Genomic DNA, 288,358 nt, shown 5'->3' with positions numbered 1-288,358 from the left:
TCCTGAACCAGCTGGTCTCCATTTAACCCCCTACTGTGCTCCCTGCCTCACATGTCACTGAGGTGTGTGTTTATGTTTGCCTTACAATGAGGAGTGCTTCAAAAGTCTAGCACAAGATGTGGGGCCTGAAGTCTGTTTCAACACACAGGGATATCACCGCCCAGGGGGAAAAAGGAAAATATCAACAACCTGAAGCAAAATGACACAAAATGTACAAAGCAGAAAGGTGAGGGTTTAATTTCATCAGCACAATGAGGTAAATTGCAAGTAAAAACCTCCCGGTGTTTGTGAAAGCAGTTCTCATTATTAATCAAAACTACTTCGAATCGAATCATGATGGACATAAAGGAGATTTTCATCATAAGAGGATGTTAAGGATATCTAATAAATCCAATAAAATAAAACCCAGGGAAATTCAGGTCAGATCCTATTCGGAGCAAACTGCTGGATAAAAATAAATCTTTCATTGTTTTCACAGCAAAATACTTAAAATGCTCTGAACAGATAATGACATTTTAAGGAGACACTGGTTATTCTTGATAAGAGCTTAAAAAGCACATTGAATAACCTCCAATCACGACTTCCAAAAGAAATATTAATCCAAGGGATTTGTTCCTGAAACCTGATCTTCGCCCTCCAAATACCTCCTCACAAACCCTTTTATCTCCTTTACAGGATGGGGACTTAAATGTAGAGCACGTTCGACATTTAAAAACCCACAAAGAGGGCAAACTATTAAAGCAAAAAGGTGTTATTTTATGTTTCACATAAAAAAGTCACTCCTTGGTAGTAATGTGTTTCACCCTCCTTTGCATTCAGAACTGCCTTTCTGCTGCATGGCATAAACTTAACAAGGTGCTAAGACTTTGGTCCAAACTGACACAACAGAGTCACACAGTTGCTGCAGATTCAAGGAGGCCACCCTTTCACCTGAAAAGTGAGTTTCTCTTATTATAATATATTTGGTCTGTGAAACACTTTTCATTGTGTTTGTATGTATATTTCAATATATCTAAAAAGACTAAATATAGTCTAGAATGTAATGGAATATTTCATATGGAGGACATTTAATTAACACACGTTTTCCCACGTTTAAAAAAAATCTTGACTTTGACATTTTAGATCACATAAAAAACAACTTTTTATCAGTGGTCAGAGTTGTACTGTTTAATACTTATCCAAAGACTGTCAACCAGTCAGTTGTTTTTTACTTTTACAAAATAAAATCTTTGGACATAACTGCCAAAGTGTAGTTTATTTTGAATAATCAAAGGAGGAACCATGTAATTAGTTATTGCCGTAAAAAGAAAAAGTCAGAATACAATACTTCACTGTTTAGCTGGCAACTGACATCTGAAAAAGATTCCAACGAAGTTCACCAGAATATAAAATAAAAATAAAAACCAAGAATCCCTATGATCACTGCTTTAACGGTATTGGATGTCAAAATAATGGCCGTCTTCCACAGAGATGCCATTGTAAAAGAAGCAAACTTTTTTTTTTCTTGTATGATGCGAGGAAGATTAAGACAGAGTGCCTTTCAGTGTCTTAGACGCTCTCTGTCAGCTCTGTGGCTCTACATGTGTACTGTGTGTGCATGTGAAAGCACACACTCTTGTGCCATTCAAGGAGGGGATCAGAGTAGGTCGGCCACATGGCTTTAATGTCACCAGCAGCCTCTGAAAGTGGGCAAAAACAAACATATAGGAGCTGAGAGCTGAGAGCGCAGGCCACCGCCGGCACACTGCGTGGCATTGACTGCTACGAGCTAGATGAGAAACATATTGTAACCTAGATTCTCTCCTGCAAGGCCCCCCTCTCTCATTATGTGGCTTTTTTTGTGCTGAGAGTGTAATAGGCACTTTTGTGTGAATTTAAACTCAAAACAGAGATGAGAGGAGTGTGTTTGTGATTGTGGGGGGTGGGGGCGGGAGAAAGCGGAAGAAATGTACAAAGCATCCAAACATAAGTGGACAAGAATAAAGAAGATATTGTGTGTGAGTGGTTCTTACCATCTTTGTTGCTGGTGACAGGAATGTTGTGGACAGTTCGGAGTTTGAAACAGGAGCTGGTCAGGACCTGGAGCTCAACAGAACTTAATACACAACCCTGGAGATCTGGCAAACACACAGAAACCACACAGCTACGGTTAAACTTTCCCTTTTCTGCAGTACAGTGTGTAAAAAGGCTTTAAACCACTCTGAGATGAAGCCCACAATGTGTTGTATGGACAGAAATGGCCAATAGGAAAATTTTGTTCAAGGCCAGTGTTACCTTTCTTCTGGAGTTTCTGGATGCTTTCCCTCCACTCTGACCTCTCATAATCAGAGGAGAGGAGGAACTGGTAGCTCTGCATACACAAAGAAAAAGAAAAAAACATTGTTAAACACATCAAGGACAAGAGCTCTTCTGCAAGAAAATAATTACTGAAAGAGCCTTGAAAAAACAGTCATACAGTAGAAGTTGGAGATTTTATTTTTATTTTGAAAACCTAAATCTAATCCAGCCCAAAGGACTCTTTTGAAAGGTACATGTCTCCCTCTAGTGGTGAGGCTTAAGTGTTGCAGCTACACGGTTGCAGAGAGTGACGGGATAAACACGTTACCTTTCCATGTTTATTGTGGATGCGGAAAGGGATTGTGGGAGAGTGCAGGAGCAGCCACGACTCCTGCTCATTCATCTTCTTCCTCAGACGATCCACGCGACTCTGACCTTTCGGTGCTTTCTAAACACATCAAAACAAACAAGCAGACAGACGTATCGAATCTCATTAGGGCCTGAAAGGATAATACAATTGATAGAAAGAAACACTTAGAGTAAAAAACTAAGCATTGCAATACAGCCTCTAAAAACAGAAGTTTTTAAAGGTTGAAAGGGAGGCCAGCAGGAGAGACGTGGAGCAAAGATGTGTGAGTTGAATTTGAGTCCAACTCTTTCCCAGAGTAATAACTCAAATCTTAACACACAGACATGACGCCTATTTTTAGATTCAGCATGATTTACTTTCCTTGAATATATTATCTACAAATGTCTTTGCAAATAAACATCCACAAATCCACTTAGAAATAACAGAAAAATAAGCTCAGAACTTGGCTGAGAATCATTACATTTTTAAGTTTACTTCAGTATCAAAGTAATTCAGTGATAGCTGTCTGTACATTTATGAGTACACTGCAAAACGGAATCGATAATCAGCATACCTGTAATGGTGCTGTTGTGGAAAAACTGAAACATATACAGGGTAAAAAAAAAAAGAGGCTCGCAGCTTACTAACTGATGCCAGCCTGGCAGCTTATACTTCCTGTTTACAGTAATTTTACACAGTAACTTGACTGTTGAAAAAAAAAAAAAAAGGAAAAGCCAAAACATTCCCTAGATTGAGGATATTTGGTTTGATTTTGCCATAAACATACAGAATAAAGAAAAACTTAATTACAATTTTTAGAATAGCAAAAATATGAGGTTATTTACAATTGAAATATGACATCTGAAATCAGATTCTTAGACTCCTCTTTACAAGAATTGGTCACTTCGAGTCTACAGGTGGTTTTGTATATCTGCTGAGGTTTATCAACACATATATGGGTGTCACTTTTTCAATCAATCAAATCATAATAGGAGGCTGAAAAGTGATTGTATTATGAATCTAGATTTTTTTGCTTTGTTGGAGTTTGTTGGATGCTGGATGATAATAAAAGAAATATAAAGTTTCTATCCAACAGGAACAACTTTCAATATGACAGAGTGGTACACTGAATTATATGTTCTGAGATAAAAAAAAAATATATAGTCTTGGAATTGATTTCGTGTCTAGTTTGACTAATGTGTCATCACACTTATCAGCATGATATCGGCTTGGCAATGTATATTTTTCATTTTCCAGGAAAGACTGTGAATAAGCTCCTGAAAATGAACACTGTGAAGTGAGAGTCTTTATATATAATTCAAGGATCTCAGCCTCTTGTCGGTATTGAGGGAAAATAAATACACACATCCTCTCAACCCTCAGCAGGAAGCTGTGAGTCAGAGCCTGGTTACAATCAGCTCAATCTCTCACTGCTCTGGCCTCCTCTGACTCCAAATACCAGCCGTGGTCACTAGCTGTGCCCTGGGTGGGCGAGTTTAACGCTGCGAGCGGGGAATAACAGGAACTCTCTGCTCCCAAAGCCTTCAGTCTGTCTCAGCCGGGGCGCGGGTGTGTATTATTGTACAGACTTGTAACTGTTGGAGGCTTATAGCATCTTTTTTTAATCTCTGGCACATACCGAATGTTTCATCACTGATAGGAATAGATGAGAATAGTTGATGCAGTGGCAAACACTTGCCAGCATAAGTGTGACTTTGATAACTGGTGCAGATCACAGCAACAAATTAAAGATTAGGAAGGAAAGAAAAAAGTAACTTTTTGTTTTAACATTCATATTTTTCTCCAGTTTGAACACCCAAATTTATAATTTTTTTCAACTTTGTCTGTTTTTATGCACTCACAAGAGTTTTCTTACATGGCACATTAAACCTTACCTTGATACAGTCTAAGAGAAACAAAGGTGTGGGCGACGAGGACTGAGTAAAAAAACAAGCTGCAGTGTTTCCAGTTAGGAACCACTGACATTAGAGTCTTCCATGAAAGTCTGTGTATGGCGTGATAAGTAAAAAGAACAGGACACATTAGTCAAAACTTCCCTTCCCAGCATTTGTATGTTTTTTGTTCCTTTAACAAAAGAACCCAGCTAATGACTCATTTTGAGGAACCCTGGAAGGTCCCACTCAGATATGTTGTGATAAAAAGAAGAAATGCCAGTAAAAAGCAACAGAATTACCTTCTCTTTCTGTATCTCACTCTTTAAGACTGAGATCTTGATCTTCATCTCCTCGATCTCGTGCTCGGGCAGCACTTGGATACTCGAGAAAGAGTCGGAGTCGTCCAGGGTCTGGAAAGTCAAGTCCGCCAGAGGGATGTACCACTTGCACTCATACTGCTGGTGGCGACTGCATATGGACAGAGAGGGGAAAGGATGGAAGGATGGGGGAAATACAAGGATTCATGAGGAGAATATTGAACTCAGTTAGTCCAAAAAATCGAGTTTTTAGAGTTAGGGCACAGGACACAAATAGCATTAAAGATCTACAGACCAAAGGCAGTGAAAAAAATAACATGTAATAACACTGGCAAATGAATAATCTATACGTCCAGATGGCTGTTTACCAGACAGGAAGAGTACAAAAGATGCACTGATATAGTTGTATAGTTGTCTTGATTTAGGGAAGCTTTAAAATGCCTTAATGAATATATCTCTGTTCTCATTTTAATTAAAACGTAGAACAGGGATGACTAAATTTGTCACCTGTTTAGATTGTGGTGTAAGGACATTACTCTAATGGACACACATCACTGCAATAAAAACAGGTTATCATTCAGAGTTTATATATATATATATATATCCATCCATCCATCCATTCTAGTCCGCTTATCCGGGGCCGGGTATATATATATAAGAGAGAAATCAAAAATAATATGCAACATGCTTCCAGCCTTACAAATGGCAGTAATTGCCTAAGGTCAAGCTCATAAATGAGGCTAATTTGATCTGAAGGCATCAAAATAAGGAATAATGTTCAGCCTATTCACGACGTCATCATGCTAGATTAATAAAAATGATGCATGCTCAGCAGAGGGCTACTTCTATCAGGACTGAGGAGACTGATTTGTGTTGTTACTAATGAGACTTTTATTAATATTCATGGTGCTGCGCTGTCATCTCATTTCCGATGCGACACCAATTTGAGCAGCTTCATAATGAGAATCCACACTTGGAAAGAAAGTTCTCATTTGTCACGACTACATTTTAAATTGAACAGCATCTACAAGTTTAGATACAAATAGATTATTGTATGTCTTAAGGCACATGTTAAATTACATTTGCATTTCACAGTCCCTGTCAGCAGCATGGGAAAAATGTACTGTTCATTACTTTATGATACAAGTTAATTCATTTCAACTCCCTCCATGTTGCTCCTGAGTCTCAGATCTCTCAATGCTCTAACCCTGTGTCGTCCAACGCTCTCAGGTCTTTTGGGAAATCAACAGTGATACAATTTATATTCAGGAAGTGGAGCATATGGCAGCGGAGTCAATGTAAACATGAATAATTCCAAAATGAGAGAACGAAGAGAATCAGAGGACACCGTGGGATTAAAGATCCTCAATGACTTCACCCAAGGTGACTGAATTCCTGGATGGTTTCTCTGTGTGTGTGTGTGTGTGTGTGTGTAGGTGGGTGGCATGCTGAGATAACACTCCAGCCGATAATAGTCTGAATTACAGGTCTGGTAGTTATGGCAACACTATGTGTTCCTGCAAGTGAGGGGTGGCAGCAAATGACACAGACGAACGGTGAATGTCATCCAAAATAAGATCCAATCAGGCTAACAGCTGCCGCCATGCTGACGAGGCGAGCGACACGCAATCCTGTAAATGTGCCACTTAATCTATGGACATGTGTCAAGCCACACAACACACACACTCACAAACACGATGTGTCACCTCTCTTCACTTTGCCTCCAGCTCAAACAGATTGCTTCCTGAAACATCTTCGTCTTGAGTAACACTTTCATCGTCACTCTCTGTGTACATCTGCTACTCTTTTCCTCTCTCCAAAACACCAGAGGCGAAATGCCTGCTAGCCTTTCTCTTTGTCAGTGAGGCTTCAAAAAGCCCTCCTCCTCTTCAAAAGGAGCAGCAAGACAAACAGGATGTTCTGTAAAGTGCCAGTGTCATCCTTTCTGTGTTCATGTCGGGGGTTGACGTGCTGGTTTAAAAAGCAGAATGAATGACATCCAGATGGAAACTTCCTGAAATGTAATCCTAAAAGGGTGGATTTTTAAAGGGACATATTCAAGTGGGTGTGTGGTAAATACTCTGCGATGATACTCTGGACTCACCCCGCAGATGTCTTCTTCATCTTGGCACAGAGCAGCAGATCAGTGAAGAGGAAGACGTGCCGAAGCTTCCTGGAGCTTTCCGACACCTCCACCAGGAAGCCATCCTTCACCAGCTGACGAGCCTGTGAGAACACCTGATGTCACTTTCGGTTGTCCAATCAATGCATCCACAACGTCAAGTAAAGTTGTATTTAGAGAGCACATTTAAAAATAAAAGAAGGCAACAAAAGTGTTTTACTGCAGTAAAAAAACAATAAAATACATGACAAATAATCAAACAAAGGCAGTTAACTACTGTAAATAAGAGAAAGTGAAAAAAAACGGTGGACATTAAAGCTAAAGAATAATTTTCAGTTGAGTTAGGAATAAGCTAAGGGAAGAGGCTAAACTAAGAGAGTGTGCAATCATTTCAAAGTGTATGGGCCGTGATCACAAAGGTCACCTCTGTGTTTGTAGTTTAATTGTGGGATGACTAGTAGGCCAGAGTCAGAAAACATAGAGCTCTAGGGGTGGAGTTGGGGCTGAGGAGGTCAGATACTACGGCATTAAAAGCTTTTAAAACAAACAGGATGCTGATGAACATGACACAACACGGACCAAACGATGTCGAGCTTTGAACGGTTGAGAGAAAAGAGTGAAAAACTGCTTTGTTTTCCAGAATATCAATACATTTTGTAATTGCATCCATTTAGATTGTAACGGCTATCTTGTTCAAATTATGGCGGCATGGGTTTACACAAGGTCAGAGAAAAATTATCCAATTAAAGTAACTCTGATCTCACTACACTGGCTCTCAATCAGCTCTACAATCACTTGGCAAATGTATGGATTAGTTAAATGTTTCTTAAAGGTCTGACAGTTGCTTATTGCTCTCATTTATTAGATGTTTGTGAGACAAATTTTACAAATCAAGGTTAAAGGTTTACAGGTCTTGGGAGTACTACTGCATTGTGTAAAAAGCTGTACAGTATAAAGCCTTTTGTGGCTCCAGAAGGAGCTGTGTGATGATTACCTACGATGAAAACAATCTGGGGGTGTGGAGTCAGAAGACGTGAGCTTACCAGACCTCTGTAGGCTGCTCCTTATCTCTGCTTGAGGCCATGTTATCTGTGACTAGCATAACGCATCCGAATCTCTGACTTAACTGTTGCCGTTGGAGTTGCATTGTAGGTAAGATTAAGATAAAAAATAAGGTCAAGATTTGTTTTTGCACAAACTGAAACAGCTCTTTTTTACTCTTTACACTGACCATAACTTACTGATTACAAAGCTTCGTACCCCAAGCGAGACAGGGCGAGTCTGCGTCCAGCGCTGTGATAGCTGCAGGATCGAGGGCCGCCTGGCTATGCTGCCCCCCCTCCCCTGTGACATGTCATAAGTCTGTTCATGTTGTGAAAGTGTATTATGCTTATGTTGCTGAGGTTTTTTTCATTGTTTTTTCCTCCTTTCCTCCTCACGTGTGCTGTATTTCTCTCTCTTCTCTCCCTGTCTTCCTGTCCTGTTCACCTGTCTTATTGTTTGTGTGTGTTGTACACGTTTGGACGGGATGATGGCTAATTTCGTTGTAATGGTACTTGTTACTCTGAACAATGACAATAAAGGTAATTCTGATTCTGATTCTGATTAACCTAACTACATTAACTGATAAATCAATAAATCAGAGTTCACTTAAGGAAACAAACAATGTGTTTTAGTGAAAAACATTGAATGTAAAAACGACATTTGTTCATAAGAAAAACTAACATTCTTTTGTTTTATCTCTCAAGGTTACCAAAGCATTTCTGTAAAGGTGTTATAATTGTTTGAAATATGTTCTATCTATAAGCCTCAATTCAATGTTTAAAAGGGTTTAATACAGATTGATAACACAAAATAATTTGTGATACTTCAGGGACATGTAAAAATGAGACAACACAGGACAAGAAACTATGAACTGATTTGAACCTACTTCAGTCTGAGGAGGCATACAACCTATTACCACTGGCTGCCTTGTATTCTCTCCTTGTACCTAACTTTAAAGTCAATTATGCATACATAAGGCTTTTGTTTTTGCTGTACCCCGCTAAACAGGAAAAACTGGGGAGTACTGGGAAGGAAAAGCATCTACTGTTATACTATTGATTACAGTGACTCAGTAAACTGTGGCCTCTATCTAGTTATTTGTATGTAATTAAATGGTATCTCTAAGTTGTAATGTCATTAATACTGAGATAAAAGGTTATTCATTAAGACGTTATCACACACACCTCTCCTTTGGGTGTGGTGACCGCAGTCCTGCGAGGGTCAATCTCTTCGTTGATGGAGGAGAGAAAGTTCTGAGATATCCGCAGAGCGTCCTGCAGGAGCGGGAAGTCCGGGTGGTCCTTAGGAGTGTGTTTCAACAAGTCCTGCAACACATGCACAAACATGCTTGTTTATAGAGACACACTCAGTCATGGTTTGTGCTATGACACACAAAAAATAAACGATATATTTTTCTGTACGGCATAAGAAATCCACTATTACTTTCTTACAAAAACCCATCCAAGCATAAGCCGGAGTTCTGGTTGATTTTTGTCAAAACATAAGTGCTCTGCGCCTAAACAGCTTTTTTATTGAGAGCTTAAGTAATCTCTGAAAATCTAATTTCCTTATTTTTTTTATTGAAGCTGCTCTCATCAGTATAGCAGGATGATGAGCAGGACAGCTGACAACAGAGGCCTGAGTCTCTTTCTAACTTCTTCTTCCAAAACAAACACCACCTCTTCATTTGCATGGATGAGAGAAACATGACCTTTGTAGAAATGCACACACCAGCCCTGGATGCACTGGTTGTGTTGTTGTTCTGACAGCTTTATGCAAACATGGTCATGGAGCATAACAAGACACATCCAGGCATCTCTGCACACCTGATAGGCAGCTTCCACTTAATAATTACTCATCCAAAGAGGTTGGCTTATTAAGGTTGGGAGGACACTGTGATAATTAACCAAAAGCAGAGTTTGTTTTTTCAGCACTTGGCCTGCTGTTTGGACTTTGTTCTGGAGAACAAAGACATGAGTCTAAAGAGTCTAAATCTTTAACTCAGGGGTGAATTTGCTGTCAGGAATGTAGGGTCTATCACAACAGCTAAACAGTTTAAAGCGTTTTAATCGTCTTTCTGAAACTTTCTGGTTTAGCTCTCATCTCTTGAGCCGCCCTCCTGAAAAAGCCCAGTCTGTCTGTTCTGTTTGTCAGTATTTCCAGTGTCTCTGCACCATCATTGCAGCCAGGGAATGACTGTATGTAAATTATGTGTGTACGATGTAAATTCTTTATCAGAAAAGTTATTTATATTGTTAAAAAAAAAGTAGTGGAATAAAGATTACAATACTTATTCTCCACCACTAGTATTATTTGCACGTCTTCTCATAAAGACGAAAATTCTCATAGATTTCTGTCTTCACACCATTATAGCATAATGTGATGTCTAATTGCATTCATACAATTCAGCAGCAACATCTGCAGAATCGTTTTCCTGAATTGATATCTGAAACTTGGGTGAACTTATGTTTTAAAGCCGTATAACTGTAAGCTGTGTACTCACATGAAGGACCAAGGTGCTTCTGGTAACACGGTCAATCGGCTTGTAAAGGAGAGCTGTGGGGAGAGAAGAAGAAGAGTCAGTGTCACTTACACACAAGTCTATACACGCAAACACAAACATTCACACGCAGGAGGTCACAGTTCTTCTACAGCTCAAACAGGGACAAACAGTTAACTACGGCAACTATAGTCTGAGATTGATCATAAGATTCTTGCCAATTTTCAACAACATGACAATAAGCATTCACTCTGCCAGAATGTCTTTTATTAATACATGCAGTTGAGAATTTCATGTAGGATCAAAAGAGAATCATATTATTTGTATTATTTAAGATGTTTTATTCTGTAGATTGAAGGTGGGGTATTGCAGCAGTTTGTTACTGTATAAGGGATAGACACACAGAGACACACACAGACACACAGACACACACACACACACACACACACACACACACACACACTCTGTAGGCAGGCTGCTTAACATGCAGTCCATCTCCAAGGTTGATGCAGCTTCCTATTGGTTCTGAAACAGTTTGCTCTCACTGCATGTTTACGCTGCTACTAGGTAAACTGCAGCCTGCCTGGACTTTAACAGAGCATCTCCGAAACACATGTATACAAACATAAACAGCACAAATAAATGCATGTATATGTAGAAACAAATGCAATAAGACACACATAGTATGACCTAACTCCACAGTTCCTGTCTCTACATCACAGTTTAAACCTGCACCAGCACACTTGGCTGGTTTCCCCAGGGACTGCTCTGCTGCTGGGGTGGTGTGAACAGCGGCAGGTCTGACACACATGACAGCTCTGGATGAGAGACTCCCACAGAAAGGGCAGGGGAGGGAGAGATGGAAAGAAAATGGGAAAGAATGACACAAAAGAGATGGGCGGTTGGCAAGGTGGCAGTTATGGAACCCCCTAGGGAGAGACGAATAAGAAGAAAACACACATATAGATGTAAAAGAAGAGAAGAGAGAGGGGGCGGAGGTTGAAGCAGAAGACTTTTGTTCTTTCCTCTGTCAGACCTGGATTTCAGCAGTCATGTAATGAAATGCCAAAAACGTCTCAAGGTCTCAAAATAATAATGCCACCGGTTTCACGAAGCATTGTGAAAATATGTATAATGATATTGCTCTGTACATGTACTCGGAGAGAGAAAAAACATAAGGGTATGCTATAAAAACAAACCAGCCGCAAGGGTATCTGCAAACCAGCTGACAATGTTCCACTCAGTGATCAAGCTAATCTCCATTTATTATAGTGCAGACTTAAAGCCACTGAATTTTAAAAACTGAAAGGGAGGAAAAGCCAGCCAAGTGAAACAGAGAGAAGTGATGTGCCTTCTGTATGCAGGGCAGGTCGTCCCAGACAGACGGTGCTCTGCTCCCACAGAGAGGTAGAAACAGGGCTACACTTCCCCTCCAATGTTACACTTATCTATTTAAACCATTCAACATTGCCCCCATCAAGTGTACAGTCGTACAGACATGTTATCGCTCTTCTTCTCTCCCTCTCTATGCTCACTTTTAAGTTTTCACCCTCCTTTCCTCTCGCCTCCTCCTTCAAATAAAAGAAATGAAAAGGCGAGAGCATAAACCTACAGGGAACATGTTCAGATCTACTGATAGGGCTTGTCATATTAAACTCTACGCACCCTCATATGCTCAAATATACATACACACTCACTCACACACATACACTCAGCTACTGTATAAGACCAAAGAGAATGTTCTAGAGGAGGCTTGCTGATGCTCTTTGAAGTTTCTCCAGCCTCTGGTCATTAATAATGCGGCCTTCTTCAATGATCCTGGTTCACTGAACCGATACCTCAGCCTCCTGGAGGATTTACTACATGACCTGCGCTGAGTACAAGGGCTGCACACACCTCTAATTAAGTGTGTGGCAGGTTTGTATTCAGCTCAAGTACTGAAAGTTTCTGTGACTTTAGGTTACCTTGGGGTACCACTAAAGTTTCAGTTGTTAGTAAAGCACAGCAGTTGTGAGAATGTAAGCTTGTTGTGTAAGTCAGCACATCACTGTATTGATTATTTATGTCCTACTTTGTGATGCATGTCTGAAATTCTACTGCACCTTAGGTCAAGCTGTACTAGGGCTGGTACTGGGATAATAATGACCATGTTCACCAGCATGTTAAGGGACGGGAATCTAAAGTGGCCCTGCTTCACAACCAAACAGCACGTCCGTTACCGTTAGGGTAAACCTCCTGTTATAATGACATTATGGCCACGCAGGCTGGCTAAGCAGATTTTTTTCTTCCACTAGAATGACAGAGAATATCCTCTGATTTTGTCTGAATTTCTGCACAAAATCTCACAGCAATCAATCAAACAACAATAGTTGTTTAGATATTTCAGCCTGGCCGGAAAAGCTCCATAACAACTTTTGCAGCAAAGTTCAAAGTCCAGTCAAGATTCAGGACAAGAAAGGATGAGGAGACAGAGAGAGAAAGGGAAACAGAAAAAGAAAGAGAGACAGAGAGACAGAGGGGGATTATTGGAAGTCGATGACCTGCCTCAGTGAGGTGCCTCTGATTGGTCCTGCTCTCAAGGTCGCCTTGACGACTTGGCTGACGGACTGATAGTTCATCTTTGCTAAGAAGGGTATAGACCAGTCTTTAAACACACACTCTGCAAGGGTCTACAGCTAGGACACGGGGACTGCCAGCTTTATTTGGCAAGACGTTCCGCCGCCGATGTTAGGCATGAGCGGTGACGGAGGACGACGAGGACAGAGGCAGAATCACGGACAGGGAGAGGGCAAACCGTATACGGATTAGGAAAATACTGAAAAAATGTTTGCAGAGCAAGAGTTTCTATTTACATGCAAAACAGGATGTCAGACGCTTGTTTGATTTAGTACCTGTGTTGCAGTTTGAATCAGTTCATTAGGAGGTGGCAGGCAGATGAAACTGTGATGTACTGTATGTAAACAAGTCTGACAAATTGGCTCATTTCAATGAAGAAAATACACAAAAGTACATGTCAGTTTTTTTGGCCGGGGTCCAGGTAAATCTTGTGTGAAGCGAGAAGGATCGATGGCTGAGTACAGGAAAGAAAGGCACATAGAAAGAAAGCATGATAGAAGAAATATGGAGGGAAAAGAAAAGAGGAAGCGAGAGAAATCCCTCGATACTTCGCCAGGTAATTAAAGAATCGCAATACAAAAAGTAATCGAAGCAAGTGCCTCTGGGTGCTGACAAACACTAATTGTTGAGGGAATATGACACACTTCATGCTACTTAACCAGCATGGTAACCTATGGTCTAGCAGACCAATCATATTGCAGTTTTGTAAAGGATATAGTGCAGTCTCAGCAGGAAAGATGAGAAAGTAATGTGATTAGAACCACCACGTCTCCTCATTTACGGTGCATAAATTAACACACACTTCACAGGTACATGCCACTAAAAAATTGACACACATAAACACTCACCCACCCTCTCGCAGCCTGACAAAGCATGATTGTGATAGTGCACAACATTCAATTGTTTCCCCTGCAGCAGGAGGTCTACCCCCGGTGCCATTTCTCGCTGTGAGCTTAAGTTTGCCAGTCACCAGCAGAGTACAGCCACTGAATTTTAAAAACTGAAAGGGAGGAAAAGCCAGCCAAGTGAAACAGAGAGAAGTGATGTGCCTTCTGTATGCAGGGCAGGTCGTCCCAGACAGACGGTGCTCTGCTCCCACAGAGAGGTAGAAACAGGGCTACACTTCCCCTCCAATGTTACACTTATCTATTTAAACCATTCAACATTGCCCCCATCAAGTGTACAGTCGTACAGACATGTTATCGCTCTTCTTCTCTCCCTCTCTATGCTCACTTTTAAGTTTTCACCCTCCTTTCCTCTCGCCTCCTCCTTCAAATAAAAGAAATGAAAAGGCGAGAGCATAAACCTACAGGGAACATGTTCAGATCTACTGATAGGGCTTGTCATATTAAACTCTACGCACCCTCATATGCTCAAATATACATACACACTCACTCACACACATACACTCAGCTACTGTATAAGACCAAAGAGAATGTTCTAGAGGAGGCTTGCTGATGCTCTTTGAAGTTTCTCCAGCCTCTGGTCATTAATAATGCGGCCTTCTTCAATGATCCTGGTTCACTGAACCGATACCTCAGCCTCCTGGAGGATTTACTACATGACCTGCGCTGAGTACAAGGGCTGCACACACCTCTAATTAAGTGTGTGGCAGGTTTGTATTCAGCTCAAGTACTGAAAGTTTCTGTGACTTTAGGTTACCTTGGGGTACCACTAAAGTTTCAGTTGTTAGTAAAGCACAGCAGTTGTGAGAATGTAAGCTTGTTGTGTAAGTCAGCACATCACTGTATTGATTATTTATGTCCTACTTTGTGATGCATGTCTGAAATTCTACTGCACCTTAGGTCAAGCTGTACTAGGGCTGGTACTGGGATAATAATGACCATGTTCACCAGCATGTTAAGGGACGGGAATCTAAAGTGGCCCTGCTTCACAACCAAACAGCACGTCCGTTACCGTTAGGGTAAACCTCCTGTTATAATGACATTATGGCCACGCAGGCTGGCTAAGCAGATTTTTTTCTTCCACTAGAATGACAGAGAATATCCTCTGATTTTGTCTGAATTTCTGCACAAAATCTCACAGCAATCAATCAAACAACAATAGTTGTTTAGATATTTCAGCCTGGCCGGAAAAGCTCCATAACAACTTTTGCAGCAAAGTTCAAAGTCCAGTCAAGATTCAGGACAAGAAAGGATGAGGAGACAGAGAGAGAAAGGGAAACAGAAAAAGAAAGAGAGACAGAGAGACAGAGGGGGATTATTGGAAGTCGATGACCTGCCTCAGTGAGGTGCCTCTGATTGGTCCTGCTCTCAAGGTCGCCTTGACGACTTGGCTGACGGACTGATAGTTCATCTTTGCTAAGAAGGGTATAGACCAGTCTTTAAACACACACTCTGCAAGGGTCTACAGCTAGGACACGGGGACTGCCAGCTTTATTTGGCAAGACGTTCCGCCGCCGATGTTAGGCATGAGCGGTGACGGAGGACGACGAGGACAGAGGCAGAATCACGGACAGGGAGAGGGCAAACCGTATACGGATTAGGAAAATACTGAAAAAATGTTTGCAGAGCAAGAGTTTCTATTTACATGCAAAACAGGATGTCAGACGCTTGTTTGATTTAGTACCTGTGTTGCAGTTTGAATCAGTTCATTAGGAGGTGGCAGGCAGATGAAACTGTGATGTACTGTATGTAAACAAGTCTGACAAATTGGCTCATTTCAATGAAGAAAATACACAAAAGTACATGTCAGTTTTTTTGGCCGGGGTCCAGGTAAATCTTGTGTGAAGCGAGAAGGATCGATGGCTGAGTACAGGAAAGAAAGGCACATAGAAAGAAAGCATGATAGAAGAAATATGGAGGGAAAAGAAAAGAGGAAGCGAGAGAAATCCCTCGATACTTCGCCAGGTAATTAAAGAATCGCAATACAAAAAGTAATCGAAGCAAGTGCCTCTGGGTGCTGACAAACACTAATTGTTGAGGGAATATGACACACTTCATGCTACTTAACCAGCATGGTAACCTATGGTCTAGCAGACCAATCATATTGCAGTTTTGTAAAGTATATAGTGCAGTCTCAGCAGGAAAGATGAGAAAGTAATGTGATTAGAACAACCACGTCTCCTCATTTATGGTGCATAAATTAACACACACTTCACAGGTACATGCCACTAAAAAATTGACACACATAAACACTCACCCACCCTCTCGCAGCCTGACAAAGCATGATTGTGATAGTGCACAACATTCAATTGTTTCCCCTGCAGCAGGAGGTCTACCCCCGGTGCCATTTCTCGCTGTGAGCTTAAGTTTGCCAGTCACCAGCAGAGTACAGGCATGTACCAGCTCCCTAACACACACACTTATTCACTCACTCAGACTTCCGATCCACTAGCGATATATATTCTCTGTATAGGAGCAGTCTGGGTACAGCAGTCTCTGGCGCTCACACAAAAATCTGCTGTCCTCCTGTATATTCTATATGTTAAAAGACAACTGCAGTCTGCCAGTCTCTGTGAGCTGCATATTCCACAGGATCATCACTGAGCAACCACACAAAAGCTACAATGCTTCAAAAGAAACTGATTATACCACCTCTGACATGCGCACAGCACATGAATATACAGAAAAAGGCAAATTGTGCATCATGACCATCACTTCATAAAGCTCAAAATACCCTCAAAACAGTCTGTTAGCTTATTATTAAGTGTCCAAACTTCACAGCAATCACGGTATACTACCAGTCTACAGTAGAATCAACGACGGTGACATCCTGGCTCAAAGAAAATGACAGGAAAAAAAAAGAAAAACAACACTCCAAGTTCCCCCTGATCAAACCACGGCAGCTCATATCATGCAGTCGTTACCGTATGTGCAGTTACAACACAGCCTGAGAACCAGAAGCACCTCCATATCCTTCATCATCTCCTCACTCTGTTCTCCTGCTCACTGGCTCCTTTCTCAGGCAGGGAGGACAGAGAGAGAGAGAGAGAGAGAGAGAGAGAGAGAGAGAGAGAGAGAGAGAGAGAGAGAGAGAGAGAGAGAGAGAGAGGGAGGGAGGGAGAGACAGAGAACGGAGTGCGTGTGTGTGTGTGTGTGTGTGTGTGTGTGTGTGTGTGTGTGTGTTCACACATGTGCCAGTTTGCCTCCCAAAGCCCGCCACTGCATACACAAGTAGAAGGGGCAGGACTAGAGTCTTAAAGCAGCAAGCTAGTCTAGACAGACGTTCACACACTCACATATAGACACAAATAGACAAGAACGCATACGCGCGTGAACACACACACACACTTACCCTCCATTGTAACAGTTGTGGTAGAATCTTTGGAGTCCTTAGGACCTTTTACTTTGAGGTTCTGAAACAAACAGAAGAGTGGAACGATCAATTTAATTAATTAAACACACACAACCAAACTCTTGCTCCCACACACACAGCTCTCTCCTTCACTTGCTTGGCTGAGGCTGATAGAACTAATGAAGAAGTATCGGGTCAGTGCAGCAGTCTGAAACAGCCGAAGGAGGCTGTGCCATGCAACAATCACAACTGTACCTCACATTAAGTTATATTTACAACCACCTCTACAGCACCGGTGTGAAATCATATTAATCAAAGGAGACATAGTATGTTAATTTTCAGGTTCATGCTTGTATTTTGGGTTTCTTTACAAGAATATATTTACATGCTTTAAAGTTTCAAAAATATATTATTTTCTCATACTGTGTGTATGAAACGCTTCGTTTTAGCACCTGTCCCACCACCCAAAAAAGACTGCTCTGATTGGCCATTGCAGCCAGGGGATGACTGTCTGTTGCAGCACTTTCTACCTACATATAGTATAATTGTGACATCCCAACATTAGGGAAGTCCTGATGGCTCGTTTAAATGCACCGTTTTTGAATATGGGCTGTGTGCATGTCTGGGTGTTTTGATTCTTTAACATGTTTTATATCGCTCTTAGACCTGCTTTACAATCAAAAAGTCATGAAAAAAATCACTTTTTACAAGATGGGATCTTTGAGGTTTTGATTAATACCCCTTTAATTTAAGCTTGAGTTGTGTACTCTTGACCACAAATGACCACAATTACAGTAAAAATGAGTAAATCTGAGTTCATGCAGCAATCTGTGAAACTTGTATAATGCTTGTGTCCCACCAGGATGGTAGATGCTCACAACAGGAAATGGACAGTTTTATATTTTGAAATTAAATGTGACCATCTGCATAGCATTTAACATGAGAGCAGATAGTTATTAAGGTGGTCAGGTATTCTGAGATCCTCATAATATTTCCATGACTGTAGCAAATCCTTTGCCTCCATATTTTTGGTCAAGTTACAGTTCATGTACCAACAGAATCGTTGGTTTTAGATGTACAGCCAGAAACAAGGTAGTGAGAGTGGGTTTGGATTCATCAGGGTTATAACTCAGATGTCTTGTTAATTAACATCCATAACACCTTCAAAGCAATCAGAAGGATTCTAGCACCCGAGAACACCCCCCCCCCCACACACACACACACACACACATCACATTTACACACTCAATACATCCACCTGCTATATGTATGCCTAAAGTAGTCCAAACCTTCTATTGTCAATTGCATTGCTCAGATATGCTAAGTATGTCATACATTAATACATATATCTGTTAATTGTTTTTTAAGCAAGTGTTCCTCAAAATATGTCAACATTTCCCATAAACGCTGTTGCTTCCTGTCAAAAAGAGGATGTTTCAACCAGCCTTGCTTCCCCTCTGCGCTGTCGGTCCATCTTCCTTTGTTTTCTCCTTTACTTAACTGAGGAGGATTAACTTGATTGTTTAAAACTCCTGAGACCAAATCATGTTTGGAGCCTGAACTCACCTCAGATATCTTCTGGAACTGGCCGTTAGCCTGGCTGCATTTCTCTGCCGTCTCTAACGCCACCTTGTAGTTGTCCACAAAGGCCTTGTATACTCCCAACTGGCTTGCCTGTTGATAAAGAGAGAATGAGAGGCGTTAAGGTTCAGGAGAAGCAAGCTGGTGTCAGACAATGACAGTGGCATAGTGGTACAGAGTATTGATGGAAGAAGAAACAAAAGGTATCCAATGAAGTACTCCACTGGTATTGGTTTAAGGATACTGAAATTGGTACAGGTATTGTCCTTTTTACACAATACCCAGCTTTAATTTGATGTGAGGGACCCAACTCAGCTCTACCAGCTGTGGCTGTGTGCGGAAGTGGTCTTGGTTCGATCCTTGACCGCTGCAGCCTGTCGAGGTATCCTTGGGCAAGATACTGAACCCAAAATTGCTCCTGATGCTGCGTTTATCAGTGGATGAAGGAATTCCTGATGGTAGCAGGCTGTCTGTGAATGGGTGAATGAGCGCCGTCTGTAGTGTTAAAGCACTTTGTGTGGTTCAAAGACTAGAAAAGAGCTACACAAGAGCAGTCCATTTACCACTTACATTCACCAAAATACAGTCAAGTGACTACGACTTGCATTAACCTTCAAATATCACTTACTTACTAAAATACATACTGTCACAAGATTATTTTTTAAAAATTCATACACAGCTCTGCCAGATTAATTACTTTCTATTCCCATCAGATTTTTGCCTGAATTTGGGTTTGAAAAAGCAAAAAGCAAAGAGAGACTGCAGTCTCTCTCTCACACACACAATATCGTCAATGCATACAGGTAACAACACACAATGCCACTCCACTGGTGTCCCTGTGCAGTCCTCCTGATTGAAACAGATTTACTTTCTCTTTCCTTGCCCCTTTCATTAACAGCCCCTCTCCGCTGCACTGTATGTGCATTGTAACACAAGCCGTAGACCAGCAGTGCATGAATATGCATCCTGCTACAGCTATGCTTGAATGGCGGGGCTGAAGAGCTGACTGCACCCTATTAAAGCACTGAGATTGGATTCAGCTGAATAGAGTGAATGAGTAAGACTTGTTACTTTTGTCTTTAAACCTTCCTTCCTCCTATTTTCATTTCCTCCTCCTTCCACTTCCTCTTAGAGTGTGCAGAGTTGGGTGCAAGAAAGGGACCACCCGGCCTCATATGACACTTAACCCTTAATAGGGCACTCATTGAAATACTTGCAAATTCCAAATTTCAACCCTAGAGAATATTGGAGGATATTACATACTGCCAGAATGTGTCAAAAAACATACGGACCCAGGGAAGGGGAGTAATATTTTGAGAAAAAAGTTAAGTAGCAACATGTGGCAAATCTATGAGAATTGTTTTTGCAGATTTATGAGATTTAAAGTGGCAAAGCTGCGAGAAAAAAAGTTTTTTTTCTCATCTTTTTTCTCATAAATCTGCGACTTTTTTCACACAGGTTTGCCACTTTAAATCTCTTATATCTGCAACTTTTTTTCATGTAGATTTGCCACTTTAATCTTGTAAATGTGCAACTTTTTTCTCGAAATACAAACCCCCCCTCGGACTTGTATTTTAATTCATATTTGGCCCTAATATGGCGTCATAGTCAAGTTCTCCCCATACAAGTCATTGAAGAATAACTGTTTGTAAGACTGTTTCCTGCAGATTTTTTTATTATAATATTATTATCATATTGATTGGTCAGATGTCATGGTGTCACCATCTGTGACGTAGCCTGATCTTTGCTGATTAGCTGGAAGAAATCCATGTGGTTCTACCTCACACAGAGACATGGGGGCCCCATTTTGATATCCACTGAAGTTACCAAAAAATAGTTCTTCACCCGATAAAGGGTTAAAGAAGGTTGTAAATCAATATATTCTTCATAGAAACAGATTATAGTGAGTAATTTTGTGATATAGTAATCTCAGCACGATTCTGACACAATCATTGGATTTATTTCCTCATGTCAAACCAAAACCGTGGATGGACAAGAGAAAGCACCACATGTGATCATATTCCAAAGATAGATTTTTGACTTGGCAGCTCGGTTGGAAAGTACAAATCAAGGGAAATGATGTGATCGTGGTATTTTCATCAGTTCATCATGTTGCTCTGACACGCTATGGACACAGTATGAAATTTGTCCAGCCTCATCCGTCACTGCAACGCAGGACTTTGAGCAACACGCCGAGCATCACCGCCCACTCTTCAAACAACAAGTTCACAGGTCAAAGTGGCATGTAGGAAAACAACAGCTTGCGTTTGAGAGTGGAGGTGGGAAGATGAAGAGAGAAAGGAAGAGGGAGTGTGGAAAGGAACAAAGAGTGAGGGTACAGTATTAGAGTCTTCACCAGAAATAGACACTTTCTAGTGGATAAAAATGAATGTCAAAACTTATATCTCCACTGACATATTTGACAGCAGGGCCCAGCAAGCCAAAGCATGTTTCTAACAATATCTTCTGCATCAGTAAAAGGAAAAGGAACCAAAGAGAAACAGCGCAATCATTTATATGATATTATAATGGTTACATAGTAGCGCAGAAACCTGCCAAATTTATTATCTATAATGTTAACGATCAATTAATCGATTAATCATTATGTTTAAACACACACTCCAGTATTTATATACACATGCATACATGGGCAAAATAAAAGATATATATATAGTACTATGCCGAAGCCTGTTTTGATAACGGACGCTTTTATTTTGAAAGGACGAAAAGAGACTTCCTGTCGATCTTTAAACTAACTCAAGTGAGGTGATACTTCAAAAACAAGTTTTGTATAAAATGAAACCTAGTAATTCATGCTAGCAATGTTTGATACAGTAAGCTAGTATTGCTCAAATTAATTTTCTTTTATTCTGTGTGTTTTATAATAGTTATTGCAGCTTTCAAATTGCAAACTGTAGCTTTATCCAACTTAGTTCTCAGTTTATTGGCCGCACGAACGGCCGCAGAACTAAACGCTCGGCTGTGTTTCAGTTCAGTGAGTACTGATATGCAGTCATAGATCAAATTAAAAAATACAAAGATTGATTCAAAATTCCTAAAATTCTTAATGACCATTAATCAATCATCAATTAATTATTCCCATCCCTATTACATAGTGAAAGACTGAATGCAGCCAACTTGTATTCAGCTGGCATCAGAATAATGAATGCTAAGCAATTAGCGATATCTGTATTCAGAACATGCTTGTCTACAGCTACCTGACTTGCAGCGTTTAAATCCCAGAATGATCAATCACACAGTCAAATACAGTATGTGCAGCACTCTGTTGTCTACAGTGAGCCACAGTTCCTCATGTTGCCAAACTGCATTGTTCCCCTGATGTGTAAAACTCAAACTTCAGTCGGTCTTGCACGTCATGTGAATTACGACTGCAGAGTACAATCAAAGTAGTATTGAGGGAGATTTCCCCACAGCACTCACTCAAATGGTGCAACGAATAGCGTCTCTGTATTGCCAAAGCATAAGTTATAAATAAACCCAAAATCAGTAAACATCGTGCAACTTTCTGACATCCTCTTCTCAGAATTTTAGATACAATAATCTAAAAAAAGACTAACAAGACTGAAAAGCAGAAGTTAAGACATGGATGAACAAGACTATAGCTTAAGTGGGCATTAACAACACATAGACGGAGCAACTCTAATACTAAGAGTCAAAGCATCAAGTTGAAATGTGCTTCAAAGTCTAAAGTTTCATGGCACTCCAGCAAATAGCTGTTGATATATTCAGTGAAAAGAGCCACACCCTTATCAGGTTATCATGGAGAAGGAGTAATCCATTTAACAAAATAACATAATTATGGATTACAGTTGGTGTCAAAAGATGGATACATGTTTTCAGAAATTGGTTTAAAAATTTAAGTTTTTATAAGCCTATAAGCCTTCAGAGCCTGACCGCAGCACGATTAAACCCTTCCTATTTACCAAATTATCAAAGTCTCTGGAATGCCTCCGGGGACTTTGATAATTTGGCCGGTCAAATGCATTCCTGGCAGTCACAGGCTGCAGCTGAGCCCTTTTCTTGTCAGAATAAGGTGAGAAAATGTGGAATTGTGGCTGGCTTTTATCCCCTGTCTGTCAGTTTTCTCTTAACTCTGTCCTTCTGTGTTGCTTCAGTGGCCTCCATGCTGCTGACAAAGAGCAGTAGGGAGTAGACCGGCTAATTACAGTGCCATCTGTACTCTCACACTGCCACTCTGACTAAATGTTTAGCTGCCATGTGACATGCTCATGTACGCACATACACGCAGCACAGATGGGAGCTGATGACTACACTAATAGGTGTCACTTGGTGGTGCGACTCCTGGGGTCCTCAGAGGGGAGGGGGGACGAGAGAAAGTACTTCATCCTATATGAGAGCTCTGTTAATTTTTCACTGCTACTAAATTATCAGCTCATGTAGCACCTGCCAATCAATCTTCTCGAGTTGGTAACACACACAAGATTTTTATTGATGTAGGAAACATTCTAAAATTAACAGAAATGCGATCATGTAAGGGAAAATATCACAACAAAGAAGGCTAGATTAAGGATCTGACTAAATATTTAATGCTAACTTGTCGTTTTCAACACCTGTGCTGTAGTCACATTTCAGTAGGTTCCAAAAAAATATTCACCAGTTAGATTTAAGAATTGGGGGTTGTGGGCGGTGGATGTTTAGGGGGAGGTAGCAGGACAACAATAAATGCTGCATAGAAGTAGTGGATTTCAACTGAGAGCTGTGACCCTGAAGATTAATTTAAGATACAGCTCAGCACTGTGTATCAAGTTGTTGTACTCAAAAAATATCTAACAAAAATTGAGATCTAATCAAAATGAAATTCATTGTTTAAACCAATTAAGGTGTATAAGGGTTCATAACATAAATATGTGCACATTTGAAGTCCATTTCCATGTTCAACTATGTCCCATAAGTTGCTGCAATTTTTGTTACACACATTTGGTGCTGAACTATGCAATTTTAGTCATATTGAGAATGGATAACAAAAATGTTTTTTTTTTTAAAAACCTCCAGAATATGACATTAATATGCCAAGACCTTTGGAATAACATAGAAAAATCCATGCTGTAATTTTGGATAAAAAACTTTAATTTCAAGCTGTCATTTTGGAGATTTCTGTATGTTCAGCAATTGGATGACGAGTACTTCTGTTGTTCAAACTGCTGAGAAACCCCATTATTGTCAATATACTTAGGAAAGCTGCACATCCTCTGAATGCTCTAGGTCTCTAGTTTGTAGTTGTAAAGTTTCATGAGGCTGTGATTATCTGACGGCTCGCTGGCGGTTTAATATCCATAATTAGCTTTTGCTGCTTTTAAGCACATACTGCACAGTGCAACATAAAGAGACAAGTTTATTTTCTGTGGTGCTGTGACTGGTAAAAAAAATGTTTTGCCACTATAGTTTGGCACAGTTTGTGTGTGGAGCCATCAAACATAAGTCTCTTTAGGTCATCTAACTGTCTTGTTGTAAACACATACAGTACAGGCCAAAAGTTTGGACACACCTTCTCATTCAATGCGTTTCCTTTATTTTCATGACTATTGACATTGTAAATTCATCAAAACTATTAATGAACACATGTGGAATTATGTACTTAACAAAAAAAAAGTGTGAAATAACTGAAAACATGTCTTTCTTTCTAGTAAGCAAAGGGTGGCTACTTTGAGGAATCTAAAATACAAGACATGTTTTCAGTTATTTCACACTTTTTTTGTTAAGTACCTAATTCCATATGTGTTCATTCATAGTTTTGATGAATCTACAATGTAAATAGTCATGAAAATAAAGAAAAACGCATTGAATGAGAAGGTGTGTCCAAACTTTTGGCCTGTACTGTATAGTATGAGTAAAGTACTGGACGATCTGCAGGAGCTAGTCATTATAGATTCAGTTGTTTGTGCAACTAGACTCAACAACAGCTAGCTAGCTTAGCTTGTTTTAAACCTTGACCAAACATGTGCACCTTCACCTTTAGTATATTTAATCTGCTTCCTCAAATGTTCACTGCATACACTGAAAGTTGTAATATTTGAGTCATAGCAGGTATCTAAAACTAATAATAACCCTGGCTCGCATGTTTTTTTAGAGATCAACATGTACCTGAAACCAAAAGCGAAAGACGTGGCAGACAGCTCGGTTCATATCAGAATAAGTCAGACATCCTCGTCAAGTTCCTCTTAATGATGACATGAAATTTACTTGGCTGTTTAAGCTGCCAAACCAAAAGGCTGGTTAGAATCTGTAACAGAGTTACTGGGGTGTGATTGAACAGAAGAGATCCATGTAAATGTACCTTTACATTCAACGTTATGATAGCTAACAATTGGGCAGCTTGATTTTGTCCAGAAATAATGGTCTCAAGCTGCAAGTTTATAATAAGGTCAGATCTGCAAATATTGTCCATTTCACAGACATGAACTCTCCATTTTAATCTGTGACAGTTTCAAAATCAAAGCTGCCAGCTCACAGAAACAAACAATCACAGATCTGTGGAGCCAGAAAAATTTAACAACTTCACACAGTAACTTATTTCTTTTTAAAGACTAAAATAGAAGTCTTGGTTCTGAGTTTATTGTCTGAGCTGGCATGACACTTACTCTTGTGATCTAGACGATGACTTGGCAAAACACTACAGGATCTCACATAATGGAACATCTGATTAACTCACAGCTCATTAGCGAGAATAAATTACATCTCCTAAGATCCAAACACATGGCGCTAGCTGAATACGTGACATACTTAATCGCTGCTCCCATATCAGTTAATCACATTTATCTGGTTATTATTGTAACATTTAATCGCAGAAATGCATATACGACTCTCATAAGCCTATCAGTGTCAGGGAAGTTGAAAGGAGTTTTCTGTTTAAATTTACGATAATAGGCTATGTTTTTCAGTCTGCTGATTAATTACTAAATTAAAAACGACACTTGATATGTATTGCTTCAGTGATATGATGGTAGCGAAAGCAATAAAGAATTTATTTTCCATTATCTTTTAAAAATCCTATCGCAAAATGAAGCCGTAAAAGTCATATTAATAACACTCTGAACAGCAGGATGGCAAAATATAATTTGAACAATGAAAATGAACCTTGGTAATGGCTCTAATACTGAACATGAGCATAATAAAAATCAAAGTAGAATCTAGATTTTGTTCTGTATCTTCTCTGTGAGGCTCCTGACTGTAAAGCAGAACCCTGTTGTTACTGTCAGGTAGAAGAGTCTTACAGCAGTTCACTGCCACTTTGCTAAATAGAGTTTGTTTGTCTGTCTAGTTTCCAGTCCAAGAAAATTATAAACCACAATATTCTCCTTACCACCCGCCCACAGTGGGACGTAATTTAGGGTGAACTCACAGAACGCAGTCTGCCAGGGTTTATTTACTTCAATCTGAACCAGCTACACTATGCTGCTCTCAGTACCAAAGGACAAATAGCAGTTTTTACTGATGACTGCCTGTGGATTTTACACACTGAATGGGCACATGTAAATTATTCCGTGGATCTATTTTTCCTACTAGATGTCCAGTTTGTTACATCTCATCTTAAAGTCTCTATTACAGCATGTTGCATCAGCCGGTCTACAGTATGCCAATCAAATGTAATGAGTATCTAAAAGAGACACACACACTGTATATGCACACACTCTTTCAGTATGTTATGTGCCGAGAAGCCTTGTTCAAATTGCATTATCCACTGCAAATCTGACAATGTAATGATGTGAGACACGCTGACTTCTGCAGCCTTGATAATTCTATACACAGATACATCCACACACACACACATAGCATAATGATGTTGTTACATTATGTACTGACCGTGCCTGTTCAAGCAACATAATCCAGCGCAAATATGACGGTGTTATAGATCGGAGGCTGCAACATTTCTGCTAATGCACTCTGACCACAGACACTGGGGAGCACACACACACACACATACACCGCACACACACACACACACACACACACACACACACACACTCACACTCACACTCAGCCACTTACGCACACAGAGTGTAATTTAGACGAGTGATTCACAGAACACAAATAGAGTCTGACAATCCCTCGAACACTCATTTACATGTACACAGCAAATGATGGAGACGGGAACAAAAGACCCACACACTGTAGTTTCTGTGCCCACGTCAAGACTCACCAGCTTCTGGAACAAATGTCCCACGGTGACCTTCTCGTCCCACTGCTGGATGTTGGGTAAGAGGGCGTCGTAGAACTCCTTGTGGATCTCAAAAATGTCCTGGATTTTGTAGAAGATGGTCTCTACTTGCTGGATGGTGAGGACGGGCTGCGAGGTCGTGGCTGTGGCTTTCAGAGGACGCATGGGCTGGATAATCAGAGACAGGGACAACAGACACGAACCATATAAGTATCTTTTTCAAAGGTTGAAACTGTAAAGAAAGACATCAAACCTAAACTTGATGTTTCTTCTTCGTATTCTTCATAAAGTGTGTTTTTACTTGATTATATAAACCATTCTACTATGGCATAAAGTTTCCATAAACTGGGTTGTGTCTAATTTAAGAGCTAAGACTTTGATAGTAAGTACAATTTTGGGCAATTAATTAGCCAGTCAGTGGCCTAATTGGGCTAGTGCCTGAAAAAAAAAAGTTTCTGATGTTGCTATGCGTCACCCAGTGATAAGCATGTAATTTTAGCCTCTCTGCTGCAACTGGGTGACTCTCTTCTTCGCAGTGCAGTTTTCTGACCAGTCAGATTGCATGCCAACTCAGTTTATCATAGATATGTGTAGAGTGGACATGGTAGAGGGGGACCCTGAAACAACGTCATCCTTCCACGTCATGGAAACTAAAATTATCTGAGGTTGAAAATGAGTCAGTCTCCACTGATTGCAGTGGTTGTATGACGGCAAAGCGTGAAGATGAGCAGCGATCATCAGTTCAGGCTGCCACAAAAATACACATAGTGTGACATTTGATGAGTAGTTAAAAATTATACTTTTTAAATGCATTTACAAACAGTCAGTTTACTGCTGTCGTTTAACATAAGGAAGTCAATATCCAAATAGTTATTAAGAATAAGCTATGTGTATTAGGGTTGAGTTTGAAGGAATCCAAAGCAAAAAGCCAACTTGTTCTATATGATTTGTTTATTTAATTAAAGGGTATTTAGAGTATTTGGTATGCGAGAATAATTAAAATTCTTCTCAGTGTCTTTAAAGCACAGTGGGGAGGCTTGTTAGGTGTCTGAACAAACTAAACACAATGGACTCAACACCAGACTGCAATTTGCTGTGATAGCAAAAGATCAAAGCAACTGCTGGCTGTCAGATATTAATATATTACCCTTCTAGAGCAGTACGCTCCCAAAACTCTAGGTTACGTGTGGTTCAGAAAGTCCTTAAAACTAGATCGGGAGCCAAAGCCTTCAGTTATCAAGCTCCTCTCCTGTGGAATCATCTCCCAGTCTCAGTTTAAGAGGCAGGCACAATCTTCTAACTTTAGAGTAAACTTAAAACTTTCCTCTTTGACAAAGCCTAGAGTTAGGGCTGTCTGAGACCGGCCCTAGCCCGGGCCTGCCTTGGACCAGCCCCTAGCTATGCCGCTATAGGCCCAATGTGTCGGGGGACACGATACACCGGGTCCCTCTTTTCTTCTCTCTCTCTGATGTCCCAATAATACATGACACAATCTTGTATTTTCCCAGAGTACTTGCACCTGCTGCTGTCTCCTCCCAGAACTCCTGCTCCTCTCTGTCTCCCTCTCAACCATCTCTCTCTTTCCTTCCTCCCTCTCCCTCTTCAACCTCTATCTACTCTATTCTACTCTGTTGATCTGCCCTGTACAACGACATCTATTGCAGATCTGTCCGTCCTGGGAGATGGATCCCTCCTCTGTCGCTCTCCCTGAGGTTTCTTCTTCTTTTTCCTGTTAAAAGGGTTTTTTGAGGAATTTTTCCCTGGCTGCTGTGAGGGTCTAAGGACAGAGGGTGTCATAGCATGTACAGTCTGTAAAACCCTTTGAGGTAAATCTGTGATTTGTGATTTTGGGCTATATAAATAAAACAGACTTGACTTGACATCAGTCTACTTTTATATTGTCAAATTAACAGCCATCATCTGTAACACTGAGAGTTAACATGGGGGTTACCAGAACCCAATCCAACATGAGCTACTTGAGCAACTTTTGTTGCTCAAGTAGCTGCTAGATATAAAAATACAAGAAGGTGTGATCACACAGTGTTTCAGAAAATCTGTGAGGAAGTGGAGAAGGACAGGAACACAGTATCGTTTGGTCAGTGTATAATAGTGTAATGACTTGTTGTGTGGTTCCTGACGGTTTCAAAAGAAAAGGAACTGAGAGACAGACGAGATTTCTGCAACTTTTTTTGTTTACTAACTACATCTTCTTTTAAAGTGGTGGAGGTTTTTGTACTTTAACTGCTGTGCAGCTATCTATAACAATTTAACAGCGTAGCTTATAGCTGCACGTGATGTAAAACTGACTGCTGTCGGCCAAAGTGCAGCATGTGGCTGAGCGGCAGGATATGACATAGTGTATTGGTTAAGCATGGGGAAGCACGATCAGTAAGTGTTGTAGGAAGCTGCTGTGACTGTGGTCCTTTTTTTCAGTATGACCATTAACCACTAAGAGTGTTCTGACAGTTCACAGAGGCCTGCAGCAACTCACTGCAGCATGCATGCAACTGACTACATGAGCTTAACATGTGGATTTCCCCCAAAAAGCAAGTGAATTTCTATCAGTGTTAAAAGTATCTTTAATTCAGTTGTAATATTTACACACACCTTTTCTAAATAATGTGTTTCTTGCACTGTGTGTGTGTGTGTGTCTTACCAGTAGCAGGGCCTCCAGCTGGTTAATGTAGATCTCCTCACTGGCCAAGAAACCGGACAGCACCAGTTTCTTCATCTCCAATCCTTTCTCTATGTCTCCCTGCAGGACAAAAACAGACCCCACTGTAATAACATATTACACATTTCACACACACAAGCCGAGGATCCTTTGGGTCACATCATAGCACATTGGCTCAAGCTCATTTCCTGCATGATGCCACTGCAGTTACCCCATCAGGTAAACATGAAATTAATACACACTCATCCAAAGTGCATAGGAATACACAGGAGCTGTTTATTAGTAATCTGTCTTCTAAAACCATGTAAACAGCTTGCTTGCTTACTCTATGTACTTTCAGGCAGGTGTTGCATTTTAACTTCAACATCAGGAAAGTTCCCTCCTTAACCATGTTTAAAAAACATGAAGGAAGAACATAACACACTTTTTCGCTTTCCTGAGGAAAGCACTCGTTTCACTATGCATACTTCATACAATTAGAAATATAGCTTAGGACAGTGAGCGAGAAAGGGTTAAACTGAGGTGCAATATCTTGCTGTTTATATCCTACATTATCCCAGCATGCATTTTGCAGAAAGCAATTTCATAGGACTAGTCAGACTTCAATTCACACCTTTTATCGCCATCCAGTCCACCTTACATAAATGTCTGTAATTAATCTGTTCTGTGTACGTAAAGACCATAAACCTTGCATGGTTTATTTAAAGTCAACAGGCTCCAAATGTATTTCACTTCTAAACAAACCAAGAATATAGTGGATTATAAAGTACTTTAAGAGTTGTACTTCTCACTTATTTCAACATTTTTTCGTTATAAATCCACACAACAGGAGAGAGCAATTCAAATGATTACACATACTCGTTTAAAGCAGATTTGTGTTTTAGTGAGAGGGGCCACATAGTGGAAATTTTCTGGCGAATAATTTCAAAGAAATTTCAAAGTTGGTTGGTAATTGTACACCAATTACCAACCAACCAACCATATGATATGCATTGGATTCACACTACACTGCAAAAAAACAGAGATCATCACAAAGCATCACAACATGATCCTTTAATAATTTTTTCAAGGAAAAGAGAATAATTTGAAAATGATCATTACCTCCAATGCCTTTAATAATTTCATAATTGCTAGTGCAGCCCTAATGAAATGTGTATAATGTTGTAACAATTTTTTGCTTGTATTTTATGTTGGAAGTGTACCTGGACCATAAATATTGGAATTATATTTATCTTCATTTTATTTAAAATAATAAAAAAGCACTGTGTATATAAACTTGGTATGTAAAATCAGCACATAGATTCATATGTTTTCATTACTTGTATATTACACACAATGTGACGTGTGACGATGATAATAATCACTTTACATATACAGCAGATCCTATAGTATACTATTAACAGCTGTCATATGAGTCACCCTATACTGCAAATGGCAAAAAAAGTGGTGTTAATATAATCTAAACAAGTCAGGGCAGGCCACTTTATTTATACAGCATATAAAAATGTGTTAATCAAAACAATTAACGTGTGAAGCTGCACAAGCAATCCACATTTAAATATTCCTCCATGGAAAAAAGCATTTAGTTCCACAGTAAATTACAAGTCCATGCCCACAGACAAAACAAAAGGCAGTAAAGTGGAGAATGGTAGTTAAAGTGATCTTGAAGTGTCATATGTACTTTAAGGGAGGCCAAAGAACAGCCGTGAGAGCAGAAAGGAAGATTAATTATTAACACAAGCATATCCTTACAATGATATCAGCACACCAGCCCTGCCTGATAAGACAAGGAAGGAGCCATGACCTCATTGTTTTAACCCAATCACGACTAACATGCACCTTCTGACGCTGATGTTATCCCTCAAGGCTGGAGGCGTACTGAAGAACCTGATAATCACAATATATCTTTTACATACCAGTATCATTAAGAATTACTTTTCTGAAGGACAGTAGAGATTTAATTGTGTAAAATGGACACTGTAGATACACTGTAATAAATTATTCTGTAGTCATTTCATTTTACTTAATATATTTGATCAAATGTATTAAATATAAATGCGTCCTTGATTTTGAGGCAGTTGTTTAAGTAACTTTAACATAAAATGTTTGAGATAGAATCTACTTATTTTGACCACATTAAATATAATCTTTATGTGTATGTAATTCTAAATTATGAGAATTTTGAATGAACCCAACATAATAGAATTAGTCCTTTTTTAATTGACAGGCACTTCCTGTTAAGTAATTAACTCAACTTGTAACGTAGTTAGATTTAATTAATAATATTATGTGCAATCTGTTGCCTCAATGTTATTGAGTAGCTATTGTATATCGTTTTTTACAGTGTACTGTGTGTCATCCAACTTTCAGAGAAATTAGTAATATGTGTGTCAACTCATGTACTGACAAACACAAGTCACGTCATCCAACGCTGTGAGAACAAGCAACATAGATGTGTGTCCACACTTGTGGTGAAAGTGTTGCTGGTCGTCCCTGTGATTGGTTTTTAAAGTGATTGAGAAGAAGTACAAGTGATTTATAGGATTATATCATGTCTCTTTAATTAAATGGTGGAAAGTTTCCAGTGTGCGACGTCAGTCATCTGTCAAGCTGCAGTGACATTATCATCTCAGTAAGCAGGGCTCAACTTGGTTGACATTTGGCAACTGTTTTGAGAAATTGCTAACCATTTCTTGGCTTTTGGTTGCAACCAGTGGTCACAACATACAAAAATGGGGATCAACAAACAGCAAAATGTGCACCCTGAAAGGAATCATTTAGAAAAAATGTGTTGCATTAGTGCTATTTAAATACTGCCAGAACCAGATAACGCTGCACGTGTTGCTGCATTTACTCACATGAACACAAGCATCTGTTTTAGAGACGATGGCGGAGCACGTTAGAATGTTTGACTGTCGGCTAACTTTGACTAACCTGTCAACATCACAAATCAATCTGCAAAATGATTCAGCTGACATAGAAACAGATAAACCTGAATAAGAAACAGAATTTGTGAAGTCTAGGTAGGCAAAGCATCCTGGCCTTTCTGAACTAGATGGAAAATTATACTACAAAGCATGAGCAGCATTCACTTCAATAAGTGACACATCAAGTTCACTGGTTCAGGGTAGCACATCCTGCAGAGCCACCATTCACAAGATTAATGCCACCAACAACTGTATATTAAGCAGCAGACAAACTATAAATATTTTTCCGAGGTTACTGTACAAAAGCTTTTATTATTTTAGGTTTCATTTTCATTACTGAGCTGTCATATAACTGCATAGTAAGGAAAAAATGGCAACTATATTACTATATCAGTTTCAGCAACTGTTGCTTTATCCACTTCAAAAGTTAGTGTTGAGTCCTGAAAATGAAGCACATGAGCAGGCTTTGACCCTATGAGATGCAGCCTCCGAGTCTGTTTCAATGCTGGTACTCTTTGAAACAAACTGAAAGAAAATGTTCCTTCTCACTAAAACTCAAAACTAAAACAGCAGTAGAAATGACTCATACTCTTGAGGCGCTTAGATGTTTCTTTGATATGCAAACCCTGCTGCAGCTCGCCATTTATTTTAAGCACCATGGACCATATGTGTGTCCACATCTCCAGACATCTTCGATGTCTAAATGTCATTGTTTTTTATTGAATTTACATCCCAGAGCTACTTCTAACAAGATTTCTTGGCTTTTTAAAGCTCTGAGATGTCAGATCTGTGTATCGCCCTGACGCTTGACTAAACAAATGCATCTTATTGACAAAGTAAACAAATATGTGTTGGTGATGTGTAAAGCGTACTTCTTCAGTGACAAATATGTCACAGCTGGATGGAAAAAAAACAGGAAAGGAAGGGAACAACTATTTTTTTCCAATAGTGGGAATATTTTCCCTCTGCTGTACAAAGAGCTACTGTGTGGCGAGAGGGCAAGATGAGAAATACATGAGCGGTGAATGGATTTTTCCATGGCAACCTGCTCCTGTGCGTGCACTTCGCAGTTACGCTTTTTATACAGAGAGAAAAAAAGAAATGAAAAAAGGCTGTATGCTTTTTTTTTTATTGTGCCCTCTGCTCTTGGTTATCTGAGCTGATATCAAGAATGACCGGGAACAACGTAGGCAGCAGCCTTGTTGTTTGTCAATTCATCAACTGGGAGGAGCACACACACACACACACACACATACTAACACACACACTGGCTTCCTAACAGACAGAAGTTACTATTAGAAACAGACCAGCCGTCTTTAAAAAGCAGCAGAGTGAGGAGACATGTGCTCGAGGAAAGCTGCCTCATCAGGCCACGCTGACACACTAATGGCTGTCACACACACACACACTCTTGCAGCACAGATTGCTCAAACGCACACGTCAGCTACACATAGTGAGGAAACATCATGCCAAAACACCAATCCAACTTACAACTTTGCTATATATAGGCAAGCTTTCAAGCTGGTCTGAGTGTTACTCGCATAAGTGTGTACATACAGTATGTGTGTGTGTGTGTGTGTGTGTATCCCCTGCATCCAGCTGACCAGCCGCTATCTCACCTTGAACTGTCTATGTCTCGGAGTGATGGGTTCCAGCTCCCCATCTCCATATTCAAACACCTCCTCCTCCTCCTCCAGAACCCTGTCCAAGTAGCACAACACCTCCTCCTCTTCCTCCTCCATGATTCTTTCCTTTTCTTTCTTTCTTTCTTTATTTCGCCTCCTCCTCTCCTCTTCCTGCCTGAGATACCCTTCTTCAGGGCCTGCCTGGACACATCAGTGTTTTCCCCTCAGAGCAAGTCGTCTGGACACCGAGAGAGAGAAAGAGAGAGGACCCCGCCTACACAACCCCACCCCCTTCCTCTGCCGGGCTTCCTGGTGTGAGTGTGTATGTGTGTACTCTATGTGTGTGTGCGTGTGTGTGTGTGCGCCACTGTTCCACCTCGGTCGATGAGGTCTGCCCTCCCTCTACGTCCGCCCCTCCCCTCACAACAAATGCTATCCAGCCACTTCCTTGATGACTACATAGACCCTTTCTGTCTGTGCTTCACTGGGAGACTCAGTTTGCCTCATTCTCTTCATTTCTTTCTTCCGTATCTTCAGGCAAAAGCCACTTCCTCAAACACACAGTTTTTCTCTCTCTCTTGCATCGCTGAGTGTTACAGAGTTCTCTCTTTCTCCTTCGCTCTGGCCATTGTCTCTTTATTGATCTGCTGAGAGCCTTAGATGTGGAGCTGAGACCGGCTAATGTGCTGCTGGTGCAGCTTATTCTAATTACAGGTCACATAGTTCACTGCGTAAAAAGAAGTACATGAGGTTAAAATATAAAAAAGTGGGTTTTTAAAAAAAAAAAAAGACGTGTGCACCAAGACAAGCTGCTGGGAAAATCAATATCTCTGGATACAGGAAAGGAAATGAAAGTGAAAATGACTCAATGTCTCAGTCCAGATGTGATGATTCAGCTTGGAGTTTTACGTCAATTGTTCACTCGTCACAACCTCTCACCCTGCTCCTGACCCTCAGATAACACTTTATAGGAGGTCAGCCTCCCTCTAGATTTTTCTCACCCAATTTCTCCAGCTTTCTGTTTTGTTATTCACACCTTTTTTTCCGTGCAGATCATTTATGCAAAGCTAATTTTGCAAAGATTCAGGCTTGTTCCAGGTTTTAGTTCTGGGTTGCAAAAAAAGTTTACAAAAGCATGCACCTTCAGATGATAAATACCAGGTGCTGACCAGAAGAACATATCGCCTTGATTCATGCCTTGATGCTGAACGATATTGGTAAAAACTTCCAACCAGATATAGGTAATTAGATATCTCAATAATGACATGTATCACGATATAGCATTCTTTCTGGTCATTCAATAAAATGATAGTCGATATGAAATAACAACATGGTAAAGCCTTTTTTTGCCTCAAGACTCCATGATAGTAAAAAAGCGCCTTCATGGTTCACTCCGGCTTTGCTCCCACATGCAAGGATCAGAATGTCAAACATTCTCCAAATTAAGTAAACATTTCTTATAAGCCTGTTCAGCTACTGGTTCTTCATCATCATGATAGAAATTATACAGAAATATATATAAAATGGTGGAAAAAGTATTCAAATCCATTACTTAAGTAGAAATGCTAATACCACACTGTGAAATTACTCCACTACAAGTAAGTCCTGCATTCAAAACTAAAAGTAAAAGTGCAAAAAGAACCAGCATCAAAATGTACTTAAAGGGTTCACTTAGAGGTTTAATTATATAAACGTGTAATCACTTTATATTTATCATGTTGTTTTTATGTTAAATCCTGACCTGAAAAGTAACTACAGGTGTCAGCTGAATGAAGTGGAGTAATAATAATATAATACGTATAATATTTGCCTCAAAATGTAGTGGAGTAAAAGTATAAAGTTACATAAAAAGCCTCAAATCTGTACTCTAGTACAGTACTTTCTACCACTGTTTATATATGATTATATTGTTTTGACAATACTATATTAGGGCCATTATTTGTTCTTCAGGCTGCCTATGATAAGTCAGTCTTATTTTTCATGCCAATGACTTCTAACAGTGTTGGGAAAACAAATTAGATTAAATTTATGCTTGTGGGTTGTGTTTCTAGGTCACTTCCATTAAAAGCAATTAATATGGGCGGAAAGGAACATAAAAGAAAGCAAAAAAAAAGGAAAGAAAGGAATGCCAAGCCTAAAGAAAGACACAATGTAAAAAAAGAAATTAAACAAGGAGGATAAAAAGAAGAAAACAAAGGCATAAAACTTGTCAAGTAAATTTTATTTATCACGCTCAAAATCACCAATTTGCTTCATGTAACACCATCTTTGCTTAAATCCTCTGTTCAAATAGGGAAACCCCTTTAAATCAGGGGAAAAAAGGAGAAACCTCAAGCAGAGCAACATGGGATGGAGTTACAAAATACAAACTAAAACATCTTCAAATTAATTTAACTCTCATGCACATTTACAAACACACTCCTCATGCTGGATGTATGTATCTTGGCACAGAGGTGTGAGCACTGGCTCTCACTTTCAGCAGATGAAAGGCAAACTCAGCGGAAAGAAAGGCCGACTTAACAGGGCGGTGAGGAGAGGACGACTTCAGTGGAAAGACCTTTTGAGTCTACGAGGCTCCAGCGGCTGACACAAATCCTCCACAAACAAGCTCCTGAAGCTTCAAACCAGCCGGCACTATCAACTGCTCTGACTCAATTTGCTACATGAGTTTTGGGGGCATGAGACATATAAAGGCCAGCGTGGGTGAATAAAAACACCATCGGAACTACAAATCTTGATTATTAGATGGAAGGTTTTGAAATGAAATGATGGCTTCTTAAAGGTGGAATGATTTAAATGTTTGAAGTGTCTCTTCCCTGGTGAAAACTTTGCAAGTTTAAAACCAGTTGGCATTTTTACAAATTAATATACAAAAGTAAAAACAGCCAATTCACAGTTAACATTTTGTTTGTGCTTCACCTAAAAGTCCCTTTTGTGACCAATTAATTTAACAATTAGGAGCAATGGAGGATTTGATTTATTTTATAGTTGTTTGTTCTAATGAAAATATCACATTTTCTCATTAAGAGTTATTTAATTCTAGTTTGCCTCAAGGAACAAGTCATTGAACGATTTTCACATTTTAAATGGTTTCATGACGTGAAACTGTCCTGTGTCTAACCTGCCACTAGATGGAGACACAGTTTCACTTACGTGAGTCAACACCAGCACAGAATGACTCACAATGAATACAACAGAAAAATAAGCTTAATAATTCATAAATCACTGCTATAAAAAGGTCAATGATCTAGACCAGAGTGTATTTCAATTATTACGATAATATAGTGATAATAGAGCCACTGGGAGACAGCAGGCAGATGTGAAGAGTACAAAGAGCAAGTGGGAGCTGTTGGATGAAAAAAGGTGATTGTGAGGCATTTCTACAAAAGGCGTCAAAGGTGAGAGGGCTATTTTTAAGGAAATTCTCTATTTCCGTTTAATGTGAAATGGAAAAACAAAGTGTGAAGGGCTAAATCACATTTTAAAAAGCCTGAGCCATTAACTCATGATTGCTGTAGTTTTCATTCAGACTTTGTTACGCTGCATGTCACAACTGTTATGATGTGCGAAGTGATAGTCTTCTATATTGTTATGTGTGTGTGTGTGTGTGTGTGTGTGTGGGAGGGTCGGTTCAGGTCAGGGTCAACATGACTCCCGCTGAGCCTCCCCCACTCACATAGTCAGACACACAAGTCACACGAGTCACACAAGTCACATACACACACACGCAGACACACAGCTGCGAGGCATGAAAGCAAAGATGCTGATACGTGGATATAAACATTTAGGAAGTCACACAGCATTTTTATGTGAATAGTATATTGCTATTCTGTCAGAAATTTGTAAAATTCTATTCAATGCATACTGAATGAATTTCTATTTTCCTGAAAGCTTTTTCAACAGCTGTTCTACATGTCTGGTGTCTGGTTGGTCTCAACTGTGAATATCCACAGGAAAAAAGTTTTATATTTCCTGCTGCAGCTTGTTTGGAGTAAACAGAGGAGGCATTCTTCTTCACATGCGCAGTATAGCCACTATGACTGAAAAAAAACAAAGAAAAGAGCGCCACCTACAGTATCTAGACTCTAAATTATGCACTGTCGTGACACAGTAATAAATAAAAATATGCATGAATAAACACAACAGATCACTGAATACTGATTGATTGACAAATGACAACTCCAACTTTGTGAAAGTTGGCCCTGGAATACATTCCTCATTCACTCACAGACTGGCAGATTGGTGCTGGTGATGTCAAACCCTATCTGGGTCAGTGGTCATTTCCTGCTTGTGAATGCACCACCTGCAGTGCGCTGCAGGCAGTCCGGCTATTGCAGCTAATCGCTAACAATTACAGAGTCTAGATCTGGCGGCTAACTTCAGCAAGAGACCTACTCCTCCTACTGCTAATAACAAGAACCAACACTGGCTAATGCCTATCAGCTTTAACTAATATACTCCAAACTGGATGTTCACTATGTAAGATATTAAGCCTGTGAGAATGATTTCATTTCAAACACAACATTTTAGTTGCCGCTCGCAGGTTTACTTACTGGCATTGTTTCATTTATAAGGCCATTCTAGGTTTACTCCCCACATACCTGTGTGACTACATTAACAGGACCCATAGCACCTACAGTCTTCGTTCCAACGATACATACCGGTTGACTGTTCTCAAAGTCCGCACCGTACTCGGTAAACAGGCTTTTATGTATCGGGCTCCCTCATCCTGGAATCTGCTCCAGAGCAGTCTCAATCTGCAGGACCTTATTCCGGTCACATCCTTTAAAAAACTCTTGAGAGATCTGGAAGCAGACTCGTATCGCCTTTGCACTTGTTTTTTATGATGTCATGATCTTGTACTGTCCATGCCTATCTTACTATGTTGTCTGGCTTGCTTGTATTTTACTGTACGTCCATGTTTTATTGTCTGTTCTGTCATGATGCACTGTTTGTCTTATTGTTGTAACTTTTAACCCTGTTGCTGTCTTGACAAGGCTTCCCCTGAAAAGGAGGTCCTTGTGTCTCAGTGGGACCGACCTGGTTAAATAAAGGTTAAATGAAAAAATAAAAAAAAATGTTTTAACTGTTTACAAGAAATCTTTATCTTTGAGTTCTTCGTAGACTCTTGTAGTACATTGAAGGAGAGGTTCACATTTTTCTTACATACATGCCCATATGTAGACTGAAAGAATTATTGGTCTTTTTGTATGAAAACCTCTCCTTGTGTTAGTATCTCTAAACTTCGTTGATCATGGTTAACAACTTGAAGAACGAAAATGGAGTTGGATTTGAGAGACGACATCAACAACCAGATTATTTCACAAGTGGCCAGTTTAGCTAAACCAATAAAAAGCTGACTGATTGTATTTCAAGCAATGCATCTTTTGCTCTTCGCACAGGATGATTACTTGCAGTCAACTAAAGCATAAAAAAAACATGATTGGTCAATACTACAGAGAGTACAAACAGAAATCATAACACTTCCGATATGAACACTGGTCGCTACAGATTCTGCATTCATATGCAGATATATATGTTGGATCACAGAGATTAGAGCCGATATGGACAAGAAGAATGATTTCACTGGCCAATAACTCTTCTAATCTACATATTGTCATTTAAGAATTGTATAAAAACAGACTTCAAAACTGTGAAACTATGCATTGGAAGAAGCTTCCGGAAAAAGAGAAGCATCATCCCCTTATATGTAAAAAAAAATACTGATTTGAATAAAAATGTTTTTGAATAAAAACAGGAAACTCTTGTGTGACAAATTCTGGATTTTCCAGCAAAACTTAAAAGCACCAATGAAGAACTCCAGCAACAGTTGCTATAATCAACATCATCATGATACTGCCAATGAATAAACATGTAATAGAGTTCACTGCTGTGTAGGAATTCAGTCTAATAACCAAAAGCATGCTTTGGAAAAACATACAGATACTTCTAAAAACTACCTTCAGGCCTCTGAGGATTTCTACATATTCTAGATAAGACACTCGCCTGGAGGAGAATCGCACCTGATCTCATCAGTCATCTAGTCTGTAATGACAACCTGAAACATGCAGCTTGTGATTTATGTTGCACTGCCCTCTCTCTCTCCCATCTGTCACATTATTCAATAGTTAAATTATATCATGTTGTACGCAGAAGTCCAAGTGTGGAGCACTCCTACTGATTGGTACCTGCATCCATACATTTATGTGTGTGTGTGTGTGTGTGTGTGTGTGTGTGTGTGTGTGTACATGCACGCTCTTACCCCTGCCAGGCCCTCTGGTGGTGTGGGGGAGACCGCTTCCCCGCCGGGCCCTTGGGGCGCACACAGCTGGGGCGACATGGTGGGCGATTCATCTATATAGGGCAGCGTCTCGGAGCCATCCTGAGACTTGCCGTCCTCAGCTCCGTCCCCCTCGTAGCCATCTGTGTTGTAGTTAAAGTCTGGAGGACAGAGCGACAGAGAGAGAGAGAAGAAGAGGAGAGAAAAAAAGAAATAGTTGCTGATTAGCATCTCACCACAAAAAAACAAGGCCGTCGCTGGGCTCTGGTGACTCATGATAGTGAGCACGGCTCAGTGACGACAATCTAGTTTTTCCTCAATACGATTTTCAAGCATTGAATTCTCCTTTCAGCCACCACTTATTCTGGCAATGCACATATGACAAACACAAAGAATGAATGGCTTTGTAACCCTTAAAAGAAGACTAAAAATGGGACTACACAGAATCACATTGGACAGTTGATGCTTGCAATGGTATCAACAAACTGAACATGTGCCAATAAAAGCATGAAACAGTCTGGCATTGCTGTACTGGTTTCAAGGCCAAACTATATATAATTATCAAAGATGGACTCCTAATCCACCTGTGTTAAGGATGCTACAAAGCAGGCAACTCCACGTGCAACTCCCTTCATTTAAGTTTCATTCTGTTTCTATGTATCATAGTCTTTATATATTAGGCTTAGTGTCAGTATTGAGGTCGATATTCATGTCCAGTGACAACACTGGCATTTAGGCCTGAGTAACAGTGACAGCTCCAGTGGAGGGGAACAACGCTTACTCTGAAACGACTCCTGCCCTGCCTTCAAAAGTACACTAGCTGGTGAAGCAAACACAGGAATAACATAAAGGCACGGGAAGATATAAAAAGCCTGTGTGGTTTGGTTGACACCTTTTACACTGATGTCTTATTAGAGAGGATGGTGTGAACCAGGCTGAAGCTACAACAGTTTATTGCAGAGATGTTTGCTTTATGCTTACACTAGGGGTGTGCTATATCGTATCGTTCACGATTATAACGGTATATTTGTTTTTTATGAGTAAAAAAAATGCATATCATGATATTGGCAACATTCCTACTTCTTGACGTAGTGGCGTAAGGGTTTCCCATTAATTACCGAGACTATGGCGGCCCGCTAGAGTCTCGTGTGCTGCACTAACGTCACATTTCAAGCTACTGAAGGTATATTTACACTATTCATAAAATAAAGTTATTTTGTCAGCCCCCTGACACCCTAAATGGTTATTTTCTATTATTTGCTAATACTCAAGAATCAAGTATTATTTTTAGTTTTATTTATTTATACAGACCAAAAAAATCATATTTTCTATATACTTTCCAGTATTTTGTAATATTGTCAAGAATATCGTTATCGCAAAAATACCCTGAAATATTGAATTTTAGGGCCATATCGCCCAGCCCTAGCTTACACAGAAATTAACATTGTCCAGAATGTGCTTTTTTGTTCCCTGCTGGCCTATAAATCCTGTTTATCTATCTGATACAGTACACTACATCCCTTTGCAATAGGAGAAGTAGATGCACTAAAGCTTGTGTAACTATTACAAAAAGCCTGGGCTGGTGTAAAAGCAGAACACAATGTTTGAAAAGTGAATTACTGAACGTGGGAGGTGTGTAGGTGAACCTATCTGACTGCATATAGTTTAAGCTGAGCTCCACCACTAGACCTGTCATGATAACACATTTTTAAGGACAATATATTTTCCCAGAAACTATCACGATAAACGATAGTATATAGTTTTAGAACGATATTAGAGCATAATAAATGCATCCTTTTCCATGGCAATTCATTTTTAAATCTCGAGAATAATAAACATTGGAATTGAAATGTGGAAAAGAAATATTAAAACATTATAGATAAATTAAACATAAATAAATAAACTACAACCAAAAAAAATAAAATTAACTTTCAGGCCTGGTTAACAATAAACTGCACGGAGTTAACCTTATGTATTATATTATTTTAATTATTAACATAACATAAAAACAGCTGGAATTACTGCTTGGTAAAATATAGTTGGGTTTTGCATTTGCATTTGCAGCATTACTTTAAACACAACACAAAAAAGCACAAAAATTCATGCAGGTAAACAATAATATATTGAGTCCAGAAAAAAATATTGTGTCCATTTTCATATCATGAACAATAAGTCGATATAGTAATTATCGTGACAGGCCTATCGACCACCAAATTGAAGAACAAATATGTGTGTATTCAGCAATGTACAGAGTGACATACATGTGCCTCAAGAGGGTGTGTAAGTGAATATCAGACAACTCTAACAAGCCACAAGCGAGAACTAATTGGAAAATAAAGGCAGGGGTCAATCCCCACTGGGACGTCATACACCATCAAGCTAATGTTGATGGGTGCCTACAGTGGCCGACACACCGCCGTCTGTCACCTTCTGACACGCACCGTGACCGGCAGTCGCAGACCGCCCACCTGCCAATCAAAAAAATTCCCTCCATCTGTTCGTTGCATGCGAGTATGTATGTGGGCCGGGGAGAGCCACAGATACCATATGGTTTATTTGTAGCTGTTGGGCAAATAGCTGACAAATGGTGCACTTGGGTCTTTGCTGATTTAGTGAAGCATGAACAGGAAACAGTGACAGTGGGCTGAAGCGCTGCGAGATGACACGAGTAGAACGTCAGCAGGCATAAAAGGTAAAGAGAGGGTTAAAACTGAGGTGAGGCTATTTGTCCAACTCCAACTGTGCTGTGATCATGCCATAAAAAAGATCTGCTCTTACAATATGCAAGTGTGTGTGTGTGCATGTGTGTGTGTGTGTGTGTGTGTGTGTGTGTGAGTGAGTGTTTATTTCTCTTCCATCTGTTCCCTCTCTGACTCTTCTGTACACCTTCTGGCCTCCTGACAGGCTACTTTGTCCCAATCTGTTAAAGTTGTGTGAGTGTATGTGAGCATGAGACAAAAACAGAGAACTGTTCTTGTCATCTAAAAGATTTAGCCGATGTTCTAGCACTCAACAGCACCCCCAAAACCTCACATTTCCTCCCAGCAGCTCACAGTTGATATTTTGTCAACCTAACTGTGAGCTGCGACATCGCTGCCAACCCTCCAGATTCTCCTGGAAGACTCACATTTTTCATTTGCCCTGTTCCACAATTCTCCCATATTTCTCCCAATTTATGACAAATCTTAACACCTTTTTTTCTTTATCATTATCACAACCCGTTTCTGGCACCGGTCAGAGTATATAAGCCTTACTAACCAAAAAGGAGAAAGACATAGAGAGCACTTAGAGATAGAAACACTCAAGTTTTAGACGTTTATAAAATCTGTATTGTTTCCTGAGAAATAAAAATAATTTAGCATAAAACTGCCATTTCAGTCTACTTATTATTTTGTTCTTTAAAAGTCACCATAATGCAGGAAACAAAGTCTCTTTGGGACTCTAATGGTTTCAAATTCTTCCCCATTTTTGCCATATGAAGGTTGGCAAGTAGGAGTTTAAAGAATGGATGGATAGCACAGAAAGCCTCACATGGAGCACTCAACAGAGCACCAAGAAACTGTTCCCTCTGTTACAAAGATGTAGGCCATGATTCCTTTCTATTTGCAGAAATATCAATAGGCAGCAGAAATCATTCAGAAAAGCAGTCCCTGCTGCGCTGAGCAGAGAGCCAGGAGTTGGAGCAGTGAAGACAAAGCAGAGGAAATGTGGACACTCCACACAGCCTACAGTGTGCACAGACATGCATTAGTTTTCATTTAATGTCAGATTTGTATGCATTGTGTGTTAAACTGTTAATGTGAGTCATCAGAGTAATTTTGTGTTTGAATGAATCTCTCTGCAAGCAATTTGGTGTGTGAGTGGTCATTATTTCTACTCATTATGTCTGATTAGCCATATTTGTGCAAGACGGACAGAGACACAGGCAGAGACAGAAGCAGAAACAAGAGAAACGTGCGATAGTGGAAATGACTCTTTTGCCTGGCTGCTTGTGCCACCGTTTGACCACTCAGTGGAGAGATAAAACGAGATGCAAAACAGTCACAGAAGAGAGAGCAAGGGGACAGAAATAAAGGTTGTGTTTTTAGATACACTCGCAGAATACAGCCATATCTAAGCAGGAAAAAACACATATGCTGATAGTGATTCTAAAACCACTGACATTTTGGAGGTGTTTTACAATTGATTTATCAAAATCAATCCATTTCATTTGTGATATGAAATCATAGTGAGCATGCTACAATCCCAGTAAAATGTAGTCCTGTCAGTTTCTTCAACAGCGTCATCCAGCAATCCAGGCGAAAGCCAAGACTCTGTGAAACAAAGTACACTAGAGATTCTGATATCGTATCAACCAGCCCACCATCCAAGGCCTGCACACTGACCAGTAGAATGTCCAGCAAAAAAAGATCCACCTGGTTGGGTTTAATTCCTCCCCACCATGATGCCTTCTCAGATGCACTGATGGATGTAGAAATGGTGTTGCTTTTCCCTGTGGTGGTGCCAATCTACTCCACCTTTTCCTTGTTTTACATTAAAAAACCTTATCCAGCGAGGTGGGCAGATTATTTCCCTATCCTGATGAGCAACTCTAAGTTTCATGCCACCACCATCCAATGTCAGTCACAAAAAGGACATTTAATACTTATATTATTAAAATAGATGCAAGAGCACAAAATTAGCACAAATTTAGCTACCGACTGGAGAGTGCCCCATCTTCGAGATCAAACACATATTGATAAATTTAGCATTTTTATATGCAAAACTTTGAAGTAAACAATAAACATCAACTTTTAAAAGAACAAGGATTTAATGTTGATTTACCCATGAGAAGTTCAAATTTAGCGCATAAAGCCATCAGTTTAAAACTAAAAGAAAAAGAAGAAGAATTACATGATTAAATATCGTAAATCACGGCTACAGTTTAGCACTCATAAATGCCTTCATTGTAAATAGCCCCCTGTTAGAAAAATACATCATAACAGAAGTTGACATTCAATGAAGTCAGTTTTTTTTCACTTTAATGACTCACACAGTTATAACTCATTGACTGAAAAGAACAGAGGTCACAATACAGGTGAAACTATCATCACAATGTCTTTCCAGTATGAAATCAATTGGCAGTACATCTCTGTTGATTTGATTGGGTTACACTATATAGGCCATCAGATAACAAAGAGGAAGAGAGGCATAAAGAGAAGCAGCTCAACTAGATTACTGTGTAACCTACAAAAACCAAGGCAGCAGTGCAGTAAGAATCTTGTCCAAAGGTAAAGTGGGACAAGGGCGACCATGATAATCCTTTTTTTGTTGTTGCCACAGAGACTCTGAAAAAATTCTAAAGATGTGGCTCATTTAAAAATGTGGTATGTTGAGTTTAAAAGGAGCAAAGGTTACTTTAAATTTGTTGCTGACTATTATTCAAAAAGGCTAATCTGCAGAAAAGACAATGATGCTTTTTGCTAAGTGCTCACAACATCATCCTCACATGCTCACAATTATTATGCAATGCTTTTCAAGAAACATAAGCCCACACCCAGCAGTGATATCTGTAGGACAGAATTACTGTAATAAGTGAGACACTATGCATTTGTATCACAACCACAAATCTTTCTGGTCTTTGATGTTGAGGTCACAAGAGATTTCTATTCTACATATATATAGTATAGCATCTGTCCAAAAAGGTGTCTCATAATTATTTTTTTAAATGACTGCTTCAAAAGCCTTTTTACCTGCTCTATAATTATTTACTCAACAGGATACATTTTTAGTCCTTAAATAGACAAATAAAGACCTTCCTTTGGTGAAACCTAAATAAAATGTAAATGTAAAAGCTTTTTCAGGAACATAAATAGGGCAATCATTAGAATCTTTTGTTTTCTATACAATATACAACGTTCTTGTCGCTTAACTTTCTCTGAGACGGTGTAATAACCTTGCCCGACTGACTTTTTTCCCCCACTTTTATTCATAAACAAACCACACAGCACCCATTGCCGTCTCACGTCATACCAGAGTCGTGTCCAGCCAGTGGATTTGTCTCTGAATCAGCAGCTGCAGTTGTAGCATATGCTAGATACGGATGTCTGACCCAATAAACAGCATGCAACATTTAGCCAGCACAAAATTAACACAACAGATAAACATCCGCCACTGCCATCAGTGAATGTCATCAGATAGCAAATGACAGTCAATATCAGCCGATTAATCCCTAGAAAAAAGGAGAAAGATTGTCAAAATAAACTACTTCCTTTTGCATAAATATGTTTTATCGTGGTTTCCAATCCTGTGAATAAATTTGGAACCCTTGTGATGTGACTCCTTGGGTGTATGCCACCCCAAAGACTCTGTACCACTAGTACAAAGCATGTTTTATCATGTGAGTGGGAGTCTTGTTATCTACATATGCTGTCACAGCACTGCTGTTCTACACTCTTGTAATAGTCAGTAAACAAGTTCAATATTATAGTTGTTGGGCTACTAATTTCACAGAAAATCAACATATTTTTGTGCTTTGCTTTAGATGTCTTTGACAAATTGGTTCAATAGGACAGATGTTCCCAGACAAGATACAAATGCCCATTAAAAACTATGAAGGAGAAGCTCAGATTTCACAAAAGCATCAAACATCACTCGGTTGCACTGCTGTTTTGTTGAAACCCTGCAGTCCACAATGCTCACATGTGCATGAGTCCACACGTGCACATGTTTATCTGCCACACTCTGACAGGCTGAAATGTTGGCTGCCTCTGTCAGCTAATGCACCCTGACAATCCCTTTGCGTGACAAACAGAAAAATCAATCCGTCAGCCCATGGAGAGGGAATTTTTCTCTGGAGAGGATTCGCCACCCTTACGTGTTATAGAGCGGTCCCCAAACATACACGTTTTACAGGATTGGTACGGGGACATGACATGCAATTAAACAGGAGATAACGACAAGTAAAAGGATTGACTTGCAGAGGAGGAAGATCCTATTGAAAAATCAATACAGCCTCAATCTGACGCATCACTACAGAGAAGTGGACCTACATGAGGCTGTCAGGATCGACCCACACGCTCTCACACACACATCCACAGAGCATCCAAGCACAGGGCGACCAGACTTACTGTGGCTGGAGAGGAAAGAACGGATGACACATGCAGCCTCAAAGAAGAAAGCCATGAGTCCATTGGCGTGTGTGTGAGTGTTGTCTGACCTAAACACCTTCACTGGCAGGCATCCATGTCACAGAGGCAGTCGAGCAAATGTTATGTCACAACTTAAGTCCCACTGGTCCGGTTCCTTTGACTCAAATTCAACAAGAAATGAGTAGCTGACTCAACGGTGCTGCCACATGACTGATACTAAAGTAAGAGCTGGTTTGAATACTTCCACTGTTATAAACCTTTCAGATAGCACTCATTCAAATGAAGGCAACAATGGTGTATTCAAAAACACACGCAGCCAAAGAGGAAGCAACAAACGCATGCCCAGAAAATGTGTATGGAAACTATAAAATGCTTTGAGAGCATCACCATCCTTCTCTGTCCACTGATTACTGTCAAGTTACTTCACAGCTGGCCAATCAACACAATCCTGTTATGGTTTATGGGTCAGAGAGCCATAAAAATCAATAGTGTGAGTGTATGTGCATGATGATTTTTTTTGGTACATTCCATGTACTATACAATGAGGAAGCAACCAGGTTTATATAGCCAGTAGCCCAATTGTCAAGGTTGGCCTGAAGCTTTAAAGATGGAAAAAAATTGTTTTTGATTTAATGTTGAGTACTAGCTTGACAGCTATGAACTAAAGTAATTTTATTAGAGAGACTTTCGTTTTTTAATAAGAACAAATCTGCCTTAACTGGCAAAATTCAGGGCAACAACCCTTTCCCTTTGAATCGCAAATTATACAACTGTTATAGAATATTTGTTCTCTTCTAAAATATTGAAAAAATTACCATTGAACATTGTTTTAAAAAATAAACTGCATTGCACTCTGTTAAGTCTGTTTAGAGTACTGGTAGCTGAGTATATTTCTCTCTGCAAAAATTGTCAAATCTGTGTAAAATGTCATTATAAATACTGAGAGAGAGCTGCTTTTTTACTCTGAAGGATTGACTGCAAAACAGGACATTTCCACTGATGTGTTTTTATACTGAAATACTGAAAAGGTCAGGGTATGAAGCTTGGGATAACCTAATCTCCATATGGCCAGTTACTCATGGGATTATTTAAAAAACCAAACCAACAAACAACAAAACACATCCAGAAATGTTGAAATATCACAAAGATTATGAGAGTTCATGGCTGTTTTTTTCTACTTCTTTTTAGCACCAAACACACCATCATGTCTCATGTATTTGATGTTGTTTTCGCTCTCCCTCTGGACCTACTGTGCACTCCACATAATGCTTAGGGAAATTAGTGCAGCCCATGAGGCAACACAGACACTCTCACTGTCTCATTCACATCACAGATACATGCCCCACACAATTACTCAGACTCTGGTGTGTGTGTTGATGGGGTTAGATCAATGAGCCTCCAGTTAATAAGGAATGGCTTGCACCGGAAAAGCTTTCTAACGGAGCAAATACACACACAGATCTGCAATTGCAGAATTGCTCACTTCGGCGGCTACATAAGTCTTTGTGACAGAGTGTAAAGTGTTTAAATCTGCCTTGTGAGAAGAAAACTAGCTCAGCAGTTTCAGAACAACTAGTTCCACATGTGGTGGAAGTAAATTTATGAGCAAGCGATCAAAGTCACTGCAGTGAAACAAATCAAGAAAATTATAGAAATGTCAAAATGCTGCCAATGTTCCCCTCACAGTGAAGAGCAATAATATAAAAGCCCAAATCAATCAGTCATAATCAAATAAAATCTGCTAAATAAATGAAGAATATTGGTCGTCAATCTCTGATACCATTTAAGGTCCATAAACCTTAAATAATTATTCCCTGATGCATGATCAAGTAAGCTCTGAAACGTGACATTTGAGAGTGAGCTGCTAAACAATAATCTCTTTTACGAGATTGCAAGAAATAATTATTTTTGACAACATAGCACGTGAATGCAATATTTTCAGCAGCCTGCTCTCAAATCTCACACCACAAACAGAGTTTTCCCAGCTTGCAGCTGCACTACCCAGCAACAATAATGTGAGGAGGCGATTTCATCTCAGAACATCACGGAAAAGTCACTTTCTAGTGGTTCAAGTCAAACAGCCCCAACCACGTATTGAGTGGATATAGATGGACATACTTTTCAGAGGCCCACATTTCCATGTCTAACATACTTTTTAAAATTGGTCTTTTGTAATATTCAAATTTTTTTGAGACACTGAATTTTAGATCTTCATTAAATATAAGCCATAATCATCATAATTTGAAGAAATTAAATAAATGAACATGTCATGAAATGTTTCATTCTGTATGTAATGGATCTATGTTATGTGTTATTTCCACTTTTTGAATTGAATTACTGACACAAATAAACTTTTCTATGATATTCTAATTTATTGAGATGCACCTGTATACTGACACAAAGTGAGGTGGTAGTTATGAGTTTGGATAATGTTTGAAAGTGAACTTTATTTATGGCTAAAGGGGATAAAACATGCAAAAGAGTAAACATGCACAGTAAACATGGTCCACTATGCCTCATGTGTAATAAAGTCCAAATATAGTTGCATAACCATCCATTTAATCTGCAGTCCCATCCTGCTCCCCCGTCACCCTCTCATCCAGCCGTGACCTCCGCCCAGTGTCAGCTCACATCGCTCTAACTGCTAACCTCTCCTGACGGACAGCTCGAAATCCACCTGCCACTCTCAATAACCGGCTCTCGTTTTCATGCCAAGGACAAAGGCTGCCATGACAACTGACCACGTTGATGCAAATGCTTCCTGCTAGCCAATAAACTGTTTGGTCATGTCAGGAGGTGGCCAGTGTTCCTGGAAGAACTGCACTATTTATACCAGAAGACAAGAGGAACTTTTAAAACAGCCTGAGTCATAAACTATCTGAGGGCTCCACAGAGGAAGAATATCGTCTGCTCGGGTGTTTGAAACTCCCTCATTCAAACAGAACCTCCACACTGAACAATAAACCTCTGCAGGGAGATTATGGATTGCTTTCTCACAGCTAAAAACATACACACTCTGAACCTGGCACAAAAGAAGAAATCAATCGTTGTACTAGATCTATGCTGTATTTACATTATGGCTCACATTTCAGCTTTCCTTTTTGTACTGTCCTTTTGTCATGTGACCACAGCCTGTTACTGCTGCTCATCATTTAATATTGGAATACATTCTGAATAAAATAAAGAGGGGTTAAGTGGTAAAACCATTATGTTATAAGGGTGGATGCTGACATTCAAAGACTGAGAATCAGCTTGAACTTTCTGTAAGTGGCAGTATCAGCTAAGTATTTTTTGCATAGTTTTTGTAACATACAATTATTCCCTGCAAGATTTGTTTTAACATGGGGTGGGGTTCATATGAAGCAGGGCATGCTTGGAAGATTCTAGAAATCATGTAAATCTCAACTATGTTATTGAAGCTGGAAAACCTGCTCTTCCAGCTCTCCGTGCACTCTCTGTCCAAGCAGAGCCCCAACATTGCTCCCTCTCTCTGCTTTATTGCTTTTGAGGCTGTACACTGCCATCTATTTTCATGTTTTTATTGGGGAGGATAAATGCATGTATTCCCCCTAAATGTACACCTATGGCTGCCACACTCCTGTTGGTCCCTCATGCAGGAATAAAAGAAAAACACATTGGAATTTAAGGACTAAACGATTGTAGACTCTCCTGTGCTGCATTGCCTCCTCACACTCACACTGGGCAGCTGAGAGACAGCTCCACGGCCAGGTGGCATCACACAGAGAGACCCCTGCTAAGAGCCACTGAGGCAGGCGGGCCAGTCTCAAGCTGTTTAACTACACTGAGCATTCAGTTGAAGCAAAGCCAGAGTCAACGAAAAAGGCTGCTTGTCACCTAACCTTTATGCTCAGAGATAAAAGGGAGTCTTCTATTCATCTTTTTGTGTGTGCATGTGGTACGTGCTGAGGGCAGTGATGTGGTAGCTGAGAGGCACTACAGAAGCCTGTAAGCTAAAGCATACATCACACAACCAACATGTCCACTGGGCTACTTGGGACTGATGGAGGCATCCATCACACAAACATACAAAGACACATACATCAGCATGGACACAAAGGTGTGTACACATGAATGGTAGACAAGGCACACACACACACACACACACACACACACACACACACACACACACAAACGTATCTGTGGGAAATAATAACATAAGCAATTTATTTCAACTGCCAAGCATCCTGCTACATGGAAACATAAAAGACACAAAGATGTTGGTATGCCTATGTAGCTGTCCTCTGCACAGCTACTGTACCTGCATGCTAAGACAATTATTGCCTAGCTCTGAATCAACTCCAACACATAATGTAATGGCAGCGACAGCAGTGGACATGTGATGTAACTAAACTATGTGTTGACCCAACCTCAAAACACATTAGCTATTTGTCTGACAGCAATTTAGCCTCTGTGAGCAAGGAGCAATATTTCTGTGGTTGGAGACTGCATTTCAGCCAACCAAAGGCAGCTCAAATGTAATTTGTCAATGTTACTCTGGCTACAAACAGACTCCAAACAGAAACCAAACATCAATACCAAAATATTGTCCAATTGCTTACAGATTCCGCATTCGAATGCAAATATCTGAGATGATTGTTGACCTAATAAGAGATGTGTCAACACTAATATAAAGATTTGGGGCCCTGTTAGTGCCTGCCAATTCCTGACACCATTTAAATAGTAGGAAGTTATTGTTTTTATTATCAATTAATCTGCCAATCATCTCCTCTATAAATGTATCTATAAAACAGTGATGTTTGTTGCACTTTTCCATGATGCAAGGTGACATCTTAAAATGTACTGTTTTGTTTAAATAACAATCAAAAACCAAAAATATAAAATTTACAATGATTTTTTTTTTATGCAGAAAATCCTCACATTTGATAAGTTGGAAACATGTTTTCAAAAAATGTATGAAAAATAAGAGTAAAATAGTAAAATAGTAGTTGTTTACCTATTGAAATGTTCTGGACTGTATTCATGAGTGACTATTTATGTTTTGTTTAATGATTTCCCTTGTAAAAACACACATTCTCTAGTCCTATTCAGGAGCAAAGAAACACAGCGAGCACTGAGAAAATCCACATTTGTAACAGATATATCAGTAACCTCGGAGTTACAGTAGTTCAGTGAACAGCTGCCTGACTTGTAAACAAAATATTACTTATTTGAATACTGATTAGTGTGAGACTAGATAACACATGCAAATAGTTTTCCCTTGTTCCGCAACTAATATATTGCTGCCCACACATTACCCTTTATTTACTCTAGCAATACAATGTGTGTCTGTAGCTCCCCATAGGATCTGCTGTCTACCGTCACGCTCCCAGCTCTTTCCCTTGTCCATCTATAGGAGCTTGGGCTGGCTGTGCAAAGTTGCAAACGAATAAAGTGAGTGGAAGAAAAGTTGCTGCTGCAGTGTGAGAATTCAATTTAAGGAGTTGTGCTGCCTTGCTCAGCATTTTTTTTTCTCTTAGCAGTAGAAGGATTACATCATGCCCTGCAGCAGGCTAACACTGTGTGGGCACAAGAAGCAGCCCTGCAAACTGCCTCTGTATAGGGTGCAGGGCTGCAGAGACTGAGCGCACACACTTGTTTTTGCAGCAGAGATGTGTGTTTTACGAGCAAGGGCTGCTGTGCACCTTGAAGTTTCTTTGGGGAGACCATTAAAAAAAGTGTGTGTTAGTCTCAACATGTCTCTACGTGATTATTATTCAACCGTCTTTATTGTATACTGCATGTGTATTTATGTGTGTGTGTCCTTGGTTGTTGACAAGATATTCCTCTGCGTTTTCAGTGCTGCTCTCAAAAGATGTAAGTGAGCTCAACCATAACAGATCCAATTCTCCCAAGACCAGATAAAAGACAGAGGGAGGAAAGAAAAAAATAGACAGAGCGCTGCCTCCTGTAGTCCTCCGCTCAGCAACTGGTCCTCCTGGCCCTGTAGAGCCATGACAGCATGACAGTATATCAGTGGCTTGACAGATGTGTGTCATCAGGTGTGTGTGTGTATTGATAGAGTACATGTAGGCTTTTACATCTCCCTCTTCTGCGGTCATCAATCAGAGGGTGACACTGGGGAAATTAAAGGCCTTTATGAAGGTCTATCTTTACAGCCCCGGCCTGTTACTCCACTCATCAACATAAAGTATTTCAACAGCGGCAACATGACATGAGACTCTGAGGACAGAACCAGCAGCAATATAGCATCACTGGAAACCAATTTAACCCCACCATATGCAGGTGCCTCAAGTGAAAAACTATAACATGAAAAGGGGAGCTTTGGTGAGTGAATAGAATAAATGCTTTTTACAATATTTAATGTGAAATGACAGAGGTTATGTCTTATATAAATTACTCAGAAATGGCCAGTTGGTGCAACTGCAATTTTAAGCTGCTTTTAAGGACATAAACAAACCATTTGATTCAAAATATTGCACAACAATTGCTGTTTCATTAGTTTTTAATGGATTTGTTTTTATCTCTGAACCAAACCCCAAAATCATAATTTGCTCAGAAAATGTTCTCTTTCCACACAAAAAAACATCCTCAAACCAAAGGTAAACCTGTAAGCTGACTACAAACAGACGCTTACCAGAGAGGCAGATGTGGAGCGACAGACTGTGTTCCTCACTGCACGCTGCTTCCCCCAGGAGCCATCGCAACTGTGATCAATCCAGCTTTGGTAGTGATCAATATGCAGGCACACCCACCATCTTTCTTATGCACACACACAGACACACACAGAGCTTCAGACAGACGCATGTGAGCGAACATGCAGCCACGTGTGCACGCAGAAAGCAGATGTTGGAGGGAAGTCTCGCTGCACAATGACAGATTCCAGTCCCGCCTGTTGTTTGAGCCTTAAATTGGGATTTTATTTGACAAGGAAGCTATTTCTGGTGTTGGTGAAGCATTTTGTAAACAGATGTTTGTTGCACAATAGACTACTACAACACAGTATTGTAGAGGGAATAGTCAAGGGTTGAAGTCAAGTAGATGTGTAAGACATTATCTAAACCACTTAGGTTCACTGGTACATTTGAAAACAAATCTGATGAGCAGAGAAGGGTTTATTTTAAAATATTTAACAGCTTTTAAAGTTTGAATTGCTCTCTGCAGCACCACAGACACCACTCAAGTTCCGATCAGGAGGACAAAACTTTGCAGGTAATCAGTGCAATCTGTTATATTGCTACTATTGTTTACTGTTATTGTGCAACACCCTCTGTTGATGACGTGTCCTTAATTACAATATTTCTGCTCAAAACTGAGGCTGATTTTAACCAGTTTTGTTGGGCATTTGTGGAAAAAAAAAGGTGAAGCTGTTGGAAAACTTAAAATTTCAGTAGACTACGTCTTATTTTCTATTTGTTCACTCTGTCTTTGTAATGATGCATTGGATTTGTCAGATGATTGCAGAGGATGCAATTTCCAAAGGGACAAAAATTAAACCAAATTCAGAAAATATTACAACACAAAATAAGTCCTGCAGGATATTTGTTTTTTTATGATAACCGATAACAATAATTATAGCAATTTTTCCAGAAACACACAATATGGCCCCATAAAAGCATCAAAATGTAATTCTATTCTCATTTGCCATATGCGTCTAACAGTCGATAAAAAAAGTCTTAATTGTGATTAAAAGAAGGACTGTACCCGGTGGGCTTCACTTAAAACAGCCATTCGCTGCAGGCTGCATGATCAGTGCATACAGCATATTTACTGATGATGTCAGCAATGCTATATACAAGCTGAAAGCTTTTAGAGCTTAATGCTCTAAAAATAACTACTGTCAAGTACATGAATTTCACATGAATGCAGGATGTTGCAGGTAGAAAGTGGAACAGCAATAAATACTTGTTACTGAGGCACGGGCTGTGGCATCGAGAGGTGTGAATGCATCATGGTCACCTTCAACACACGCTGATAACTAACAGAGCATCATGGGTGATTGGCCTGTGAGTGAATTCTACTGAAATAAATCAGATGGCTCCTGAGAATAATTGTGTGATTCAGTGTGATTAAATTTTGCATGAAGACATTTTTACTTTTTACTAAAAATATTTATTCATTGAAATCATGAACCTTATAAAGCCTCATCTCTAAATGCTGCTAACTACACAGGAGCAGTGAGGAACTGCGGTCTGAAAGTCTATGAGTCATCTGGATAAGCCGGGGTCCTTGTTCCCCCCCTTTCCCTCATACAGCTGATCAAGATGATAATGGGTAGAGCTAACCACTGTGCTCAGGAAACAGCACACTTTAAAGGTCAATAAGCTGCAGGACTCCCACACATTAGCTCCTGGAGAGAGATAGAAAGACGAAAGGAGACACAGACAAAGAGGGAAAAAAGTAAAATGGGGCTCCAAAGTCTTGTGATTTGATGGAAGATGACAGGAGCTGCCAATCAAAAATCAAAACCTTAACAGTGTGAAACATCTGACATCTAACATAGGCAGACATGAGACTTTTAATGTGTTATGCGGCGAATGAATTTCACTACAATGTTGCTAATGAAGATGTGTGCCCATTATCACTCTCTAACCTGTGTGCAGACATCCAGAGCACTCCTCATCCAGAGAAGTGTCCCATAAAATGCAGGATTGTCCCTTTATTCCTCAAATGAATGACAATTCTACCACAGCTGCATATCACCACGTGCCATATGCCTGTAGGCAGCGAGAGATAAGGGCCCCCTCCACTGCAGAGCCACATGCATGAATTGCTGTCACCCCCAAACCAAACCAGTGTTACCATGGCAGCCAGCCACTATACATTGTAATTAGCTGGCTTAAATCCCCAAGGCTGGGACTGGTTGGATACAACCCACTGCTTCCATAGATTGCAACCACTGTCGTGCAGGGGGGCCTGAAGCCGTGTCTGTCTGACACACAAACACAAGAGGTCACGTTCAAGTGCAGACACACCTATGCACATGCACAAAAAGACACAGAACCCTTACCTGCCTCCCTGTGTTTGTAAGCAGGTACGAGGAAATCAATCCTCCACATTTACCGTGGAGCTCTTCGCTGCCAACACACACCCACGATCGGCACAGCAAAGTACTGTCAGCAGATGTACTGTGTGGGCATCTACACCTCAGCGTGAAGCAGTACCCTCTGCATTTGTTCGTGGGCATGTGCTAATGGAAAGTGTATCAAACCGTGCAGTGAAACAAAAGAGCTACAATGAGTGAAGCTATTAAAATGCAAGCGGCTGTCGATAGCCCTAGGGGCAGCCCTGCCAGTGATTGTAGTGTCTATTTATTGCACTCCCCAGCCCAATTAGGAGAATATGATGCAGATTTGAGGCAATGAGTCTGATAAGCACTAGGTGAGAGAAGAGGATGGCCCTGAGCGGTGGCGTTCTGCTCAGTCAGGTCAATGTTTCACATCACAATAACACCATTAAAGTTCAGGAGTGAAAGGTAGAGCAGAGCAACTCTTGATATCAAAAGAAGAGCCCCAAAGTGAGGACAAGTGAGTCAAAGGGAGGACAAAACCGTTGTAAAAAATTGTGACAAAGAATAAATTCATTTGGAAACTAATTAGGCCAAAAAGAGACGTGCAGATAAAAACTAACTGGCAGTGTGTGGGTGTACACTCCAAGTGAGAACACAGAAAACTTTCTGCCGGATCTAACTACTCAAAAGGATTTGAGATTTGTTGGCTAACAGAGAAAAAGTGTTTAGGGTGGCTGTTGTCAAAGCAATTTAATCCAAAAATCCGCCAACATTCTGTTGAATGCTGTCATTGTCATTACTTAGAAATGCTAAAAAGAAATCTGCGAAAAGTTTTCCACATCAGCATGAGCATACCATCCTTACCAGTGTGACAACTATTGCACACGATTGCACCAAAGCGAGCCAGATATTTATGTTCTTCATTTTACTTTCAAGCTTTAAAAAACCTCTGGGGCCAAACAGTTACTGCTTCTACAACAGAACACTTTAGTTGTGCTAGTGCAAGCCTGTAATTAAACCCTTTCCAATAAAAAATAGAAAAAACTGCACATTGCTTTACAATTGCATTCGACTGTCTATGAGAATACATCAGAACATGAGAAAAAATGCTCACTTTGAGAAAGAAAGAGCTGAAAACAATCCAATATTGTGTCAGTTCCTCTGTCCCTCAATGGCAGGAGTGCAGGTATAGAAAGAAACACCTGCTGTTAACAGGCCTCCCTGCAGACTTCTCTGACTCTTCCAGGGTCGTGCAGTGATGCTTTGCCGTTCTCTCATTCTCACCACCCATTAGCCAGCTGTTTCTGCTGTATATCTGCTGAGCAGTAAAAACTACAAGATGTGTCACCAACCATTCTGTTTTCCTGTTGATGCAGAGGCATGCATCAATGTAAACAAATGCACACAGTATCCAGATAATGAGTCTGGCCTCTGCAGTGTTTGTCCTAAAGTATATTTGAAGAGATTTCTAATGGACGACACATTGTAAAGAGTGACAGAGGAGACAAGTGGGTAAGAAAGGATTCTGGATGATGCCTGATAAACTGAGAGAGCTCTCTGAGACACAAAGCCATCTGGCAGGAGCGTGTCAGCACATTACACACACACACAGACTACGAACAGACCTTGTGGATATCACTCTACTGATTGAATTTAATCATCTACAAAAGGTCACAATTAAGTAGTGACTAAAAAGTGGACAGCTATTAGTTTAATGGTGCTAGCATCCTATTTACGTTAAAGAGAGGATGAACAAGAGTATAACAAATGTTAATTAGGTATAACTTATAACTATAGCTCTCCTAAGCATGCCCTAAAAATACTACCTGTTTTCTATACTATTAAAAATCCCACCTCTTAACATATATTAACCCTTCTTCCTGCCTGGACGCTTCTATTTCTTCTGTTTGTCTCTCCCCTCTCTCGCTGTGAGTCTTTATATTGTCAAAAAGACAACCTGGCTGAATGTGAACATCCATTTTGATCCCAGCAGAAAGATGACCTACAGAGAGCAGAAGGCCAACTCTTACTGGGGCCATAAATCTTTAATGATACCCACAGAAGCATGCATGTAAACGTATAGACACAGAGAACACGGGACAGAGAGCTGCCTACCTGCAGGTTAATGGATTCTTGGTTTGACAGCTTCTAATACGGTCCGTGAACATGTGACCAAACATTTAAAGAATATCATTTATATCCGTGATTTAGGAATGTGAGTCCATATAAGAAAACTTGAGGTGATATATGACCTATATGCGCTTGTTCACCTGAGTCTGTCTGGGTGACTGGTTGTTGCTCGAGTGCATCCATCAGCACTCTCAACTCATAATGGCCTCATCTCCCTTTCCTGTCTACCCTCTCCTCCCATTTTTTCTCCTCCTCTCTTCTCTTCCGCTCGACTACCCTGAATGCTTAATCGTGGCCCCTGCCTTCCGGGAGTGCGTAAACACGCCAGTCGCACCATTGGTCAGGACCGATGGTGTTACTCAGTGCCGATTGGCTGAGGCGAGAGGGGCATGGGTGGCTGGTGGTTACTATAGCCCTACAGGATGACTGCTGTCCATAGAAACGTATCACACACACACACACACACACACACACACACACACTCACACACACAGCTCTCGCCCCTCAGGACATGGTAAAGGTCCCCACAGACTCGGAGAACACAAACACACTCAGACACATGACACACCCTCTAACATCAAGCGCAACAAAGGATTTTCAGAGCTTCATCCACGTGAAGATGGCAAGATATTTGGCATTGAAAGGGAAATCCAGCTAATGCTGCTTTTTAAGGTATTCTAGTAGATTAAAGCTCAGTTTAATCCAGTGACTCGTGTGATAACCAAGAGGAGCACCCCTGTTCCATGTTTCCATAATCCCTTCATTTCTATGCAAAACACTGACTGCACTGGTGATTTCATGTCAACGTGGCAACAGAAAAATGATTATAACAAAAGGACAAAGTGAACGGGTTAGGGTTAGGGTTAGCCAGAAGCCAGATTAACAGCCAGATGTTAAAGAAGAAAAAAAACTTCTGCCTCTTGTCTGGTCAGTGCACTTCCTGACCATGGTGTCTACCATCTACTCAGGATGCACCAATTCATCACCCATTGCAGCGGACTATGTTTATCTGTTGTGCAGCATCTATTTCATGCTGGCTAAATGTTGTTTATTTGCAGTCAGAGTCAGACAGCAGCAAGCACACCCATTCCCTTTGTAATCCGAGTTTTGACCAATCATGTCGGACCGGGCTTTGCATGGATGCAGGTAAATTGAGCAAATGATGGGGGGCAAACTGGCCAAAATACAACCTTGGAATATCAGCTAATGCTAATGATGATTTACCCTTTTTTAAATTTTGCATTCTTATGGAAATAGCTGTTTATAGATATAAGATGAAATGTCATCTGGACCTGGGTCTGATTGCTAAGCGGACTGTAAATGAACAGTAGGCCTGATATCCGTTATTCAGCTGGCTACACAGAACCCCTGAAATAATGCTTGTTGCCCTCAGAGCCTAAATCCTCTTCAGACCAAAGGCCTGTGGGTTCAGAAAGTGTAAAATGACAGTTATATAGCTTGATATTGAGTTCATATAAAAATAGTCACAACTGAAATATTGGTCAGAAAATCGTTCAGCCCCAGTGATACACGAGGTCTTTACTCTAGCTTATTTGTGGCATGTGAAAGAGCCACAACAACATCTTCAGCTGAGCCAAAAGCTTCATTTATTATTTACAAGGTGTGTCACTGAATGAACCCAGGCGGCCCTGGCACCAAGTAGTATAACCCAAGTGAGTGAGCTAACAGCTCAGTTTATATTACAACTTTCTTTCTTTCAGCTGGACTCACTCACTTGGAACGATGAGAAATTAACCAACCATGTTTTAAATGGGGCGTTCTCTTCACTACAACTGCACAGTTACTGTAATCGTCTTATTTTTCCACAATGAAGACCTGTAGACCGAAGATGTATTGGAAATAATATTCAAATGTTTCACTTAAAATAGAACCCCATCTATAGTTATGCATGCATGGACAGGAAACAGACTTGCGGTATAGAAATCAAAAGATGCTGCATAAAGTCGTATGAAATTGTAGGACCATATGTGGCTGCAACAACTGATTAAAATTTAAGACTTTAACTCTGTCAAATTATTAGTATGCAGTACTAGCTTTCTTTATGTTGTTTGGCGGTTTGTCACTTCCTTTGGTAGGAGAAATGACAACACCAGACACCTGGGCAAATAGAGTGCAGCTACACCGTTTCACCCTACTGATGACAGGACACTCTTCTATATTGCGGCCAAAATATGTGTACTATGTTCTGAATCCTGACATGCTCCTTTAAAAATATTTATGGTACAACGGTAAATATTCTTGTCAGTAGGGTAGTTTCTGTTGATAAATGTGGGATTTTATTGCTTCAGCATCAGTTAAATTGTTTACTCTGCCATCAGTACTTCCACTCTCTCTCCCTGTTGGAAACACAAAGCACTGAGCATTCAGTCCTTCCTCAGCAGTATCACACAACTGTTTCCTGGCTGTTTTGGAGAAGTGAACATGAAGCCGATTACATAAGCTTGAACCCCTTACCGGGCCCAATGGGAGAAAGATGCTTGAAAACAAAGCAGAGAAGCATGGCATGGAAGAGGCAGTGGAGACGACGGTATTACATAACAAAACTGCTGTAGGCTGACTCAGATTCTTTCTCCCGCTGTGTGTATGTGTGTGTGAGAACAGCTTTAAATGTCTGTTTCTATAGCTACAGTACAGGGAAGGGAAGGGAACAGCTTCAGCTATTGATCAGCATAATGGAGGAGCTTTTACAGTGAGAAGACAATGATTCAAGACTTCACATGCAGCACAGATTAAATTACACAACACACTATTTCATTCCTACCTACAGTCTGGATGCAGCAGTAGGGCTAAAAGCAATTTGATTATAAATGGTATTATCAAGCACTTATAGTCGTACAAATAAAGAGAGTTTGATTCTAGATAATGGAAACACAAATGACTAAATCTGTTCTCGTCCTCGTCACTGCACTAGTAACTTCCACTTTCTTACTAGGGCTGGGCAGATATGACAATATATATCGTCAAATTTATATAAAAAATATCTATTGTGTATATTAGGGTTGTCAAAAGTATCGATACTCAAAAAAGTATCGATACTAAAACGTATCCGGATACAATACCCTATTTCAAAAGAATCGAGTATCTGAATGTTGTTATCATGGTTGCAGTTTCTTTTTGCACAACTGTTTTTTATTATAAATATTTAACCTGTGGTTCTTGTTAATAAAAAATATTTGTGTTAAATTTTGGGGTCTTTGTTTTTATCCTTGTGGTATCGAAAATGGTATCGAGTATCGAATATTTTCCTGAGTATCGATATCAAGTTGAAAATTTTTGTATCGTGACAACCCTAGTGTATATATATTTTTTATCCATTTTTTTAGAAATGTAGAAAAAGCAGTGGCCTAAGTGCATTCTGGCAATATGTATGTCATATGGATGAAAGCGTTACACATTACATTACAATCTTGCATGTGAGAGCAAAGTTGTAGTGAACCACCACTGTTTTGTAACATGGGAGTTTGTATACTAAAATATTTTTTTTTGTGGGTACTTCATACTTAATTACAAAAAAAACATGCTTTATCATGATATATATCATTACCGAGATATGAAATGGCCTATATCGTGATTGAAGATTTCAGCCATATCGCCCAGCCTTATTCCTTACTATATTTCCAAAATATTTGCTCGATCTCCTGAAGCAGTCTGCCCTGGTAACAACAACAACAAAAACGTGGCATCTTCACAGTGAACCATGCAGTTTTAAGTCGACTTCTTGGCTGGTGCTTTGTTCTTCTCTGTGGTTAAGCCACAAATTACATGTTTGTAAACACTTTCAGATCCCATTGATCTGGACTTGTTTCTGCTGGGGCTGAGAGTGGAGGCATTGGCTATTCAAACAAAAAGAGGCCGAGAGGTGAGTGGTTTGGTCAAAATAGATTTTGTAGGGTGTGATAAATGAGACAGTTGTATTAAACTTCCCTACGACACTGCTGGGAAGCCATCCAGAATCACTCCTCTGTGCCGCTGTTTGCTGAAGCAGGCCATGTGACAGCCAAATAACCAACATTAAACACTTAAAGACAGAACTGGGACTGGACTGAAGTCAGCCGGGAGCAGCTAGCCAGCTGTAAAGTTGGCTCCATCCATCACAGTTGCGGAGGGGAACCAGAACAGCTGACAGCCAGGGAAATCCACCACTGTGTGTTGAACTGTGGAGGCATAACCTGAAAACTGTTAGCATCTGTTTCATTTCCATTTAATGCAACTGGCTCTGAATCCAAGTGCCCCGCTATCTTTTTAGCCTAAAGTCCTCACTGTCACTTGAAAACAACTTCTAACATTAAAAAAATATCCTGGAGTGAAGATGCCAGTTGTGCCTCATAATAAAGCAATCAAAGTGGGGTTTTTTTACAAGAAGAACATTTTAATAGCTGATGAAGTTTCTTTCATGTGTCTTGATGGTGATTTGGAGAATTTTGTTCCAATAAAATGAGAGTGACGTATTTGATTGGAAGCTTACTGAAAACTGCTTTTTTGTCCCACATGAACTCCGAACAGGATCCACTCTGTTGCCCAGATTTGGATTTAGGACCTATGAGTCAACACTACATACATCTTCCTCTACATGATGATGATGATGATGATTAGATTGCACAAGTCAGATGGCACCAGGACAGACAGCAGATTACAGAAACATGTCATTCCATATTACTATCCGCTGTACTGGCAGAAGAAAGTAGGGATTATACAGCACACTTTAACCCCTCACAAGCTGGTAAATGGCACGCCCCATTGCTTGCTGGAATGAACTCCAGTTCTCTACAAAACACTGGCAGGATGTACAGAAACAGGGATAGTTTTTTTGTTTTTAATACTGCATCAGAGCTGCATACATATTCAAGCCTTCCTCACTGTGACTGGGATTAGGCAAAATCGTTTCGACATATGTGTGTGTCTCTGAATGTGCACGTGCCACCCCGACACTGCAATGCCAAAATGCCCATATTCTGACTCTTACATAATCTAGCTTTGCTTTGATGTTGCTTTAGCATCACGTGGTACTGTAGCAAGCCAGAAAAGAGTCTGGCTAATTCTCTGAAGGTTACATCGCAGACTGCCAGAGTCAGAAATCAGTCAGTCTGCCATTCTGATTTTGGAGGTCACAATATAAGTGCAGTTAGGCACATAAATTATATGAGACAAACATGCCCTTTTAAGATCATTGATTACCAGAGCCATCAAAAATCAGGGAAACTAAAATGCCCCTGTAGGTGATTCAGGGAGTTCACCTGGGTAAACGTGGTAAAATTCGTATGGTTTTAAAACTGAAAAACCAAAAGCTGCAAGTATGCAGATATATAACTACATTACTAATATATGCATGATTAAAAACCCTTACCAGAATAATTCACTATTAATTTACTATTCAATGTTATTGTTTGAATAAATTTAAAAAAAATTAGAAAAGATCATTAAAAGTGCCCTGAGATACAGAATACAAGTACAATTGTGTTACTAAAAAAAGAAAATTTTTGAGGGACCCAATCCATATTAATTAGGGTGCCAATACAGCTATGTTCTCATTAACAACTCCAATGCACTGTAATTTAGCCAGATGATGTAAATATTAGCATGCTTAGTGAAGGAATATGGTCTAACATTACATTTCTACTTGAAGTATATAAAACTGACCACTTACTGCTTTCCATCCTCTGATCTATTCACAACCAGACAGCCCATTACTGAGAAGGCCGGTAACAAAGAGACTCAGGTCAGTGTTACAAAAGTACAATTTTACAAAACTGCAGGGCCATACAGAAAAAATCCAGATATCCAGACAAAAAGACAAATCCTGGTCAAACACGTAACATAAAATATTTTTATAGGGTGTATGCTAGGTAAAAACAAATCAACGTTTTCCATCAGGACAAAAATGTACAGAAGATTTCCCAATGTAGACAAACCAATATGATACACAATACAGGGCTAACCGATGAACTGGTCAGACAGTGAAAATGGAGACAATAGCTCCCATCAAATGCTTCTAAAATCAGATCATGGGCAAGAAAAAAAACCTTTTACCCTGCTGCAGAATATAATAAAACTGAAAAACCTGATGTGTATGTGTGAGAAACACACAAAATATATGAACTACTTAGATCGAGACAGGAGGAAAGACAAAAAAAGTAGAAAAGAAAAGGATCAGGGGAAAAATAAGACGTTTTGAAGAAGTAGTATTTGTAACTGACACACACACATACACACACAAAAACACTAATAGCCGCCTGGGAGTCTACCACTTATGCTGCTGACTGGACAAATGGGGCAGAGGATGACTGATGAGAGGTCTGGGCCAGTGATTTTGTTTGAAAGTGTGGTTGTGCAGAGTGATGTGACTGCACACAGCTCTGCACCTTAACTTAAGCATGTGTAGCTTTTTTTCTTTTTTTCTTTCTGCACTTTGTATGCACAGCATAGTGCTCTGGGACGATGCAGGAGAGTAGAAAAGCTATGGAAATGTTGCCTTAATCAGCTGTGGCCTAACAGTAGAGCTGAACAGAAAGACTTCAGTCTCTTGGGGGAACAAGGCAGCTGTGGCTTTGAGCATCCACTCCCCGTTTCACTCAGCAAGTGGAGGATGTGTGGTCACCGCTTAACACTGAGCCATTAACACAGTTTCAGTGGCTGAAGAGAAAGGATGCAATTACTGCCCCATGTTTGGTAATCCACTACAGAAAGGGTGGGACTGGGTCCGATTTGTGCTCATGCGTGAGAGCCTGTGAACTAGTGAATGAGCCGTTTCAGGGTCAATGTAGTGCTACTGAGGGAGTGTACTATGGAAAGTAGCCCTCAAAAGCTCCCAAAAAACTGCTGGTGTATTTTTTTTATTCCCCTGAGTGGAGTGAGTGGGTCGCTTCAGCAGCCCATAGCGTAGCAATTTACTTATCCAATACACACACTGAGGTGCACACAGACGCAGAGTAAAGGATAAAGAATGGTGGGAAAGCAAAAGGATGATGAAATGACAGGTGCATAAAAGGATTGTGCCCTTTCCTCTCTGAAGAGCTCGTATAAAGCCTGGGCCAAGCCTGTTGTAATGTTAATAGTCTGTCTCCTATTGTACACATCAGCCAGCCTCTCACTGAAATTCAAATGTGTTCAAGCCCATTAGGTGTTAAGTTATGATGTATTCTGTTTCTGGCCACAGCAATGCCAGAACCAAAATAGCAACATTAAAATAGTACACAGGCTACAGTCCCCAGTGATAGGAATTTATTACCACACCGTTACACTGGCCTGATCCATTTTTTGAAAAGTGGACTAGTACATGCACTAAGAATTCTGTGCTGAGATCATCCAGTGATGTGATGCATTCACAGTTACTGGCAGATAATGGGCAATACAATATTAATAAAAACTGCTACAACATCAGACAAAAAAATTAAATATTTTGGAATCTAATTCTCTTTCTTGCTGTTGGTTTATGAGTTTTTAGCTATAGAAAATAAGTTACAATGGACACATTTCAGTAGGAATCAATGGCATCTAGTTGAGCCCTCTTCATTACTGGATAGATTTTCTCTATAAATTGTGAACAGAGTTAGAAACAGGAGGCAGTAGCTCGCCTGGAAATTACTGCTGTGGGCCAAGAAGTAGTTACAAGGTCGTTTTTCAGCTTTGATGTGCATACAGACAAAAAAACAAGCTGTATCATGTTAATTAATTATTCTGTGTTTCCATTGCACGGCTCTGCTTGACTTACTTTGGGTCCCCAGGTCCTATTCTTTTTTTTTTTTCTAGTGCGGATAGTACCTGTGGCTATCTTGCGTGAAACTGCTGTGGTATCATCTTCAATGGGAAACTTGCTGATTCCTTTCATCAGCAAGAGAAATGTCTGCACTTCATCAATTGTAGTGTAGTGTATGTAGTGTCCGGATTAGAGTATGGCATAGTTCGGCAGGCTGCCATTTTCTTTTTAAAATCTAGGTTGCTATTGACAGTAGCTGGGTTTGTTCAGGATGTCCTGTGTTGCGCAAGTGACAAATTTCTCTGACTAATCAGTGGTCTGCAATGTTTGAACTCCAACTTCTAGTATTGGCTCAGCTCACTTGGGACCTTGATTGAGGTAAAAAATAAAATTAAAAAAAGGACCAGCTAACAGTTACTAGTCACAACTGTGAATGGAAAATCAGAAATAAACAAGTCGATTTCAGTAGAGCTGTGCTGTACCATGCAGTTGAAAGCTTTAAAAAGGTGCTGGCAGGCAGACTTTTTTTTCAACCCTTGAGGAAGAGCTGTTTTCCTTGTTTTGCATCTTGATGATGCTAAGCTGAGGCTAACAATTGGCTCTAGGTTCATGCAGACATGAGAGTGGTATCGATCTTCTCATTCAATTCTTGGCAAGAAAGAAAAATAAGTAGATTTCCCCAACAGGTGGAATTATTCATTTACATTACTTCTAATATCCAAACAGCTAATCACCAGCATATGTGTTTACCTCAACTGCCACACCACAACAACACATCTGTTAATCTCGCTATTATTAATTTTCTCACCATATTCAACAAAGAGATGAATATTAAGCAACAATGTTACAGATATAATAATGTACAAAATCATGAGCAAAATAAACAACACTACCACCTGTGTAGCTGCCTTCAGCGTCTATATTGTGAACAGGAGTAACAGCTGCCCACCAAATACACTTCTGACAACATGCTTGTACTTTTCTTTCTCTCTTTCTATATCACCAAAATCCCAAACCCCACAAGCCCGTCTCCCTCTTCCTCCCCTATTCACTCCCTCTCTGGAGATTAAGGCATGGTAACAATGGTGACACAGCAGAGCAAATCCCAAACGGCTGTGTCATGTGCCCAAAACTGCCAACACACAAACACAGCATTTAAACAGCACACACAAACGGGGAATCACAGCTGCGGCTGATGAGATGTGCGTAATCACTGCACAGTGGTAAACACGCACTGCTCTGAATTAAAGCATGAAAAAACATTGTTCATATTCTGATCTATGTAAAAACATCCTCATTAAAACACTCTTTTTATACCAAAAGTAAAAAAGGCAAATTTAGGAGGGAAGCAGCCTTGTTTCGTAACCTCAAAGAGCTGCTAACACCTGATCTGAAAAACAGCAGCAAAGTGACCCAGCGTACAGTAGGACATGTCATGAACACAGCATGAAGACCACAATAAAGAGCAGATTAAAAATTCAACATCAGACAGCTTGTGTCCTCGATAAAATGGAACATAAAGTTCTACCTCCAGGTTGTAAGTATGACTCACTCTCATCCATCCACACTATTCTCCAGGCTTTCCCTTGGTTCTGTGCCTACGAGCGATCAAAAAGCTCCACAACAACAGACAGGAGTTGTTACCACTACGAGAGGACGGAGGCAATAGAAGGAGTGGAGGGGAGGAGGAGGGGGTGACCGTCTTGTTATGGACAGCCACAGTGATGCACACTAATTGGAAGTCCTGAGAAAAATGCAAAGTGTTCACTGTGTGCATGTAGCTCTGGCTGTAACACAAACAGGCAGCCCATGAGATGCAGAAGGAGGGGGTGCTGGGTAAAATGGCTAGAGGTAAAGACGAGCGCAAAGATAAATGGGAAGCGATGTGTGGAGAGTAGTTGGATTGTTTGATGGAGGGATATACGTACTGCTGTATAGGGTGTCGATCCAGGAGAGCCGGGGCAGGCCACGAGCACTGAGGGGCTCCATCCTCCTTTTCTCTCCCTGTCTCAGTCACTCTGATTCCTTCCTATTTCTTCCGTCCTTTGCCGATGCTGCCTTTGCCGTTGTCTCTTTTCTTTTTCTTATCCTTGAAGAACAGCCTTCATCTCGCAGGAAAACACGTAAAGGATCATTTGGAAAAAATGTCAAAAGACAACCCCCGGGTCCAACAGGCAGACGAGTGAGAGAGCCGAAGAAGGAGTGTATGGGCAAGTGGTGTGTGTGTGTATGTTTGACAGAGAGAAAGAGAAAACAACAGGCTGGAGACGACCACCGCGGACCGTTGCTAGGGGAAGGGAGAAGCACTCCCTCTCTCTCTTTGGCTTGCTCGCTCACTCCCATCCACCCCTCCTCTCTCTCTTTCTCTCAGTTGATTCTGCGCGAACGGCTCATCAACCTCTCTCTCTCTCCGTCTTTGAGCAGAGGCAGTAACTCAGAGGCAACGCATGATGAGTGTGTTCCAATGAGACTTGTGTCAAATCTGAATTAACCGTCTTTCTGTTCTTCTGGCTTTAACATGAAAATAAGCCAAATCCTGTGCTATTCTACTATTTTCTCTTTCTGTGTTTTAGGTGAACCAATCATTGTTTCCTTCTTGTAGTGTGCCAACTCAATTGCTCATGACCTTAAAGTACCTTAAAAACCTGACTCTTAGGCTTGATTTTTCCCCATCTGTCTCAAGCTACTGCCATTCTTCTCTTTTGCTTTTTCTTTATTTACCAAGGTAACAGTCTTACTGAGAGGAAAAAATGTTTTCCTTCAAGTCTTTCAAGAGATAATTGAACAAAAAGGAAGCATAAAAATGTGATGGCAACAACTACCAAACAAGTTATGGCAGTTATTTTCTTGACTAATCAATTAATTATCTGGTCTATAAAACAGTGAAACATGTCTGTGAAAAAAATGTCTGAAAAAAATGTTATGTTTCCCAAGGTCCAAGGTGATTTAAATGTCTTGTACCCAAAGACATTCCGTTTATATATATATATATATATATATATATATATATATATAAAACAGAGAAAATCGCGATATATCCAACTTTTTGAGGCTGAAAAGACACAGACATTTTGGCATGAAAAATAAATCAGTTGTTAAAATAGTTTGGGGTTGCTTACATCTATGAAACATGCAAGCAGGACATTTTGATTTTTAAAGCAAACTATGTATGGACTTAGGTAAGGAGGAAGATGGTTTCATGCATTTGTGGGGGTTTTTTTTCCAAAAGGTTTCTGTGTGATGAGGAAATGCACAACATAATGTGACGTGAGCACACGCAGAGATACAAATAAAAGGTTACACGATCTTAATCAAGCTCGGAAAGCAAACAAATCATTATTCTGTCACTATACAATTAAGAATTTCATAGTCTGCTTTATTGATTTACAAATTATCTCTCTGTCAGGTTTTAATGGGCACATTAGCTCTCCTGTTGCGTCCTGCTCCCAGTCACAGAGCTGACAGCATCATCACACAGCACCCTTTATTTTCATCAGATCTAACGATCTCTGTTTATGAATGTATGTGCTACAGAGGAGAGAAATTAGAGACGAGCATCATGCCAGCGGCAACAAAGCCTGGTATGAAAAACCCTCCCCTCAAACCCCTGTCAGGTCCACTCCTCCCCCCTTCCTCCTCCTGTAACCAGCATGGGGGAGGAAAGACGAGAGGGTTGAGAGGCAGAAAAACTTCAATTAGGACACAAAGGCTGACAGGAGGCGCCCCCCTCTCCTCCTCCTCGTCCACCCTCAGCAGGCAGAGCACCGGGACCCATGCACCGCTCTTTGTCTGGCTGCACAGCTCTTATGTGCCAGCTGGAGGAAACACACACATACATTAGACGACAGGGCACCCCCAGAGCCCTTCTAGCCAGAGGTCATATATGTGGGTTTGTGTGTCGAGGCATTTAATGTAGGCCTGCATGTGTTAATGTTTGTCAGAGTCATTAATGAATATAAATGTGTCATTATGAAGGAGATAAAATCACACTGGCATGACAAAAGCATGCACTAACTCAAGGTTTCGAGTGCACACACAGTCACACACACACAGTCACACACACACACAGGTTCATGTAAAGGGAAAGCAAGGCTGGCAAAGAAGAACACAGGGCTGGTGAGGAACACTTCATCAAAAATAGATTAATCTACTGTACTGTACAGCCTTACACATCCTTTGTCTTAAATCTGGGACAATAGAGTTTCTCTCTCTCACACACACACACACACACACACACACAGCTACAACCGTGTGTGCACCTATGTGCGTGCATGTACCTGTCTTCCGGGGTATTGGGGTGCCCACCTCCCCCTTCTAAATGCCTCATCATTCAAGGGGCAGAGCCAAACAAAGAAAACATGTGCCATGCTCTCACTCACACACACACACACACACACACACACACACACACACACACACACAGAATATATGCAAAGACACACTAAGCTGAATGTTAGTCTTCCTGGAGCGTCACAAACATACATTTATCAAATATTAATGGGCAGTCAAGCTGTGTAGTGAAAAGGGCCATTACTAACTGTCTCTACAACCCATTGACACACAAACACACACACACACACACACACACACACAAACACACAAACACACAAACACACAAACACACACACACACACACACACACAAATGAGCTTGCAGAACTGGTTCAGGTAAGAGCGGTTGAAGTATTTGTCTAGTTGCAGATGTTTGAGAGGAGCCGTCTGGCTCTTTGTAGCACAACAACAAAGCTTAACACATCAGCAACGGTTCATTCTCCATAAAGGTCAGCATTCAGCAACAGTGCATGTGTGTGTGTTGGCATAAAGGCCAAGCAGGTGGATTGAATGGATAGATAAGATCTAGACTTCAGGCTATCATAATTTGAAATGTCTCCATTTTGAAATTGGTTTTCCCTGGAAGAGAGGCATTGTTTCACATCTCTAAAATTAACTGTTTGCAAAAAAAAAAAAGAATGAAAAAAACTATGAGTATGGGTGTAACACAAACAGAAATTTAGAAGACAATACGTGATTTATCATTGCACCAAGAAATGTAGCCCACAACACACACAAAAATCTCTAAATCCATACTTTTCTTTGATCATGCATGTAATCCCATGTGTGCAGCCCACTGTACTGCATCATGCTTAAAGGCATATTTAGGCTTCACAAAGTCAAATGTGAGGTAGAGGTCTTCTGCACCACATACTCCCGCAGGAAATCTGATTATTCACTCCACTGTTTCTACTGAAAAGCTGTTAAAAAAGCCATCCATAATAAGCCTCTTTGTATGAATTTAAAAAACAGCTTCTACATGAGGGATTCCAAACTAGAAGTGAAGAAAAATATAATGGACTTGAAATTTGTATATGAAATTTCATCCGACACCTACACTGATAGCTATTAGAAGATAATCTGATCAAAACAATCCCTGGTTTGGGGAATTACAGCTCTTTGTTAATCAACAGAGACCACCAACATCACCATCATAATCATACTAGCTGCATGTTGTTATGTTATGATGAGAAAACAGGCCGTGTGTGTGTGGAATAGAAAATGTAAAAGCATCCACAAACAGGCTGCAGAATGATCCATTACTTAGCTATATCAATCAATAAGGGGTAAAAATAGACTTTTTATTTAAGCAATATTGTTGCAAGCTCTTAACTTGAAAATCCAATAGGTAAAGATTTCCTGTCATATAGTCAAGGGGGAGATCGCCAGGCCAGGGTCAGTACGTGTGTGTGTGCCTCTGTGTGTGTGTGTGTGTGTGTGTGTGTGTGTGCGTGTGTGTGTGTGTGTGTATAATTAGGCACCATAGCAGCCCACCAGCCAATCAAACTGCCACCCAACCTTCCTCCCACCCCACCATCCTCTCTGTTCTACCCAGATACCCCATCCCCACCCCACTCCACTAACCCCACCCACCTCTACCCCTCATTCTCCTTTCCAATATTTCAACCCTAACCTCGGCCTGGAGGGTGATTAGGAGGGGGTGGTCTGTTGATAGCACTAATTTTCCAGTCACCACCCCACTCTCAGGGGCAGCATCCACAGAGGGGTGGCAGTAATAATGTCTGTGGGCGTCTGGTGCCACACTGCCCCCTCTCTCCCCCTCTGCTTGGCACTGCAAAACTAACTGTTGAGAATAAAGTTCATCGGAAATGTTAACAGCTTGATATGCCATTTTTTACATCCTGCTCCTGCTCAACCCCCCACCCACACACTTGTAATGACATTTTTTCCAGTGGTTTGTGTGTATGTACGTGAGAGTGGGGCTGCACATACAGGAAGTGTTTCCATATGAGTGGCTTCAAAAAAGCCTAATGAAGCGCTGGAGTAAAGCAGTATTCAAAGAAATACAATAATTTAGGCCAAAGCAGATTCGTCTTGGCAAAGAGAAAAAAATGGAATAAAGTCATCAGTGGGAATTAGAACCAATATTCACTATTATGAATGCAAAAAGGGATTAAATTATATATTTATGTTTAAAAATACTTATAATTGTGAAGGTGGAAATAACAGTGAACGTGTCAAGTCTACACGTCTTCACCTCAGGGGTTCTGTGAGTGTATTTAACAATTTATTAATCTTATTAATTCTATCTTAATTTCATTAAGCATTAGCACAGCGAAAAAATTAAAAATAAATCGATATAAATATGAAAATAATCTTACTTAACACTTGACTTTAATATTTAGTGTTAATTTTTTTGCAATTGTTGGCAATGAAACTTGACTAAAATCTTTAAATATTGCCAATATTTCCTGTATGCAACTAAAAGCACACCCTGTAGCCCACAGCTAACCATACTTGTTTAATTCATAATATTAACACAGAGACAAATGCTAACAAAAATAATTTAAATTGAGATACTTTCCTTTTATTACAATATATCATATTTGTATTGTCACTTGCATTTATCTCTGTGTGGTAACTCTTTTAAGTGTGGACGCACTCCTTGGAGATAGATGACGATTCCCCAGCTATATGTTTTTTAGACACATTCTTTTGTTTTGTGGGCTGGGGGAGATGGCAGCAGGGACGAGCAGCGACTATGCATTATTAAAAAGCCCGAAGTGCACTAGAGATGAACGTCTGCTTGTTAAATGGGGATGCCTGAAATCATCCAGGGCGTGTTTTTTTATTATTAGTATTGTTTGTTATTGTCTGCTAGTTCCTTTAGTTTAGTCCTTTGAGTTTTCTTTCCTTCATTTTGAAGTGAAATGGTGTGACAAGCCCCATGGGTTTTGTTTTATCTCTTTATTTTAATCACTGTATTTTTTCCCATCAAATCTATTTTAATTTATCAGTGTGAAAATACATTTAGTCATTCATTCAACAATTACTTTTCTGATTCTCCAATTCTCTCTTGCTCAACTACAATATGCATGTGTGTGTGTGTGTGTGTGTGTGTATGTGTGTGTGTGTTATTAGAATAAGAATATTTTTACATGACTGTAATTGTTAACACTTCTTGACAATTGACCTCTCACCATTAAGCTATTCTATCTGACAAAGCAACAGCGAACAGAAGAAAACCGTGAGAGCTTCCGTGTGTGTGTGCGCGTGTGTGTGTGTGTGTGTGTGTGTGTGTGTGTGTGTGTGCGCGCGCGTGCGTGTGTGTGCGTGTGTGTGTGCGTGCGTGTGCGTGCACGTGTGTGTGTGCGCATCACAGTATGTGCTCTGGCAGAAGAGATCCCCTCTCACCTCATTTGCCCTGAATCTCCCCCTTAACTCCTTCACCGTCCAATTATGTGAAACGACCCCGTCTGGTCGACCACTGTGACATGTCTGCGTGTGTCTGCCGTTTCTATATTAAACCAGCCTTATCTGATTTATGATAAGACAGAGTTTCCTTAAATACAATCCTGTGCCTGTTTGAGTCAAGGAGACAGACTGAAGAAGGGACAAAGAGATCGAGGATTGTGTGTATGGGTGTGCATGTGTATGAATGAATGAACGAGAGAGAGAGAGAGAGAGAGAGAGAGAGAGAGAGAGAGAGAGAGAGAGAGAGAGAGAGAGAGAGAGAGAGAGAGAGAGAGAGAGAGAGAGAGAGAGAGAGAGAGAGAGAGAGTATTCATCCCTTGCCAGCTGAATTCACTTTGATCTATTGAGGTCAATGTGGAAATCATCTGAATCATGCTGCGATTGGACAGACACCAGATAAGGAACTCTGCCCCTCCTTACGCACACAGACGCACTCCAATGTGCACACACACTGTAAAACGTCTTGTGAGTTATTTATGCTGTTTACTCATCATTAGTTTGTTTGTTGCAAAGACGAGCTTAATTTTTGACACGCACGCACTTGCACGGGGAGCTCGTCTGGCAATTTGAAACCAACCCAGAGGGAAGGTAATACTACTGACAAACCTGTCTGTCTGAAGCCACATGTATTTGTTTGTGTGGGTGTAACTGAAACAAAGGCCCCGTGCGTGTATCCACTCTTCAAATTGATTTCTGATCTGACAGACTTCATCAGGTGCCTCCCTACGAACTGCAAAGCAACCATCAGGTTACACACATTCACATACACTCAAAACACATGAACTCAAACACTCGAAAACATTAACAAGGTGGACAGAGAGTTTAGTGACTGGACCGAGGTCTGAATAAAGAACTACTGCACTCTAGTGTTTAGATTCTGCCAACACAAGTTCAGGGGCTCAAGTAAACATCTCAGTGTGTGCAATGGACAGAAATGTTATAGGGCAAGAAGAAGAATTGATAAGGAGGGATTGTAGCACCCCATATTGTAGTAATTTCCTGAAAATTACGCCTGAAAATGTTATAAAATTTGCACTTAACTCGTTTGAAAATGTAATAAAACCCAATAATGTAATAACTTCACCAATAATGTAATTAAATCAATTAACATATCAAAAGCATTATTTTTATAATGAAACTAGTGACTGAATAATTGAAAATCCGATATAAACATGTTACTGACATTACCAGCCGATACCGTTGCAGAAATTATGTCACGTCAATAAAATGGGATTTAAATCTTTAATCTTAGAAACATACAACTTCAGAAACTCTGTATAAACCCAAAAAAGGAGTTTGAGAAATACAATGTCATTTGTCATCAAGTTTTGTCACTTTGATGCTGACAATTTCATTCAATCTTTATATATACAATTAAATCTCATAATATACTATAAAAGACAGTATGTCAGCTGACCACTATGTCACTTGACATAGAGTAAGATGTCAGTTTGACATTGAAAATGATATAATAACCAAATATCAGTCAGGATATTTTATTACATTATTGGTGAAGTTATTACATTATTGGGTTTTATTACATTTTCGATCGAGTTAAGTGCAAATTTTATTATATTTTAAGGCGTTGTTACGTTATTAGGAAATTATTACATTATAGGGTACTACAGGGAAAACTGTGCATTTTACTCATGATATATGCAAGTGAACACGACCTGAAGCAAAGCATATTTATAACAAACAAATTCTTTTAATTTTACACATGTAACTCGTGATGTGTGTTGGGCTCTGAATGGTGCTAAAATGCAAGTGACCTACAACTTAATACTGCACCTGAACGCATCCTGTGTAAACACACAGAACACTGAAGCTGCTGTTGCTCATGTCTCATCATCTGTGTAGACATCCAGTAATACTACTCACAAGTGTGGAAAAAAACAAATTAATGATAAGGGAAAAAAACTTCTCCCTAATGTATGTCATTGTAGTTTACTGAGTACTTAATTACCACACTAATCATTACCACACATTCCCAAATGAAGACTTTGAAGAACAAGCAGATCCTGAAACACAACAGAATGAAAAAAAACACACCATATCCAAACTGTCATTGTTACAGATGTCCACATGAGGGTGCTGTGCTCCCCAACATCCCACAATCCCATGAGATCCCCTCCAGTGAGGGCGTGCTCTCACTAGCATTATGTCATGACCATTCGTCTGTTTACTTTTGTGGTGTAACTGACAGCATGTGACAGTGACACATAGTACAGTGGTGTCAGGGTGAAAAAATAAAACCAGCAGCACTCTCTTAAGTTAGAGTTATCAACAACTTTTAGCAACTTCTAGTTTCTCTAGGTAACGTTCAAAGGCTCAAATTCAAGAAGGAAACAGCTTCATTTCAGTGACAAAATCTGGGACAGATGACTGAGTTAGATGCTGGAGCTGCAGAGGGATTGGTTGGGCTGCTGGCACAGCTCCCAAGTCAGGTTAACTGTGTCACCAGGAGAGAATATAGCACACCCTTACTGAAACATGAGAGGGATACTCACTGCCAAACAGAGAGTGAAAGTTGCATTGTAAAGGAATAGGCAGAACTCTCCATTCACCCAGTCCTGCCTGTTTTAAGAGTGTTAATAAATGTATGGATTCAACCCTGATACCACCATGCATGAGTCACGTATCACACATTTCTACTATTTTTACAGTTAGACTGCAAGATAAAATCAGCCTTCTTCTCACTCTTAACCTCGACATTATAAAAAAAAAACGTGTCAAAAGAACATTTCGTGCTCTTGCTTCTGTCCTCTACGGCGTAAATGTATTAACTTTTTCACACGATCGCAGCTACCTCACTACAAATGGTGGTAAGAAAAAACCAACAGGTGACTGCTTTAAGTGTGTAGAGGCAGTATGAGGTAAACAACATGTATCTTAAAAAAGTAGAAGCCACCAAAATCAATAATGATCCTTGAAGCCCTCTATCAACACAGCAAAGGCTACATACAAATACAATGTATCCAAGAAAGTAAAGGCAGTGTTTGGGAAAGTTGCAGAGTTAGTGAGGCCTAAAATCTAATCCTGAGAGCAAACAGCAATGTGTTGCATTGTTCCCAGTTGCAAGACTGTGCGGCTAGAAAGCAACAAACCAACAAACAGTGTCTGGTTCCTCAACACTGTGCAAACAGCTTCAACATAATAGAAGGAAAACAACTTTCTGCTGGAGTGATCTTCTTCCAGGTATAACGCAGTGCCTATACTTTTAACCCTAAACCTGCAGGCTCAGTGTAGCTAGTGTTTCCACATGGGATCACACACAATGACACTCAATACCCACATCGAGAGCTCTTGTGACCCGAAACTCTTTTCTTTCTCTGACACAGACATCCACTCAGTCAGATAACCGGGAAGCGAGCTTTCCCATCTTCACTGTCTTGGTACAGAGAAAGCTATAACAATATTATGCTGCAATGTCACTAGAGCACCAAGTGGTTTCCATTATGTGTGTTATCTGTTTATTTGCCAATCATTTTTCTATTTTCAAGAGGAAGTGAAAGTGATGAGCGTAGCAAAGGAAGCCCTCAAGACATTAACCAGCACAGATCAGGACAGAGAACTGAGAACGCCTTACTGTCCCTTAGGTGCTTTAAAACTGTTATACTTCAGAAAAGGCTAATGTTTCTTTAATTCCCCGGTGTGCAACAAAAATAGCTTCCTTGAGAAGGACACAGAAGGGAAGGAGCGACAAAGGCTGGCAAGAAATGATGTCCTGTAGCGCTGAGAAAGAATAACTTTACTGCAAAAAGAAAGACAGGTCATGAGACCATCTCCTGCTGTGACATTTATGAATGCCAAAAGTCAGAGCCAAGCCTCCCTATTAGAGGTGATGGTCCACGACAGTCCAAGAAAACATTTTTCCCCCACGGCTGCCATCTGACACGGTAACGCTGTCACCATGAGAACTTCACACACCAGCAGGGAGAACACAAGTCCAACACTCAGGGACAGAACAAGACCAAGACTGCTACCACAACTTGTTAACTGGTCATATAATACACTATTATCTTATACAGTTTGAGATGTTGGCTCTTTTTGTTACACTAAGCTCTGTAAGCATTAGGAACTTGTGGCTATTAAATGTCAATATACCCATGAAACCATATGAAACAGCTAAACATGGAACAGTTGTTCAGATCATGTTCTCTGTTCTAACCAGTCTGAGTCAGCAGATAGACTACAGGCCTCTCTGTGGCAAACCAACACACTTCCTTCTGCAACAAGAGATCAACCTGAACAACTTTATGTATATGTATGTACTGTATATAAGGCGGTAACTATGTGCAAAACGTTTCTCCACTTTAATGTAAAAAAAACAAAAAAAACAAGCTATGACAAATTATCTGTTGTACTTTTAAAAATAGCATATTTTAACATTTCATTACACAGCTCTCACCCTTAATGAGCAGAATTAGCTTTTAGACTTTCAAAACAGAGGCTTGTTGCTACATGAGTGATGCATAAATCAAGGCATGGCTTAAACATTAGCAAAATATGTCCATTAGTGCAGTGTTGCAAACACTTTGCCTTTCCTGGTTCCAGAGCCATATATGTGCAAAGTCCTCAGGTTTGAAAATGCATGAAGAGAAAGTTATATATACTAAAAAAGCATCCAGTGAAATGAAGAAGAATTTAGAATTGTTAAGCTAACGTTAAGACTTAAAAGCTAAAGAGGTTTAGTTACTTTCTGTGTCCTGTGTGTGTTTACACTAGCAGTCTATAGTTGGTTAATTCAAAAGAACTAGCTAACAGGAGCTAGCTGGCCAAAGTTGGTAACAGCTGTGCTAGTTTAGGGGCCTGTGTGATTGGCTGAAAGGGAAAGAGGAGGATCATAAAACTCATTGAGAAAAATGCCAGTAAATACACTTAATAAAAATGTCTGATAAAATGAATAATGAACATCTCATATTATGAAGCTGAGCTTAAATCATTTTACAAATTGCTGAATATTTATATATTTTCACATGCATATTTGGATGTAATCATATAATTGCTTCGATCACAATGGCTTCATTCAATATTGAACAATTTTGGCTTCCATACAACATGCAGAAAACTTTTAGAATTGAAACCAGCCTCAACAGTTTTGGTGGGTGCATAATTTAATGGTTGCATACTGACAAGTTTCCAGTCAAATTGGGAGTAATGAAGTGACATATGTGGCCATGCACACCCACTGGAAGTGTGTCAGAGAAGAAGGCAGCGAACTATGGGAGCATGCACACACAGACACACACACACACACCCTAGCTTTTTACCACACAAACCACACTGGGGTCTCCATGGCAGCCGTCGCAGTCAGCCAATCAGAGGGGGCCTGGTGTTTTTTCCAACTTCATACTGAGAGCAAGTTTAAGTCTAAATGTCAACAATTTAAGAGGGGTTTGTGTACATCTGCAGACAAAATGTGTCTATATCATCTTATTAATGCAATGCACATGAAAAATGACATTTCAAGTTTTCATCATAATCACGTAGCTCAGGTTTCAATCCACAATGATATATTATATCTTAGCCACATTGTGCCGAACCAAAAATATTTTGTCAATCAGAGTAGCCCTGATGGACTGAGATCTAAGGGGTAAATAGAAATCCAAAACCATTTGGAGAGAACAAGAGGAGGTTGGAAGGCCAGGGCAGAGTACTGTAATGTGGTCATATTTGAGCTAAATCTAACTTAACCTGTGTTTTATTCTTTCCCCATTAGCCTTATTGCAAATGTGGTTTCATTAATTTCTGTTAATGAACAAACCAACAGTCAGTGCTGTGTTATAGCTGTATGAATCGTTTAACTGACAGGAAAACCACCACTGTCTGTGGCCAATGTAGCTAGCAGCTGCTCATCTCAACTTGATTTGAACTGAGAGAATTTCTCATCAAGAATGAGTCTGTGTTTCCTGTACTTTCCTGCATTCCCCCGGTGTAAAACCCAGTGCGTGAGATAGTGGTTTCAGATTGTTTGTCTTGTTTATAAGATGGGTTGACTCAAGGCCCGGGAGGGTGAGTGAGGGGTGATTCAGCTCAGCCCTGTCTCAAGGGAGATCAGAACAGTAGTCGAGGCTTTTGATGGTATATGGCGGGTCCTGCTTTGAGTCTAAATGATCATCACCTCTGGTAGCCTTTCCTTGGTCCTCCCAATGTGAAAACCTTTCCAGCAAAGCAATGTTCCGAATCGCAAACCCCTGGGACGTCTACGCCTTTGTTGACTCTGGAAATGGACGCACGCGCATGTACAAAGGGCAGTGTGCCAATAAACAGCAAGCTCATGGGAAATCAGGTAACAAAGCTCAACTTTTATGGAGCTCATATTGTTGTAACACAAGCTGTACTGTTGTGCAACCCAAAAAGTGTCAGTTAAACAATGGAACCAGCCTTACTACAAGTGTCACTTTTTCACCTGTCGTTATCTAATGCATCTATATGCTATCACTTGCCATTATGCATCTGGTATAGTAACTCAAACGCTTCTATTACTCATCAAAGTTTCAGCAGTTGAAGATTGTGGCTGCTGACGTCAGCAGACTGCAGGAGGACGCCTCATCACAGGATTTTATGTGGGGTGACAGTAACGACACCAGGTGTCATGTGAACCTCAGATTGCACAGAGGGAAATCCTGCTATGATGAAAAAAGCCGTTTGACGTAATCACACTTCTGCTATCAGGTATGGTGCTATCACAGTCACAAGCAGAGATATAGAGAAAACAGGATATAGGTATGTACTGAACAACTCTGAGAAACACATCATGACCTTGTTTTTTTTGTACGTGTGCATGTGCCTTTATGCATACTGTTGCAGATGTATATATGTGAGACCACCAGGCAATATGAAAGCTTTCTCATTTGAACCGCAGGACCTATACTTGCATTTCACACCTCAGATGTAGAAGTAAGGGTCAACTCCTGCATCCATCTTAGAAAACAAGCAATGATGCTTCAAAACCCACACCTCCTCCTCGATCACAGAGACATCCTGTCTGCCTGCCTGCACAGCCACGATGGCACATTCATCACCAAGGTAACACAGGGACAAGTCAGACCATAAATAGTACCTTCGTTTTGAGGATTTAAAGCCATAGATTCTCTGAATCTAATCACTTATTAGATTTGAATAAAGTGTCACAGGTTATAGAGATAGACGTTAAAGAGAAATGGCAGCCATATAAGTTTCTTGAATATAAGGGGAATTATAGCTCCATTCATGGAGAACATGCAGTAAAATTACTTTTTAGATGCATCACCACATTATAAAACTTTAGCTTTCCAAAGAGGCAATAACTTCTAAGGGGCAATAGAAACTGCAACAGAATTTATGGTCAAAATAAATCTATGCCCATTCTCTTTGGTGACAAGACAAAAAAAAGACAAGGGCTGCAAGCAATAATCTTTTTCATCATCAATTAATCTTATGATAATTTTCTCGATTCATTGTTAAGTCTATAAAATGGCAAAACATAGTACATAAGAAAGCATTTGAGGAGCTGGGGCATGCAAATGTTTAGCATTTTACTTGAAAAGTGACTGACACAATCCACATTTATCAAAATAGAAGCTGGTTTCTTCTGTTGATTGACTAAATTAATAATGTATTTATTGTTTAGCTCTAAACAATACCATAACTGTCCATCTAGATATTACATTATCTACCTTTTCTAGCGTTTAATACCATGATGTTCCGTTTCCAATAAAAGTACAAGCTGACAGTACATGTGTTTGAGTCAATTAATCATTTTCGTCAACAATTGACTGATCGATGAGTTTCAGCTTGAGTTTCGCATCATCTGTGAGATGTTAAGAATGTTATGAGCCGGGTGTTTACCTTTATGTGCTGCCATAAAGAGGCCCACAAGAATCTGATATACAACAGTAGCAGCCATATGTCTGCCTGCTACAGCAGTGTTGCCTGAGAGTTTTGGGAGATATTGACCCTGATTTGGGTGGATTTTTTGCCTACATTCTTCGACTTCCAAGGTGTAAAGGCCTCACAGTAACTTAAGCTGTCAAACTGTCCGGAAATAAAACATACAAACCACAAGTGTGTACACGGGACATACAATGAGGCCTTAAATTCCCAAACTTTAATGATAAAAGCTCAACAGAGCAAATAGCCTGAGCTGCCATTCACACTAAGGAGTGTTGAAATGGATACAATATGACAAGCCCATAGTTCCCCTGCTGCACATGCTATTCGGGACGGGCCTGGACAAGCCTCTGCTTATCTGAGGGAAGAAAGAGCCAACCCAGGGGAAAGGAGAAATATGTGTGTCATATTCACCAATCACTGGAGTGACAAGAACAGGTTTGTTCTCCAGTTTCTTTCTGAGCACATCAAGTGATCAACACCAAGAATGCAACAGCCTCATCATAAATAATCTTCTATTTTCATTATGCATTCAATAAACAGACATGAAAACTGGACCTATTAGCAAGATGACAGTGCGTGGTGACACTGTTTTATTTATGACATTACAGCAACAGTTCAGTACAGACCTGGGAAATAATCCCCTAACCTTATGAAATTATTCCTGTGAATGAAATGTAGTGATCTAAAAATCACATATGCAATCCTTTTTCACATTACTGTTGACACTGCCATGTTGGATTTGATCAATACCTAATTCCGCAAACAATAACAACAATCTGTGCATTTGCATTTTTGTTCTAACTGAACTGTTCAAATACGACCCATAAACTGCAGTGCTAACACATGCATGTTGTTCCCTAATTGTATGTTTTGACAGGACCTTCACTCCAAAGACTTTAAGTCCAAAATGATATGTATATAGTTGAGAACTACACTGTTACCTCAGAACATCTCTTATTAGTATTACTATTTATGTAATGACTCATTCAACATGTTGCCCATAAGGGGGGCAGCAGGATAAGCAAAGGTTTTATCAAAGGTTTTATTTTTCAAATAAAATAAAAAATCAGGTCTTGCTTGTTTTTTATCTATACAGATTTTCTGCATTTGAATGCTTGTGCAGCACTTTTGAATGTAAGTGAACTGTGCTAAACTTTGTGTACAGTAACAGTTCTGGTTGTTCTCGCCTGGTTATTTTCTGAGCCCCCAGCTGACAGTCAAGTGTGTCATAGGTAAGAGGAACAGGAAACGGTACGCTCTTAGTCTGGATCTCCGGTTGGCAGAGTGACTTAAAAGCAAACAGTTCCTTATTAACTGACCCCATGAACTTTATGTAAATCATCACATTTAGCTGTTACTTTATCAACAATTAAACAGCGAGTCATCTCCCCTAACTTGGAGGCATGCAGAAATAAAGACATATATCTCTCTGCAGATCAAAGGTGCTGTGGGCTAAAAATAAACTTTTACTCCCTCCTGATCTTGCTTGCACTCAATAAATAAGAAACAGACATTTCCCCATGCTTGAAATAGTTAGCATAGCTGAAAACTGGAGTCTGTCCATCAATCCTAATAGTTATCATCTGCATGCTGGCACAACAACTAACCTAATGCAAAACAAACACCAGTTAAAATTACTTTCAGTTTTCAGACAGTAAGATTTCTGAATCAACAAAATAACTCCACAAAGCCTTAGTTAACAGGATTAAAATAACAGTGGATCACTTCATGTTTGGACTGACACTGCAGTGAATCAGACGTGAATCATGCCACACCAGACCTATGGCTTCAGACACACATGACCTGATGGAGGACCTCTTCCCAGCAAACGCACAAAAGCATCAGCATGAGCAAGACCCCTGGCATGAGACCACTGCTGGTGTGCATGTAGGAGGAGAAGAGGACTTCCAATTAAAACGCTTGACCCTACAGCCAACTCGGCAGAGGCCCCAAAATATTTCTTCCCACAGCTCTATACACCCTCCATTGTTTATAGCCGCAATTAAGTATTTCCACTGATTATCCTAGAGGAAAACACCATTATCCTGCTGGACAACAAAGATGGAATAGATTTACAGTAAGTGCTTATCCTTACTGACCCACAGGTTGATGGGAAAAGTCATCCCTGAACCCGCTACAATGGAAAACAAACAGTGTGTCATGGATAGAAAGGGATGTAGGTGTTTTCTTTTCATTTTCTTGGTTAATCCAATTTTGTATGCGAGATAAGAGCAGCTCAAGAAATAAGACTCTCTGACAATGAGTCATAACTTTCTTTGGAGGCACATTGGCCACAAATTCATTTCTACTTGATAAGGACATTTTATCATGGATGCGTTTTTAAATGGTCACATTCTTGTGTGATATAAGACGTGTTTCCTTTAGGGGGAAGAGTGGCCGCTGGGAAAGCCTCAGGCCACGGCCTCTAAAATGTCCTCTCACTCAGCGTTTGTTTCTCCATTACAAAAAAATGCCCAAGAGGGATTTACGAGACTCCGGAGGTGACGTATGGTTTTCGATCTTTGCAATCGCTTTGCGACAGTTTCCACCGCGATCCGTGATCACATACGTGACGGATTAAACAAGGGAGATGCTAACTGTGCACAGCCTCTCCGCTGATCATAAACATTGTGATCATGAATTAACCGCCATCGCTAACTGTGCACAGAGTGTCTGGTGCTTGCTGTAAATAAACAGGGATCGCTAAGTGAACACCTCCTGCAGCAGCAGCAGCAGATAGACACTGTACTGCTACAGAGCTAACTGTTAGCCTATTAGCAGACTGGACGCTAAGGGGTTAACATCCCCTCCGGTTCTGTGACTGCAGCTGGGAGAGACTGCTGCAGGAGGACTGTGCCACTTCGACTCATTCTTACCCTTCTTAATGAGCCGCCGGCCCCCGTGGCTCCTTAAGAAGAGTAAGAACGAGTCTCCAAAAGTTTCCAATAATACCAGAAAAAGTCGCTAGATTTGTCACTAGTCGCTTTTTTGAAAAATAGTCACTAAGGGGGTCTGAAAAGTGGCTAAATATAGCAACAAAGTAGCCAAGTTGGCAACACTGCTTCGCCGGCTTTTAAAAATGGCAAATGTTGTTGTGGCATCGAGTACTACGTCACATCCTGCTTAGCGTTTTATCCAATCAGCAACCAGGCTTTTTTCACGGGAGAAAAATGGCCCTGCTCTTCACCGAGATGGAAAGAGCAGAGCTTGCGGTGTTTCTTGTCGCTGTGTTCATGCACATGGCGGCGATGATTATGGACGAAAGGAGACGAAGAGATGTACTCACTACTTCGCCTGCTTTTAAAAATGGCGAGTGTTGTTGTGACGTCAAATACTCATCACATCCCGCTTAGCGTTCTATCTAATCAGCAACCAGGCTTTTTTCAGGGGAGAAAAATGGCCCCGGTCTACAACAAGGCCAAAAAGCAGCCGGTTAAACGGCCGGGTATTCAACTATAGTGGAAATGCACCTATATATGATTTTCCAATTTAAGCATCCATATTCATTGTTGTTACTGAGAGGAAGGTGCCATCACCTGAAGGTCTCATCTTGCTTCTGCTAGTTAATTTTCAGAAAATCCCTTTAGTTATCATTACATACAATCAACAGAACAACAACAAAATTAAACCATGAGCAAACAGCCAGTACTAAGCCACCCATATTCCTCAAATACAAAAGGGCAGTCCAGCCCACAAAGATGTGACATTAAAAAAGTTTTGTCTGCTCAAGAAGTCTTCCTCAATCTATTCTCATGTTCATCTTAGTCACTGCTTCTTGACTCATGACAAGCAGACCATCTCAGTCAGTGTTGCCACACTTTCTTGAGGAAGTGTCAAAGCAATCTTGGGATGCACAGATACCGGATTGAAAAACAGCACGATAATGACTCAATTAACTACTTCATTATAAAAGTTAAGACAAGCAGTGATAATCCAAGCCTGATGTTGCCTTACACATAACAGAATGACCCCAGTCACTTCTACACAGTGAGAATTACAGCTTATTAATTGGTACATTCATCTTAAAGCAATGGGATCTGATTGGTACTATGTATTGGCAGATACCCAAAGTTCAGCTAACTATATCAATATTGGGACTGAAAAAGTTGGATTGATGCATCCTTGGCCTTCTGAGTTTTCTAGTTTTACTAGTCTTACTTTAACTCACAGATTCCTGGTTCTTACGACTACTGACAAATCATTATCGACTGCTTTGAATTTTGTTCCATATCAATTAGAGTATTTCAGATGAGCTGCCATTTAAAGAAATAGCCAAATAGTTACAATAGAGATAATATAAGTTATCACAAAAACTGGAAACAGGGGAAACAGGCGGCCTCCATCAGTCCAAAGATAAAATTCTGAATTCAGAGAGTAAAATGAGTTTACAAAAAATAAAGATTTTTCATTTTGACCATTAAATATCTTTTGTTTATACTGCATTCAATTGAATATAGGTCAAAAAGGATTTGTAAAATCACTACATTCTGTTTTTATCTACCTTTCTGACAACATCAGGACTGTTTTTGCAACTGGGGTTTCATTTCTTGCTCAATGATTTGTAAGATCTGCTAAAAAATGTTGCTTCCTTTTGTTAAGACTTTTGTTAGTTGCTTCCGTCTCACATGTTAATACCAGGATGTTGACTTAAGTATAATCTGTGGTGTTTCTTTAGTATCCCCTGACAAATTTAATGCAACTCCCTGGGGCCTGATCTAACTAACACCACGACAGACCCTATTTATTTATTTGTTGCCCACGATCAGGCACCTACATAGACTACTTAATGTTGACACAAAAAGAAAATACTGTACATACTAATGCATACAAATTCATGAATCCTTGTGCCAAGTCTGAGGTAAACCACTAATCTATATGATTTAAAAAAGAAAAAAAAGAAACAATGAAACGTTGGTACAAGTAGATGTTTACACAGGAAATAACTTCTCTATCAGTACTGTGTTTGTTTATGTTTTTTCCTGTTCTGCTCTATACCTGAAAAAACATAATGTTGCAGCGGTCTTTGTGGTTATAGGCGTTAGCATCCTTAACTCGGGTCTGATATCTACAACATCACTAAGGGCATTAAGTTGTCCTGAAAGTCTGGTCATGAGCCAAACTTAGGCAGGATCTCTATTGTTTCATGATGTCCGCTCCAAATGAAGCCAGTCACAGCAGGAGAAAACAACAGCCAGATATGAATAAATCACACAACATTGTTGATCAATTGTAAGTGACAGTGAATTATGGGACGGTGGGTGAAGCTGTGCCAAAATATTGACCAGCTGGTTTTGTCCCTGCACACTGAGGTGATCAAAGTCAAATGCAACTCAGTTATTGGTTGAAAAAACAATTTTCCATTAAAATATTCCATATTTTGACAAACTGATACTAGCATCTGTACATAATGTTTTAGTTAACCAGTGTCTTAGCCTTTGCTGCAATCAGGATGTAAGATAAGATATGACTTTATTTATCCCAAAGTGGGGAAATTTAGTTGTCACAGCAGCTCAAGATACAGACACATAGATTTAAGAAAAGAATAAGAATTTAAAAAAAGACAAACATACATACATACAAACATTTCTGCTATTTGGCATTTATTATCAATACATATGTTTGTTTTTGTTTGTTTTCCTGTGAGTGCTTTGCATTTTACAGATATTGCACATTATAGAAAATATATTTTAGCGTGTTTAAATATGTTTAAATTAGAGGTCGACCAAAACATCGGCGGGCCAATATCTCGGGCCGATATTTGCGTTTTTTACTTGTATCGGCATCCGCCGATTCGTGCGTGCGTTCTTGCTGTGGCGCCTGGATTCCACTGGATGCGTAACGGCTGCAGATCCGTCGTCGGAGCCGCTACGCACCCATTATAATCAATGTGTGAGATTCCACCGACTGCAGATCCGCTGCGTAATGAGTCCAACAACGCAGGGCCATCCGACAGCCCTCGCAACACTTGCGCAGAGCTTCTATTTTTGTCGGACGACGGAGCACGACGCATAAATTCAGCACAGAACAGATCGTTCGGGACAGGAAGTGGTGCACAGACACAAAATAAAACATCCGGTATATTTTCAAAATAAAGTACCTCGGGTTCACGTCGGATCGTATTTCATAACTTGAAGACCTGAAATCAACAGGTTAGAGGTTTTCACTCGTCTTTTCACCCCACTGACACCACTCACTCCTAGCCTGGCTAACACCAGACCTAATCTCATTGGAGATTAGGTCTGGACACCTACAATGCTTTTCTCCGTAGAGGAGGTGTGGTTTACGATCCTCCGGAGCCGTTTATTGGACGCTTAGAATGTCTATCAAAGCGTCTGTAGGTAGCTCTTAGCCAATCAGATCAGTTATACCAGATGACGTAGTAGAGCAACAGAAATGGATGTTTGTTGTGTGTGTGTCTGTGAGAGAGTGTTGCTGCTGCTGCGTTGCTTCTCCAGTTCTCGCTTTCTGCAAGATTATTTATTTTCACGCTTTATTCCCCCTCATGTCATTCTGCCCCACACATCCACTGATTTTATGGGCAATAAACAAGCTGCTGCGGGTCTCTGGGGGCTCCGCTGTCCCCCGGCTCGGAGCCAGATCACCGGCGGTGACCGGCGGTCTCGCCGGCTCGGCGCAACGAGCCGCAGAAACCGCCCGTGCGGCGCTAATAGCCCCGCTACCGGTGATCTGGCTCCGAGCCGGGGGACAGCGGAGCCGCTGAGAGACCTTTCGCCTTTCAACTTTCGCTCTAAACTATTTAAAACACCATCTACAGCTAAAGAGAGTTTCGCGTCTGCAGCAGCCATGTTGGATCCGGAAAGCTTCTAAGTGCCGAGTAGTACGCGTCATCGTCTCACCGTCCCTCCCCGCTCTGTGATTGGATCCCTAAAACAGGGCTAAGATAATCGCCTCGTTTCCAGACTGGCTGGAGGTTCGAAATCAAATTCGAGCGCGCAAGGCAGTCTGGGTATACCCAGGCTAACTCACTCCGGTGCTTGTTGTAAACAAACAGAGATCGCTACGGCCGACCTCGTTAGCGCTCGTTAAGACGGAGTCGCTGGATTTGTCTCCAGTCATTAACGAGGAGATGTTGATTATCTTCCAGTTATATCAATTGATTAGGCGTGAATTCGCGAGATCTCGTGCGTCCTCGGGACTCTGCTGTCCGCAACAGCTCCGACACAGACGGATCCGGTGGGTGTTGACGGACTGCGTAGATACGCAGCCGTTGCGGACGGACCACTTTCGGAGTCGTTACGCATCCAGTGGAATCCGGCGTGACAAGTTCATTAAGTGAGCAAAGCACCGCCGTGAACTAGTCACGACGCAGGTTGTTTCAGTACCTTTCCCCCTGCGGACTGAAGCTGATTATTACAAGGTTTAAATGCAATTTTGCCCAGTGGGAAAGGCGGATTCAGAGCGGGGCAGAGTGGTGCAGAGCGGCTATCACAGCGATGTGTGGGTGTGTGTGTGTCTCTCTCTCTCTCTATCATGGTGTCATTTTTATCATGTAAATGGGGGGAGAAAAGGCTCCAGAAAGAATTGGCCCAATAAAATTTTACACATATCGGGGATCGGCATCGGCCTTACAAACCTGTATCGGTCGACCTCTAGTTTAAATAAGTTGTTGCCTGTAGTAGTATGAACATTAGTGAATAAATATATTTAAATATATGCGGAGATATATACGGTATAGTATAAGTGGTAAATGACTAATATAATATAGGAAAAAATACAGAAGGCCTAATATAGACCTAATGTGATGTTAACAGAAGTAGTGCAAATAAACTAGTCAAGTGACCCGGCTGAACAAACGAATGAATTAATGAATTAGCTCTAATTGAGCCGAATCCTCATCTAGGGCCTCAGGATCAAGACTTTAGGCCACTTTCAGGATTTCACATTTATGTTATTTTATGACATGACATCTTATTTTATTTGTTTTAAAATCGTGCTTTCATAATGTTATTCCTCGCTTTACCAGTAACAAGAGCAGTGTTGATTTGAGTGTCTTACCTGCAGAAGAGGAGTCGTCATGGTCGGAGCTCAGGTAACCATCACTCCTCCTGTCCGGGGTGCTGCACCCGGAGCCGCGGGACGCTCTGCGGGGAATGTGCGGAAAGGACGGGGACAGCCTGCCGTCGTCGCCGGAGTCAAAGTCCCTGCTGTGGCGGAAAGGCCGCCGGGTGTCCCGGTAGGAGCTGGACGTCCTCTGGTTGTCCCTGCCGACGCTCTTTGGTGCCAACAAGTTATTCCTGACGAAATTTTCATTCATCTCCGCATCCTCGTATTCTCTGTCGCTGCCCTCCTCGTTATCATTTGGCTGAGAGACAGTTGGAGTCTGATAGGTTGGTTTCCGAGGCGGGACAGGGATGGGAACAGGCTTAGGAGTCTTGCCACTGAACCTGCTCCGTTCACGGCCGAAGGAGCTCATGATCCCCGCTATGTGACCTGCAGCGTGGGGCTTCAGCCCCCCAGAGTCAGACACCTTGGTCCTCTGCCCGTCGCTCTCATCACCCCGCTGCCGCTGCGGTTTCCTAAAATCTCCCGTTTTAGAAAACGCAAATGTGTCAGCGTTGAAGTTCTCATCTTTGCCTTCAAACCTCTCCGCCTCGTTTCTCTTCTGTCGAGCCATGGTGGTCTGCAGGTAGATCACCTTGAATTTCTCCTCCGCCAGAGCCTTCTGGAGCCTCTTCAGATTGGCTTTACTCGTCTCCAGCTCCGACTCAATGTCCTCTACAGAGTTTAAATCCATTTTAGGCACTTTTCCGTCGGGAAATTCTTTCCTCCAGTGTTTTGCAAATTCGTCCTGTTCCCACATTTTGACAGTCAACGCGGGCTCTCCGCCAACCGCAGTCTCAGATAGAAATGTTGGAGCTCACTGTTCCGTGTCTTCACCGACACTTAGCGGCGTGTCTGTCGCAAATATCCACCTAACAAAATAAACCCGTCTGTCGATACTAACTGGACCGCTTTCTGACCATCTTCAACCTCCCACACATACAAACAGCAGGCATACGTGTGCACAGTGAGTGTGAGTGATGCGGAGAACAAGTTTGACTCTACGCTGAAAAGTTTCGGGACTTCCTGTATTCAGACGTGCTGCATTCAAGTGCTGCTCGGACACGCGTGCAGTCATTCGACAAAGCAATGCAGCACGCCTCAATTCCCACTTTAAAGGCAGGTGTGTTTGGTTTTGGTTAAAAAGATAACATTATTCCTGTTACATTGTTGGTCAGAAATCAACCACATAGCAAGGGCCTACTCCCTGTAAGATTACCACTGAGGAAAAATGTGTTGTAGATTGAAGTTGTAAGTTATATTAAACCAGATAGGAATAAGCAAGTAAAAATATATATTTTTTTAAAAATCACAATAAATAGTGTAGATAAATAGAGTGCTTATTGAAATGCAATATTTTACTCAACATCTCAAACAGTTTACCGCATAATTAAAAATACACATTTTTCCTTTTACCTATGGTGCCATTTATCAATCTAGATTGTTTTAGTGTGAGTTGCCAAGTATTACCTGGTTATTTAAGATAATCCAGAGACCTTGTTGTGAGCAGTTTCATGTAGAAAATATACTCGAAAGAAAATAGTTCCCACATTAAATTGCTCATAACAATGTTTTAGGATTATTTTGAGTAATGGAGTCATGATTTATGGAAACAGACATTGCTTTTTTTAATGCTTTGAGCACTGCAAGCCAAATGCCATCTAGTTACATTATATTGCAGAGAAGGCTCTACTGCTGCCTTCAACACCTGGCAACTCACACTAATATAGAATGATAAATAGCACTACGGGTGAGAGAAGAAAATATGTATTTTGATTTTTTATTAGGGATGCACGATATTATCGGCACGTTATTGGTATCGGCCGATATTGGCTTGAAAATAAATTATCGGACATCTGCCAACACGCCGATATCCGCCAATATAATAAACTGATTAAATAGTGTAGTCTGAGTCCACCTATTTATTTATGTTCTGATTAGGGACTGAAGCTGCTTATATTTTTTGTACTTTTTGTGATTTTGTTTGCACAGTGCAGATTGTGTCATCACATATTGGGCTCCTGTTTTAAGTTAAATTTGAATTTAAGCAGCAGTCTGTAAGGTACATGTAGTTTTATTCAATTTGGGTTTAATTGCTGTACAGTTGCACTTTTCACATGTTCCCAGTGAAGACAGGTTATGTTTACTTATTATTTCAATTTGGAAATTGGCCAAATCGGTAATCGGCTAAATGAGTTGTAAAAAATCGGCATATCGGATATCGGCAAAAATCCAATATCGTGCATCCCTACTGTTTATATATCCAGATAACATATCGAATATCACTTGATGGATGGATCACAGTATACTCCCGATCGTGTGTAACAGTACAAAGAATTCCGACTGCGCTTGAATGCCACAAATACTGGTGAAGTAGAAGCAGTTGAGTGTGGCTCATCACTCTTAGCTCTGTCAACAATCCAACAACCACCAGGCTTTACCTTGGAGGTTTGTTGTGAATTTAAAAGTCCCTTTTATTTATATTTTAACACAGAAGCATAATTTGCATATACATGACAGCTGAAATGTTGAATTCAAGTCTTATTGGCTCAAAAATAATAGGTGAAAGCATGTGTCTCCACTGATCTGCTGGTTTTACCAGGTTTGGGTACAGACACAATCCAAAAAATGTTATTTCAGGTCTGGACCAAGAACAATGGATGCATGAAATAAAACAGTGTGCGTTTTATTCTTTTAGAAAGCTGTAACAGAAAGACAGCGAGAAACCCTGGCTTATGGATGAGGTATTGGGTTTACACGATCCATTTGTGGGTCTCCTAATGTTGTCTCACTTATATCTTAAAAGGATAGACAGGCATTTTCCATAGAAATCAGCTGTGATTTGCCAACTTGCATTATTACAAAACAGGCCTCTGCTGTGAAAGGATGGCACTGTGACTAGAGCTTGTCTGACACCATTCTCCTTGCCTCCAGCTGGTGGGTTGTCATGAAGAAAGGGAAGAGATCTGAATGTGCTCATGTTTATCAGACTTCATACTTTAAGGCCTCTGCTGGAACCAAAAACGCACATGCACACGTCAGGGCTTTTTTTTTTACATTTACTTGTGCATGTGCATCAGATACAAGCATGTCATAACTCTGTAGATAAAAACATCATCATTATCCTGCTTGTTTTGATTTATGCTATTTTATCTCTGCAGAATAATCACGTCAGCCTTTTCCACCCACTGGACATGTGGCACACCAGACAGATACTTTACAATACTAGTCAAACGTCTTTAAATTTAGCAATGGAAAAAAAATTATATCTTACCTTGAAATCGTTTGATCATAGTGATTTTCATGAATGATGATGACACAAAGGAGTAAACATAAAACCGAGTCACCTTCACCTCAGCAGGACGCATGCAGCTGCATCCAGATAAAAAAAACCTGGTGGGCAGCCAAGGAAGAGACTTCCAGTAAAACAGAGTTGTAATGCTATACAACAGAGGAGAAAGTTATCACTATGGACAGAGGGGAGGGTGGAGGCAGAGATGGACGCTTGGTATTTTCAAGTGCCTGTTTGGATCCTTGCCCAGAACTGAAAGATCATTCTCCTAAAAGCTTTCAGTCGCCAGGAAGAAGCATTGATCAGCACTCGTTGCAGGCCTGAGAGCCCTGATTGGGTTACAGTAATGAATAGATGAGAAAGGCTATGGCTAGCCTGGAGTCATGAAACTGAAATACCAATCACAAGCATGAGGTGATATAGCAAGAAATGTATGGACGTTTCTGGTTAATCTACAAGTGTTCAGTACAGTCAGCTTGTGGAATGCAAAAGTATGACGGAGCTCAGTCCAAAGACAAAGACATGACCGGGGGCAATGGTAGAGTTGGTAGACAGCATTCCTAACATCTCATTCCCAAAGTGCTATCATTTGTCAAACCGCAAACTCATCTTTGTTTTGATCCAAACAACCATGTTGTGTATATATTGCATTGATACTACATACAATATTCTAATAAATGTGTATGTAGTTTTATCTTATTGATATATTCACAGATTAAATGACACCTTCTTTAAAATAAACTGCATGTTTTTGCTCATTTATGTCATCCAACACTCCGTACACAAAAACTGACCTACTTCACTCCCCTTCAATTCCAGATGTTCTCAACCCCTGAGACGTCTAATCTAGTTGTGCCACTGTAAACACATGTGTGTGTCTTCTATAAACACTGAACATGTTATCTGCAACATAATGTACATAGTATATACACAAGATATTAGTAACAGCATCAGTGGTGAGATAAATACATTTACTCCAGGCCTGTACTTAAGTACAGTTTTGTGGTACTTGTACTTCAATTGAGTGTTTTCATTCATTCATCTGCTACTTTGAATTTGTAGTCTACTGGCAAGTATTGTACATTTACAAACTTTAGTTGCATTTTCAGATAAAACATAAACAAACTAATAAATAATGGTATGTTTTTATAGATTAAGCAACCCAGCAAAATAGAGAGCAATTCAAATTTTCCCAACCTTTACCTGCTGCAAGATTGCAGTGATGAACACCTAAAAGCATCAATAATTATAATCCAATCATTTAATATACATCATTCTGAAATAGTCCATTCTGCATAATTAGCAGGTATATTAATACTTTCGGTACGTTAAGTATATTTTGATGCTATCAGCTTGTAGTTTTACTTAAGTAAAGTTTTAACTGCAGGACTTCTACTTGTAAAAAAGTATTTCTACACTGTGGTGTTTTTAGTACTTTTTCCACAGATAAACAGCATAGTGTGTAGTGTTATAATGCAGCATCAGATTTATGTGGTTTCTGGGCCAAAAAAAGACAGAGCTTTGTTCAAAATGATTTTTTTTTTTAAAGCACTGGTGAGTTTTTCCAATACTCTATTAATATTTGTTTAAATAAATTGAGCAATGACTTAAGAGCTCTTTTTTTGGGGCTTTATTTTTTAGCTTTATTTTGATAGTGACAGATAAGGAGTTTAAGAGGAAGACATGCAGGAAAGGGCTTGGAGCTAGATTTAAACACAGGCTTCCTGATTACCAGGACTAAGCCTTATCGGTTTGTACTCTACCAATGTGCCACCGGTGCACCCCAGTATTTTTTTAAAATATAATTTATTGATACTAATCCCTAATGGCACCATGTTTCTGCTGTAAGTAATACAGTCAAAATAGAAAAAAATGTGTAACATATTTGAGGTCTGTGGTTCTGGGACAAGGAACGTGGGGGGTAAATTCCCTGAATAACTGCATGCTGGCATAATGTATTTACATGCATTGCACCGGTGACAGGCTAATGAGCCAAAGATTCAGCTCTGACAGTCTGCACCTGGCCACTCCAGTACAGTATAATCTCTGCAGCAGAGCGCATCATGGGGAGGACTTCTATCAGTGGCTATGTGATGCCCTCTTGTGGCTGCAGGTGGTATTCTACATGTCAAAATCAAGCATAACAACTCAAGGCAACACTGCAGCTACAAACAAAAAAACAGCAAAGTATAGCATAGTACAGTACTTTATTAATTGATCAGATCATTTTCACAGGACTTCAAGGACAGTAAACATGACTAATCATATAAATGGTGCAACCAGAAATATTGCTAAAGAAAGATGAACTACTGTAAGACCACAGAGATACACTTTGACACGACAAAGACGTAAAAATATTAGATAAGCTTCCCACGATTCAACGAGTCCTTTACATTACTTAAAATCAAATATACAGTACAAGTATATCAAAATAGACACAAATATATCATTATAAAAACATGTTTCAAACTGCATCCCATTTGTTTAGAGGAACAGAACTTATACCATTTCTTATCAAAATAATATCTTATTATCCAACACATATAAACTACAAATTCCACTCCAAATTTGTTGTGCAGTTTTTTTTCAGAGATGTCATTTAAGGCAACATTAGGACAGCACCACAGATGCAACCACTGGAGTCACAGGTAGGTAGTATCAAAAGGCCACAAATATATTTTCAGAAGAACACAAGAAACTACAGTTTTGGGTCAAAAATAGGAGGTTATGATCCAAAATGGCCATCCTGAGCAGTAATAGGAAACTTAAAGAGTGTTGTATAATAATTCAAAAGCCATCATTGATTAGGCCTGGCTTTAAATATTATAAAAATGTATTTGATTTAATGTATATATATATGGATTTAAATATCAACAGAATCATAAATACTTACCACAGCAATATACCAGTCTTCAGATCAAAGACTATCACAGTGATTCTTTGCAAAGCTTCACTAATGTTCTTTGCATAGTTAATAGATTTTCTCATAATAAATGCATAGAAAACTAAATCAGTGTGTAAAAGATGGTGTCTAGTCATTATGTGAGGAAAGTCTGTCATTTACTAACAGAACAAAGTGCAAAATCTATACACAGATTGTTTTTGAGGCTAACACATATTCACGATCGCCATTAGCCCTACGAACCGGTCTTCATACTTTTCTGATGGCACTTGCTACCAAGGTTTCTCGCCTGGTGGTTACAAATGCCTGTTGTTTTTCATAATAGGCTGCCTCATTAATAAAAGTGGGATAGACGGTGCCCGAGCCTTGGAAGCGTATGGTCTTTCCGTCAAATGTTTGGAACATAGGGTCACCGGGGTTCAGCGGCTCCCAGTCACAGTCCTGAAAAAACAAGCAATAACCGAGGGGTAAAGAAACTTGAGTGTGCTGATAAAATTAAAATAATACCTTCCCACATTAACCACAGATGACTCATTTCCTCTTTCATATTAACTCATGTTTACAGGTTGAATAGGCCGGATACACTGGCAGTGAAGCCAGCCGTCATTTAGACTATTCACATTTTACCTGCAGATTGGGGTGCACCATGGCAATGATGTTTCCGTTGGCGTCCCTGGGGTAGTCAATCCTCTCCAAGACTCGGAAAACTTCCACTGTACAAGGAGGGAACTCCATGCCTGAACAACACACAGGAGACAACATCCCCAACAAATTGTAAGCATCCTGGAAAATACAGTATTGTAAAATCTATTCAGGACACTGATTAAGAAAAATGTGGTTTAATAATATAAAAACACAGTACAATTGAAATAAATGTATAAAACAACAGAAATAAACCATCCTAATCCGCATACAGTTCCTCTTAAAGATAAAAACAAGAATAATGCCTCTGGGTACAGGAGAGTAGAATGATCAAAGAGAAGAAGAGAAAGGGGAAAAACAATTAAAAAATGCAAATGATCAACTTTTTGGCCGCTGTGGTTTCAGCTGTGAATACACTTTTCTCCCTTTTTTTTACTTTTCGATCATGAAGGGACAGTTCAACCCCAAATATTTATCAATCTAGACTGTTTTGCTGTTAGTTGTTGGTGTTGGAGATATCATCCACAGAGATGTTGGCCTGTTCTGGAATATGACCTATAAGGCACTTGGGTTGTAGAAAAAATTACATTTGAAAAACTTAACAGCAATGTGTCTTTCCAGAAACCATGACCCTATTACTTATTCACAGATCCTGTTGTGAGCAGTTTCAGGCAGTAACTATTTCCTTTCTGACTAACTATGTTTGTCAGAAAGGAACCTGTCAACCATCACTATGCAGAAGATAGCTGCATAACTAGTTACATAGCTAAAGTTACAGCCCAGCCGATATGTATATGCCGATATGCCGTATGTATATTTTTATTTTTGAATCAATTTTATTGTAAGCGCTTGTATTTTTTGTATCCCATTTTATATTAAAATATATTGTCTTGCATGCAATGGTCTCTAATTGTAAAGTGGTTTTGTTTTGTCTTTTTATGATTTTTCTGGTTTGTCTTATTATCGATTTGTAAGTCAGGGAATCACATAAGAAGGCCTGCAATTTTGCTAATTTAATCTTCATCTGTCCATAATTGAGATATTACAGGTTGAGACCTGCTGGTGCAGCACATGGAAAAGTCAGGGTGTCACCAAAAGTCGTTGGGATTTATCATCTGGGCACCATGGACAGTAGGCTGAAGTGTTTTTTTTAATTTCTATCCATTCGCTTTAAACACAGTATTTCTTCACAGCTGCAGGAAATTTTATTTATTCATTTAATGTTTAAAAAAAATAATGGTACAGCCCTAGAATAAATGTCGGGCACTGTTTTGTGATGTAAAAAATACCCTATACTGTTAAAATATTAAAAAAGTGGAAATTAACTGTTTTTTTTTTGCTTCATAACTAAGATCAGTACAAAGTGTACAAACAGAAAGACGCTGGAAATAATGTCAAATATTCAAAATGTATACTCAAGGGTATCGAAACGATCTATGAGTTTGTTTCTGTGTAATATTAAATGGTTTGTGTTGTTAAGAGTGCTTAGGTGAAGTCTAAAGAAGCTGGGAAGTGCCACAAAGTGCCAAAGTGGCATTATTCAACCCAGGAACTGAACAGGATGTGCGTGTGTGTGGTTTTTGGCAGAGCTTGGACAAGTGAAGGCTCAAATGAGCTGTTTTACTACTAAATGTCACACCACTAAGCTGTATTGATATGCAAGTGGCAGCACCGAGCAAAGAGGACAAACGTCCCAACAGTTTTCCCTGTGAATCTAAATGATTATTATTCTGCAGAGAAAGTGGTTTTCACCTGTAACAACTATTCAGTCTCTAACAGCTAAACAAGTTGTTTCTTCGTGCTGCTCAGCTTCACAGCGCAGGAACACCGATTCATCACCATGCCTGAGCATTCATCAGCACCAGTGCGGCCCCACGACAGAAGATTACCACACCATTGGCAGGCAGACTCTAACAACAAGCAGGCCATTCAACAGCAGGCCGGGCTGGGGAAACCAACAGACTGCAACTCACACTTGGCACAGACCACTTGTTTACGTAAAAGAGGAAGGAAAGGCTGCCTTGCGCCTAAACATTGCAAACACTGTTCCGTGCCTTAAGGAAGAGAAACAGCAAAGCGGAGGCGTGATGAGCCGGAGCAGATAAATTTAGAGATCTGGATGATCCTAGGGTGGAGGTACATCTGGATGAATCAGACTGCCACCCATGGGGGTTTTGTCACAAAATGTTGCTTGTCAAGATGATGCTGAGAAACAGGAAGCCTGACTGTAAACAACTTATTTTCTGTTACATAACACATATGAATCATTCGCTGCCCCCAAGTCAGAATTCTAGAGAGTCACTTTAATACTTAAAAATCCTGCAAACTTTAAAGGGACAGGTCAGATTCTGTGACGTGGGGTTGTATGAGGTATCCGTAGTCAGTGTATTACGATCAGTAGATGTCTGTCAGCATCAAATTAAGTGTACACTATATTTACAAAATCATTTAATCACCTTATCTTGCCGTCAGACAGCTCCTTCTGATGAGGAACTTAATCCATTATCTATGCTCTCTTCTAAACCACCAGACTCCTTTGACAACACTAGTAATTTTACTAAATTTAGCAAAAAAAATCACTCAAACCAAGAAGGCGATGGCCAAAATGCAGAACTCAAAGCTTCAAGCAGTCCAAAAACATCACAGTGACTACGTCCACTGAGCTTATATTGTCTATGATAAAACTCCATACGCACACATATTGGTAAACAAAATACAAAAATGGCTCCAACAGGGGGCATATTTTCTGTTCTTACTCGAATATGTTTACATGCCTTAATGTTAAAAAAAACAACAACACTAGTTTCTCATACTGTCTGGCTGAATCCAAATCTATGAACTGCGACTGAAAACTGAAAAAGTAAAAAAAAAAATGGTCATGGGATATTAACCCCTGCCTCCTGGGTTTGACCCAGTCTTTAAGTTTGTCACTCTTCCTTTTGTTAATGTGGAAATGTATAACGAGAGAGAAATAAAACCATATCAATGTTTTTCGTGATATGTCCCCTTTAAGAATTATTTTGCCTTAACTCTCAACTGCTTTGGCAAAATCCTTGATAATCTTATGTCCTGTTGTTGAATGCCTTATAAATACAGTACGTTAGAGCTTAAATTCTCAGTTGCTAAGTTCTGAATGCCCTACCTTCATTAAACAGCTCAATGAAGTCCAGGGCATGTTTCAGTATGACCCTCATGGCTTCAAAGATGTTGCTCCTCAAAACACCCTGCGGCTGTGGACCCACTTCCAGACCTGCGATCAAACAATCAGAAGACACATTTACAGATGTTAAACTACCAACTGAGTGGATGTCTTGGGAACATCTTAAATATTGTGTACTGTCCCCGGGGCATTTGGCTGGACTTGAGAGACTCACCAACAGGGTGCTTGGCAACAGAGCGTGATGTGGAATATTTCAAGAGAGGATGTTCATTCAGCAGAACAAGACAACTGGCTGGAGCGATGGCTTTCTGCAACAAAAAAACAACAAAAGCAAAATCTCAGCTGCAGATAATAACACACCTTAACACAATCACACACTACACATCAGCCCAGTGGCGTGTTCCGACCTTTTCGACTCACTTACGCAGGGGTGGCATGCACAGACACAGTGTAACATTAATTTACCATTTCTGACTCTACTTTAATTACTGCTAACCGTAGAGTATCTTACAGTTTCCTACATTTCTTCTATTTTTTATGTCTGAATGAGTATATTCCTGTGTTTATGACTCAGGAATAAGCGGGGGAAAATCTGGAAAAAAAATATTGTGCCAGGTGAAAAAAAAGTTTTGCCAGGATATATATTTTTAATGTTTGTTGTTGTAATACTCATTTCAGCCACAAGAGGCTGAAGTGCACCACTTCCACTGTTAGTTCTAAATGTTTTTTCTCATGTTTTTCTTCCAAATGAGATTTAATTTCACCTGGTTACATTTTTTGCCATCTGTGAAAAAAATAAATGAAATAAGGAACTTTAAAAGATTATCCTGGCAAAACCTATTCTCCATCTGTTCCATTAAGATCAGACTTAGAAAAATATGTGCAGAATTTTTTTTCAACTTCCCTCTCAGGGCTTCAGTGTTAATCCGTCGATGGTTCAAATAAAAGCAGATTGTTTATCCTATCTCGTTGTGGCTGAGGTCACTGACTTGAGCTCAATCGTCATATCTGTGAAGGTCAAACTTCTATCTCTGTATCTCTGTTTGATATTTTATGTTTCTTAAAGTAAATGTTTCTCATAACCTCTACTGCTTACAGTCATTCAGAGTGTGTTGCTTTTGGCTGCTCTTTGCCTCTCTGGTGTTGCTCTGCATGCCTTTGTTTTGTGTTGAGGAGAAAGAAAAATAGAGCGGCTAACAGATCTAGTTCATGACAAATTGGTAGGAAAGTGAATGTAATGTCCGCAAAGTTATGTTGGTGTTTTTGCCATAAAGCTCCAAATTTCTGTTTGTTTCTAGTAATTATTCGAACATGCTTTAAAACAAATGTTATGCTGATATTGATATTGTTAAACTGCATTAAAAACAAAGAAGAAGGAGTCTTCTCAGGCTCGTAAGAGTAGATGAGGCTGACCCTTGAAATTAGTTTGTTTAACACCTCATATTATCTATACAGATTAACTAAACCTCTCCAAAAAGAGTAAAACATTGACTTTTAAGCAAACAATGACATGGAAGATAGAAGTGAGCAGACCCCAGAGGCCCCTAGTCATCACTCTTCACCTTCTCTCAATCAGGTCTAGAAATAATAATTCTTAACATACTGCCTACTATACTGTAGGCAAGACAGAAGCCATAATCTTTGTCATTGATCACCAGCAAGCAAGTCATGACCTGAGATCTTCAAGCCTGAACTCGCTAGGTGACCTCTGCATGAGGAGATTAGGTGTGCCAGCCATACCTGTTTTAAATCATTGTTTAAAATGTGTTTATAGAGGAAATCTTTAAATTCTTCTTCTTTAAATGCACAGTTTGTTGCTTTAGTTTCTTAGTTCTTATTTTATTTGTCTCTTTATTTAATTGTAACTATATTTTGTATCTGGATTACTTATCTCTTTGTAACCTTGTTCAGACAAATGCTATACTAATTGTGTTATCATTCTTAATATATTACATAAGATATATTAAATGGACATTCCTCTGGGGTCTGGTGTTGAATTTGACAACTGATTGAGTCTTTTTGCACATGTTGAGAGGTTCTCAGATCAGCTGATGTTGCATATTGAATGTTCCTAAATACCTACAAAGGAGTGTTGGGCCGTAAAGTTTAAAAACTTATATTTGCTTTTCAAGGCAGTCACCTTGATGTAGTTCATCATCTGCAGGTTGAAGTGGTCTTTGGAGCTCTCCAGGATCAGCGTGCAGCCCATGTTGGACGTCGTGTTGTGGAGATCAAAGATTACATCGTAGGCATCTGGGCTTCCTTTGGGTCCGAACATCCTGTTGATCTCCTGGGCTCTCTGCACCTCGTAGGGCAGGTCATCTCCTCCCGGGGCACTTCAGAAACACACACACAGCGTGAGAAAGATGCCAGCACATTGTAATAGTCTTATCACAGCTTATCTGACAGTTCTGCTGAAGGAACAATGAGCTATGAAGCATGTTAATGATTGACATAAGAGTGTCTACTTGTCCTCTATGCCTAGTTACACTTTCACCTGACTGACGGTCATGGTAGAAAAATCTCTGATTCACAAGATTAAACAATAACTGTGAGAACAAAAGCTGAAAATCAAGAATTTCCTGTTTCTGTGTTGTATTACAGCTCTTTACATGAAGATTAGTTTTTCAAAGTTTTGATTTTTGCATCATTATTCTCATTTTAACTGAAAAATATACTACAATGATCAAGGTGTGATTTTTGGGGAATATTTCTAGAATATGATTTGTTTGCCGGGACATCTCTGCAGCACCACAATATTAAATTGAGAAGGGTAATATTTTGCCATTAATAAACATTACACCTCCTGTGATTTGGATATTGCACTTGTCCATATTGCAATTTTGATAAAATTTTGATTAATTGTGCAGTCCTATTGTGTATAACAGGAAATCATTAATAACTGCAAATGATGTATTTATAATTACCACAACTGCACCTAATCTGTTAAAGTAGAAAATCATGGCAGCCATGAAGTCTACACTGGAATACAAAAGCTGGATCCAGCAGAACAGTGGCCCCCCTTTGTGAGCGTAAAGTTGAAATTTAAGCCTTTTTCTCCAAGCCTTGCATGCCTGCTCTTCAGGATCCTTAAGGGATTTAATTGTCCCCAGGCTAAACTTGCTTTTGTCCCCCTGCAGACAGACATTGTACGTGCTTTGAACAGAGAATGAGAGCATCCCTTTTTTTCTCTTAGCTCTTTTAGAGCATTTCAGAATAACCACTGGTCCAGGACATTCTCCAAACTACTGTAGAATAGCACCTCTGCTGTGCATATTGTCTCGCCTCCCTCACATCTGCTCTTTAAACCCCATTTTCAGCAAATATCTGGTATTCTCTGGACTGGCAGAACATTAGTACACAAGCACAGTGTGAACTGCAGCTGATAAAGTGGTCTCAACTGACAGGACATACAGGCAGTAAATATGAGGAAAAGCAGCAGTCTATTTAAGTTGAAGAAAATGACACCATGAGCTGTTTTTAGAAAGAATCTCCAAGAAGTTAATCTTCTTACATGTTGCCTTCAAACAGGCCACACTGTAAGCGTTGAGAAGATCTTTAAAGATCACTTAAAATTTGCAGGATGAGGTAACAGTCATTTCACACATCAGAGCTTTAACCATCATTTCAGTTATCCAGTAAGGAAAACATTACCTTAACATTTAACTTTTTTTTTTAAACACAAGGACACTAGAAATAAAATATGGTACATACATCAAGGAGTGGTATGTGATGGTTATACTGTTAAGTATGGATACACAACACATATCAGGCCGATTAATTATTTGCTGATAATAGGAAATGCAGCTTGTTGTGTATTACTGCAATAATTAAATTATTACTGATAAATTATCAGCTATCATCTAAGAGAAATTGCTCAATGAAAGCAAGATCGTTAAGATTCTTGATGTTTTTTATTGGAGAAAATAAATTAACATTTGAAGAGTCAGAACTGTTCTTTGTTTATGCTATATTAACAATAATGATGCCATTTAGATTTGGTTAGGTCATTACTATGGGATAATACATGATGCATCTTCTGTTCAGATGAGGTTTTCAGGTTTACAAAAATGTGAATTTACCAGTTATATTATCAGTATCGGCCATAACAGCAGGTCACTTTTTGTATAGGCACAAAACATAGCATCCCCACTACTAAGCACAGTGGTTGTAAATTAACTGTATACCGTCAGTGTCCAAAAGCACATGACAATATTCCCATAACAGAGAAATTAAAAAGGACAGAAATAAAGGTCAAGGCTAAACCCATAAGGAAATATTATGGCGATAAGACTTCAAGGGGACAACAGTCCCCTACAATAACCTTGGGGTTGTTATAATAGATTCCCTATGGTGATTTATGAATAGTGGTCTATGATGCTGTTATCCAACCACATTAGTAAATAGGCTTCTGTGTGTGTTCATGCACACTGACTATATGAGCCAGCGTTTGCGTAAGACTTCATCTTCCGCTATAATGCACACGAAGAGGGTCGGATGAAAAAAAGAAAGTCTTCTTAATTCATTTGCAGCTCGGTCACGTTTCGCTCACGTTTTTCGTGCTGGCTGACAGTCAGCTCAAGTCCAGGAGGAGGGGACTCGCTGTTCTGCTGTTATTGGCGGAGGGGGGGGCAGGAGGGAGGAGGGGGAGGCATGGCTGATGGTAAACACACATACACACTACCTGAGATTATTACAGTGTGATGGAAATGTCCACGTGACTGTTTCACAGTGGGGATTCCTCAAAAATAGTGTAAAATCCCATTTTTACAAGCCATCCTATAATGTAGTGTAACCCCCTTTTTATACGTTAAACCGTCCATGTTGTTGTGTTGTGTCCAAGCAATATCCTATATTTCCCTCAGTTGTCTGGCAGAACACACACATCTAATCAATCATGTCAATAATGTTGCATAATTGCGTTATCATCACATTTTCCAACACATTTCAACAAACTGTAGATCTTCAACGATCTGTCATTGGACCACAGCTGGATACTTGATTCGAGTCATTTCATTCGCAGAAAAACAATGAGGAAATGTAGGCTACACCAGACCACCCAGACAGTATAGGTATGCACATGTCATGTCTTGTTTTTTCTTTCAATTAAGATTGACCTCAAACCCTAATCATTAAAATTATATACGGATCTGTTAAACGTGAATATGTTTTGTGGATCCGTGCCATGAAAAAGTTTCCATTCAACATGTATGACAGCAGACAAGAACAACAACACCACCATCCAGACCCAGCAGCGACACTGAGCGTGACAGCTGCCAGGCGTGCTGCTGTGTTTACCTGAGGTTTTCTGGGGTGAAGGCTCGGTTCAGATCCGTGTCCACATATCTGGTGCCCTTCTCCACAGCCTTCGGGTTGGTGATGAACGGTTTTGTCTCGACCCCTTTCCTCTGTATCTCGGTGCTATTCTTCACCCACAGGTTAACGAGCGTCACGCCTGACATCTCATTCCCGTGCGTTCCTCCGAAAATAGCGACTCTCCTGGCCTCGTTAAAACACGCGCTGTTGTTGTAAGAAGAAGACATGTCTGGCTAGTAAAAAGTCTGCAAGAGTGTGGAGGAATACGCGCTGGTGTCACAGGCTTTAGGGACAGCAAAGGAAAAGTTTCCAGCTGGAGCTTCACAGCCTCACTGTTTAAATGCCTTCGTGGCTGCGCGCTTACGTAACGTGCCCGCTGGCTTGTTGTGATCAGTCACCGTGCGTAAAATGCGCTGAGTTGTGCACGACATCTCGAGTTGCAAGCGAAAGTCCAGTTAACAAGGTTCCTCCCTTTGTTTACCTTTCACGGTTAAACCAGCGGAAAAGATTAATTATTAGTTTCCGGCTATGCACTTCCACAATAAAATTTAATCTCGACAATGGCTCCACATTTAAGCATGAAAACAGGTGGATCTTTCAAGCTAGAGTTGTCGAGATACATTACTTCCGGTCACGGCCTTCAAAATAAAACCATCTGACCTGTAACACATTTTACCTGCGATTCTATCCATCAATCCAGATTGTATTGGTGTGAGTTTCCGAGTGTTTGAGATACCGGCTGGTGATTTTTAGCTATAGAGACAGGCATAAGCCAACTAGTTCATTATATCCGAGAGAAGGAAAACATCTGTTCAGCTGATATCTTTAACACAGGGCAACTCACACCAAAACAATTTAACTTGATAAATGAAACTACATGTGTATTTATTTTTTGTCCTGTTAATTGTCCCTTTAAGAAACTGAAACATGTCAGAGTAAATAAAATTTACATTACAGGAAAACGAGAACTAAAAATACACTTAAAGCTTTTCCCCTCACAAAGTTCATTCCACATTATATGCAGTCAACTACATAATTCTGCTTTATAAAAGGAACCTGGGATTGAAACACATTTTCAGTAGTGGTTAACCATTTATAACTTGTAAAAAACCACATATGGTAACCGTTGAGTTATCTTTCCATTCCCCTTAATACATTTGATCTGCAATTGCAGATCATTTTAAAGAGATATATATATGGGAGATGATTTTTAAAAAGTTGGACATCAGAACTTTGAAAAACTGAAATTATTTTGCATATTAGTCAGCCAATAATCACATTGGCAGAGAATGTATCTACTTTCTTGAAAATATTTTACCTAAAGCAGTGGTACTGCATTACCGATTAACCCTATGAATGGTTCTGACCTGCGGTGCACTTTGTTACAGCTCTAAAAAAACATTGCGGGTCACTCAGACTATCAGATCGTTTGCAAAAAAAAGTGAACATGATGCTGCAGTGATTGACACAGCTCTAAAAGAGTAGAAAGCATGCTGACATTTCCAGCACAGAAATCATTTTACATACTGCATATTCTGTATTCCATTTAAAAATCTGACTTTGGCACTGTGAGATTTGTCTCTTTGACCGCTTACAAAATAATAAACGACAATTTTACTTAACCATGAATTATTTTAAATCATCAAATGAAAAGGCCTCTTAAGGGACATGGCAAAATACTCTTAACAGGGAAAAGGAAAGAAACAACTCCCCCTACTGTCAGACACTGAACGGACCAAATGCAGGCTCAGTGTACAGATTTGTACCAGTCCGGTTGGCTGACAGTGTGCTTAAACTAAAAACATAAAGGCTTTTGTTTCACATTCAAGAGTAGTCACAAACAAATTAATAACAATCATTTAGTTTTTGGAGTTTTAATTTACAAAATTGATGTTTTTCCTCCAAATAATGTAATATCTCAAGACTAAAAAAAGGTTGAGAACTGTATCAGTAAAATATTTTGATACAAAACAAAATAAAAAAATATATAATTGTCATATTTCAAGTTCACCATCTTAAAAGACAGACATCATGTTGGCTGGAGCTGCAATTATTTTGTTTGTTCATAATTGTAAGCAATCCTTTGTCCATTCGGAGAGCTCACACTAACATTCTAAAAGGAAGTCCTCACTTCGGTTATGAAGTCTCCTCTTGACCTTTTTGTGCTTGTTCTTTTCTGAAGATGACATTTTGATTTTTGAGGGTGAAGTTTCTGATATAGGGCTGCTGAATGTGGTACCAGGGTCAGCTGATTGCTTTTTTCCCTTTTTGTTTTCTTTGAGCTCCAACTCAGCAGACTTGGTGATTGAATTTCCATCAAGCAAAACATCATCCGTTGATTTTTTCTTCTTCTTTTTCTTGTCTCTTTTGTCATATAATTCTTGATTTTCAAGTGTGTTTAAAGATACTGAAGCATGTTCAACCATGTTATCCACGGTCCCTAATTCAGAAGTACTGCTGTCTTTACATATTTCAGCACTACGACCATGTTTGCCTTTCTTCTTGTGCGAAACTGAGCCAAAGGTATTCAGTGTAGATTCTTCAGTGGCAGTTGATAGACCCTCTTGTATCACATCGCATGGCTTATCTTTACTCCTTTTCTTCTTCTTTTTCAACACTACAGGCTCATCAGTTGGAGAAAGTCCCACATCAGCTGCACTTTCCACTCTTTCCATAGGAGTCTTAGACACACTTTCATTTCCTTTACGTTTCTTTTTCCTTTTCAGCCCTGTGTCAGTGGTTTTTTCAGGCGAAGCCCTCTGACATGTTTTGTTTGGTTCTTCCAAATCCTGCGCACAATCGTTTTCCATACTGTCCTGCGCAACAGACATCTTCCTCTTCTTTTTCTTCTTCGTGACCCCATCTTTAAGTTCCTTTAAATCACCAGTGCTGACACCATGTTTTTCTGCCCCCCAGACATAAGGCTGTAAGGGACGGATTTGTTCCCCATGTGTCTCAGCATCCTTTTCCTTTGCATCAGCAACCAGGAAGGATGAGCTCCTCTTCTTTTCCCTTTCCCGCACAGACACTGAATCATCATTCTGTGTCTCTTTGTCTTCAGATACATTTGTGCTAAATATATCACTCATTTTCTTTTTCTTCTTCTTTTTCTTAGACACCGGTTCAGCATTTTGGTCTTCAAGGTCCTCCTTTGTTATCTGTGTATGATCTCGGTTTTCAACCTTTTCATTTTCTTCAGGAACGGAAGACGCATCAACCCCCTCAAAGATTGTATTCTTCTTCTTCTTCTTCTTTTTCCGTGACGTTCCCGAGCCCTTAGCCATGGTTACAGAACCATCGAGACAAAATTCCACATCTACATTCTCTACTCCTTCTTGAGCATCGTCTACAGAGGATGACTGTCGCTTCTTTTTGTGCTTTTTCCTTTTGACATGACTGGATTCAAATGAGTCTTGAGAAGCTGCAGTATTTTCTAAACAATTTCCAGATTCTGCCAACTGTTCTACTGACACTGATGTCAAATCTAAAGTTCCATTTGTTGCCTGATCTTTCTCACAATTTCCTCCAATTACAATCTCCTCTTCTTTTTTCCTCTTTTTCTTTTGCATCTCGGCATAATCGGACTGCAACTGCTCAACATCTCCACCACTTTCTTTCCTCTTCTTTTCCTTCTCCTCCCCTTTGCCACATTCCTCCACATTAAGGCTCACTGCTAACAGCGAATCCTCTACTCTCACATCAGATTCTAGGTTTCTATTCACTTCCTCTCCAACATCTTCTGTTTCTGACTTATTCTTTTTTCTCTTCTTTTTCTTTTCTTTTGTTTTGTTATTATCAAGGGACAGGTTCTCCATTCCTTTTTTATCATTAAATCCCAGCTCATCACTGGTCTGCACTGCTGGAGGCTCCATCCCATTATCCTCAGAAAAAGTCTGAGTCTCTTCTACTTCCACATTCACAGATGTCGCAGCCTCCTGCTCCTTCTGACTCTGGCCCTTTTCTTCTTCTACACTTTCATGATCTTTGTCTTTTTTCTTTTCTACCACAGTTTCATTGCATACCCCGTCATCATCCGTGTCACTTAAAAGGTCTGGGAGACTTTGGGTGAAATATTTGCGTGCAGGTACGTCTCCTGTCTGTCCTGTCTGGACGAAATCGTCAGCGTGGACAACATCAGTTTGAGTTTTTTTGCCACATTCCTCCATGTTTAAGCTCACTGATAACAGCGAATCCTCTACTCTCACATCAGATTCTAGGTTTCCATCCACTTCCTCTCCAACATCTTCTGTTTCTGACTTATTCTTTTTTCTCTTCTTTTTCTTTTGTTTTGAACCGGCAGTGTGTGTCTCCTCCTGTCTCACCAGTGGTTTATCATCAAGGGAAGAGCTCTCCGTCCATTTTTTATCATTAAATCCCAGCTCATCACTGGTCTGCAGTGCTGGAGGCTCCACCCCCTTATCTTCAGAAAAAGTCGGAGTCTCTTCTACTTCCACATTCACAGATGTTGCAGCCTCCTGCTCCTTCTGACTCTGGCCCTTTCCTTCTTCTACACTTTCATGATCTTTGTCTTTTTTCTTTTCTACCACAGTTTCATTGCATACCCCGTCATCATCCGTGTCACTTAAAAGGTCTGGGAGACTGTGGAGGAAATATTTGCGTGCAGGTACGTTTCCTGTCTGTCCTGTCTGGACCAGATCGTCAGTGTGGACAACATCAGCTTGTGTCTCTGTTAGAGTTGTGGATGCTTCTGTGCCCCTTTGTGTGGATTCCTTTGTCTGTAGCTTACCTGGCTCACAAACAGCAGCATCATTGTCGTTACACAGCTCTTCCTCAACTGCTTTTTGGAGCAAAAGATTGATTTGTTTGTTTGTCTTCGTTGTTTCAGTTCTGGCCTGAACATTTCTGTCACTAGTTGCATGTCCATCCTTGCTTGAAGACATTGGTTTGTCTTTAAGTTTGGATGCATTTACTGGTCCTTTATACAATGTCTTTGTTTGTTTTCCCTGTGGTGTCTCTTCTTTGGCATTACTAGCTTTCTTTATCCTCTGTTGTGTTACCTGGTTGCCCCAGGTCGGTTGGCTCTTTGCTCTTGATGGTGCCAGAAAACATTTCCTCTCCTGTAAGATGACAAACAGATTACAGCCACATTCCCATACAAAAAGGAAGGAACGAAATGTTTAAAAAGCCTGCTTACCACCACTCTGATGTCTTCACCTTCTGACCTTTCTTCATCTTCTCTAAAACAGAATAAATGTGTTTTATTATGAATACGTCACACTATATTTGCATAAGACACAACCCCCCTTCCCAAAAAAATACCCAGTCAGCATTTCTGCTGCGAAAAATCATCAACAACAGGTTCTAAGAAGAATAAACTGTAAACTCTCTGTTAGGGTTAGGTCCATGTAACATCAAATAGGCATCATAATACATTTTTAACAAACTTACTCTGACAATGGAGATATGTTTTCCTCATCTGTGTCAACTGTTGGTAAAGATGGCTTCATATCCTCTCTTCCATAGCCCTGCCACAGCTCTTTCACACATTTAAAGAAGCCTCCCATTACATATTTCTGTAAAAAAAAAAAAAAAGCAACTGAACACCGTGTGTACACTTTGTTAAAGTTATTTAACAGTCGCCAGTATACAAATGTGGATTTAAATACAGTCATGAAAAAATGATTAGGCCACCCTTGTTTTCTTCAATTCCGTGTTAATTTTAATGCATGGTACCACTAAAGGTACATTTGTTTGGACAAATATAATGATAAACAAAAAGAGCTCATACAAGTTTAATTTAAGAGCTGATATCTAGCCATTTTCCATGGTTTTCTTGATAATGATTCTGGTTATTATAAAGAAAACCATGGAAAATGGCTAGATAGCAGCTCTTAAATTAAACTCTTGAGCTATTTTTGTTGTTATCATTATATTTGTCCAAACAAATGTACCTTTAGTTGTACCAGGCATTAAAATGAACAAGAAATTGAAGAAAACAATGGTCTAACATTTTTTTCCATGACAGTATAGTTTGTCCTTACATGTAGGCTTGAGTTCTGGACAGGTAATGTTCTTCTGCGCTTACACTTCCGGTCTGCGAGGAAAGGGAAATGGTATTTTGGCACTGTGTACGTCTTTCTCCTCCTCTCTTTGGTCGTTTTGGATTCTCCATGGGGTGCAGAATTTAAACTGTCGTTTTCACTTTCATATTCACTTTCCTCTAGCGCTATGGGAGATGCAGACTTTGAACTTAAGCTGTAGGGACGTCGCCTTTTTGACCTCACAGCCTCAGGTACTGGCTTCTGAGTTATAAACAGACTGTCTCCTGAGTCACTGCAGAGACAAAATTATACATTTAGAAATTCACTTTCAGGCTGCAGTTATGGGTGAACTTGTACCATTGTGACATATAAAGTACACTCTTACCTGTCTTCTTCAGCAGGTGTATTAGACACTTTATCATGTCCCACAGAAGACTCAAGATTCCGCGATATCTTCTGCACATAGTCTGGCGGTGATGCATCCAGGACAATGTGGCGTGACTCTGACTGAGACTCAACGGCAGATTGAGTCCCAGTCAGAGAATTGTGCACACCTGTCATAATGTAGCCCAGCAAAAGTAAGCGAACAAAGTAGTGGAGGTCTTCATTGGCAAGTGATAGAAATAATGTAGTTCCGCTTGAAACCTCGAGCGGAAAGATGCTCTTAATGTGGTGGCTGTGCCCGATTACACATCCGCTTTAGATGGATATTTATTAACTAAACTCCCCGCTAACGTCGTACAGTAATAATGTGTACCTGCGCCAAAACAAAGTAAAAACAAATGCACTACACATGTGGTTCTGCGCAAACCAGGAAGTGCTTTATACGTCATCAACGTGACGAATAATCATCTGACCAATCACCAAAGAGGAGCCAGAATTCACTCAAAGAAACAAGATAAACAATCTTTCTACTTCCGGTTTCGTCTTTCCCAATAAATATGAGTCGTATTTTAACACAAAAACTAGTGTTTGTGACTCACATATTCAATTCAGTCTAAACACCAGTTGTTCGTATTGGCCGTTTAACTTTATATGAATATAACTGCCTACACTCTCACAGTACAGTGCGCATTTACTTCACATTTTAGAGTTTAAATATCAGCCCAACTGCTTAACTAAATGTTCAAGTTTCTAACTGGCCTACCTTGCGTCCTGAAATCTAGTTTTATGCAATATTATAATTAGACTTGAACTAAGTTTTTTTTTTAAATTATGCTGTGTGTGCTGATAAACTGGCAGCACAAGCGAGGAAACAATATCTCAGATAATATATATCTTGTTAGTGTTTACTCTTTGGTTGTGCTTGAACCTCGCAGTATATGTGCTCGCTGTTACAATATACTTGTCCTGCTCAGCTGACAGTCTGCTGGTAGTTACCTTCACGGACAGTTATGGCAGATATCAGCAAAACTGAAAAGGTCCAGCTGCACGCCCCTGGTTTAGAGGAACTGTGTGGTGGTAAGGACTTCAGCTTGGATATACAGGCAGAGTGGTTCTGGCATGTGCACAAAGTGAGTGATAACGGGTTTTCTGTGGTTGCAGTTTTACAAGCAGGACTGGAAAACAACTTTGCAGAAGTTCAGGTGAGTGTTGTGGAGTGTCCAGACCTCACCAAAGAGCCCTTCCAGTTTCCTGTCAAAGGTAAGAGCATGCGCATGCGCAAGTACACAGTGCAGTTTCTATCTTTCAAAATGTTTTACACACATACACATCTAGGTGGCAGAATCGCAACAGAAGTGCGATTATCTAATCCCTAATGCATGTCCAATCATTCATGCAAAAGTTGACACTTTGTTAACCCTTACACTCCCAGGACAGGAACTATATTTTTGTCGTGCTTCTACTAATGAGCCTCTTAACGTCTCTCACAAACTTTAAATGTGGATTTTGCGCATTTTATAAAGATATATGATAAATAATATCTTTACCATATTATATAAATTGTCAAATCTGACAGGTCATTAGGCTACAGAACAGCAATCCACCTATCAGTGACAACTGCATGGTCAATATATTTTTTTAACCATGTTTTCCCCAAGTCGCCAACCACTTTCCCCAACCACTCAGGTCAGGATATTCTCCCAGAATGTGCATCATTTATAAAAGCATCCTAACCAATAAACTTTACAACCTTTTCCCCCAATAAGTAGAAAGAGATATGAAACTACCCTACTTTTGGATTCACACATTCCTTAATCCAACAATGTATAGATTTTAATCTGTGGGTCTTCCTAATGTGTGTCATATTGTTTTTTTCTCTTAATGTCACCTCTGTCCTTGTACTATAGGGTTGTGTGGAAAGCCTCGTATCACTGATGTTGGCGGTGTGCCGTACCTGATCCCCATGGTTCAGAAGCACAAGGTCGTTTTTACGAGAGTATTGCATAAGGATAATGATAAATTACCTGTTGTGAAAGGGATTATTATATTGTTGTCCCTCCTCCTCTCAGGAATACAACATGAACACCGTATCAAAGGAGCTGGAGCTTCCAGGAGCCTTCATCCTCGGTGCAGCAGGCGCCGCAAGCAGAGTTGTTGGAATGAATGCAGAGGTTAATTTTTACATGGCACCACAGATTCTGGCTGACATACCCTCACATGTAGTCTTGCTTTCTGAGGGCTGCAGCTCTTTAATCCTTTCCTCTGGACTGAATCCCCCAGATATCATTGTAGAATTGCCAATAGTATGCAAGACATCAATTTTTTTGTTTAAAGCAGTGGCCAAAAATAATCATAATCAGTATCATTAGGGTCTCATGTCAGATAGCTTGATTTTTATGTACATATGTACTTTTAACCAACATGTTAGTCAGTGGTGGAGGAAGTATTCAGTTCATTTACTAAAGTAAAAGTACTAATACCAAACTGGAAAATATTCAGTCGCAAGGAAAAGTCCTGCATTAAAAATGTTACTGAAGTAAAAGTATTTAAGTATAATCAGGAAAAGGTACTTAAAGTATTAAAAGTAAAAGCACTCAATGCTGAAAAATGTCCCCTGTGACTGTTGTACTATTATATATTATATCATTAGATTATTATTATTAATATTGCATTAATCTAAAAGCAAAGCAGTTATTATTCTGCTGATTTTCTCTATTAATTGATTATTTTTGTTGTTATAAAAAGTTAGATATAAGTTAGTTAAATAGTGAGAAATGCCGTCACTTACCCGAAACCCAAAGCGACATTGCACAATTTTTGTTTTGTCCTGCCACCAGTAAAATACATAAATAAAATGATAAAAAATAATTAAAAGATAAAACAGCAAATCTTCACAGTTAGCAATGATAAATGATTATCATAAAATTTCCTCTTACAGTCAAACTTCTCTTCTTCAAAATCTTAATTTGTAAAGTAACTAATAACTTAAGCTGTCAGATAACTTTAGTAAAGTAAAAAGTACAATATTTCCCTCTGAAATGCAGTGGAGTAAAATTAGGAAGTTAGTAGGAAGTATAGTACCTTAATTTTTTTACTGAAGTAGAGTTTTTGAGTAAATGTACTAAGTGGCATGTCACCTCTGAAGTCAGTAAATATTGGACAGAAAAAGACAAACTTTGGGTGTTTGTGAGATTGTTTTCTGGAGTTTGGACTGGAACTGAAAGCTGCACATCTGGCAAGCAAGTGACAAGTTGTTCTGCAGTGAAGCAAATGACCTGAATCTGGCAGGAGTCACTATGTTATACAATGAAAAAATAGAATGAAAACCTTGAGAACGGTTGTAACACAAAAGCTGAAGAACTTAATATTCTCTTCCACAGCTGATGCCTCTGGTTCTGACTGAAGCGGAGGGAAGGCCAGCAGTGAACAGCAGCTACTTCTCCTCCATCAATCCAGCTGATGGCCAGTGTCTGCAAGAAAAATACTGCCACAAATTCTCTGACTGCAACTTTGGACTGCTGGGCAATCTGTATGCTTGTGAAGGGAAGTCTGGAAAGGTAATGAGTCTTATCTGATCAAACAAGATCTGCAGATTTTTGTGTCTGACAGCGAGTAATGGCAGGTGCATTAGGGCTCCTTTAAAAATGCTAAGTCATTAGCTTTTGGCAAGTAATGAACAGCTCTGGTTATTTATAAAGTAAACATGGTGATCTGCAAGTTTGCTAAAGTTGTTTTGCATGAACTTCAGCCCCATCACATGTGTGCTCCAAACATTTGAAAGGATAAACATTAACAAAATGAAAGTGACTGCACAAGCTAAGCTGTCATGCCCTTTTAACCTGTGTGTGTCTCCAGGTTTTAGAGGTGCGGGCCAAGAAGAGAACAGGAGGCCACAGTCTTGTGACAGCCTTGAGGAACACTCTTGAAGGTCACTACCCTGATAAAAGCCTGGCTCTGGGAGGCACCTTCATCATCCAGAAAGGAAAAGCTAAAATCCACATCATGGTAATGATTGGACAACAGACAGATCACATATTTGACAGTTACATGTATTGATTTATTTCCTTCTACCTGCTCATCTGTAGCCAAGAGAGTTCTCGGCCTGCCCCCTCAACACTAACGACGAGGTAAACAACTGGCTCAAGCACTTTGAGGTCAGCGCCCCACTTATCTGCCAGTCAGTGCTGGTATCCAGAGACCCTGTAAGTAAAGCAAACACACTTTCATCTCAATGTGGCAGATGGCATAAGATGCATTTTAGCACCATTCAGCAATGCATTTGCAAAGCAGGCTTCTTTGTAATGGTTCTGCCCATGTGTTTGCTGTGTATTCAGGGTTTGGACCTGCGTGTAGAGCACACTCACTGCTTCAGCCACCACGGAGAAGGTGGCCACTACTACATAGACACCACGCCTGACAGTGTGGAGTACCTGGGCTACTTCATGCCTGCAGAGTTTGTCTACCGCATTGACAGGCCAAAAGAGACTCATGGTGTTGGACGAGAATAAAAGATGAATGAATGATTGAATCATGTTTGCAGCATCTGTGGATAATCTAAAAATAATCAAGCAGTTTGTGATTTATATGACCTTCTATGTCATGTTACAATGACAATGCAGAATTTCTTTCGATTTTTGCCTTAAAATCACATCTAAACATTCTTATACATTTCTTATAAACAAAATCATAAACATTTCATGTAGTAAAACAATGTTGAATTTGCAATGTCTCGGCTGTTTCTTCATTTGTCTCTTCAGTCTCTTCAGGGCAGTCAAAGAATTATAAAATTGGGACCTTGATCTACAAAGCTGCCTGCCAACATCAGGATAAAAATGTGTGTTGCAGTAAATGCTATAGACTGCACACAGAGCGGAAACTAGGACAATCATTTTAAAGGCCCTACACACCAGTGGTCCACCCACACAGATGTTTTGACTAATTTGCCAAATTAGAGCCTCTTTAGGGCAGTGGAGGTTTGTCCAAAGTGAGCCCAGTGGTTGATTTCTATTGATGTGTAATAGCAAAGTTATATTCAGCAAGAAGTGGAAACATCTACTGAAATAGCCATCAGGTGAAAAAATATATTTTTACAGGAAAATGTCCATATAAAAATAGATGGAACAATGTAATATAAATATTGGACTTCCTGCTCCCCTTTGTTAAGAAAACATTATATAACGTCTTCTGGTATATTTGTTCTCCATTAGAATAATTATTGCATAAAAAATAAGCTTAAGCTTTATTACTCTGCTGCCCTACTGACAAGATATATAACATCAATATCAGGACAGTTTCCCTACTATTGTAAGGCTTAGGCACAGCGCCCAAGCTGTTTTGAGCACCACTTAAGCTGAATGGATGTGAAATCAATGCAACATCAAAACTAAGTCAATGACTGTACTTTTACCAGGTCTAATAGTTAGGGCCTGAGCAGGCAACAACCTGCGAGGTCCCTAAAGGTTAAAATGTATACATAAAAACATATTTAAAAGCAACAATAAATAAACACCTGTGCAAAGCATAGCAGGGACAAAACTGTTTTTGTGTCTTTTTGTTCTACACCTAGGGATTGTAAACCTACGCCCAGAGGGGAGGAGCTGAAACTCTGTGTGCAATGGATGGGAACTGTCATTTAAAATTGAACCAGTAATGCGCTGTAATTGTTTTGTGTACAAGGTCTCCACGTTGAGCTGTGGCTCACCAATCAGTCTGCTAGACCACTTTGCTATTTGGTTGACTGAGTTTTTATTTTTCAATGAGAGGTTGCCATCGGGGTGTGTGCGTTACAGGGGCCAGTCTATACCACCCCTATGAATTTCATTGCCTTGTGTTATAGTGTGGCCTCGGTACCAAATATGAAATTAGACTGCCACCACAGTGCCACCTAGGGGCCGATCAATAAAACCTTAAAGGGTTATCCTCAGGAGGGCATTGACAATAATTGTACCAAGTTTTGTATAATAATGCACAAACTATCCCTTCAATCCTCATACAGTGTCTGAAGGAGGACTCTTAACTGATATGTATAAGTTAGAAGAGGCAGGTAGCAATGGTGGAAAGTAACTATGTACATTTACTCAAGTACTGGACTTAAAGTAAAATTTTGAGGTACTTTTATGTACATTTTATGTAACTTTATACTTCTACTCCACTACATTTTGAGACATATATTGTACTTTTTATTCCTCTACATTTAGCTGACAGCTTTACTTACTTTTCAGGTCAAGATTTAAAATGAAAAACATGATACATTTAAAATGATTACCCATTTTTATAAATTAAACCGCTTAAAAGTTTATTAGGTAGTTAAAATGAGCAGAGTGGAGTCATTTATACACAGTGTGGTATTAGTACTTTTACTGAAGGATCTGAACACTTCTTCCACCACTGTCTTTTTTTTTTCTTTATTTATTTTTTAAAATTTATTTATTTTTTCTGCGTTTCTGCGCATGCGCGGCCTTTCCCGCTTCTGCGCATGCGCGGCTTTCCCGCCGCTTCTGCGCATGCGTGGCTTTTTTTCGCTTGTGCGCATGCGTAAAGCCGCGCATGCGCATAAAAAGGGGAAAAAGCCACGCATGCGCAGAAGCGGAAAAAGCCGCGCATGCGCAGAAGCGGGAAAAATACCGCGCATGCGCAGAAGCCGGAAAGGCCGCGCATGCGCAGAAACGCACAAAAAAAATTAAAAAATTAAAAAATTAAAAAATTAAAAAATTAAAAAATTAAAAAATTAAAAAATTAAAAAATTAAAAAATTAAAAAATTAAGTACAGAAGTAAAAAAGACAGTGGTGGAAGAAGTGTTCAGATCCTTTACTTCAGTAAAAGTACTAATACCACACTGTGAAATGACTCCACTCCGCTCATTTTAACTACCTAATAGTTAATAGTTTTTTTTTTGCCTAAATCATCTCCTCATGACGCCGGCCACCTATGGTAAAATCGCCTACATCCTCAGTTGATCAGATCATGTGATTTTACACCTTTAAGATCATCACTTCTTTGACAATTTGCCACATTCATAGGCATCAGATAAGAACCCAACAAAGAAGAGCTAGAGGGAGATTGTTTAGTTATCAGTTTAGCATATCAGTGTTTTATTGTTGACACTAATATTGGTAACACTTTACTCTAAGGTGTCTACATAAGAGTGACATGAGTGTGTCATAAACATGACATGGGATGTGTTATGAACATTAATGACACTTTGAAGTAACTTTAATGTTCATCATACTTGTCATGTCATGTTTCTGACAGGCTTGTGTGACTCTTATGTAAACACCTTCAAAATAAAGTCTTACCATATCTTGCTTAAGTCACAAAGGCATGTTCAAAAAATTGCCTAAGTCATTTATTTCTCTTAAGTTACATAGTTTACACACAGTGTTATTACTATGCCAATAGCCATCCTTTGTTACATCTTTTTTTTTAATTGATAATAGAGGTCATATAAGTTTTTTGTGTTTCCTGCAAAATTTGAAAAAATGAGTTAGGTGATTATTTTAACAGGGTGACGATAATCCTTTTCATTAAAACCCTGTAGAAACGTCGCCCTCTCCTGACCACAGCAGGTAATACACCATTTCCCACAATGCTGCTGCCGCACCAGCCCGGAAGTAAGACGTTTATTGACAATATGGCCGCCGTGCTGGGTTTGGATTTGGAGAAAATTGCAATTTGACAGCACTCACCGGGGCTGCGTTAATAACCCATTTCCACCTCAGGAGTGTACGGAACAGATGCATTTGAATGAAGGGACCCGCGGATCCACGGGATGGTGTCAGTGAGCTGAGGAAACGTCCAGAGTGTGAAACCCGTCATGTCGTTTTTCAAGAGGAAAGGTGAGGAAGCTTCCTCTGAGGGCTGCAACGTCAACGATAGTTAGCAGCAGAGAGTCCGGCTGAGGAGAGAGTGGTGCCTGATAAGGAGTAACGAATGTGGTCGAGACTGCGACTGTAAACAAATGAATGAGGGCTCTGTGGTGTTTGTGGAAATGAGTCCTCCTGTCCTCACTGCAGTAACATGGTTAGCTTAGCGGTGGCCTCTCTCACCTCCCTGCTATATCTAACCAAATATTATCCGGAGTGGCAATAAATCCACCCAAGTGAGTTGTCAGCAGTACATTAAGTCAATGAGACACATCACTGTGAATATGTATGCACAAACAAGTGCTTTTAAATGTTAAAAGCTCCCAACAGGCGCTAATATCCGTGTTAGCCATCACCTGACACAAGTGTCGAAGTGTGCTATGGCTGCTAGCTAGCATTATCCGGGCAATCTAATACAGCTCTAACCAGTAATACATATTAAAACAGTTAATATTAGCCCACTGTATCTGACTAGTTTATTGTCATATTAAATGTGTGTCATTAAAAAAAACGTTTGACCGCAAGGGAAGCAACGTTAGCTAACGCTAGTAAGACTGGTCAGCATCGTCCAACGTTGAGCAGAAGGAACTGATTGGAGCTCACCCGCAGTGTGGATTATAAACCACAACATGATCAGGCATTATTTCCTCATACTTTTGCCTGCCAATTGTAAGAAATTGCATTGTATGGCATGAATAGTTTGTGTTGGATACAATACATTGCTTACCACTAGTTGATCTGCACTCAGCTGCTACAACTCTATGTGCTGGTGGTGCAATATACAGTGATGGAAAAAATATTAGACCACCTTTTTTTTTTTATGTCTTTTTTTATTTTAATTTTAATGCCTAGTACAAATAACGGTACATTTTTTTGGACAAATATAATGATAACAATGTTCTTAAGAGTTTAATTTAAGAGCTGATATCTAGCAATTTCCATGTTTTTTATGGAAAACTAGATATCTTAAATTAAACTCTTATGAGCTATTTTTGTTGTTAATATATTTGTCCAAACAAATGTATATTTAGTTGTACCAGGCATTACAATGAAAAAGAATATGGAAAAGGTATTTTAATATTTTTTTTCCATGACTGTATATAATGCTTTCACTGTGCTGCCCCACTGTTAGACTCAACTGCTAGTTTATTTGGTACACCTAGGTGAAACCAATGCAGTTTAATATCTCAGCACTGCAATCAATCCTACCTTCATGAGATTATAATGTTCCATTTTAATTGAAACCGTTTTAAAGAGCTTCAGCTTTATTTTGGAAGCTGTAGTTGTATGAGGTGTCTCCAATATTTTGTCCACACCACTTACAATAATTAGGATAGAGCAAATATCAGAGACAGCTCTCAGTATAACACAAAACGGTTCAAAAGCACCACGACCTACAGTCCCCATAATGACCATAAAGTTTAGTTAGCACAAATTTGAACATTATGCAATTCAATAAGATAGGACGTATTAGATAATTGTTGTATTTTAGCAAGGTGTATATCAATAAATGTCAATACATTTCCAACCGAGTCTGTTTAAAGGTGGTAGGGCAGAACTGTGAGCCAGTGGTTGTGAAACAGATTTTAACTGAAGTCTACTCGTGTGCAAATCAGCACAGTAACTTCACTGTTAAAACTAGACCACAGTCGTTCATCTTCAAGCCTGAGATTAGGTTTTTCCTCAGAGGCTACAGCAGCCAAAGCAGCTGACACAGCAGGTCTCTAAAATGAGGAAATATTAGAGAGAGTGTGCTCATAATGCTCTGAACTAGGATGAAGCTCAGGGCTGACTGGAGGGGAGTGTGTTAGTTTTTACTGAAGTAAAAGTCTTGCAAATAAATAGTATAGTACAGAGGTAAATAATAGCCATGTGAAATAATGGATTACTCAAAACAAGTTGCCACAAATAAAGACAATGTTATTTAGGCTCTGCTGGTTGTTGTACTTTGTTTATTCAGGCATTATTGTTAAACTTCTTCTTTTATCAGTTTTATTCACTTCATTCTTTCAGTTTGTCCCACACAACACCTCCTACCATCAGTCCTTGAAAACATTTCAATACACTCTACATAGCATGAGTCAAAGTGTTTCTTTCACTGCGACAAGTCTTGATGCTTTGCTGTGTAGATAGAGCAAGGTTAGCGACTTTCTGAAGAGAGTCGTCATGGAGCTTAAGCCTCAAAGTGGTGCTTGTTTTTGCTTTTATAAAGCTGTTACTGTACAAAGATGCCATAATTGAGACATGTAGATTTATAATGGTTTTATTGATGCTACTTTTGCAGTTATTATATTCCAAATAAAATGAGTCCTGCTAATAGATTTGCATGCATAATATTGCTATTTAGAAAATAAATACAGGACTAAAAGTTGACCAAGTCTGACCAAGTTTTACATTCATATAACTCTTTGTACACATTTCCTCCTGGACATCTTTTCAGGCTCACAAATCTTTTCTTGCTTTAACCCCTGTAAATAAGTACATATTACTTTAGCCTGGGCATTAAATAACAGTATGTAAACATGAAGAGTTGCCTTCAGCTTTAGGCATGGATATAATCAGATAAAAAAACAAAAACAGAATTAAAACCACTGTACAACAAACCAAACAAATGCAGATAGGCCCCTCTGGCTCACAACAGAGCATGCTGCTGGTGACTTGAATGAACTTGAATCGTGAAATGAAATTTCCATCTTATCTTAGATCAAATATAATTGATAAGTGTATAGTTTAGAGGGGATTATTTTACCAGCCATTATGATGTGAGATAATTAAATATGATGGACATCAACTAATTATTCCCAGTAGAAAAGGTAATTGCCGAATAATGGAAACCTTGGTTTGTACCATGTTTCATTACCGCACAGCAGATTATTTAAAAATTACAGCTCTGTGACTAAAAGCCTATCAGTGCCAACTCACTTTGACTCTGGGTTGACACATGCATTCACAAACAGCTCTGTCCCCTCTGCCCAGGCCTCCCAGTCCATTTTGTAATGTCCTTGCTAGAAATTGATACGTATCCTGACCGCCCTTTGCAGCAACAGCCTAATCTGAAGATATGAATGAGTCACTCTAATGAGTGCTTGCCACTGTGCACTTACTCCACTGCAGGCCACATATTTCATTTTTTATTTGACAGTTGGCCGCAGAGCTTTGTAGTAGCGTCAGATATTTTTAGTATTAAATAGTTTTGCATTGCGCCATGTATTAAAAAAAAAAAGATAATCAACTCTTCTAGGGCTAAGCTGTCAGACAATCAACTCCACTTGACTTTAAGCTTCTGCCTGGGACCCACCAGAGCTGCTAGTCCAAGGTCACAAATCTTAGGAAGGACTGTGCTGACGTACAGTATGAAAGCCCTCTTAGTCCTGCTTACTATATAATGAGGTGGACTGAGGGGGCTTTCACATATCAGAACACTGCTTCCCTTTTTTCTCATCTGTCAGCAGCTGCAAGGAAACAAGTCTGCAGTAAATTATTTGTTGTTCTAGTATATCAGTCTCCTTACTATGTTTTATGCAACTAGATAGTGAGTTCCAGTCTTTCCGGTGACATCACACCTACCCTTTGAATGAAATGTGCGCTTGCTGGTCTCGCCCTGTATTGTGTATCAAAATGCTGTACGCTCCTCCAGTTACAACGCAGCTCTCATCTTTCTCCCCACAGCCAAAAGCAAAGAACCAGAGAGAGTGACAGATGCTAAAGTCAGTAGAGGTGAGTTCATCATCATCTCGAACGTGTCACACAGTGCTATTGAATTGCTATGCTTTTTTTTTTCATGATGTCTTTTCAAATGACCAATACAGACATGCTCTAATGCTTTAGTTGTTTGTGATGAATTTCTTGGCCATTTTGAGATATATTAGAGATGTTTTTTTTCATGTATGTGCTCTTAGAACTGAGATTAGCCATTTCAAGAAAGTGATTCAAATCACTCTTTGCTTAAGTTAGTTTGCTATGTTTAATTATTGCTGGCCACATTGTCACAAGGACTAACATTTTGACCTCAAGCTACTAATGAAACGCATACAGCTCACAGTCAAACACTGAGCAGTCTGTCTTCTCAAACACCTCATCACGCCCGAAGGCCTCTGTACGCTAACTGTGAGCTCTTTGAAAAACTTCCCCCACAAAGACCTTTTCACACAAGTCACACTGATGTCATACATTCAGGCCGCTCAAAATCATTCTACTCTTTTTGTTTTTTTGCATAATGCCTGTTTTCTCCTCCCCTCACAGCTCCACCCAGCCCACACTCTCCATCACTAGGACTGAGGAACCACCATGCTATCCAGGACGCTGCTGGGCCCAGCAATGTGGCCATCAACGCCATCTCCGCCAACATGGACTCCTTCGCCCGCGGTCGCACCGCCATCCTCAAGAAACAGCCGAGCCACATGGAGGCTGCGCACTTTGGAGATCTGGGTACGGAACCTGTATTCATGTGTTTGTAGTTTGCTTTTAGTAATAACATATAAACGACCAACCAAACATTTGACAACACACCTTTTAGGTTTATTCTAAAGAGCTAGTGTTCATGATTTTCATTATCATTTTTGGTTTCTCAGCTGGTTCAATTCAAAATATAGGTTTAATTTCAAACATTATTATCTGACGTTACAACTCCAAAAACATTGGGATCATGTGTATACTTACAAAAACAAAAGTTGATCTGTTGGAACATTTTCTTTTATTTTGTGTTCAAATAAATTCCCAATCAATCAATCAATCAAAAAAACATAAAATATACTGTCGTTGTACAGTTTTCAATTGAACATATGACACAAATGACTAGCAAATGATAACATTCTGTTTTATTTACATTTTAGACAGTGTCCAAACCTTTTTGGAATTGGGGTTGGAGAATGTGACCTGTCAACCAAGTTGGGGCTGATAGGAAGTTGCATTCTTGTTTTGTGAATTTTGGTTGATTGGGCTACCATTATATATACATGTGTTGCAACAGCAAATGCAAACAATAGATAGCCAAGGAAAAAAATGAAAAAAAGAGTTGAGCAGCAACTAACAATTATTTTCATAAATGCAAATAATATTAAAGTGCTGATAATTTTCTTGATTTTATTGTTTAATCTATATAATGAAATTGAAAAATGTTCTATAAATTCCAGAGTCATAGATGACTTCTTTAAATTCCTTGTTTGGCCCGACCAACTGTCAAAAACCCAAAGATATTTGTATTACTATCGTATATAACAAAACCAAGCAGAGAATCTGTACATGAAAGATGCTGAAATCACATATACAGGTGCATCCCGATAAATATGTCAGTAATTCAGTTCAAAAAGTGGAAATAACACATTATATAGATCCATTAAACACAGAATGAAACATTTCATGTCTTAATGTATTTAATTTCTAATTATAATGATTATGGATTACATTTAATGAAGACCTAAAATTCAGTGTCTCAAAAAAATAAAAAAGACCAATTTTAAAAAGTATGTTTAATATGGAAATGCTGGCTACTTGACTTGAACTACTGGAAACTGACTTTTCCGTGATATTCTAATTTATTGAGATGCACCTCTGTGTGTGTGTGTGTGTGTGTGTGTGTATATATATATATATATATATAGTTATTCATTTATTTGTTTATTTATTTATGCTTGAAAAGTGACTGAAACGATCAATTGATGGTAAAAAATATTTTTACCAAACCAGTTATTGATTTTATAGAGTCAAATTAGATTTACTAAGACCAAATATTACAGGAAAAAGGGGAATAACATGAATTTAAATAATTTAATTAGTTTAATTATAACATGTTTGCGGGTTCTGGCAAATAATAAAAGCACCAAATAAAGACACAAAGAAGTGAATAAAATAAAAAAGCACAGGGAAAAGGAATCATAAACATACTTCACTGGCTCCTGTTTAACCGTATAGGGGATATTTGGTTTCTCACAGTAACATGCTGTAGCTACAGAAGCATGTGTGTGACTCTTGCATCACTAAAATGGCTTAAACCATGCACCGTCTTGTGCAACACTCCATTAAACCTGTGTGACGCACTCCCACAACTTCATGCACCAGTTTTTTGACAGACACCCAGACATTCCAAAGCCCGTCAGGATAATGATGTTCGTCTTGTGATGTGGTGAACAAACAGCTCCTCCCTTTCATCAGAAGTGCTCTAAAATTAGTTTCAGGGTATGTATGTTAGATGCCATCGCACGGGGAGGTGAATATTTAGTGTGGCTAAATGGTAAATTACAGCAGTGACAGGAACTGCACGAGCAAGTTGAATAGGTGGGGTGAGTCAGAAGAAGGTGGAGGAACCTGTGCCACAGCCCTGACAACAAAAGCACAGTGAAACACACTGGGCACCAGTGATATTTGGGCTGTGGTTTTTAACACAAGGAAGAGAAAGGAAGGAAGTGAGGGCGGAGGATTCAAGGAGGAAAGTTGATCTAGTTTGTTGGCAGCAGGGGCAGTTTAACGTTGGAGCTAAGACCGTAAACCATAGAAGCCCATTTCCGCCAATGTGATGGGGAAAAGAAAAAGATCCTATAAATCATTATAATGAGAAACTTTCTCATTCCTCAAAAAGTTAATATCTCAAAGGACTACAGGTAGTATTTCAGACTGCAAAAATAATGGCTTAGTATCTCAAAATAATGATTATCTTTTGAGAAATGTTCTCATTATCTTGAAATACTAAGTCTTTACTTTTGCTTTTTGAGATACTATGTCATTATTTTAGGAAAGTTTCTCATTATTTACAGATACTAAGCCATTCTTTTGACAAAGCTTGTCCCTATTTTGATATACTAAGTCATTGTTCTGAGATACCAAGTCATTTTTATTGAGATATGAAGTCATTATTTTGCTGCACTAAATCATTTTATTGAGATACTAAGTCATTATTTTGGGCGACTATGTCATCATTTCAAGAAGGCTTCTCATAATGACTTACAAGATCTTTTTTTTCATCACAAGGCTATTAGGGTTTTTTTTTTTTTCCCATTGTTGGAAATGGGCATCCATAGAAAACCATAGTGGAGCTAGTGGGAGTTAAAAATTCATCTTTACTGGTCAGTGTCCTGTGATTGTTGAGTGGCAGTGGCAATAATTTGAACATGATGATATGATTTCCCTGCTCTCTTTTGAAAGCAGCTGTAAGAGCATAGAGCAGATGTAGCACATGTGCGGGGGCATTGTAAGAGACATTGACTGACTCTCAAAAGATATTCAAATGAAGCAGGCGCTTTGATGATGTGATGTAGACGCATGCACGCCGCGCTAGTTGTTGTGATTTTAACAGCTTTCAGTATTAAGGTGCCCTTGACTGTGTGATCTTAAAGAAATCTGAAGAGGCTGATTGATTAAGCGCCTCACACTGGGCGACACCTCTTGAAGAGCAAACATAACACCACGTAGCCTCTGCCCACGCTTCAGTCTAACTACCGCTGATGTGCTCTGATTCATAATCCAGCAAGTGTTGGGTTTGTATTCACTAAGCACGCTCCCCTGTTTATTTTGTTTTCTCGGAGTGTGTTTGTGCTTGCAATCCCTCAGGATGGTGGATGTTATTCAAACAGACAGTCTCCCTTTGACTCTTTAATGATGAGGCATCCCGACAGGAGTTTGGAGTCTGTCAAAGGTTGCTATGGCTGCCGTGGTCATCGCTGACCACTTCATACACGCATGAATGACAGGATGGACAGGACACACAGATGCTGGTGACGTGTGGTTCTGAAAAGTTTGTCTGAGTTAAATCATCTGTGAAATTGCATAGTCTAAGGCCACCACCAGACAGACAGAGCCAGAAACTCTCAAGACTTCAAAACAAATATCCACGAGTTTAAATTCTGCTCACGTCAGCCTTCAGTCTGGACCAAATTTTCAGTGGAAATAGGAGAGGAGAACACAGAGGATCCACTTTTTATCTTTCACTTCATGTTGCATCTCCAATCAATATAATGCACATTTTATCTTCCTTCTATAATGGGAGTTGAAACCTGTAAATAATAGAGAGTGTGCTGTTCAGTCTGTTATTAAAGTGGAATACTTCAGTGTCTAGCCTCAGCTTATAGGCAGCATAAATCTTACTGTCATGTGAATGCAGGAGTTTTCTCCATAAAGTTGAAATGCTCTCAGCCTTGCAAACATGACTCCCCACTAATCTAAGCACAAAACTATAAAATCTGTTATCCAATAATCATGTCATTTAAATGGAGACAAATTACATTAACAGTCCCATATTATAAGATTTATATGTCTCTTTTGGTTATGAAGGTGCAATATCATTACTGTGGAATGATCAAAAGCTGACCCTTTTCAAGAGAGAGGCTTAAAACATTGTTAATTGCTTTATTTTTTAACATTAAAGCATTGAAACATTTTCTAATATAAACCCAAAATACAAGTACAAGGCTGAAAATGGACATAATGTATAATTGTGTAGGCATGTAAACGACACAGGGTTAATACAATATTCAAAATTGTTTACATTACATTACCGTCAAATGTAGAATTGAACTTGATGTCTGAAAAGAAAGTGAAGAAATGTGTGTTTTACTCTTTTCTGAATCTTCCTGTTGCTTGAAATACAATATTGACACAGTAGTAATGTATCCGGTTAAATGGTTATTACAGCTATTGCTGCTGAGTTGATGTATTGTGTGTACATTTTTATATTTCAGGTCATTCCAGCGTGAACTTTCAGTCCCAAGAGACCCGCTCCCGGCTGTCCAAGACGGTGGAGCACGTCCTTCGGGACAATGTGGCGATACCCCATTACATGCATTTTATGGAACTACAGGGCGCTGACCACCTGGTTCGGTTCTGGCTGGAGGCAGAAAGTTTCCGTTCTGTCAGCTGGTCGCGGATCCGAGCACACAGCCTGAACTCTGTCAAACACAGCTCGTTGGCTGAGCCCGTCCCTGCCTCCCCAGGCGGCTCAGAGCCCCTGGAGCTCGCTCTACACAAACCTAATGCTCTCACTCGGGACAGTAGCAGTGAAGGCCCGACGGTACACCCAGAGCGGCGGGACTCCTCCAGCACAGAAGCAGGCCTGAGACCTGGCACTCCTGGAGCAGAAACCCCCAGCAGGCAGGCCCCCTCCAGGACAGGGACTCCCTACAAGGTGCAGTCAAATAGCACCCTGCGAGACCTCTCGGACAAACTCATGAAAAGTAAGTCAGTTTTAAACAACCCTTTCTCTTTATATTAGAGTTAATTTTTATTACATACTTCAATGTCTGCAGCCGGATTCTTGTGATAAGATTAGGGTTGTCAAAAGTATCGATACTCAAAAAAGTATCGATACCAAAACGTTGTATCTGGATACGATACTCATTTTCAAAAGTAACAAGTATCTTAAGCTTGTTATCATAGTTGCAGTTTCTTTTTGCACAACTGTTTTTTATTATAAATATTTAACCTGTGGTTCTGTTAATTTTTACATGTTGCATTTTTCTTGTTAATAAAAATATTTCTGTTAAATTTTGGGGTCTTTGTTTTTATCCTTGCGGTATCGAAAATGGTATCGAGTATCGAATACTTTCCTGAGTATCAGTATTGAGTTGAAAATTTTAGTATCGTGACAACCCTAGATAAGATCGCAAATCCATTTTGTGATTGTGAGGCTTCAAGTAATGTGTTTGTGTCTGAGCAGCCAGTTATTTGACCAATCGGTGTCCTGTGAGGACCTGCTGGCAGCTCCAGGTATATTTTAGGTGTGTGTGACAACCGGTAACGTTCAAGTTGACGTTTAAAACAGCAACAGTAATGTAGAGCATAAAACACCTGCCAAGTGATAGTTTACAATGTTTATGTTCTTTGTAACAACCGATCAGGCAGCCTCGGGTTCATATTTTGGAGCATCATTGGATGATTAACTATTTTTTTCTGTGTTTTTCAGGTATAGAGAAAGATGCGGTTACCATCTTCACCAAGTACATCTCACCAGACGCTGTGAGGCCGATCCCCATCACAGAGCAGATCAGAAACGACATAGTTGGTAAGAAACACATTTATCAAGAGACAATTTTATAGTCATCAAGTGTTTTTTAAAACTGGGATCATGTTTTATGTGGTATCACAAAAACTGTAATTCATCTTTCCTCTGTGTAGCTAAAATATGTGGAGAGGATGGCATGGTGGACCCAAACTGCTTTGTCATTGCACAGTCGGTAGTCTTCGTCATCTTGGAGCAACAGTGAGTTTCTGTCAATTTATTTTTTTCACAGGAATTAATTCCCACATCGCTATGTTTTGACGTTAAGATTAAGGCGCAACTGCAGTCTTTTGTCATTTCACCAGCCGAACATCCACAGCAGCGCCTGTATTCATCTCCCACTTGCTCTTTGATTTCCAGGCACTTTACTGAATTCCTGCGGAGCCATCATTTCTGTAAATACCAGATCGAAGTGTTGACGAGTGGCTCTGTGTTCCTGGCTGACATCTTGTTCTGTGAGTCAGCTCTCTTCTACTTCTCAGAGGTGAGTGGGCCCAGTGGTTCCCAAGACATGATTTATTCCTCTCATTACCAACACATTTTTATACCAATGCAACCTTTTTTTGTACACAAACTGTGTCTCTTCTTGACTCCTTATTATAAACTCTTCCTCTTTTGCCACTACCACAAAACAGTTTCTGGTAATTTGTTTATTTGCTGTTGCTGTTCTAGAGGGAATTTCTATTGTCACAGCAGCAATAAACTCAGGACACAGTAAACATAACTAAACACAAGAAAACCCGGTGGGTGCTTTCTTCACAATCTCCCAACCTATTAGTACACACAAAAGTGACAATTAACACCAGGACTCTGTACACATAGAAGGGCAAAGGTTAGAGTCAGTCAACATTTATTATCTATATCAGCAAATACACAGGACATACAGTAAATCTTGAAACAAGGATATTGCAACAACCCACAGTGACTTTCAGTTGAATTGTTCTGTGCTCTCCACCTTCTTCTCTGCAGTACATGGAAAAGGAAGAGGCGATGAATGTACTGCAGTTCTGGCTGGCGGCTGATAACTTCCAGAACCAGCTAGCAGCTAAAAAGGGCCAATATGATGGCCAGGAGGCTCAAAATGACGCAATGATCCTCTATGACAAGTACGTCTTTTCCCTCATTTTCAGTCTTCTTGTGCTCCAAAACACCATCAGTGATAGTGCAGACAGGTGTGCATCATTAGGCGCATTTCCATTAGGTACTTTTCCCTCTAGTGAGCCGCTATGGGTGTGGCTTGGGAGAGAGGATCCACCTAAGATACGCTCAACTTCACTAGTTAGCAGCTCAGGTAGCAGCTCAGGAAGAACCTGCCTCGGATAGGTACTTTCCGCTACTGAGCGGCGTTTTCGCACATGCCTGATTCAGACTGGTGCAAACTGGATGTTGACGGGTTAATAGCTCCTGCTCTGCTGACTGCAGCTGGGAGAGACTGCAACAGGAGGACTGGGCCGCTTGTGAGTGCTTTGGGGCGGCACTACTCGTTAACAAGAGTAGGAATGAGTCTCCAATTACAGCAGAAAAAGTCACTAGATTTTGTTGCTAAGTTCGCAACACTGCTTGCCGCGTCGGTCTGTTGTCACATTCGGACTCCGTCTGTAAGCCGCTACAGAAGTACCTGTATGGGAACAGAGGCCATGGGGAATTAACTAGTGGGCGGAGCCAAAACACTCAGACGCTTTCTAAAAAGTACTCAGTCGAAACACGCCGATTATGTCCGCTGAAGTAGCTAGTGACAGTGATCTGTCAAGGTGAAACTGCTCTATAGTAATTTTTTGGGTAAACTTGGTTCACTAATTGTTGTACATGTGTGCCCAGAGAAAATTCTCATTGCAGTAACAGAGGAATTCAAATATTACATATTTGGCAGCTTTATTGCACTTATGTTTATTGTGGGGAAAATAAATCCTATAAATAAAGAGTCTTTCAGTGATGTTACATCTCTGTTTTTACAGTATTTTAGGAATTTATTATATCATAACCTTAAGGTGAAGGTTTCTTCATACAGTTTATTTCACTGACAGTTGCAGTCCAGTCGCCCTTTGTTGGAGGATTTGCCTCCAGGTTTTGAGGAATCTTATAATGAGTTGGTTATTGTGTATCATTTGTATTAGTCTGAATCACCCGATGGTAACCTGAGCAGATAAGTGAGGCTGAGAAGGTAAAAGGCCAGTCACCAGTCTATAGTAACATGAGACTTAGTTTTCTGTGAGGCTGCACAGTTTGTTCTTTAGCTTTTTTCTTCAATTTAAGTTTTCCTAGTTGCATTCCACTGGGTTGATTTTTGCCACAGTTTCACTAATATTTAGGTAATATTTGATATTTGATAAATGTCATCTTTTTTGCACACAGTTGTCATAGCCAGCAGCAGCAGTACTACAACCTCATTTAAACATGCTTTTGATTCTTTTTTAATTCTGTTGCATTTATTGTATTGATTAAGATCTTAATAGTGCCCTCATCTGAGTCTAGTTGTTCATTGCAATATTTTCCCTCCAGGTATTTCTCACTCCAGGCTACCAACCCTCTGGGCTTTGGCGACTCTGTACGGATGGAGATAGAGTCGAATATCTGCCGAGAGGGGGGACCACTCCCCGACTGTTTCACCACTCCACTCAGACAGGCCTGGACCACCATGGAGAAGGTCCGATTCTCAAATAGCCACACACCAAGGGTTTATTATTTTCAACATGGGGCTTTTGTTCTTTTAGCATGTAGGGAGATGGGGAATGTTCAGATATGTAGAAAAAAGCACCTAAAATAAAACCTTCAATTAATTTACATTGCCCTTTAAAAATATTTAATTAGACATTTTCCAGAGCCACCTGCTCGAACTGTTGTCTTGTATTTAATAGGATCCTCCTAAAGGTTTTGTGACAAATTGTCCTATTATACCACTGACAAATGCAAGTTAATGAAATGAAAGCTGAACACTTGTAAGCTCATAAAGGTCAGTAACAAACCTTTGTAACTTGTGCCCAGAAATATATCACAGAGCTCATTATTCTCTAACAGAGTTAGTGTTGTGTTGCATTTGTTCAGGTCTACATGCCAGGCTTCCTGTCTAGCAACCTTTACTACAAATACCTGAGTGACCTCATCAACTCGGTGCGGGCGGACGAGTTTGTGAATGTCAGCACTCCAGGTCAGGGTGGGCTCGCGGACAACGACCGTTCAAGTTCAAATGCCAGCGAGGGCTCTCAGACTCAGGTGACCCTAACTTTAACCCACATCTTCAGCCCCTATAGGCATGTTCCTCTGTCTGCTGACATTTTCAAATGTTCAGCCTCATTACATGAATGACTGAGAGATTTTTGTTACTGCCAAAGGATTTTGGTCATTCCTGTTGTTTAGCTGTATTTAGGGCTGCATTATATCAGGAAAGTATCTAATTATTATTATTTTTCATTTAGACTGATATTGCAGTTGCGATTGGATTTATGATGTTGGAGGGAATTATCTTTTTTGCATTATTATTCTCATTGCGATTGAAAAATATATCTCAAAGATCATGGTGTGATTGATTTAAAAAAAAAAAAAAATACGCCTTACTCAGTTTCTGATATTGCACTCGTCGATATCGCGATTTCAATACATTTGATACAGTATTAAATCAAAATTATTAAAGCAAAAACAATGTAACCTGAAATGCTGCCGATCATTAATTTCATGGTGCCTGTACACTACAGCAAGGTGCCAAAAGAGCAGCGATCAAGATCCTGAAAAACTTTGACGAGGCGATCACAGTGGACGTTGCCAGCCTGGACCCTGAGTCCTTGTACCAGCGGCCATACGCTGGGTGAGTTTTTTGTGTCTAATGCATTGGGATTGGTTAAACTACCGTTATGGCTTTTATCAAGCTAACATCTGTGTTTTCCATTCTCTCTTTAAATGTACCTTTGAGGCATTTGCTGTTATCCAATTTGTCTTTTGGTATTTTCTCTCAGATTCCCTTGTTGTCTTTTACTTTGATGTTTCTCTCATTATATGTTCTTTTGATTGCCCACACTGCCATTTCGCTTTAATGCTTGTTACTGTTTTGTTTTTATTGACTCCCTCTTAGAGTGGTTTATGAGTGTGCTTTGAATAATCCTGTACAAGAATAAGTCAAGAGAATTATCTTGCTGAAAGACAAAGCTGTAGTCTGTGAGATTTGTTTCCACCCTGTTTTGAAATTGCATTTATTGGATAGATGTATACACACACACACGCACAATTTAGTGTGTGCCTGAGGCTCAGTTTTGTCCCATTTGCACTGTCTGCTGGCCTTACCCCTCCCCTCTTCTCCGTCCATTCAGAAGGATGACATTTGGGAAGGTGAATGAGATGGGCCAGTTTATCAGGGAGGCTGAACCAGAGCCGGATGTGAAGAAATCCAAAGGCATGATAGACTCACACTTTTCTCTCTCTCTTCGACCTGTTACAGTCTCTCTTTATCATTATTTTATTTAAGTGTTTGCCCTCACTTTTATCATATTTTATCACATTCCTCTTTGCAGTGAAAAAGCTCTGTGCATATGAATATAAACCTCATCTGGTGGCTGCTCCCATTCTCCTTTCAGCTCAAAGCCTTCTGAAATATTTAAGAACATTTCTCTCTCGAGAAAAAAAACAGCCTCCACTACTCTTAAGATCTAACAACATGCAAAATCTTTATTTATTATGTCTAAGAGTGCTTTCTCTTGGTCGAGAATAGAGTACGGGAAATGTAGGTGCAGAATAACCGGTCTAGACAATAAACAGAGTGTACTTAAAAATGTCAGGATTAACTGACTTTGAGAAATTCAAATCAGCCAGCAGTAGGTGCAGTTTATTTGCTCAGATTAAGGTGCTGCAGTTTATGTACTGTTGTCTTCACCGATGCAGTCTCTCTGTCTCACTCAGCCTTCTCTCTACTCTCATTTAGGTTCTATGTTTTCTCAAGCCATGAAGAAATGGGTCCAAGGCAACTCGGATGAGGTGAGGCCACAAGATGTTAACATACTCATAAATGATTCAGCTGTCTGAGGCACATAGCAAGGCTCTCAGTGGCATGTGTTCACATTCACTTTGTGACGTCATGATTTATTTAAAGACATTCAGAACATTAATATAGAAGATAAAGAACCATTTGATATGTTAAGATATAGTGGAGTAATGGCCTCTTGAGCAGGGAATGAAGTCATGCGGACTCTGTTTGTTGTAATTGGAGCTTCTCTGTTGTTTGTTGTGTAAGCAAGTCCGGCCAGGCACACATGTGAGCCACTATGGCTATCTAGTGCTTTAAAAAGTGACACCAACGAGTTCTTAAACCAGGAAGTGAGTTAGCATTTTAGCGCTGTGGTGTCTGTCCTCTCAAACTTAATGAGGACACAGACAGGATCTCTCTCTCTAGTCCGCCCTACAGCCTCTAGTCGTGTTTTTCAGTTCTCTTGCAAACTTCTGTATATTGTCAATTATGATGATAAACAATTTATTAGGCTACGGATTTGCTAGCTTGTCAAAACGGCTGATTAGCTTGTCAGAGACGGTCTTAAGCATAACAATAGTGATGGTCAAGTCGTGCGACCGTGGCATAGTTCTCTATAGCATAACGTTAGCTTTTTAATGTCGGCTGCATTAACACTTAAACACAATAAATGTGTTGTTCATTAGTAAAAATTATCCTCCCGAACAAAATGCTGAAGCATCAGAAACGTGTGTTTGCCATGGAGCTTATTTCTGCAATGAGCCAAAATCTAATGCAAAAATCCCATATGTGAATTATCAACAGACCCCACAGCGATGCTAACCTTGGTCCTGACCAAGTGTCTGTATATGATGAGGGGGCAACCCCATCTAAGATTCTGAACAATAGGTATTCTCTGAATGTCATGTACAGCACCTTAAAAGAACTCAGTTAAAATTCTGTGGTTGTGTTGTGACTCTTGCCAATAAGGCCCAGGAGGAGATGGCGTGGCAGATTGCAAAGATGATCGTCAACGACGTTGTCCACCAGTCAAATCATGACAGCCCCGGCAAGTCCACCAAGGTACAGAGCCTCACTCAGTCCTCTGTTCTCCTGTGCGGTGATGTGTGGAATGGCTACAGTTAGTTTCTAAGTGTTTTCTTTTGTCTATCTGCAGTTATGACCCCACGGAGGAACCAAAGGACTGTCACTCCATGCAGACGCTGGCCCAGCCAGTGACAAACTGTACACAGGGTTCACCCTACAATGAACTGCATTACTCCAAGAACGAACAAGGCATTTTATCACCTCCCTAACCCACCATCTGTCTGTACATGTATGTATGTGTGTGTGTGTGTGTGGCTGTGAGCTTGGGTGAGTGATTGTTCACGTATGGGTTAATGGAAAAGTTTGAAGTACATCTTCCAACTCCAACTCCAACACTATAAAGGTACATGTGTAGTCGCCAAAGGTGAAGTAAATCCAATGTCTTACATCAGACTACAGTCACTCCTGAAGGAAGAAAACATTGAATACGCTTGAAGGAAGCCGGCATGCAGGAGCAGCATGTCAGTCAGGACCACCACTGCGTTGCCGTCGCCATACTGTCTGAAAAATGTCTCGGACCTATGGAGGATGTGACAGACTGAATTACCCTCGCTCCGTCTTGCAGACCTCCCCACATCTTTTATGACCATTCCTTGTTTTTAGATGATATTGTCTCTTAAGGGTCAGCCACATAAGGCTTAGGCAGGTGAAAATCAGCATTGTACAGTTTTTTGCATACACTTCCCTCAGCCTGCCTGGAGTATTGTTATCTGCTGTCCTACCTTGGCTGTTTGACGTACTGTAGAACATTTTGGAAATGTGACAATGAAACAGAAGAAGAGCCGATTCAGTTCTTGGACTGGCTGACCTCCTATATAAACTTCCTTGGCACCTTTACAGAGTGTAGAAGAAGAAATACTCCTAATGAACTTAAGTGCTCCAGTTGTGTTGGGAAAACTCCAAACTCCTTGTCCTAAATGTTATATATATATCTATATATATGTAGATTTCTGGTTTACCCCATATATTAATGTTAGTCCTTTTTTTATGGTGATCGCTGTTTTTTTTAAGCATCACTGAAAAAAACCTCAGTGATGACCGGACTGTTCAACTGGAAAGTGTGCTCAGTGAATTAAACCTTTTTTTTTTTAAAACCTATTTCTTTAGAGCCTTACCAAGAAATGGAAAGAACCAGAAAAGACTCTTGGTACTATGTACCACTAATGTTTTCTGACATGTATGTATGTGTACTTAATCTATAATATATTTAAATTGTGTTTGATTTAAATACATATATTATGAAATGTATGTCTGTCCTCATTTTTTTTTTCTTTGACACATTTCATTGTTGGTATATTATTGAGCTTTTAGCCAACTGCTGGATGTGGTTATTTTGATACAGTCTTATGTTTACAGGCAAATTGATTTAAAAAAAAATAAAAATAAATCATTTTAACAACTGTAAAAAAAGTGACAAGCCTAGTGTCAACAGCTTAAAGGTGACCTATTATCACCTCTGACCAGATGGGGGCAATGTTGACTGTATTGCTATGTTCGAGTAAAACAAAAAAGGAACATGAATGACACAGAATATTAGTAGTTTGTCTAATTTTTCAATAAGGTTACTGTGGCTTCTCTTATACAGGTCCAGACAAATCCATAAATTGTAAAGTTCAGTTCAACCCAAAGGGCACATAAGTCACCTTGAGCACGTTATAAAGCATTTAAAACGTTGAATTTATTCTCTGAGGTCTCACTGTGGTGGTTACATCTCGCTGTGTGAAGTATTAATGACTACAGCACAATATAAGCTCTGCAAGTACCCAACATTGTTCAAAATAATTTAACTTAAAATTGTGTGTATTTTAACGACATATAAGCCTACAGTTCAAACTAATTATTGTGATTGATGCTACACTAATTAGCTATTTTTAGCTATTTTACCACGCATTGTTACATGCTGAAGCGAATGCTGCTTTCCATTGATCTTATTGTGATTTCCAGACTGAGGCTACCTGCACGTGCAGAGGCAACGCCCACCTCCATACAAACTGGCAGCCCCTGTCCTGAGCTCTGATTGGCTGAGATACAGTTACAATAACCGACTCAGACAGACCTGTATCAGTGGAACAATGAAGACAACAATACCCACTTTTACTGTACATGTCGATGCTGAGAAGTATTTGTTTTACGGAAAATAACGATTCCTTGAGATTAAAAAACGTTTAATGAATAATTTCCTTTACTGTTTTTATTACAATAGTGTGTCTCGCTGTCTTTATGAAAGCCGCATCAATGCACGGAACATTGTTCAATAACAAAGTGCAAGGTGCATCAGGACATGTACCTGTGACCACACGCCTAATCTGTCAAGTTACAAAAGAGATGTGAAAACACCGGAAAAGTGAGTTTCTGCCTTCAGAATAAAAGTATTTTGTTGAACAAGGGAACAAAAATCAACCAATGAACGCGATAAAAACTTGATGTTGCAATCCCTTTGATTCACAGGAGTGTCTTTATGTGTTAAAACCACCAATGTTGTGTTTTTGTTGTTGTTGTTGTGCATGTGTGCCTGTTTACGTCCACTTTTACAAAAATGCAACTTGTTTTAACTTGTTGATATATCCTACTGTAGATGAAGATGCATCATATGCATTCACCATCAGTGCATTGAGTAATTTTATATATGATTTTCATCAGGTACTCTATCAGCTTGTTAGGCAGGTTTAAATAAATAATTGTTTTGGTATGAAAAAATCCTATCGGGCTCTTTCTTGGTAGGCTTGTCTCACTCGGTTACACTAAAGAGCTGTGATGATCGAGTTAGGCTTCAGTGTAGTCTAATTAAACATTAAAAGGAATTGAAAAAGTTTCCAAGATTATCCAGTCGTTGCCCAAATCTCCCACTTTCTTCTATCTCATAGCCTACTGCACAGAATGAGTGTTTTAATTTATTTTCCGTGTGTTGCATGTTTTGCTCATATTGTTAACTCATCCTGGTTTCCTATTATTTATGACACTATTATACATATGCTAAGTTGACCTTGTCCATTTTCTACTTTGCGTTGAAAACTGAAAGAAAGAAAAAATACTGCCTTAATTGAAGGCTACATTGTATGATATCTATCTATCTATCTATCTATCTATCTATCTATCTATCTATCTATCTATCTATCTAGCCTATCTAATCTATCTAATCATATATAGCCTATAAGAAGTTCCTCCGCAGCAAAATAAGCCATTATATAACTGTTTTCCTACTACCCCTTAAAGCGAGTTAACTGAAATGTATGTGTAAGATCGGTGTATTGTCCTTGTAAAATATTCTTTATTTTGCTCTGAGATACACAGAACACTGCATCAAACCTCTCCGAGCCTCTTCGCTCAGGATTTAACTATGAAAATACCGCCCGGAAGTACTTATCTTAACACCAGTTAACTTCACACTGTGCAGACGCACCGTTTCTGAAACGCAAAGTGCGCTGCTGTCCGTGTTGAGGCAGAGCAAGTACAGTGAGGAGCAGAGTAGAGCAGCGGCTCCAGGTCCTGTTGGTGTTTGTGTGTCTAAATGAAAGCGCTGCTCCACCTGCTCTGGCATGACAACTGCGCATCCAGTTTTGGGTGTGACAAACATTTTACGCGCGTGTGTCAGGTTTGGGCTTTCCTCCAGGCTGAGTGGAGGCGCGGATGACTTCACTTTATTGCAACGCCATCACTCCTCCTGCTGATGTGTTTTGGACGTGTTCTTAGTGGTTTATCCGTCCAGACCAGATGTTCTGGACACACACACACGGGGCTGCCGCTGCGGATGTCCACTGATTTATTTTCTGCCGATGTAGTGCTGGTCAGGGGCTGAAGTTGAAGTCTTGCTCTTGAAGGCGTGAGCTCCAAATGCATTCGCTCCTGGGCCGGGAGAAGAAAGAAGAAGAAGCAGGGTTTGGGATTGATCTGGGTCTGTCTCCGGGCTTTCTGCCCCAAGCTGCCACCATGTTCAGCTGCGTGGGCTGCTTCTGGGTGCTCCTCTCCTCCGCTCTGGTCGCTGTGTGCAGTTTCAGCTTCATATCCCCTGCCTGGATTGTTAAGGACCAGCTGAGGAACAATCACCACCACCACCACCACAACAATAAGGACTCCGTGAGCTTCGGCTTGCTTTGGCATTGCTCGGAGTCTCTGGATCACATGTACCGGTGCTACACCTTTGGAGGACTGGGCAAGTTCGCAGAGATCCCTTCCAGCTCCTGGCAGGTAGGTGACCACACACACACCCATGTCCATCACATGTGGATGGATGACAGCTTGTGGGGCATCAAGTGGGAAGGGCATGGCATATGGTATTACAGGATCCAGGAAATAAATTATAGCATGGCAGCAGTCTCAGAGAATATATGAGAACAAATCATCTATCCTTCAAATCATATCAAGTCTAATTAACACCACCACTCAATGAAATTACACAGTATTTAAGAAAATGACTCTTAATTTAAGACATTTAATCAAGCAAGTCAGTTTTCTATCCACCCATAACTTAAAAAAGCTAAAATGACTTGTTAAGATCCAAATTTCACAGTAATTTATCAGCAATTATTCCACCCACATGTTTTTTTTATTTTCTATAGAAAACTGTAGTCAGGGTTCACTGTCACCTCATGAAACTCTGTATTCACTCACATACATGCATCATTTGTTTCACAGTAAACTGAGTGACATTAACAAATAATTACACTGGCTCTGATGCTCCTCCTCAGTCAACTTTCACAAATTTGGCATGATGCAGTGCGTTTTAGTCAGAAGAAATGATTCATTGATCTGAGGGTGTATCATACAGAGAGCAGCATCTGCAGCACAGCACGCCAGACGCACATCAAAGCTGAGAAAGTGGCTCTTGGTTGGCATGCTGCTCACCGATCGCGGCTCCCCACCAGTAGGAATTTCAATTTGGTCTCTCTTTGTCAAATTGAACCCGGTTAGCAAATGTTCAAGTGGCCGCTGTATTCTCCCTACATATGGTGTACACAGCTGTGCAGTTCTATCCAACAACAAACACCCACACAAACATAAATGGATTACTGGACAACCTGTCGGGCACAGGCCCAGGGGCCCAAAGTGTCAAGGGGCCCCCTGGCCTTCACCTTAAATATGTCTCTCAAACATTAGAGACACACCCTAGCTAGGAAGGCTTAAAATGACCACAGAGAAACATGCAAAGACACAAAAGAGACAGTAAAAAACTACACAGAGATGCTAACAGCTCAAAACAGACCACAGAGAGACATCAAAGAGACTCACAATGACTACGGAAAGTAACAAAACAACCACAAAGACACACAAAGCAACTCAAAGGGACAAAAACAACTACAAAGAGATGCAAAATGGCTATACAAAGATACAAAACAACTACTACAAAGATGCAAATGGCTGCAAATGGGCCTCAAAGAGACTCACAATGACTATGAAAAGGGATAAAACGACCACAAAGACACGCAAATCATCTACAAAGTGACTCAAAATGACCTCAAAGACACACAAAACATCTCCAAAGAGACACCAAACAGCTATAAAAAGATATAAAACAACTACAAAGAGATGCAAACGCCACAAAAGGCCACAAAGAAACATTGAACAGAGTCACAACAACTAAGATAAGGGACAAAATAACCACAAATACATGCAAAGCCACTCCATATGATCTCAAATACACACAAAACAACTCCAAAGAGGTGCAAAACAACTGGAAGGGAACACACAAAACAGATCCAAAAATGACCAAAATAACCAAAGACACAACATAACTACGAAAAACACCAAAACAATTGGAAAGTGACATAAAAAATGAAAATTAAACTAAAAAGAGAGATGTGTAATGACTACAATAAGACATAAAACAACAACAAAAATAAGGAATAAACAGGGGCCCATTGTCTCATAAATGCATACATAAATAAAAGTGTATTCTGTTACACAGGTGGGCCAGTGTTGATCTGTTTGTGGGGTCTTGGCCTGAGGAAAGTTGTTGCTGAGGCTGTGGGATATGTGAGCTTGTTAGAGCAAAAACAATTGTCCTTGTTAGAAGTCTTGTAACTGGGGCGCTCACTACTCCTGCAAGTTGTTGGATAATTTCATTCGTTTCTACAGGCAGGTTGTTTGGACCCCCCAGCCTTGCACTAAAAATCATTTTTTGAAAACCTCTACACTATACCAGGCAGCCACCTCTGGAGTTATGATTTATGCATGAATGGGAATTAGCATTTGAAAGGGAGATATTAATGGCTGCTCGTGTGATTGTAGCGCAAGCATCTGCAAAGAGAGAAGGATCCAACGCCTGGGATTCTTTTCACCGGGAAGCACAGGTGTTGAAGCGGCAGAGACAGATAGAGAGCAGTGAGCAAACACAGAGCAGATTTGGATATCTCTGTATGTATAGATAATCTCATTTATATTCAAACATTAAAGACTACATACTGAACCAAAGTGTGGCACGCAGTGTTTAAGGCTCATTTGGCTAAAATGAGTGGCCTTTTCGCCAGTTCTCCAGTTGTCAGGGAGTCAATTAATGGCTCCAGTTATGAGCTTCTCTTCCAGTTTGTTAGTGAGTGTGAGGCTGATGGAGCTTCTTTCCTACGCAGAGCTACATGTGTTAGTACAGCGGTGAACCCGAGCGCACCATCCTGCTCTCACAGCCATTAATAAAGGTGAAGGGGCCATTAAGTTTTCATCAGAGCCACTTTATTACTCCGCCACTCCTCAGTGATGTGCACATCGTTTTGCTGATGCCTTCCATTTTCAACTTGTCAACAACTTGCACACAGATACACAAACCTGTGCAGAACACGGGAAACAACATTATGCATAGAGCTGTGCTACACACACACACACACACACACACACACACACACACACACACACACAAACACACATGCAAATGCCTCAGCAGCCATTAATCCCACTCTGTGTTTGTGTTAGAAGTAGAAGACAACTGTATATTGAGCTCTGTGGTCTCCATCAGAGTGGAAGAGTGTGCTCTTGGCTCACTCTGAAAAGACAAGCTGTGCCCTGCGGAGGCTGCGTGAGTGAACCAGAGGAGGTTAAGGACAGGACAGGACAGGGTGGGAAGAAGAGGAGCAGGAGGAGGAGGCTCCCCGAGAGGCTGGCCTACTTTTTCGGGAGTTTTTCTGTTGTCGCTTCATGTTGTCAAAAGCTTTTCCTTGGACCGAGCTGCCGTCCAGAGCTGCTGGCACTCATGAGTCCAGTGCTGTGGGCCATCACCAGGCTGGCAGGGCAGCTGCATCCATTTAGACACACACACACACACACACACACACACACACACACACACACACACACACACACAAAGAGACTTAAAAAAAACATGTGAGGTGTTTAAGAGGGTGGCAAAGGGTCTTAAGGGTCTTATGTTGCGTTCATGTCATATGGAAGGATTGGTCAGAAAAATCTCATGTTTAGGAGAATGCCAGTCATTTTCTGACACAGAGTTCAGTTGCCTATATTACTTTTGTTTCTTTATTCATTTATTTGTTTGTCTTTCCTTAAATTGTGGTTGGACTTGAAGTGTTCACAATTATGCTGGACTGCTAGTGGGTCATTCCTGTTATGGAGCAACATTTGACCTTTGTAACTTGGACAAAAAGATGTGTTTGTTCCACATGTTTTTTTGTTTTGTTTTTTTTGCATTAAATAAGGATAATTACATGTTTAACTGCCAGGAAAAGATATGGGTCAATCTCAGGCATTCGGATGATAATCCTTTTGAGTGGACTAGTTGATATTAGAGCTAACAGGGTGGAAACTTTTCAACTAAGTTACCTATAACTCTGTGAATGATCCAGATTGAGCTAAGCGCCTCTATACATAATTATAATAATTTATAACTATAACAAATATGTTTTTACATTTTATAAATTGGATCAACTTCTTTATAATTTAGCCAAACATGGTGAAAGTGTGACAAACAGATGAACATCATGAAATATGGAAATTAAATACATCAGTGAAAGTTAATGATGCCCTTACTTTGCAGGTTAGAAAATTACTTTAAGGACACAGTGAATGATAAAACATGGGAATAAATAAATACATATATATGTCTTCCCAATATATATGATCAGAAAAGTTTTAATCCTCAATTTAGGCAATTTGTTTTAAATATATCACACATTTTAAAGTAAACATAGAAGAAGTAATTCCTGTTGCTGTACAACAGAAATAACCCAAATCCTTTCAAATTAGCAGCATCCAGATTTGTTTCACTTTTCAGGGACTTTGTATTATTAAGTTGAATATACAGTATATATGAACTTTCGATGAACTTGGTTTGTTCCAAGTCACGTGACTTTGAAGGTCCCGGCGGTCAGAACAAAAAACATGGCGGACAGTTCTCTCATTTTTAGTGAAAAAATCTATATTTTGACTTAGTTTCTGCATAAAAATGGATTTTGATCACATTTCTAGTGAGAAATATATGTTTTATTTTCTAAATATTCACTCAGTGAATGTACATAATCACTTTGTATGTTGGAATAGCCACGGGATATGACTGTCATTAACTTGCATTGTAGCGAAATCCGTGTCAGTTTCATGGAAATTTGAGTGATTCCGTGTCTATTCCACGGATTTTGAGTTAAGCAAATCCGTGGCTATTTCACGGATTCCTGTGAGACCATGTTGGAACTTTCAGATATATTCAGTCCCAATCATAAATTGGAAGCTAATGTAATTGCGATTTACAAGTTGGAAAATAGTCTCTACTTTAACGGCATGATCCATGATCCATAAAAGTGTTTTTCAGTTGATTTCAGCCACACACATTAAGCTTCTTGCAACAGGAACGCTATTGAAAACCTTCTCTTCTGCATAGTGGGTTTCCACATAAATTATTCCTTGTATTACTTCTGCTTGTTTCTGCTCAGTTGTCTCCGATTTTCCATCAGAGCAGATGTAGAGTAGCGGCAGTGTGGGAGCATGTTTGTGTACAAGCGCACACGAGCGCACACGAGCGCACACGAGCGTACACCTGCGTGTGTGTGCAGAAGTCAATGGGAGTGTGAAAGCGTGAGTGCTGCTGCTGCTGAGGTGGTTGCCAGGTTGAACGTGTCAGTAGAAGAGGTTCACTGTGAGCTGCTGCTAGGTAAAGTGTGAAGGAGGAGGAGGTGGCCTGCCAGAAAACATTTTCACCTTAACTTGTTAACAGCTTATGTGCTGCCAGCTGCTTCACAGCACTAAACACTGGAGTTGGATTAGCTTGGCCTGTGTAGTAACCAGCCAACAGCTCAGACACGTGTGGGTGTGTGTGTATGTGTGTGTGTGTGTGTGTGTGTGTTGACAGGAGGTGGTCCTCTTCACTGTATGTGTTTTCTGGCTCTGTGGTGGCAAGCATGTTCTCTCACAGTACATGCCCACTGAATGTCAAGGTCGTCTTGTAGCCTAAATGAGTCGTGGCCGAGCTCCAGCAACACTGATTGGAAAATGTCTGAGTTCGTCCTCATCTTTTGTCTGTCTGTACAGAAAATGGCAGCCTGACAAGGCTGTGGGGGAAAAAAGCATGTGATTGGCTTCCATTGAAATCTTCTGACACATGAGACAAAACAATCGGCCCATGTTGTCGTCCCCACATGCCAAGAAGATGAATTATAGACGTTACTGGAGATGTTTTACCATGCCTAATTGCCAGCTACCTATGAAGAACACTTACTGGTGCATAAACCCTGCTCGATGCTCTGAATGTCATTTCACCACTCAGTGAGCCAGAACTTGTTTTAAGTAGATAGATAACTCATTTAATGGAATTCACTTATGATTCTTTTGTCTGGCTGCTACTCAGCGTTTGTCTTTGCCCTCCTTCATTAAATGGTGATACACAGAAGTTTCCTGAGAAATAATTAAACAGGAAAAAGGATGTTACTTCTTTACTCCGACTCTATGGTTTGTTGGTGATTTTAAAGCTTCGTAAATGTCAGAATGTAATCTGTATTTTACACTCAACTGCTTGAGCTAAAGGAATATTATACATGTAGTACAGTAAAACCATAGTGGAGCTTGGAAACATATTCACTGGCTGTGCTGCAGCCTGCAGTGTGTAGCAGCTGTGTGCTGTAATGAATCACAGCAGGTTGAAACTTCAGTTTATCAGCAAATAAATTAAAATCAAATTATAAGGAAGGAAGTTACAAATACATTGAATAAAGAGTCTATTATAAGCAAATATTACTATTTTACCTTACTGTCAGTGTGCTAATTGAGTTACACAATTAAATGTGTACCAATTTAACACGGTTTATCATTAAGATATACTGTGGCAGGGTATTGTAGTTTTTTTCTGGAAAGCAGTAATAACTCAGGAGAGAGCCTTGCATTTTTATAACATCAAAAATGAGGTTCAGCCCCCTAATCATTTTTAGAGAGTACCTTAAAAGGAAACTCCAACGATTTTACACATCAGAGTCTGTTTACAGGTCTCTGGGAGTATTACTGTACATGTGAAAAAAGTTGAATAAGGCCTTTTGTTGGTCCAGAGGGAGCTACCGTGAAATCTGTTAAATTCAACATCGGTTCAGGCTTTAAAATGAAGAAAAAGTCTCAGGGGTGTGTAGTTAGAAAGAGGTGAGTTTACCAGACCTCTGTAGCTACTTGTCCCCCTATCATACTACCTGTAGCTTGAATTACTCTTCTCGTTTTCACCAAACAGTATTGAGTAAAGAAATCAGTCACTTTTACTCTGAACATACTTTGTAGATGATATGTTTAATTTTTAACCAAAGCGATTGAACAGTAACATATTTTATTTGCATTGAACAGACACTAATTCAATTCAGAATAATTTGTCAGCTCAAAATATGCTCTTCATTATGACAGCTTTTGAGCTGCCTCGATGAGTTCATCTACAGAAAATTAATATGCAACTTTTTTGATAAGTTATTCATCATTTTTGAGACTGCAGCAAGAAGAAAATGACAAAAATTCTCTGTTGGCAGCTTCTCCAATGATAATATTTTCTGTTTTTCTTTGTCTTTTTTCGATAGCCAACTAAACATCTTTGGGTTTTGGACGAATGGTCAGACCAAACAAGAAATCTGAAGATGTTACCATGTTTTTACCATTGTTTGTTGGTTTGGTTGTCAGCAGGATTGCAGGAAAGCTAGCGGACTGATTGATGCAGGGTGTAGCATGAGCCAAGTAAGAGCCCATTAATTTTTGGAGTGGATCCGAATCATTAGGCAGATACACAAAAAAGTTTTTGACTTTTGTTAACATTGTAAGAGAGGGAGTGCATGGCTTTGGCAGAGATTCTCACTCTCCACTCTCCGCCCTTTGTTTAATCAGGAAAAAAACTGACTGATTAATTAATAAAGAAAGTCATAATTTGTTGCATCCTGAGACAGTTTTATTACCTTTCCTCATTTTTTCATTTATCCTTTATTTATTTCTCAAGGAATCATTGAGGGTAACCTCTCATTTACAATGATGTCGAGAGTACGGAGAAAACACACGCAAAAACATTAAAAACAGTTACAGTGAAGGGCAGAGTTATTGGTTATCATAGTTTTAAACTGGCCCATAGTTATAATTGTGTTGAGTTTGAGTGAATGTTGTAAGATGTTCCAGGTAGATGCAGCAGAAAAACTGAAAGCAGTTTTTCCAAATTCAGTTTTTCTCACTTAAATAGACCACACTTAGAGGAGTTAACTGAAAAGTGTACACATGGTTGCTGAATATTTCTTTTAAACCCGAAGTGACATCTGCCCTCCCGAGCAGAACATGATGGTATGCACTTGGTGAAACAGCAGGTTCAGGCGGAGACTCACCAGTGCGCCGCCCAATAACAGAGTGATGGACAGGGTCTGGCCTTTATCTCTCCGAACAACATGAGAAAGAACTGAAGGGTCTGTGCTCTGAGCTGGCCGCGGGGGTCAGAAAGTCCAATGGCACACACACAGATGCACACACACACATTCCCAAGGGAGTCAATGTATTCCTTGCCACTTGCTGACAAATACACCGGCCCAACAGACGAGCACAGAGCTGTGAGATCTCCACTGAACAGAAAGCCGTCATTTCGTCCTTGATGCGGACTCCAGTTGCTCCTTAGATTTACTGTAGCAGTAAAGCTTCTCTCTCCGCCTCTTATATCCTCTCTCCTTTAATGCTAATGGGGAACCTCTGTGGTGAAAGCCATTTGTGTGGAAGTGTATCTGCCTGTTATAAATGATGTTATGAGGTCTAATGCACATGTTGTATTCCTGCTTCTCCCCGCGGGGATTCCACTGCCCAGTTTGCACGAGAGACAAAAGGCAGACTTGTCGGGCTGCTTTTTTCTCGCTGACCTCATTCTGTTTAGAGCTTCTTGTACAGTGCTTTCCACAGAGGCACGTTCGCTACACACACACAACTATGATTAGACAACTGGGAGTGATGTGATGCACCCACACACGTACCACTTTTACACAGCAAGATGAAAAGAGGCATAGGGAGCACACACACACAAAAATCTTTCACTCATCACAGTGAGATCAAAAGAGACGTTGATGTGATGGACAGTGGCTGTCCATGTCAGCACTGATGCAATAATTAGAGGTTCAGGGTGGAAACGCCGGGGGACATTAGAAGAGAAGATGAAGACCCAGTGAGTAGGGCTGCTCAATTAAAGCAAGAATCATAATCACGATTATTTTTGGTCAATATTGAGATCATGACTTAACAGGATTAGTCATTGAGTTTGGAAACATTGGATTTATTATTTTTATTTTTTTATTTTTTATTTTTTTTTTTACAGTGGATTGGCCTTCAAATATAATTCAACTGAATAAAATAAGAAAAAGAAATGTAAGTAAATGAGTAAATTAGATCAATAAATATATAAATAAATTTTATTTTTTATTTTTACACATTTAAATAATTGAAAAATAATAAATACAAGTAAATTACATACAAATAAATAATATAAATTGTATTATAATGTTAGTATGCTTCCACAACCTACTGAACATGAAAAACAAAACAAAACAAAACATAAAACTCTACTGCATAAAGAAAATGAACAAAAATAAATAACTTGCGTTACCACTGCCTACTGAAAAACAACTAAACATATATTCATCATTTTTATTATACTGCCTTCAACATATTGCAGTTAGTATCTCAGTGAAAACAGCTGAAAATCCTCAACTTTAAAGGAAATTGTGTGCTGGATTCATAACACATGACAAAAACAAAAGCATCATTGTGAAATGGAATGTCGCACAATAACCGACCAACTTGTTGTCATAATTGTTGGAAGCCAAGATCATAATAATAAAATTCACTTGATTGGCCAGCTCTACCAGAGAGTGATTTCAATAAAAATCTTGCTGCTGTTTTCCTACAAAAAACCCACATTTTAAATGTTACAAAACTGTATCCACTCAGTGCCCCAGCAAACCGCCCCCATCCACAGCACAAAGCAGCCATCATCCATAGTCACACTCAGTTATAAACTGAACTCTGTTTCTTTTCAGCTGATATCATAAAAGGAATTCCACCTGTTATGTTCCATCTCCAGTCCATTTCCCACTGTGCTCTCTCCTGACCTTTATCCCAGCCTCTTGTTGTCCGTGCACTTACCTGTGAACAGAGAGAAAGAAAAGAGCAAAGAGCTCAGCACATGTGAGAGAAGAAAACGGGGGAGGTCAAGAGTCGTGTTTTACTACCATCTTCTTCTCTCCAAGTTGTTTTTCAGGTGGCTGGTTTAGAGCAGAGCTTCATCTTTCTGCTCGTGGCAGAGCATATAACGCTGCTTTACGAGACAAACACATCCTTGGCTCCAGACTCGGCCTCATATAAATTAGTATTGTATCTGGTTGTCGGTTCACCTTGACTTATACCAGGTACATAAATAGACTCATTGCGAGAACTTCAGTGTCGAGCAGGAGGAGGCGGCACGACTGGAAAGAGAGATAGATGTTTGGTTCTTTGACAGCAAGTCTTGCGTGAAATGTAGTGTGCTGACTTATTATCATACTGTGCATGTTTACTTCAAGGCCACTGTCTGACTGGTGACAAAATTAATGGTAGCACCGTGTATACAGAAGAGCAATTCACAATGATAGATTTGGGGATGAATGGGCCATTTGGAAGGCATCCTGATTCTCATTTTTACTCCCTCACAAGCCACAATTTTCTTTTGTTTGAACTAAAGACCAATCTAAACCTCCTGTATGTTTACTTCTATGTAATGCAATTTGACTACAATAACTGTTGGAATGGATTGGAAGTGTGTAATGCCGTGCTGATATGTCAGGTGGGTATTTATCTTTTGCTGTGTGCCTCTAATATGAGCACTTTGTAGAATTTGTCAATACTCTGCTGGTTGTCTGTGGAAGGCACTTAAAGGACCGTAGCAGTGGTCCTGCATTTATTATCCCATTAACTGCAAATTGTGCATACTACGGTATACATGGCACCATGAGTTTTCACACTGATTCTCCACCATCAAGGCAGCGATTGATGTCAGCACACAATGAAAATCAACATCCAGAGACTTGCTTTAGAAAAGTAATCCACCATTGTGAGTAGGGGCCTTTTATTTATTTATTTTATACAGTTACAAGCAGGGACTCAATTTTCAAAGCTTCCGAGACTTCAGAGTCGGCTGCTGATCCGAAACTTTTTTTTAACTTACATTGCGATTATTTGTTTAATCGCTCTTTCAAATCGTGCATGTTAGAGTGTCTTAGAGTGCTTTATGTACCCAGATTGTTTTTAGCTTTTACACCACAAATTAAGGCATCAACCGATCATGTTGATCATTTGTGTTCCTCAGCACCATGGACAATAAACTCTAGAGCAATCTCAAATTGCATTGCCGTACAACTAGGTTTTCAGGAAAGTGAGTAGCGTATGTAGTTTACTTTTGGATGTTGTAAAGGTGGTAGCAAAATAATAATGGCACAGCAGGATTGGCTAAAGTAAGCTAACGATAATGGCATATACAGTCATGGAAAAAATTATTAGACCATCCTTTTTCTTCAATTTCTTATTCCTTTTCAATGCCTGGTTTAAAGGTACATTTGATTGGACTGATATAATGATAGCTCATAGGAATTTAATTTAAGAGATGATATCTAGCCATTTTCCATGGTTTTCTTGATAATAACCAAAATCATTATCAAGAAAACCATGGAAAATGGCTAGATATCATCTCTTACATCAAACTATTGAGATATTTTAGTTGTACCAGGCATTAAAATGGACAATAAATTGAAGAAAACAAGGGTGGTCTAATAATTTTTTCATGACTGTAAGTCAAATATGGAAGGGATTCTTAGTAGCTTTTTACCTGGCCACAAATACATATTGAAGCACACATAGCACACTTTATGTGAGTGCACCATTGTTATATTCAGCAAATCTATTCAAACCTTTTTATCGAACAAGTTTTGCAACTGTTGCAAAATGTAATTGCTGCCATTATGAATAGTTTTGATGTATAATATTAGCAAGAAAATATTTCAGATTTCCTGGCGTGACCAGGAACAGCTCAGTTTATTTTCCTGTTTCAGAGTAATAATATGTTCCAATTCTCTGAAAGTGTATTTTCATGCTATTTTGAAGAAGAATATAAGCAATATAAGCAATGGCTGCCTGGAAGTAAGGAAATCAATTTTGTTTAAGGCTTTAGAAAATGGTTGGCAGTAATGTTAAGAATATTGGAGCTGCAGTTCATTCAATTTAATTTACTTTAAGAGACTTGTCGTTGGAACAGTTTGTTACAGCAAGTTTTAATCAATATCACTGCACAGACACAGTTCAGAGTCAGATAACTGAGAACAAACCATAATCACAGACAGCACATAAGTTTCACACAGGAAAAGGAAACATACACGGTCCTTAAAAATCAGTTATGTATGCATTATTGTTGCAATCTAACATTAATGATTCGACTAAAGTAACAGACACACACATACCAAGAGCATTATGGGGGTCATCATCTTCAACATGATCTCTGGGGAAAGTTAGGTTTATGCTCATGCTTCTTTAAAGTGCATTTTAAGCTTTTTGTATGTCATTTAACACCCCGTTCTATGGCTTTAAAGCGTTGTGAAATGGTTGCAGAGCCACTGCTTTGAACATGGGACCACTATTGTCGTATAATCCTGTAAATGTTGTGAAACCGAATTACTTGGTCATGTTTAGACATCAAACCTACTTGGTTATAGGGTTAGGAAAAGATGTTGTGATGTTTTAATGTTACGGGATGTCATGTATTGCGCATAACTTAGTACACAAGTACCTCCCGTCTGCCCTAAACGGACTCTGTTGCTCTGTATACTCCATCACCCTACTTCTTGAGCACTTACCTGAGCTACAGGCTCCCACTAAATCACTTCACAGGTTTTTTCATAAATAAAAAAAAATAGAATTTTGTAGAACCTTACATCCTAATCTTTATGCTTAAGGGATTGCTTTGACTCTGCCTTGAAGCAGGGTGTGTCCTTCCCCAAGGCGGTCCAATCTAACTCTGCTGTTGGCAGATTTTGTCACAAATTCCTGTTTGTAAGATTTTGGGGGAGTGTGTCGACAGGCGGAGCAGGTCAAGGGGTCACCGCAGCACACAGGAGAGGAATTGAAAGTGCAGAGGAACAGCTGTCCAGATGATGGATAGAGCAGATGAGGAGGAGGAGGAGGAGACAGAGGGGAACGTGTTGATCTGCATTTTATACCCATCTAGGTGAAGTAGAGAGGAAATCAGTCTGGCCGAGAAGGAGAAGGATTTATGATCTCATCAGCCTTGATGGATGGATGGTACCTGCAGCGTGTGATCATTTTCTGCTGCTTTTTATATCTGATATTTGACACTCTCACAGCAGTGGGCACAGCAAAACACTTGCTGTGATGAAAGCCCCCGATGGTCAAAAATGTGATATACTCTTCCAGCAGACAGGAAAGGTTTATTCAAATATTGGCTGAATTCCCAGCAGCAGCAAACGTGTCGACAGCGTGAGCGTTTATCTCTCTTATGAATTATACTCTTTGCTTTGGTGATATTTAAGAGCCTCTGATCAGCAGTTCCCAGGTAGACACAGCGAGCTGTCTGACTGATAGGAGTGGGGGAGAGATGGGGCAGCATAACCGTACGCTGTTTCCTCCACCGGGGAACGGCTGAGTCAGCGGGCTCTGGGAGGCCGCCGTCCATTTGTTAAGCGACCTGTCACTTCCACTGCCTTCACTGTGGATCCTGCGGGTAGTTTATGTATTGATTTAACAGGGAGCCTTTCTCCATTTTTTAACATAAATGATGGCTCACTTGGCTCGATGCACTGAAGCCAGTTGTAGCCGAGCGAGTCCGTCCCCATCAGTAGTCAAAGCACAGGGTTTGCAGGTACAAGAGCTCAGGCTAACAGGAGAAACCCTTTAATACTGTAAATCTACCCCAGCTCCACATCTTAAATCTGATATTCTGTATAGGAGAAGATGCTAGTGAGAGGCGAAGACATAGTTTGATGAAATCAACTATATTTTTGTGATATTCCACTGTGCCTGGATATAGTTTTTACTGCTCCACTTTCCACTTCTCACAAATCCTGCAACATCAAAACACAAAGCTCCTGGGATCCAGCCAAGCTCCCAAACATAACTTCTCCGATGAATCCCGGAGCGAGTCGTGCAGCTTCAGAGAAGAAAATCCACAAGTCCCATGTGTGTAGACTTATTCTGTGTTATATAAAGGGAGATGTCACTGCATTTCTGCTTTGAAATAACCCATATAAGCTCTAAGACAGTTTAGACATGTTAGACATAAAAAAATTAGCTGTTGGTTGGGACACGGATTGCAAGTGTTCCCCTCAAACATTTAGTCTCGGGGTCAGAAGGGAATAGCATCATCTGATCAGTTTTTCTGATCTTTCTGTGGGGAGTTCTGCAGGCGTAGAAGCAAAGACTTTCTTCCTCTCTTTGTAGATAGGAGAAGCCTTTATGTGCAAAAAAAGTACTGCAACTCACTGACGCACCAACACGTTCTCACTCCCACCCTGTCACAGACTGATGCTTGGTCAGAACTCCTTGACATCACTTTTTAACGCACTGGGTACCCCTCTAACATCATTTTTTAATGTGCAGTGTTGCCCAATAGACTTCCATAAATAGATGCCATGAGACTGAAGCCAAATGTTCTCTGCTGGTTGAAATTTCAAGGTTATACATGCACTTTATTAAATCTGATGTCCCATTGGGTTATATCTCACATTTACAAGTTAGACCTGAAACAGAAAAAAAGAAGGAAATAATAAAAAAAAAAATAATGATTATGACTATGACATGAAAATAAAGTAATAAAATGGCAAAAAAAATACACATTTATATAGACAACAACATGACGAAATGTATATCCTTAGGTATAAAGAGTTATAGAAATTAGAGCCCAACTGATATGGGATTTTTGAGGCCGATACTGATTTTTGAGAAGGGAAAATTCATCAATAATTGATATGTGGCTGATATAGTTTTTATATATATTTTTTGAGCTGAAATGAAGATAGACCTTTATAATGTGGAATGTGCACTGATTTTACACCACTCTGTAAAGGTTCACAGAGAGCTACTTTTTCAAACATAAAACTTTGCTCATGCTGAACACGGCAAGCAACATTTTCTGTGTATATATTGTGTAAAAAAAGGATCATATTGGAACATATCAGAGAGCATACACACCTTTGATTTACCATATTTCCTCAAATAGTAGCCTGGGCTTCTATTAATAAAAAATCAGTTTGGGACCCGGCTAATAACAGGGGCAGCCTATTATTTGAAGGAGGCATTTATTAAAAAAAGAAAATCAGAGCAGCTCTGACTGGCACTTTTTAGGGTGTTTTACACAGCGCATTGTAGCCAGTTACCTGGATGTCAGCCATATTGGAAGTACTCGGATGTAAACAAACAATGAACAGCACGCTGAATGTTCATTTTAAGCAGGATTTAAAATGTCTAAACTACTAAAAAGCCCAGAAGAACGTGCATAAACGGCTCGACTTTACAGAGAATGACTAGGACAGCGGGAGAAACAACGATATTTACCTACAGTACTAACTCGTGTGGTGAAACTTCTAAATTCAGGTGTTGTTTCGAAACCTGTTACCGTCAAATGATGTTCCCTGAATGGTGTTCTCTGTAGCATCACCTCCGCGGTTGGAGTTAGGATTTAAGTTTAAGGTTAGGCCTTGTAGAGAGAACTGTTTGGGGTTAAGGTAAACTTGGGCTCATGTTAACAACTTACAGGAGGACTGGTTGGGGTCAGGGGTCAGGTTGGTGCAGGTTAAGGTAAGGGCTACACATATCGACGGGGAACAGACTTTGACATAACAACGGTAAGACACCAGCTTATAAAAGAGGCCGGCTTTTATTTACTAAAAATTGTTTTTACACCCGGTTACTGAATGAGGCAGGTCATTAATAGGGGCCCAGCTTTAAATTGAGGAAATAAGGTATGCCAATATCGGACAATAATATCGGTCAACTGATATATCTGTTGGGCTCTAATAAAAATACAAGCAAAATAAAAAGGATTAAAAAAATATGTATATATATACATACATGTGGACAACAACATGGCTAGGTTAAGGTAACAAAATACTTAGTCAGGTTTAGGAAAAGATTGTTTTTTTGAGTAAGTACTTTTAACAAGGCTTAAGGTTGTTCATGTAAGTCAATAGTGCTTTGCAACTTAACAAGTACATACATGTAAATAATTCAACGTTGACATTTGGTTGTACTGACATGAATGGGGGCCTCCTGTATGGGTGAAAGTTTTTGTATTTCTATTTGTCTGTATCATCCATCAAACCCAATTGCCTGTGACCTCAGACCTCATGTTGTGCATTAACAGTTATGTACAAAGAACACAGAACAATATCGCAGATATGTATTCTTTTTTTCCATCAGCTAATGCTGCTGGTTTGGTTTGTGACTAGCGACCTTGCTTTTTCACTAAATCCACCAAAGGGGGGGAACATATTCTCCAATAAAAAGTTAATTTCCTGCTCTGCAACAGTGAAGAGTTTGCTGCTGCGGTAATGTGCAGCTCCACAGAGAGAACCGAATGAAAAGAAAAGATGAATATGGGAGCACACTGTAGGACACGGGTAAAAGCAGATGCATAATAAAGTAATTTGGATACAAGTCAATTTGTACATCAGTGTTACATCTGAAAATAAAAGCTAGATATTTGTAAGACTGTTTCGGCTTATGAGGATGAGATTACTCCATTTTGTGTTTATTCCCATTAGTACACCAGTAAGTAATGACTTTAATAAAAACAGCAGCTCCTAGCTGACCATTATTCCTGTAAAGCTCCCCACGTACTAAAACAGCAACAACACAGTTAGTTTGGGAATGGAATCACGCTTTTAGATTAATAGAATTGTTAATACAGTTAAATTCCTATTTAAGAAAGCCCAATAATGGTTAAACACAAGCTGAACTCACTTATCATTTATCAGTGTTTGCCCAGCAAGGCATCAAGACAGTGAATCACATAACTGAGCTTAATTAGTGACCTACTGTGTAATGATAAACTGTCATCGTGTTGGAGGAAGCAGCTCAGCAGCATGTTGTTGTCCAGTTGCATCATTCATTCATCATTCACCTCCAGCCTCTGTAGGCCACACTCTGGGCTCCTTTACATGCAACAGATGCTCTTACTGATACTTTATCAGACTGATGCAACTGTGAACTAGACCTAGTAACACAGTTTATTTATTAGCCCTGAGGAGATCTTTCTTCTTGATTTGTGAGAAAAGGAAGATTTCTGACTTATTTAACAGCGAGAAGAGTGCACCGCTCCATCCTGAGATTTAGATTTATAGAGTCGTAGTTAGTGGTTTGACTCTCACTCAAAATATATTGACTCGGTTATTTGAAACATTTCTAAATATTGCCCTATGTTCAGGAAGTTTACTATAAGCCAAGTGCAACGTGGACCAGTGTGACATGCTGATGAAATGAAGCAGAGTGGTGGAGGCAGATATAGTAGCATTTCCAGTCGCTACAGTACAGTATGCATGAATTATGAAATGTGCTCTTGGGACCAGCGGTAGTGCAGATCATGAATAAATGCAAGAGCAAGCTGGGCTGTGCGAGTTTTTGAGGTAGTGTGAGCTGAAGGGCGGCCTCCGCTGAAGCCCACACACTCTCTTTAACTTCTCCATTACAGGTGGAGGAGGCAGGGCCATGAAGACACACTGCAGGTCCTCTGTCTGTTAAATGTATTATTACAAACAGATATTTTCAACTAGGAGGAGGTCTGTACTTGTTATCAAATTCCAGCCTGGAAGAGCTATTAATATTACATCTGAATCCTGAAAAAATCTAGAGTAAATTACCTCTTTTTTTCTGCAGACTCACAAGTCTTCTGGGAAAAGTCTTCCGGTTCAGACTGGATTGTTGAAAGTAGCTCACTCTTTAGAAGCAGCTCTCCTCTACAAAACATTGATTAAACCCTTTTCATACACTTTTCAGACTAATTAATTTTCACACTCTGCAACTCATATGTGTCTTTTAAAACCACATGTGGTAAAACAGGTTATTAATCTCAACATCCCCATAATGTAATAAACAGATGAGACCTTCAAAAGGATCAAACTGATATTTAATTTGATATTTAAGATACTGTGCTAACTAGTGAGCTTTCAAAGTGCTAGTAGTAGGTTTTTTGTTTCCGGTATGCTAAGCTAAGATAATGTGCTTCTTACTGTAAGTTACCAGTGGTTTATTATCTATCTTTTATTCTTTATTATCTCTCAGTAAGAAAGTGAATAAGCATATTTTACATTTATTTGAGTTTATGTCCCAAAATAAATTTGTACATATTTTTTTGTTGTATATCAAATCATGTAGGTATAGGCAAATCTCAGAAAATTAAATTGTAAGTACAACAAATTGGTGTCTTAATCAATGGCAAGTTTTCATGAAAAATCATAAATGTATCTTTGTTTATCTTTAACCATTTAATTAGGATCCTTAACAGTAGTTACTTCTCAGAAAACAACTTTATAATAACTCCTGTTAAGACCATTCACCCTCTCATACACACCTACGGGTAATTTAGAGTCACTAATTACTAACTTGCATGTTTTAGTTAATAAGTTAATAATAAAATAGTTAATTAATCATAATTATATCAATGTTTTTCCATCATAGTGTAATTTGTATTCTAAAATGAGTTGATCATAATCCAGCAAACTCTTAATAAAACCTGCAGGTTTTGGTTTATGGATTTATGGAGTTGCAGACACATTTTAAACAAGCTTCAAAGAACAGAAATATCCTGACTCGTGTAAAATCATCAGCCTTCTTAATCTGAATATCTCAGTTATCCACATACTGAACAGGGTGACACTTTGATAAATATCCTAATTCTGTACAAATACTGCATTTGATTTACAGTCTAAATGCGACAGTTTCCATGTGCTTTTCAAGTGAGATACTTTCCATCTCAGCTGTTATGGCAGCTTGAGTCAGTAGTCTGATGCTTTTTTTATTATTAGGACTTGAGTCATATATTCTGTTTACCAACAAACAGGGCTAAGTGAGCTTTAGCTGATAGAGGATATCATGTCTACAGATGGATCCTTACTGTATGTGGGCTGTAGTGTTATTATGCCAAAGTGAGAGAGTACAGTATTTTCATTTTCACTTTGAAAAGGCAGAGTGCTCCTCCCTTCCTCTCCCCCACATCTTCTCACACTCCTCTCATCTTGTAGTCTCCTTTTAACTCTCCCTCTCTCTCTCTTGCAGTGCTGTGGTTTTTGATGTAAAAAAGATCAACCATCATTTTTGGATTGGGCCTCTTTGTGCACCAATTATGCTCTGCTGTTTGTTGGGATGCCAAACATACGTTAATTCTAATGAGCGAGTGTGCTGATTAACAGTTATAACCTCCCTTTTCCCACTGAATTTATTCACTTCATTCCAAATTTAAACAGTATGCTTTTCATCCATTTCTTATTAGCATCTGCTTTCAAAGCCAAGAGACAAAACAAGACAAATTCCATGGCTGGTGTCTTTTGAAGAGACTCAGGGGGAAAGAGTGGAGGGGTAGGAGGGCAGGTCTGACTCAAAAGTATCAGTTGTGCTATAATTCAATTACAGCATCTATTGAGAGAGAAGAGAAAGGAGAAACTTTGCCTGGGGTTCTTCTCTTTTGACATCCCATCAGCCTCCGCCACCACCAGCCTATTATAGGAGCTGAATAAAAACCTCTGGCCCGCTCTGTGGATGTCATCATTAAACCACACTGTGAGGGATCCCATACATTTCAAACCAGCTATTTGATCTTCCTATCTGATCTGATCCACTTTTATGATCTATTATGAACAAGAGTGTGATGAAGAGAAGAGGCAGTGTTAAGAAGTTTCTGGTTAGATGCAGTTTTTTTTCTTGCCTGCATCTCAAGCTCTATTCTATCTGTTCCCCTCCTCTCCAGGACATCAACTAACATTTAATTGACAGCGGAACGAGATAAAGAAAAAGTAGCAGGAGAAAAAAGTCTTCACACCCACCAGGTATATGAAGACTGATATGATGCTGTAGTTTGGAGGCGCATGGTGGCAGAAGGAGGTATAATGATGATAGGAGCTCATATGTACAGAACATAGACTGTATATAAATAATGGACATAGTCACCGTGACGTCACCCATTGGTTTGTGGCCTGGTTGGAAGCCTCGAGTTCAACGTTACACTCGTCGCCATCTTGTGTCACCATCTTGTTTCCGATTCGCGGAGCAGACCATATTTGGACTGTGGAGGAGCGAGAGGGATCTGACGACACTGACTACAGCCTCTCTACACCTCAACCTGACTGAGAGAAGCAGCTGCTAATTCTTGTTAGCATTAACTGGAGCATTAACTGGGATGTTAGTTTTGGCTAGCAAAAAACAAAAACAAAATGTATGTTACTCACCTCGGAAAAATGAACAGCGACTCCTTGGAGTGTCTGTTAGTCCAACCAAACACTGAACAAGACATTTTTACTGAAGAAAACGTTCAAATAAACTGTCATTAAGTGAAAATAAAGTGTGAAAGGGTCAAAGTTATGAGACCAAATCGGTAAACGTCCTCTTTTCTATCTAACATTATATATAACTTTATTGACACGTTGCCGCGGATACGCATTGCTCTGCTTCTCTCCTGATGATGGCTCGCCTTGTTATGACCTGTCAATCAAAGGTAGCCACGCCCCAAATCATATGATTCTTTATCTTCTATTTTCTTCTAAATGGGGCTCTTATTAGAACTATTAACATCAAATTGTCTTGTAGAAGATTTTTTACTAGCAATTGAGACTATAGTGTTGTCCTAAAAAGAATTCTGAGGTAATAAATCAAGTGAGAAGTTTTCTCATTTTGCACTGAAATGAATAGACAGAATAGATTTTTTTGCAGGCAAACTTAGCATCCCCTACTGGAATTTTCGGTAGAATGCAGCTTAAGGCACTTCCCTGTTTGCCTCCAAGCTCAGACACGGAGATTGCTGCCTGGTACAGAAACAGCGTTCTTTCTAAAGGCCACCAGGGAGCGACACTGGCTGCAAAAAGGAGTCTATGAGAAAACTACTCCGCACATTTAACTAATGAGTTTATAGACTTAATCCCTAATTTCAAAACTTCTTCAAGAAAGCACAATGTTCATTTTTTTGGTAAATTATGTTTGGAGTGAAATAGACGATGAAGCAGGGTATGCATTAGCTTGCAGCTACCTGGTGATTAACAAGAAGCTACCATGGCGGCCTGGGGGTTTTCATCTTAAAACTTTGACCCTTTCACAGTGTGTTTTCAGTTCATGAAAAGTTAATTGTAACATTTTGGTGGCCTAAAAAGTATACCAAAAGACAGAGTTGGCTGTTTTGCACCTTGCTAACCAAGCTTGCTAGGTAGCTAACCCTGACTGAGAACCACCCTCTTGTTTAATTGTGGTCACTTTTAGCTCAATAACACAAAACAAAATGGCTATCGCCAACAAGTTTTAATCACCTTTTGGAAGTGAGGACATTTTAGCCGGCCTTCACTTCTTCAAGGAGCCTGCTTGAGGGTTAAGACTTGGTTTTGAGGTAAAGATTACAATTAGGTTTAGGTAAAGGTTGTGTGTTTTTGTGGGCAAGTGGTGCTCAGAACAGACAGATGGACCCTTGATAAATTGTCAAACAATTCTTCACTAACCCACTGTAGGATCCTTCATCATCATCAGTAAATCAAGGAGAGAATTTACTTTTCCCTTAAATTTCCACAGTGTTTCTCTTAATGTGAATCAATTGGATTGCAGGGCTACAGTGCATATAATTTTGAAAAAGAGGTATTTTTCTCACAGCAGTGTGACTAAAATAGAAGCTTTTATCAGCGTCCTATAGCCCTCCATAACAGTCTCTTACATATGAGTCATTGTCTGTGCTGCTCTACCTGAGGGTTTCATAAAGATGATTCTCCTCTGGGATGATACCAGCATGCATCTATTTCCTCTTCCTGCACCGCAGCTGATGTGAAACTAGAGCTGTGGTTTATGTCTTTCTCGATAGTTCTGGGACCAGAGACTCACTGAAGTTTTTTGGCAGGTTGGCAGGTACCTGAGGCAGTTTAAATTCATACAACTCCTATTCACAGGCAGAAATAAATCTTCTTCTAAATGTGTTTCTGAAAATGGGGAACACAATAGAACATGGTGGCTTTAATGTGCAAAAAGCTCCAGTAATTTCTCTCTGGTGTAATCTTTGGTCCCATTTTCGCTTTTGTTGGCTTTGGAAACATTTCGGCTGCAATTTTTACCTTGGAACATGAATGATGAGCAGCATCAACAGAGTCTTGGGGAAATGGGGAAATTACAGGTGCTTGCAACAACAAGCATAATTGAAAATCACAAACAATGAGAAAATGATGAAGAGGAAAAACTACATTATTACCTGGCTGCTAACAGTTTTGCAGTTAAAAATATATTTAATTACATAGTCTGCTGATCAAGTCCTGATTAAGGCCACATGTGTAGAATCATCAGCTGCCATCATTCAGACTCACATGTAACTGGAATCTGAACATTTATATAGAAGTCATTCTGACTGCTGTCAGGGTGAACACAGTTAGTAAATAGTCCATAATGGCAGAAGGTCACAGTGCAGGTTTGGCTCATTGATCAACAATAATTTGGTTTCAATCATCACCCCAAAGCCCAGAAGTGAAGTCCCTTTGGTCTCCAGGTGGTGCAGCAGGTGGTAGTCAGTGGATCTGTGGACAAACTGGAAGCAGGCCAGCTACACTACAGCGCTGTGGGAAAATCTGGATTCACCTTTGGAAAAAACATTTTTGAGACTCTTTTGACTCCTCAGACATCAACAGTGATGCGTAGCCATGACGGCTCGCCCTGTTAGCCACCTGTCAATCAAAAGTAGCCCCGCCCCAAATCTTACGATTCTTTATCTTCTATTGTCTTCTAAATGGGACCATTATTAACTTTTAACATTGAATTGTCTTGAAGAAGATTTTTTGCTAGTGTTTGACACCATATTGTTTTCCTAAAAAAAAATTCTGAGGTAATAAATCAAGTGAGAAGTTTTCTCATTTTGTATTGAAATTAACGGACCGAAATACTTTTGCAGCCGCCGTCAGCACCCCCTGTTGAAATTTTCGGTAGAATGCAGCTTCAAGGCACTTCCTGGTTTGCCTCTCTGCTCAGACCCGGAGGTTGCCACCTGATGTAAATGCACAACTTGTCAATGCTCGACAAAAGCTTGACTGCAATGTAAGTCCTCCCTGTGGCACTGGTTGGCTTATCAATAGAGACCCTTTGGAAAACGTTGTTTCCAGTCATGACACCAGACAAATCGGTCTACTTGGTTGAGTGGGCGGATTCGAAAGACCAGGCCTGCTGCCAGGAACTAACGCATCATGATTCATAAGTGAGCTGACTCACTGCAGTGATTGGTGGTGACCAGTCTGTGTCAGTGCATGTTAAAAGAGTGCGAGGCACAAATAAAATGGAATCTAATTAAATGTTTTGAAATATTTTATTAGCTGTCGCAAAACATGAATTGAATCCAGCTTTGAAGATTGTACATCAGTGTGTTCACTCTCAGAAACTCTCCGTTTCAACACACACACAGTCACAAATGTTTGGTTGGTAAATACAGTCCACTAGACAGAAGTTAGAGAAAGAACAGAAATGACAGGTTGAGGTCCCCGCAGCCTCTGGTGACTCTGAACCAACTTCCTGCCCTGAACTGTGATCCAAATCAAACATCCCTGCACACCACATGTCTCACAAAGTGAAGTATAAAGTATTAACGTGTGTGTGCGTTTCCTATGTAGGCTCATATATGTAAGTCTCCCAGTTCATTCACTGTGTGTGTGTGTGTGTGTGTGTGTGTGTGTGTGTGTGTGTGTGTGTGTGAGAAAGCGACACTCTGACTGTACAAGAGATTCCCACCATGTTTTCATTTAACATGACACCAAAGTCTCAACACCACATTAAAGCATTGCTTTGCAGCAGGGAGCATCCTGTGTGGGTCTCTGGGAGAAAACTCGTTCTCTTGTTATTGTGTTTCTTGGCTCTCATTGGGCAAAGATTAGAGATATCGACACTGATACTGTAAAGGAGCGGTTGTTCCAAACGTAGTAAAAGTCACAATTTATGGCCCAAATTGAATGGAAGCTTGTATTGGAGATATCCTGAAAACTCCAGCAAAAATATTTAAACATATTCCAGGTAGTAAAATGTGTACACAAGTAATATGAAGCCCAGACTCCTTCAGTAAATCAGCCCATGTTGAAATTAATGCAGAAAGTTAGAAAGTGTGCTGAAATGCAAAAATCTGTCCCTTAGAGCATAGGGTTTAAATTATTTAAGCATTACATTTTTAAATTATTCATTTTAATGTCATTACTTTGATAAAAATTCTTCACATCTCCTTCTACATAATGACATTAAAGCTTGCACTTGACCTTATGTACCTGATTAAGAAAGTCAGTTTGAGTTTCCTTCTCAGACTTTAAGTTTTGTAAAATACAAAACCCCCATAAACTTCAATGTGTAAATGAGCAGTTGCTCACAAACAAACAAATGGTAACCAAATGAAAGTCAAAGTCAGAGCTCTAGTTGAAAATACATTGTGTAATAATAATTTGAAGAATTTTCATTTTTCTGCACACAATAGGTTGACAAATTGATAAAGTGGCAGATGACATGGAGCTGAAATCAAGAGTGGGATTTTCCATTCATAATATAGAAAACTAAGGCTGCGATTAGTTAACTTATGTACTGTTGTAAGCAAAGTGAGAAGTGTCTTTTGAACAAACCACAGAATGGACACTAAACTATCCTTTACTGTTTACTGTTTATATCTCTCAGAGATTCTCTTCAGTTCCTAAAAAATAGATTACAGAGGCAGGGTTCAGGCAGAAAATGATATAAGATTGTGTTTTGGAACCATATTTCAAAGGATAACAGGGCCAGGTCGACACCTCAGTGTACTTGTGTTCCATTAATGTTTCGGCCACTTTATTTACTGGAGACACACCATTATAAACCACTCTGAAACTCATAAACTCTGTTTTTTTGCTTTTCCACTTTTATTCTGTAGTCGGTAATGATTATTCTTCAACCAGCTGACATGTAATACCAACAAAACAGAATAAAAAGAATAGTGATTAATTCTTATCTGCTTTGTAGTTCACAACAGTTAGTTGCTTTTAAGGCCTGTGTTCTGGTTACAGCAGGTTTCTATTTCACCTGCAGTCTCTACCTGGAGAGATGATATATATATATATATACTGTCACGCCACAGTTACGCAGGGAAGATTCGCTGGCTTAATTTTGTGTAACAAGAACCAGACTGATGACAAATAACCACAGAGATCTATATGCATAGTAAACTTGTCTTATAATAAATTATCCCACACAGTTTCTGCTGTCAAACAAAAAGACATGTTGAAGATGGAAATAAAAAAAGCTAGACCACAGTTTTAAACACATTTACATTTAAGTGTGTGGTGTTTAACTGGAGATGGTTTTTGTATGGATCATTATGATGATATATATTATCTCTCTATTAAGCATAGGAAACAGTGACATTAGGATATTTAGAATGTCCAGAATATAACATAATAATATGTTCATATTTAAAGCTCAGCAGGTCCCAGACAACAAGTTATTTTGCTTCTTATTAGCCCACCTGTAAAATATGATAATATTCTTTCTGATCCCTACCTGTTTTCAAGAGCACCACAGGTGCTGGCAAACCTGGCATGCCCTAAAGAAACTAAGCAGGGTGCACTTGACTGCGATCACTAAAATAGTGCCCTTATACTATAGTTTTATTAAAACCTTGAGTTTTTTGTAGTTTTGGCCATAATTCCCATCACTAACTTAATTAGCTAAGAACTTCTGAAAAGCCCCCTAGATAAAGGTCACAATTTGTGTTGAAATATATGCTTCCATGTAGATATTGTGTGACGTAAAACACAACATAGTAATGTAAGTAAAGTTACATAACATAGAATAACAACGTTGCCATTTGGTCTCCCAGGGGACACCAAAACCGATCTTTTTGGTTGAAGTCTTACTTTTTTCTTAACCTTTGACCCACCCTGACCTCCTCCTGCACAGACTTTGTCACTCTTTATACTTACATTACCTGACTCCCTCCTGTTCTCCTGTCATCATTACTGCCACCAATCCACAAACATCAGTATGGGCCGTAATAGGCAGTGCTCCCTTGGGTTAATTGTAGTGCATTACTTTTCATAGGTAGAAGTACAAAATTAAATTGAGCCTGCTTGGTGTGTAATTTTATAATATTGTGTCACAACCATCAACCCTTACAGTCTACAGTGATAACATTTCCCCCTCTGAACGCACATCTGTTTGATAACATTAAAGAGTCCGTATGTCCGTCCCTGCATGTGTGTTCGAGTGGGAACAGCGAGCTCTTCCTTGTCCTCCTAAGTGCTCCTGAATGTCACATCCTATCTGCAGCCTGTCCCCGAGGCACAAATGGACACTCCATCCACTTGTCAGGTGATTAATCTCTGCTCCCCTCTCTCCCTCATCTCCTCTCCATCTCGTATTCACTCTGTACACACAGCTTCGTCAGCCATTCAGAGGACCGTCACACGCACATACACACACTTATCCGTACTACACTCCCTCTCCCAGTCTCCGCCCAGTGAAGATCAATGAAGAAGACGAATGTATTATTCAGCACATTCATTTAGAGGTGGAGGGGGTGCTTTTTTGTGTTAGTGCTGCGGCAGGATTATCAGGATTCCTCTGAAAGATGATGAAGTTACACGACGAGCAGAGAGAAAAAAATTACAGGGGAAGGGAAACAGCTTACAGAAATTGGACTGGACAGGCGAAATCTCAGCTGATTCCTTGTGGGAGGTGGATGGATGGAGCAGAAACACCTCTTGTGGCTCAAAGATGTCCTGGGAAGCTGTGTTCTGGTGCTAATGGGCTTCTAGAGGCAGGCCATGTCAGGGCAGATGATTTCATGCGAAGCAAGTAAAAAAGAGGATGGCATACCTGTATATTAACAACGTACACTAAAGCATGCCCGCACAGAAAGAGCCATTGAGCAATAAGGTAAACCCGTCACGTCTGCCTATGGGTGGATCTGCAGTGCTCTTGCTTCACCTCTTGTCCTCCATAAAGGCGAGACATTCGACTGTAAAGTGGTGGGGTTATTTCTATCAAGGGCCGAGGCTGAGCATTAACTGTGTTCTCTCCCTGGCACTTCTGAACAGCATAAACCCTCCATTTTCCACAGCCCTGCGCTGAAACATTTAGCCATTCAGTCCAGGCTTGGAAACGCAAAGTGCGTTTAATGAGACATGCCTTGCCATCTCCATCTTGTAACTCCCAATTGTGGGGACAATGAAATTTCATTGGCCCGTACTGTGTAATCCCTGATTTCCTTAATGTAATTGGAAATCAAAGAGTCCCCTTCAGACTGTCCCTTTATTAGTCAAAGCAGCTGGATGGAGCTTTTTTTTGCAGTTATTGGTCTCCAACAGGCTCAGGATGTGGACCATTTATTGTGGGAAACCAATAAAGTTTCTTTATGATGGAGACAGGTAGTCTTACATGTGTATCTCTGTAGCCCTGAGTTTAATCAGCATTCCAACACTTTGTGTGTTCCAGGTCGGTTACTGTTATTATGGGATTAATTGGTGCTCGTAGGTTAAATCTGCAAAGTATTATTTGCATTGATTATGGTTTTGATTTAAGACCTGTTCTCATTCCCAAACTCGCACATATTGACGCATTGTCAGGACCCCTTTGGTGTAGCCTTTTAATGCACTGGGTAGCCCTACGCATCAAACTATGACGCTCCACCGTGATAGCAGTTTTTAAAAGTGGCTAATGCTTTGAAATCAAACAAAAAAACTAGTTGGCTGTATTTTTTTGGGAATAAAATACTTAGGAAAGGATCATGGTTTACATTAAAATAAGTATGTTTGTCAAGAAACTAAAGTTACGTGTAGTGAATGTACTGTTAATAAGTCAACAATGACCTTTGGTCTCACACGGGACCTGAACAGTGGTCTTGTGGGTGAAAAGTCATATGCCATACTCCTCGCTACGCGGACTTTCTTGCTCTTCATACAAGTCACCTGACTTTGAGAGCACTTGCTCTGAGTATCAAATAATGTCATTGATGGGTTTAAATCTGAGTTGGTTGAAAGCCTGGTGGTCTCATATAGATGCTAAAGGGTTCCTTGGGCAGTTTTATCAAATGCCAGGGGCTGTGACAAATAGGTAAGTAAATCACAAATCATTGGATTTTATACCAGTTCTTTGGTCAAGGGTTCGATATTTGCTGACATCTCAAAGTCTGCAATATAATTTCTATGTGATTAAATTCAGGGCCCATATTAGATATGAGAAGATATCATGCAACCATTTAACACAATCATGTATATTTATATCAACTTACAAAAAACTAAAATATGATTTGACAGTTTTACTACTGATCTCTTCAAGGCATTTACTATTGTTTTTTAATAACAAGATTACATTTAAAGTGTGAATTTCAGAATCTTAAAGATGATGATATGTATCAATGATGACTGGATCACTGAATCAGTATCTCTATTCAGATTCATTAATGATCGATACACCCCTAGTGAGAAAGCGTCTGTATTTGTCGACCTGAGAATGAGAACAGTTTGGATGTAAGCGTTGTATTTTTCTGCCTCATCATACCTTAAGTCACAATATCCTGAGTTGATTACCTTTCAAATCTGCTGCAGAGCAAAAGACAAAGAGATTAAGGCAAATCTGTCTGTCTCATTCAGTTTTCTGCCAAATGAAAAGTTTTATTTCTTCTCTTCACAATTTTCCACTCTTTAAACCTCCATCTCTCCTCTCCGGCTCCAGCTGTTGCAGCGGCTCGACCAGTTATTAACACACAATTACAATCTATTTAGGAAGCATCACTGAGAGGACCAGCGCGGTTAACAGCTCATTTTCTACTAAATTAACTTGTGCTCAGAGCCAGCACAGTCGTTGAAAAAGGCTCCCGAAATCTTTCTGTATTGTCTGTAAGTAAAAGTGGTAATGATTTAGTTTCATCAGAGCTCACACAGACTTAGTGTTGGGAGTTGATTAAATGGGACACTATTAATTGAAATGTTGGTTGTTTTCTGTAAAAATAGCTGTGTAGCGCTCTGATAGCCTTTGTTAGTCTCTTGGGCTGTCTTTAAATGGCACACAGAAAATGTCATGTGTATAAATCTATTTGTGCTTGCAGATAATTGAGCGACTGAAAAATGGACAGAATACACAAGAAGCAGCTGGATTTACAGCTTAAACATGGGAATATTTATATTTACAACCATTTACAGCAATGTTATTTTCATTTTCCTCCCAAATAGTCATGCATTTTATGCTAATCATTATTGTCTGACTTAATTTAGCTGACTACAAAACGTGTCTTTCATTGTTTACTGAGAGAACCTTATATACCTGGACCTGGCTTACCTCCCCCTTTCAAGCTCCGCTTCTCTATATGAGACATGATGCACCTTTTAATGTGTCGAAGTGAATTGAGAACAGCAGGGTGGGAGGTAGGCTGCACGCTGGGCGCTCACAAGGCACGCCAAGATCAAGCAACAGAGAGAAAGGAGGCATTCCTCTGCATACATGAATATCATTCCAGTGAGAGAAGCAGAAGAACAAAGACCACTGCAGTTAATGACTTTTCTGTATCTTCTAGTCAGCTGCTGCGTCTCCTCTGTCCTCTTGTAGTCCCCAGGTTCAAAAGAAGAAAAACAAGTAGCCGTGGCAGGATTCCTGAGATAAGAGCTCTTATTGGCAACATGTTATTTCCATACTTGTTATGTCCCTGCAATGGCTGTTTTTTTATATAAAAGGGGACATATTATACTCATGTTCTGGTTCATACTTGAATTTTGGGTTTCTATTAGAACATGATTACCTTCCACTCAAAATCATATTTTTAAATGTTAATGTCCCCAAAAAGGTCTGACCTGGGCTGTATTCACTTCTGATTATGGGAAAAATGATTAGACCACCCTTGTTTACTTCAATTCCTTGTTCATTTTAATGCCTGGTTCAACTAAAGGTACATTTGTTTGGACAAATATAATGATAACAACAAAAATACAACAAAAAATTCTGGATCTGGTCTCAGGTCCTGCCCACCAGCACTGCAAATAAGTGTAGTTACAGAGTGACAAATCTGCTCTAGGATTCAGGTTTCTTTAATTGCTTGTGATTGGCTTTAAAAGGTATAAGGCACCTAATGTATTGTATCTTACAAATGTCTTAATCTCAGATTGTAGGGAAAAGCACAGATGTCTCAGCCTTCACAAGAATAATGTGAAAACAGTGACCTTGCATGTAGATATAGACCGTGGAATAAAATATTAGGCTGCCCTTTTTCTTCAATTTCTTGTTCCTTTTAATGCCTGGTACAACTAAATGTACATTTGTTTGGACAAATATAATGATAACAAAAAAAATAGCTCATACGAGTTTAATTTAAGAGCTGATACCTAGACATTTAACATGGTTTTCTGGATAATAACCAAAACTGTTTTCACATTATTCTTGTAAAGGAGGAGATATCTGTGCTTTCCCTACAATCTGAGAATCAGACATACGTAAGCTACAATACAGTAGGTACGTAATACATTTGAAAGCCAATCACAAGCCATTAAAGAAACCTGATTCCTAGAGCAGACGTGTCACTCTGTAACTACACTTATTTGCAGTGCTGGTGGGCAGGACCTGAGGCCAGATCCAGATTTTCTTTCAGGGCAAAACCAACCAACAAAATATTAATTATAGCAGAGTACTTAGACATGCATCAATGTGTCTGGAGGGGGACTTTGTGATTTAGTTTAGAGGAATAAAAACAAGCTGGAGTGTTTTTGAGAATGAATATTGGACATAAATTTGTCAAATGGCCTGTTTACACAAATTAATTCAATTATTGCTCCGTTTGTGTTGGATGTGATTGTGCACACAGGCAACTGTTTGCTCACATGTTCGCCATATCTCTTTCTAAGCTATGTGACTGTTGTGTTTCTAGCTTGTCCCCATGTCGCCTAAAATAATTGTATTTGATCAGATTTAAAGGAGAGGAAATGGTGAGGATGGTCTTGTGTTGCCAAATGTAATTTATTTTTAATGTTAGGGAGTTATTTTGCCTACAGTAGGTGTATTTCACCGAGTGCCTTTGATTATGATAGCCTCCCAGACACAATAATGGGACTTTGTTTACTTTTAGAATCTGAATCAGAAATACTTTATTGATCCCTTGTGGGGAATTGCTTGTTACAGTTGCTGGTGTATAAGAATAGAACAGAAATTAATTCTGTAAATAAAAATGGTTAAAAAAAAAAGCATGCTACACTGAATATACAACAATATAATGTACAAATGGAAGAAGTAAATAAAGATATGTACAAATAGGATAAAATAGACATAAAGACATAATTTGAAGCAAATAGGAATTTGTACAAACATGTATATACGTAACAACAGTGTGAATGATTGGGATAAATGGTCATAGCTGCTATGGGGTAAATAAGTCCAGTGGCCAGTTTATTGATTCAGGGTGTCTGACACTCTGAGAGAGACAAAGGTGGTGATATGAGCAGGGACATACCTCCAGGTGTGTTCAGCTGTGTTAGTGGTTTGACCGTACTGAGAATTACATCTCACAGCTCATACTATTAAAGCATCTCTTTGAGTGTCTGGCGCAATTTGTTAAAATGCTGTCTGTGAATGTTTTGGATTACTACAATATTTTCCCTTGTCACACTCCAATGTAGCTGCAGGAAATAGTTTAATTAAAGTGGTGTTGAACATTTTTGTCCTGCTAAGAGTATGAATAGATAATCAAAAACATAATGTTTCCTGAAATGCAAGAATACCAAAAAAAATAATTAATGCATCTTTTTTTCTTTCACTCCTTCATATCATGCACTATTCAAAGTTTTTTTTGTGTTTGCTGATATTTAATAATCACTAACATCAAAATGTTTCACCTCATTCATTGATTCTTTTTTTCTCTTTCTCCTCCCTTCATTTTTAATCAAATCGATATTTTTTTTTGGGCCCACAAAATCACAAACGGCAATTAAGGCTAATTAGGGAAACGCTCCTTTGGGTCGTATTAGAAGAAAGGAACAAATTACCTATGTGATTGTATTGGTTGATGACTTGTTTATTTGGTCATAAACAGAAATTTAATCACAGTTTTCCTTCTCTGGGGAGCATGAATATCTGCATCGTTGTCTCCTGGCTAATAGTGGAGCTTCCATTAGTTGATATCCAGACCAGGCCATCTAAAAGGACTAAGAAATTATCACTGTGCTGAATAATGGTGACATTTGAATCATAAATTCAATCAAATTAAACTTCTAATCTCTCCCAAAATGACTTGCAGTAATACAAGTTTCCCAAGGATTTTGTTCTCATTCTGCACATGTTCTTCTTTAACTTAAGTGCTGTGGTCAAGGTGCCCTTGTGAGCGGCACTTTGCTCCCAGCAAAACGCCTTAGTAGCTGATCTGTAACCCAGATGTGAATGTGTGTTAAGGCGTTGTTTACGTATGCGAGGCGTTGCTGGAGAAGAACTCACACGTTCAACAAACCTAGACAAATAAAGGGCAAACACACAATCATCATCATTGCCACCAACATCATAGCACTTCAATTTTTCCCTGCTCCCCTCTCTGCCTTTCTGCCAAACACCCAGAACAAGCTAATTAAATCTTCTGTCAGGCGTGGAAATCACTCTGCTTTCATCCTTCTTCCATTCACGTCACTCACATCAGGGACATGCATAATGACATGTGTTTTAGGGCTGTAATTCCCTTGCGCATGTTAGACATTTCTCTCCGACCGCCCCCGCCTGCATGCTAATCACTAATGTGGCACTGTTTTCTGACTGTGTCAGCGTGTTGCACTTGTCTAAGACAGACACGTTTTTTAAATGTGACGATGTGTGGCAGCTTTATTGAAGCTGGAGAGTCAGTTTGAGAGGTTATGCAGATCAAACAGCAGCAGGAGGACACACAGGTTGTGGGAAACATACTCACACAGCCACACGTACAGTACACACACACACACTCCCCCAGGGCTAACGCGCTGCAGGGCTTTAAACTTAGCCATGGAGTGCTGGTTCCAAGCCGAGAGAGCCATTAACCTGTTTGGAGGATTGACTGTGAGGTTGCACAATGTGACCGGACCAAAACACAGACTTTTGGCTGCTGGGAGTGTTTTCAAATGTGGCAATGAATCACAACTATTTGATAGGAAGGTAAACATGTACATATTTGTCTGTGGCTACATGAAAGAACAAGCTACTTTACCGCAGAGGAAGAATTTGCTCCCTGCTGTGAACATGTGCAGAGTGTCAGTCAGGATGGGGCTGGATGTACTTTCATTGAAATTGTTCTGTATTCTGTGTGTTTCTCAGACCAGTGCAGTGCTCTGTTCAGGAGGCTGTGCTCTGCTGGCTGTCAGCTCCCTGTTGGCCATCATCACCATCTTCCTGCCCAGTGGAGGATGTGAGAGGAGGATCTGCACTCTGGCTGGATACATGCAGATGGCTTCAGGTCAGTACAGATGTGAATACACACATTGGCACACAGACAGAGATGGAGGACATCCTTCTAATAGCAAAAAAAACAACAACCTATGATGCTTTTCCTTATATCATTATACATATATTTGTTACAACGATAATGCTTAGTTTCCAGCTGACATCAGTTTGTGCCAGCTACTGTGTCTGATAACCTGCTCCAGGAATCTTACCACAAGGTTTACATTGGAGATACTGCTCCAGGTAGCTACATGCTAAAGCAGATATGTTTGCCAATGTTGTGAATTTCTCCTCAATGTTGGAGCACATTCCAGCGTGAACATGTTTGATTATGTATTTTTTGGATAAGAAGCTTGAAGTGAAGGTTTTTCACAGCAGAAGGTGGCACTACAGTGCATCATATAGGTAGAGTTCCTAAATACCCCTTTTCAACCAAAACAGCTAATATGGAACCAGGTTTTTGTGTTTTGACAGCCAAAGAACCGGCACGAACACTTTGCTGGTCTCGAACCTGAACCACTTACATCAGGGACTGGGGGCGGGGCTATCATGACCAACAAGGCTAACGAAAATGTGTATCATTAATTTAATTTGTTTAACTGCAGTGTGATTGATACGGCAAACGTTAGCGTACAACAAGGGCTAATCCACTTCACGTTCAGTGTTTATAAGGACGTAATCTCCATCCACAGCGATCAAGACAAGCAGCACAAATGTGTTGTGCATGTAATTTTTGGATGCCAATGTAGGCTCGCAAAGCCAGGAGCAACATTTGTAAAGAGACAATGTGGTCTTCCGTTGTTGTTGTTATACTTGCTGAGAGAGCAAAGGTGTACACAGACGTATACAGCGACATAATGACGTGGCCCTCTAGCCTGTGAAAAAAGCAAACAGGTTCTGAGAAAGTTTGCAAGTTAAATCAACTGCCAAACCAGCACCAGCCCAGCAAAAGAACTAGGTTTGCATGGGAAAGAGTAAAAGAGATGGGCACCAAGCAGAGTGTTTTAGACAGAGGGTAAATGGAGGTGCAGCAGACATAGGCTGTATTATAAAAATAAAGTTTATTTTGAACATTAAAGCATTTAAACGTGTCCTAGTAACACCCAAATTACAAATATGTACTTGTAAATGACCATAATAGAGCCCCTTTAAGTCATGCATTTGTGTAGAATTAATAATTTTGGTATGTCGCACCGTCCCTGTGCCTCTCAAGTAGAAGACATCCTTCACTATCCTGTCCTTCACCATTAGAAACACTCTGCACCAAGCACTGATAGCACTTTCTGTTAATAGAATAGTACAAAAAGACACTGACTTTGTTGCCCATCAGTCAAAAACACCCAACAACAAACAAAAAAAAAATACAAAAGAAACAACTCGAGGACAGCTGCTGCTAGGCAACCAGAGTCTGCATAGCACTTTAGGGGTGAACCAGCAAAGGGAAGAGAGAATAGATTTAGAGCCTGCTGTAAAAAGACAATTATGCCTCCTTAACACAGGTCATTGGTTCAGGGTTACATGTGACTTATCAGGCTGCCACTTTCACTCAAACAGAGAAGTAGTCTCGTAAACAAAGCGCCGTCTTGTCAGCGCTCAGGCTTTAAAAAACCCATAATACGGCACGGCTCATGTCACTGCTCAGCACCGGCCTTCACACTCTTGCCTTGTGCATCGGAGCATTTTAATGGCAGTTGGTTCAAATGTTTTTCTGTTGTTATATGAGAGGATACGGTTCCTGTGTGCTTTAGATACAGCAACATATGTTCGTATACATGTTCTACCATAATGTAACACCTCTTTTCTCTAGCTCTTCAAGCACCTCTGTTGCCATTTTGACTTAATAAGTCTGAAGACGCTTCTCACTCTGTTCTTCAGGTCAACTGATCCACAAACCCATAATGGTCCCCCCTCTCATTGGTTTAGCTTCAGCAGCCTCTATCCTTGAGAATATTTAGTGGCTAATTTAAATCCCTGCATGTGGTATTTAACTAAGTGTAATTAGAAGCTGAATTCATTGGGCAGGTTAAATCTTTACTGATGAAACTGGAACTTTCACAGGGCATGGTTAATGGTGTGTTTAAAGTGGCGCTTATTGCTTACAGCCAGACTCTGATACTTCTCTGTCTGACTCCAGAATCAGATCAATGTTGCTTTGGGAGGATGAGAAGGCAAAGCAAGAGCCTCTTGTGAATGTGCGTGCGTGTCTCTGTGTGTAATCCTGTCCTGTGCAGCAGAGCTGTGTGTCTTTTGTAGTGGCAGACTTTGCTAAATAACAATGTGAATCGAAGAGCCGAGCCTTTGTTCCGTTTCCAGGTCGACTCTTGTCTAGATAGACCGAGGTTTCACAGAGAGCCCACAAAACCCCGAGGAGGCCAGATCAGAAGAGTGTTTGTTTTCCCAGCACTGCAAGTGTGTGTGTTTGTGAGTATGTGTTGAGTGCTACCAAAGAGGGCTGATAAACTGAAACAAGTAGATTAAGAACAATGGTTTTCTTTGTGGTGTGCATATTATCAGTGTTGTATTTGAAGGTGTGTGTTTTGCAGATTGGGAGGAATGAACTGCTGACGACATGCTTGTCAACTTTCTCTTTGCAGATAGAAGCCGGTTTTGATCCCCATGTTTTAACAGTATCTCTGACAGGCAGCGCACTGTGTGTGTGTGTGTGTGTGTGTGTGTGTGTGTGTGTGTTTCTGTGTTAGATTGTTACTTGACTTATGAAGACTGAAAGTCATTTTAAGAACATAAATAAAAAGAGAAATCCTACAATGTGAGGACATTTAGCTGATCATAACTTCCCTCAGGGTGATTGAAATATGTTAAAATGAGAGTAGAGGTTATAGGTGTAAGGTCAATTTGGTTTATACTTTGATGCACTGCAAGTAAAGCGGGAACCTCTCTCAGAAAATTCAATGGACATAATCACAAGGAGAGGTGTCTTTATTTGAGGTTCTCAGTGCTTGGACTGAAATCTAGTGGTAATTTAGAGTATTTGCATTTGCATTTGTCAGCTGGTGGGATTGAAGGATACAAAAATGATTTTAAGACACAAATGCAAAACATTTTGCACTTTTGTCATTTGGACATTGTATCACATGGCTTGTATTTATAGCTGAAAATTTTTAAAAAAAATGTTATGTGACATGGAAGGTCATAATTCATGACTAGTCTGTTACACTTCAAGGCTTTCAATAATAAACAAACAAACTATATTGCATACTGTAAGATTCAACTATAACCTTGTTTTTTTCATAGAAAAGTTTAATGAAGTGAGGAATTCTTAAAATTATGTTGAAAAATAAATGTGCAAATATTTTTCATTTCATAAGTTGAAAGATGTCTTTTTTCTCTATACTGTTAAAAATACCAGTAACTTTCAGTATATTTAGTTTTCTCAGCATACAGAAACTGCTTCAGAAAACATCTGAAATAGTTATTAACTTCAGTATCAGAGTAAGGGAGCACATATTCATAAATATAATCTTGGAGTGTTTTGCTCTTGTCAATAACTCAGAGGTCTGACTGGACTTGTGCTGATTATCATGACGCTCTGGTAGCTCTGAGGAACTGGAGCTATAGTTTCAGTGGACAGAAAGGCAGAAAAGGGTTTACAGGTATTTAATTTCAATAGTACCTCTCTGCGGGGGGCACAGTACCACAGGGCACACCTACACTGCAAAAAAGCCAACTTGTATTTTTTGGCCTAAAACAGTGATTTAAGTTGGTAAAACTTGGAAATATAAATTATTGACATTTAGGGCAATTATGTAAGTTAGCACAACAAAGGAAGCCAGTTGTCTGCTCAAAAACAAGTTTGTGAGTTGTTGTAACTTATATCTTTAAGTTGGGGTTCACAACAAGGGACAATAGTTCTGCTAACTCTTATTTCTTTGTTGTGAAATGCGGGGAAACCGGTGAAATTCGGTCATTAGCGAAAGCTAGCGGCTAACTGACGCTAGCTGCGCTGGTTGTTACAGCTACAAGAGTAGCCATTAGCGTATCAATGCTAACTCAAAATTGTGGTCGCAACATTAGCTGACATTTCATAGCGGCGTTACAATTGTGCCAATTCAGCACATTGCAGAAGTTAGCAGAAGTAAGGATTAAAAGTTATTACAATGTAAAATTATAAGTTCGTACAACTTGAGTTGACAAAAATCTGAATTCAGAGTTGAGCAGACTCAAAAACAAAACTTAAAATATTTAGTTTAATTGTCCAACTTAAAATTTTATCGAAGTTTGTTGCCTTGAAATTTTGAGTTCACCCAACTTTTCTTTTTTTGCAGTGTACTACATGACACACCCTCTAGTCTCAACTAGTTGTGAGGTTATAAAAGTGCAGAGTTGAGATGTATTTTAGATTTGACTATTTAAAAAGCTACCTGATAAAATTTTAAGGTTAGTTGGGCTCAGCTAAGGTTCTCACAAGTAGAGTACTGCAAGTGTGTGTGTGCATTCTGTTTGCCTTTATGTCCATGTGGACGTATGTTGGAAATTTAGCTGAAACTACAAACTTTCTACTATCACTGTTTCTGTCCAGAGTTTAGAGAGTTTAGTCTAGGTTTGGTTATCTGCTTACTGACAGTTTTTGAAGCTCCCCTACAATGATTGCCATGTGTGAGCGCCGACACATTAGATATCTAGCCGGGCAAACATCTGGAGCAGTTAATCTATCAGGGAGACAGAAAGACAGCCAATTAGACAGCCATTGCAATACATGGGTTGAGGGGAGAGGATGTTTGTGCATGTGTAGTAAAGACGAGTGTAAAAAGGCTATTTTGTGAACAACAATAACACCCTCTAACCCTACTCTTCTTTTTCTTCTATTTTCTTCTTCTGCAAATCAGTGCACAAACAGCTTGGAGCGTTTGTTTCTGGCAGACTTCCATTTTTCTAACACATCTTTCATGTGTTTTCATGACAAAAGGTAATTTTGGAGACCAGACACACTCGGCGGTGATACCTCCATGTGAAAGATTTTTTAGTGTGTGACCACTTCAAGACTCCCGATTACGAGACAGCAAGTTGTGTAGAGTGAACAGAACAAGAATTTGATTACTTTTAAAGTAACAGTAATAATTTCCATCAACAAATTTCAATGCACATTTTAAGGATTCGTCTGAGAATTTTTTTATCGAAACATCAAAATTCGGTAAAACTTTTGAAAATGTGCTTAAAAGTTTTTTACGCTTGATTGACAAGGTTTTTGTCTTTTTCGAAAAATACTTAATTTGCCAAATGGAAGGAAGAAACTAATTTTCCGAATAAGTTCTGACGTATAGTTTAGTTCACATGACTGATCAGCAGTTTCCACTCGGTCAAGACGGTGAAGACAAGCTGATGTTAAAGAACAATTATAATTTGTCCCAATTGAATCCAATTCCTGAAGACTTCGCTCCATTTTCTCTCATGGCCAAATTGTCCAGTTAGCAACCTATTTTTTGTTATTCTTTCTCTCTTGCTCAATCTCTTCTTCTTCTCCTGTTTATTGATGGAGTAGCCTACAGCAATGCCACCTTCTGACCAAAGTAAGTTTATGCAGCTTTGTTTATTTGCTCTAAACCAGTTGATGAAGACGTCCTTATTTCGTATTTTCTTGAATGTGACATTTCAAAATTTCGCTTCAAAATTCCCCCTGACTTTAACAGAAACACGACTACTACCTGGAGGTATAAAGGAGCTTTTTTCTTAGACATGATTGATATCTGCAGACCCTTTACTGCCAATATATGGACATTATTTAAGCAGTCAAATTTCAAGGCCTCAAAGGTGGAGGTGGAGGTGCTCAAACACCTCCACCTCCAAAAGCGGTTTTCGCTTAAAACACCTGCTGCATAACTGCTACTATTACACAGCTAGAACATACAAGGCACAACCAGGAATGTTTAAACATTCTCTTAGAAGTAGAAGCACATGACCTTCCATGTCAACAAGTCTGTCAAGTCTTACGGCGCGCACACACACTTGAACACACACATGGCCAAGGGCCGGTTTGAACTCGGAAAAACCTTTTTCGAGGTAAAACTGTCCGACTCTTTCCTTTCTCAGCCCTGTGGTCCCGCGGGTGAAGTCCAGAATTAGATGTGAACTTGCTAACCCTCCACTGGTTCAGCCCGGCGCTCCATCCAGTGGTTCAGCTGCTGCGCCGCCGAGCACTGCCGCCATCAATGTTTAATGCTCAGAGAGAGGGGGAGGCAGAACATTTCTTTGTGCTAAGGCGGGGAGCTTTTTCTCCTGTCATGCATATTTCATCGGCCTGTTCATCTTAGTGGTCAGGATCCATTGGATTGGACGGCTCTCTGGGAAGGTGGTGTGTGGCGTGTGTGTTTGTAAAGGATGAACAGACAGACGTTCACATACAAAGTCACACACTTTCCAGGACAAAGAAACAAGCACTGTTGATTTAATGCACATATGCAAACCTTTTATTTCAATCTCTACATCGCTAATATTCTAGCAGCCAAGTTTTGGGGAACAGTGACTTTAACCTTTATTCATTCTTGCTGATCTCCCCAGTTTTATCAATTTATTCACATTCATCCGCTGACAGAAGCAGATGAACACCACGTTGGGGTTTCGTCGTGGTACAACGCTCAGGCACATTCTCCCCGTGCAGTTATCTCTTCGGGGCTGAAGACATGTCACACTCGGCTGAGTGTACAAGCACTCACTGCACATACAAGCTTAATCTCAGCTGTTTTCCTGCAGGGTTATAGCCATATTAACATATGGAGATAATTTACATGATGTGCTTACATAAAAATGGGCTGGAGATTTTATGTGCTGCATTGATTGCCTGTTGTTTTGTCTTTTTGTTGATGTGGCCGCAAGTGAGTAGTATTCCAGTTTTTGAAAAAAAAAAGTGTTTTCGTGTGAAAATGGCTCTTTGGGAGTTGCTTGGGTTGAGTGCTTGAAAGGGATACGCCTGAAGCTGTGCTTTTCTGCTCTTGAAAGAAATATGAACCACAGTGTTTTTTTTTACCTGTGCAGTCGGAGATGTTTGTGTTGCTTGTGGTTTTTCATTCTAACATGGAGAGATTACAGGAGAGAAATGGCACACTCAGCAGCAAACGCAGAACCACAAGAGGAATCTGGCTTTACTATGAGTATGGAATTCTTTTATTTATTTTTTTAACTTTGCACTCTGTTTGTTTGTTGTTTTTTAATGACAGGTATTGTCAATGTAAGCCCAAATTGCCCAGGAGTGGGTTAGGGTTAGGGTTGTTTCCAAAATATCAAGATCCTATTGAAGTCCTCTTACCTCAAGACATAACACATGGAGTAAACACATCAATACTTCCCCAAGTTGAAAACACAGCAAGTTAAGTGAAGAAACTTGGTGGAGGAAGAAACTAAGTTGTTTCAACTCCTACAGAGGTGAAGTCCTGAAGTCATAGTTAACTTTATTTTGTGAATACAGATATGCCTGTGTTAAGGTACAAAACCTGGTATATTACATGACCTTTGAATAAAGTCTTGTGAATGGACATCAGTGTAAGTTTTGCTAGCATTAATACTACCACTGGTTTTCTCCTGAGTCGTGACCACAGACTATGTAAATATGTCTCTGTTAGGTCACCCAGAGGTTGCTGAAGAGCCATTGTGAAGCTGGCCTTCGCCTTCTTCTTCTCCTACCTCTCGACTCATCCAAAAATGAGCAGAGAGGTGGTGCTTGGGTGTAGCTGAGGCGGGCCAAATTAACCTGGTCACAGTAATACGCCACCTGTAACTGCACCCACCTACCACACCCCTAAATGATGCATAATGTAAAGCCTTAGTATGATTATAATAATGATAAATGCAACTTTTGATTTGTATGGAGCTCTCAACGACACTTTATGTGAAAAAAACAAAATAGCAGGAATACATTTCAGTATAAAAAAATGGGTAACAACAATAAAAGCAACTTATAGAAGGTTTGAGTTTAACATATGTCAAAAAGGATTAGCAAATGATTGCATTCTGGGTTGTTGTTTTTACATTGAGAATGTGTTGACGCAGGTGCACTTGGGAAACCAACCTCTTGTACAACATGGTCAGTTACTAGATTAATCTTCTGATATGTGCAGATGTCACAGAACTTCGTTTCATCCACAGGACTGCATTTAAATCAAAGCTGTGACACTCTGGCTGCTCCTGGCTCTGAATGAACTAATGTTGCCCTCTCAGCAGAAAGAATGAAAACGACTCTGTGAAGGAATATTATCATTCTTTCAGTGTAGCAACTTTTGGCTGAAAAAGGTTTCTGATTTACAGCTAAACTCCATCCAACCCCAGCTGCACCCGGTGAATATTTCCCTTTGAAGCTTCCCCCTGTAACCCGGTGAATGTGTGCTTTCTTATCTGCATCTCCATCAGAGACATTATTTACCCCGACCCTGCCTGCTCGGTAACGGAAAGGCACTGTGTAATTCCTGTGTGTTTCCTCGCACACAAACACACACACTTCCAGTTTCATTGTGCTGATGCTGAGGAAGCCCGGCCTGCTGTGTCAGCGTTCCCCTGGGCAAAGCTGCTATGCAGATGTCCTCTGAAGCATGGTGATGAAAATAGGAAGTTGCTTTGATCAAAGCACCTGCTGTGTTATTTCAGAGCTACTGCTGCTGCTGCCGCCGGAGCCCATATGGTACCTGAGCCAGCTGTCAATCACCTCTCAGATACAGATGAATACATTTTCTATATCGAGCTGGATTAGAGCGGCAGACTCTATTAACAGAATGTGTCCCTCCAACAATTAGACTACACTTTTTTTTTTTCATCATGTGTGAGGGGGAGATGATTGGACCATCATTCATACAACCATTAGTATTCTGAAGTGTTCTTAAAGTCTCAGACTGAGTCAGAAGAACTTTTCTTAGAGAGCAAACATCACTGAAACATTGTTTGATTATCTCTGCCATCTTTGAACTCCTCCTAGCTGCCTTCAGGCACAAAATGTAGCCGCTCCTGTCCAGTTTTCCACATTCTTGTGTGATGGGAGCAACTTCAGGTCGAGCGCCTTGCTCAACGATTCTTCGCCAGCTGATGTTTTGGAGTCTTTCATTTCTGGTCAGAAGCTTTCTGCTCCGCCCTGCAGGCTGCTTCATTTAATATGCTGTGTGTCTGAGTATGTAGTAAATCCATGCTCCTTTATCTAACCTGTCACTCCTCCATCTTCCATCCAATTTATTCTTTCATCCCTTTCCCTTAACTTCTCTCCCCTCACAGAGAGTATTCCCTATAAGTACGTCTTTATCACAATCAGAATCCCAAACCTCTTTTTGCTTGTTTTCCGTCGATCACTGATATTTCATTCTGTTTCATCATGAGTTGGCCTGCTTGAGGCTTTCGCACGCCTTAAAAGTGATTTTTGCAGGGAGAACTTGTTCACCAACAAATCTCACCGATCTTCCAAAGAAATGAGCGACTGAAAAGTCGATTTAGCTCCGACACACAACAAGCTCCTGCTCTGTTTTGTGTGTCTGTCTTTGTTTGTGTGACCCAGTTTAGATGCTGTGTGGTGCTGACATTGTAACCTCTTCACCTGTGACTCACAGCGCGCTGACAATAGACATTAATCATAGATGTGCGTGTTGTCACTCAAAGTGTTTGTGCGTGTCACTTTTTGTATAATCAGAGCAGCATTTTGCTCTTGATGTTGACAGTAATGTGATTGGTCACATCTCACCATCTGCACCCACACGCAGCAATCTGAACATTTTGTTTGGGTTTGTGCTCAAGCTTGACAAATCTCATTAATTAAACAGGGCAGGAGCAGATTTACACAGAAATCATTAATATTTACTGGAGAAATACTGCACGGCCACTTCATCTGCAAACTTGACAAAGCTTTTACAAACATGCAACATGTTTGATTCATCCATTAATAGGTTTCGCTGCTGTATTACACCATTTCTCATCATTGCAAATGGAGGCCTTAATGTCTACTTATGAATCAAAGCCTGTGTGTGTTTTTGTATTTGCATCTGCTTAGCTCAGTCATTGGTCAAATCTGATGTCTAGTGTAATTATGAGCACGGCTGCACTCGGCTCTGCTCACACATTGATACATCACCCAAAAAAACCACAGTAATTGGTCCACCAGTCAATTAGAGTCGGACTGTAATTAAGACTGAACTTTCATCCTGTTCAATTCATCTGTTTGCCTTTCATTTGCTAGAAAGCTCTATTATAGACTTTGTGTTGAGGCAGCTATCTGAGATCAACAGTTTTTTAAATCTATTTTTAATGCTGCCTTTTGAAAGAGCGTCTGTGCTTTGATACTTTCCTCCTCATCAAAAGTGAAATACAAAGAATGCGTATGTTTAAGAAATTTCCCCCTGGTATTAATGTTCTTTCCAATATTAATTAGCCGTCCCTATCTTCCATATATGTACGGAACTTTTTGATTATATCTGCTTCTGGACACATCCACACATGCTGAAACTGCATGTGGTTACACCCTCCTGAGTTGTGTCTCGGTAGCAAGAAACAAACGACATGTTGACAGAGGCGAGAATGAGTGAAGGCAGATTGAAAGAAGAGGTGGGGGATTTGCACCACTTTATTTTTTCTTTACTTCTTCATATTTGTTCTGGTGGACCGGCTTGGTCTCAGGGTCCAAAAGCCTGTCCTGCTGTTTCTTATTCCTCTCTTGTCCTCTTTCTCTTCCTGCTCCTCCGTCATCCTGCCATGAAAGCCCTGGCAAACACACACATGCATACTCACATTCACACACAAACACACTCAAAGAACTAGTGGCTATGCATATTACATGAGTCCTCCACCTCTGAAGGCCTCTTTGCTTTTTTCATTTTGAAACTTACAGCAGAGATGATGAGGTGGAAGCCAGATCCTGCACTTAAGGGCTGTTTTCCTACTTCACTGCAGAAGGCAGAAGCTGCTGTTTATGGGAAACTTGTGACCTGAAGTCAGTGCAGTTTAAAACATCAATATGTAATTCAGTAATAACTTTGTGTAATGATTGTAAGCATTTGAGACTGGAGAAAATTAAGGAAATCCATTGTCTATTGATGTGCTGGTGTTTCTCCGCAATTACACCATTTCCCAATCGCTTTCTTTTAATCTGCCGTTGCTTGACTTTGTTCTGCATGTCTTCTCTTTTGGCTTCACAGAAGAGGTTAGACATGTTGGTTAGGATTTTTCACCTGCACGCTTTTATTTTTTTGTGTCTTTAAGGACTTTTGACATGACCAAATCTGCAGCATACTTGGGTCCAACACAACCAGAAACAGTCTGCACTAAATAGTTTGCAGGGGAACTAAATTGTTATTTGGGGCGTGGCTGCCTTGTGAATGACAAGTTGCTGGTGCACCGTAAACTTGGGCGGTATCCGTTATTTATAGCTTTATACCTTTCCTACCAGGGGTGTACCGTATAGGTTGGTATTTGAGAGGCTGGTGTGCATGCTCAAATGAACTCTGGTTGTTTAAAAAATGGTCTCGGTTTGCTTCCCAGTGCACCAGATTTCGGTTTGCTGCAGGTGAGAATGCAGTCTGAACCACAACACAGACACAACACATTATGGGTTGTTGTGGCTACAGACAAAAAAAAACAAAGTCTTCAGATTATTTGAAGATTGGTGGCTAATGGATTCAACTGCACACTAACCCTAACCCTAACCACACTCTGCCAACAATACATTAAAGATCACGATTTACTTCAAAAAAGTGTCAGCTCTCTCCCTCACTATTCTGTCCGATAGAAGAAGGACAGAGTCAACAGTGTGACATTTGTTTACAGTACTTGGTGCGCTTGATAAAGTTAGAATAAGTTAGAAAGCAAACTAAACCAAATGAAAAAAGCAACAATGTTGTAACTTCACCACTGAATCGCACCTAGTCCACCAGACTTTATATGCAAAAGCAACAAAGTGTCCTCCTCCACAGCTCCAACCTCTCGTCCAAAGATGGTCACTGCTGCCTCCAATAAAAACAAAGAAGGGTAACCTGTGCTAACACTCAGGTGTGTTTTCTGGAGGTTTGAGTTTTTACTGATCCAAGTGGATCTAGATGGTTACTAGTTCCAGTCTCCTCAGCAGTTATGGTGTGTGTGTGTGTGTGTGTGTGTGTGTGTGTGTGCACATGTGTCTCTCAGGAATTCCCACTGGTGCCTTTTTGATATGCCAGGATGACTCATTGTTGTGTCTGTGGCTGTTGGATTGCAGCTGCTTTATTTCTCCACTCTGGGCCCTCAGCCGTAAACACACACAGACACACACAAACACACACACACTTGGACGTGTGTGTGTTTGTGTGTGTGTGCATGTTTATACATGCTTTCCTTTCAGTTTCATTTCTCTTATGGCGTTTTATCCTCTTCCCTCTCATGCAGTGATTGATCCTCTGCTCAGAGGCTCCTCTTGAGTGCGCAGTGATGAGTGAGAGCTTGTGCAGCGTTGTTGTGTTTTTGTTTGTGCCATCTGTGTTGTTGGGAATTAGTTTTTGTAGGCAATATGAAGGGTTGAGAGCGCCGGTGCCTGTCACACACGCACCATGATTGATTAGGCAATGCTGCTCTATTGCTATTGCTTTGCTTGTGTTTATGACTTTCTCATTTGCATTTGGTAAATTAATGTGTTAGCTCTGCTAAGTGAATTAAAAATGCTGCATCTGTGGATTGTGTGGAGGTGCGTACATGCATGTAATCTCACCGACCTATCGTGAATTCCTGTACTTATACAGACTAAAAAGGATTTCAGCTCATAGTCCAGCCTGTTTTACAACATTGACATTCACTGCTGTCTAGAAGCTTTATCAAGAAATTCAAAAGGTTTTAGCAGAATTTGCCCTTTGATCACCTTAACAGTGAAGCAATGATAAAACAAAGTCATAACCTGTTCTCTGTGTTAAATAAATAGTTTGACATTTGGGAAAAATCCTTCCTCTTCACTTTCTTCTTGCCAAGAGGTAGATGACAATATTAATACCACTCTAATATCAGTTACCTTAGCATAAAGATAAAAAAATAAATATCACTCCCGGTAAGGCAGTGAATATATATTATTTCCCTCACAGTGGAACTATTTCTGTAAGTATTAAGTAAGACATAAAAAGGAGAAATTCTACAGCTAAAGTAAAAGCAATTTCATGTAGTTCTATGTACAAGGCTTATAAAATGTGCACAAAAAAGTTTTGAACCTACATCGCTGTATGTGCAGTTGCTGGTCTGCACAGATGAAAAGGGAGGAACAGCAGCAGGGTAGGACATGTTTGAGCTTTCAAGTGTCTGCAACAAAGCCAGAGAGAGAGAGCAGTAGAAGGAATATTTTCTCACAAGGACATCAGTAACAGCAGGGCGGCTGGGGACTGACTACATTCAGAGTCAGCTGGATGAGAGCACATATCAGGTGGGTTCAGGAGGATGTTGAAGAGCAAGTGTGCAGCATGGTCAGTATCAGATCAGCAGCAAGCACGGGTCAAGTTTATCATTCTATCATTTTGGTCATTAGAAAGTTAAGCAAAGCCCAAGCAAAAGACCTTGAACTAAAGCAGGATGCTTGGAAAAATCTTTGTACAAACAAGTACTATATATTAAATAAACTAAAGCATATATATCCTATGCTATACTTTACTATACCAGAGCATATGAGCTATTTTAAGAGCAAGAAGAAGAAGACAGGACTAAAAATATATTGATAGAATTAATCTCTTAAAAATGCTTTTACCCTTAATGGATGTGTGTTAGTTTATTGCTGGAGTGTATGCTGATGTTGCTGTGTCAATACTTGCAATGATGCTACACAGTAGACCATAAAAGAAGTGGATGTAGGCACAGTGGTGGCACTCATTGGTTTGCGGACTTTTGAAACCTCAAGTTTCAAGGCATATTTTTACCATAGCCGTGTTGATTTTTTGAGCCAGATGTGACCATATTTGGACGAGAGAATGATTCTAAGTGCGAACCAGGGGACGCCATGCTCTCGGGTTTGCACTGATGCCAAGGGCATTCATTGTGTGCTTAGAAAGTAACATTTCAGATTTATCAACGAGTATATGTGAAGGTTGACAATAGGGCTGTTGCTTTTTTTCTTTCTTTCAAAAATCAAGTTTGAACAATTCCAAGGTAAAAGAGAATTAATTAGAACTTCTGACACCTTTAATGTAATAAGAATCCTCTATTATATCCCTCCCCAACAACCATGAAATTGGCCATCCTGATGTTTCACTTTGCACATCGTTTTATGCCAGTGGGGTCAATATTGTCATACCTTACTATGCACAACGACTTGTAAATCACAAGATACCAATTATTTAACTCTAATTGAGACCAAAATTTACAAAAAATGTACGCTGCATTGGCGAATACTTAAAACTAGTTATTTGAACCATAAACTCATTAAGGAAAATGTTAACTTAGGCAATAATCAAGTGAGAAGTAGGATCATTTTCCTATAGACTTCCCTACAATCTGACTTATTTTTCCATCCAGTGGAGTCGCCCCCTGCTGGCCATTAGAAAGAATGCAGCCTTAAAGCACTTCTGCAGCTGTTACACTGGATGCATTTGAAATACATCATGTTGCTACAAATGCAGAGTCACATTTTAATGTTTTATTGATGCACCACTTCTGTTTCGTCCATGCATTTGTACCTCCTACAGTGATCCTTCAAATACTGTACTTAAAATTGTATTGACCACATAGTGTAGAGACTGTACATGATAACAAAACCACACATAGGATGAAAAGCATTAGTTCAGTGCACTGATGTTGCACTTGTATTAGCTGATTGACATCATCTGTTTCATTTATGTTTCACATGCTGCTTTGATGTGGAGCTGATGTGCTGAGATAGTGTGATGAACACAGAGCTGCCTTCAGATGCTCGGTATGTGAAAGTGAGACACTTCTGTCTGTCCACCCAGGCCCAAGACTACGATATTACACCTGTGACAGATGGCTGGCACCTTTTGAGATTATAGCAGCTGAAACTGACTGCGTGCGTGTGTGCGTGTGTGTGTATTGATGAGATGCTCCTCTGAGCCGTGAGTCTAACATACCACTCCATCTTTGTCTAAAAGATTGTAGCCACAGGTGCATGTTTTCCCCTCTGACACACACACTCACACATACACACCACATGCCTAAAGGTAGAGAGAGGACCGAACATTCCTGTCTTGACCCCCAGGGCCTCACATGCAGTTGGCACAGTGCCTCCTTAAATCAAACACACACTCTTTCACTGCCCTTTTGCTCACACAAAAGGCAGGTAGACATATGGGTGAGCTCACACACATACACATATAATGTTGGCTCTCTGTCTGGATTATAAATCATACATGCACACATACTGTACATATATATGAAGGTCCTGAAGATGTGTATCTCTGGCTGTACAGGGGAAAAGGATATGATACGTGCATCGCTCTCTGAGCTTATTTGTAGGCAGCCATCATATCTCACCGCAAAGGTAGAGCTCAGATCAGTATTCTGGGAGAGACCTCAAGCATGTACGCGCGCACACACACACACACACACACACACACACACTCACACACTCATAGGTGTCGTAAAAGCACTCAGTTGTGGACGTATCTTTCTCTCTACATCATGAGGAACCTTGCATATTATTCTTGACATGTTCTCTCTCTCTCACACACACACACACACACACACACACACACACACACATACACACACAAACACACAATCTATTGATTTCATCGATCATTCCTGTAATGAAATCGCTCCTTGTATTTTCAGTAGATGATCCACTTGTCCCATACCATCGATCTGGAGCTCTAGGTGTGTGTGAAGATGTTTCAGCTATGAAACTGGCATGTGGCCTTCATTATGGATTAGGAAGCAAATCGTGCCTAATGTAGACCATATAAGGAATATTTTTGGCTGAATAAATCGGGGAAAAGAGCTGCCTAATGACAGCTGCATATATACAGCCATTTTAAATCATTAAGCAATTAATCTAAACGTATAATTTATGAATAAAACAATTTTTTTTTGCAGCATTTTTTCAAAAAGTTTGAAAGTGTGAAAGTTGTGAAAATTATTAAGTATATAGTGGTTTCTATTTTTGCAGTGTTTCTTAAATTTGTCCACCTCCCTTTACAGATGACCTATTAAACTTTCAGTTCACGTCACATAAGGAAAATGTGTTTGCTTTCCATGATAGAGGCCTTTTATGAAATGCAATCAGATTTGTGCAACCACGTAAAACTCACGGCTCACACACACACACACACACACACACACACACACACACACACACAGACACACACACATGCACACACACACAGTTCCCTCCTAATTGATATGTCCTGTGTGCATTGGCTGCTCACACGGCTCGCGTTGATTGATCTGCTGATGGGATGGATGCTGTCAAGCTTGTGATCTCATTCGTTTCAGCAAAGAAGTATACACACTGACGATAGAGAGGAAAGGAGAGAGTAAGGTCTCCGTCTTTCCTCTTCTCTCTTTCTGTCCCAACACATCCCTCACCTCCCTCGCCTCTCTCTGATTACAGTTTAAAGGGGGCACCTCACAGGAACAGACAGACAGGGGAGGAAGACGGATGGCGCGAGCAGCCAGTCTGGGACCAAACTGATTAAAGCCCCGTCTCCCCCACCAGCCTCTCTTGTTCATTTCACGTCTTTCACCGTGTGACTGCGGGGTCAAGACGAGGCTGTCGGGCAGGAAGTGAAGCATAAATAAAATGGGATCACCCTGACAGCCGCATTGCTCAACCACACCCTTCATTGTCTGCTTAATTATCTAGTTTCGTAGCGAACACTGAAACAGTTGTCACCGGGAAACTTGAGGGTTGCTGAATGTTCACTAACTGCCACTTTGACAAAACACCGTCCTGTGTTCAGTCATGTTTGTGGATATCACCTGCTAAACAAACCTCTCTTCAACATCCTGATGTCAGATTGCTGCAGCTGCAACCTACACTGATTCAGTCTTAGAGGTTAATTCTCATCTTTCACAACTTGGGACTATTTTTTCGTAGTTTTGGATATCATTTTTTTACTGCAGTACAAAGGCTGGAGAACTTGGCAACATCGATACATTTCAAGTCAGATGAAGAATCAGCAGTCAGACTGAACAGTCAGTCGCTCATGCAGGTTGTAATCAAACACCTGGGGTGGCAAAAACATATTTGTAAGAAAGAAATTGTGAAATTCTATCTGCAGACTTTCAGGTACTTTGTCCTTCTGTACTTGCTGTAACATTTCCTGCGCAGTCAGGGATTATTACTGTCATTCCTTCAGATTATTTTACTTTTTCTTATTTATTACTGATTCTTTGTGTTTCAAGTATGACAAAACTGGTAGATTTGATGGAAACACATGTCTATGGCATTTAACATCCTGACAAGACTGCATCATGCTGTGAGCTGAGCCATAGGTTTATGGGATCTGGCAAACAGGAGCAGACATTATGGGCTCTAGCAAAGTAATGGCACAGAAACAAACCATATTCCTTTACCTTAAATAATCTAGAAATAACCTACATTTCCATGGAAAATAAGGACAAAAGGTCACCAGTGAGAGTAAAGCTGCATGTTATCTGTACTTCCCCAGGCGCATTTATCCAGAGTTTATACCGGCCTGTATGCTGCCGGTGAATCTCGGTGTCCTCGTGTGATCTCAGAGCAGCAACTAACCCAATAATGACTTGGGCTGGAAGATAACACTCTTGTGCAGTTTGCTGACTCTGAGGGCAGATAAATGACACAGCCAGAGCACCGGCAGATTATGACACAATGGCCCCCTGGGCTCAGACATGCAAAAGGCCCCACCACCTCTTCCACAGAGGAGCAAAACACACAGACTTTATAGTTGTTTAGACGCTTTGTGTCTCTTTGTAGTTGTGTAGTTCAGCAGCTATAAGCCTTTATGTGTTAAACCCATATGTTTCTTTGATTTTTTTGCTGTTGTTTTAATGAGCAGCAAACAAGCTTGTTGCAGGTTTAAATATCCCTGATCATTATGTTCCTGAGCACATGTTAACAGCTCGTGTTTCCTGCACTGTCACACTTTTGCAGCATTGTTTGTGTGTTCCCAGATTTCTTCAGTACAGTGTTATGAAAAGTGACAGACACAATGCCCAAAACCACAAACATTTTAAGTGTTTGATCATAATGATAATGATTAATATTTGTTATGATGAGGTGTTGTCACAGTTCTTGTTTTCAAGTCTGCACAGCCTAATCTTATAATCCGTCCGGCTATTTTTCCTATTATCCCTGCTCGCTGACAGGCCGATACAAACAACCTCAGTAGGGGCTAATACTGTGTCAGCGGGGCTGGATCGCCCGTCCAAGGATGAGATGCTCGCCATCTGCTGTGTTTACACTTTCAGACTCTCAGACTGTATTCTTTTGACAGCCTTTGATGCATTAATGATTTCACTTGTCTCTCGGGCCTCTTGGTTCGGTCTAGCCCTGTTTACTCTGGAGTTAGCTGCACTCTTTCATCATGGCTGGAATTCCCCTGGTCCTCAACTTCTAACCAAAGCATGTCAGAGAGATGGGAAGTACGGAGAGAGAGAGTATATATTTGGCAGAGTTTGAGAAACGCAGGCTGTCATTCTCTTCCCATCAGCGTAATGCTGTAGAACAGTGCTCATCCTTTGAGCCTTTTAAAGATCACTACTGTGGAATTTCTTCCTTGTTAGATGGAGTCAAAAACTCATGATCTGGATTTAAACCAATGCGTTTCCAGGATTGTGTGAATCCTAATCTGCTGATTCTTCAAGATGCAAAAGCAGAGGATGAATTACTGGTGTTCAGTTATCAGAATGATTGCTGATTCAGGGAAAAATGCAGTTGCCGGAAAGTCTTGCACCTTTTTAGCGCCTCTTGTGATGAGCTATGAGGTGTGGAAACTGGCTGCAAATTGCTCCTCTTTCTCTCTGTCACACAGAGGCAATTTAATGCCAGGAAGCAAAGCTTCTCAGGCAGGACACATCTATGTGATACAAGTCGTCTCTTGTGAGAAGACAAATGAGGGAAACTAAAGCAGACAGAAAGGAGAGAGAGAAAGAAGAGAGGGTGAGTGTAACACTTTAGAAACCAGTGCAACCTCCTTTTCCTTGTAGCCGGGGGGCAGAGCGGGTTGTATCTGGGAGTGCAGTTCACGTTCAGCAGCAGCAACAGGAGCAAGAGGTGTCACTGGCCCCCAGAGTCTCCCAGCACCCTCAATCTGTCACCACACATTCACACAGAGAGTGGAGCTAACACACATCTGCATGGACACACAGTATTCACCTCGACCACACCACAGAAAAGGAACAGTGAAATGTATTTACTATTATAAGGTTAATTGTCATATGATTTGGTGTGAGCATTCATGGTGAACTGTGATGACTTAGGTCACTTTTTCTTTGATGCCACCATGACGCTGACCTTTGTGGTTTTAAGTGAAACAACTATTGGATGTGTGTAATTTGGTACACATATTAATGCAGGTTAGCACGGCGTGATTAGCATTTATCTAACCCTCAGAACCCCAAGCTGTTTCAAGGTGTTTTTGCTCTTTTTACATTTTACTCACTGTGGCCTTGTATTTCTCTGTAATATATATATATATAACTATTGGACCTCTACCGAATCAGCAGAAATCATGACAGGAAGTGAAAATAACTCAAACATGTAATTTGTGCAGAATAACACAGTTAAAATGACATACATCATAAAAAAAGAAGAAAACGCAAGTTAAATTTCTCTGATATATATATATATATATATATATATATATATATATATATATATATATATATAATTGGAGTGAAATTGAGTTCATACAGTATATACAACAGCCTTCAAAGAGCCCACTAGTGTCATGAATATCAAGAAAAAAAATGGGTCTCCCTGTAACTACACCGGTCCAACGAAATGAATGTCCACGATTCTTACAGATGTCTTGAAGGTTTATTTTCTCTCCCTCTGTGTACTTCAGCAGACACAGACAGAAAACTACAATCAATAAAGACATACAAGTTTGAAAAACACATCCAACTCCCGCTCACTGTTAAGTATCATTGTAATGTCCGAAACACATAGACACAACAGAAATGGCTGGAAAAAAATGAACAAAATATCCATAATAAGGCACATTATGAGCGTTTTTACATCAACGTAAAACATATAAAAGGAAGGTTACCGTGTGCGCCACTTAGACTACATGTAGAATTGTTACTCTGGAGTTGCATGCTCTTCTCTACAGCCTTCTCTACTGCTCTGACCCATAGATGCTACTGAACCATAATAAACTGATAAACTGACAGGCCTCACATTTCGACCTCACATTTCCCACAATGCCCTCAAATCAGACCCTTATACTTCACAATAAAAGTTCCTCAAAAGGAAATACATTTTAACCAAACATTTTATCTAAAAGACATATTTATAAACCTTTTTAAACATCTTATTTATTGGATTTTAATCACCTTTTATTGACTTTATGAACTTGAATGATTATGAATTTGTATGAAACAAAAACAAGCACAGATAAACTGTCTCAGAGACACTCCCCATGCCATATATATTGAACTACTTGCATTTTTACAACCTCTGTCCTCTCCTCTCTGCTCTGTGAAACATCATGCTGTTATCTGATATTTAGTGAATATTTGCCACATGTTCATTCGTCTCAGCAGAATCAATCATGGCTTCACAGAATTTAACAGGATCCAGTTACTCCAAATGATTTATTTCTGGGACATTTTAAATGAGATGTAGAATAAAGTGATTTTAACAGAATAATCACAATTTTAAGCTTACTTTTTCTATTGGATATGTTTGTGACCTATGGCTCGTTCAAGGGCTATCTGAAAGTTCAAAATCCTTTTTACAAATTAAATGTTTTCACGTTTTTCCTAAAGGTGCTGTACACAGCTGTGTCCTATGAACAATGTGTCTTTACATAGCAAATAGTTGTTTGCTGCTATATTAATGTTCTGAATGTCATTTACAGCACCTTTAGTGTATATGATCGAATATACCACTTATTTTCCAATAGAAAAAGTGTGCCTATTCATATTTATTACATTTTAAGTTTCTAGGCTGAAAATAAAATAAAACAGAATATTAATATAAGTATCTTACTGACTCTGCAAGATAAGAATATCTTTAGTGATCCCTGAAGGGAAGCAGGAAGAACAGACATATAGGTTGGTATTTTATTAATAAAGCGCATGAATAAAACAGTGATATAATGCAAAATAAAATCGATTAAACTAGGGCTTCAACATGGAACAGTATTCATGAAATTTAGTTCAACGGTGAACGGAACTAAATTGGCGCCATGATGTTTTTTGACAGATTTACAGATTTAATGTAAGCATTATATATGGCTAGTCATCAGTCTGGACACACAGGGGTCTTTGTGGTAGAGAAAAAATTTCAAACTGGAAACAGAAGTGACACTGAGGTCCTAATCCCTCTATCATCTCTGCCTTGCCTTTTATAGCCAGGCTGTTTAACACAGTCTGGGGACACAGAGGCCAGAGGAAGTCAACGGCCCTCATGAGAGGTCACGAGGACAATCAGCACTTTGTATGACTGAGGAGAGACACAGATCTCTAATCCTAAGAGAAATACTAAAATAAGAAAAAAGATGTTTGCCTGCTGCTGAATACTGTTCAGCACTTTGAGGTTTTTCTGTCTTAAAACAGAATTGCAGCCTGTCAGAAGCTCTGAGAGGAACAAACAGCCTCAAGCCTTCATTCAACTGAAAGGCCTCCAGCAAAAGGAAAGGGGTGCTTTCTCTGTCAGAGGACCTGATCGAGATTTCTGCTCCATCTTTGCAACAGCGGGCCTCCACTCAATGGCCACATGTCGACCGCTACATCATAAGGAAACCAGGAGGAAGAGAAATGTCAGCGAGGAGATGTTTCAGCATGCATCACAAGAGATCAGAAGCGCTCCTGACAGCAAGAGTGTGAATGCAATTATCGCCACAATGCCTTATACCTGTGCCTCAAAGAGAGATATAACAAGAAAATGATACATGCATGCAATATTCCTCAAGAATCTGTTCCCCTCTCACCCTCTGTTCTTTAGTGCTTCCTTTCAACTTCCTTTTGTTCCTTCCTCTGCTGACTTTACCACCCCCTCCATTGCCTCTTCATCTTCCCTCCAACCCCCTCCCCGCCTGCACATTGCCCCCGGGAATCTTTGAAATTCTCTGAAATTAAAATGAGTCTGGTGTCCTGCCCTGCAACGAGGACCCACAACTAAAAATAGTGTGATTCTCTTCTCTTTCATTGTTTTCTACATGCTGTATCGATGGATGATTCCAACTCTCTTCCAGTGGAGCATATTTACTTTTGTTACACAATTTCTCATCCTCCTCGCTCGCTGTTTTCCCTGAAGTCCCTGCATGCCTTTGCATCATACAAACACTATGTATGTGCTATAAGAGGAGTGCCATTAATCTCGTTGTCCTGTGAGAACTGTGTTGTTTGCGTGAGTAATGAGCTCTGTACGTCTGCGCTGTGTCTCTGTTGTCTTTAATTGGTGCAGCGTGACTCTATTAGAGGGATCCAGTGTAATTAACGTCTTCTCTAGAGTACGAATCCAACCTTACTGCTTCATAGACCTGGCTTGTTTTGGCTGATTTGCTCAACTGGCCTCTGATCAGTGAAGTGATTCTAAGTAAGAGATTTTGCTGATTTAAATCTTTGAATGTTGACTTTTACTCCCATAATTGCATATAAATATCCTAACAACTCAGTGTGTCAGTTCCTTGTGTGTGTCTGCAGAAGTGTGTGTTTGCTCTTCATTTTTGTGCTCTGTGCTATGTGTGTGCATGCCTGCAGCTCTGTCACATGTGTACCCAGGTGTGTTAGGCAAGCCATAAGGAGCTGATAAATAATAATGATACTCCCGTCTGTCCCCACCTGCAGCTTTTTAATCAGTACCTTGCACAGCCACCTCTCCGTTTATTTGCTTGTCAACACACAGTGGGGTTGCCAGCGATAGCGGATCAAAAAGCAGTGCAGTTGTTCAGCATTCATTTTTCTCGTGCAGCTTCAAGAGCCCGTTGATAGAAGGCTGCCATTGACAAGCGTTGAGTTTTAGCAACGCTGATTTGGACTCATATTTCAATAACTATGGGTGATTTCATGGACATTCATGTTTCCCAGAGGATGAATCAAACTGACTTTGTATCAACAGGATAAAGTTCGTACTTATCCAAATATATGAACTCATCAGCCTTATCTGTACCAGTGGTGGAAGAAGTACAGGTGCATCTCAATAAATTAGAATGTCATGGAATTAAATTTCCAGTAGTTAAAGTCGAATAGCCCCAACCAAGTATTGAGTGCATATCGATGGACATACTTTCCAGAGGCCAACATTTCTATGTTAAACATACTTTTTAAAATTGGTCTTTTGTAACATTACATTTTTTTTAACCTTTTTATTTTAGGTCTTCATTAAATATAAGCCATAATCATTATAATTAGATGAAATTAAATAAATTGAGACATGAAATGTTTCATTCTGTGTGTAATGGATCTATATAATGTGTTATTTCCACTATTTGAATTGGATTACTGACATAAATAAACTTTCTATGATATTCTAATTTATTGAGATGCACCTGTATTCAGATCCCTTACTTAAATAAAAGTACTAATATTTAAGTAAAAGTGCTGTACTCAAAACGTCCCTAAGTAAAACTACCAGTAAGTATCAGCATCAAAATATACTTAAAGTATCAAAAGTAAAAGTACTCATTATGCAGAATGGCTCCACTCAGATTATTATATAAATATAACATATAACAAATATATTATTGGATTATTATTTTGATTATGTAAGCAGCATTTTACTGTTGTCAACGTAGGGCTCATTTGGACTACTTAATATACTGTTTTGTGGTTTCATTTATACACATGCATGCACATTTAAATTGATAATATGTTGTTCACGTTAAATCTGTACCTGAAATATAACTAGTAACTAAAGCTGGCAGCTAGATGTAGTGGAGTAAAAACTAGAATATATGCTTCTAAAATTTAGTGAAGTAGAAGTCTCAAGATACATATATTGGAATACTCAACTAAAGTACAAGTATCTCAAAATTATACTTAAGTACAGTACTTGAGTAAATTTACTTAGTTACATTCCACCACTGATCTGTACCTGATTGAAGTTAAAGTACTGCTGTGTCTATGTATGGGCTCACAGAACCCTCAGCATGCTACATGCTATACAATTCACACTGTTTTAGAGCATAATTTATGTTTTGCTTCCCCCCTTCAATGATATACATTGGGACTACAACAGAGGAACCATTACCATTTCAAATAAATAAATAAAAAAGACTATAATTTATTGCATTTTCATTTGGAGCACAGTTATACACTCATAGATCCCATTCTAAGACTGTTCACACTGACTTTAGCACTCCATGAAAAAGCTCGGCCCTCATTCGTTTGACAGGAGCCAGAGTGTGAGTGCAGGTGGTTCTGGCAAAACAGGGTCAGTATAAAGTATTTGCTGATGATAACTTCCCAGAGTTGTAAAGACCTGTCTGTGAGTGTTACTAACCGTTGTGCAGTGTTGTGGCTTCTCGTAATCCTTAGAAATGCAATATTCTGTTTCCAACTGGACATATTTCTGGATCATATTTTGTTGTCTGACTTTTACCTTAAATGACCCCACCAACACAGCCCCCTGAGCTGTTCTTGGTCTGAATCGCTACTAAATCTTGCAATATTTTGCTTCATAATCTGATCTGGAAGGACACTCACTCAGGCTTTACTGTGTCCTGCAGTTTGAGGCTTGAAAGAAGTGGTTTGGATGACAAACACATTGTTTTTTAATGAGAATTGAAGGTAGCTGTGTGTTTGTGGCTCTGCCTAGACCATGCAGAGTAATGTTGGTCTACACCCACTGATGACTCCCTGACTTCTGTCTGATTGTGTTAGATCACAATTAGCAGAGTGTAATTTGTGGGTTGGCTGTGTAAAGCAACAATGCAATACAAAAAATCCTCTGAGGATTGTGTGGTTTACTGCTGTTGTTGTGGTGTGTAATTAGAGTGAAATCATGTTTTTGGTTACATTTTGCTGCCAGAATTCAAATTCAAATGTAACTGTTAATAAACTGCAATTTCTGAATAGGATATATGTCTGTTTCCTAAATGAAGTAAATGATGAGTCACACACTCAATCTTCAGGGGATTATTTGGGGTGTGTGTGTGTGTGTGTGTGTACAGTATCCCTGTGCACAGTGATGAAGTCCTGATATGTGATCTCCCTCCTGATCAAGGTGACTTGGATGGGTGGTGGGTTTTTGGGTGAGGCGGGCAGGCTGCCCGGATAAAGATGTCAGGCATCACTGGCAGGTTTGGGACTGCTGTGCTCCCTGTGATATGACTGGCAAACACACTCCCTTGCTGAGCCATGCATCACACACACACACACACACACACACACACGCACACACACACATACACACACATACACACTGCCAGTTCAAATAGTCTTAGTCCCTCTGTTTACATTGGTGTTTGTTTTTGAGTTAGTGTTTGTGCATGGACGATCTGCGGTCACTGCCAGTATCCTTCTCTCTCTCTCTCTCTCTCTCTCTCTCTCTCTCTCTCTCTCTCTCTCTCTCTCTCTCTCTCTCTCTCTCTCTTCATCTCCGATGAACCAAGGCACCGTAAGCTTGGCACAGCCTTGATGTCACTGCCATGCCAGCAATCTGAAATCTGAACCTCCCTGCTGCCCACACCAGCCAGAGGAGGGAGAGATAGAAGCAAAATAGAAATTGAGACAGGGAGGAGAAGGACAGGGAGACAACGAAGGAGGGGTAGTGCTTTGCCTCCAAGATCTAATTCCTAGATAGGAGTATGTGCAGATCAGCTCCCCCCTCCTGCCTCTCTGTTCTATCCAGGTGACGAGGGTTCACTACTACAGAGGATGAATGGCGAGGGATAATCCCCAAGCTCACAGATAATCAACTTACACCCTCTCACTGCCTGTCAGCTCATTCTCCGTGTCCAGCCCCGCTCGCAGTTATTGATCAAAAAGCTTTATTCTTGTTTATTCTACTTTGGAGCTTCACTCAACCTCATTTTATTTGTTTTCTCTCTCTCTTTCTCTCTCTCTCTCACACACACACACACACACACACACACACACAATCTGCACATAGTACTCAGCCAGTCTACTTGTGAGGGCCTCCATTAAGTGTCAGGTTGCGGTTTAGTGTAAATAATAGGACATGATATGTGGTTTGTGGGTTCTGCTTAAAAGTGTGTGTGTGCGTGTGCATGCGTGCGCATGTGCGTGTGCGTATGTGAGGTGTGCATACGTGTACTTGCTGTTCGTGTCAGAGTCATCCTAAAAGCAGTAATGAGGTATGAGATTTCATCAGTTTGTGTGTGTTTGTGTGGTGAAAGATGAAAGCTGCAGTTCAAATATATCAAATAAGTCTGAAATGCACAAATTGCAGTTGTTTCTGAATAAAAATATATAAAAATTGAGTAAAATAACCTGAACTATAATGATAATGTCAACATCATGTACATTTCCAGCACCAATTCCATCAGTACAACATCAAAGTCACAAACTGGCAAATGAGTTAGTTTGCCAGTTTGTTCGGGCTGTTGTGAAAGTGAATTGAACTCTAGTTCTGGGATATTCCCCAAGAATTTCCCCTGATCAATCAGAAAATAAAAAGCAGTTCAGAAGAGGTGTGTGTCGAGTTTGTGTTCTATTCCATTTATTGTAGTAGTTCCTAGATGAAAGTGAAACACAGTGACTATACCTTAGCTACTGTGCAACCGGTTCCAGTCCAATTTCAGCCTCTACTTTTAAGTAATCAGAAAATGTGCAAATGTGCAAAAAAGTGCATATCCAGGAATTGACAGAAATTACGTAATGAGTGCATGCAAATAATACTTTTGTTAGGAAGAGAAATGGGAGTGGTGAGTGTAATTTCATTGTATAATGCCATATGGTAGAATGTACGTATCCTGAAAGACAACAGGTAAACATGGAGAAGGTTTGATTTAACAACACAGAATTAACAGAAAAACCAAACAGTGCCAAGGTAGAAATTTAGGCACATGTCTTACTGAAACATGATGAAGTAAACCAACCAAATGGAGGAAAATTAGGAGTTAGGGTCTTTCTCCTTTAAATGCTTATCTGGATAACTTAATTATTAAGTTTAAAAAAAATGCTGAGGCTGATATCTGTGATTACATCGTGTCTGTGCCTCCATCTGAATGAACATACAAGCAAAGTGTCACCTGTGTTCATCACTCACACACACTCACTCACCCACGGCTACATGTCACATCCACTTCATGTAAAATCTGTCCCTCTTCATGTATGTTTCTCTCCCACACACACCCACACCCACACATGCACCCACACATGCACCCTATGACGGCAGTGACGCCAATTCTCTCTGTCATGTCCAATCAAAGCAAGTCACACACACTCCCTGTCAAACAGCGCCAGGGCTATGAACCATGCAACAACCATATCTGTGTGTGTGTGTGTCCGTGTGTCCGTGTGTGTGTCCATGTGTTTAAATGTGTCCGTGTGTGTCCGTGTGTGTGTCCATGTGTTTAAATGTGTCCGTGTGTGTCCGTGTGTTTAAATGTTTGTGAGTTTCCATTCTGGGCTCATTGTGCAGCAATGGAGTGTCTATAAAGCAAAGATGGATAAACAGCCCTTCTTTGTTTGGCCCCTAGCACTGGCTGCACACAATCCATCCAGCAATAACACACAGTCTGTCAGAATAAGCTACACACACACACACACACACACACACACACACACACACACACACACACACACACTACTTTCAGTTATATCTGTAATGATGGCCCTTTTTCCCCTTCACTCAGCATGGCTTTAGAAACATCCCATTTACTACTTGCCAATTACATATCTCTCCTGCACACACACACACACACACACGTAGGTGGATTTGTTTGCACTAACAAGACAAAGCAAAGAACTTGAACGAGGAGCCTGCACTATGTGTCGTTGGAGAACAAATTGGTCAAAGTCCTCTTTCTTTTTTTTAAGTGCAGCTACACTCTTATATGTTCCCGCTCTTTCACATGTGGAAGCTGCTGACGGGAGTCACATTTTCACTGGTATAGTGCAAATGTGGAGGAGCTGCTGATTTAGACAATAAATACCCAAACTTAAATATATATACATATATATATATATATATATATATATATATATATATATATATATATATATACAGTACAGGCCAAAAGTTTGGACACACCTTCTCATTCAATGCGTTTCCTTTATTTTCATGACTATTTACATTGGAAATTCATTAAACTATTAATGAACACATGTGGAATTATGTACTTAACAAAAAAGTGTGAAATAACTGAAAACATGTCTTATATTCTAGTAAGCAAAGGGTGGCTACCTTGAGGAATCTAAAATACAAGACATGTTTTCAGTTATTTCGCACTTTTTTTGTTAAGTACATAATTCCATATGTGTTCATTCATAGTTTTGATGCCTTCAGTGAGAATCTACAATGTAAATAGTCATGAAAATAAAGAAAAACACATTGAATGAGAAGGTGTGTCCAAACTTTCGGCCTGTACTGTGTATATATATATATATATATATATACATATATATATATATATATTTAGTGCTGTTCTGCTGGATGGATGCTTCTTATGAAATGCTCAGTTGGAGATGTAGATAACTAATTGCCTTATGTTTTTCACAAACAGGCTTGTACCGTTCACTTTTGCCGCAGTTGCTTATCTTCTGATGATTTAGGAGGAAACCTTTCATGTCTGTCCAAGCTTTGGAAATACCCGATGCTTGTCATCTAGTGTGCCACATTTTTGCTGCATGGTGCGGCACGATGTGACTCAACTCGAATCTTTGAGTTTTGAATGAGCAAACATTTTTGATAATACCTGGTACTTTTTGTAAATGCTGATGAAAGGGCCAAATGTCACTGCAGTTTCACGTGGCAGCACTATTGCAGTCAGCTGAGAATGCCACACATACTATCTGCTTTTGGAAAGGCGATAGAGAAAAGGACCTGGTAACAAAAGTGAGTCGAGTTGGGTTGTACAATGCAGTGGAACTGAGGCATAACATTGTCCAAGCCAAAACTTTGTCCCTTTCTCTGTCAAAATGAAAACAAACCATAAATCCAATCCAATCCAATCCACTTTATTTATAGAGCACATTTGTAGCAAACACAGGGTTTCCAAAGTGCTGCACAAAATCACATCAATAGATAACACAATAAAAGCTCTATAAAAAAGATAAGTAGACAATAAAATGATAAAATACAATAAGATAAAAAAGAAAAAAAATAGAATAAAATAAAAATAAATAAAATGCACTGCCCGCACAAAATAAAATATGAATGTATACACATAAAATAATTTTAAAAAATCATAAAATCATCACTATTTGTGGTGCTAAAAGCCAATGAGAAGAAGTGGGTTTTAAAAAGAGACTTAAAATGAGACAGTGAAGAGGCCTGTCTAATGTGCAGCTGCAATTCATTCCAAGTTTTGAAGCTGCGATGGCAAATGCTCGTTCCCCTCTGAGCTTCAGCCTAGCTCTCGCCACTCTCAGGAGCAGCTGGTCAGCTGACCTGAGAGATCGGTTGGGAACGTAGTGGTGTAGCAGCTCATACAGGTAAGGGCAAGCCCATTCAAAGCTTTAAAAGCAAACAAAATACTTTTAAAATGAATCCTATAATGGACGGGCAGCCAGTGCAGTGAAGCTAAAATAGGTGAAATGTGCTCATACTTTCTTGTGCCAGTTAAAAGATGTGCAACAGCATTTTGTACCAGTCAAATGTCAAGTTAATCTATGGAAATGTATACAAAACTACCAAACTAATTGGCCCAATAAACATTGGGGCATCCGACTTCTTTAGGAAGCCATTAATAGAATCTTTATGGAAAAATACAAAATGTTCTTAAAATGATCAAATGTTCCTGGGAGCAGGAGGTGGTGTGGATGTTGCTGATACTGGCACCCTTGACATTTATAAGCTGTTTCCTGCTTCAACTTAGCAACAAAACAGTCTCAAATCCACTTTTCATTGCATTTAATTCATGTTTCAACATGACCAACACCAACTGGAGGACAGATGGTAGCATGACTGTAGTTTAGCAGAGCTGCTCTTCACACACCATCCTTGGCTTTGGTGTTTGTTTGCGTATGTGGGAAAATGTGTGCCTACATTTGCTTGCCTCGTCGTGATGTATGCTCACAAGTTTGTCTCTAAACCAGCCCACACATAAACAAAGTGAGCATTGAGGGATCCTTTATGATTGCTGTCATGGATCTTAATGCTGAAGAGTCTTTGGAGGTCTCATCGTCATCAGTATGCAAATACACACCAACAATAAAGCTTTTAAGGCAGCAAGATGTTACTGTCAAGACAGCAGCTTCATATCATTGCTTTCCAACACACACACTGATTAACCCTCTTTCCCTTGGTTCATGGCTGAATAAAACAGAATGTGAGGGTCTGTGTCCTGGTATTTATCTGTATTAGGTAAAGTACTCCCACACACATAAACATGCACACACACGCACACAGAATGGCATGTTAATCATGTGTGTTTTCCTCAGATCATCAGAGAACAGACTGAAGCTGCTTATTGAGATACGGAGCCGTATTAACTCCAACTGGTAAAAACAGGGACGCATATGCTTCAGAAATACAAATACCCCAAGGGTGTGTGCATGTGTGAGTGTGTATTAGCATCTGTTGGTTTCTGCATGGGTGTGTGTTTGTGTGTGTTTCCTTATCAGAATTATACTTGCATGTGTTGTTTACAGTCCCACCTTCTTATGCAAACAGTCCACAAACTCTTGTTCAAATTGTATAAATCCTAAATTCAGACAGAAGTTAACGGTAGTAGGAGGAATTTTAACTCACTTGAACGTTTTATACCGGCGTCCTGTTGATAGATGAGGTAAGTAAACTCTTTTATTGTAGTTTGACTTCAGGCTGCAAGATGCAACGTTTGAGCGTCAACATTGTGATGTGCAAATGCATAATAGTCACAGTGCAGGACATTTTTTGCTGCTTAATTTAAAGGCATGCTTGCACTGTTCTCATTTTCAAAGATTAATGTTTCTGACCAATTCATCCCCTTTAAGACAGATGGTCTTGTGGCTAACGTGTGTATGTGGCATCTGGCTTTGTAATGGCCAGTGAAACTCTGAGTGTGGATTTTGAAAAATGCCGTAACGGGCAGGTGCAGTGCAAAGGTCCGCTGTTTAGCCGGTGTTTGGTTTGTCTGCTCTGGGTTACAGAAACATGGTGGTTCACCATAGCAGACTGTAAAGCAGATCCACTCTCCATTAGGGCTGGGTAGAGCTACTGATTTTTTTGATCGATCCAATTCCGAGTCACAAGGTTACGATTCCATTCGATTTCTAGTTCGATTGTATATATTTAAGTTACAATGCTATTTTTTCTTGTATATGAAAGAGATTCTCAAAGACATAATGCTGTAAATTGTACAAGGAACCCTCTGCATTATTCAAAATATAAATTTATATATTTGGAGATTTGTGGTATCCAAAATGCAACCAGACATCTGCCTTTTAGATTTTGTGGTGCTTTATATATCAATGTTATGTTCCATTTCTGCCAATAGAGTTTGCATGTTCTCCTCGTGTCAGAGTGGGTTCACTCTGGGTCCTCCAGCTTCCTCCCACAGTCCAAAGACATGCAGCTTAGGTTTAGCTGGTGACTCTAAATTGCACGTAGGAGTGAATGAGAGCATGAGTGGTCATCTGTCTCTATGTGTCTGTCCAGATGTACCCCGTCTCTCACCCAGTGTCAGCTGGGATTGTCTCCAGCCCCCTGCAACCCGAGTTTGATAAGCAGTTAAGGATAATTAATTAATTAATTAATTAATTAATTAATTTCTGCCAATACCTCCCAATAAATCCTAAACACCACAACTGTAAGGTCATTAGTCAACCACAAATAAGAATGGACTGACCTTTTCATATAAATGTTCCTGAACTTTTGAATATAATTTGCCTCATAAACAAGATGTAACACTTCACAGTTATTCTACTGATGAAAAAATATCCTGGTAAATAAGAAGTGAACAGGAAGTGGCAGATTTCTTTGCCTTGTCTGAAATGTCACCATGGTAAAGTAAGAGGCAATAATAGCCACCATGACTGAAGAAGTCACCAAACAATAAGTCAAATCACACTTTATTTAACAAAAGGGATCCACTGCTGCATAACTTTACTGCTGTCTCCATCCGTAAAGTGGCTATCATCTGTCCGATCTGCATTCCCAATGACTGCAATCTATCATTCCCTCTCTGTCCTCTGAATGTCTCATGCTCACCTTCTCCTAAACCATGTTTCTTATTCTCTTTCATCCCTGCCTCTGTGTCCAGACTCCCCCTCGGTTCAGGAGGTGGTAAAAGCTGTGAGGTTGGATCGGGGGCAGGAAAGTTAAGGCTGTGATAAGAGCAGGTTCACAGGTGAAGAGCAGACTTAGGATCCCTGTCAGATCTCACTGTGGCTGGCTGTTTGTACTGGGCCACACTGAGAGAGAGAGAGCTGGGAAATTGGATTCAGGCGTCCTCACCGTGCTCCTCGAGAAATAATCAAAACAACAGCACGCTACACGCTGCATCACATCCTTGACTACTGGAGGCAAGGGGAGGGGATGAAAGCAGGTGTGTGTGTGAGAGTGTCTGTGTGTATGTGTGTAGTGGGGGGTGCAGACAAAAGGGTTGTGGAACATCTGGATGCCGGTGATAGCTCTGCTCACACGCGTTACGAGCCAAATTAATCAAACCTGGTGGGGAGACTGTTGAGCGTGTGTGTGTGCGTGTGTGTGTGTGTGTGTGTGTGTGACGTATATTAAGAGTCGATCCACGTCCTGGACAAGCCAGCGCCGACATATAGTCATCCAGGGAGGGTAGAGGGATGGAGAGTGGAGAGGCGATGGAGGGAGGAGAAAGTATAAATCAATGGGTGCACGTTGGGAGGGTGACTGCGCTCAATACTGGAGTTGGTCACAGTAAGAAGAGGAGCACACATATTATGTTGTCGCCTTCTGAGACTCTTTTAGTCCCATCGGAGGCAAGCTGATAACACAACCACAACCGCTTCTCTCATGCTCCTCATGAACACAACTCAGCCCAAGAGTGGCCTCAGGATAGCTGCTGGGAGACTGATGTGCTATAGATGTACCATGGTTTCCAGGGTTGTGCCAGTTCACACTTGCACACAGACTCAAAGTTCAGTTCACACAGAATAAAATGAACTAGTTCACGTTCATTGTTCACGATTTAGAATTATGAACTATAACTAATTTAGAAAATGAACCAGTTTGCCATAATTTCTTCTGTTCAGTACATCCTGAGGGCGCAATTTGCATAAACATTTTAGATTCTTTCCTCTGGAATCTGTACAGATTTTTTGAAGATTATTTTCTGGGCATTTTCATTCTTTATTTGAGAGACAGAGATAATGGAAGGGGCAGACATGCAGCAAAGGTACCTGTGGACGGCACCAGACCCAGTACAGTTTTTTTCATAAAACCCCTTCAAATATTCAACTGGTTTCAACAGCACAGGTGTTTCGATTTAACACATGACCGTTTTAACTGGTTTCTTTAGACTGAATGCATCTATGGTTACTTGTATTAACTTATATAAATGGTTAACTAGAAAACATACAGTTATGGAAAAAAATATTAGACCACCCTTGTTTTCTTCAATGTCTTGTTCATTTAATGCCTGGTATATCTAAAGGTATATTTGTTTGGACAAATATGATGATAATAGCAAAAATAGCTCAAAAGAGTTTAATTTAAGAGCTGATATCTAGCCATTTTCCATGGTTTTATTGATAATGATTTTGGTTATTATTAAGAAAACCATGGAAAATGGCCAGATATCAGCTCTTTAATTAAACTCATATAAGCTATTTTTGTTGTTATCAATATATTTGTCCAAACAAATGTACCGTTGGTTGTACCAGGCATTAAAATGATCAAGAAATTATGGAAAACAATGGTCTAATACTTTTTTCCATGACTGTAGATGTGTATGTTTTTGAAACTGATTAAAGTGAAATTGAATGGTATCATTTTTTTAGGACACCTACATGTTCTGTTTGTGTTTTCAACAGCTGCCATTTGGCTGAGAGCAACTGGTAAATCCCTGTTTCCCTGTCAATATGTGTTTCCCCCTACCTCAATCTGCAGGAAACATCACCTTAGCAGGAGGGAAACACTATTCAGGTTGCACACTTCAACAGCTGCATTCAACAGCATCAGCCCTTGTGTTTTAAACCTGTGTGTGAGACCCTGCACGAGCATCATTAACTGTCCCAAGAGTTTAGGATGCTCACGTTCATTATTTTCAACCTGATGCGTTCAGTTCACCGTCTACCAAAAAACATGAGCAAATTCAATGAGAGAGCTCATTTTAGCGCGTTCATACATCACTGTTGGTTACATGTACTTGCATTCATTATGTGAAAATATGTTGTCACTGGCCCATATCGCTCTAGATAATTTGCCAGCAAAAATTGGTTTTCAAAGTTACCAAGTGAGGCAAGACGCCTGGACTTAAGAACAAATTTAATGAATGCTTTCTAGTGGCATGGCCCCAGGGATGCTGGTTGGTCCTAGTTGTTCCCGACTATAACATCTCCACAATTGTTGGATAAGTAACATTTTGTACAGACATACATGGTTCATGAAGCCTACTGATCCCCTGACATTTTCTCTCACATTTTTTTAAACTTATCCTGTGAAATATCTCAACATCTATTCAATGTATTGAAGCAACATTTTGCACAGAACATGATATTTGTTGCACATGAGCGTGTCTCCCAGAGGATGTCTTGCAATCACTGTCATTTTTCAATCAATTACTGATTATTCAATCATTATTTTGTCAACATTTTCTGCTAAACTTCAGCATGATAGCGTGATCCCACAGTGCTGTAGACTCTTAGTCTTGCTGAACACTAAATTAAACTTAAAATAAATTTAAACTGTTGTTACTCACAACACAGTGATGTAATTGTGGACCCCTGGGTGCACAAGATCCAAGTTTGCAAATCACTGAGGTAGAGGAACCATGAATGTGATTAAGCCAGAGGTGTTTCTCTCCTCCTCCCCCTCTTCTGTTGTGATGGTATTGGGAAGGTAGCAGTACCGGACCACCATCACTTATTTCCAGACTTGACTGGAGGGTCGATAAGAATTAGCATTCTCTTCTAAATGAAACCTTTAGGGATTTACAAGCCACCGTTCCAGTGGCCTGTCTCACTTTAGGCCATTTGCAAAAAAGGAGCTCACTATTCAGTAACAAACTCAGAGAAGTTAAACAGAATATCCACTCTTAGTTGCCACTTTCTGTTTGGTATGATAATGATTCAACCTTCATTCTTATTACACCACTTCTTGTGAAATGTTTGAGGTTTATGCGCCTACATACTAAATATGATGGAAGATGGCATTTGTTTTTATTTTTTTCGGTCTTGGTCTTCTTTGGCCTTGCTGCTCTGTCCCATGTTAATGTGAGTGTATTATATCAGCATTGATTTTCTCCCTTGCGTTCCTGCTATCGACACATGAATATATCATGTTAACTGCTGAAGTGCGCTGAGTTCAGGGTTTATGCACTGGTCAATGAAACTGTACAGACTCCATTCTGATTCTAGGAAGAAGAGAGTTGGCTCACGGCTCTTTCATATCTTTGTCTCTTTTGAAAATCCAATTTGTTTTATGATAAAAATCCTCCAGTGTTCTTCTTCTGTATAAGAAATCTACTTGTTGAGTTTAAGGTGAGGTTGTTTCTTTGTTTCTTTTAAATCACTCCACAAGAAATGCCAATTTAGTTTTTCCATTTTTGAACTTTGGATCAGAAGCATATCATTTTCTTTCACTCATGTTAAGAAAAAGAAGATTTTTAGACTCATCACCAGACAAATAAGCACTGATTTGTATGGTCGATAAGCGTTTTTCATGTTGGCAGCTCTCCTCAGATGAATAGTGTGTTTATTGTCATTATTTATCTCTCTCTCTTTTAACCACCCCTCCCTCGCATTCTCTCGCTGTCTGTCGATGAGGGCAGGTAGCCCTGACGGCTGTGAAATTGAATTAAGTCCCCTTTTCCTCCCCCTCCTCAACCCCCTCTGACATGCAAAGGTTTTAATGATCATGAAGCTGGGAAGCATTCCAAATGGCAAACACTTAATTGAGAAAAATGAAAGGGACAGCGGTACGATTCATTCATCTAAACAGAGGAACGAGGGGTGCGGAGGTTCGTCCCGTCTTTAATTTCTCATTTCTTTTCCACCCCTTCAGCCACTTGCTCAAAAGGGAATGTGGGAAAATTTCATTAGGTGAGGTGGTTGGATAAATCAACATGACGAATCTCTCCGCTCACCTTAATTGTGTTTCGCTCAGCAGAAAATCAGACGTGGCCGCTGCTGGATGATTTTGGGAAGATGATACAGCATGGTGTTAATTGACTGGATTTCATGTGTTAATATTTGTTAAGAGAAACCAGTAAGATGTGTGTCTTTGAGGTCCATCAGAGATTTATCAATGCCTTTAAGCTAAGGTTATTCATGGCAGAGTGAAGAGTTAACATGGCCGGGTCCAAAGGGCTGACCTGCTAATGAACCTCTCATTAGTGACATCATTAGCTGCTGCCTCCCACGGTTTGAATCACACCTCAGGGATGAGCCAGCAGATCTGTTTAAATCACCTCATAGCTCCCCATATCCGCTCTGTCTGTAGCTGAGGCTCTGCTGGGCCTCATGCACCAGATAGGGGTTAATGTGGGTAACCCCCCTCCCTCCTTCCAAACAGCCCACCAGCTTGACTCAATCCATCACTCCCAGCCGACCCGGCCTAATCTGTGATTATATGTCAAGCAGGAGGGCATTTATTCCAGATTAATTTATTCATTTTCCTAGTGTGGCTTTCGCTGCGGGGGATTGATGGCACAATATATCTGAGGCAAAGAGAGAGAGAGAGAGAGAGAGAGAGAGAGAGAGAGAGAGAGAGAGATCATCCATTTCTATCCTCAGCTGCGTGCGAAGGCTTGTTTTACAGCTAACGTCTCCCCTCCCCTTCACAGTAACTCCTCGTCAGGCCACATGTGACAGACAATTAATCAGCCAATTAAAGAAAAACAGAATATTAGTCGGTTCTTTGGCCTACATCAGTGGTGGAATGTAACTGAGTACATTTGCTCAAGTACTTCACTTAAGTATAATTGTTAGGTACTTGTACTTTCCATTTTATGTAACTTTATATTTCTATTCCACTACATTTTGAGGCAAATATTGAACTTTTTACTCAACTACATTTAGCTTCCAGCTTTAGGTTGAGATTTAACATGAAAAAGGTGATTTAAAGTGATTAGAGACTTTTAGAGTTAAACCTCATAACAGCAGTTCATTTAAGTGAGCCTTATCTTTACAAAAAAGACAACCCTGTACACACCAATCTGAATGGTGATGTAATGAAAATACTTTTGATACTTGAAGTACATTTTGATGCTGATACTTCAGTAAGTTTTTGAATGCAAGACTTTTACTACTGCAGTGTGGTATTTGTACTTTTACATATTAAGTAAGAGATCTGAATACTTTTTCCACCACTGGCCTACATCAGGCCTATTTGATTTCTTCTCGACCAGAAAAGTGATTGCAAAGTAGCGAGGAATTTAAATTTAACTCACACCCGTACCTACTGGAAAGTTTGTTTCAAAGTTCAAGTGCTTAGTCTGTAAATATCTCTTCAAATTAAATTATTTACCCATTGCAAGGCAGATCAAACACTTGGGCTTTCCTTATGCATTTGGTGGTAAGATAGGCCCAATTTACTGTTGATTACTTTTTGTTTTTGAAGTGTAGCGGGGGACATTTTGGCAGGTAATTCTGCTGACATCATGAATTGAGTTGTCTTAACTTCTGTTGGATTCTTGGTTGCAGCCACAGCCAACTGGTACAGTGGGGGCAAATTGACTACTGTATGGCTGCATGAAATGCATGAGTGGTTATGTTAATGAAAAAAATCCTATTTGAAGGAATTATTTATTCATTTTCTATATTTTAACAGATTCATATATGATCAAAGGGCCAGATAAGGCTGCCAATTGAATAGTCCTGGCCTACATCTTCATCTGTACTTTTCAGATGGATCATAACTTACCAGATAGTTAGTGTTAATATTTCTCTCTAATAGGAAATAGGGAAGTGTCAGAGAATCAAAGTCTTAATCTGAATGAACTCTTCCGCTCTTCCTCTTCCTCTGCACTCTTCTCCATATTAAAGACATACCCTGAGGTTTGGAAAGTCAGTCCTTTGATCAATTTAATGTTGTGCAGCGAGAACACTGGTAGCTTCCTCACATCTGAAGTTTCTGCCGTTCTTAAGATTATGTAAAACTAGCTGAGATCTTTTATTGCACAAAATATTCCCATACACTGCAGACAAAGGCTGTTGAAATCACCCTTTAACCAGATTTTGGCTCAAGCCCTTGTTTTTGTATGAAATTCACTGTACGTCTGTAAAGATGCTACCATTAGTTTTTCTTATCCACCACGTTCGGTCTCAGAGTGAAAACATAATGAGTGCTGAGGCTGCTGAGGTGAATACTGAGCATTTGTGAGCATCCAATAAAGAGGCTTATTCATTCATCATGGAGCGGATAAACAGCATCAGGCCATATGTTGTGTTTTGAGGGGTATCTGGAGAGTGGCTGCACTTTATTTTATGGTTTTTCTCTCCATGCCACAATCCACAACTCCCCCTGCATCATTCACTCTAACCCTCTCTCATATTGCTGATATTCTGGGCTGCTTGGTTTAAAAGTGAAATGGATCTCCAAGACTGTGAAGGCTCATTATGGAGCTCTTCCGATCCCTCAGTCGTGTCTTAGCTGGCTGATAGGCATGGTGGTGGGCTCGTACACACTGACATCCAAGCAGCTTTCTCGTTTTTCCACCCAGTGGGCTGTTGAAGCCTGTCTGTGTCTTTAAACTCTAGTAAAATCATGCAGAGATGTCTATTCCAGGCAGGTGGAGATTGCTCGCTTGCTTCTGAGGACCCACAATGAAGGTGTTAAGCCAGAGACACAGAAGCAGCGGTGGAGACGCAGAGAGGTGGGAGGCTGAGGAGACTTTTAAGGTTGCCCTCTGGCTGCCTGTTTGATGGAACTCCCAGGTTAGCACTTGAATGGGGGGGATAAAGGAAGGCCTTGCCTTGAAGCTGTGCTTTTGTAGAGGGGGGAGAAACTGGTTAAGATTCTGTTACACCTATTTAATCCCCTAAACCTTGCTTTCTTTATGTTGAGTCCCAGCAGAGGCAACCTAGTGGTTGTTTTGAAAAATAACAACTTTTCCCGACTGAAAACTGTACCCTCTCCTCTCCTCTCCTCTCCTCTCCTCTCCTCTCCTCTCCTCTCCTCTCCTCTCCTAATTGCTCGGTGAACATGTTCACACGTTCAGTTTTTTCTTCTGAGGTTTTGCTCTGTTTCTAGCTGCAATGCATTCTGCTGCAACATCTCTCCATGGCCATAGAAATATTGTCAAGGCTGTTGCACTTCTTGTAGTGTGATTGAATTTATGGCCTGTAATACTGCCCACTTAATCTACGTGGCTCTGGGTAAATGCATTAGCAAAATGCCTCAAGTGTGCTATGTGGACGTGAGGTCAGAGAGGTGTCCAGGTAATAATGGGAGTGTGTCGAAATGGATGTGAGGCAAAGTTAACTTTGCTTAGATGTATAAAAGTCAAATATGAACAAACTGCAACAGGAGAGACAAGGACAAGACAGTTTTAAAAATCTATTGCTTTAGCCAGATGCGAGAATACAAGAGACATTGAGAGAGACTGATAGTGGAGGCTTATTGAAAGTCAAGTCAAACATACCTCCTCCATCCCTTCCTCCTCCTCCTCCTCCTCCTCTCTCTGTCTGTCTACTTGTATCTTTTCCTCATCACTCCCTCTCAGAGCTGCTGTCTCCTCTCTGCTCCGTCCTCCCAGATGTGCCACATTAATTCCACAGCTGCTGTCCCCGTTAATGTTCACCGTCACAGCTTGCACACCCTCATTTTCAGCTTTTTCAGCCCCCTCACCATTGCCTGTGAGTGTGTACGTGTGTGCCTCCAAGTCTGTGTGTGTTTGAGGGAGAAGTGCAGCAGCTGTTAGCCCTCCACTTCCTAGTAAAACTATAGTAGCAGTGGTGTGAGGAGGGCAAAGCAGCAGATTTACTCATTCATGGAGATGTCATCAGCAGCAGCGCTCATGCTTGTCCGTGACTCATGCACACAGGGACACACACAAACACGCACACACAGCATCAGCACCACCTCTCCCTTTTCCCATTTAAAACAGCCCTGCCTGAGAAGATTTCAATAATCCCCGCTCCACAGTGGGCTGTTTTTCCAACACATTGCCCAGGCCAGTCGAGCCTGATGGACGATATCTGTTCTTTACCCCCAGGCGCACCCTAAGACCACAAGGCCCCCCCACCCCACCCTGAAAACAAAGTGTGGATGTTTTCTAGGTTGTGGTTGGTGGCTTTAAGGCCAGCCCAGCTGCGTATCTCAACAGGCAGATACAAATAAATAAGTTTAAAATGCAGCAATAGTGATACATTTTTTAAATTCTCACTGCATACACATCAATTATTCATTTGTTTACTTAACAGCTCTGCCTTTCTTGTAATTATGACCTGCTGGTGAATATATAAGTGTTTTTTATCCAGGGCTCATTCAAGCCTGTGGTAAGTATTAAGGCATTAAACTGATTTGTGTGTGATCTTGTTCTTTTGCATCGTTTTATCTCATTATTTGTTCTTTGCATGTCTCCCTCTCTCTCTTACCCTCTATCTTTCCTGCTAAAGACGGTTAATTTGAATGTGGAAGGGAGTAATTGAAGGTCACACCTTTGTGTTGGCTGCCTGGCTTAATGAAGGCTGAAATAGTCTTGAGTGCAATTCAGAAGCGGTGAAAACACACATTTTCAGCTGCCACACCAGGGATTGCTGTTGGAGGCAGTCTGTGAGTATCTTGTAGGCAGCACGGCTATGTGGATTACGGCACTTGCATCCGTTCTCCGTCATTGCTTCCATTCATTTTTATAGCAATATAAGGAGAAAAGGTCCTGTGGTGCCAATTTTAAATGGGCACACAATTTTACTCATCACTATCACTTGATGATTCGTGGAGAGTTAATACTTAGCCTCTAAAAACAGCAGCTTTAGCTGCTCTCAAGGCTATTTTGACAACATGACCCTAGTGATGTCTTTAGGGGGTTATCTCAACATAGGCTTGAAGATCTCAAGAGAGAATCTTAAAGGAACACTCCACCGTTTTTTCATATTAAAACATGTTATTCGGGTAAGTAAGACGAGTTGATACAGACCTCTTGCGTCTCAATGCGTGCACTCAATCGCCCTGGCGCGCGGAGCTACTTGGCTAGCACTTAGCTTAGCCCAGTTCATTCATTAGGACCCAAACAGATGGACAGTTAGAAGCGACCAAACTCCTCCACGTTTTCCCTATTTAAATACAGCTATACGAGTAGTTAAACGACCAAGTATGGCGACACAAAATAAAACGTGGCGCTTTTCGAAACGGATAAAAAGGATAACTATAATGTATGGCGGAATAGCACTTGGGAGCACTTCGACTCGGCGCAGTAATATCATCACTTCCGCTCCCTCTCACGTCCGTCAGGAGTGATGATATTACTGCGCCGAGTCGAAGTGCTCCCAAGTGCTATTCCGCCATACATTATAGTTATCCTTTTTACCACGTTTTATTTTGTGTCGCCATACTTGGTCGTTTAACTACTCGTGTAGCGTGGTGGAGTGTTCCTTTAATCCTTGGACTGTAGATGGAAATGTCAATCAGTCAGATGTACCACAACTTTGGTCCAGCTGAAAAATCTCAACTGCTATTGGATGAATTAGAATGAAAGCTGATTCACATAGAGGAACAACCATTCAAGTTCACATTCACACATACAGGCAATTTTAGAATCACCTATTAAACCTGAATGTCTCTGGACTGTAGGAAGAAGCCGGAGAACCTGGAGAAAACTCACACTGGCACAGGGAGAACATGCAAACTCCACACAGAAAGGCTGCCCCCTGATTGAATATATCTGTAAATAACATATAATATTTAATACATGGAAGATTTTGCTAAAAGCTGGGTCTTGCACACTGCCCCGCTCCTTCTTCTCAAACAATCTGGTCCCCTTGTTGAAATTGGCTGCCATTTCTGTCAAATCACTTCCTTTCTGTTGACAGAATCTTAGCTCTGAAGGACAAAGAGACACACCAGCAGGGGTTCATGTGCAACACACACACATACACACAAACAGACAGCAGTGAGCCAGAAGACTGAGGTTGAGTGTTGGACATGGGGATACAGGACTAAGGGGACCCATTGTATCTGAAGCTGTGACCCAGCCCTGCCTGCCTCAGATAACAGAATTACTGCAAATTGAACTTTAGGGTTTTCTCTCTCGCTCGGCTTTTTTCTCTCACTGAATCACTCTATCTTTCCCACTACCCATGTCACCTCCTCTGCTGCCCTCCCTGGGATTTACGTCTTCTCGGAAAATCATCCTCTACTGTTCTGTTGGAGCCCTCCTGCTCCTGGAAAAAAAAGGGAGGAGAGGCAGAGACAGAGAGGAAGTGGGAGTGAAAGAGAGGAGATGCAGACAGGGACAAAAAAGATGGATGGCTGTTGGGCGGAGTGATAAAGAACAGGAAACAGACAAATAGAGAATCAAAGGAGAGAGGAAAGTGAGACTGATGTGTATGGAATGAAACAGAGAGGCAGTGAGGCAGAGGATGGAGGTAAAATGATGGCAAAGGGAAGAAATCAAGTCAGGAAAAAGACTCGAGGGAAGGCTCTGCACTCCCCCACACCTTCCTTAATTAGGAAATATAATATTGAGAGAGGATTGAGGTGGATCAAATGCAGGAGATAATGGTTTTATCTATGGCCAACTCAAAATTATGGATACAACTGCCAAAGACCTTTCCAGGTTGGATACGTGGACTGAGAAGAAGGGTGCAGAAAAGAAAAGCCTGAGGCCATGATTTGCACAATTGAATTTAACAGAATTGTATGGAATACTCTTGCATTATTAAAGCCCCTATTAAGGACAGAAAAGGCAGAGTGTCTATTAACATAAAAGTGGATTTAGACCCTGAAGGGATAGGCAAACACAATGATAGAAATTCATCAAACCAAATGCTGATTTAAGACATTCATCACTGAACTGATGCACATGGGTTTGTATCTGCTTGCATGAATTAGTAAGTGAGAATGAAATAAAACAGGGCTACAGCTAAGGGTTATTTCCATTATTGATCTTTCTGTAATTCTTAATTAATTAATCAATTAATCAGCAGCTCTGTTAGAGCGGGCTATTAAACATAGATAAAGTTGAGGAACTTACGAAAGACAGATTACACAAAAATGCTTTGTCCCACATACTGCAACCCATAAGGTAGCCTAAAGCATAACCTGCTGAATTGGCTTGTTTGGTTGAAATGGGGCCATCATTTATAAAACCTGTGCAGTGTCCGTAGGAGGTATACTCGTATAGTGCGAGATTGTATTTTGTAGGTAATGCTAATGCCTCTTGCTAGTGTAACCTTAAATAACACAGAAACGCTATCTTTCCATCCGTGTTATGCTTAGCTGTCAGTTAATAAAGTTTTGTTTTTACTGTTTTCAATGGATCAAACTGATGCGGAAGAAAGGGCTTAAATCTCCGCTGAGCATGCTAATCATGAGCTAGCACATTATGCAGTATGTTGCACTAAAAGTACATTAACATGAACCCAATTAGCTGATATACTATATTGCATGTAAGTATCTCATATCAAATGAGTATGGGCATCACGCTAAGCAACATGAATGTCATCCCTGAATTACATAGTAATGCAACATAACAAGTTAATAAAGCTAAATCTCCGCTTAGCATGCTAATCGCACTACAACAACATCTGCAACTCCATAAAACACTTCAATTGAGGATGCACACCTTCGTGCCATGCGCAAGCCACATACAAAATCTTAGGTCAGTCTGACTAACAGTCAGCAAGATATGCCCTAGACACACACACACACACACACACACACACACACAGACGCATCTTGCTTTATAGATAGATTAACATTGTGCTGTGTTGAAGAAGACATGAAACTAACTATTGAGACCTTAAATTTAAAAGGATTATGATTGCCATGGTAATAAAGCAAGTGAGAAGTAGGCTAGTTTCTCATAGACCACTATTCAATCAGACATATTTTTGCAACTAGTGGAGTCGCCCCCTGTTGGTCATTAGAAAGAAGGCTGGTTAAGATTCTTCCATATTCAGTTTTCAGACCTGAGGTTGATGCTTGGGAGTGTTCCTTTACATTTCACAAAAAAACAGAAGAAAATCAGTTTCTTCTAATTTAAACTTTCAAGTTAACATGTTCAATTACCTTGTTATCAACTTACAACAGCTCAAAGCCCAAGAAGTTCATATCACAATGACATGAAAAGGGGAAATTGGGAAAATTCACATTTGGGCATTTGTTTGATAAATGACTGAAATTATTATTTCATAATTTAAACTGTTCCTACATTTGTTTGCTATCAACTCAATGATATAACAACTGGTTCTTTCAACACTTAAATCAAGTGGTATTCTTTGGCCCACTTCCCACGAGTCAGTCACACCCACGTGACCTTTAGCCTCTTTGGGGTTAAAGGTCATGACTGTTGGGCAGTCAAAGCAATGTGTGTTTCTCCTGATAGGACACTGGACTGTCTAATGTTTGATCCATCCAGGGGAATTTTCCTATTCCAGAGTAGCCTCCTCTCTGATTGAATCCTAAATGGATTTCTCAACCATAAACCCTCAGAATTGACAATAACCTTCAGTATTACTGTGTGCACGCCAGTCCTATATATACATATCACTCTCCTTCCTTGCAAGACACTATTAAATACAACACAGTTAGGATTATGATAGCCTCTTTGGAAGGGACTATTTGAATTTCTCTTTAAGACTTGAAGGAGGAGGCGAGTGGAATGTGAGTTGTGAAATTGCACGCAACATTGTGAGATTTTTCAGAGAGAAAAACACAGAAAAAACAGTCTCTGTTTTTCCCAGAATTCAGTGAGAGGGAGTTGACCAGAGTGGCATATCGCCCAGATGGACGCTCACCACCTTGGGTTCATTTTGAGGCTTTTGCTGCTATTTTCATTCTCTCCCACTCTCACAAGTCCTTTGCTTGTTCCTAATTGTTTTTTAGTCTGCTCCATTTCCATCAGTTTCTGTCCTCTGCCAAGTGGGAAGCTGTTGTCATCGTAACCACAAGTGTCTCTGGCTTTCCCTCTCTCTCTCTCTCTCTCTCTCTCTCTCTCTCTTTACTCTGCCTGCCTCTCTTTTCTCTGATGTGATAAATATTTATTTCCATGCCACTCTAGGAGGGAGTGGGAGGTATGGCGTGGAGGGCTTGAGTGGTTTTTAAGGAGCTAACGGAATTGGAATTGGTGACTGCTACCCGGGTACAAGGACAGAGCACGCACACACACACAAACACACACACATGCATGCACGGGCTGAATGGAGGGGAATTGATTGTGGCGGCAGCCTCATGCTTTTTTACAAACCTGTCTCATTCATTGAGGGAGGACTATGGCTGCTTGCCCTCTCAGGGGGGTCTTCAATATCTGTTATGGGTGGGTGTGGAGGCCTGAACCATGTGCCAGTCAATTTTAATCATATAAAGCTGTCTTGGCCCGTCACTGAAGGTATGCCGGCTTTATATTCCACTTCTCCTGACTCTGCGGGAGAGCCTGAAATAGCGTTTTGAATCATGTGTGGAAGTTTTATGAGAACAAAGGACAGTCAGGAATACTTTTTTTAACACAGAAACTGCTTAAAGATTCAAACCTCTAAAAGGTATTCAGAAGGATGGTACAGAAGCATTTCTCCCTCAGCTTTTTCACTTATTGCACGATATTGGAACTTTCATTCAGGAGTTTGAAGTAATGGACTATGGCTATTATGGGAGACATTTTCACAAAAACAAAGTCTGGCAGTCCTTTCTTGAGTTGTTGTTCTTGTTTTTCTTTGGCTTTCTATTTTAAACCGAATGCCACAAACTCCTCAGCCCTCCCGTACTGCTCCCCTCAACCTTGTCTTCCCCACTGTTTTCCCAGTGGGCCACAATTACAAATCTTCCTCCCACCATATGCGCCAAATCCTATAATGGCTCGGGCTGAAAGAGGTGTGTTTGCTCACAGTCTCCGCTTCTCATTCGCACAAAAATTACACGCATTAGTAGCTGTGGGACAAAGCAGGGCTAAAGAGGGGGGACCTCTTTTAGGCTGCGATGTGAGATGGTGCAAGGCTGGAGAAGAAGATGCTGTTTTGCATGGTAATAGGCTGATAGTGTGCATGGGTGAAGTCATGGGGCTGACTGGCCATCAAACAGAAGCTGAATGTAAAGGAGGCCGGGCCCGGGCGCTCCATGGCTAATTGTGTTACCCAGAGAAAGCCCGGGCTGGCCTGTTCTCAGCCATTGAGAAGTGGAGGCGCGGGTTTGAAGCCTTTCAGGACAAGGTAGAATGGTCCCCGGTTTCTGAATGGAGCCTTCCAGAAACTGAGAATGGCTGAAAGACAAAACGAGAGGAGGAATGTGATTATTGGATTTCCCAGAGAGTACACTGTGTTGGCAAACATTTTGTTGAAAGAGTTCACTGGTGCTTTTTTGGAAACTGATATGGTCTCAGCTGAATGTGTGTTTGAGCAACATGGCAGAAGAATGAAACTGTTCAACACTCCTCAGTGGAAACATTTCCTGGCCATGGCGACGATTAGCTGTTGATTACCTCATACTGAGCCCAGATAAGAATCTGTGTTTACTGCTTGTATAGATCACTTGGACACCTGAAGCTGACTTGCCAAAAGCGACTTTGGTCAGTAACCTTGTCATCTATTCTCCACAGATCTAATCACCACTATGTAATACTGCTCAGGATACACATCACCTGGACTGGATGGTATCTGTCAACTGAGAACATCCCTCCTGCTGTCAATCTGTTTCCTTTCTTTGTATTTGGGGGTCATCATTTACAATGACCGTTACAATACTTAAAAAAGAAGTAGATTTACACTGATCATATAAAAGTCTGTGTCTCCTGGACAGGTTGGCAGGATGAAGCACCAATCACCTAGCGTGCTCCCTGTATCATCTCCACCACCTTGACTTTGCTGACCTTGGACTCTGGGATATTTAACCACGGATATCCTTGAGCCTTGCTATTTTATGTCTTTTCTAACCTTTTAAAAAATGTCCTACTCGGCCAATGCCTTAGTTTATAATCTCCATCCATCTCTGTCGCCTGGCGAATGCACCCCCGAAACACATAATCGGATTTTGGTGGCATTAAACAGCGAATAGCTGCTGTCATTGGACAACCTGCTGGTAACCAGGTTAAGAGGGGAAGACCACATTTGTCAAGTGTCAGGGATGAAGCGCAGGCACCAGATATGGACATGTACTGTACACTTGCTCTGTAGTCTCATAGGAATTCACACAAGCTGTTAGGATGAGGGGGGAGCTGTCTCATTTCATTTACTGTCAAGCTGGACGTACGAGTTAATAGGCTTCCTTAAGCCGAAATGAAGATTTTAAATGTAAGGAGGTCAGGAAGATAACCTCTCAGAGGGTGTGTTGCTGTAATATTAGATTATCTTAACCCAATACCTTAATACCCATGTGTAGAAATCCCTTGGGGCAGCAATTATAAGTTGTTTTGACGCAATGTTTTTAAAAATGAATTTTGTTATTTTTCCAAACTGAAATATGGCTATTTTGACCAAGCTCAAGATTTTAGTGTATTGTTGATTGTAGAAAATGATGTGAATGCAACATGGTCTGCGCCACCTCAGCCTGGTCTCACTCCCAACTCATCAAATGCACTTTGTCAGTGGGCGTGTAATATGGATGCACAAAGCACTCTTTAGTGTTTATATGGAACACACAGGGCTTTCCATTCATGGTAATGCATATCCATGTGCAGCAATGTTAGATGCTTAGAGTGAAGGACATTAAATACTTGTTATTGTGTTATTGGAGGATATTACACGACTTTTACTTTCATGACTTTTTCAATCAAGGTCAATTGAGTTTTTTATTTTGTTAGGAAAAGGCATTTACAAACAGACATCATCACAAAAATACAAAATCAATGTTTTCCATAGACCTTTTCCATTTTTTCCTCCCCACATCAGACTAACAGTCTTTAAATGACAACTATATACAATAAAATGAGGGAGCTTACTTATTTTAATTTCCATCAATGAGAAGGTGAAAAATAAATGAACATCAAAGGGATCATACAAAGTCTGCACGAGTTGGGGTTATGAATTCAATCAATTTTTCCCAAATTTGGTAAAACTTAACTTTTTGGGTCCTCAAACAATAGATCAGCTTTTCCATCTTGAATATTTCCAGAATTGTTCCATACCAAAATTAATTGTAGGTGGTGTTGGATTTAACCACTTTCTGGTGATGGATTTTTTACTTGCAGCCAAAAGGGCCTGAAGCAGCTTTATGTCCCTCCTTAGTTTCATGCACACAACACAACCCAAATACAGATTTTCAAAATTAAGGGGAATTTGACACTTGTATTTGGAAGTAGTTGTTTTCAGGCCCAACTCTTTTCTTTTCCCCTAACTTTTTGTAAACCGGTTTTATTGCCTAAAGTTAACTGCATCCTATGAACACAGAAGTTTATTTTTAAAAAGCCACTATGCATGTAAGTATTGGATAGTGACAGACCATCCCTGACACATCCTAAACTGAAGGAAAGGGCTGATTTGTGTGCCGGTATCACACACAGAGGGTCATGACAAAGGATGCGTTTACCTTGGTCCCCTATGTTAGCAGCACAACTGCATCCAGTAGTTATGTACCAAATACGTTTTTTTAATGCAAACCCAGTTCTTTTTTCCTCAACTTAACCAGCTTGTTTTGTTACCTAAACGTAGCCAAGTTGTTTTCTGTCCCAGGGATCCAAATGTGTCTATGCAAGTGTTTCACATTGTTAACTAGAACAGTCATATTTGGAAAGAAATCATAAGAACCTGTCCATTAAAATGCATTGAATAGTGACATCTAAGTTTCAAAATAGCTGAAGTTTGGATTCATACCATATTTTAGTTTAAGTAAATAAACCAATGTTAATAAAACTGGGTCAAACATTCTTAATTGTCTTGTCTGATTGCTGTCCCAATGGTATTCTACACATGGGAACCCCCAGGGGTTGTTAACCCACTATTGCATCAGTGTTTTTTGACCCGGTGACCTTTAAAGAATTAGAGCAGGTGTTTCCTTATGTATAAATTGCGTATTTTCTTCTGCCTGCCAAGTAAGATGTGTTGCCTGTGTTTCCGACAGCTGGCGATATTCATTTCATATGTCTGTATTGTTTGTTCTGGAAATGAGAAATATGTATCAGACATGGGTGATGTCTCATTCATCACTGGCTCCTACTGTCCGAGTATCTCTTCACCGGAGACAGATAGATATGGCCAAGTATTGTCTGAGGCTGACACTGTTGTCAGAAATGGTCATTGTGGATCTGAATGCGTCTCATTCCCGGGACAGATAAAGCTGAGCCCTCTCTCTTTCCTCTGTAATTGTATTCCGTCTCCATGCACTGCAGATGTAAGTATCAGATGATATGAGTAATGAAAGTCCCGAAATGAAATGCCTGCCTTTTTCAAGTGTCACCCACAAAGTTGTTTGTAGCCGTTCGAGAGGATGGATGGATTATTTGCATGTATATGTGTGTGTGTCTAAGAAAGGGGAAACGGTGATCGGTAATCATTTGGAAGGGGGAAATGAGGCGCCTCATCAATCACGCGGTGTTCGTTAAAGGTTACGTTGCCACATCTGAGGGAACGTATTCGGCCTTAGCGAGGGGAATAAAAAAGTAATTATCCTTTATCATCAGCCAAAGGAGACTTGACATAATTAGTTTTTTTTTTGTTTGAAGCTGATTTGGACTTCCTGTGCATGGGGATTAAATATTTCTGCCAATCATTCGATTGTTCACCCGCCATCAGGCCGCACAGTCACCCGTCTCCGAACAAACCCTGAGACAGAACGTTTTCCATTGTCCTCCAGCTGTCTATTGATCAGCCATGATGATCTGTGTTGTCTGCTACTGTAATTCATCTCTTGGTTATCTCTTTTAAATGCTGCTGTCTGTATGTGTTGTGACATATAATGCCCCCCTGCCTACCGTAATATGACGTGGAGGGTTTGGAGAGGCAAGAAAAAGAATTCGCCCTCAGGCATCAATAAAGTATCACACTGAACATTAATAAAGCTGTGTTATTATTGGCAAGGCCACATTACTCAGACCTCATTTTCACAATAGCTCATCTTTGTAATTGAATATCCATTTCTGAATGGACAAGTAATATGTCCTGATGTCTGCAGCTCTTAAACTCTGAGCCCTAAACCCTGAAAATATTACATCCTTATAACATCTTTTTACAGTGAGTGGAAATTTGGCTGTTTTTAAAAAGGGTTCAAGTTTTAAAACCTACTCAACACTGCATTTAATGTTTCATATTTTTCAGAGGGTAGATTTACAGTTTCTATCACTCCCTGAAAATACAAAGTATAATTTATTGAAGGCAGTCATTCAATGGTTTTGTAAGGACAATTTAATCATATTTATCATGCTGTGGTTTTATTACTGAGATGCTGATCCAGAAAATTGATAAATGTTGTTATGTTAGCACTCATACTCACCTATTTAGCACTTTTGCAGGCAGAAAAATCTATTATATTATCACCTTTTACATTGATATGGCAACCTAAGCTAACACTACACACAAGGAGCTCCAATATGTTCACCAGCTAGTCACTAATTTTCCTTGTCTGCCCTGTGGTGCTGTGCAGATAGTGTACAGTCGAGATTTAGAGCTTTTTCTGCTTCCCTATGAGGCTGAAATTGATGCGGTGCGAGCAAATCTAAACCAACCATTTCTATCCTTTAAAAGTCATTACATTAAAGGTCATTACATTTTCAACTCTTATTACTTATTTATTCTCATTACTTGTCAAAATATTTTCTTGTTTCTAGTTTTTGTCACATTCAAGTGTCTGTTAGTTAAACTTATTTCACATAAGATTTTTATCATATCATTATTTGGTGAAAAACACAGTTTGAATGACTAAGAATGCAGCTTTGCAGTTACTCTGAGTCCTGCTGACTGTGCTCATTAGTGATGCACAGGTCAGTCGCACCCTCTCTGCCCATTATGAGAACCAATCTGCACTGCCCAACATGCAAAAATATGCGTTAATCAACCAAGCGAACTGGACCCGAACAGCAACCTGCAAACTTTATGCCTTAAAGTATCATCAGGACTGTGTCTGAGAGATCGATGGTAACAGAGAGAAGGAAATCGATTTTTTAGTAGACTGAAAAGAACTTTGTTGACGAACATATTTCACCATTATTTATTAATTTAGCGCTGCAGGCTCAACCTTGGTGGAAATCATCATTGTCATGAGGAGTTAACTGAACTTCTTGTGTAAAATTGTTGGAATTCCCCTTTAAAGGGCACTATTGCATGGTTGGAAATCCTGAAGTAGAACATTGGTTGGCAAAAGGTTAAATGATCTAAATCTAAATGAATTCAGCTCTGCTATATTAAGTTTTATATTTGGCTTTTGTTGCCATTAAACTCTTTATTGAGTGTTAGATATGCTATTGTTGCCACTCTGATGAATCCTCAAGGTGAATACACTTATAGCTGATAGATGCATATGTCGCACCATCTGTGCACAGTTATTTCAAACTTGATTTGAGGCTTACAGGTAAATATAAAGATGGCAACCACCTGAAGTGAAACAGCAGTCCTCAGACCTCCTGGCCACAGAGCGAGCTTCAGTGATTTTGAATTAGAGGAGGACAAGGACAAGGTGGCTTCTCTTCCCACCATCATGAAGCTTCTAATTACCTGCCATCTTGCTTTGTCTGGTGGACTTCATGCTGGGCTGTAAAGGCAAAAAGAAAGAAAGAGAAGAGAGGAAGAATTATGGAAAAGGGTGCAGAATGAAGGAAGGGGGTTGAGGGACTGTAAGAGAAAGAGAGAGTGAAAGCCAAGTGAAAATCCATATACATGATTTATACCAGTGCGACTGTGCGCGGTAGGCAGGAGTTATCTTTTATTTATGAGGGCATCAGCGGCAAAGCGCCCAGATGTTAAGCTGTGTGGGGATCTCATCTAGCCAGAGTCGCTCTCTGGCAATAAAGCTAGGAGGTAGGCTGTTCAGAGCTGGGGAGGGCGGCGTAGGGATATGTGTGGAAGAGAGAGATGAGGCTTTGTCTTCTTTGACAGAAAGCTTTAGGCTAGATGGTTGCGGCTGTAAGCGGTGGCCTTAAAACTTCTGTTATATTTGTAAAACTAGAAACCCAAGAGAAGAAATAAAGAAGCCTCAAGTGCTGATGGAGTCATTTACTGGACGGGCTCATTTTCCACTCTGCCATTATTTATCTGTGGAGAACACTTGTTGTTTTCTCCTCTGTCAACAGCTCATCAAAGAGGCGCTGAGGATTCATTATGGAAATGAAGCCCTCATTGTCACCCTCTGCAAATCAGACGCAAGATCTCCACTCCGAGCATCATCATCATCATCAATCTAACCTCACATTAGCAAGGCCTGGATATGAAAAACACGGCCGGCATGCTAATAGCACTAATAAAGATGGTTGCTAATGTTATGCTGCAGCCACCCGAGGGTGGAGGTTGCTGACAGGGCAGCAGCTCATGCTTTACATGTTTGCTCTAAAGCGAGCTTTTTCATAACATAGCAGCGTAGTTGACAAATGCCTAACAGCCTCAGGCACAGTGCAGAGAGATTTGTGAACCGTAACAGAGCGGGAAAGGTTGCGCTCTGACCGGGTCACCAAAACCCTCCAGCAACTCAGCGGGTCCAGCAGTGGTGTTAGTTTAACTGTGGCTTCTTTACAGCTCCAGCAGCTTGGGTTGGCAGGATAACCACATTTCAAGCATCATATAACCAGAGGGTGTTCGCTTTTCTAAGGACATACAAGAACTCTAAACCCTAATGCTGCTTTTAGGGCTTGTCTGCATGTGTTGAGCATGGATTCTGCTTCACTGTAATAAAAGGCTGGAAGGATATTTTCCAAACTGCAGGGTAAATTAAGATTTCATCCCTTGGCTATAATATAAAATGATTATGAAAATTGCCTAAATGACCTTGAAGAACTACTATAGACATGAAAATGAAAATGTTTAGTACTAGTGTAGGAAAGTTTGGTCTTAGCAGGGAGACTGTGGGTTGTGGAGGTAGCCGTTAACTTGCCCCTCCACCTCTGCTCCATTATCTCAATTGAAGCAGTTAGTTACAGTAAATGGACAGTATTAAAGCGACACTTCTTGGCTCCTGAAGCAGGTGCTTACGTTATAAAACGCATTCAATTTCAGTGCTGAGCTGCAGCTTCTTAATAGCTCGTTCCCTGTTAGCAATTACTGAAAATGAAAAAGGTTTTGCCAAAGTGTTCTATACTGCCAGTTTGAGATTTCAAAGTATCTTAATGTACTTTAAAGAGCTCAAAAAGGGACTGAAGGGATCCCAAAACATTTCCGGTTTTCCACTTGAGTAACCAGGGGCATCCTGACCGTTACATGTTTGATAACAGAAATCCATATAGCTTTCACATCAGCTTTGCGCCGCTGCTGATGAAAGGTATAATCTCTGCCGCTGACAAATAGGCACCGTCTACTGTCTGCTGGAGGAGCGTTTCAGTGTGTGCATGTGTGACTGTGTGTGCATGTGTGACACAGCAAGCTGAACGCAGGCAGCAGACAGACAAAGAGCCACTCCCTGCTGGTGGTTGAAGGCTGTTGTGTGGATGCACTTCATGTGGAGACAGTGAGGGAAAGCTGTGTCCTCTAAAATGAAACAATATTCCTCAGCACAGGGGATGAAGAGTAATATATGACATATTATTGTTTATCTTGTATCATGGGACTATTTTTTAATATCAGGAAGTGTGATACACAATTTTGTAGTCTAAATTAACATGGAGCGATCCCTCCCAGAACGACTGATAATGAAGGTTGCTGCTTGACTTCGTATTACTTTACTCAGCTGGAAGTTCCACTTTATCATATGTTATCTACCATTCCACAGGGGCACAGGAGTTTTTTCAAACAAGGGGGCACTAAGGGGTTCAGTCGAGTCTACCAGTGGCTTTGACATGTTTTAGATGTTTCTCATAGTGGTGCCACAGCCCTGATGTTGCTTTCATTCTCATGGACACGTCCAGCCACATCCCAATGTCTCTACTGCTAGTTCAGCTGTGAGGTCGTCAGCTGTGTGTCTCCATGACAGACTCTGTGTTTGTAGGACGGCTGATTTAACCCAGCAGTTCTCATCAGTATAGAGGTCTGTGGGGTGTCAGTCAGTTTTTCAATAAGCTACGTGCCAGTAAAAGGCATGTGTGGTGGCATTTAACGTCCACATGAGGTGTATTTACTTATTTTGTATTGTTATTATTGGTATTATATGTTTAAGTAAACAATTGGTCAACATTCTTATTGCTGGTGAACAATTTAACAGTTAATTATAAACATCCCTTGACTGGAAACGGTTAAAATCAGCCTCTAAGCTCACTCATCAGACCTCTAAGCTCACTCATTGACATGTTATATCTTTATTGCTTAATCTAACAACAATTTGTGGCTTACTGGGGGGTTATGTATAGGATTATTTCTTTTTTTGAGAGCAGTTACTACCTGGAGTTTTCTAACCAGGAAGATTTTTATTGAGAAAATTGATTCATAAATATTAAATTGAAAGACAATAGTGTTCAATTTCATGAGTCAAGTACATTAAATTAGCATTGTATTGATTTAATAAACATTTCATTTTTATCTAAATCAACAGTCCACAGTGTGCAATGTAAACTCAAATATATGAAATGCTAATGCAATCTGACATGAATCTCTTTCCTCCACCCTCAACTCCAGACGCCTACCTGCCCTCTGTTGCAGCACTTCCTCACTTCCAATAACAAATCAGTAGGAAAGACAAACCACAAGAAGGAAATATGCTGCAGACGACATTAAATCTGATAGGAATATAGGGAATGTTTAGATCAAGAAGGGGCAAACCTGTAGCCAGGCTGCTGTTATTATATCCCCAGACAGCACAGCCTGTATAGCATCTACTCCCCATACAACATCCATTATCATAATGTCCCTGGGCTTAGCACCCCGTCCCAAAGGCCAATGGGGTCTCCATTTCACCGCTGTAATAATGGAAAGTGCCTCAGAGCCCCGCTAGACTTTCAGGTTTATCCTGCTTAGTGTTGGGCCATTAGGAATATTGTATGGAAGTGTGATACGTGTGCATTTTTGTGCATTTAGTGTGTGTGTTTGTGCACATAACAGCTGGGACAGATGTAATATGGGAATAATTCATTGGCAGTTAATGGGATTTCAGTAGGAGCCTGTGTTGTTGACAGTTTACTGTAGCCGCCTACCTCAGTGTGAATTATTAAACGCCTGTGAACAGACAAAGATTCACAGACAGCACCCACACACACACACACACAGACACAAGACAGTAAACAAAGAAAAGGGCGACATTTTACTGAACCTGTTGTTATAATTACGCAAACACATATTTGGAAATTGCATTTGCTCCGGCCAAATTTGATTATAATTCACACAAGTTCAAAGAATTACATAAGTGAAATAGAACTCTACAAGATTTCAAGAAAAGCATCCAGTCCTCACAGCCTGGCTACCTACCTATGCACACACACACACACACACACACACACACACACACACACACACCCATGCACACACGTAAAAAACAAGACTGGGGAACAGCACTTCCCAAGTCGCAGGGAGCCTTAATTTAATTTCCCAGTGTTTGCTTTGAGATGAGACAAGGTCATTTGCATTTCCCCTCCGAGTATTTTTTTTAAGCTGCGACTCAGCCTGCTAGTAGAGCGGAGACACACACAGGACAAGGGAAAAGCACAAAAAGCTTAGGCTTAAATAAGAAAAGCATTGTTTTGGCCTGTTAGTGTGTGTTTCCACTGCTCCGGGTTGTCTGTGTCTGTGTCTGTCTCATTATGCAGATACACAAGGTTACAGTGGCTGCCTGCTGGGTGTCAGTCCCTGTTTGTTGCCGTGTTTTACTATCTCTTTTCAGCTTTCCACATGAACATGGGCATCACGGACGGCACTATTAAAAGCCAAGGTGCACTCTCAACCGAGCTGTCTGTCAGCATGATTGGTTGGCTGTTTGTAATCGATGGAGCCTGGCCCACAGGCCGGCCACCTAAATCCATACAGACGGTTGGGAAAGATGAGATGGCAGCAAGGAAACTGTCACACACACACAAGCAGGCACACACAACCCCCCACTCCTTGTTTAAATGGCTCCCCACTGTTTAAGACCCCATCGATCAGTTAGTGAGCGTGTGGCATTTTGACTTAAACCGTGCATGGATAATGGGCTTGGCAGACACCATACAGATAGTGGGACAGCAGCCCAAGGAACAAGCAGAGGGGGGGCTCATTAATCCAGGGGCATGCCGTGACATTGCCAACAGGCTGCAGCTGGATTGAGGAGCATCTGGAGGAGCAGCACCCCCCATCACTGACTCTCTCCTCTTTGGAGCAATGGTCTGGCCTGGTCTGGTGCAGTTGACTGCCAAAGCAGATGGTACATTGGGTGGGTACAGGCTGGGCATGAGATGTGCATGGGCAGTGATGTGGGTGATGGAAGTACACAGACATGCTTTGGCTTGCACTGGGCACACTGGTCATATTTACTTAGTGAGGGAGTGTAATGGAGGATTCATGGTTGTGCATTTTGGGTGCATTAATAGGGCTGGACATGGGGAGGCTTTGGGAATTGGTAGTGTGTACAGACTTTCTACACAAACCTGGGATCAGATTACACCATACTAACCTGACAAATCCTGATCCAAAAGACCAAATTTGCATTGGGCATAACAATTTGTCCTTTAATCCTCTATAAAGATATATATATATCAATTTAAATAATATTTTTTCTTTTATTTATTTGCCCACCACTTTGAAAATCCCTGTCATAGACAACTGATTTGGTACAGGAGAGTCACAAGTCCCTGAGAAACATGTCGTGTGGATTGTTTTGCCTTCTCTTGCCTGGTTTGACAACATCTACAACATCTGCGCTGTGTGATGCTTCGGATGCTGTGCTTGTTGACATACCCGATCTCTGGTACATGCACCCTCACAGCAGGCAAGGAATGGGATAGTAATCCGCCCTCAACTTTTAAAGTGAGACTGTCACTCTGTGTTATTTTTTCTTCTTACCTATCTCCACACTTTGTTTTAGTGCTGTGCCAGCTGCCAGCTGAGCAGCAGCTCTCACTTTTACTTCAGAGGCAGAAATCACCCAAACAAACACAATCACCAATATATTAATCCAATCTAAAAACACTAAAACTCACCATACCTCACCAGGTGACATGTTTTTTGTTTCCGACTGGTGGCTCCATCCTAGATAAGAGAATCTTGGAAAATGAGGGAAATGTTGCCCTGTCTTTACCACACGGTCAGGTATGACTGAGCTCAGTTTGTTTGGCTCACACACAAGAATCCAGCCACACAATTATTGGCCGGTCATTTCACAGTGACCGGCTTTACAGATAGTTTTATGGTGATATTTAGTTCACACATTAATCACGCTCTGCTGTCCAGATGAATATTCAGTTTGTCTCTGCTGTTCAATCCATGATGCTGCTGACGGGGTCTTTCACCTCTGATGCATCGGCCCTGCAGAACCTTTTTTTGGTTATTTCTCTGCAAAATTACACCATCATTACCGACTGAACACACACTCAGTGGTTTCCAAACTGAGACATCAATAGACTAATCACACACGCGGTACAAGCCAAATTCCACGTCAATGTGCCACAATTGCAAATGTCAGCGCTAATGAATGTAAATGTATTCAGTGTAAACCTATACACACCAGTTGAACTGTTGGAGGGCAGAAAGGTGCAACAGTGAGCAGAGAGACATACTGTCCTTCAACCAGATGGCTCGGATTCAATATGACAATCATCCTTATTGTCAATGTATCCTTAGTGCTTCATTTGTTCTGCAGCCATGCCTGACCTCTGACCTCCCTGGGGATGGGAAACTTATTGGGGAAAACAGTGTAATTCCGACTCAACAGTAGATTCATGTTGTCTTTTTTAATTATACAGATTCTTTTCTGCGCATATAAAGTCTCAGCACATCGCCTCTCATTAGCCAAGATGCGCACCAAATTGTGCTGCTTAATTAGCCCAAAACAGAGGGAGAAGAAAATTGCTAATGACAGGGAGCACAATCCACATTAAAACAGAGCATGCGCACAGGCGTGTGTGTGTAATTTTGTACTCCTATATATATCTGTGTGTATTTAGCTGAACCCCATTCGTCTGAACACAAAGTGTTGATGAGAGTAATCTGTACTACATATGGCTTCATTCTTGTAAACAGCAGACAGCTTCACTCTAATTAACCCACAAAATGAGAGGAACAGGAGGCTGCACTTTGTGTGGGCGTGCTGGACCAGCGCTATGAAAGAGGAACCTTATCGTGGTCTCATTGCTGGGACCTGAACTGTGGAAGGAGACATCTGATAGGCTGACTGCCTCCCCACAGTGAGCATCCTCTGAGCCTGTCCTGTATTGTATCATCTCAGTGGGGGATTGTGGAGGAGAGACAGTGATGGTCTCATAGCTGCTTTTTAGTGCATGCTAATGGCTAATTAGGCATTTCATGACTAAAGCTGCATGGTTATTCTCATTACATGCTACTCAGTACTCCCAAAGTGCCATAGCATTATGCTGAGGACAAGGAAAAGGCCTCACTAGGTTTTCAGTGTTTCTCTGTAAATCCTTTGTATTATGTGCATTTTTTCGTAACCTTCACACTGGCTGTATTCGCTGGTTATTCATTACAGTTTAATGGTATGATAATAGCAGCACCCCCATCTCACTCTCCATAGATGTATATTTGACTGTTCAAAGTCTTTCTCCCTGACATGATAGAGGCCCTATAGATGCTTCTGTCAGCTTAAGTCCTCACCCAGGCTCTGGGTCATTAAAATGCTGTCTGTCAAACACCCTCCAAATTAGACACAGCACATTTAAAGGGACTATGTGTGTGTTGCTTGGTGTTGTGCGTGTGTGTGAGAGAGATATTGGAGGGGTGGGGGTGTTCTTCTGTTGCTTAGCGATAAAGCAGTTAATAGAGTAGCCACTGAAGATGTTAACCAGTCTTTGTGCTGCTTGATGAACGCCCCAGTTATCATGATAATTTGACACAAGGGAACCCAGCACAGTGTTTATGTGAATTGCGACATCATTGTGTGTATGTATGTGTTTTGTGTGCGTGTGTGTGTGTTTTGTGTGTGTGTGTGTGTGTGTGTGTGTGTGTGTGTGTGTGTGGGTAGAAGGTCAAAAGGCCATTTAATAATAGAAATTCTGCTTCTTTTTGGTTTGCAGTGTCACCAACCTCTAACTGAGGGGTTGCACAAGAATGAGATGCTTTTGGGATGAGGGAATTTTGTACACACAGAGGAGATAATTGCTGATTTGAGGTCTTAACAACAAGGACTATGCCTTGTCATTAAACCATGACCAGTCAGTTTTGCACCTGGCTTGGTCTTGGTCTGCCTATTCATCCGCCTACAGACAGCCTGACAAGTGCTGCAAAGTAAAGCATAGAGTTTAAAAGCCTTATGATGACTAAATCTTTTTTAAATTGTTCTGTTTTTTTCACCTTTTATGCTGCAAGTACCAAGAGATAAGGCTGTGTTTTGGTTAGGTAACATGTTTGTTGAAATCCTAGATGCATTTATTACAGTGACATCAAACTGAGCCACTGAAGGCTAAAATCTGCAATAAACATTGTGTTTTGAGATGGCTTAGAACATTATGATGGAATTATATAAAGTCAGTTCCCTTGCTCAATTATGTCTCACGAGTTGTTGCTGCAATTTTTGGGTAGAAACCATTTATTACAGATTTGGTAACCACCAGAGAATTTATGAAAGTAGTCAAAAATCCCTCCTAAATACCACATTAGGACACAAGGACCTTGTGGAACACCACAGAAAAATCCATGCTGTGATTTGGAATCAAAAAATGTCATGAGGCTGTGATCATCGTAGAGGTCACAGCAGATCATTTCATACAGTGATATGAATTTTTTTTTTGTCAAATGGCTACTATTGGCTACTATCATCACACATGCATAAAATTGGGCTCTTGCAGTCTCCACTTTCCAGTCATACTCAATGAATGCAATTCCAAGCAAAAATACTCAAATACACCAATTTAAGAAGAGGCGAAAATAACACATTATACTGCATGCAAAAATCTGCATAGTTTCTTCCCAAAACAGCATGGGATTAACACAAAATGCATATATGTAGAGGGGAGACTTGTGGGTACCAAGAGAACACATTTTTACACAGATATCTTGAGGTCAGAGGTCAAGGGACCTCTTAGAAAATGTCCAATTTCTAGCTTAAGAACCAAACCCTCTACAGCCTCCTAAAGGTAGTAATGACCACAGTGTGATATTTACACCAGAGAGCGTAGACATGATCGTCTATGTGTAGCTTTCAGAAAATCAAGTGAGGACACTTTGCCTTGTGCAGTGTGTGAACACTCATACAAACACATGCTGTACCCACTTCTGGGAGAGATAACAGCTCTATTTATGCTGCCCTGCTTGCCTCACCATTCTCTGGTGATAACACTTAATAGTTGGCTGCTAGTGTGCGAGCACCTCGCCGTGTCAGTCGAGTGGCCAGCAGCAGCAGCAAACAGTGGACATCTGCACTCAGCCATAAAAATACAAACCAACTGGAAGGCAATGTTGGTCAATTGAAACCAAACCCAGACTTGCACGATAAGTAGGATTCAGGTATGACATGTTGACTTGGGGGCTAAACATGATGTTCTGCAGCCATGATGTGTTTGATTCCAGGTGTTACACCCGGCAACCTCCGCCTTAATGCCAGTTGTAGAATAATGCTTGAATTTTACAGATCTGTATTTCCGGTTATCCCTAAACGCAATTTATCCCTTTTTATCTATGCACTCTGATTTTATTTTTCTACAATAAGGAAACATGCCCCTTGTTGTCACAATTACACAGCCATTAACTCTCGCAGTGAGTCCACCCCACCTATCAGCGTGTTATTATTGCTGTGATTGAAGGACAATCAACATGTCCATGTGTGTGTGTTTGTAGGGGACGTGGTGTTAAAATTGAGCTTTGTAACCGCGCAGGGTGAACCAAGGGGGGTGCAGCAGATCATAAAACTGTGGTGTTTGCAATTATACTGGACGTAAACTCACTTAAGTGTGTGTGTGTTGACATACAATTCGATAAATGATTCATGATGCCATTAAGTTCTGTGAAACACTTGAGAAGAATAAGCAAGCTGTCAGCAAAACTGCACGCCAGGATACTGAACTGGTAAAAAGTGTTTCAGTTTTCACAATATGGTATCAAACTTTAGCTATGACGGCCTATTAATAATAACAATAATAGTAATATATGATCATTTTTTGTCATCTTTCTGAATGAGCATTTCCTAAGTTGCAAGATACTTTCTCTCATGTCTTTCAGGCTGTCAGTTTTGCCATGATAGATGCTCAGAGGGCGAAACAATAAGTATGTGTGATTAAGCCCCAGAGTCACGCCTGAATGAACAGAGGTCACCCTTTGACCCTGACCACTGACACCCTCTGTGTGTGTGTGTGTGTGTGTGTGTGTGTGTCGAGGCCGAAGCATTAAATAAAGGAGAGTGATGCACACTGTTGTTACCAAGACTCTGTTGCCAGTTGGGGCCAAATGTTGCACAGCCACACACAGGCCAGTGAGTGTGTTTGTGTCTGTGTGTGTGTGTTTGTGTGTGAGGAGTTGAACCCCGGCTCTGACTGCTTTCATGAAGGCTGCTGTAACCAAGGAAATGCTCTCACCACATTAGCACTCCTCTCCCTTGTGTCTCAGTGGTCTTCTTGATTACCTCTCTGGCCATTCTTGTTACCTAAGCCTTCATTTACAGATCTGAAAGCATGGGATCGATTGAAGGAGACACAGAAGCCATTAATCGGCACTGTGATGCTGAAGGTACATTTCTGATTGGCTCCTTAGATTAAAGAAAAATATGTGAGTGATTAAAGAGCTGGATGACTCCTCTGGCTTTGAGCAAGAGACTTAAGCAGTCCAATGAGATGGCACAGGGTGAGCTTGAGGGGAGCCGTGGAAGTCCCTTAATACTCCATTAGCATGGGCAGCGCTTCAGGAGATGTCATTAAGATGTGTGTGTATTTGTGCACCTGTGTGTCACACTCATGGTTGGCTGAGGGAGAAGCTCATTAAAGATGTAAGAGATGCAGGAGCAAAGAGTTCTACCAACTGGTTTATCACACACGATGACAACAGAAACCAAAGTCATCTACATCATCCTGATGAATCATTTAAGGGCGATGTATAAATTACACACACTGCAATATGATGGAACATATGTAGCATTGTCTCAAAGTGGAAAAAATGAGCTTTGAAGATGTTAAATCATCTACAGACAGATTTCCCATTTACAAACCATCAAATGTGTGTCCCAAGCCATCAACAAGCAGCAAAAGTGAAACTACTCCATGTGCACAAGTGTTAGCTTCGGAAAACTTTTGCAATAATCTCAGAAACTATCGACTATTAGTTTAAGTCTCTGGAGTCAACAGCCAATATTTCTGGGGTTCCAGTGTGTCTAGATAATGGATGTCCAGCAAGTCCCCAGGAAGTGCACTGGGCTGGAACGGTGGAATTAGAACTACAACTCTTTTTGAAGGAAACACTGCCTCAACTGCAGTTTTGCACAGTTTTGTTTTATTATATATATTATGAAGGATAAGTTGCATTTGCCAAAACTAAGTTTTCCCCACAAGAAAAATTCACTCAGCAATTCTGTCCATATTAATTCATTAATATGGACATTAATATGGTCATTAATATTAATCCATAATTCTAGAGCCAATATCATGGAGGTATCACCTCAGGTATACCACCTGGACTCTCCCACACAAAGCAAAAAGGTTTTCTCCATCACTTTGCTTCAATGATATGATGATAGTCTTGCATAGCCAAGCCTATCTGCAGCACTGGAGAAAGATCTGGCTGCACCCAATATCATTCTGGGATAAAGGACAAAAATGCTGATTATATTTCTTTAAACTAATCACATTGTCTTGGGTGGTGCTAAGCCTTAGTTGCAGCAACAGTGCCCATGCTAATTAAATAGCAAAGTAAGCAGAAAGGGAGGACAATCCATCTGAAATAAACGATGGAATTACAACTGCCGGGTCCGTCATGTGGAGCCCCGAAAAGGCTTTTCCCATAGACTTGGGAAAGAGACATCTGTAAATCAGTGGATACATTTTTCTGAACGCCACAACACCCAAAAATTGCTTTCTTCACTTGCTTAATTCATTTTGTCCAATAACATTTGGAAAGTCTAGAAGAGCAGCACATTTGAATTATTTTAACCCCATTCAAGATAGAGGAACGATAAACTGGAAGTAGCCATCTCGCTCTCTACTGTGCATGGACAGAGAGGTCTGTGTATAATGCTCAGTGGCTAAATCTACTGGTTTAGGGAAGATTTCATACAAAATATATTCCTTGTATCCATACTCAGTAAATAGGAGGAAAGGGAAGACTAATGAAAAGATAAAGAAAGGAAAAGCAGAGGAAAGAAGAAGATCTTATCTAAAGGGTTCATCTGTGCCAAGCTGCTGTGGTGCTCCATCTCTTGTAATGAACTTGATCTCAGAGATCTGCTGATCAAATGATCTCTTCAGCCAGAGGCACTCCAATTTGAGAGACCAGCAGAGGAGGCTGCAGACAGCCGCTACGTCTGACACAAGGCAGCCTGCAAAATATCATTTGTAGGGAATTAAGACAAAAGCCTCCCTTTTGTTCTCGTTCCCTCGGGGTGCCAGGGATTTCTACACTTCTGAACAATGGCTTCTAGATGCAACAGAGAAATGTGATAAAACTGCAGTGGAAACACACACACACACACACACACACACACACACACACACACACACACACACACACACACATACACACACACATACTCACATATCTGGTCTGTTTATGCTTTTGGAAATCCACAACAAACAAAGACACTCTAGTCCTAATAAGATGCATTCAACCAAGGATGAGATTAGACAGGGAGCACTGACACACACACATGCACACACACACACACACACACACACACACACACATACACATACAGAGCTGTTAGGATATCTTGCCACTTTTTAGAGACTTCAGCTTGAATGGGACTGTGAGGGAACAGCCAATCTTCTTTAAAACCCCGTCTTCCAAGATTGTTCTGTTTGTGTATATTTGACATAAAATATGTCTGGGCTAAAGTAGTTGTCAGATACATTCTTGGCATATTTGGCTTTCCTTTACATGGCACACACACACACACACACACACACACACACACACACACATACCTGCTCTAGACTGTAGCCTGTCACTGTTGCGACAGACACATTCTTCATATACAGTAGGAGTCCTGTCTGGTCTGCGTCCCCTGCTGTGACCCGTCTCAACCTCATTCCTGTTTCCATTCCTAACACACACACACACGCAGACACACAGACACGCACACACACACTTACTGTATATCTGCTCCAGGTCCCCCACTTGGTAGGCTGAGGTGAAGGCTGAAGGTAATGGTTTCCATTTTTCCTTAATGCCAGTGGGTCAGGGAGCGATGGCAGGGCAGAGCTTCATTACAGCAGCCCAGCAGGGCCCCATGTCTCCTGTAGGGATTCATTATCTTTCTGCCCCTCCCTCCCACACACACACATACACACAACACGGCTATATCCTACACTCTTAATATAAAATTCTATATATTGTCAGATAATGATCCACTAGGTTTGTACCATAGCAGGACTCCTCCGTGCTGTGAGGCTGCAACATCCACTCTTTTTTGAAGAAAACACTGCCAAGGCTGCAATTTTGCACTGTTTTGTTTCATTAAAGATGGGTTGCATTTGCCAAAACTTGAGTTTTCACAACAATAAAATTTAACACAGCAATTCTGTCCACATTGCTGATTCCAGAGCCAATATGTTATTGTGCTTGTCACTGTGTCATCTACACCGCAGGTATACCACCTGGAATCTCACAGACAAAGCAAAAAGGTTTTCTCCTTCACTTTGCTTGATGATATGAAGATAGTCTTGCATAGCCAAACATATCTGCAGCACTGGAGAAATATCTGGCTGCACCTGTTGTCATTCTGGGACTAATTACAATCTTCTTGGGTGGTGCTAAGCCTTGGATGCAGCATGGCGCCGATGCAAAACTGATAGCGGAGTAAGCAAAAAGGGGAGAATTCTGTCTGAAATCAGCAGCCAGTGATCCCAACAGTCTACATCTGATGAGTCAATTTAATATCATATTATTTAAACATTTTGGGCTTTTTAAAAAGATTTTTTTTAAAACATCAAAAGAATCTTCGACTAAACACAGTTTATCCACAGAGGCAGAACAGTGTCTACTGTCTAGCATCTATTCACGATCGACTACCAGCGGAGAAACACACACATGCACAATAAACACATTCACACAGATAAAGATAAAGATTTATACACAGGGACATTCATTTTTTATTTTCAGATGTTCTTAGTGCAGACTACAAAAGCAACACAAAGAGGCACATTTGCAGCAACACACACCCTTACACACAAACTGATTAATGGGAGCTCATATATAGTTACTGCGCCCAGGTGCAGAGCTCCCGATCTCCTTTTGTCTACAGCAGCCTTGTGTGCATCACATTCATACTGATTCACTTCTCTTTCTTCCATTGCTTCATAAACAACACGCTGCCAAGGCATCAGTTTTTAAAACTGTCTATAGATGCAAAATTAATTTACACAACAAAGGTGAATTCCTGCAGCAGGGCTTTTCTTTTTTTTTTCTCACTTGAGTTACAGGGTCGTCTACGTGCTGAGTGAGCTCTGTAACCCCAGGACGTAGGAAGCCCATTCAAAATACATTCTGCAATTTGAAAAATGTGCCGCAGTCAATTGGAAAATAAGTACCCTGTTCTTAGCCCACCTCATGAATTCATGCATTTTGCACTTTTCATTATACCTGCGGTGTTCTGCGAGAGGTTATGAGTTTTACCGTGTATTCCATCAAAGAGCTGGTGTCGTTGCTGTGTTTTTGTATAAATGTTTATTTATTCAGCGAGGTCTACTACATCTTCTGTGCCGTTTTCATTCATGCATTTAGCAGGGGTGGGGGAGAGTGCGGCAGAATAGGGCACAATTTTAAAGTAGGGAGGCACATTTGTAAAATGAGTATAAATGTGTTGCCGAGAATAAATTGCACATTATTAATAGCTACATTGTTTATTCAGTGTCAAAAAAAAGAGCTAAAACAAATATTCAAAAGCATATTCAAATTATATCAATAAATTGGTTCTATTTGTAACAAAAAACAATGACAAATTGTGCAGAAGATTTTGTGTGTCTGTATTTAAAAAAAAAAAAAAGCTACTATTTCTCTCTTTATGGTTCATTTGCTTGTCTTAGTTCTTGTGTTGCATGTTCTGTGTGTGTCTTCTTGTGGTTACTTTGCATCTCTTTGTAGTCATTTTCTGTCTTTGCAGTTGTTTTGTTTATCTTTATTGCTTTTTTTTGTGTCTTTGTAGTAGTTTTGGTTTTCTTTATTGCTTTTTTGTCTCTTTGTTGTTTTTTTTATGTGTCTTTGTGGTTGCTTTGCATCACTTTGTAGTAATTTTGCATCCCTTTGTGGTTGTTTTGCATCTCTTTGTAGTTACATTGCATCGCTTTGTTGTAATTTTGCATCGTTGTAGTTGTTTTGCATCACTTTTTGCATATGTCTGTTGTTGTTTTGTGTCTTTTTGTGGTTGCTTTGCTTCTTGTTGAAGTCGCTTTGCATCTACTTGTAATGGTCATAACAACTCCAGTAGTGGTAGCACACATGCATTTTATGAAACCAATCTTGTCGGGACAAATAAAGTTGAACCAGTTCCTCATTTAGTGGCTTTTAACTGCTTTGTATAATACATAGAAGACATTATATCAGGATTTGTATCACACTCACTGTGGCATGTTCTCTCGGGTGACTCCACGACACAGATGTGAACTGTGATGCCAGAGCACAGCTGGATATACAATGCACCTACCAGTGTCACCAGGTTGTTCTGACTTTCACGGCTGACATTCCCTGTTGGACCCGAGGCAGCTACTGAACCCAGGAGACGTCTAGCTTAAGGGCTTAGCCTCAGGGCCGTAGGCTGTCAACACAATCAGGGGGTTAATGTCAGACACACTGCTGTACAGACGAACACACACACACACACACACACAGACATCACCTTTAGCAGCTGTAGGAACAGACCTTCGGGGTTTAGCAGGTAAACCATTGTTTCCTTATTGACTGTTTCCTCACACCTCATCGCCGTGGCCATCGCAATTTTTCTCATTTGATTGATGTCTTCAATCTATTTGCCACTTTTTCTCTTGTAATATTTGTATTTTTTTCCCCATTCATGCATGTGAGGTACTGTCTCCCGTGCTAATTCAATCTGCGAGGTGAGATGGATGGATTGAGGGAGATTAGCTTTGGTTATGTTGTACACTGACACAACCCCGTGTGCGCTGTGGGTTGTCTCATAAGGGCTAGGGAAGTCAAGGACAAGCAATTTGTCTAAGGTGTAAATTAATTTGCAACATTAAAAAAATAGATGGTGATATGGAAATGAAAGTAATTAAGATGATAAATTGGATGCAGCGGGTGAGATTCATGTGTCATCGCTACAGTGCTCCCAGGATGGAGATTCACAGTCATAAGCGTGAGTTCAGATGGCTCAGCATGCACTGGGAGCTAAGAGACACTGAAGTGGTCCTTGTTTGGAGGCTGCGGAAATTGTGTCCAACTGACTGAATACTAGGCTGCACATCTTGTGTTTCTTTCATGTTGTTACGGTTTCTTTAATTTGCTTTATTTTTCTCATATCTTCATCTGCAATTGGCATTTACACTATTCCCTTACTGAAAAATTCAGCAGCAATATCTCTTTGCAGCAGACGGCTAACATCTCCTCCCACAATGTTTCTGCAGGGGAACCTTTTGTAAATACCAATAATTTCAAGTAGCTGTAATTGCTACTTACACCACCTGATTTTTTTTTCCTTTTGTAATTTATGCGTCGTTGTGAAGGGTTAGGCAGATGTGTGCATGTGTGTGCGTGCGTGTGTAAGGATCATATTGATTTGCATTCAGTGGAGACTTTAGTGGTTTGGGGCCCACTCTGTGTCACTACAGCCCAAAAGTCCCCTGTATCCTACTTTAAGTGGAGCTCTGATTCACACCATTATATCACGTCTTCTTTAACGGCATGTTACCACAGCTGAGCCCATAGTGCAACCGTAATAACAATTTGTGGTAAAACAGAGTTGTCTATATAGTCATATGGATTCAATGAAGCTTCTAGGAATTGAATAACTCGAGTTTATCAAGTTTTTACCTGGTGTTGGCAGGCAAATGTTGTACCTCTGGACAAAGCCAGACTGACTGTTTCCCCTGCTTTCACTCTGTTTGCTAAATTATATTTTGGTATGAATCTTTTCACCAACCCCTCTGGGGAAGAAGTGTATTTGTTGTTGTGGAATTATTCCTCTAATTTTACCTTTAATACTTTTACAACTGCATCTTTGTTCTCTATGTCTTTTGTCTTTTCAAAGTATTCACAGTATGTTGCTGCTTAATGTCTTATCTTCAATACTCAATGCCATATCTGTTGTGTTCTTATCTGTATCATTGTCTTTGCTGCTGCAGTCCCACACAGGGAATCATTAAAGCTGCACTTAATCGTCTGATATAATCTTCAAGATGCAAAAAGCGTGTAGAGTGAGACTAAACAAAACATTTGCATGCGCAAAAGCATTCTGGACCCGGGGCTTTAACCACCTATGCAGTCAGTATGAGCTTAGTGCAGTCTGACTGAGTCAGTGATAAACAGACCTATTACTGAGTGCTGATTGACCAGTCCACAGGCAGGCCTGCTCACTCTGAAGATAGCACAAGCTATTTTATTGCCCTGCTAATCTCTCTCAACTCCCTGTATTTTATTTCCTCACTGGCTTTCTCTTTCTTTGCGCTCTCGTTCTTTTATCTCCTCATACAGAGCTCAAGGTCAACAGGTTTTGCCTCTGCTGACAGGAGTGCACAGTTTCCACTGAAAATGGTTTGATCTTCTCTTCAACAAGTCGCTTTCCCTTGGACTCTGACAAGTTATTCCCCCGTGGTTTCAGTCCAGCTTTGTAAACATTCTGAGCACATAGTGCTGCTTTGTCCCAACTCTTTATGGTAACTGGAAAGCAAGCTGTACCCAATACATAGATTTCTCCCAATTTTTGATAATTCTAATAAAAAGTAGCAGCAATTGTTCATTGTCATTGTCAAATCTTCTTAATTATGCACTGAATATTCTGTGTTTTTCAATATGAACAGCTTCAGTATTTCTTTTCTAAAGCTGGGGTCCTGTTGGAAGTGTCCTTTCCAATGGACCAACACCCACTATTAAAATTATTTGAAAATACTATCTACCAAAGTACTCCACTGAATTCTTTAAAACTTCTTCTCTCCCCATTGCCCCCTTTTCCTCCCCACCTTAATCTTTCTCAGAAGCATTTATTAGGGAGTTGTGTTTTATTTGCCGCTGTGTACGTGATCACCTTAAGCCGACTGTTTCAAGAAATGTAGGTAGTCGGAGGAGCGTCATTAGCATAATTTCCCAGAGGCGCACTGAGCTTAATTATCAACATGGCTGTGTGCAGACTAGAGCACAGCTCATCACATTAGGATGGGGTCCCTGCTGTTTATGCCCACGCTTCGCCAGGTCCCAGCTGACTACCTGGAGATTCATTGCTGGCACAGTTCAACTCCAGACAACTCGAAAACTTTCATCTTCCACGCTATGTTTCCTCACCTTGAGCACATGGAGGGGTCGAAATAATGGAAGAACTCAATGCACATTTACATAACACCGGAGCCTCTGGTGGACCGGTTGTAAACAGTTATTTTCTTTTAAATATGATTGGATCTTCACACGGAGTAATCTGATGTGTGTGTTCTTCCCACACATTGCTCGGCTATTCCTTTATCTTCATCTGTGGTATCTGCTTAATGCACTGTCACATCTGTGTGTTGGACGTCCCTTGGCTTCCTTCTCCCTGCTGCCAGTCTGGAGGTCGAGGAAAAAGTGTGTGTTCACTGCGTGATAGAGAAACAGAAATTATCCTTCCCCATCTCCATTCGCCTGCAGATAGAGGGGGGGAAATGGAAATATTCCTTGTGTGCGGCCAGTGAAAAGGCAATTTCCTAGAGACACAACACTGTTATGCACTGCCCTTTGTTACGCTTTCATTACTGGACACACACACACACACACACACACACACTGTGTGTATACCACCTTATACACAAAGTGATTAAATGGTGCAGTTTAGACCCTAATCTTTTGGAATTAGTTGCACTTGTTGTTGACCCCCAGGTGTTTAAATTCCACTCTTTACCTGGACATTAATATATATGAATATGCAAACACGTATGCATGACTGTATGTGCCGATGTATGTACAATATTACAGTGATTTTATGTGGGTCACACAGTGTTTACTGCCCCGGGCTGCTGTTGTAAATCAGCACCTCATTTACATCAGCTTGCCTGATCACATCTGGGTTATTATTATTGTCTACATGGGACAGGATAAGCTCACCTGTTCTATTCAGGGAAAATGCTTGCTGATGGAAAAACAGAACATGAGACAAGATGATAAAGAACATGGAGGAGGAAGACACCGCAGGAGAACAGTGCTCCTGATGTATAGCTTTGGGCCTGCATCTGTAATTAAGCAACATTTCTCAGCTCTTTTCAGCATATGTTTCCTGTCACTGTGTTTCATCAATGACAAAGATGGCCGGCAACGCAAACAAATGAGTGTTGTGTTGGCAAATCAAGATTTATTAGACCTATTTTGTTGTTGGTTTGTATTCGCCTACATGTCTTTACCTAGAAGAAGGCAAGTATTATCCTTGGAGAGGAGAAAAATATGCGTCTTTTCCTCCACTGGCTTGTGTGTTGATGTCTTTGCTATGCAAGGTAATGTGACATCAAACAAGTCTGTGGTAATGTAAGGACACAGTGTAATGTGTATGCTCTTTCATGTGTCTTTGAAGTGAATAGCAGATAATGTCCCTGTTTGGACAGCAGCCAGATAAGAAGTTTCGTTCAGGAGGGAGAGTAAGCAGTGGGTGCTGGTGACACGGAGGACAGAAGTAACACCCAAAGGTCCACCGTGGTTCTGTACTTCTTTTTCTAATGTTTTTGTATTTACACGTCTGACTGCTCCCGTCCCCGTGGAGCAGGCTGTGTCCACCCGACTGTCTGTCTGGCTTGTAGGTCAGAGAAGATAAGCAGCGCATTAGTCTGCTCTAATATATTCTATTTCTTGCTGGCTGCAGGCTTGGACTGTATTGTATAACCTGTCCTGTCTTATTTTTCAATCTAAGTGTCTTTCTCTTGCTGACTTCTCATTATAAAACACTTTAAAGTGCCTGTTCTCAATAGAGGAGCACGCTAGGACACTTAGTTAGTAGACTGTTAGTGAACTCATGCTGGACTCAAGTGCCCCTTGGATGTACCAAAGTTTTTCTTCCAACTTCAGTGTTTTCAGTTTTAAGTCATAATATGGAAACATGATGAGAAATTATGAGTTTTATTAAGTGTTTAAACAACTTGCTCTTCCCTAAACCCACTTAAATATCACAAACCTTGACTTGATGTCAAGGTAATGCTAAAAAATACCTTTACTAACTAATTTAGATAACTCAATGTGGACAGCAACAAATGGTTAGAACGTATACAGGGGGGTGCAAAAGTAGGTATACGGTAATGAAAAATAAAATGTGCACACAAAACGTATTATATTGATTATACAAACATATCAATAATAAACATATGAATCCCTCTAATGTTCAAACTGTTTGCCCCCAGCATTCACACATCCTAGCCCCACTAATAAAATACTGGTAATACTGGAATAATGCAGCCCCTGTATACCATATCACAAATTACCTAAAATTATTATGTGAACGTTTTATTATGTAATTAATGTGAATTGAATGAGATTTAATAAAGTTTCTCCATCAACCCAACATTCACTTTCGCACACCATTTTTAATAGGGCCTGACTGATATGTGATTTTTGGGCCAGATACCTATACTGTTTTTAAACGAGAAAAGGTCATTGATTACCAATATTAGGGCTGATTCAGTGAATTTTTGATTTGGAATGAAAATGTACCTTTTCTATGTAGACAGTGCACCGATATGACTATGCAGAGTTATTCAGAAGGCTGCTTTCTTAAACAAATAACTTTATTAAAGTAGATTATTATCAATTGTGCATACAATGTATTACATTGCCAGCTACATCACTATCTTTTGAGAAGTAGTGGCACACGCTTTTCAGCCATCTCTTCATCCAGCAATCTGCTGGTGGTGTACCATTTTTGTAGAGTTGTTGTTTTGACTTGAGGGGGCGTTCACATTAAATTTCCCAGTCGGGTACTAATTTTTCTGATTAATTCCACACCACATGAATGCAGGTTAAGCCACAGCCCAGCTGTAAATCTTCCCCCTGATCCTTACAAAAGTTTAACAATACCATATTGTTTAGACAGTGAATTACTGTGCTTCAATATGAGGCTACTGTAAAACAGGTTTTACTGTGTGATAGTCGTCTGGACAGGCGTCTCTATGTCTGGCCCAGGGTGACAATATTCAGTGCACTTAATATATCTTATGTAAGTGTTTGCCAGAGGGAGCAAATGGACAGACGACACCGCAGCAAAACAGGAATTAAACAGCACTGCATCTAAAGAAGCAGAGCCACCCATTTCCTATTGAGTTTAATTCAACCCTTCCCATCGGATAACAGAATTATGACAGTCAACGCACAGAGGCAATAGAGTCTGATCCAAAGCAGAGGTCTTGGCATCACTATGAAGCTCACAGAATTGAATTTGTTATAAGTAATATCTTGGGAAGAATAAAATTGAGAGATTCTATAACAGATACAAGGTGTATGGATGTCTGGGACTACAGTATATTGGATTTCTGACATTTCTGACAAGAGTTGAGTCCAGACTTACCAGATATCTACGACTGAACTCAGGCATTCACATGGAAATATGACACATGAGTAATCCCATGATTGGTGTGTTTCTAGGTTTGTGCAATAATCTAAGTCAGTGGGTTCTGTGTAAAAGGTCTGTGATGAAATTGATTCAGTGTCACGCTTGGACGCCAGGTTATCACACACCTTCCTGCCCTACAAACCCATTCAATCTCTTTCTCTCATTCTCACTGCTGCGAACCCACTTCGCCGTCTCTGGAAGCAGCTTTCTATTTCTCGCTACACCACTGAGAAAGAGATTCAAGGTTAACTTACCGGAGTCTTTGTGGGGTAGTACAATGTTTTTCCTGTTTTATTTAATTTGGGATTTCTCCTCTAGTTACTGTAGAGGCACACACACACACACACACAAAAACCTTCACACAAAAACAGATAAGCAAGCACATAAAGGTTTGTGCTATTCATTAGCGTATACAAAGGCCTCTGCAGCCTTGCAGCTAAATGTGAAAACAGGTCGACGCTGATGAACAATGAAATCTAGTGCTCTTGGATGCTTCTGGCTGTTTTGCCTTTCCAAATCAATATTTTTCTCCCTCAGTCTGGAGTCTGAGCGCACTTCAAAAAGCTGCTGAAGAGTGCATTCAAACAAGTTGTCAGTAATAAGAAATACAGCAAGCAATCCAAGGACGTTTTCCATGATTAACAGACTGTAAGTATGTCGAATAACATCATTGTGAATTAAAAAGTAATTTAAGAAATTTGAAAAAAACAATTAGAGCTAATAAGCAGAAGTGGCAGCTGGCAGTTGATTATTTTTTTAGGGTTATATATGACAACAGACAAATTTAAAAAAAATCCTAACCTCCCTTCTTGGCACTGTGTGTAAACTTTGCAATGAAACTGGGACACACATTAGTGTCCAGCTAAGTTGAGGTCTCACCATTATTCACTGTCTCATCATCTCTGAGCCATTATGATAGCCTCGTGCACTCAGCAGTATTCATTTGATCCGGCCTGACACACTCGCTCCTCTTTACTTTTATTCCTCTGTGGAGAAAGGACTGGACTTAACTCCTTGTCTTGACTTCTTACAAATGCAGACCGCTAATTGGGGGTTGGAAGGTTGGTAAACTGTCGGCTAGTTGGGTCTATTAGGGGGCAATTGATGGAAGCGCTTGTAGCTTTTTACTGCCTGGTGGCTACCGTGGAGAGCTCTTTGAAACCTATGTAAGGGACTTTGGGAAAATGGTTGTGGAGTTAATGATTATTTTTAGATTGAAACAAAGGCCACCTTTGTTGTGTAACTATCAGATTTGCATTTTTTAAAAATAAATCTTAAAATAAAGAAGAAATATGAGAAAAAAGTTGTTCTTTAAATCCTCCCCCGCTCTCCCAAAAATCTAAACTGCATTCTCTAAAGCAAAACTAAGATACATAATCCTCCCCCATCGCAGACCCTTGTCTGTCTCCTCATAGTCCATGACTGAATTTAAATACAACCCCAATTCAAAAACAATTGGGGCGTTTTCTGAAACACAAATAACACAGGATGCAATTATTTGCTAATCCTTTGTGATGTACATTCATTTAAAAACTGTCAGTATATTTTATGTTCAAACTTTTGTTTCTGGAAATAACCGAACACAATATATCTTATCTAAGCATATATGTCCCCGGTCACACAGGGGAGTCCACATGCACATTACTCTCGTGGCTGCACAAGTAATGAACACTTTTAGGCCTCAGTCTCCCTGTACGGCATCGTGGTGTCATGTCAGCCTCTTTCATCACGCTGCCCATTCCTCAGAGGATTAGATTACCGGGCCATGTAAGACCCTGTTGAAATGAAGTTTGTCCACCTTGGAGTTGAAACTAGAATGCTGTGTTTTCTCTACTTTAATTCAAGGTTTTTTTTTCACAAAACATGCACCTCGTTTTTCTGCATTATGCACCATATACAGTATGCAGTACATGCAGTTTGACATTAGGGTTGTTTAAGGACTACTCACCTCATGTAACCTCGAATTCATAGAGAAAACTTTTGTTTCTCTTACATGCCTTCATGGTAAACAGATTATCTATAATTTTCTTGGATGAATTGAAGTAACTGGGGGCCATATTTAACAACAGCAAAACTCAAAATATCCCAGAGAACTTGTGCAGTGCAATCTGACTCATTCATCCAGTCATTAGTTCCTCAGTAGTTCCCAAACACATGCCTTTTAGCTAAAATCTTACTATTAACAAAGGACAAAAAAACAACTATTTTATCCCACACATCCTCATTTCTTACCCCAGGTGTTTGCGATTAAGGTGTGTTGTTGTTGTGGCACTTAATGTAGCTAATCATGCCTTGAAAATACAGTCATGAAAAAAAAATTGACCATTGTTTTCTTCAAATTCTTGTTCATTTTAATGCCTGGTACAACTAAAGGTACGTTTGTTTGGACAAATATAATGATAACAACAAAAATAGCTCATATGAGTTTAATTTAAGAGCTGATATCTTGACAATTTCCATGGTTTTCTTGATAATAACCAAAATCATTATCAAGAAAACCATGGAAAATGGCTAGATATCAGCTCTTAAATTAAACTCTTATGAGCTATCTTTGTTGTTATCATTACATTTATCCCAACAAATGTACCTTTAGTTGTACCAGGCATTAAAATGAACAAGAAATTAGAGAAAACAAGGGTGGTCTAATAATTTTTTCCATGACCGTAGATGAGGGGTGGGTTACAGTGGACTGGTAAAATCACTTAATTCTAACTCCACAGCCCTACATTTTTAAACTTAGTTGACATCACTTGAGGCAATGTATCAGACTCTATGCAGCTTCCTCTGGAGCCACAAAAGGCTTTACACAACAGCAGTACGATCTGAAAAACTGACTTTGATGTGTAAAATCGTTGGAGTTCCCCTTTAAGAAATGCTTTGGTTTGGTTTCATCGCTCACAGATCGGAAGGATGAAATTGATCCATTTGGAGTTAGCCTCTGATCTGAGCTTGATTTTACAGTTTTTCGACAGTTCTCTTCTCATTAAAGGCTTGCAAAGATCCAGTCAGCCTGAGCTGCATCTTATCTGATCCAGACACCCGCCCTGCATACTCCTAGTGTGATTGATAAAATCCAGTCTTCAACCTGCTTACCTGACACTTGCTACCTGAAACTGCTGCCTGAATTTCATTCCTGTATTGATTATCTGAGGGTTATGCTGTGTTCATTTATCCATACTGTTTGCTTTAGTTGTCACCATTTCAGAGTAGCAGGGAAGTGGCCTTGCACACTTGTGCCTTTGTGTTTCTTCCACAAAAGCCAATGATAGTTTGATAAAGAAGGTCATTAAAGTGTCATTAGGCAGTGAGCTTTGAGGCGCTGGGCCCCTGCAGATAAAACATGGGGCCACTCTGAGAGCTGGGAGGGCTGGGTACAGAGTTAGGACACGCAAGGCAGAGAGGCAGACCCTCAAATGAACTCCGCAGAGAGACTCTACAGCAGGCCCAGACAAACCACACTCAAGAGATACCTCTTATTCACCCATTCAGACCTCTTTCTTTGTGATTCCTCCCCATCATCCCTCTTCTCCTCCTAACAGTCAATCCCAAAGGCCCCAATGTGCAACTAGAACATCAGTAAAAGCTTCCTACCCCCTCATCCCTGTTCTACAAGCACAATCCTTCACTGCCCACACAAACCATCGATTTGATACTTATACAGCTATCGCTGAGTTGTTCTCACATGAGCACTGTTTTCTACTGACCGTGAAGCTGCTGCCCTTGAAAGTATGAAAACTGACATCTCCTGAAATCAATAGAGCGTAATAAAAGATATGTTTGTTGTGTTTTCTGGAGAGCTACTCACTATCACAAGTTCAAGCTTTTCCTGTAACCCCAGCTCTCCAAAACTAAAACAACTATGACACCTGGCATTGTAATGGAAATCCAGCCAGCACTCAGAATGACTAAGAGCACCAATGATAGCCTGTAGCGCAGTCAATAACTGCTTGGCAGCACAGGCTGGGAGACTTGACTCAATTTGTAAAAGTGAGCCACTCTCTGGCTGCATGTGCGCTGAGGATAGCGTCTCAGAAAGCTGATTGCAGCACAGAGTTTTAAAATAAGGAGTGCAAATGGATCAAGGGGACATGAATCATTGTGCATTAGAAGTTTCTGTCAATTACAGATCATCAGCGCTTTTGTTGTTCAAAACATTAAAAGCACAGTTTGGCCACTGTTGAACTTATGAAACTATCTAGTTAATGATTTATGTTCATATATGTAACACGATGCAACAAATCATCATGTCTCAGTGCAAATGGAGGTACTTCAGCACTGATGAAGTACCTTCATTATACACTTAACTCTCAGTCACACTGGCAGGTTTTTCTACAAAACCTCTACTGCCACCAAGTGGGTGCCAGTTGGTACACTGCTACAGTAAACCAATCGAGAAAGTATGTTTAATATTAGTGAATCAACAGTCTATATATTTTACTCTCAATGAAATAATATTTTGTTTATAAAAGAATAAACATTTAGCTGTAAAATCAATTTGTTATCTTGTGTTTTTGCGCTAAATCTTTCTTCCAACAGCCTGTATCATAGTTGCTCAAACTGTGCTGGCCCTCAGACAATTAATAATATTACTATTGTAATATATACTGTATATATATATATATATATATATATATATACTGTATATAAATACACTACTTGGATACTGCATCAAACTGCATGCCCTAACAAACATCTGTCGATTTCGGAATGAGTACTTATATCTTTTTGGTAATCGATTTCTCCTAACCGACTTTGTCTTCTCTCTCTCTTTGTTCTTTGCAGTGTTCATCATGGCTGCTGGACTCTTGGTCTACCCCTTCGGCCTGAACTCCTCTCTGGTCAGGTCCTTCTGCGGGGACTCGGACATCTACTACGTTGGCGACTGCCAGATCGGCTGGGGCTACATGCTGGCTATTGTCGGAGTCATGCTCACCGTCTTCTTGCCCTTTTTTGCCAAATATGCACCAAAGGAGCATCTGTCCCCAACCCCTCTGCCCACGCTGTTATAGTGCATTGATACGATTTCTTGTTTTTTTCCCTCCTGACCACTCTCTCTGACCTGAGCTCGATGTCATGGAGAGACACCTGCATCCCGTTTACAGATGATGCTGTTTGGGACTCAGTGATAACTGAAGCTAACACTCAACAACAAACGCTGTCTTCCTGCATCTCTTATGTAACTAATTCAAATTAAAGTTATTTTAGATGGAATGTTTTATGTTACAATAATACTCTGTGGTTATAATTTTTATCATGAGTTTTCTGCATATTGACTTATCTGTTTTATTCATGTCAGTTCTGGAGATGATGCAGTCAGAAGATGTAAGGACAGAATTTCACATGATAAAAAATAACCACAAACATAACTACTTTCTAAAAATGCCAGTGTTTTTCTTTTTTTTTTGTGGGTGACAAGTCAAAATATGTAACATTCCAAAACAGACTGGAGGTCGGCTGCATAAAGAGAGTGGAAGTACGATTATGTGGCAGTAGGACTCGTCCAATCAAATGTTTCAATGAGAGGTTGTAAAGAACATTGGACTCAATGACACTTTGAACAGTCAGACTGAGATTATTATTAAGAGTGTCATGTACTGACCATGTATTGTGCTGAAGCCTTTGGACTGTACATATGGGCTGGATCTACCGGAGCTGACGTTTGAGGTTTAAAAAAATACCACATTGAGAAGAGAAATCTGATGCTTTGAAGGATTTTTGCTCTTCAGACTTTTGCCTTCCAGTCTTGTGACCAGGCACTGAACCATTGGGAGTCAAAAAGATGTTTTAGCTTTCAAAGACAGTGCATTTAGGAACTGTCTGGAAGAAAACAACAATAGACACAGCATCAGACCTGCCGAGAGGACATAAAAAAATCTCTTCTCATAATGAGGAAGTGAATCATTCTAATAAGTAGTGGTTTCAGAGCAGTGTTGTTAAAATGTTTTGTTGGGCATCCTTTTGTTAACTTTTTCCCCTAGAACTGTTTGTGTAATGTAACTCGCTTGTTAAACATGAGCAATTGTTTTCTGTCTACAACACACAATACTAAACACTCTAATTCAGGAAAAAAATATTGCAAACAGGCAGGGAGACGTAGGAATTTTGTCAAAAAAATGCATGATAAGATGGGCTTTGTTAATGGTAGAACAACTGATCTAGATTTTAAATGTGATCTGACCAACTTGTGCCTTTTAACATAACCAAGTCAAGTGTTTAATACAATTATCAGGTTATCATCTTTTTCTGCTGAAAAACTATGGATCCTGTTGTGTGATGTGTTATTTTTTTCTATTTTCTCCTCTCAGAGTTTAAGTCTTTCTCCTGTACTTGATGCAGTATGATCTCATTAACTTGAGAAAATGTTCTGGAGGATAAAAAAGATGATGTCTTCTAATCCTTGGAGGTAAAGTCAGAGAGAGGGGGGAAAAAAGGAAAGCAGTGTACTTATGTTCAATTATGCCCTGAGACATTTCTGCCAATTATCTAGAAGAGGTAAATCACTTGAATTGCTATATTAAAAGGTTGTGACATGCAGCTAACAGATTAATTCCTGGCATCCTTGTCTTATGTGATTTAGAAATTGAGTGGTAGTGGAGGGAGCTGTACAAATTGAACTTCGCCTATGGTTATCTGTGCTGAGCTGACACATTATTCACATTATGTGTAAAACGTGGCTTAAAATAATTAGCTCCTCGAGTAAGCTAATGTGTTGCGGTGTTTTCGTCAATTCACTTCTCCTTTTAAGCGCTGGCACCATTCCTGTCATGTTCCAAGGACAAAATGTCTACTTCTCCACTTACTCTCCCTGTACACTGCCAATTCATCGAGCTAGACTCCTTTTTCTAGTGGGTGTTTATGTGTGCATTAGTGTTGAATAATGGGTTGGATTTTGCGAATGGGTTAATCTTTAAGTATTTCCCAAATTTGGGTTCCCATAATTACATGTCCTGACATTAAGAAAATTACTGTGATTATGTTGCCATAGTTTAAAGAAGGTCAGGAGAGAAATGTTGGTATTGTATTGGACCTCATACTGTGCTTGACTGTGGGAATGACTGGCGTGACTGCACTGGACTTATTCCCCTATTTGTTGAACCATTGTGTGTAAAGTCTCAGCACTGGTGAAACTGTTTTGGTAGAGTAGAATTATTGTTTTTTCCATTGTGGTGTTTGACTGTAAATAAACTAACTGTAATTAATATCACATGTTATTCCTAACTGCCCCGTTTTTCAAAGATATATTTTGAGATATTACCTCATCGTGTTTGCTTTACCTGAATTAACCTCTAAACAATGTTTGCTGTTCTGTGAATTTTCTTTGTAATAAAAATATTTCAGAACTTATAAAAAAGAGAGGCTTTACTTTTCGTTAAAGTTCCGGATAAATGAAATAACCATTTTTTCTATTTGTTTTTACAAATTGGTACAAAAACATCAATGCCATAACATGCAATGGAACTCAACTGTTAGAGCACAGTACAACAGCACAACAGCGCCCTTTACAGGTCATAAACTGTAATAATATCTTTGAAAAAAACTTTCTGGACTTCTACTCAAAACAAGAGTTGTATATTACTATAGGGCACTAAACATGGCTCTCATGCTGCCTCATCAAATACTGGTATCAGTCTTGTGCTGCTTTAAATACCTACAGTAGCTCAGACCTCACTGAGGGATTTGATCAGCGCTCTCATTTCTGCATCACAGGCTTTGACAGCCTCCTGAGCATTCCTCAGCTCTGAGGGCAGGCCAGGTCTGACGGATACACACAAAAGGACATCTCTACTGCGGTCATAGTTTCCTACACAGCGATGAACTTGACCACGAATGAGCCGGGGCAGTTCCTGCTCCTGTTGGACAAGATACACATATGAAGATTAAGTCAAATTCCAGTGCTATGTTTATGTGAGGTGAACAGATAAAAAAACCCAGTGTTAATGTTTGGGAAAAGGAACAAGTGAAAAGGAAAACTTATTTCCCAACTCACATTTTCATAGAAGACACACTGCACTACTTCCTTCCCGTTTCTCATGAGGAAGTTCTTGGCTCCATGGCAACCCAGTGTGACCGCAGAGTCTAGAGTAGCTAAAGGGAAGAGCACAGCATGTCAGTTTAATTAGAAATACACATCAGAGGCAACAGAAACTCCTAATCAACTGACCAAATATCTCAAATAGGTATGGGACTTTGTCTTTAAACTGGCTCCAATGTCTCATGCCATCAATTACTGCAGTCAGGATCCTCAGAGAGTTCTCCGTGGCTGGCTTCGCTGGCAATGTGCCCTGCTGAGCACAAATATATGCAGCAGTGATCAGAACAATATGATGAAACATTAACAGCACATTTTTGAACTGCTTGTATATTATTATATAATTTTCTACCTGAGTTTGAGTTTGTTGTGCAGTCCGAGGTTGATTTATGCTTCTGTTTACCTCAAAGGAGGATCTCTGTGGCCCAAAGCTGTTAGTAAACTTCCAGGAGTTGTTTTGTGGCTGTGGTGCACGAGCAGAGGGCCTGCTGGGTGGTGGGCCAGGAGGCAGAGCTTTGGGCTGCTGGGAATACTGATGTGTGGGATTGGATGGCCTGTACGGTGACTGCTGACTCATCTGAGAGAACCCAGTATGGGGTGCTGGCTTGCTCTGTGCACTCTCACTGATGTGGGGGGATTGATATTTGCTCTGTCTGGAGTTAACACCGTGGCTGGAATCCTGTTGTCTCGTTGGGTTGCTGGGCTGTCCAATCTTAGAGCTGAAAATGAAAATGCTTAAATCTATTTTCACATACTGGCATCTAAAATTGAAACCCAGTACACACCAAATACCACTCACATGTCACTCTTAAACAGCATTTAATTTTATCTAGTCTATGTTTTTATACGTTGTCTGTGCTAGCCAGCTACACTTTCTGTGGTCATCAGCAAATCAAGTCGCAATCATCGCTCAGACTAGCAAGTTGCTTGCTGCCTGTTGCAGTTAGGAACAAGTGGTCCATCACACAATGATCGTAAAGTCAATTAAACATACCTTGTGCCTCCAACTTTGTATGGATGTGGTATGGGTGCATAGGTTTTCATTGCAGGGGCAGGTCCAGGAGCAGGTCTGCTGATGCCATACTGCTGAGGCGGATTAGATTGTTGGATGCCCTGCCTGTTCCACTGTTGGCTTTGTGGAGAACCAGAGGATTGACCTGATGCCTGGTGATATCCGTAGGTACCTAAAGAAAGGTACTTTCTCAGAGGAAAATCTTTTAAAGCAGCCTTCTCTTTCTGTAGCTGTGTATCTTAAATCATGGGGGGACATTTTTACAATATTGTCCTATATTTTATGTAAATAAATTGTCTCAACTTTGTGATTCAGCAGGGGATGGTGATTTAGAGCTGTCAGACATTAAATAACATTCCACAGGACATATTTTCAAGAAGCATTCATATAAAGGGGGCTGTAGGTATACAGTAAGAATTATTCCAGTATTACCAGTATTATAAAGGTGGTGCTAGGATGTGTGAATGCCTGGTGCAAACAGTTTGAACATTTGAGGGCTAAATATGTTTATTATTGTTTGTATAATCAAAAAAATAGGTTTTGTGTGCATGTTTCATTTTCAATTACAGTACACCTAGTCTTGCAGCCCCCAGTATTTTATATTTTTCTTTGGGTATTCTGCCATCTAGTGACTGAAATACAGTACACGCTTCTGAATGCTTCACCTGATCTCACCTGATGTGCTGTGAGATGCAGCTGAGTTGGTGCTTGCCATGTATTCACTGTGGGAGAAAAATTCATTCTCAGAGGGAGCAGATGTCAAAGGAACTCTGTTTCTTTTCTTCTGGTTGAAGAGCGGCACAGACAGGCAACCTGATGGACACATATAGGAGAAAACACATCAGACAGCCCAGTACATTAGGATACACAGATAATAATAGTTAAAATGTTAGGAAATTTTGAATTTTGACAAACAAATCTCAACTAATTTAATCTTGAATTGTATATACTAAATAGACACTTTGTGACAAAGGAAAGCCAATTTTTATTGTATTCTTTTTATCAAGCGTTATAACACAATGTACTTTTCACCGAATCTGGCAACCTGTTAATATGAAGAAATTAATATACTTGTGTGGGGACTGTAAAACATCTCTTTTACAAACCTGCTGTTGGCCTGGGTGGCTGGTTTCCCTGTCTTCTCATTGTAGTCCTTAGAAAAGACAGCGGGTGGTATTACAGTGCTACAGGAAGAGATGCATCAAGAAAACACCTTAAACATGATGTTCTGGTTGGTATTTGCTATCCACTTTGGTCCGAAAAAAAAGTGGGCAAACTCACAGACATGATAAGTTGTTTCGTTCTCTGTTAGTTTAGCAGCAACTGTAGCTACAGTAAATTAGCTCGCTTAGCTTTAAACTAGCTAAAAATGCTATTTTTAAGAGCTTATCTTAAGGTAGCTAGGTAGCTACCATTACAACTTTAATGTACCAGTCGTAACTGTTTTTGCTTTAACACGACCAAAATCTTTTCTATGAACGTTGTACATTAATGAGTTACTAACTTCTTTTTTCCTGCGAAAGTTAACAAAAGGTAGTTATATATCAAAATAAAATGTTTTTTACGGTTCAGCACCTTGGAAAGCGTCACCCGCCAAAACGTTGGTGACGAATGTTGCCTTCACTTTACCTCGGCAAGCTCGGAGAACTTGGGTTCTTTAGCCGAAAATAATAATAACAACAGTAGTTTTTTTAATTCGTTTTTTCGTGTTTGTGGTGTGATTTTACAACGAATTGTTTTGTTTGTTTGTTCATTGTTGTCTCATTGTGACTACATGGGTGTATGTGTACTTATGTGTGTGTAAGTTAATAACAAATAATGTATGTTAATAATGGTAATAATAAGTTTATATACTACATGACTATGTGTTATACATACATATATATAAATATTACTGTTGTTGTATAACTGAATATAGTAAATTAACATAGGGAGAAGGGGTGGGATTTAATAAGCTTTGGCTTCTTCCCACTCCTTTTGAACACAAATAAGTGTTGAGTCTTGTTGTTGTTTCATTTTGTGTTGTTGTCTTGCATTTATTGTTGTTTTTTTGTTTTTAATTGTTCATCTTTTATTTTGTGTGAACATAAATTCTCAATCAGAATCAGAATCAATCAGATAAAATGATATTACTGTATGCCTCATATTGAATCTTAGTTTTATTTATTATTACTTTTATTTATCACCTCCATTATTTGTTTACATAACTTCAACTTTCTCTGAGATTAAAATGAACAGTGCAGACAGTATTTTTGCCAGCATGCAAAATTAAAAACATATACCTTCCATTAATATGGAAATTTTATCCAACATAACTATAGGACCTGAATCCTCTATTTTCATACTGTGTAGGATAGTTTAGACTGACTGAGCTGTTGACTATCTAGGTCTTAGTTCAAAATAATAAAAATGGATTTGACTTTAGTGGTTACTCTTTAGACTGGTATGTAACAAGGCTGATCAACTATCATCCTCTTGCAAGGAGCAACAGAAATAACGAACCACAGTAGTTGTTTTATCTTAAAAGTCAAATAAAATGTTAAATCATAAGGTAGTTAGGGATTTGGAGAGTCTATAAGGAAGGAAAGACGAAGGTAAAGGCTACACATAGCGCTGTCCTTTGTTTTGCACAAAGCCTGAGGCAAATCTCAGCTTCAGTGCGTCTCTGTGAGGGTCCGAAGGCCACTTTTGATTTTGATACACATGATTTCTCTGTCTCATGTTTTTCTAGGTCTGTGAATCCATGGCAACAGCTGCATGAATGGTCTATCAGAGTGGCCTCCACTACATCCTTTGCCTCACAGATGGATCAGAAAATGAGTTATGTAGTTGATTGAATTTTATTCCAGGTGAGGAGAAAAAACCCCTGCAATGTTTCAGTTGCTTCCTGAATCGAGTCAAAAACAAAGTATTCAGTTATTGAGTCATGATTGCTAAAGCACCACTTAATTTATGTTCGGGACTAAAAAAAGGTTTATGCAGTGTCTGCTAAAAGGAGATCACGCAATTACAAACATGCTGTCCACATGTGTAGCACCATGGTGTTATAAGGAGTTGGGAGTAAAATGGGTGGTAGCACACCTCAGACTGTGGTGGTGGGGTAAAATCAGGGGTAACAGAAGCCAGAAGCATAAATCTTGTCTCCTGTACTGTAAATGCTTGGATCTTCAGCGAATCAATCCCATTTATTCATTTTCCCAAATATACAGTGTATGTTTTTCCACACAATGAGAGAAATAGATTCTGGATCTGTTAATGATTGCATCATATAGCCTTATAAGTTCCCATAAAAGTAGTGCCTAGAACATGTAAACAACAAGAAAAGCTTGTCTACCATACATTATTATAAACGATTTCATTTGGTTCTTTCTTGATGTTAATGTGGAAATGGCTATCTGACTGTATACTATTGTTACCCCTAAATTAAAAATAATTTCCCATAAAAGCCCATGTACTGTACTGTACTCAGTTTGACTCATTAACCCTCTGAAATCTTCGGCTACTATGTCTGTTAAAAAATCTGTTAAAAAAACCTTTAACCATGCCATGTTGGTATCAGTTTTTTTTCAGCGTTACCTCACCTATATGTCCTGATAACTCATTTTTAACTTTGACTTACTTGTTCAAAATTTTTAACCCAAAAGAAACTAAGCAAACATTAAATCTGATCTTGAAAATTATGTTTCAAAACACAGAATTTTAAATATTGCAAATATGAATACAGGTTGCATATAAAACATATAACAGGTAAAATGAGGATAATATCTAGTTCAGTATTTTCTACTAAATATAATTGACAATATCTCTGGTTTTACTTGGCTGAATATCATCAAAAAAAATCTGGCATGGAGTTTCAAGCCAGAACTTTAGAGGGAAGCTGATGGCAAGGCCCAATGTTGCTTCATTTTTATGCCGTCACGTCATGAAGAAGTAATGTACAGGTGCTTTATGGACTCTAGAGGGGTTTTAATACATTTAAATATTATTTCTATGTGTATGTCTTGCAAACACATACCCCCAGCTTTGTACAGCTTGGAGAGCGTGTGCCACATTTTGTAGAATACACCCCTGGTTTCCATCATCTTCTGGAAGTTTCAGTCAGTGGGCTATATATTGTCCCTCGGAACCATAGCTCGTAACACCCTCCCGTGGTGAAACGTAAATCTGAACGTTGAATGCGGATTTTCTACATCTCAAACTGGCAACCCGCATGTTGTTCAGGGGGAGGCGCTAGTCCGCAGTAGTTTCTGGAAGGAACCTCATGCTTGCACCATGGAGAAAGTGAGTGTCATGCAGCTATCTTCATAATTACTTCTCAACCTACGTGTCTTAGAGATATCTATACATTCCTGAGATTATAATTGCCTTTAAAAGTGAATGAATTTGAGGTAAGCTTAGTTAGCCGCCTCTTCACGCTGGTTCTTCACTGTTTGCTAGTAGCAGACAGCGAGCTAGCTTGTTAGCTTAGCTTCAATCCGGTAGTAATATGCTGTAACCGTTTAGCTGATGATTTCTAATTGGGCGTGAGTTTGTGACCCAACAAAAGATAAATTGAAAAACGCTCATCCTCATTGCACTTAAAGTGGAGTCCTAATTGTGCAAACTTACCATATTGTTCATTCGTGTACGGTTGTGGCTAAATCATGATTGCACACAATCAGGTTAGCTAACTCATTAGCTAACGCATATGACTGAAAATTGTCACCGCTGCTTTATGATGACGAAAATATCTCCGTAATGTTTGCTTGTCACTGTTAGTGCCCTTGTCCGTGCCTCGATGTGACGGAGCAGGTAGCTAATCTCTAGCAAATCACCGCCAAGATACCCTGTTGTACCCATAATATCACTGTTTCACAGCTAACATCAACTAGCTCTCAATGTGGACGCTTTCATTATTAACGTGACGGAGCCATTAAAGCCATAATAAACCCAGCTAGGAAGTAAACCTTAGTGTTAAAATGCTGTGCCGGAGGATCGGCAGCTAAACTGCGACAGTCCGTCAGTAGCACATGCTGCAGGAGTATTTTTGGATCGGCTTCAGTTGTTCTCAGTAGCCTCACTCACACCGGAGGATCTTTCTCGACGCACACGGTGCCGCTGTCATGGCTACAGCCGCATTCTGTCGTCCTCTGGACAGTTGTGTAACTGGGTAATTTGTTTATATCTGTCGTTACCTTTATTCTAAAAACGTCACCCTGTTAAAATAATCGCCTAACTCATTTTTTCAAGTTTTGTAGGAAACACAAAAAACTTCACCAAAAGTGTAACATATGACATTTATTGATCATTTCACTCAAAAAGGATGTAACATAGTAATAACACTGTGTTAATTATGTAACTTAAGAGAAATAAATGACTTAGGCAATTTTTTGAACATGTCTTTATGACTCAAGCAAGATATGGTAACACCTTATTTTGAAGGTGTCTGCATAAGACATAAGCCTGTCAGAAACATGACATGACAAGTATTATGAGCATTAATGTTACTTCAAATTGTCATTAATGTTCATGACACATCCCATGTCATGTTTATGACACGCTTGTGTCACTCTTATGTAGACACCTTCAAAATAAAGTGTTACCATATCTTGCTTAAGTCACAAAGGCATGTTAAAAAAAATACCTAAGTCACATTTTATTTTGACTTAGGCATAATAAATCCGCTTAACCCTCTGGAGTCCTGACAGTCCTGAAAAACGAAGCAACATTGCATTCCGTCAACTTCCCTTCAAAGTATTGGCTTGACACTCTCTATATTTGACATGAAGATAAAGAACTAGATGTTATCCTCATTTTACCTCTTATAATATAAGAGGTAAAATGACCCTACTTGTGCAACATGTGATCAGATTTGCAACATTTAAAAATTCTTTACTGAGCATGACTGTGTTTTGTACGACAGTGTTTTAGGGCCAAGTATGAAAAAAAAAAATATTTATATGGATCCGGGGGAGGGGGGTAATATTTCGAGAGAAAAAATTGCATATTTATGAGAAAAAAAGGTGGCAATTTTTTTTCCATACTTGGCCCTAATACATAGTTTTGAAAGTTTAAAAAAACATTTATTTTTTTTCAGATTTCAGGTTTTTTTTTTCCTTTGGGTTCAAAATGTTAGTCAAGTGAAAAAATAATAATCAGGTCATATAGGTGAAGTTCTGCTGCAAAACATGATGAGTGACCATGAGAGTATTACAAATTCGACAGCCAGAGATTCCAAAGGGTTAAGTCACACACTTGACTTGGACCATTATCTTAAAGGGGTAAAATCACATGATCTGATCAACTGAGGATGTAGGTGATTTTACCATAGGTGGCCGGCGTCATGAGGAGATGATTTAGGCAAAAAAAAACAATTTTGACAAAAAATGACAGGCTATTATTTTAACAGTGTGACGATATTTATTATCATATGTCAGCTGAAGTCATAACTTCCCTGGCAAGGCCACGAAACATTACCAAAAATAAGCCGCACTTAACATCTTACAGGTCAAAAGAGGGCAGTAAGACACTGTGTACTCACACGTTGTCTCCATCAGGCACATAAGCAACCAGAATTCTTCTCACAGGCTCCATGTGTATTTTTGACAGTAGCGTTTGATTATGTTTGCCTGCCTAATGACTTTACGTGTGTGCTGCGATTTCAGGATGTACCACTGACCGTATCAAAAAGCAAAAACGTCATCAAGGAGACCTTGCTTGAGTTTTTCTGATAACAATTGCTTTTTTTCTTATTGTTTTCTAATAATATTTTTTGAGTACAGCCCTGGTTTTCCAAGGACCACTGCTGCGTACTTGGCTTTGTGTCATGCTAGTTGTGACAAACATTACTGTTGCAGCTGGTCTAAAGATTAAAGAACTGTGAAATACACAAAAAAATGCACTGGAAAAAAAATCAGTCTAGCAGGTGCCTAGTATGTATTGAAAATCCTGCCCATACTTGTGAAAATCGCATCCTACACCATCACAGGGGATTATGATGTTGCCATGTTAAAATGGTATTAGCTCTGGTAAATGTGGAGCAAAAGCCATCTCTGTCAACACTCCTTGTTATTCGCCCAGTATAATTATAATGCACATTTAGTGTTGGCACATGGTGGAGAAGTGAAGCCAGAAATGATAGAAAGCCTCTTTAGTATGGAGTGGTGCTTTTTCTCTGCATAGTGCGTAATTTATTCTATCACATACTGTGGAGATGCAGTGTGATAACTTGTCAAACCACAACCAACAAGTGCCTTCGTCTGTCGGGGCAGGGCTTCAGCTAGCAGGCCTGTCATCCACACTGGAACTGACATTTACCAAAGCGGGGTAATCTTTTGTGTATTCAAACCTTCTTCCTGTACGACTATAAGCTAAACTCCGGGTCACCTTATTTTCAAGCTACAGAAGTAATAAAGACATATTATTTCTCTGCGTCACTGTGGCACCTGTCTGACATGAACAGCTGAGGGGTTGTCAATTTTTTTCCCGTTCTGCCAGTGGCAGCTGCTTCTCTGTAGTTAGGTCTACATAGGAGACTGTACATGTACTTTTGTGTAAGAATGATAAGAAGTTGGAGCAGCAGACCTGTAGTATTATTGTGAATTTGTGTCTTCATGCTTAATTTGGTTGCATCTTTCTGGCTCATAGGTTTCAGCATTGAAAGACCAGGGCAACAAGGCACTGAGTGCAGGAAATATTGATGAGGCTGTACGTTGCTACACCGAAGCTTTGGCCCTTGACCCTTCAAACCATGTCCTGTTCAGTAACCGCTCAGCTGCCTATGCCAAGAAGGGCAACTATGAGAATGCTCTCCAGGACGCCTGTCAGACCATCAAGATCAAGCCCGATTGGGGCAAGGTGAGATGTCAATAATTCTAATAATAATATTGTGTTGACAAGATTAGTAGGAATTAAAATTGAAAAAGCAAAATATATTCTTTCCATTTGTTTCAACCAGGGCTACTCCCGCAAAGCTGCAGCATTGGAATTTCTTGGCCGATTGGAGGATGCTAAGGGAACTTACCAAGAGGGAATCCGGCAAGAGCCAGGCAATCAGCAGCTAAAGGAGGGTTTACAGAACATTGAGGCCCGGCTTGCAGGTAAAAACTGTTCAATTTTGTGCTCTCTTTTATTATGCAGGGAAATAGTAGCAATATGATGTAAAAAAAAAAAAAAAAAAATGAGTCATTTCCTCTCCTATGTGGGTAGAGGAGTTAGAGATGGCTGCTGACAGGAGCACTGAAGTAAAATCTCATTGTGAGTGCTGAAGTTTTCAAAAGGCGAGTAGGCAGTCCACTTGGGGTTTTAAGTGTTGTGATTCATTCACACCATGGACAAGTACTAAGGGTTACGGAGGAGAGAAAGCTCTGCTGAATTTATTCCTAGACAAGTGCAAGATGGGTGGGCATCCTGAGTGCTTTATGTGACCATATAAATGACACTAATAAACATTAATGTTTGCTTCACCAGAGAAAACGATGATGAACCCCTTCGCCATGCCCAACTTGTTTCAGAAACTGGAGAGTGATTCTCGCACCCGTGAGCTGCTGTCAGATGCAAGCTACAGAGAACTGCTGGAGCAGCTCAGGAACAAACCATCAGAGCTTGGAACGTACGTGTCAGCATTATGAAAACTCTCTGATTTAAGACGAACGAATATGTCTTGAGGCAGGGCTGAAAAACAAACAGTTAGTTTGGGGTAGAATTGCCCAAAAACTAAGAAGTACTAAGAGATGTTGTTGCTCAGTGAACATACACTATTACATGGTGTTTGTAGGCCCACTACCATTCCGTGTAGGTTTTAGATATCATTGAAGGTCGTCGTCACTGTTGTGGCTAACTAATCATGAGCATACACGGTACTAAAGGGTTTAAATAGTAAAAAAAAAAACGTTTTAATCAAAGCTGTGAATTAGCCCTTAATACTGTTATTAGAAATGCATTTTGTTTTTCTAACTGTTTTGTAGGAAGCTGCAGGATCCTAGAGTAATGACCACTCTCTCTGTGCTGCTGGGACTTAACCTTTCTGAGATGGAAGAAGACGAGGAGCCCACTCCCCCTCCTCCCCCCAAACCCAAAGAGACTCAGCCACCTCCTCCCAAAGAGGAAGACCTTCCTGAAAACAAGAGAAAGGTAAAACAAAAATAGAAAAGGGTTGTTGGGTTTTTTTTTAAAGTCAATGGGGTTTAAGCCATTTTGCCTCTACTAATTAATCCTTATTCTGAGTTTTTTTTATAATCCTTTCCATTTTTTCACAGGCCTTGAAAGAAAAGGAATTAGGAAATACTGCATATAAGAATAAGGACTTTGAAACGGCGCTGAAACATTATGAAGAAGCAATCAAACATGACCCCACCAACATGACCTATATATCTAATCAAGCAGGTAATTATTCTCCTGTGTTGACCCATAAAGTGCACAAAACCAACAGATAATTCAGAATTTCTTAAATTTAGGGTTAATCTGAATTGGTTTTCAAGAAAATATCTTTGTGATTGGTTGGAGTTTCTGCAAATGGACTGACTACCACAACTAAATCTTTAGCTTGAAAGAAATGTGTTTGCCAACAACGCATTTGATAAATGCCAATTTTATTTTCTTTATTGATGTGGGCTTATAGGCCAGGCTTTTTTGTTTGTTTTGAAGATTATATTTTTGGGGCATTTTTGATTTAATGGACGGATGACTGTATAGAGGGCAGAAATGGAGGAAGGTATGAAGGTATGTAACAAAAGCCACATGGCTGGAATTATATCAGGGATGTTGCTGTTATGCAGCTTGAACTTTTACCATTTGGCCACTCTAATTGCTCAAAAATATAGAATGCACTGAAGTATTGACCCAAAAGTCTTACTGCCAGTTTAGCTCAGTTCAACTAGAATTGAAAAACTGTCAAGACTATGACTTCTAATCTTGACTTTGATGTTAAATGTGTGCTCCTTTTTTGTCATCCCTTCAGCTGTGTACTTTGAGAAGGGAGATTTTGAGAAGTGCCGAGAGCTGTGTGAGAAGGCCATTGATGTTGGCAGAGAGAACCGTGAAGACTACAGACAAATTGCAAAGTGAGTTCTGTAAAAGCTTTTTTGTCTCATTTTCCATTTTTGTCTTCTTTGAGTGAATCTACACACACCCACACAGTCCTGCCCTTGAGGTTGTGGACTCTGATTATATATTTTCAAATTCATATATTAACTTTAGAAATTATCTGCCTATTCACTTGAGAATTTGTTCAAGAGAACATAAGTGGTTGCGTGACTGCAGTTCTTATTTGTTTCGTAAGAATACTGACCTATCCTCTCCATAAAATGCTCCCCCATCATGAGTTGTTGACTTTTAAGGCTTTCGATGGAAAACAACAATGTCAGATCACTGCATTCTGATATAATAACATGTGCTTTTCTCTCTGTCTTCTCTTTGTATAGGGCCTTGGCTAGGATTGGAAACTCGTACTTCAAACAGGAAAAATACAAAGAAGCAACTCAGTATTTCAACAAGAGTTTGACAGAACATCGTACTCCTGATGTCTTGAAGAAGTGTCAACAGGTGCAGTGCAAGCTGATTTAATACTGAGTGGAGCTTTATCATTTTAACTGAGATCTTCGGACACTACTCATTTATCCAGACCTTTACAGTTTAAGTGGACTTTTTAAGAAGAGTTGTGCTTAACCTGCTTGTGAACAGGTGATAAAAATGGGCACTCGACTCAAATCTTGATACTGTAATTGATTCTGCAGGCAGAGAAGATACTGAAGGAGCAGGAGAAACTAGCCTACATCAACCCTGACTTAGCGCTGGAAGAGAAGACCAAGGGCAACGATGCCTTCCAGAAAGGTCTGTGTAGTAGTTGTAGTGCTTTTTGGCTGATCATTTTCATTTGATTCTTCTTTCTGAAACTTGTATAAAGATGAATTATTTTCCTTCCCGCAGGAGACTACCCCGTAGCCATGAAACATTACTCTGAGGCCATTAAGAGAAACCCCAATGATGCCAAACTCTTCAGTAACAGAGCTGCCTGCTACACAAAGCTGTTGGAGTTCCAACTTGCCCTGAAGGTACAGTGCATTTTTAACAAGCATCTCTGGGACTAACAGGGTTGGGTCAGCATAAACTTTTACAAATTGGATTGATATTAAACCAAACAGCAGACCCAACCAGTATACTGAAATTTACCACTAGGTGTCGCACTTGACTCGATCCCGAGTGGAACATAATGAGACCTCAGTCGTATTTCCATCAACAAATTTCTCTGCACATTTTGTAGATTCGCATGAAAAAAGCTTGGATAGAAACACCAACATTTTATAAAACTTTCGAAAATGTGCATAAAAGTTTTTATGCTCAATTGAAATGTTTTTTGTCTTTTACAAAAAATAGTTAATGAGTTAAATGGGAGCTAGAAACACTTTTTCCAAATGAGTTCTGACGTAGCGAACATTTAACTCACGTGACCGATCAGCTGTTTCCGCTCTGCCGGTCAAGACGAGTTGACATGAAAGAAGAATTACAAGTTGCCTGATTGAATCAATTTCCTTAAGACTTCTCTCAATTCTCTCGTGGGTGGCAAAAGTTGTCTGATTAGGAACCTCCTTTTTTTTCTTTTCTTTTTTTTCTCTCTTGCTCAATCTCTTCATCTTCTACTGTTAACTGAGAATTAGCCTACAGCAATACCTTACGCTGCCATCTTCTGACCAACGTACATTTGTGCAGCTTTGTTTTTTGTGTGCTTTTGCTTAAAAATTCAGTTTAACACGGCTAATGAGAGCTCATAAATGAGAGTGTAGCAACTCAAATCCACTTGGTAGTGGTAATATGTTTACATGTTCGGCTTCAAATCCAAAATTTTGCCATACTGGTGTATTAACACTTTACTTACTTTGTAAATTAACATTGCCATGTGTCATCACAGCCAAAAAACACATGAACTTTCTAATAAACAAACGCAACGTGTGCTGTGCACTAGGGGTGGGCGATATGGCCCTAAAAGAATATCACGATATTTCAGGCTATTTTTGCGATAACAATATTCTTGACGATATTACCAAATACTTAAAAATGATGATGATGATTTTTTTAGTCTGTATAAATAAATAAAAATCTGAAATGTAGTGTGAAGTGCAAATCTCAACAGTTGCCAAATACAAAAAAAAAAATTACTCTTGACTCTAGTCAAGACTAAATAATAAAAAATATCCATTTAGGGGTTCCGGGGGCATATTTTAATGACATTTTGTAAAGGAGAATAAAGGTTCTTGTATGTTTTATTTAAGGCATCTTATTTTGACAGTCTTCTTGTAAATTATGTGGTGGATTCTCTTAACACACTGTGCTCTTATTTTGAAAGCTGCATGTGTTTAGCGTCAGGGAGTTAGTAGCTTTTTGTGATTAAAACAAGTTTAACCACCACATCAAGAAGTAGGAATGTTGCCAATATCACGATATGCATTTTTTTTAACCATTAAAAAAAATATACCGATATTATTGTGAACGATACGATATGGCACACCCCTACTGTGCACATCTTTCTCCTCCCACCTTTACTGAAATCGGATCTTCTTCATGTTGCCAGTTTTGGCTCGTCAGTAAATTGCATCCTACCCGTCAGTGGTTCAGTTAGTATGTTCATAAACAAACATAAGATAATGATAGTCGCATTGTCATACTGTTTATTGCTAATGCAATACAAGCTGGATTTAGCACTGTTGTGCTGTCAACGTGTGATGTTTACATGTCACACTGGTCCAGCCGGTTTGCATAAAATCGAACCGGTTTAATCTTAAACAACCCTACAAATCAGTAATTGAGATTCTAACTTGACAGAAAAAAATGACTATGATAATCTTTTTCATTTTGTCAGGACTGTGAAGTGTGCATTCAACTTGAGCCCTCATTCAGTAAGTAGGAAACTTTTTTTATCAATTCACATTTTGCTTCATAACTTTAATGAAGTAGCATTTTATATCCATATGTTAATGTTTAGATTTAGGAGAAGTTCTTCTTATTTTATGCCTAATTTAAACATCTGTCCACAGTAAAAGGCTACACACGTAAAGGAGCTGCCTTGGAGGCCATGAAAGACTTTACAAAAGCTATGGATGCGTACCAGAAAGCTCTGGAGCTTGACTCTTCTTCAAAGGTATTTTACTGGTTACTACACAGCTCTGAAAAGTCTGCAAAATATCTTGATTTCAAGGCCTTGGACCCTTTCAATTGTTTCAGGTTTAATACTTATACTAGGACTTCTACTTAATCTAGCTACTGATCTAAATAATAGGTCATTACATGAATTCCATTTTTACTCCATTTATGTAAAAGGTACTGTGACTTAACTGCTCTCTTTAAGTAATGGCTTCAATAGTCTGGAATGTGAATGTATGGTAGTATTGCCAAGAGTTAGGTGACCATTCCAGTAAAATCTGAGGAATTCTGATTTTAACAAGTTTAGTTAAAAGTGACATTTTGAAATGTCCTGTGATGATTAAGTATACATCTGTATTCATATTCACTGTGTAATGATCCATTTGCCCTCTCCACATTCAGGAAGCCACAGAAGGCTTGCAGCGCTGCATGGTCAGTCAGACCATGAGGAATGACAGTCCTGAGGAAGTGAAGAAAAGGGCCATGTCTGATCCCGAGGTGCAGCAGATTATGAGTGACCCAGCCATGCGCATGATCCTCGAGCAAATGCAGAAGGACCCTCAGGCGCTTAGCGAGTAAGTTTACCAACTTTTTATTGTTTCACTTTGTGTCTCTCAGCATGAAGAAGTTAATGTTTGTTTCTGTTTGATCCTCAGCCACCTAAAGAATCCAGTCATTGCTCAGAAGATTCAGAAACTCATCGATGTCGGACTGATAGCCATTCGTTGACAAGAACCAAGAGACTCCAAGACAACAGTGGAACAACTTGCAAATCCCTCCAAAATATAACTTCCTCCTTTCTTGCCTTCAAATTCAAAAGTATATAGTCCTTTGTCTCTCTGAGACTTTGTGACTTTGTGTGTATGTTATGTTTTTTTTTTAAATCAGTTTCACAACTTTTTCATTGTATTTAAGAAAACATCTTGTATGTCATCTGGAAAATTTCAGGCCTTCAGAAAACATCATCTGAAAAAACTGGATTTATTTGTACAGATGCTCAAATACATCTTAAATAAACAGCACAATTGAGTGCACCAGCACGTGCAGTGTTTAAAGGGGAAATCCACCCTAAAGTTGATCACATATTCATATTGGTTCATGGTGTAAGGAAACAAAAATAGAAACATCTACACTTAAAATAAAGATTGTAATATAGAAATCAAAAATTTAAATTGTCAACAATGGTCATTGTTCTTAAGTTTCTTGTCCTCTTTAGATTTGACTTAACATGGTGCTTTAAAGCTGAGGTGTCAGTTTGTTTTCCTCTTTTTTTTTTTTTTGGTCATCTCAGGTAGAAGCTGAATCTACCCTATCTACTGGCCAGCCATATGCAGGTCCAGAAACTTGTAAACATGTTTGGTATTATTTTTGTACTTATCTAAAATATTTGAAATTAGTTCCTTGCTGTCTTGGATGATATTATTTGTGTAAAGCATATGCCAGGAAAGCGTTGAGCGTTTCCTTGATTGTGGTGGTTAGAGGATTCATACTGACAAATTGTAACTGGGACTGGAAGAACATTACTGAATGCCATCAGGAGTCTAGAGATATGTTGCCATGATAAGTGCTTTAATGTTGATCATTAATGGTTCATATAGCAATTAAGACAGCCTTGTTATTATGTAATATTTTATGTTAGTCAAAAATTAAAAACATTGAGGCAAAGCTCTTGTTCCAATTGAACTATCAGCAAGACACAAGAATACTGTGCAATTATCTTAACAAAAGTTGCCATGAGTTGCCCAAGCACAGCACAGGAGGAAGATACTTTTGACTAGACTCAAATATTGGTTTTCCAAGGCTGGAATTGGTGGTCTTCTTTCCAAAGTGACAACCTGCCTGGCTTGAACATTTCAAGATAAGGGGATTAATGTGATGGTTATTAAAGGGTGGATTTACCTCTCTAAACTAGCAACTACTGGTTGTGTAATAAGGGTCACAATTATTCCACTTCATGATGCATCTTTAATGTTTGTCCACTTGTCTTAGTGCACCGAAGCCCCAGTGCTGACCTCCTACAGCAGTGGACTGCTCAGCTTCTGTTTTCAGAGAGAAATACACATGTTATACTATTGCTATGAAACGTGGCTTCAGATACCTCAAAGTCAACACATTGTGAAAGTATCTGTGCTATGATTTCCAAGAGGGACTCAAATATGTTAGAACTGTGATACATTTTGTTTTTCACATTACCACAGCAGAAGTGCTCTATCTGGATTTCTTTATAACTTAGGGTAAACAACACAGCAAAAATAGTGTTTTTTCCCCACATCAAAGTCCCATTGTAATCATAAACAACAAACATGGAACTCACATGATGTAAAAGGCCCCAAGAAGTGTAATGTACCAACTGAAATCAGCTGTACAGTGAAATATACAGTATCTGAATGTATTTTAAAGGTCAGTTGTGGCTTTTTTGTCCTATAAGACCAACAATGTTGACAGTGACTTAATGCAGTAGTAGACCTACGTTTTATAGTGAGGTCTTAGCGTGATTTAAACTTTACAATACACCAATAAAAAGTACAATGGGAGATTCTTCATAGAAACACTTGTGTAAATCGTTATGCTTTTCATCTTTTACATGCTTAAACATAGCACCTTTGACATGTTGATAGATATTTGGATTATATGTTGGGAAATATGCTTTTCCAGAGTGTAGACATACCAAACTTAAATGAATTCCTTGTGTTAAAAATGAAAAACATACATTGCGTGTCAGCTGCAAATATTCTAAAGTTATTAAAAGGTGCTGAGGACTACTTTGAGGACTCCCAAGCATCACAAAATTGAGTGTTGGTGTATAATAAAAGTAACTTTAGCAGCTTTACAAAAGCGTTTACAAAGTGCTCGGACAGACAGGGCCAAGCAAAAGGCTTAACCGTGCGGCCGAGCAAGAGCAATATTAATCAGAGAAATAAATCCGGATACAAAAACGCAAATGAACGGGCGGAAGCAACGTCGGCAGTAATAAATGAGACGACGTCACATACAATGAAGTCTATAAAAACGGGTCACCTTTAGATTTGATTTGGCCCTATGTTAAGACTTGGCTCATACGGAGTCAACATTTCCACTACATAACTTGGAGCCAGACGTGCTTTAAACGTGATCAGTAGCTGGACCCTGTAGCCAGGGCCAGATTAACACTTTGCTGTACCCTGGACAACAATATTCAAGGGCCATATCATCATAATCCCAGAATCACCATAATCTGGCAAAATACAGAATATTTACAATAATATACAGTAAATATACTCAATATGCCAATAACTAACTGTCATCAAGTGCATTTTCATGTGCAGATGTGCAAACGCTCATAGAACTACAAATGCACCACGATGTCCTCTTGTCAAGGCCACTCACATCTCAGCATCAGTATAATCTGGCAAAATTGACCCACTACATAGATAATAATAATGTTAATAATAATACATTTTATTTGGAAGGCGCCTTTCTTGGCACTCAAAGACACCGTACAAAAAGATAGGGGTCCTCAATTTTCACAAAAAAAATAAGTAAGCAACCACTTCCAAAGCATCAAATATTTATTTAGCAACACCTATTCCCAGCACAAATGTATTGAATTGACAGAGGCATCACAGAGGAAGACAAGACACAAACAAGAATCAATGATCCTGGTCCTCAAATGGTCCTCAGCTCATTTTAAACAGAATCACCATGTCACCTCAAAGTTCATTTTTGAGCAACGGCTCCGATGGACTGTTTGACATATCAGCGAGAGATAACCAGATATTTTGCTTGTGCCCACACTGCCCTGGGCCCTTTAGAGGTCGTGGGCCCCTGGGCAATTGCCAGTTGGTTAATCCGGCCTTGCTTGTAGCCTAAATGTAAGCCATAAATCATTATTACAGTACCATGAAAATAATCACCAGCTCTGGGGCCACGTAGCTCCGCCCACACCGAAGGCTCACGTGACTGACCGTCGCCCAGGTTGTGTCGAAAGCATCCTGGTGTTAGCAGTTAGCTATCCGCTGACAAAAAAACATAAAGTGGGGTGTAAATAATTTAAAAAATGGGCGAATCATAAACGTGGCTGTAGTGGAGACAAAGAAGATAAGGACCTGACCCAAACTGACGTTTACCAAAATGGTTTGATTGCTGATATCTGAAGAGGCCAGTTAGGTTAGCTAACTAAACATTAGCGTTAGCTAACGTTCAAACTTTGACGGGCAGCAGTTCGTTAGCTAGCTGCGAGTTACTACTACTGCCACTCCAGTTAGCCAGGTAATATTTATATATGTATTGTTGTAGCAATCATCTGAAATAATTACCGTCGTTGGTGACTACGCACTGACTTATAACGAGTTATTTTGCGCACTCGTCAACGTAAAACTAGCGTTATTACTAAGTAACGTCAGCTAACTTGTGGGTATTGACTACTATTAAGCAGCTAACCTAATGCTAACGTTAGCCACTTAAACTTCACTGTAACTAACGTCAAACAGTTGCTCAAAATCAGTACTGTCTTTCTCATAGCTAACGAATAGCTACACGTCTTGTGTTTTCTGATTGATTTCGGCCAATCACATGAGATAAATAATGCGAAACGGCAGGATGTCAAACGCCTGGGGATTCACGTTGGGGCAGCAGTATTGTTTAGAAAACACAGCTGTCCGCTCATTCCGGTAATCCTTGTTTTCTCCACAATGCAGTTTGAGTCGATGTTTGTAATTGCTGAACGTGAAGTGTAACGTCTTGTATAAACCAAAACATCTAGCTACCCAGTTCACTTTAAACAGTCTGCATAGGCTGTAGTCTACTTTCCTTTAAGTTATGCCTGGGGACGCATCTGATAGTAGTGATGACTCCGATACTAAAACAAATGAAAAGGCCTGTACCGTCAAGCATCAGATCACCAATGGTAAGTCACGTATATTGTTTTTGATCGATCACATTTACACACTGTAAAAAAAAGTAGAAACCCCTACCCACTGTTATTCGTTCCACCATGTAATTGTAAAACGTATGGTTTTTAAGTGCTGAAACTTTGTCAGAGGGTTAATTCAACTCTGCTTAATGTCTGGACTAAAGACTGGAAACTAACTGACTTAATTTCTTTGAGCACTTTTAAATCCAAACTGAGAGTTATTGAGGCCAATTCCACAATATGCACTTGTTTCTCACAATGCGTTAAGGTCTGTGTCTTATGTAAATATGTAACTGTATTTTGTGTTTGCTGCCTCTTGGCCAGGGCTCCCTTGAAAAAGAGGTTCATAATCTCAATGGGATATTTATTTTAAATAAAGGTTAAATAAAAAAATGTATCTTCATTTCTGAGGTTGCAATTTATGGTAATGTTATATTGGATTGCTTAAGATTGCAAGATGTTTCTAACATTCATCCGTTTGATGCAGTGCAGTACAACTTAATAATTAAATCAACACAATTGTATTTGCCAGTTATGTTGTACTACTCTGTTGTGTTGCATTATATATATATTTTATGTCGCTTGGTGTATGTAGGTAATGCATTTAATGTCCAACCCTGTACACATTCAAGTAATAGGTCCTACCCGTGACTAGAATCTTGACTCAGTTTGTATTTGCTGGTTTTGTGATTACTCTTAATTAATTTGGATCACATTGTCTGGACTCTGGACAAAAGGAAAAAAAAGACCTTTTGTTTCCTTATATTTTGTTTCAGGACATTATATGTATCCCAGAATATAATTAATATAGTAAATCTTCAAAGTAATACACTTACTGTCTAGATATTGACTTGCTGACAATTAAAATACAGCATCTTCAAAAAAATGAGGCAGCTCTTTCAACATTCTTTTAGAGATACTAATGCATTTCTAAATCTGACTGCCTTTTAAAACAAAAATGTCTGTTTTGCAGTGTTCAAATATTAAGCACATATATGCATGTTTTAATTGTGTTACTTTTTTTCTGCCACTAGCTAACCTCACAGGTCACACTGAGAGGGTCGGCATGGAGAACTTTGAGCTGCTCAAAGTCTTGGGCACTGGAGGTAGGTGTCAACATGAAATGTGAAATTTATGAAATACAGATGCAGTTGATGTCAATGTCAACGAAGAACTTGAGTAGGATGTCAGTATTAGGTAAACCCAAAGCTGCCATGATTTACTTTCATGTCATTGTTATGTCTTAAAGGCATTGTATGTAAAACTTTACTAGATGAAAACAATGTGTATACTCATACAAGCATAACCCCTCTCCATCATCACTTATGACCCAAGAGAAGTGTATAGCCAGTGTCTGTATCTGAAGAGAGCCTACCCTCTGCCTATATTTTTGCCTATCTTCTTGTTTTGCTGTGTTCGGAATGTTTATGGGCGTGAGCAAAGAGACTTTGGGACCCATGTGGTTGTCTAACTCAGCCAATAACACTGGCGGCTGAAGTGTCAGGTGGTAACAGGTACCAACTTTGAATGCTGTGTGTTTACAAGTACTAACCAACAAGAGTAACATATTGTCCCTTGATTTTTATAGACTATAAAGAGAAAGTGTCCCTGATTACTTAAATGCTGTGGGAAAATACGTTTTTACATCCATAGCCTGATTTGGGAGTTGCAAATCCTGCATAGACAGCATAGTATCTGAATGGTTATAAGGGAGACCATATGCTGAAGATGTCTCTGTTATTAGATCTCATCTATAATAAATACTTTTGAGAGATCTGAGAAGTTGTTTCCATAAACAAAATAACGCCACAGTTGGTGTGTAGGAATGTTTTAGCATATATTCCAGTTCTGTTTTCCTTGTACTGGAAGTCATTTTAAATGAGTGGATGAAATATTTGTTTGTCTACCATATTGTTTTCAGCTTATGGAAAAGTGTTTTTGGTCAGGAAGAACACCGGTCATGATGTGGGCCAGCTGTATGCTATGAAGGTGAGACTATTTGTCTAAAATATCAAACTAAATGTGATCACAAAACAGTTTCTTAGATACACATTTAAATAATTGAGCTATGTTTGAAGTGCAAAACAGGAAGCTTGAAAATGTAAATAATTCACAGAATTTTAATTTAATCAACATGTGTTTAGAATACATGCACAGCAAATGATGAGATGTCAAGTTTGTTTTGATTACTACCCTAGGTGTTAAAGAAAGCAGCTATTGTTCAAAAGGCAAAGACAACAGAACATACTCGCACTGAGAGGCAGGTGCTGGAGCACATTCGTCAGTCTCCTTTCCTGGTCACGCTCCACTATGCCTTTCAGACGCAGAGCAAACTACATCTTATCCTTGGTAAGTAAGGGCACACTACGACCAAATATGGAGAACTCTTGTTTCCTCAGTCTTGGAAGTGCTGAATGGATGTTTTCTTTATGTTTGTCTCTATTACTGTTTGTCTGTTTGTCGGCATTTTGTGCATACTATGTGTTTGTGTAATTTTTGTATTATGTCTATTCAAGCTCCCTGTGTATTTGCTTGTGTGTGTGAGTACAGACTACGTAAGTGGCGGGGAGATGTTCACTCATTTGTACCAGCGAGATCACTTTCCTGAGGAGGCGGTGCGGATTTATATTGGGGAAATAATCCTGGCTCTGGAGCACCTGCACAAGGTGGGTGTTTCTCCTTCAAGCTTCATCACTTTGAGCTACATTTATCGATTTTTGGATACCAGGGGGCCGAACAAAGTCAACGCAAACTTAGAGAGACAGTGCACCTACATATCACCTTATATGTTGTTATGCTTGACCTGTTGGCAAGCAGTTGACTAATTACATTTCGCAGACACAGTCTGAGCAACTTCACTGGGGTCCTGACAAATGTAAGTCGCATATTTAGTGGTCTTTTATCTCTGGTTTGATCACCACCAATGTTCTGACTTTGTTCAACAAATATTCTCTAACTTTTTCTGCTGTTTGTTACTTTACTGCCTGGAAAACTGTCTAACTCACTAAGGTTACCTAGTGGTTACCTAATAACATTAAACACCCACTGTAGCTGTAAATTTTACTCTAATCTGAGGAAAGCAACTGGTATTAAACAATCCTTATGTTGACTTAAAGTCCCCCACCACTCAAAAATCGGTTTCTTATGTTTGTGTTCCCTAAATGTCTGACCTTGACTATACTGGCTTGTATATTTGCAGAATTTGGCACTAGAGAAGTGTTTTAACAGTATGGATGAATATGTGAATTTCAAGGTTGTTGTTGTTGTTGTTGTTGTTGTTGTTGTTGTTGTTGTTGTTGTTGTTGTTGTTGTTGTTGTTGTTTTTTCATTACAAGTACACACGCTGCTTTTGAATTAATTAACTGCAGCTCTCCTTCTACCTTCGGTAGGCGAACTAGATGTAGTAGTGTAGCTCCTTAATGACAATCCTGATGTTAAAAACATTTTGAGATGGTAGATTCTTGCAGCTTGTGTAAAAATCAACATTTACACAAATTGGCTGAAAACAAAAAAACATATCAAACAACATCACGCTGAGTTGTTCTGTGGATGGCACCAAATTAAACCACCTTGGCAACAACACCTTGGTGACTAGTATTCTCATTTCCTGGGGTAATGGTGCAGTTAAGGGTTGAGATTTAGTTTGTGTTTCTGCCTGGGAAGTTGTTTGCTTTGACAAGTTTATTCGATAAGAACTGGATGGCTCTGGGAAATGCTGTGATTACAGAAAATACCCAGTAGATAATAGGTAATTTCTGCTTTCTTTGTTTGTAAATATGTTTGCTACGTGTGTACTGGATGCCATCTCTACTTGTTACCAAGTCGTACCAACCAAATATATAATGGGTAAGTTTTCATTGTGCTTTTTGTTCAGCTTGGGATTGTGTATCGAGACATCAAATTGGAAAACATTCTTCTCGACAGTGAAGGCCATGTGGTATTGACTGATTTTGGGCTCAGTAAGGAGTTTCTGGAAGAAGAGGTATGTAAACATCTAAACATGGACACATGGAATATGAGTCATCTGTTATTGCAATCGTAATAATATTTTGTTCACATTTATCTTGCCTTTCTCCTCATTACAGAAGGAAAGGACCTACTCTTTCTGTGGCACCATTGAGTACATGGCACCTGAAATTATCAGAGGGAAATCGGGACATGGCAAGGTAAATGATTAATTTTGATGATTTTAAAGCTTTTAGTAGTGACATGAGCTCATTTAAAAAAATATCCCATTTTGACTTGAACCTTTAGCTTATTTAAATTGCATAACACTGCAAAAGACTAAATGCTGTATGTCATGACTTTGGGTAACTGTGGTGGTGAAACACTGTATAGGCTGATTTACCATACATTACATCAAAGATTGTGGTTATGAAGGGCAATTAGTATCATAACAGACAACCAAGGTTCCACTGAATAGATACACAGTGGGTGCCTTATCTTATCACATTTTGTCCTCTTTACTTGATATAATGTTTTTAACCTGTCTCTTCTGTCAGTCGGTAGATTGGTGGAGTCTTGGGATCCTGATGTTTGAACTCCTGACAGGAGCATCTCCTTTTACCTTGGAGGGGGAGAGGAACTCCCAGAGTGAGGTGTCAAAGTGAGCGCATTAAACTCTGGTCCTGAAATTTATCGCAGACATTATTGGAATAACCTTTTCATTAATCTACCTAGCATAAATAATAATTGCGTACATGTTGTCTAACTTAATACAGTGAAAATGTAAATAATGCTCTTGGATTTTGTCAAACAGTATCTTATGAGGGTGCTGTGTTACAAAACAGCCATTATTTTATTCCCTTGGCCATCTTTCCCACCCCTCTTCCGACAGGCGTATTTTGCGCTGTGATCCACCGTTCCCTTCTATGATTGGACCCATTGCTCAGGACCTGCTGAGGAAGTTATTGGTGAAAGATCCCCACAAGAGGCTGGGCTCTGGACCGCGAGGGTCGGAAGACATCAAAGCACATTCATTTTTCAAGGTTTGACCTAACTCGACTGCCAGTCGATCCTATATCTCTCTTCCTCTGTTACCTGTTCTCTTTCATCCGTAACTCTCTCCATCTGCTTTTTGTTCTCTAACAGGGACTGAACTGGGCTGACCTAGCACAGAAGAAGGTGCCAAGTCCCTTCAAGCCAGAGCTGAAGAGTGAACTTGACGTTGGGAACTTTGCTGAAGAATTCACTGGGATGGATCCTGTCTATTCTCCAGCAAGCACGCCACCAAGCACTGACCGCCTGTTTCAGGTTAGTCCTGCTGTCTCAACCTTGACCCTCATAAAAGCTGATTTCCAAAATAAAATACCTATAACCACCATCTGCAAATAATTCTGACAAAGTGAGTGATACCCTAATATTAAATCAGACTGTGGTATAAAATATCTTAATGCCTTTTCTGTTAATACAGTTCTGTGTTGTGTGGGGTAGACTCATGTTTTAGTTAAATCCTGTGTGATTTTATTTCTTCTGCCCTCTCTGTCTGTCTCTTTCTCTTTGTCCCTCAACACAAACTGTTTAAATTGTACCACGTTGTCATACACCTAAGATTACTTTGTCATTTTAGGGTTACTCCTTTATTGCACCCTCCATCCTGTTCAACAAGAACGCCGTCATGGGAGACTTTGTACACTCCCAGATTGGTGCTGATCGTCCAGCTTCAGCCTCTGTCACACGCAGTGCAATATTAGAGGTAAATAAACATCTTATACAGTGGATCTTGTCTTTAAAAGTAATTTTGGGTTATATATCAAAAGTGATTTGGGCGCAAGTTGCGTATATTAACTGGAAGCCCTTCTGTAATCTAGACAGATGTAAAATAGCAACTAAAAAGGCTCAGCGGTGTTTTGTCAATTAGGACACACAGGAAGGAAGAGAGGAAGAGAAACTAGTTTATTTAACCAAGTTTATAACCAAAGGCGGCTCACCTTATTTCACAACATGTTTTTGTTCTGCATAAAGTAAAGCTACCGTATTGTTTTCAGCCACCTTTAATATGTTTGTCTCAGGGACATATATATATATATAATATATATATAAATTATCTTTTCAGGTTGTATCAAAGTCAGGTATTTTTGACACTGCTAGAAGCCACATCCTATTGTGCAAAAGAGAAAACGACAAACACAGCACATTGTGACTCACACCAGCCCTTCTTTATTCAGGAATCCCAGTTTTTTCAGCACTATGAGCTGTGTCTTCATGGACCACCCTTAGGTGAGGGTAGCTTCTCTGTGTGCAGGAAATGCCGACACAAGCCAACTGGACATGAGTATGCAGTTAAGATCGTCAGCCGCAGGTGAGTGGAGATGTGATGCTGTTGCACCATCTTTGAGTTTGTGTGGACATTTCATTGTTAACATGTGTGAACTGACTGTAGAATGGAGGCAAACACCCAGAGGGAGATTGCTGCTTTGAGGCAATGTGAGTCTCACCCAAACATCGTCAAGCTGCAAGGAGTCTTTACCGATCAGGTACAGTGGAGGAAACCCACATAGGATGCACTAGTGAATATACTGTATGTTCTTTCAAGGATGAAAACTTAAGCAATGAGCAACAACAAAACCATTGCATGCACTCTTCCCTTCTGTCAGTATCACACATATTTAGTGATGGAGCTTCTGCGAGGTGGGGAGTTGCTGGAAAGGATCAAGAGGAAGAAACTCTTTGGAGAGGCGGAGGCCAGTCAACTGTTACAGAGCCTGGTCTCAGCTGTCAGCTTCATGCACGAGGCTGGAGTCGTGCACAGAGATCTCAAACCAGAGGTGAGCCAGGCTTTGATGACTTGATTCATTTTTTCTTTTGAAGTGAAGATTTGACTCTAACCCGAATAGCTTGAGCAGTGTCTTGGGCAAACGCATGCATGTGTGATTCATTTCATATGTAAAAATCAGTTCTAAGTTATTGCATCCCTTACTCTACTGTGTAACATCATATTGAAATTAAAATACATCTCAGTTATTAAAAAAACCCTTTAGATGTTAGAAAGGAAGTCGAGGCATGTGAAATTATCGGCCCAAATAATGTGGTGAGAGAGAGAATTAGTGGGAACAAGAGCAGAGTGAAGTTTTAATTGTCGCAGTATTTTTCCACTGTGAACTGCGGGTGATCTGTATGCCCCTAGGACGTCTAGCATAAGCTGGCTGAATACAGAGTTATAACCAACCAGTTTGATGTGTGGAACTGTTGGTTAATTTTTTTACAGCACCATTTAAACAAGATTTAATCAAGGTAAACAGAAAGGACAACACTCCAGCCTCTACTGCGGTGTGGCACTTTTCAAAATTAAGGCTGCAGATTTATCACTCACATATTCTGCAATCTTCAGATGGCTGTGGGATTTAATTAACTGAAGGGGAGGGCTTTCATGTAGGATAAAGCAGCTGTGAATGACAGATAGTGGTAAGAATCACCAATTAATGTTGAGTTCTGCACGGAGTGTTTACTGAGGTGCCTGTCGTAATCACATAAACTTTTATTTTTGATGCCAATCTAAATGCATTTACTGGTTGGAGAGTGTTTAATTACTGTTTATCTGCATTATTACATAATTTATACGCATTTCTTAAGTATTGAGTTTGCGCTTGTTGACAAAATCACCAAATGATGAGTCATGGTCAGAAGAGTGATGTGGAAATAGCTGTTGTCCTCCAGCATCTCATCTACTTTTCACATAAATATCAACAAAAAATGTTATGGTGCGTTATTTGAATGAACCTCCCATCTGCCCTTTACTCCCAAATGCGCTTCACTGGGCATGAAAATACCATACACAAGGCTAAAGCATACGTTAAGGACAGAAACCTATGACATAAATGCAGTGTTCACTCGTAGTGCTTTCATTAACGAGTGGTATGTAGCAGTTTTTGCTCTGTCAGGAAATTGGAGAACTGAGTATAAAAGCTAAAGAAAATGGAGGATAATCATGGATTTTGTATGTTTCTCTTACAGAACGTGCTGTTTGCAGATGAGGGGGAGAACTCTGTGCTGAAAGTAATAGATTTTGGATTTGCCCGCCTATGCCCTGCAGGCAGTGCCCCCCTGCAGACTCCCTGCTTCACACTGCAGTACGCTGCGCCTGAACTTTTTGAGAGTGCAGGATATGACAAAGCCTGTGACCTCTGGAGTCTGGGGGTCATCCTGGTAATTGAACCTAAAACTGCTGATTCTGTCACATCAGTAAAACTAACTGAAGTACTAATGACTCTCTGCGTGTGTTTTCATCAGTACACCATGCTGTCAGGCCAGGTGCCATTTCAGAGTGAGCAGCGGGGGATGACCTCATCATATGCTGCTGACATCATGCAAAAGATTAAAGAGGGCGATTTCTCATTGGATGGGGAGGCCTGGAAGGGCGTATCGGAGGATGCCAAAGAGCTTGTTAAAGGTATGTGATATAGTAAGTTTTAGGTGATACATTTATGGTTTCCCTTAGTTGAAGTGCCAGATTGCATAACCAAGATAATGTGGGCTTCAAGGGAGTGTAGAATGTTCCCACTCATAGAAATATGTTTTAATCCTCTTTGCAAGTCAGCTTTTTTTGTCTGCATCCCTTATTTCTTGTCCACTTGTCTTTGTATTTTCCTTTGACTTTATAACCCTGTCCTCTATGGTTTAAGGCCTACTCACAGTGGACCCAGAGATGCGTCTGAAACTATCTGATCTGAAAGAGAACAGCTGGCTGCAGGGCGGAGCATCTATGTCCACCACTCCTTTGTGCACTCCAGATGTGCTAGAGTCTAGTGGGCCTACTGTCCGCACCTACGTCAATGCCACCTACAAGGTAAAATTTTGCAAAGATCTTAAAATAGATCATTGCATGAACTTAATGTGTGTCATCTTACTTATCGTTGGACATCTTCCTCCTTCACCAGGCTTTCAACCGTGGTAAGAGAGAGGGCTTCTTTCTGAAAAGTGTCGACAATGCTCCCCTTGCAAAACGCAGGAAGCTGAAGATGACAAGTACAGGTGTAGAGACCCGATGGAGTTCTTCTTCTTCCTCCTCCTCTTCTTCCACTTCCTCCACTGCCTCTGCAACAGCATCCAAAACACAGCCAAAGCAAACTGTGACCCCAAAGCCGAGCTAGCCTAAATGGCCGGGGAGACAACAGTAAGAAAACAAAGAGGTATGTGCTTACAGTATAAGGGCGATACAGTGTCCTCCAGTGGTGATAGGGTCACCCAGTTCCAAAAGAACATACTGACAAACCAAAAGACGGGTTTAGGTTAGTGTTAAGTTTTCAATACAAAATGGAATTCCACATTTTTACAGCAAAGCAGCTTTGATCTCTGCCATATTCTCCCCAACCAAAACAATTTTTTTCTTTATAGAGGATGGAAGAGAAAATTTTGGCATCCATAAGACGTAAATAAATCTGTGGCCTTGACAAAAATATTATCCTTCAGTATTTACTTACCATAATATGGTGATATCATACACTAAAAAGTTAAAAAGGAGACATTTACCTATTTTCACTGTGGGTAAGAAACAGTGCCTGGCTATAAAGGGATAAAGGGAAAAAGGAGCCATAAATGAGCAGAAGCCATATATACAGCAACGCAGTGAGTTTATCAATTGAGCCTTTGTGAATACACACAAATTTGCACATAGCAAATGAATGGTCCTTCCAGGAATTGGCGCACTTAATCTTTAGATATTATTTAGTTATTTTGCCACACGTAATGATTGGCAAAAAACTGCAAAAGTTTGGTCACAAGTGCTGTGCCACAAGTCCGCACTTTGCTCTGTTAGATAGTACTTTTGTGGAAACATATTACTTTTTTGCTTTTGCACTATTTGCAGAGAATGTAAATGAACAAATGGGCAAATTGCTGGAAGGACTGAGCGCAGAGGGAAATGCTTGTACAACCTTTGAGATTGTAGAGGATGCTGTGGTTGAAATCTCTATTGGATGCAGTTTTAACTGTCAGTCCTAAGGGCACCTCCAATACACTACCAACTCTACAGATCCCATTGAACACAACGTTAGGGCACATGTCTTGATTGAGGGCTCTGATAAAGTATTTTGGGCAAGCAATCAGTTTGACTTGAAGTGGTTGCAGTACTAACTGAGTTTCCAACAGTAGCACCTGTAAAAACAGATGAAGACAGAAACAGTCATGAAATGGAGTTCAGTTATCTTGTCATACTTGCTGTAAATTACTCGCATTATTGTGCCGCTCTGAGAATTTCTAGCATGCTAATCTGTTGTGATGATAAACTGTAAGAACTCTTTCTATATTTTGGTATCTTGGGTTTACTAAGGAAATGTCACCCAGAACATTTCTATGCTACCAAGTGCAGCTTGAGTGTTTGCACGTAAATTGGAGCTAAATCCATTTTGGTACACTGCCTCGGGCTTGTGAATTTTAAAAGGGTATTACTTTTTTTGTCACCCTATCAGACCAGCGCCATATGCGGCTAATCACAAATACAATCTCATTTGATACAGTGAAATATTGTTGCTCCTCAATTGTGCTCAGCTTCTTGTCACCTGAGCTGTAAGGGTCACTCAAATATGTGTTTTTACAGATGTGGTTTTAAAACATTGTATGGCTTTGAAATTTAAATAATGTTACAGAATGAAACATTTAATCATGACTTTAATTTGGTTGTGATGAGACCATCCTGCAAGTTGTGTATATACTCATCTTTGATTTAAAGCAACAACAAAAAAAAGATGTATGTAATGATTTACAATTGTTTTAATGGTATATTAGTCTCCTGATGTATTTTTATTGGACTTTTTTTTTTTAACATGTTGCACAGTCCGTTGATCAATTAAACACATTTCAGCTTTAAAGGTGCTTTCACTGATATTTATTACATATAGTTGATCTTAATGCTGTGGTAATGGGATTGATGATTTAATTGGCTCTTGTTGTATCCCAGCACTGTGAGTGTGAGTGCGTGGGTGTGTTTGCGTGGCTGTGTGAGGGCATGAATGGTGCTGGGCAGTTGGTTGTACCAATATTTCTTTACCAGATGAAGCATTATTGCAAGTTACTGTATTATTTCCTTGTTGTTTGCCGCCTTTGTCTGTTTAAAGGTAACTGGTTGTTTGTGTTTGAACATTGAAATTTTTACTTAAGAAACTGTGCTTTTATCGGTGTTGATATTCCTTTGTTGTAGTAAATGATATTTTTCCCTTCTCTCTTTTTTTTTTGAGCATTACTATTTTACTGAGATGCACTGTCAATGATGTCGTGACTGGGAATTTATCTTTTGCACCAAGGCTTTTTGGTTGGTGCAAAATAAACATTACTTTTAAATAGATGGTTGTGAGTTTTGTCTTTTCAGTGTTGTGCTCTGTCGTGCTCATTAGTTTAAGCATGGTCCGCACTAACTACAAAGAGATCCATTAATACTGACAGCGAGACTAAATTATTGGTAACAAACAATCAATTATATAGGAAGTTTGATAACCTTGCTTTTTGACAGTGCCATTTCAAAAACAGAGTGGAAAGAGGCTCATTTAAAATATTAGTGCTTTAATCAATGCCGGAAGCATGAATAGTTTTAGTCAGCTCCTCCTGAAATCAGGGTCATACTGCAGGGATGAGATATTTACCATAAAATAAGATCAGCTTCCCTTTCAATTTGTGGAGCCATTACCGTCTATAAAATATTTTCAAAAATGTATTCAAATGTGTCCTTAATCCCCTATTCAATCTCTTAACAAAAGAGTTTCCACAGTCTGTAATGTTTAGAGAGGCTTTAAAGTTTATAAAGTTTTCTTTTTCTAGTATGACAGCTAGCACCTATTTTTACATACTAAGTAAACAGGACATAATTAAATAGGGATTGAGTCGATTTCTGAGCATCTTTCGTCTCTTTTATCTGTAAACACTGCTGTTTTAATCTGCAGCTAATACACAATCATTACTAATCTACAACTCTAATACTTAAGCTTTGCACAGATAATTATAATTATTAATTCTTATAAATATTTCCCTCACCAATTGTCCCTGTTCAGCCTGCTGTAGTTTAATCTAATGTGTATTCCACCATCCAGAACAAAATTCTCCAAACAAGTGGAAGAAGTAAGATATAAAGAGAGAGGAGCACAGTATACAATTAAACTTTTCTCACTCTCTAAATTCAATTAACCTGATTCGTACTTTCTGTTAAACAGGAGCTGATCAAAACAAGTCTTCGCACTAAAATATTGTAGTTATGGCCACATAATCTATAATGCCCATTGCTGAACTGAGTTAGCTGTATTTTACTTTCGTAATGTGTCTGTTCAGAGCTTTGGTATTTCTCTTTTTTGTGCTGTTTTTTAGTTTTAACAATGGGTGAGGGGTCTGTTAGATTTCTTGACAACAGGTAATGCGTCACTTTCCATGACTGTGCAGGTGCTCTGCTGAGTGCAGACGTCAGCTATGACATTCTCATGCTGTGTATGATTATAAAATGGTTCTTGACTGAGGCCCATTGTCTCTCGGTGAGAGAAAAGAGTTAGACAAACTCTTATATAATCAAATTTTGAGGAAAAAAATTAGAGGTCGTAGAGAACAAAGTGGTCTGGAGATCTTGGATTTTAATATCTTAACTAAATTTACATGTATAAAAATCCAAAAAATATCCAGAATGCTTTCTCTGCACATTTGTTTATTTCTACTGGTGAAATAGACTTTTTGTTAAAGTGCAAGTTTTCTGTTGACAAAATACCAATCGAATAACCTCATAGGCAAGCTCCTTTAGCCTACATCAGTAAATAAACACAATTTCGTTATAACAGATCTACTTCATCTTAAATAATAAGGATATTTTTTGAAAAAAATAGATCATTGTTTTATTGTTCATGGTTTCATAATGACATTTTGTTATTTGGCCAATGGTGTTCCTGTCATATTCAGAATCCCGTCAGAAGTTTATAGGTATAATAAAACTCAAAAAGTTCCCCCAGGTTCTCTGTATTCTCACTGAAATTAGCATTATTAGCGTGAAGCATATTTTTTTGTAGATATTGATTCCGCATTAATGGTAACTGCACTGTACTGCTAATGTTACTACATCTTTTGTCCAGTTTTTCACTGGAAATGGTCAAATTAAAGAGAAGATGACCCTTTAATTCTATTTCTTGGTTTCTCTATTGCCATCAGGGAGCAATAAAATCCCATTGTGTGTAATGAGTTTACTGTACCATTAGGTGGCTGCTGTGTGCTGTCCCCTGTCCTCTGTTTCCTGCTTTATCTGTCCTTTGATCTCATCCCCTGTAAGGTGTTCCTGCTGTTATTTGGTTTCTGCTGTAAAAGATATAAATACGCCACTGCGCTCGATAAAAATCAACTGTAAGACACTTTTTAAATGCCTAATATAGGATTACTTGATTGTTCTATTACTCAAATGATGTGATGCATGACGGTCAGTGGCACTGGATTAGATAGGCTACATTTCCCCATTAGACCACATGAATGTTTGAAACGCTGCTCAGGACAAGACGGAGCAATTAACAGCACAGGGCACGGGGAACAGGACACAGCCGACACTGGGCAGGACAGAAAAGGACGCAGTGGCCACCTAATGATACAAGACCTTCATTATAAAGGACAAGACACTAAATTACACCTCCTCACTAAATTACACCCGTCCTCGTGTACCACCAAACCAGGAGCCTGTAAAAGACATTGTAAAGGGTTTGTCGTCCTAAAGAGATGCACTGAGCAAAGAATCAGTCAAGCTAAGTGAAACATACAGTCATGGAAAAAAATATTAGACCATTGTTTTCTTATAATGATAATAATAACCAAAATCATTATCAAGAAAACCATGGAAAATGGCCAGATTTACCAAACAAATGTACCTTTAGTTGTACCAGGCATTAAAATGAACAAGAAATTGAAGAAAACAATGGATGGTCTTTTTTTTGGGGGGGTCATTTTTTACCATGACTGTATATGTGGCCTTTATTGTGCATGTATGCTTTGAGCTAAATGTTAACAACAAAATGCTAAGATGTATTTTAGCAGGTTCACCGTGTTCTTTTTCATAACAGCTTTTCACACTGCCCTTACCCATGGGGCACAGGGAGCTGTTAACCTCGGGCTAAGAAAGCTTTCACACTGACATAATCCTGGCACAGTCCAAAGTGGGCTAACCACGACTTTAGCCTCGGGCCTGCTGGCTCTGCTCCGGAGCAGGATAAGCCTTGAGTTTGCAGGACTGTCATTGTGGACCGGGGCTTAATTAAAACAATGTCATAATGCTGTAGCCCTAGACTTAGGTTAACCCTGGGTAAACAATGTGTGAAAAAGAGTTAAATTACCCCAGGGTAGGGCTGGGCCAGATATTATATTGATATTGTGATATGACACTGGATATCATATATATATAGCATCATAAATACACTGCATATAGCAGTGTTGTCTTTTCCCTGGTTTTACAGGCTGCTTTACAGTAAAATTGTGGGGGGGTTTCTGAACTCACCAGACAGTTCTATCTGTTCTACTGTTTCCCTTTATTCACCTAATCCACATTACTGATCATTATTTACAAAAAAATATAGGTAAATATTTTGTGAACCAAGAGTCAACCCTATATTATCATCACATATCAATATACATTTTTTATTGAGGTATTTGGTCAACGATTGCCCTGGGATAAGAAACTGCAGTGTGAAAAGTCCTTTAGTTGCTATAATTTGTTAATTAGTGCATAAGTACTGAGGCTTGTGAAATGTCAGTGGTTTTGCAGGTATTTTGCTCCTAAATGTGTGCTGGATGGAAAGTCAGAGGATAACCAGTCATTAGGGTTCGTTTAAGCAGCATGAATATCTGCATCAGATTCCAACGCAATAGTTATAACAGTTTATTGCAATCTGGACCAAAGTGGCGGACCCACAGACCGACAGCGCCATAGAGTCACAAAAGGTGATATTATAT

The 288,358-nt window shown here is 39.9% G+C and overlaps 9 protein-coding genes across 17 annotated transcripts in view; 5 read left to right on the top strand and 4 right to left on the bottom strand.

Moving 5' to 3' along the window:
* abr (ABR activator of RhoGEF and GTPase) overlaps positions 1–91,375 on the bottom strand; it is a 142,300-nt gene extending 50,925 nt beyond the window's left edge. For 2 of the 4 annotated variants that reach the window (XM_059351030.1, XM_059351031.1), the window contains exons 1-13: positions 90,285–91,375; positions 40,644–40,822; positions 29,812–29,910; positions 27,138–27,323; positions 18,944–19,051; positions 17,378–17,438; positions 10,508–10,560; positions 9,189–9,329; positions 6,943–7,064; positions 4,821–4,989; positions 2,606–2,725; positions 2,275–2,350; positions 2,013–2,117 (exon numbers count right to left, since the gene is read on the bottom strand). In XM_059351030.1, the coding sequence (XP_059207013.1) occupies positions 2,013–2,117; positions 2,275–2,350; positions 2,606–2,725; positions 4,821–4,989; positions 6,943–7,064; positions 9,189–9,329; positions 10,508–10,560; positions 17,378–17,438; positions 18,944–19,051; positions 27,138–27,323; positions 29,812–29,910; positions 40,644–40,822; positions 90,285–91,089 (2,224 nt within the window). In that variant the 5' untranslated portion in view covers positions 91,090–91,375. Of the gene's footprint in view, positions 1–2,012; positions 2,118–2,274; positions 2,351–2,605; positions 2,726–4,820; positions 4,990–6,942; positions 7,065–9,188; positions 9,330–10,507; positions 10,561–17,377; positions 17,439–18,943; positions 19,052–27,137; positions 27,324–29,811; positions 29,911–40,643; positions 40,823–68,152; positions 68,202–68,552; positions 68,918–90,284 lie in introns of those variants that run through there. The other 2 variants (XM_059351032.1, XM_059351033.1) reach the window with 2 other exon arrangements.
* A 4,438-nt stretch (positions 91,376–95,813) lies between these two features.
* On the bottom strand, positions 95,814–107,349 carry aspa (aspartoacylase). The gene is made up of 6 exons (XM_059351281.1): positions 105,624–107,349; positions 102,466–102,661; positions 100,540–100,633; positions 100,308–100,415; positions 97,151–97,260; positions 95,814–96,964 (listed from the first exon to the last, which is right to left on the bottom strand). Exons 1-6 carry the CDS (start codon positions 105,866–105,868, stop codon positions 96,773–96,775), a joined length of 945 nt encoding a protein of 314 aa, XP_059207264.1. The 5' UTR covers positions 105,869–107,349; the 3' UTR covers positions 95,814–96,772.
* Positions 107,350–107,499: 150 nt separating this feature from the next.
* pho (phoenix) lies at positions 107,500–112,750 on the bottom strand. Its single transcript, XM_059351279.1, has 5 exons — positions 112,029–112,750; positions 111,644–111,935; positions 111,051–111,175; positions 110,797–110,839; positions 107,500–110,719 (listed from the first exon to the last, which is right to left on the bottom strand). Exons 1-5 carry the CDS (start codon positions 112,202–112,204, stop codon positions 107,747–107,749), a joined length of 3,609 nt encoding a protein of 1,202 aa, XP_059207262.1. The 5' UTR covers positions 112,205–112,750; the 3' UTR covers positions 107,500–107,746.
* c15h11orf54 (chromosome 15 C11orf54 homolog) lies at positions 111,752–116,752 on the top strand. Its single transcript, XM_059351280.1, has 9 exons — positions 111,752–111,894; positions 113,002–113,104; positions 113,189–113,287; positions 113,935–114,008; positions 114,097–114,198; positions 115,408–115,584; positions 115,883–116,032; positions 116,113–116,229; positions 116,362–116,752. Exons 2-9 carry the CDS (start codon positions 113,038–113,040, stop codon positions 116,533–116,535), a joined length of 960 nt encoding a protein of 319 aa, XP_059207263.1. The 5' UTR covers positions 111,752–111,894; positions 113,002–113,037; the 3' UTR covers positions 116,536–116,752.
* A 2,811-nt stretch (positions 116,753–119,563) lies between these two features.
* Positions 119,564–138,085, top strand: akap10 (A kinase (PRKA) anchor protein 10). The gene is made up of 15 exons (XM_059352246.1): positions 119,564–119,863; positions 123,560–123,607; positions 124,133–124,318; positions 128,560–129,051; positions 129,780–129,878; positions 129,992–130,076; positions 130,236–130,359; positions 130,845–130,981; positions 132,375–132,519; positions 132,918–133,085; positions 133,565–133,674; positions 134,174–134,256; positions 134,782–134,834; positions 135,793–135,885; positions 135,980–138,085. The coding sequence occupies exons 1-15, from the start codon at positions 119,842–119,844 to the stop codon at positions 135,983–135,985; spliced, it is 1,851 nt and encodes a 616-aa protein (XP_059208229.1). The 5' UTR covers positions 119,564–119,841; the 3' UTR covers positions 135,986–138,085.
* Positions 138,086–139,358: 1,273 nt separating this feature from the next.
* On the top strand, positions 139,359–253,628 carry LOC131986279 (LHFPL tetraspan subfamily member 7 protein). Its single transcript, XM_059351159.1, has 3 exons — positions 139,359–140,094; positions 172,825–172,963; positions 251,207–253,628. The coding sequence occupies exons 1-3, from the start codon at positions 139,741–139,743 to the stop codon at positions 251,431–251,433; spliced, it is 720 nt and encodes a 239-aa protein (XP_059207142.1). The 5' UTR covers positions 139,359–139,740; the 3' UTR covers positions 251,434–253,628.
* A 137-nt stretch (positions 253,629–253,765) lies between these two features.
* LOC131986278 (spermatogenesis-associated protein 22) lies at positions 253,766–260,527 on the bottom strand. Of its 6 annotated transcripts, none has more exons than XM_059351155.1 (8): positions 260,074–260,527; positions 256,572–256,649; positions 256,141–256,278; positions 255,448–255,637; positions 254,806–255,172; positions 254,586–254,709; positions 254,412–254,509; positions 253,766–254,274 (listed from the first exon to the last, which is right to left on the bottom strand). In XM_059351155.1, exons 2-8 carry the CDS (start codon positions 256,609–256,611, stop codon positions 254,083–254,085), a joined length of 1,149 nt encoding a protein of 382 aa, XP_059207138.1. In that variant the 5' UTR covers positions 256,612–256,649; positions 260,074–260,527; the 3' UTR covers positions 253,766–254,082. The 6 variants fall into 6 exon arrangements, with proteins under 6 accessions (XP_059207138.1, XP_059207137.1, XP_059207136.1 ...); XM_059351154.1 differs by lacking the exon at positions 260,074–260,527 and adding an exon at positions 257,041–257,110; XM_059351153.1 differs by lacking the exon at positions 260,074–260,527 and adding an exon at positions 256,970–257,046.
* stip1 (stress-induced phosphoprotein 1) lies at positions 259,632–270,970 on the top strand. The gene is made up of 14 exons (XM_059351151.1): positions 259,632–259,746; positions 263,092–263,301; positions 263,402–263,543; positions 263,914–264,055; positions 264,411–264,576; positions 264,702–264,828; positions 265,403–265,505; positions 265,866–265,986; positions 266,178–266,274; positions 266,371–266,495; positions 268,298–268,334; positions 268,473–268,576; positions 268,981–269,153; positions 269,235–270,970. The coding sequence occupies exons 1-14, from the start codon at positions 259,738–259,740 to the stop codon at positions 269,305–269,307; spliced, it is 1,629 nt and encodes a 542-aa protein (XP_059207134.1). The 5' UTR covers positions 259,632–259,737; the 3' UTR covers positions 269,308–270,970.
* A 1,549-nt stretch (positions 270,971–272,519) lies between these two features.
* Positions 272,520–284,745, top strand: rps6ka4 (ribosomal protein S6 kinase, polypeptide 4). Its single transcript, XM_059351454.1, has 18 exons — positions 272,520–273,463; positions 274,504–274,575; positions 275,391–275,458; positions 275,668–275,818; positions 276,020–276,135; positions 277,344–277,451; positions 277,555–277,635; positions 277,972–278,075; positions 278,307–278,457; positions 278,561–278,722; positions 279,039–279,164; positions 279,637–279,770; positions 279,852–279,945; positions 280,066–280,236; positions 281,423–281,614; positions 281,699–281,858; positions 282,091–282,254; positions 282,346–284,745. The coding sequence occupies exons 1-18, from the start codon at positions 273,376–273,378 to the stop codon at positions 282,556–282,558; spliced, it is 2,355 nt and encodes a 784-aa protein (XP_059207437.1). The 5' UTR covers positions 272,520–273,375; the 3' UTR covers positions 282,559–284,745.
* Positions 284,746–288,358: the final 3,613 nt, after the last annotated feature.

Source organism: Centropristis striata, chromosome 15 (assembly GCF_030273125.1).
Source record: "Centropristis striata isolate RG_2023a ecotype Rhode Island chromosome 15, C.striata_1.0, whole genome shotgun sequence".
NCBI lineage: Eukaryota > Metazoa > Chordata > Actinopteri > Perciformes > Serranidae > Centropristis > Centropristis striata.
Note: the sequence above shows the minus strand (reverse complement) of the source record. Positions and strands in the feature narration are given on the sequence as shown.

What these genes read in the sequence shown, in the direction of transcription:
- aspa (XM_059351281.1), bottom strand. Translation starts at nt 105,868, where the DNA reads ATGTCTTCTTCTTACAACAACAGCGCGTGTTTTAACGAGGCCAGGAGA. An exon ending in TTCACCCCAGAAAACCTCAG is followed by an intron (nt 102,662 to 105,623) that starts GTAAACACAGCA and finishes GTGTTTCTGAAG; the next exon opens with TGCCCCGGGAGGAGATGACC. An exon ending in AGATGATGAACTACATCAAG is followed by an intron (nt 100,634 to 102,465) that starts GTGACTGCCTTG and finishes TTTTTGTTGCAG; the next exon opens with AAAGCCATCGCTCCAGCCAG.
- pho (XM_059351279.1), bottom strand. Translation starts at nt 112,204, where the DNA reads ATGACAGGTGTGCACAATTCTCTGACTGGGACTCAATCTGCCGTTGAG. An exon ending in AACATATCTCCATTGTCAGA is followed by an intron (nt 110,840 to 111,050) that starts GTAAGTTTGTTA and finishes ATTCTGTTTTAG; the next exon opens with AGAAGATGAAGAAAGGTCAG. An exon ending in GTGAAGACATCAGAGTGGTG is followed by an intron (nt 110,720 to 110,796) that starts GTAAGCAGGCTT and finishes GTCATCTTACAG; the next exon opens with GAGAGGAAATGTTTTCTGGC.
- c15h11orf54 (XM_059351280.1), top strand. Translation starts at nt 113,038, where the DNA reads ATGGCAGATATCAGCAAAACTGAAAAGGTCCAGCTGCACGCCCCTGGT. An exon ending in GTGAAGGGAAGTCTGGAAAG is followed by an intron (nt 115,585 to 115,882) that starts GTAATGAGTCTT and finishes GTGTGTCTCCAG; the next exon opens with GTTTTAGAGGTGCGGGCCAA. An exon ending in TGCTGGTATCCAGAGACCCT is followed by an intron (nt 116,230 to 116,361) that starts GTAAGTAAAGCA and finishes CTGTGTATTCAG; the next exon opens with GGTTTGGACCTGCGTGTAGA.
- akap10 (XM_059352246.1), top strand. Translation starts at nt 119,842, where the DNA reads ATGTCGTTTTTCAAGAGGAAAG. An exon ending in TTCGTCATCTTGGAGCAACA is followed by an intron (nt 130,077 to 130,235) that starts GTGAGTTTCTGT and finishes TTTGATTTCCAG; the next exon opens with GCACTTTACTGAATTCCTGC. An exon ending in CCTGGACCACCATGGAGAAG is followed by an intron (nt 132,520 to 132,917) that starts GTCCGATTCTCA and finishes GCATTTGTTCAG; the next exon opens with GTCTACATGCCAGGCTTCCT.
- LOC131986279 (XM_059351159.1), top strand. Translation starts at nt 139,741, where the DNA reads ATGCATTCGCTCCTGGGCCGGGAGAAGAAAGAAGAAGAAGCAGGGTTT. An exon ending in TCCCTTCCAGCTCCTGGCAG is followed by an intron (nt 140,095 to 172,824) that starts GTAGGTGACCAC and finishes TGTGTTTCTCAG; the next exon opens with ACCAGTGCAGTGCTCTGTTC. An exon ending in ATACATGCAGATGGCTTCAG is followed by an intron (nt 172,964 to 251,206) that starts GTCAGTACAGAT and finishes TGTTCTTTGCAG; the next exon opens with TGTTCATCATGGCTGCTGGA.
- LOC131986278 (XM_059351155.1), bottom strand. Translation starts at nt 256,611, where the DNA reads ATGAGAAGACAGGGAAACCAGCCACCCAGGCCAACAGCAG. An exon ending in TACAAAGTTGGAGGCACAAG is followed by an intron (nt 255,173 to 255,447) that starts GTATGTTTAATT and finishes TTTCATTTTCAG; the next exon opens with CTCTAAGATTGGACAGCCCA. An exon ending in ATACCTATTTGAGATATTTG is followed by an intron (nt 254,510 to 254,585) that starts GTCAGTTGATTA and finishes TCTTCCCTTTAG; the next exon opens with CTACTCTAGACTCTGCGGTC.
- stip1 (XM_059351151.1), top strand. An exon ending in CTATATATCTAATCAAGCAG is followed by an intron (nt 264,829 to 265,402) that starts GTAATTATTCTC and finishes TCATCCCTTCAG; the next exon opens with CTGTGTACTTTGAGAAGGGA. An exon ending in AGTTCCAACTTGCCCTGAAG is followed by an intron (nt 266,496 to 268,297) that starts GTACAGTGCATT and finishes TCATTTTGTCAG; the next exon opens with GACTGTGAAGTGTGCATTCA.
- rps6ka4 (XM_059351454.1), top strand. Translation starts at nt 273,376, where the DNA reads ATGCCTGGGGACGCATCTGATAGTAGTGATGACTCCGATACTAAAACA. An exon ending in GCCAGCTGTATGCTATGAAG is followed by an intron (nt 275,459 to 275,667) that starts GTGAGACTATTT and finishes TTACTACCCTAG; the next exon opens with GTGTTAAAGAAAGCAGCTAT. An exon ending in AAGGAGTCTTTACCGATCAG is followed by an intron (nt 279,946 to 280,065) that starts GTACAGTGGAGG and finishes CCCTTCTGTCAG; the next exon opens with TATCACACATATTTAGTGAT.